The sequence below is a fragment of the Moschus berezovskii genome, chromosome 20, assembly GCF_049115385.1.
Source record: "Moschus berezovskii isolate FMDL1 chromosome 20, NW_MosBer_1.0, whole genome shotgun sequence".
Classification (NCBI taxonomy): Eukaryota; Metazoa; Chordata; class Mammalia; order Artiodactyla; family Moschidae; genus Moschus; species Moschus berezovskii.
The window spans coordinates 26,386,562-26,670,847 of NC_142479.1; the positions used below are offsets into that span (position 1 = coordinate 26,386,562).

General features: G+C 46.9%; 11 protein-coding genes, 2 long non-coding RNA genes and 1 pseudogene across 18 annotated transcripts in view; 9 read left to right on the forward strand and 5 right to left on the reverse strand.

Annotated features, from left to right (window-relative positions):
* Nucleotides 1-1,576: 1,576 nt before the first annotated feature.
* Nucleotides 1,577-7,225, forward strand: LOC129536706 (regakine-1). Its single transcript, XM_055395765.2, has 3 exons — nucleotides 1,577-1,778; nucleotides 6,480-6,594; nucleotides 6,825-7,225. Exons 1-3 carry the CDS (start codon nucleotides 1,706-1,708, stop codon nucleotides 6,916-6,918), a joined length of 282 nt encoding a protein of 93 aa, XP_055251740.1. The 5' UTR covers nucleotides 1,577-1,705; the 3' UTR covers nucleotides 6,919-7,225.
* Nucleotides 7,226-18,474: 11,249 nt separating this feature from the next.
* On the reverse strand, nucleotides 18,475-23,602 carry LOC148774653 (uncharacterized). Its single transcript, XR_016035395.1, has 4 exons — nucleotides 23,296-23,602; nucleotides 22,019-22,163; nucleotides 21,464-21,942; nucleotides 18,475-18,774 (listed from the first exon to the last, which is right to left on the reverse strand). It is a non-coding gene; the product is annotated as an uncharacterized LOC148774653 (long non-coding RNA).
* Nucleotides 23,603-24,480: 878 nt separating this feature from the next.
* On the forward strand, nucleotides 24,481-29,601 carry LOC129539827 (C-C motif chemokine 23-like; annotated as a pseudogene). The gene is made up of 4 exons (XR_016035453.1): nucleotides 24,481-24,802; nucleotides 27,506-27,574; nucleotides 28,425-28,536; nucleotides 28,954-29,601. The product of XR_016035453.1 is annotated as a C-C motif chemokine 23-like (transcript).
* Nucleotides 29,602-41,053: 11,452 nt separating this feature from the next.
* LOC129539837 (C-C motif chemokine 14-like) lies at nucleotides 41,054-45,775 on the forward strand. Its single transcript, XM_055400817.2, has 3 exons — nucleotides 41,054-41,214; nucleotides 44,590-44,704; nucleotides 45,175-45,775. The coding sequence occupies exons 1-3, from the start codon at nucleotides 41,127-41,129 to the stop codon at nucleotides 45,257-45,259; spliced, it is 288 nt and encodes a 95-aa protein (XP_055256792.2). The 5' UTR covers nucleotides 41,054-41,126; the 3' UTR covers nucleotides 45,260-45,775.
* A 105-nt stretch (nucleotides 45,776-45,880) lies between these two features.
* On the forward strand, nucleotides 45,881-52,498 carry CCL16 (C-C motif chemokine ligand 16). Its single transcript, XM_055400838.2, has 3 exons — nucleotides 45,881-48,400; nucleotides 51,177-51,297; nucleotides 51,739-52,498. Exons 1-3 carry the CDS (start codon nucleotides 48,334-48,336, stop codon nucleotides 51,848-51,850), a joined length of 300 nt encoding a protein of 99 aa, XP_055256813.2. The 5' UTR covers nucleotides 45,881-48,333; the 3' UTR covers nucleotides 51,851-52,498.
* Nucleotides 52,499-87,709: 35,211 nt separating this feature from the next.
* On the forward strand, nucleotides 87,710-95,054 carry CCL5 (C-C motif chemokine ligand 5). The gene is made up of 3 exons (XM_055395773.2): nucleotides 87,710-87,915; nucleotides 89,906-90,017; nucleotides 94,566-95,054. Exons 1-3 carry the CDS (start codon nucleotides 87,840-87,842, stop codon nucleotides 94,651-94,653), a joined length of 276 nt encoding a protein of 91 aa, XP_055251748.1. The 5' UTR covers nucleotides 87,710-87,839; the 3' UTR covers nucleotides 94,654-95,054.
* A 3,969-nt stretch (nucleotides 95,055-99,023) lies between these two features.
* Nucleotides 99,024-122,968, forward strand: HEATR9 (HEAT repeat containing 9). The gene is made up of 15 exons (XM_055395262.2): nucleotides 99,024-99,111; nucleotides 100,740-100,789; nucleotides 102,934-103,115; nucleotides 103,324-103,450; nucleotides 103,666-103,722; nucleotides 103,903-103,959; nucleotides 104,571-104,628; nucleotides 105,003-105,133; nucleotides 117,543-117,725; nucleotides 118,072-118,164; nucleotides 118,258-118,377; nucleotides 121,153-121,226; nucleotides 121,706-121,757; nucleotides 122,194-122,280; nucleotides 122,495-122,968. Exons 1-15 carry the CDS (start codon nucleotides 99,024-99,026, stop codon nucleotides 122,861-122,863), a joined length of 1,728 nt encoding a protein of 575 aa, XP_055251237.2. The 3' UTR covers nucleotides 122,864-122,968.
* A 2,096-nt stretch (nucleotides 122,969-125,064) lies between these two features.
* On the forward strand, nucleotides 125,065-145,048 carry LOC148774654 (uncharacterized). Its single transcript, XR_016035454.1, has 2 exons — nucleotides 125,065-125,344; nucleotides 144,905-145,048. It is a non-coding gene; the product is annotated as an uncharacterized LOC148774654 (long non-coding RNA).
* On the reverse strand, nucleotides 133,012-164,487 carry TAF15 (TATA-box binding protein associated factor 15). Its single transcript, XM_055400847.2, has 16 exons — nucleotides 164,364-164,487; nucleotides 154,889-154,928; nucleotides 153,292-153,343; nucleotides 153,125-153,209; nucleotides 152,940-153,042; nucleotides 150,953-151,146; nucleotides 149,709-149,829; nucleotides 141,387-141,421; nucleotides 140,752-140,784; nucleotides 139,361-139,470; nucleotides 138,167-138,296; nucleotides 136,069-136,161; nucleotides 135,388-135,469; nucleotides 135,183-135,271; nucleotides 134,478-135,075; nucleotides 133,012-133,183 (listed from the first exon to the last, which is right to left on the reverse strand). The coding sequence occupies exons 1-16, from the start codon at nucleotides 164,368-164,370 to the stop codon at nucleotides 133,144-133,146; spliced, it is 1,812 nt and encodes a 603-aa protein (XP_055256822.2). The 5' UTR covers nucleotides 164,371-164,487; the 3' UTR covers nucleotides 133,012-133,143.
* A 13,423-nt stretch (nucleotides 164,488-177,910) lies between these two features.
* Nucleotides 177,911-205,184, forward strand: MMP28 (matrix metallopeptidase 28). Its single transcript, XM_055400865.2, has 8 exons — nucleotides 177,911-178,275; nucleotides 191,019-191,098; nucleotides 191,322-191,509; nucleotides 197,417-197,641; nucleotides 200,707-200,952; nucleotides 202,390-202,539; nucleotides 202,859-203,026; nucleotides 204,197-205,184. Exons 1-8 carry the CDS (start codon nucleotides 178,174-178,176, stop codon nucleotides 204,589-204,591), a joined length of 1,554 nt encoding a protein of 517 aa, XP_055256840.2. The 5' UTR covers nucleotides 177,911-178,173; the 3' UTR covers nucleotides 204,592-205,184.
* Nucleotides 205,185-206,017: 833 nt separating this feature from the next.
* PGBDF (plakoglobin binding and degradation factor) lies at nucleotides 206,018-209,069 on the reverse strand. The gene is made up of 3 exons (XM_055395782.2): nucleotides 209,057-209,069; nucleotides 206,739-207,072; nucleotides 206,018-206,657 (listed from the first exon to the last, which is right to left on the reverse strand). Exons 1-3 carry the CDS (start codon nucleotides 209,067-209,069, stop codon nucleotides 206,462-206,464), a joined length of 543 nt encoding a protein of 180 aa, XP_055251757.1. The 3' UTR covers nucleotides 206,018-206,461.
* A 4,306-nt stretch (nucleotides 209,070-213,375) lies between these two features.
* GAS2L2 (growth arrest specific 2 like 2) lies at nucleotides 213,376-221,325 on the forward strand. Of its 2 annotated transcripts, XM_055395802.2 has the most exons (7): nucleotides 213,376-213,907; nucleotides 214,028-214,241; nucleotides 215,684-215,925; nucleotides 216,749-216,856; nucleotides 217,907-218,003; nucleotides 218,678-218,930; nucleotides 219,494-221,325. In XM_055395802.2, exons 1-7 carry the CDS (start codon nucleotides 213,857-213,859, stop codon nucleotides 221,025-221,027), a joined length of 2,499 nt encoding a protein of 832 aa, XP_055251777.2. In that variant the 5' UTR covers nucleotides 213,376-213,856; the 3' UTR covers nucleotides 221,028-221,325. The 2 variants fall into 2 exon arrangements, with proteins under 2 accessions (XP_055251777.2, XP_055251770.2); XM_055395795.2 differs by having other exon boundaries at nucleotides 213,376-214,241.
* Nucleotides 221,326-224,171: 2,846 nt separating this feature from the next.
* RASL10B (RAS like family 10 member B) lies at nucleotides 224,172-233,857 on the reverse strand. Of its 2 annotated transcripts, none has more exons than XM_055400875.2 (4): nucleotides 233,629-233,857; nucleotides 230,194-230,557; nucleotides 225,149-225,273; nucleotides 224,172-224,577 (listed from the first exon to the last, which is right to left on the reverse strand). In XM_055400875.2, the coding sequence occupies exons 2-4, from the start codon at nucleotides 230,407-230,409 to the stop codon at nucleotides 224,307-224,309; spliced, it is 612 nt and encodes a 203-aa protein (XP_055256850.2). In that variant the 5' UTR covers nucleotides 230,410-230,557; nucleotides 233,629-233,857; the 3' UTR covers nucleotides 224,172-224,306. The 2 variants fall into 2 exon arrangements, with proteins under 2 accessions (XP_055256850.2, XP_055256860.2); XM_055400885.2 differs by lacking the exon at nucleotides 233,629-233,857 and adding an exon at nucleotides 231,376-233,453.
* A 7,852-nt stretch (nucleotides 233,858-241,709) lies between these two features.
* AP2B1 (adaptor related protein complex 2 subunit beta 1) overlaps nucleotides 241,710-284,286 on the reverse strand; it is a 112,631-nt gene continuing 70,054 nt past the window's right edge. For all 3 annotated transcript variants that reach the window (XM_055400919.2, XM_055400902.2, XM_055400909.2), the window contains 6 exons: nucleotides 283,790-283,935; nucleotides 279,079-279,208; nucleotides 257,157-257,241; nucleotides 256,141-256,227; nucleotides 247,606-247,760; nucleotides 241,710-242,647 (listed from right to left, as the gene is read on the reverse strand). In XM_055400919.2, coding sequence (XP_055256894.1) covers nucleotides 242,573-242,647; nucleotides 247,606-247,760; nucleotides 256,141-256,227; nucleotides 257,157-257,241; nucleotides 279,079-279,208; nucleotides 283,790-283,935 — 678 coding nt within the window. In that variant the 3' untranslated portion in view covers nucleotides 241,710-242,572. The remainder of the gene's footprint in view (nucleotides 242,648-247,605; nucleotides 247,761-256,140; nucleotides 256,228-257,156; nucleotides 257,242-279,078; nucleotides 279,209-283,789; nucleotides 283,936-284,286) is intronic.

Sequence of the window (284,286 nt, forward strand, 5' to 3'; positions counted from 1 at the left end):
TCACCATCTGCACTGATTTTGGAGCCCCAAAAATAGAGTCAGCTCCTGTTTCCACTGTTTCCCCATCTATTTGCCATGAAGTGATGGAACCGGATGCCATAATGTTAGTTTTCTGAATGTTGAGCTTTAAGCCAACTTTTTCACTCTCCTCTTTCACTTTCATCAAGAGGCTCTTTAGTTCTTCTTCTCTTTCTGCCATAAGGGTGGTGTCATCTGCATATCTGAGGTTATTGATATTTCTCCCAGCTATCTTGATTCCAGCTTGTGCTTCATGCAGCCTAGCTTTTCACATGATGTACTCTGCATATAAGTTAAATAAGCAGGGAGACAATATATAGCCTTGACATACTCCTTTCCTGATTTGGAACCAGTCTGTTGTTCCATGTCCAGTTCTAACTGTAGCTTCCTGACCTGCGTACAGATTTTGCAAGAGGCAGGTCAGGAGGTCTGGTATTCCCATCTCTTTCAGAATTTTCCACAGTTTATTGTGATCCACACAGTCAAAGTGTTGACTATTGGCGTGGTCAATAAAGCAGAAATAGATGTTTTTCTGGAACTCTCTTGCTTTTTCGATGATCCAGAGGATGTTGGCAATTTGATCTCTGGTTCCTCTGCCTTTTCTAAAACCAGCTTGAACATCTGTAATTTCACAGTTCACATATTGTTGAAACCTGGCTTGGAGAATTTTGAGCGTTACTTTGCTAGCATGTGAGATGAGTGCAATTGTGTGGTAGTTTCAGCATTCTTTGGCATTGCCTTTCTTTGGGATTGGAATGAAAACAGACCTTTTCCAGTCCTGTGGCCACTGTGGAGCTTTCCAAATTTGCTGGAACCCTCTTACCCAGGCAAACCAGGGTGGTTGGCACCTTCCATCTCAGTCACTAAACCATCCTGGCATCCTGAGCACGGCCCCTGCAACACACATTAGGGTGATAAGACACAACTGTATTCTGTGGACAACACTGCCCTGCCTCTGGCTCCCTCAGCTCAGTCCAGAAGAAACTGTCTCTCAGTCTTGTCCTGGAGGCCGGCCTGGCTGAGCAGAGAGCCCAGGCCCCTGCCTGGTTAGCTAAGGGTCTGATGAAGCTCCCTGGGCTGGGCAGGGGGCAGGGCCCTTCAGTTCCACATAGGTGAAGGTTTCCAGTCCACCCTGGCTGGTGAGGCCCAGCTGTCCCAGGACACCCCTGGACCCTGCTCCCCACCCCAGCCCCCATCAGGCCTGGACCTTGTGCTCGGGGTGAATCTTGCACTCACCCCCACATCTGTCTCTGGCGTTGGGCCAGAGCTGCTGATCCTGAGACAGTCACCCGGCCTCTGAGCTCATGGTCCACACCTGAGTTCGGGCTCACCAAGGGGGCTTAACCAGGCTCCCAGGAGAGACCAGGAGAGGGGGGCCGTTTCTGACACAGCTCCTGGTCTCCAGGCCTCCCCCACTACCACCCTCAAGACATCAGCCAAACGTGAAAGCCAGGGTCACTCTCTGCCTTCCTCTTTTGTCTAAATTGACTGAGTTCTCATAATTTACATATGTCATTAGTCACAATTCCAAAGCATCAAAACTGCCAGGCAACCTTAAATTTTTGGATCTTGTGACTTCCTGAGCAGCAACTTTTTATGAAGGAGGCTCAGAGCCCAGATTTCAAGGAGCCAGAGAACCCAGGAGTCCTCAGCCCAGCCCTGTTCCTGTTGCTCATCGGCACACAGAATGATGAGGGTCAGCCTGGCTACCCTGGCCTTCCTCCTCACTCTTGCCCTCCTGCACTCAGAGGCCAATGAAGGTGAGATCTGCTACTCTCATTGCTCTGAACAACGAGAACACAGGGGCTGGAGACTGAAGGTGGGGGTTGGCAGGGTGTGGGGCTGCAGTGAGGAGCTGCTGTGGGTGGTCTGGAAAACGTGGTCTGGGGTTCTTGCAAAACAGTGTCTTTTCCGAGGGTGTCTCCCCATATCTGGTCGGGGCTCACTTCTGCCTCCCCTCGGGTGGGGAAAACCTCTGAAAACAGCCTTCCTGGCCTTTGGGCCCCAGCCTCGAGAAGCTGACCCAGAGCCCTCCAGGTATCTGTTCAGTTGCCTCCAGGCAGGAGCAGAATCTGGGCGAGAGGAACCCACAAAGGATCACGCTCTCTGCACAGCTTATATGGGGTTTAACCATCTTTGGATGGTTGCCAACATTGAAAAACTGGAAACGTTAAAAATCCCTATTGCCCATTTCTTTCACAAATATGGAAGACCAAGCAGACATGAGCCCGAGTTTCCACTAGCTCACCTCCAACTAGGACTGAGGTGGAGGTGCTGTCCCCTTAGACAGGGGGCGCTTCCCAGGCCTCAGGGTCCACACTGCCCGCCACACCCAGCTGTGGTCCGCGTGGTCGGGGGAATCTGAGCCTGAGACACCCGGGTCAGCTTCCCTCCTCTCCCTGCAAGACCTGTCCAGTGTGTACACGCACAGAGCCATGTACTGAGCTCTCAGTAAACACCTGTGCCACAGGAAGAGGAGGTAGCAGCTGACTCTGAAAGAGGCAGGGCTAAACCCCCAGTGTCCTGATCCCAGCTCACTGCCCTCAACAGGCCTGCCTGCCTCTCTGCAGGGGGCTGGAGCCCGGGGAGAAGGTGGCACAGAGGGACCTGGGAGGAGGCTTCCCAGGAAACAACTCCCCTGAGCTGAATTTCTTTTCTTTTTTTTTTTAACTTTTATTTTTGTATTGGGGTATAGATGATTAACAAACAACGTTGTCACAGTTTCAGGCGAACAGGGAAGGGACTCAGCCATACATATACACGCATCCATTCTCTCCTAAACTCTTCTCCCATCTCCGTAACATTGAGCAGAGTTCCCTGTGCTATACAGTAGGTCATTATTGGTTATCCATTTTAAATATAGCGGTATGTACATGTCCATCTCAAACTCTCTAACTGTCGCTTCCCCTATCCTTCCCTCCTGGCAACCCTAAGTTCATTCTCTAAGTCTGTGAGTCTCTGTTTTATAAGTTCATTTGTATCATTTATTTTTAGACTTTGTGTATAAGGGATGTCAAATGATATTTCTCCTCTATCTGACTTACTTCATTTAGTATGTTGCTGTTGCTGCTGTTCAGTTGCCCAGTCGTGTCCAGCTCTTTGCGACCCCATGGACTGCAGCACACCAGGCCACCCTGTCCCGCACCATCTCCCAGAGTTTTCCCAAGTTCATTCAGTAGGGTAACCTCTAAATCCACACACGTTGCTGCAAATGGTATCATTTCATTCTTTTGAAAGGCTTAGTAATATTCCACTGTATACATGTACCACATCTTCTTTACCCATTCCCCTATCAATAGACATTTAGATTGCTTACAAGTTTTGGCTATTGTAAACAGTTCTCCTGAGTTGAATTTCAACTGAAATCGGAGACCAAACAATACTGCACACTAGGACTCCTGTTTGACATCCTGCTAGTTCAATGGATGATGGCTGTTTTCTAGGAATTTTTACTGCAAAAGAGCTTTTCACTACTTTCCAATAATTTCAGTTATTGTCATATGACTTCTTATCTGCAAACGGGATCACTGATAGCTTCTCAAAGGGTAGTTGTGAGGAATGGAGATGAGCCACATCAGGAACTAAGCCAGGCACCAGACCTGTAGTAGAGTCTCAGTACACATCTTCCTTGCCTCACGAGGGGGTTACCTCCCGATAAACACACCGGAAATGGAAAATACCGGAAGTTGAAAATGCATACACTGCACCTAACCTCCCAGACACCACAGCTTAGCCTCACCCATCAGAACTCACCTTAGCCGACAGTCGGGGAACGTCATCCAACACAAGCCTATTTCATGATGGAATGCTGTCTAGCACAGGTAATGTTTTCGAACACTGTACTGAAAATACCCACAGAATGGCTGTCTGGGTCCAGAGTTGTGGTAAGTGCATCAGTGTTGACCCTGGTGAGCCCATGCCCGACCTGGAGCTGCAGCTGCTCTGCCCAGCATCTCAAGAGAGATCTATCCCGTATACAGATAAAACGCTGACTCTGTGCCACTTGTTCAGACAACATGCTGGAGGGCACTGGGGGCAGAGGCAGACCATCTCTCCCCGGGAGCCTGGATCTGGAAGCTCTGCTCTGGCCAGCCTGTGACCTTCTGTGCTTTGTCTAGTTTTCCTGACCCACGGCTTCCTCGTCTGTTCTGTGAGGATAATAAGGTCTTCACTGCACAAAGCAATCATCAGTATAAATATCTGTTTGCACAGTAATTGCCCTAAGGCTACTATTTGCCATTTTAGGGACAAAGGTTCAGAAAGGGTGGGCGTCCTGTCTGGAGTCATACAGCTTTCAGGAGAAGAAACAAGGACAAATTGAACTTTCAAGACTCCTAGCCAAGGCCTTGCTCCTCTGAGCCGAGCAAACGTCCCACTTCTAGCAGCACCCCCACCCCTACCCAGACCTGTGAGGGAGGGTCCTCTCAGATGCAGGGAACAGTCCCGCCCTGCTGTGGCCCACCCTGGACATCCACTAGCATTTTCATGTGGGAATTCTTCTCAGCATTTCTCAGGAAATGATATGTTTTTTCTAAATTCCAAGTCCCAAGAAAACTCAGTTGAGCAATTGGGGAAAACGGGCAAAAGTATTCTAATTCTCTTGATGGAATAAAGCTTAACATTCAACAGACAGATGTCACTGATTTAAAGGAATTTGCTGACATCAGGCGTGAAAGCAGGAAACATTTGGCACAGGGAGTTAAGGTTAAGATCAGCATGTGGGGTGATGTGGACTGGAGCACACACAGGAGAACTGGTCTTGATCCAGCTTCTTGAGACCATTGCCCCATTACACATGGGAGTTCACATCTCTGTCTGCTGCTAAGAAATGCTAATAAGTTTGTAAAATTTATACACTTTCACAATCACTCAGCTGTGTCTGACTCTTTGCAACCCCATGGACTGTAGCCCACAGGCTCCTCTGTCCATGGGGATTCTCCAGGCAAGAAAACAAATTCAGGAGAAGCAGACTAGATATGTCCATCATTAAAATAGGAAATTAGCTCATATGAAGGAAGAATTTAGGACCCAAACTCCAAATGAAAATGCATTTAGACATACTTCCAACAGTTGGGCCAATCCAGTATGGAAAAAATGTTCTATGGGATTATTTGCTACAAAACAAAGGTAAAGACTACAAGCAGTTTGCAACTGATGCTTCCTGTGTTTTAAATTTTTATTTTTGAATGAGAACTTTAAATATTTTAAATAATTGTTGCACTTTTTTTGGTTTTTAAATGATTTTCATTGGCCCTTTATTTTGTGTTAATGTTCCCATCTTTTCATGTTTTTATTATCAACTGTCTTTAGCTGCTGCTGCTGCTGCTGCTGCTAAGTCACTTCAGTCGTGTCCGACTCTGTGTGACCCCATAGACAGCAGCCCACCAGGCTCCCCCGTCCCTGGGATTCTCCAGGCAAGAACACTGAAGTGGGTTGCCATTTCCTTCTCCAATGTGTGAAAGTGAAAAGTGAAAGTGAAGTCGCTCAGTCATGTCTGACTCGTAGCGACCCCATGGACTGCAGCCTACCAGGCTCCTCTGTCCATGGGATTTTCTAGGCAAGAGTACTGGAGTGGCTTGCCATTGCCTTCTCCGTAGAGAACATTAATGTGTTACTGAGTTTATAATCTTATCACCAGATTAGCCTCCAATTAAAATAAAACAAATAATAATAATCTTGTCACCATACATAGAAACATCTCTTATTGTAACTTTGAATTTATTTTTACAGAAAACTTTTTTTTTGAAAAAAAAAAAACCTTCATAGAAAAATGATTCACTGTTTACTGTGTAGTCACATTATTTTTAAAACATGAGAATAAGGTGTTATATATTAAAAAATCACCTAACACAACACTGTAAATCCACTATACTTCAAAATAAAATAAAACTTTAAAAATGAAAAAACATTTAATATGTAGTACAACCTAAAATGATTTATATCGCATTTTTTAAGAGATGAATATAGAATAATTTACGATCTGAGAATTTCCAGGAACTCTGATTTCTTATTCCCGAATCCTGAGGACAACCAGATATTTGAAACACTAGGACCACAGAATCCCATCCCAGCCCTGGGAGGGTCTGGAGGAGAGGATGGGAGCGGCTGGAGAGGCAGACGGAGGGAGGAGACGTCTCAGAGGAGGACAGTTTAAGCGGGGATAGGGGGTGGTTGGGGGCCCCGCAAGGAGCCTCCCTCATCGTCCAGTAGTTAAGACTCTGTGTTGCCAATGCAGGGGCTGCTGGTTCTATCTCTGGTCAAGGAACCCAGATCCCACTCGCGGTGTGGCTTAGACAAAAGATTTTTTAAAAGGTGGAGGGAGGAGGAAGACCGGCCATCTCCTGCCAGGCGCTCCCATCTCCTGTCTCCCTCCCCTCCTCAGGGGCTGTGGGGAATGCAGACAGAGGTCTAAGCTTTCTCATGGAGATGCTTCCAGCATCTTACAGTCCTCTACCCTGCAGAACCAGCTGATAACCTGCATGCTTGCTGTTTCACCTTGGTAACAAGGAGAATCCCACTGTCTCTGGTGAAAAATTATCAAAGGACCAGTGACAAGTGCCCCCAGCCAGGGGTCATGTAAGTACAGCGCCCCCAACAATGGAAAGAGTGCAATCTCAAGAACCAGTAGGGGTAGGAGAGGGAAGGGGTGGCGGGAGTCTCTAGGAACAGTGACAAGAGTGGGGTGGGGTGGGAGTGACACAGGAGGCAGCTGCTGGTGGGGGTGGCGGGAGAGGCTGGGGTGGTGGGACGGACTCTTCTTTGCCTGCTGACTCTCCATTGCTCATCTTCTCCTTCTTGCTCCTCAGCTTCCAGACCAGAAGTGGGCGATCCATCTGTGCCGACCCAGGCCAGGCCTGGGTGCAGAAGCACATCGAATACCTGGACCAAATGTCCAAGTGAGCTGGGAGCAGTGGGACCTTCAGAGTCAAGGAATCATGAGAAGAGGCTGCAGAGCCCCCTCCCCTCCCCAGCCAGCTCCCTCAGCCCAGATGGGCCCTGGGCGAGTCCTGGCCCGAATGAGCGCCCATGCGTGCATTTCCGTGCTCCTGCTCTGATGGGCTGTGCTCTCCTGAAGCTTTGCTGTGATGCTCCGCCTTCTGGGGCCAGAGGAGACTGTGGCCCCTGGCCAGCATCTGTCGTCCCCTTGCAGGTGCTCAGGTCTTGAAATAAATCTGTGCTGCAGAAAGGGACTGGTGGCTTGAATTGGTTCTCTCGCAGACAGCCTGATCATTTCTTTGAAATTACAGACACTTCTGTGGTATTTACTGTGTATCTAGGGCCTTGTAAACATTTCAATAGGAGTAGATGTAAATAGTGGAATGATGGGGGTGTAGTTAGAATCAGGAGGAGGACAAACAGCGACCCCAGTTCAGGGTCCTTAAACAAGAAGAGCGGTGTGAATACAGACACCCATGGGGAGACCCTCTGTTTGCGTGTGCAGAGCTGCGGTGCGCATTGAGCTCACCTCGTCACCCTCTCGTCCAATTGGGCAGAGCAGCTCACCTTTCCAAGAAAGCCCTTCCCCAGGTCTCTGCCATTCAAAACATGTACTTGTCTGTCCACCTGTCAACCTCCTCGTGCTCCCCCCTCAAATCTGTGCGCCCCCCCAAAATCCATGCTCTGTCCCCAAAGCATGCACCCCAACACTGAAGTCCTACAGTCTCCTTAGATGCTGCCTGACCCTTATCCTTGACACCTGGGGTAAAACTGACCTTGGAAATCTGCCCATCCGCCTCACCACCTCCTCAACTAAAGACAGAGGCAGGTACAGGGCAGTGCTCTGCGGGTGTGAGGAGGAAAAGGAGGCAGGCAGGAGGCGGAGGCTGATGCCAGTCTGGCCGTGCCTCACTGTACACAGACTGCAGAAGGGCCTCAGGGACACCAGTGTGGCCCAGCGCACGCCCTCCACCGCAGTCCTTGGGGAAGGCACACCGTGGCTGTCGGCCTCCACCCTGAACTCCTGTGCAGGAAGGATGGTGTTTGACACCAGAGGTCTCTGTCCATCCCTGAGTTTCGTGGTGGGGAGGGGACAGCCACCTACTGTCAGGGGCAAAGTCAGGAAAAGAGCACAGTCTGTTCTCAGAGCCCACAGCTGCCCTGGTCAAGGCCATTTCCTCCCTGGATGGCCCTTCCTCTTCCAAACTCCAGTCCTTAGCACCCCTGTGCTCTTGGGCTCATACAAATCCCATCGGAAAAGTGGTTATCTGCACCTCCATCCACACTAAAATGGGATGGAAGCTCAAATCTCAAAGCCAAAGGGACTAGAGTGAGTGAGGAGGTGGGGAGACCGGGGGTCCCCAGGAAGGACGGGCGGGAGTGCAGGGATGAAGGGCAGGGAGGGGGTGGGCACAGAAGGGGCCACTGACGACCTCTGCAGAACAGGCTCCACAAGTGGCAAACTGTGGCCGTTCACCACCGCCGCCATGCAGGTCGGACTCCTCCTGAGTTACTGGGGTGCTCAGGCCTGCAGGGAGCTGGGTGGATACCGAGCATCCCCTGAATGTGGAGCTATGACTACCGCAGCTGCGTTCCTTCTCCGAGCCCCCTCCTCAGGAATGGAACCTCCATCCTCCAAGCTGCTCCAGATGAAAACAGGAAGTCACCCTTGAAACACCTCTCCCTGACCCATGCATCCATATCTATCAACAAATCTTATCAACAAATCCTGTCAACTCTCTCAAAACCTCTCTCAATTCCAGCCACTGTGGCTTTTCCACCCCAGTCTAAGCTCTCTTCCGCATGACCTCAGGATGTGCCTCAGAAGCAGGTGAGAGCTTGGCCTGTTCGTAGAATCCAACCAGGCACCTGGAGTCAAGGCGGAGCATCAGAAAGACCACAGGCATTCAGAACTGAATTATGTGGGAAGAAATTGCTGCAGGGCTTCAGCTGTAACCTTAGAAGGAGATGCAAGATTCCAGCCACACAGATCACAGAGAATTACAGAAGGATCTAAAGGACTGGTGGATTGGCTTAAAGTGTCCTTTTCACTTTCATGCATTGGAGAAGGAAATGGCAACCCACTCCAGGGTTCTTGCCTGGAGAATCCCAGAAACGGCGGAGCCTGGTGGGCTGCCATCTATGGGGTCACACAGAGTCGGACACGACTGAAGTGACTTAGCAGCAGTGGCAGCAGGGCCAAAGGGGAGGGTAATGAATGTCCTGAAAGAGCTAAAGACAGGAGAAAAGTCTAGCATAGCCATTAGGAATGTGTGCTACACCCTCAGTGAAGGTGCTGGCTTCTGTCTACACAAGTCACACAGAAGGATCACTGGAGTGTCTAGTTAGAACCGAGACGACACCAACCGTGTTTTGTTTCGTTGTGTTGTGGTTTTCTTTCTTTTTTTTTTCAGCGGTGCTGTGCCGCATACGGCCCCCTGCAGTGGGAGCACAGAGTCAACTACTGGACTGCCAGGGAAGTCCCCCAAACCAACCCTTTTTAAAAGATGTGAGTTCCAAGCCTCCTGTTGTCATTTTGACTATTAAAGTAGAGCTGTGTGTACCCAGGCATACTGTAGAGATGATCACACTTGAAATGCACAGGCCTGACTCTCAAGTCTCTGTTGGCCAATGAGCACTCCCCCATGCGAGGTTAGTAGGGACTGGGGGAGACTGCAGCAATGTAGCATGGATACGCCCCTCCCAAATGGGCATGTGTTCCAGTAACTGGCTAAGCGGGAAGAGAGTGTGCAGAATTAAGGACCTACAGTCCAGTCCATGGAAATTGGACTCATTCCCTTTAAGAAACCTGAAGCCACAGGGCGTCCCTTGTAGCTCAGTTGGTAAAGAATCTGCCTGCAATGCAGGAGACCTGGGTTTGATTACTGGGTCGAGAAGATCCCCTGGAGAAGGAAATGGCAACCCACTTCAGTATTCTTGCCTGGAGAATCCTCATGGACAGAGGAGCCTGGCAAGATTACAGTCCATGGGGTCGCAAGAGTCGGACACGACTTAGTGACTAAACCACCACCAATGCTAGGATGGTGATCTGGTGGCAATTACATATAATTAGCCCGTTCCGTTCCATCGCTCAGTCGTGTCCGACTCTTTGCGACCCCGTGGACTGTAGCCTACCAGGCTTCTCCGTCCATGGGATTCTCCAGGCAAGAATACTGGAGCAGGTTACCGTTTCCTTCTCCAGGGGATCTTCCCGACCCAGGGATCGAACCCGGGTCTCCCACATTGGAGGCAGATGCTTTAACCTCTGAGCCACCAGGGTAATCTCAATTTCATAAGATAATAACTCTGTAAGTTAAGAGTTACAGAGTTAACCGATAAGCCTCCAGAAGCTTACAATTAAACATTGATAGTATAGTGTAAATCAGGCCAGGAATGTTAATGTTCATATGCAAAGATGAGTTACAGGCTTATAATCATTTGAATCATGTATATAATCTGGAACTTTAGAGCACTTATAATATATTTTTAAATGATCTCTTAGAGTACATAACAGATTATTCATGTGATTCCAGTATTAAATGTGTAATTAAATAATTTATTTTTGCTTGTGATTTTGAGCTGAGAGGTAGATATAAGAGAACTTGGCTAAGTTAACAAAGAACATTGGAGTATTTAACACAACTTGATTTTCCTATAGTCCTAAGTTTAATTTGCTGTTTTTATAGGAGTGAAGTGCTTTGGAAGATTCTGAGTGGTAGATTGGGCATGGAGAATACTCTTAAAAATTTAATGTGCTAAGTCACGTCTGTTGTGTCCAACCCTGTGACCCCATGTAGCCCGCCAGGCTCCTCTGTCCATGGGATTTCCCAGGCAAGAATACTGGAGTGGGTAGCCATTACCTCCTCCAGGGGATCTTCCCAACCCAGGTATCAAACCCAAGTCTCTTACATATCCTGCATTGGCAGGCAGGTTCTTTACCACTAGCACCAACTGGGAAGCCTAAAATCCAGTATATTAAATTAATTAAAACAGCTTAAATTATTTACAAAAATTTAATCCACAAAGTTTTAAACAGGATTGACTGTTTAAGGCTTGTCTATTCTACTTAATTAAGCATTCATCAAGGACTTAAATTTTGCTAGTTTTATAAATAGGATAAGATGGGTGAGGCATGGGAAGCTATATTTTTAATTTGTTGCTCTACTGAATATTCATTTAAAAATCAAAGTAACTGCAATAGCTTCCGACACACAAAACTTTACCTGCAGACATGAAACAAACTCACACCGATCGAAGTCATCTTCATCTCTTGCCCTGATGACCAAAATATGTTCTATCAGTCTCTCCACTTCCATTCTTCCTACATGCCCTCTGTTCTTCACTACGCCACCTGAGAATCATACCTTTTAGCCACCACACCATTAAACCACCATACCTGCCAACAGAATCAAATCCAAAATCTTTATCAGCATGTCCTGCCAAATGGCCCATCACTGGGACCCTGCCTGTCTCCTGAGGCTCAACCTGCTCCCTCATCTTGATGCTCCAGCCACACAGACATTCTTTTGTCACCTCAAACACACAAACCTCATTTTTTTGCCTCAGGGCCTTTGCATATGCTATTCCCCATCTCCTAGGGCTTCTATTCCACCCACTGTTAGCTACCCAACTCTCATCCATCCTTTCAGTTCAGTTCAGTCGCTCAGTCGTGTCCGACTCTCCGCGACCCCATGAATCACAGCACGCCAGGCCTCCCTGTCCATCACCAACTCCCGGAGTTCACTCAAACTCATGTGCACAGAGTTGGTGATGCCATCCAGCCATCTCATTCTCTGTCATCCCCTTCTACTCCCGCCCCCAACCTTTCCCAGCATCAGAGTCTTTTCCAGTGAGTCAACTCGTCGCATGAGGTGGCCAAAGTATTACAGTTTCAGCTTTAGCATCAGTCCTTCCAATGAACACCCAGGATTGAACTCCTTTAGAATGGACTGGTTGGATCTCCTTGCAGTCCAAGGGACTCTCAAGAGTCTTCTCCAACACCACAGTTCAAAAGCATCAATTCTTCGGTGCTCAGCTTTCTTCACAGTCCAACTCTCACATCCATACATGACCACGGGAAAAACCATAGCCTTGACTAGACGGACCTTGGTTGGCAAAGTAATGTCTCTGCTTTTTAATATACTATCAAGGTTGGTCATAACTTTCCTTCCAAGGAGTAGGCATCTTTTAATTTCATGGCTGCAATCAGCATCTGCAGTGATTTTGGACTCAGTTAAAGACTCTTCTTAGAGCAGCCTTGTGTTAACCTCTAGTATAAGTTTGGTCTCCAGCGACATAGTTTCATAAAAATCCTAGAAATAACACATTATAGCTCTCATCACAACTTGTAACTGTGTCTTTATTATATGATACTATTTCATGAATGGCTTTCTCCCTCACAAGACAGTTCCACGAGGCCAAGTAGCACTGAGTAGGTGAATTAGGAGAGGCAAACTCTTTGCTGATGGCCCAGACATCATCTCCCCAGCCCTGCCTTTGCTATAAACATGGACTGGAAATTCCCCGATGGTTCAGTGGTAAGGACTCTGCACTCTCGCTGCCAAGGGCTTGGGGTTCAGTCCCTGGTTAGGGAACTAAGACTCCACAAGCCATGTGGTGCAGCCAAAAATAAAAAATAAAGTACAGTTTTTTAATGGGCTGGATCAGTAGGTTTCTATCAGACTTTCAGGTTAGGGGGTCTCCAACCTACGGTCTAGGAGCTAAATCCAGCTGCTGCCTGTTTGTTAATAAAGCTTTATTGGAACACAGCCATGCTCATTTGTTTTCATGTGGCCTTTGACTGCTTTTGATATACAAACAAGAGCTGGGCAGGTGTGACAGAGACTTTGTGGGGCCCATTCTCCTCTTTCACTTTCATCAAGAGGCTCTTTAGTTCTTCTTCACTTTCTGCCATAAGGGTGGTGTCATCCGCATATCTGAGGTTATTGATATTTCTCCCAGCAATCTTGATTCCAGCTTGTGCTTCATAGAGCCCAGCATTTCACATGATGTATTTTGCATATAAGTTAAATAAGCAGGGTGACAATATACAGCCTTGATGTACTCCTTTCCCAATTTGGAACCAGTCTGTTGTTCCATGTCCAGTTCTAACTGTTGCTTCCCAATTGGGAACCAGTCTATTGTTCAATGTTCAGTTCTGTTGCTTCTTGACCTACATACAGATTTCTCAGGAGGCAGGTCAGGTGGTCTGGTATTCCCATCTCCTTAAGAATTTTCCACAGTTTGTTGTTATCTACATTGTGGACACACCCAAAACATGCCTCACGTTTTGCCATTCCTACGCCTTTGTCTGAAAGGGTGAGCTCTAGAATCAGAAGACCTCTGTTTGAATCCCAGCTTTGCCCCCTTTCTAGCTGTGTGAGCAAATTACGTCATAGCTCTGAGCCTCTGTATCCTCATCTGTAAAAGGGGATGACAGCTCTACCAATGTCACAGGGCTGCAGTGAGGAAATAATTGTAAATATTTTCAAAATAGTAAGTGCTTCCTGTCTTACGACAACTATCACCCCTGTTGGCAGTTACCTTTGAGTAGAATGTTCCTCTGTCTTTCTCTGCATTTTAAAATCTAATACAGTCTCAGTCTACTTTCTGAGACCCAGGCCAAATGCCATCCCTTTCATGAATTTTCCTCCGCATTCTAATCTAAGGAGTTCTCTCTTGCTTTCCTCTGAAATCCTCACTGAACACTGAGGCCCCACAACTCTGGACAGCCGGGAGTTTCTCAGTTCTCTTCATCTCTTCCCCCAACTAGAATAAAAGCATCTTTACTAATACTTACAGTAATCCTTCTTAACAAAGATGTGTTTAATTAAAAGAAATAAGCATAAACCTCCTAACAAAGAAAATCTCTGGTCCAAATAGCATCACTGGTGATGTCGACCAAACACTTAAAGAAGAATTAACACACCAAACTCTTCCAAAAGACGAGAGGAAGGGCTACTTCCCAACTCACTCTATGGAGGCAGGATCACCCTGATCTCTGAACGTATTTTCACACAAAAGCTTGTACATGAATACTGTTTATAGCAGCACTATTCTTAATACCCACAAATTATGAAACAACCCAAGAGTCCATCAGGTGATGAATGGACACACAATATGAGATATAGCCATACAGTGGAATGTTCCAGCATGGAAGAACCTTGAAAACTTTATGTTAAGTGAAAGGAGTCAGACACAAAAACAACATATAGAATGATTCCCTTCACACATGAAACATCCAGAATAGATAAGTCTATAGAGACAGAATGCAAATTAGTGATTGGCAGGGGCTGGGGGAGAGGAAAAAGAGAGTGGGTTGTCACTGAATATTGTAATACCTTTGCATGTGTGTGTGTGTTTTTCTTATCATTTTCTTTTTAATTTGATTTGTTATGGTCATGCATATTGCAACCAAAGAAAGACAATGCCAAAGAATGCTCAAACTACCCCACAACTGCACTCATCTCACATGCTAGTAACTGCTGCTGCTGCTGCTAAGTCACTTCAGTTATGTCCAACTCTGTGCGACCCCATGAGCTGCAGCCCACCAGGCTCCTCCGTCCATGGGATTTTCCAAGCAAGAGTACTGTAGTGGGGTGCCATTGCCTTCTCCACACACACTAGTAAAGTAATGATCAAAATTCTCCAAGCCAGGCTTCAGCAATATGTGAACCGTGAACTTCCAGATGTTCAAGCAGGTTTTAGAAAAGGCAGAGGCACCAGAGATCAAATTGCCAACATCTGCTGGATCATGGAAAAAGCAAGAGAGTTCCAGAAAAACATCTATTTCTGCTTCATTGACTATGCCAAAGCCTTTGACTGTGTGGATCACAATAAACTGTGGAAAATTCTGAAAGAGATGGGCATACCAGACTACCCAACCTGCCTCTTGAGAAACCTGTATAGAAGAACTAAAAAGCCTCTTGATGAAAGTGAAAGAGGAGAGTAAAAAAGTTGGTTTAAAGCTCAACATTCAGAAAACTAAGATCATGGCATCCGGTCCCATCACTTCATGGGAAATAGATGGGAAAACAGTGGAAACAGTGGCTGACTTTATTTTGGGGGGCTCCGAAATCACTGCGGATGGTGATTGCAGCCATAAAATTAAAAGACGCTTACTCCCTGGAAGGAAAGTTATCACCAACCTAAACTGCATATTAAAAAACAGAGACATTACTTTGTCAACAAGGGTTTTTCCAGTAGTTATGATGGATGTGAGAGTTGGACTATAAAGAAAGCTGAGCACCAAAGAATTGATGCTTTTGAACTGTGGTGTTGGAGAAGACTCTTGAGAGTCCCTTGAACTGCAATGAGGTCCAACCAGTCCATCCTAAAGGAGATCAGTCCTGGGTGTTCATTGGAAGGACTAATGCTGAAGCTGAAACTCCAATACTTCGGCCACCTGATGCAAAGAGCTGACTCACTGGAAAAGACCCTGATGCTGGGAAAGATTGAGGGCAGGAGGTGAAGGGGACGACAGAACATGAGATGGTTGGATGGCATCACCGACTTGATGGACATGAGTTTGGGTGAACTCCGGGAGTTAGTGATGGACAGGGAGGCCTGGCATGCTGCGGTTCATGGGGTTGCAAAGAGGCAGACACGACTGAGCGACTGAACTAAAACTAAATATTGCAACCGTGTGAAACTACTACATGTTGTTGTTGCTTAGTTTCCAAGTCGTGTCCGACTCTTTTGCAGCCCAATGCCACGTAACTTGCAGAATCTCAGTTCCCTGACCATTGACTGAACCCACGCCCCCTGCAGTGGAAGCATGGAGTCCTAACCACTGGCCCACCAGGGAATTCCCTGTAACACCTTTTGGAGTGATGAAAATCTTCTGGAACTAGATAGAGGTGATGGTTACACAAACTGTGAATGTACTAAATGCCACTAAATTTCACATTTTAAAATGATTAACGCAATTAATATTGTGTTATGTGAGTTTTACCTCAATAACAACAACAAAAAGCAAAAAGCCTCCTCTTGAATGAGGAACTATTATTTTGCTTTCAGCAAACCTATAAAGATGAGGCAATCTTTATTGTCCAAAGAGGAAATTATCAGTTAGCTTTTACTTATAACAAGTCACCCTAAAATTTAGTAGATTAAAGCAAGCGTTAACAAGATACCCCTGCACACCTATTAGAATGGTGAAAATCCAGAACAGTACCAGTATCAGATGCTGACAAGGATGTGGAACAACTGAAATTTCCATCCATAGCTGATGGGAATGCAAAATGGTACAGCCACTTTGGAAGAAAATGTAGAGATTTCTTACAGAATTAAATATACTCTTACCATGCAATCCAGTAATTATGCTTCCTGGTATTTTCCCAAAGGAGCTGAAAACTTATGTCCACCCAAAAACCAGTACACAGATGTTTATAGTAACTTTATTCATAATTTCCAAACTTGGTAGCAACCAAGATGTCCTTCAGTAGGTGAATGGGTAAATAAACTGTGTTACCTCCGGACAATGGAACATTCAGTGCTAAAGCACATGAGCCATAAAAAGACAAGGAGGAATTTTCAAAGCATATTACATATCTTAAAAGTGCAGTCTCAATAGGCCAGCACTTTTCAAGTCTCTGTTTGCGTGACACATTCTATTATCTCATTTACCAAGAAGCCAATCTGAAAATGCTGCATACTGCATGATTCCAACTAAATGACATTCTGGAAAAGGCAAGACTATGGAGACAGTGAAGAGATCTGTGGTTGCCAGCTGGGGGTGAGTGGATGGGTGCTGGGGAAGATGAGTGAGCAGCGCAGAGGATTTTTAGGGCAGTGGAAACACTATGTGTGGTACCATATTGATAGATGCCCATAATTACAATTTGCCCAAACCTATAGGATATACACACCAAGAGTGAACTGCAATGTAAACTGTAAACTTTGCAGACTCACAGAGCATGAACTCCTGGTTGCCAGTAGGGAAGGATGGGGGGAAGGGATAGTTAGGGAGTTTGGGTTGGACATGTAATCACTGCTATATTTAAAATGGATAACCAACAAGGACCTCCTGTGTAGTACATGGAACTCTGCTCAATGTTATGTGGCAGCCTGGATGGAAGGAGAATTTGGGGGAGAATGGACACATGTATGTGTACGGCTGAATCCCTTCACTGTTCACCTGAAACCATCATATTATTGTTAATTGGCTATATTAAAAAAAAAAAACAACTATGGCCTTTGGGTGATTATGATGTGTCAGTGTAGGTTCACCAGTTGTGACAAATGTACCACTCTGATGAGGGCTATTGAAAATGGGGAGACTGTGTCTTTGCAGGTAGAGTGTATACAGGAAACATCTATACTTCCCTTCAGTTTTGCTATGAATCTAAAACTGTTCTTTTATGGTTCTGCTGGTCTGAGGCAATTCAGCTGGGGTTCAATGGTCTAGGATGATCTCTCACCAGGGACAGCTCTCCACATGGTCACTCAACCTTTGAGAGGCTATCGTGGGCTGGTACACATAAAGGCATAAAGGTTCCTGGCAGAAAACACAAGTCTCAACAGGTCAGCTGTTTTCAAGTCTCTGTACGATACGTTCTATTATCTCATTTACCAAAGCCTTATAGCCAAGACCAGAGTATGGGACGCGAATTCCCACATGCATGTATACTTGGTGGGGGGGATTTTTGCAGCCCTTTTTGTACATAAGCTACCAAAGGGAAGAAGAAGTTAAATATCTGAACCAAGACCTAATCTCTAACAGCCAAGCTAGAGTTAGGAGAAGTGTTTTGTACAAAAGGGAAGCCTCTCTATTTGACTTAATATCACCAAAGCATATAGGAAATAAATGGTCAGACGGTATCTGAGGAACTCCGTCCATGTGTGGCCACAGAATGGTTTCAATTCTACACTGTAGAACAGACTTCAGCTATGGAATCTTGAATGCAATATTATTGTTTGGGTTTGCTGTATTTTTCTAAAGAGGGTGTGGGCCCCGTCTTGTAGACATCAAGGAAAACAAGAAGACAAGTTGGTTGGATCTGCTATTCCTCTTACAACTTAAAAAGAAAGATTTTCCTGTGTGCGATAGTGACATAGATTAAGATCATGCATGTGGAAGAAAAATGCACACAAAGGTTATTTACAAACACAGATATTTACAGTAAGGACATGGAGGATGTGGCCACCTGCCTCTGCGGAGCCTGGGTGTCTAACATTTACACGACCCACAGCAAGAATCCATAGGAGGCACCCATGTCAGGTGTGCCAATATTCAAAACATAAATGAGTGAACAAATTTAAAAGAACACTGAACTGCTTAATATTGCAACCATATGAAAGTAATGCATGTTGTCGCTGTTCAGTTGCTAAGTCGTATCCGACTCTTTTCAACCCCGTCGACTGAAGCCCGCCAGACTCCTCTGTCCATGGGATTTCCCAGGCAAGAATACTGTGGTGGGTTGCCATTTCCTTCTCCAGGGGATCTTCCCCACCCAGGGATCAAACCCACGTCTCCTGCATTGGCAGGCAGATTCTTTACCACTGAGCCACATAAGGAAGCCCGAAACTATTGCATATACAGCCCTAATTCAGGAGTCTATCACCATAGACTGGAGCCCAAAAAAGTGGCAAGAAATTGAACACAGAGCATTTCGGGGGAACAACCCTTTGTTTTACAAGAAAGTATGGTTCTCACACCATCTGAGAGGAAAGATTTTGACAAGTTAGTTGGCTTGTCTTTTCTCTCATCTAAAGTCTTCTGCAGCTCAAATCTTTCCTGCAGTCCAAAGGGGTATCTTTGTCCAGTGTTGGCAGTGGTAACCCATCAGCCTCCACAGCTTTTGGATTCAGGTGCATTTCCTTCCAAAGACATAGAGCAGGAGAGGTGAAAAAGCATTTTCCCTGGAGGCAAGAACAGTGCTTGTCACTAGAATGGATGTTTAGTGTTGCAGATCATGCCAAGCCAGTCCTGAGGACCACATACCAGGAGACTGAGGTGTTTTCTGTGTTCTCTGATGAATTTATTTAGTGTGTGCTTTGGGCTTCCCTGGTAGCTCAGACAGTAAAGTGTCTGCCTACAATGCAAGAGACCTGGGTTCGATCCCTGGGTCAGGAAGATCCCCTGGAGAAGGAAATGGCAACCCACTCCAGTATTCATGCCTGGAAAATCCCATGGACCGGGGAGCCTGGTTGGCTACAGTCCATGGGGTCGCAAAGAGTCAGACACGACTGAGCGACTTCACTTCACTTCACTTACTGTATAGAAAGGGCTTCCCAGGTGGCCCTAGTGGTAAAGAACCCACCTGCCAGTGCAGAAGACTTAAGAAATTCAGAATTCAATCCCTGGATCGGGAAGATCCCCTTGAGGAGGGTATGGCAACCCACTCCAGTATTCATGGCTGGAGAATCCCATGGACAGAGGAGTCTGGTGGGCTACAGTCCGTGGGGTCACAAAGAGTTGTACACGACTGAAATAACTTAGCACAGCACAGCACACTATGATATGAAGAGTCTCCAAAGCAAGGGATCCAATAGGGTTCCCCACTGTCTGCATTTTAAAGGAGTACCAGTCCTGATGCTTTGAAAGTTGGGATGTGCTAGGCAGGTGATAACCACTGTCCCAATATGTCAACCTACTGCATGCTTTGTGTCAGAGTTGCCTCGAAGGACATGACTTACACAGGCTCTGGATGGAACAGTTTACTCAAGAAGAGAAGAGACAGAGCAAGATCAGCTTCAACAGTGAGGGTCAGTCCCCCCACACCCAGCCAGTGGGTGCCATCTTGCAGTTGACTTAGGGCAATGATTTGCATGCTCCCTCTTGGGCTACAAGCGAAGGGCCATTTCCCTCCCCACCAGGAACAGATAGTAGTGGGGTTGGCCTGGTGCCCTATGTGATTACAAGCTTAAGCAAAACAAAGGAGCATACGCTGAGTCCAGAACAGAGTAAGATAATCCCACACAAGGAAATAAGCCCAGAACAGCTGTGCAGCACTTTATCTCTGGGGAAAGAAGTGTTCCAGCCCCAAGACCTCTCTTCTGTGGCCCTGAAGGAGTTGAAAGATTGCATAGACTAGAATGCTTTTCCCAATGCAGTGTGCAGCTGGCCTGAGGGAAAACTAGATCACTACCTCGCCTTTGCGTGGGACTCAAGGTATTTAACTTGAATTCAAGGTACCCTCCTTATTTCCTTACTTCCATACCTTCCTTACACAGCCATCAGAGAAGGCCAGACACCTGGGATGATTTCATTTGGAAACTACAGGTACTCTGGTATTGGAGAAGACTCTTAAGAATCCCTTGGACAGCAAGGAGACCAAACCAGTCAATCCTAAAGGAAATCAACCTCGAATACTCATTGGAAGAACTGATGCTGAAACTGAAGCTCCAACACTTTGGCCACCTGATACAAAGAGCCAACTCATTGGAAAAGACCCTGATGCTGGGAAAGGTTGAGGGCAGGAGGAGAAGAGGGCAACAGAGGATGAGATGGTTGGATAACATCATCGACTCAATGGACATGAGTTTGAGCAAACTCCAGGAGATAGTGAAGGACAGGGAAGCCTGGCATGCTGCAGTCCATGGGGTCACAAAGAATCGGACATGACTGAGCAACTAAACAGCAAGAAGAAAGGAACAGCAAGCAGTGCAGGGAAAACCCACTTGAGGCCTCTCTCCTGAAAAGGGAGCAGTGCATCTGTGCATTCAGCACCATCCTGAGATTTCAAGACCTGCCCAGGATACAGACACAGAACACACGGAGTGACGAGAAAGGAGTGATGGGGGAGTTGAGGGTAACGGCAGACAATTGCCATAGGCCAACTGCAGGTCTGAGAAAGCAGGTGGGCCATCTTAGCTCAAATATGCTGACACTGTAATAGTACAGGGCAGCTCAGCTTCTGCTAGACAAACAGGTTATGCAAGCCTGGGTCCCGGGATGTGGCAAGACCAGTGTTTACAGGCAGAAATGACAGGGCAGTTGGTATTTCTGCAAGGGAAGAAGCTGCCGGGTATGCTAGGCAGTATTGTGAAATATAGTAAGCGCTTCACGTAGTAAACATCCCATCTCAAAGGAAGTGCCTATAACGCGGTTTCAGAGTATAGTAAGTGTTTAGAAAGCACCGGCTGTTGTTATCATCAGCCCCGGAAGACCCCTGAGATTGGAGCAGCTTACAGGGAGCAGAGCACAGCCTGCTCCCTCAACCATGCCAAGCTGAGTAACAGATAGAGGGGATGCTTCAATGTCAACAATGATGCTTGGTGGCATAGGAAAGGAAAATCCATAAAAGACTCAGCAAGTACACGAAAACCACTCGATTAAAAATAAATAAATTTTAAAAAAAAGAAAGAAACACCACTATATTGTGAAATCGGATGTGTGTCTTCATTGCTTCCTTTTGCTGAAAGGATATGCATTCAGTGCTCATCAGACACTTCTTACACTACTTCCCACCCATCAGCCCCCTCGCTTCCTCCGGCCACCACTAAGCAACCAGTCCTGTACAGGCCTTGCCCAGCTCCATGGAGGGGCAGCCTGGCAGCATCTCACCTTTCACAGCCTTCATCTCATCATGCATGCCATTCCTTTCCTGAATCAGGGAGTCTCTGATGCTGAGATAGAGAACCTGCAGGAAACTACTTGGTACTCAGCACCGAGATGCTGCCGCCTGGGTGCTGGGCAAGGACTCACGATGACAGAGACTTGGAAGTCACTGGGGGGCACCCGTAGCAAAGGAGAAAGTCAGCGGGCACACGGATAGAATGGCTCATCCCGTGGGGGTCAGCCAGGCTCTCCCCTCAGCCACAACAGAGCTAGTGCAACAAGCCCTTGGCTGTGGTGGCAAGGATAGAGGTTATGCATGGGCCAAACAGTGTGGCTCTCTCTCATCAAGGCCCATTTAACTATGGCTGCTGCTGAATTCATAACCTTCCAGCAGAAGTGGACGTCAAGTCTCAATATGGCAGCCACGTCCAAGGAGAAAACATAGCCATACAGTGGCATGTTGATTATCTTGGACGTCTGCCAACCTGCAAGGGAGAAGAAGCCAACCTTAGCAGGATTGACACTTATTCCCGATGTGGGGTTTTTCAGTACCAGCAGTACCTTTGCCAGTCCAATGGTCCAAGGACTTAGAGAATGTCTGATCACTCAGTGTGGTACGTGCACAAGATGGCCTCGGGTCAAGGGTTCCATTTCACAAATGGTGTGAGTCAGTGGGCATTTGGGATCCACTTGGTGTTACCATATACTGAAACAGATAAGAGAATGGTGAGGGGTTAATAATTTAGCTGAAGTGAAAACAAACATCAGGGTTGGGACTTCTCCAGAATGCAGTGTATGCATGGGAGTGAAGGCTGTTAGATGATGCCATGTCCCCGGTGGCTAAAACACACAGGAATCAAGGGGTTGGCCTCCATCTTCATATTTCCAGTCATCTATTTGTGATTCCCATCCCTGAAACATTAGACTCTGCTGGATTTCCAGGGAGATGGGAGAGGTGGAGATGAACTAGTGTGAGTGCACAGTATGGGTTCTACTGAACCTGAAAGAACGTGTGTGTGTGTGTGCGCGCGCGCGGGCTCAGTCACTCAGTCATGTCCAACTCTTTGCGACCCCATAGACTAATACAACCAGCTTGAAGCAAGCTTTGTGATGGATTAGACATAATAAAGGCACAGACACCTTGGAGGGAAGCAAGGGGCAGACTGTATTGTGTATTACGTCACATCCTGGCAGCCTCACCCTTTACCTCAGCCACTGCTCAGTCACCACTTTTCTTGCATTAATGTAAGCTTCATGCAGGTGTCTTACCTCATAACTCTAGCTTCCCATGGGGCTTCTCTGATTCTGAGGCATGGAATATGTGAAAGAATGTAACAGACACTCATGAGCAAACCAGAAGTGTGAGGAAATTAGTGTTTGTATGTATGGAGTCTAGGAGATGGTACAGTTCCCTGTCTGCAGGCAACGAATAGAGGCAGACATAGAGGATCATGCCGACACAGGCGGGAAGGAGAAGGCGGGGCCAATTGGGAGAGTGGCTCTGACGCATGTACATCACCATGCATAAAATAGCTGGCTAGTGAGAAGCTGCTACGTAACACATGGAGCTCAGCTCGGTGCTCTGTGACTGATGGCCTAGTCGGGTAGGGTGGAGTGGGAGGGGGGCTCAAAGGGCGGGGATATATGTATAACTACAGCTGATCACAGCAGACACTAACAGAATTTTGTAAAGCAAATATACTCCAATAATAAAATTAATATTTGAAATCCACCCCTAGCCAATGAAGTCTTGCTCTCACCACAGTTTAACACAGTGCTGTGTAACAAACCACTTGAAGCCTAGTAGTAGGAAGTGACAACAGCGGTATTCTACTCACAAATTCTGCGGGTCAGAAATGCACACAGGGCACAGCCCGGATGGCCTGTCTCTGCTTCATGTTGCCTGGGGCATGCCTGGGAAGACACGAAAAGCAAGAAATGACCCAAAGGGATGGGGGGCCATCTGGAGCAGGGCTGTCCAGTGAAAATACAATGCAAGTTGCAAGTTGTTGCTGTTGTATTCTCTAAGTCGTATCCACTCCTTGCGACCCCATGGACTGTAGCCCACCAGGCTCCTCTGTCCCTGGGATTTCCCAGGCGAAAATACTGGAATGGGTTGCCATTTCCTTCTCCAGGGGATCTGCCCACCTACAGATCAAAGCCACGTCTCCTGCATTGGCAAGTGGATTCTTTACTGCTGAACCCCAGGGAAGCCCATATAGTGTTTTACATAGTGTCAAATACACAGGAGAAAAATTAAGACAAGAAATTTGGGCAGTGGGAGGTTATAATTTTAGATAGAATGTCACAGAAAGATTAACCAGAAATCTAACACTTGAATGAGGAGTTGAAGGAGGTTAGGGAGAAAGTAAAACTTTTCTCCCAAAAAAGTTATCGAAGGGAAGAGTAATGTAAGAAGCAGGAACAGAAATCTCTGAGCCAGCCTGAATAATCAAAGCAAAACGAGTGAGGGGAAGAGTAATAGGACCTGAAAACAGAGCATGAACAGGGACCAGATCACATAGGAGCTTGTAGGCTAGGAGAAGGATTGGGCTTTACACTAGGTTGGGATGGAGGATTAAAAAGCCATCAGTGGGTTTTAAATAGGATTGACTTGGCTGATGTATATTTTAACAGGATCACCCAGGCTGCAATGTTGAGGATGAACCGAAAAGGGGCAAGGGCAGAGGAAGAAGACACATCAGGAGGTTTTTGCAAGAATCCTGGTGAGAGACAAGAGTGGCGTGGACCAGGTGGAGAGAGAAGATATGGTGAGGGACAATAAGGTTCTGGACACATTTTTGAAAGTAGACCCACCCCAGTATTTTTAACAGGTCAGATGTGGAGACGAAACAGAGCAGTCAAGGGTTAAGATCCTACGTGAGGAGTCACATGACCAGGTTCACATGTTAGAGCACCCTGATAACAGGCAGTTTGCGCCCTTGAATGGGGTGAACTCCCAAGGAAAACATTCTGATGAGAGGATTCAGTGTCCCTCCTAGAGGAAGGATCCTTCATAAACTAGTTCCTCCCTTTGCCTGTGCCCAGTGGGCAGCTGGGGAAGCCTCATGTTATCCTCACCCCTTCTTCCTGTTGCCTTCTCAGCCTCCTTCCCTTTATTTAGAAATAGCGTGTTATCTATTATACAACCCAGGAAAGCGTTCTGATCTCTGCCCTGTGACTTCCCGCTCCTCCTCTTTCTATAAATACAAGGGCAGAGCAGAGATCCAGGAGAGTCGGAGAGAGCCCCGAAGTCCTCAGTCTGATCCACTGTCTGCACCAGGAAGATGAAGACCTCCATAGCTGCCCTCCCCTTCCTCATCCTCACTGCCCAGGCTGCAATTGGTGAGTTCAGTGAGCCTTCTCCCAGGTGGGCTGGTGGGTGGTAACTTACAGACCAGGGAGGAGACGCAGAGGGACACCTTTGTCCCAACATGGATATAGCCCCGGTTTTAAAAGCAGTAGCAGCAGGTATGGACCTCTCCCTGCAGCCGTTGGTCCCTGGGGAAAGCAGCATACAGCTGACTGGACCCACCTGGGGAAACAGTTCTCTCCCTTTCATGACCAGAATTATCTGACACTTTCTTTTAGCTGACATAGGAGCATTATGGGAGAGATCAAGAAAACTGTAGAAAAATTACAGATCTGTAGAAAGAAGTATAGACTTTCACAATGTTAGAACTATCCTATGCCCTCTAGTGTAAAACTCTCATTTCAGAGAGAAATTGGACAAGCCAGACAAGTGACTCACTCAAGTGTACCTAATCATCTTATTTATTTATGTAACAAATAGATATCTAGTATTTCCTATGCGCAAGCAGGCACTGTTCTAAGTGTCTCATAGATATTAATATATTGGATCCTCCTGACAATGCTGTAGGGTAGACTATCAGCAAACTATATGGATTTACTTATTATTATTATTAATTACTCTCTTACAAGCAAGAGAACTGAGGCATAGGAACCCTAGATAACTTTCTCAAGATCACACAGCCATACGTGGTGGCATTAGGTTACAAGCTAGTTAGGAAGCTGTTATGGGAAGACAACACCCATCTAAGACTTAGTTTTGCAAGCCCCACACATATCATATTAAGCATACTGAAGTGTATACACATGCCTCGTTTAATATAATTCATATGCAACTACATAAGAATGAGCTAAATTTTAGTTATGCTTGCCTAATTATTCTAGTACAGGTCCACAATCCATTTATCCAAATCTTTGGGACTAGATGTATTTTGGAACGCAGATTTTTTTTCAGGTTTTAAAAAGGCAATGCAGTATGACCCAGCAATTCCATTTCTTCTTGAAATAGCCAACAGAACTGAAAGTAGATACATGAAAGAGATACCTATACAACCTTGCTAATAACAGCTTAATTTCTAATTGCCAAAAGGAGGAAGCAACCCAAGTGTCCATTGACAAACAAATGGATTGGAAAACAGGGTGTGTGTATATATATAGAGAGAGTATTATTCAGCCTTAAAAAATAAGGGAATTCTGCCATGTGCCACAACATGGGCAAACACTGAAGACATGATGATAGATGAGATAAGCCAGTCACGAAAGGACAAATAATATGATTCCACTCTTATGAGGTACTTTAAAAGAGTCAAATTCAGAGAGAAAGTAGAATGGCAGTGGCTCAGGGTTTAGGGAAGGGGGAAATGGGGAGCTATTGTGTAATGCGTACAGAGTTTCAGCTTTCAAGATGAAAAAAGTTCCATGGATGGATTGTGGTAAGTTGCACAATATGAGAAGGTACTTAATGCTATTGAACTGCACACTTCGAGATGATTAAAATTGTAAAGTTTATCTTATTTACATTATGTATGTGCTGACTCTTGGTTTATTAGCAACTGCAGACTAAACCCAGATTGCTGCCTATATAGCTCTTGGTACTTCGGTTGACAGCTCTTAAATGTACAAAATCACCTCCAGTTCACCTCAAGCCACGAATATCCCCATCTTCAAGTCTGCCTGCTAGAAATTTTGCTTTTCCTGATTGTGATTTTTGTAACATTTTATCTCAGACAATTGTACTTTTTGACAATTTGAGGAAAATAAAAATTACCTGAAAAACGGCCTGACCCGCTGCATTGCAGACATGCAATCCTTGCAAAGATCGTAAATGACAGTTGTGAATATTCAGATATGATTATCTTTTCCTATCCATGTTCTGAAGGCAGGGAGATAGTGAACAAATGATTATATCAGAGACTTTTTTATTTATAAGATCTAATATAAAACCACTACTTGCAACTTTTTATCTGAATGTTGCCTGTTTAATATATTTTTTTTAAAGTTTAAAAGAGTTTTCTATCTATTGTTAATATCAATTGGATAACATTTTGTCAAGTGTTATTTTTTTCTGATTGCTAATTTGATGCTAGCTGGAATTCAAGAAATGACAGTGAACTTATTCAAATAAAGAAATATTCTAGTAATTTTTTTTAAATTGTAAACTTTGCATTATGTACATTCTATCACATTCTAAAAGAATATATTTTTTAAAAGGTAACACATACCTGGACATTACTTAACATCCCTGGCAGAGTCTGAGAAACACACATTAACCAAACACAGTCATATTTCTGCAGCAAACACATTCGTACTAAAGGAGTAAATAAAGCCTGTAAATAGCCTCACTTCACTTTTGGTGATGTTGCGTCACCAGATCAGTTATAGAAAAATTTTTACTGTTTCCAGAGCCCCGTGAATTCCAGAAATGTGTAGAAAGCATGGTGCATTGGATCACATTATGGAACTATTCAACTGATCTACTCGTGTTGGATGTGCAGTTAGCTTTTTGTATTCAAAGTCAATAGAATGTTTTCCTGTCTCAAACTTTTTCAAAAGTTCCCTGAAAAGTCTCAGGACCTCGATAGAGAAAATGGGCTTGGAGGCAGATCTGGGCCAATGGTTCATTATCCTTGCCTCCCTAGCAGGAGATGGGGTTGAGGAATGAGAGAGATGGAGATGTTGAAACGATGTTGCTTCCCAGTAATTTTTCTTCCCTTCTCTACTGTTTCTCTCAAATGGAAGACATGATGTCAAACCTGAAGTTTGATCTCTCAAGGCCAAACCGGAATCATCACTCAATGTCTCAAGGAGGTAAAGTTTTGTTATGGCATATGTTTTAAAACAGCTAGCAGGTACAAATTGGCTCAAAGACTTCAACCCACCTCGTTTATAGGCCCTGAGAGGGGTCCTGAGGGTGGTGAACATCTCCAAGGGAGTTCAGGATGGGCTGTGGGTCCATAGATGGCCTCTTTCAGAGATGACCTCTATTCCACCTGGCAGTCCCAAGAGTTGGCTCACTGGGGGGAGAGGGGAAGGGTGCTCTCTGACGCCTCCTGCAGGCCTCAGCGCCTCCTTCTTCTGGGAGAAATGCTCCTGCTCTGTCATGGCCCTGCCTGGATGCCCTCAGACACACAGCTCAGCCCTGGGGAGCCTGAAACGTCTCTGGCAAGGAGAGGCCAGCAGGTACTGGAAGAGAAGGAAAACATCCCTTTCCAGTCCTGAACCTTCAGGACTTCCCTGGTGGTCCAGTGGTTAAGAATCCGCCTGCCAATGCAGGACACACAGGTTCCATTCTTGCTCCAGGAAGATTCCACATGACTCCCCGCAAAGAAGAGTAGCCCCTGCTCGCTGTAACTGGAGAAAGTCCGTGTGCAGCAACACAGACCTAGCACAGCCAAAGATAATTAATTTTTTTTAAAGCCCTGCACCTTCTCACTCTTCCAAGTAGGTGAGAAAAAAGGTGGAAAGGATGCAGTTTTCATCAGTTTTGTTTGTTTAGTTGCTAAGTTGGGTCCAACTCTTTCGCCACCCCAAGGACTGTAGCCCACCAGGCTCCTCTGCCTATGGGGTTTCCCAAGCAAGGATACAGGAGAGGGTTGCGGTTTCCTTCTGCAAGTTTTCCTCCCACTCAACCCTTAAGTGATGCTTTCTCTTCTTGCAGGCTTTCACCGGCCCACGGACTGCTGCATGTCTTACACCCCACGAAACATCCGGTGTGTGTTCATGGAAAACTATATAGACACGAGCAGTGCGTGCTCCCGGCCAGCTGTCATGTAAGTGTGCCAAGCTCACTGGCCATCGCTGGGGGCAGAGCGGAGAGGGGAAGGGGTGGCACCCGAGGAATGGATGTCCAGGAAAGTCCCACCCTCTGGATCCTGCCAGGTCAGCAGAAGCATGTGTCCTCAGTAGGATCCTGCAGGGCACCAGGTATGAGATGCTCCCAGTGAAAAGGGAAGCTAGGGAAGGAAGGTGAGAGCGGGAGGGAGGCTGCCCAAGGAAACTCTCTGAGTCGCTGAGGGTGTCAGAGCCTGAGGGAGGGTCTCAGAGAGAAGCTGCTCTGAACTCCTGCAGCAGAGAAAGGGAAGAACTGGCTGGGCTGTCGGGGCGAGGCGCAGGGGGGATGGGGCTCCCTTCCCCCATTTGCTGAAGCCTCTTCTGTTTGTAATCTCTTCCCCCCACCTTCTCCCCAGCTTCCTCACCAAGAAGGGGCAGCGTGTCTGTGCTGATCCTAACAATGAGGGAGTTCAGAAATGCAAGTCGGAGCTGCCGCTGGGGTCAGCTGTCGGAGGACCTGAGATGGCTCTTGCTTGAGCGGGGACGCCTGGACCCAGCTCCCTCTCCTCCGTCTCTCTTGCCCCACCGTCCTCACTGGAGGGCCCTGGCCTGAATTACTTTTTAAAAGGCAACAGTTACTGTTCTGTTCTGATTCCAAAAGCAACACATTCATCAAGAGTATCCGATTTGACTTCACTCCAACTTTTAGAGGGAAAAGATTGTGTAGGAATTGCTGAACTTTGGATTCGTGGGGTTTTTTTATGGTGGGGGTTCTGAACAAGATATCATAGTGCAAGCTTTTTTAAACTAAAAACATGACATTCAAATTCAGACTTAGTATGTGTATTTAACCCATTAATCACTAAACTGATTCAAAGATCATCTGAGGAACAGAGGTTTATATAGTTATTGGAGATGGCATTCTGAAATGTTTGTTAGAGAAAAACAAATTCAAATCCTAGAGGGCAATAAATCTGTAATTTTGGGGATTATCTTTTCTACTAGACAGCAAACCTTTGGATCTGTGCTTAACAATAAAATTACAAATCAGTCTCAGTCAACAAGCAGTTTCATGAATTCTGGGTGCTGGTCAACAGTATATAGACCATCAATCAAATGTACATTTCCCATACAGATTAAGGAATCCTGGGTGAGTCCTTCAGACAGTGCTCCAATATGACATTGAAAGGCCTATCCTCATCCTTTTGCCTTAATGCTATGCTTTGGATTCTTTTATTTCTTACCAGATATAATTTCCTGAATGATATCTCCTCTAAAGTTAAAGGACATTGGAAAAACACTTAAAACTAAAGTTAATATCAATTTTAGATTCATATCTATTAAAGCATATACATTTCTATTTATAATTAGTAAATCAATCAACTCTTGCATAAAATTCAGAAATAAAGGCCTGAATTCTAAACAACAACTCATTTTTTTTTTTTATTCAAAAAATGTTTAAGATTTTTTTCCAGGCCAAGTTGGCAGAGTAGAAAGGCCCTGAATTCACCTCCCCTCATGAACACACCAAAATCACAACTTGGCTAAGAAGTTTGTTCGGCTTTTCCGTAAGACGGTATAGAAAAACCAAAACGAACATTTTGGCCAACCCACTACTTGCAGAGCAACTATCAATGGAAAAAAATAAAAACAAACAGAACCTACCAACAAGAAAATATCTTTTACAACCAAAGATGTTAAAAGAGGAATCACAACAATACGGTGCTGGCTTGGAGCAGACTCATGATCCGTCAAGTCCCATATTCCCGGGTGGGTTTCCCAGATGGCGCTAGTGGTAAAGAATCCACCTGCCAACGCAGGAGAAGCAAGAGACTCAGGTTCACTCCCTGGGTCGGGACGATCTTCTGGAGTAAGAAATGGAAAACCACTCCAGTATTCTTGCCTGGAGAATTCCATGGACAGACGAGTCTGGCAGGCTACAGTCCATGGGGCCTCAAAGAATTGGACACAACTGAGCACACCCCCATATTCACCCTTATAGGTGGCCCACAGACTAGAGAATGCTTATATTGCAAAGGTTCTCCAACAAGAGTGAGAGGTCTGAGCTTCACTTCAGGCTCCCCAGCTCAGGGGCCCTGCACTGGGAAGATAAGCCCCCAGAGTATTTGACTTTGAAGGCCAGCAGGGCTTATAATGGGAAAGATTGAGGGCAAGAAGAGAAGGGGGCAACGGAGGATGAGATGGTTGGATGGCATCACTAACTCAATGGACATGAGTTTGAGCAAACTCCAGGAGATAGGGAAGCCCAAGGAAGCCTGGCGTACTGCAGCCCATGGGCTCGCAAAGAGTCAGACACAGCTGAGCAACTAAACAACAACAGCAACAGGGCTTAATTTTGGCAGTCCCAGAGAACTGGAGGAACAGAAACTTCACTCTGAAAGAGAACACACACAAAATCTTGCAGCCTCTAGGACTCAGAGAAAAAGCAGTATTTGATAGGAGCCTGGGATCAAACCTCCCTGCTGATCTTGGAGGGTCTCGCCAAGAGGCAGGACTCAGCTGCAGCTCACCCTGAGGACACAGACACTGGCGACAGCTGTCCTTGGGAACTCCTACTGCCACATGGACACCTCGCAGTGGGCACCATTGTGGAATCCTTCCTCTAGCTTATTGCCCCCAGAGCCAGCCAGGCCTGGTCCAACAGCTTGTAAGAACCAGTGCTGGCTTGTCTCAGGCCAAGCAACTAACTGGGCAGGAACACAGCCTCCCTCACCATCAGTAGACAGGCTTCCTTAAGACCCCATTGAGCACACAGTTGCCTCTGGACATGACCCAACCCACCCAAAGTCCCAGAATCCAGCTCCACCCACCAGTGGCAACCGCATGGCTTACAGAACCAACCTGTCCCCCAAGGGGCCAGACCCTACTTTGGGACCACCGGGGCCTCAGTCCTGAGCACTCGTAGGCTGACACAAGCTTTGGGACAACCTGAACTTGTACCCAACTGTGTCAGAAACCACTCCACCTCACCAACACTAACGATCTGACACCAACTCTAGGACCCCTGAGCCCTGCAACCAGACTCCAGGACTCAGCTCTCCCTGCCAATATTCTGGCACTAACCCCAGGACCTGGCTTTACCACCACTCGGTGGGCCACAGCCCCCAGAGTCTTCTAGTCTTGAGTCCACCCACCATGGAGCCAGCACTAGCCCCAGGGCCCCTGGAGTTCTGCAGTCAGATGCCTTGTGACCAGACCCCAGTAACCAGCAGCCAGCAGCCTCTATACTAGGAAGTGCCTGGTAAATAAACAGACCAGGGTCAACCAAGCCTATCAAACCACCCACATAGCTTGCCACAACAAAAGGAACCACACAGCCCTCATGGGGGGAGTCCCCAGAGCTTGCAGCTTGGACGACAAGAGGGGTGTGCACTTCTGGGGTGCACAGGACATCTCCTGTGGAAAGCCATTTCTCCAAGGTTAGGAAATGCAACTCACATACCAGACGCATAGAAATACCAACAGCAACTTAGGCAAAATGAGGTGCCAGAGGAACATGCCCCAGACGCAGGAATAAGATGAAACCTAAGAAGAACTAGGTAAAGTGGTGAAAACAAGAAAAGAGAACTAAGCGAGCTGAAGATGGGCAGTCTACCTGAGAAAAAGTTCAGGGTGTGGATCACGCATGCATGTGTGCTAAGTTGCTGCAGTGATGTCTGACTCTTTGCTACCCTATGGACCGCAGCCCGCCAGGCTCCCCTGTCCATCAGGTTTTCCAGGCAAGAATGCTGGAGTGGGTTGCCATGCCCTCCTCCGAGAGATCTTCCCCACCCAGGGATCAAGCCCGAGTCTCCTGCATTGGCTGGTAGGTTCTTTTTAGCGCTAGCATCACCTGGGAAGCCCAGTGACCGTAACAGTGATTAAAGAACTTGGGAGAAGAATGGATGCACAGAGCGAGAAGTTAGAAGTCTTTAACAAAGAGTTAAAAAGAGATGACAAAAACAGCCAATAAAGTAAAAAGTACGCTAGAAGGAATCAGCAATAGATTCAATGACACAGAGGAATGGGTCAGCCATTTGGAAGGAGGAGGTAATAGACATAACTGATGCCCAATTCTCTCTCTGGCCCATGATCCCCTCTGGAAGACTCCCACGGCAGATACCCTTCTTTATTTAGAGAACTGTACTTGCAGCTTGGTCCTGGGTCGAACCTCTGACTGTCCAAAAGTGGGGACTGGCAAGGTCCTTACTTGTTTTTTGGGCCCAAGATTCTTCTCCCAACACCTCCCAACTGATCTTTGGCTTCCCTGGGGTCCTACTGGAAAAATGTTTTCTCGAGGATCTTCTCCATCACCTATGTAAAGATATAAGTTTTTCAGCCACTTCGTGCGTTGCCATCAAATTGACAAAGGTCCTTTATATAGAACAGAAATTTCTCACCTTATGGTTAGCTTTCTGTCATCTTTTCTGATCCTTTACTGTTACTATGAGTTTGTTTTTTTTTTGTGAAAACTTTTATATTTGGAATTAGCCAGCTGGACTCAGTTCCAGTCAGTCAGTCAGTTCAGTCGCTCAGTCGTGTCCGACTCTTTGCGACCCCATGAATCACAGCACGCCAGGCCTCCCTGTCCATCACCAACTCCCGGAGTTCACTCAAACTCATGTCCATCGAGTCGGTGATGCCATCCAGCCATCTCATTCTCTGTCATCCCCGTTTTCTCCCACCCACAATCCCTCCTAGCATCAGTCTCTTTTCCAGTGAGTCAACTCATCGCATGAGGTGGCCAAAGTATTGGAGTTTCAGCTTTAGCATCAGTCCTTCCAATGAACACCCAGGACTGATCTCCTTTAGAATGGACTGGTTGGATCTCCTTGCTGTCCAAGGGACTCTCAAGAGTCTTCTCCAGCACCACAGTTCAAAAGCATCAATTCTTCGGCAATCAGCTTTACATCCTAGTCAGAAGCCAGCTTTCTTCTCTCCATCAGGCCTGATCAGGGTGTTGACCTTAGCCACGTCAATGTCATAGAGCTTCTTCCCAGCCTATTGAATCCAGTGCTTGTTGGCCTCGACAGCCACAATGAACACCAGTGTGTTTTGGTCTTCTGTTTTCTTCTTGGCTGACTCGGACTGAGGGAGAATTTGATGATGTCATAGCGGTCAAATTCATTTCTCCTAGGGCAGTCTTCCAAGGATATTCGGGCTGCCTCCTGAGCTGCAGTGTTTTGGGCTGCCTTTTTTGTGAATCTTAGCCACAGTTTTTGTGGCTGTGGACGCCTTTCAACACTGCCTTCAGAGCCTTTGCTCTGGCTTGGGTTTTGAAAGGGGCAGGGGCTTCCTTCTTCACCTTTGGCACCATCTTTGTGAAAAGCTGAATTTATTTTTAATGTGCCTTTTATTTTCCCACTTATTCTGTCATTTCAATGGAGTTGGGGGAAGGAAAAGAGGCAGCACAGATGCTAAGAGTTCTGGCCTGTATTTTGGCCCCTGTATGATCTTTCCTATTGCTCTCATTACTTAGGGTGTCCACAGAAGCTTTTGACTTCTCTCGAGCTATTTTTTGGTTTTTTGTTTGTTTATTTTTTGTTTTGTTTTGTTTTGTTGTTTTAGCAGAGAAAGATTTATTGCAAGGTCATGAAAAGAGACAAGCTGATTCATGCCCTAAAAAGCCTTGAGCTCCCCAAAGGGTTTCGGCAAAGCATTTAAAAAAGTCGGGTGAGCGCGGGGAGGGTTGCAGGGTATGTGATCAGATTGTGCACAATTCTCTGATTGGCTGATGATGAGAGAACAGGGTGGTGTCACAAGGGTTAACTTTACCAGGACTTAGGCTTCAAAAGTCCTTAGGCGTTTGAACTGTGGTGCTGGAGAAGACTCTTCAAGAGTCCCTTGCACTGCAAGGAAATCCAACCAGTCAATCCTAAAGGAAATCAGTCCTGAATATTCATTGGAGAGACTGATGCTGAACCTGAAACTCCAATACTTTGGCCACCTGATTCAAAGAGCTGACTCCTTGGAAAAGACCCTGACGCTGGGAAAGATTGAAGGCAGGAGGAGAAGGGGATGACAGAGGATGAGACGGTTGGATGGCATCACCAACTCGATGGACGTGAGTTTGAGTAGGCTCTGGGAGTTGGTGATGGACAGAGAAGCCTGGCGTGCTGTGATCCATGGGGTCACAAAGAGGAGGACACAACTGAGCGACTGAATTGAGGCTCCAGGAGGCCTGGGGCTATGAGCTCCTGGTCATCCCGTAGGCAACATCTTCCATCTGATGAGGAGTTTTCACACCTGTAAAACAACTCAGGAAATGTGTATCAGATACTATTATATAGGTACTTCAGAGAAGAGCTAAAGCAGAGGATATGGGTGACAAGTCTGTCCTGAGAAGGCCCCAGAGGGTCCTGCTTGGTTATCATTCCCCCCTTTTCTTTGATACTCTTGAGATTTTGTTTCAGAGGCTTGAAGATCTCAAAGAACTATTGGAGTAAAGCAATGCTAGCCCTAAGGGCAATGTGTGTGGTTTTGCTGGGTCCTCCGGCTGGCTGACTTGCCAGCTCAGTAGAGTGAACCGGGGAGCACAGACCACCTGGGCTGTAGGCCAGGTGCCTCCTGATCAAGGCTTTGGTTCACAACAATGGCAGCTGAAAAGAAATGAGGGGTGAAATGAGACTCTCCTTCCTGACCGAGCACCCGGTCAATCACAGCTGTTCTCTGAGCTCTTTGAGGAGACAACGCAAAGTTGTGTAAAGTCAGTTACTTAATACTGTCTTTTCACGGTTCCTCAAAAATAACGTGTTTGTTCTCTTTTGTTTCCTTGCTCTCTGTGGCGACTCCGCAAAATGCCCCCTGCTCTCAACCCTCCCAGCAAAACTCAATCCACTTAGATGCCACCATAAAATCTTCCCTCACTGTCCCAGTCAGATCACCCCTCTCCCTTTCTCTAGAATCCTGAAACAGATATTTATCATCACTCGGGCAGACAATGATTGACTGTGCTGTGCTGTGCTTAGTCGCTCAGTCATGGCTCTTTGCGACCCCAGGGACTGTAGTCCACCAGGTTCCTCTGTCCCTGGGATTCTCCAGGCAAGAATCCTGGAGTGGGTTGCCATTTTCTTCTCCACAGGATCCCCTGGACCCACGGATTGAACCCGCACTCTTGCACTGGCAGGAGGATTCTTTATTGGTGAGCCACCAGGGAAGCCCTGGAAAAAGTTTAAACATGCTCAGTAAGTCTGACAACCAATTTTTTAATTTTTAAAAGTAAAAATATTGGGACTACCCTAGTGGTCCCATGGTTAAGATTGCATGCTCTTTGCATTTGTGCTTTTTTAATAAAATTCTTTTTTAGAAATAAAAAAAAAAAAAAGAACCACTGCATGAAATATAACTATAATGAGGTCTGAGACCACACCTCGTTAACCTCCAAATTTCCCTCCTACTCCTAGGATATGGCAAAAATCCAATAAACTATGTAATAAATGACACATATGTGTAAAATTTCCATATTTGATAATCATTATAACAACTACAGTGATTAACACTATATCAACAAATAGTTGAAAGACATATTTATTCATTTGACATTCATTCTGTTATCAAACATGTATTAGGTGCCCACTATCTACCAATTATCAGGCTAGGGATTGTTGATACATTGATGTGCCCTATTCTGCAATATAAACATTTAAAATCGTCTTTCAATTAGTCATGCTTAGGGCTTCCCTGGTGGTTCAGATGGTAAAAAAACCTGCAATGCAGGTGACCCAGGTTCAATCCCTAAGTCAGGAAGACCCCCTGGAGAAGGAAATGGCCACCTTTTTGCCTAGAGAATTATTCTTGCTTGGAGAATCCCATGGACAGAGGAGCCTGGTGGGCTACAGTCCATGGGGTTGCAAAGAGTCGGACACAACTGAGTGACAAACACACAGTTAATTAAAATATGGAAAACCAGTAAGAGTTCTCCAGCAAAAAAAAAAAAGATTGCATGCTCCCTATGCAGGAGGCATGGTTTCCACCCCTCGAGGGGGAACTAAGATCCCACTTACTATGTGGTGTGGGGGGAAAAGAAAGTAAAAATTTTACAAGTGCAAAATAGCTAGAAAAACATGTGCTTTAAAGTTGTAAAAAATATATATATACATTTAATATTTCACTTTTAGAACCATAGACAAGATTTTTAAAGTAATGTAGCTCACACCCTTTTCTCTTGAAATGGATCAGGGCTGGGGCAGAGGGCCCACTTGATTATGGACGGTGGGGTCTGTATTTGTCACAAACAAGTGACGTAGCAAAGAAGTAAACATATTAAGGGTCCCACCCACCCTTTCAGTATTATTCAAGTTTTTAAAATCAATGCAAACGTGTTGATTTGAAAAACATTTTTTTAACATTTTTTAAAAGGCACTCCTGTATACTCACCAGTGGGCCATAGAAGAACCTTTAAGGTCTCTGATTATGTTGCCACCAAAGTCCATTCACCCCACTGTTTTGTAATTTTCATTTACTTTTTTGAGTTCCCTCTTCAAGCTATGAGGTCAGGGTCACTTCCAGGCTGAGTCCATGATATTAGGACAAAGAAGGGATGTGGTCACTAAACCCATTCTCTCTTCCCACTGGGCACATAGATAATCTATATTTTTCTTACCTTTGCCGTTAAGCTGGAGTCAGCCCTGGAGTGTAAGTGAAAGTAATTTATACTATTTCCAGAAATAGGCCATGAAAATCTGCCCATCCTCCTCTGCTTCTCCCCTTTGGCAGCAAACGTGGAGGCTCCTTTTTTGAAAATCTTCGCAAGATAGAAGATGTGAAAAGTATCATCAAGAGGGAAAAGAATTGCAGAAAGAAGAGGCAAAAAACCTCTCAAAAATTAAAAGGCAAAGAAAAATGAGTGTTTTCTAAGTAAATTACAAATTAAGATTCTGCTTACTCCTAATTTTTACTGTTCAGCCATTTTTCTTTTTTTTAATTAATTAATTTATTTTAATTGGAGGCTAATTACTTTACAATATTGTAGTGGTTTTCACCATACATTGACATGAATCAGCCATGGGTGTACATATGTTCCCCATCCTGAACCCCTCACCCACCTCCATCCCCATCACATCCCAGCCATTTCTCTTGATCTTAGCTCTCTGATTCCATACATTCCAGAGTGTTCAATGGATTTGTAACTATTAAATAAAAATAGCTGTCATTTATTAAATCGTGTAAAAGTGTTAAAATTAAATTTTATTGATAAAAAAATGGGTGCATGAAAAAACCTTGCCCAGCTCATACACACACACACACACACACACCCAACTGCTGACCTACCGCAGACTGTGACATGAGCAAGAAATAAACCTTCATTTAATGATTCCCCTGAGATTTATGGGTTGTTTATTATAGCAGTGAGCATATCCAGGTTAATGTAGGTAGGAACTCAATAACTGCTTGAAAAACAAAGACTCTCCTCTAGAGATCCAAGCAACAACTTGGCAGGTAGGCTAGTCTCCACAAAAACAACTCACATTCTTGTCCCAACTCACATTCTTCCCAGAAACAGCTTGTTTCCTTACATTGTTGCTGATGACAATTTCTATCCCTTGACTCCAGGCATTTAAACAGTGTTATTATAGACAACAATACAGAAAATTTCGAATAAATGACAGCCTTGGCACCCAACCATGAGAATTCAGCTATTTCCTGTGAGATATACATACTTAGACCAGTTCAATTCATCCTTCTTCTGAAACATATACTTACAGGAATTTCCTCAATGGTCCAGTGGTTAAGAATCTACCCTGCAATGCAAGGGATACATGTTCGATCCCTGGTTGAATAACTAAGATTCTGCAGAGCAACTGAGCCCACGAACCACAGCTAGAGATTCCATATGCTGCAAGGAAGGTTCTGCATGCTGCAACTAAGACCCAACGCAGCCAAATAAATATTTTTTAAGTAAATAAATAAAACATATACTTAAAGATCATTTGCTATCTTCTAGGCCTGGACAATCGCATGGACAGAGCAGCCTGGTGGGCTGCAGTCCATAGGGTTGCTACTAGTCAGACACGACTGAGCGACTTCACTTTCACTTTTCACTTTCACGCATTGGAGAAGGAAATGGCAACCCACTCCAGTGTTCTTGCCTGGAGAATCCCAGGGACGGGGGAGCCGGTGGGCTGCTGTCTATGGGGTTGCACAGAGTCGGACACGACTGAAGTGACTTAGCAGCAGCAGCAGGCCTGCCCTGCCTCAATGAGTGGAGGAGAGAAGATGGAAATAGCCTTCTAACCACAAAAGCAAGAAGAATGGGGCAAGGGCCCCCCTTGCAAGAGCATGGTCAAGGCCACTGGATTGAGAGATGGAAGAGTGGATTGGTCCTGCATCCAAATCATTTCATGAATGTGAGTGCGTCTCTGCCCTTCCTGAGTCCCAATTCCTCCTTTATAAATGGCCCATGTAGACAGATCTAAGGGCATAGCACCGAGCTGCCCCTTCACAGAAAGCACATCAGTCATATGATCCACGGATGCGGCTTCAGAACAGTTTCCAGCACTGAGCTCCAGGTCACTGCTAGTCCAAGAAACCTGCTAGCTGCCTGCCAGAGTCCCTTGGACTACAAAGAGATCCAACCAGTCCATCCTAAAGGAAATCAATCCTGACTATTCATTGGAAGGACTGATGCTGAAGCTGAAACTCCAATACTTATGGCCACCTGAAGTGAAGAACTGACTCATTGGAAAAGACCCTGATGCTGGGAAAGATTGAAGGCAGGAGAAGGGGGTGACCGATGATGACATGGTTGGATGGCATCACCGACTCAATGGAGATGAGTTTGGGTAAACTCCAGGAGTTGGTGATGGACAGGGAGGCCTGGTGTGCTGCAGTCCATGGGGTTGCAAAGAGTCAGACATGACTGAGTGACTGAACTGAACTGAACCCCAAATAAGGCGTCCTCTAGGTTCCCATTAAGCTTCTCTGTCACGAAGCCAGAAACCGGAAGAAGGTCCCAAAGAGGTCTACTCCCTGAACTCAGAAATGTCTCAGACTAAAGGTTTTATAGAGAAGTCAAACCAAGCAGGATGATTTTAGAGACACTTGATTGGGACTCCCGTGGTTCTTCTCCATAGCATAGTACTTAAGAACACGGACTTGGAAGACTTCCCTAGTGGTCCAGTGGCTAAGACTCCATGCTCCTAATGCAGGGGACCTAGGTTCCATCCCTTTGTCAAGAAACTAGGTCCCACATGCCACAGTTGAAAATTCTTCATGCCACAGCTAAATATCTCATGTGCCACTATGAAGATTGAAGATGCTGGGTGCTGCAACTGTGTGCTGCAATTTGACTCAGTACAGCCAAATAATTAGATAAATATTTTTTTAAGAAAAGAACATAGACTTGGGAGCCAGACTACCTGATCGGAGTTTGAAGCCTGATTTCACGTATCAACTGTCAGAGCTTGGGCAAGTTATGGACGCTTTTTGTGCCTCAGTTTCCTCAACTGGTAATATAAGGCTTAAAATGCCTCATATTCATGAAGCATTTGGGACAACAGCTAGTGTGTATTAAAGTGTGTGTGTGTGCACCTGAGGTTGCCTCAGTCATGTCCAACTGTTTGCAACCCTGTGGACTGTATCGTCTGTCCATGGGATTCTCCAGGCAAGAATACTGGAGCGGGTTGCCATGCCCTCCTCCAGGGGATGTTCCTGATCCAGGGGTCAAACCCACGTCTCTTATGTCTCCTGTATTGACAAGTGGGTTCTTTACCACTAGCACCACCTGGGAAGCCCCATATTAAAGTAAAAAGCTTGTTAAATAAATTACCTACTGAGTACCATGGCACTTCTTCACCCCCAGGGGACAGTGAAGGAGTGAGGATGAGATTGGGAGCCAAAGGTTCTGCTGAAGAGCTTATGCGAGGATTTCCAAGACTGGAGACATTATCCTGTTACCCCATATCCCCTCTGACCTCTGGCCCCCATACAGCCTTGTTCTGGGGCCTGGAACCAGAACTAGGTACAGGACACATCCCAGCCTTGAGATCTTGAGCTGAGGCTGAGCCAGTCTCCCCTCCCCACTGGGCTTGTGTTATTTCTATGACTAAGGAAAGGCTTATGTCAGAGGGTTAAACAGGGCTTCCCAAGTTGATCAGTGGTAAAGAATCCTCCTGCCAATGCAGGAGATTCAGAAGACGTGGGTTCGATCCTTGGGTCAGGAAGATCCCCTGGAGTAGGACATGGCAACACACTCCAGTATTCTTGCCTGGAGAATCCCATGGACAGAGGAGCCTGGTGGGCTACAGTCCATGGGGTCACAAAGAGTCAGATATGACTGTGTGACTGAGCGTGGGATAAAAAATTAAAAAATCATAGCTAAAATGTGGCAATAGAAAGGGTTAAACATATTCCCACTAAAGTGGAGGTCAATTTCCTCTCTGAAATCTTGGCTCTCCAGGCTTTCTGCACTCCACCCTCAACACATGTGCAGGATGTGAAATCTCTGAGGGATCTACTGCTTCCTATTTCCCTTGGAAATCCTAGTTCCCTTACTGAAAAAAAAAAAAAATTGTCTCGATGAATATTTCTGAAAACTTCCGAAGCCCCTACCAGCCTACCTGTCCTCCTGCCGCTGTTCCTCCACGGGAGGATGAAGGTCTCCATGGTGGCCGTCTCCTTCCTCCTCCTCCTCCTCAGCATCACTGTGGCCCTTGGGTCCAAGAATGAATCCTCTTCAAGTGAGTGCAACACGTTCCAACCTAGTCCCTATGGGATAGCAAGCAGGAGCCAGGTTGCTGGGATACGAAGAGAAAGGGGCTCCAGAAGGAGGTCTAGTGTCTTCTTTTCTTTATTACTGAAATATAGTTGCTGTGGGCTCCCCAGGTGGCTCAGTGGTAAAGAATCTGCCTGCCAAGCAGGAGATGTGGGTTTAATCCCTGGATAGGGGAGATCCCCTCGAGGAAGACATGGCAACCCACTCCAGTGTTATTGCCTGGAGAATCCCACGGACAGAGAAACCTGGCCGGTTACAATCCAGGGGTCGCAAAGAGTCAGATACTATTTAGCGACTAAATAACAATATCATTGCTATACAAAATTGTATAGACTTCCCAGGTGGCGCCAGTGGTAAAGAACCCCACTGCCAGTGCGGGAGATGCAAGAGACGGGCTGGATCCCTGGGTGGGGAAGATCCCCTGGAAGAGGATACGGCAACCCACTCTGGTACTCTTGCCTGGGAAATCCCATGGACAGAGGAGTCTGGTGGGCTACAGTCCATGGGGTCACAAAGAGTCAGACACAACTGAAGTAACTTAGCATGCATGCATATACAAGGTTGTGTTACTTAAGGTGTTTAATATAGTGATTCATAATTCTTAAAGATCATATTCAATTTATAGTTATAAAAGATTGACTGTATTCCCTGTGTTGTATTGTAGCTTATTTTATACTTAATTGTTTGTACCTCTTAATCACCTAGCCCAACTTTGCCCCTCCCCTTTCCTTCTCGCTACTGGTAAATACTATTGTTCTCTATCTGTGAATCTATTTCTTTTTTGTTCTATTCATTTATTTGTTGTGCTTTTTAGATTCGATATATGATACTGTGTTTATTTCTCTCTGACTTATTTCACTTAGCATGTTACATTGCTGTGGAAGTCACTCAGTCATGTCCTACTCTTTGCAACCCCATGGATACAGTCCGTGGAATTCTCTAGGCCAGAATACTGAAATGGGTAGCCTTTCCCTTTTACAGGGGATCTTCCCAATCCAGAGATCAAACCCAATTCTCCCGCATTGCAGGCAGATTCTTTACCAGCTGAGCCACAAGGGAAGCCCAAGAATACTGGAGTGGGTAGCCTATCCCTTCTCCAGAGGATCTTCCCAGCCCAGGAATCGAACCAGGGTCTCCTGCATTGCAGGTGGATTCTTTACCAACCAAACTATCAGGGAATCACTTAGCATAATGCCCTCCAAGTCCAACCAGGTGGCTGCGAATGGCAATATTTCATTCTTTTTATGGCTGAGCAGTATTCCATTGTGTCTGGTGTCCTCTTAAACTGGTTTTATCCTCACGTTGCCCAGGACCAGTCCCCTCCCTGCCAACACCATGCAGTGAGGCCAGGCTATCTCTTCACTCCCTCCATGCCTCTCTCTTTGCCATTAAACTAAAGACAGGCCCATCCCATTTGGGCTCATTATCCCCCAGGAGACTGGGGAGACGTGTTTGGGACCTTCAAGGTCACTTTGTCCCTTTACCCCCTGGGATTTGGGTCCAGGCTGCTTCCAGGGTCTCCCTACCCCATGAGTGCAGCATCACTTAGGTATGTACTTGGGGGAAAGGAACAGTTGTGGGGGGGCCCCCTAGGCCACCATTTTTCAGCTTGTTTCTTCAGAAGAGTTGCCTTTACAGGCAACCCAAGCTATTCCTCACTCTGCAATTTTGCCTTGTTTCCTTTATAGAAACTGAGGGGAAACATAGAAGGCTGTTGAAATAAAGCTAGACTAAACTGGGTGGAATGGGGACGGTTTGCTTTGCTTATCTGAGGAGTCACTGGGCAGCTCAGAGGAATGCAGTGACAGAGTTCTCAAGGACCAGGGGGTCCCTTATTCCACTCTTTAGGGGGTGAGAGTGCTGCTGGAGATGGCACTGAATAAGACGACCAGCCCTTCCCTTGCCACCCAAGCACCTTGGTGATCCTGAGCCCATCGATGTGCACTCCCACATTTCTGTCCAGGTTGGTCGCATAACATGATGGCCCCAATCACTGCACCCCCTACCTGCAAGGCCCTTGATCTGAAACCCCTCCCCTGCAGCCCCCATAATTCAGTCTTGGTGTGACATTGTTGTCACCCCCTTGCACCTCCTACAAGAGCCATGAAATTTCAGAATCAAAAAATAACTGATAAACACAGTGATTTTCAGTGTTTTAGATCAGGAAAATTTTTCTTCAAGCAAAATCTTACACAGGAGGCCCAAAATGTAAAACAGGGGAAAAAGGCAGATGGGGTCTTATACCCATGACTCAGCTCCCACAGGGAGCTGTGTGTAAGATGCAGTCACCCGCCTTGTTCACAGATAAGGAGACGTGGGGGGTGATGGGTGCAAAGCCAGCAGAGGCTGGGTGGGGTTAGATCTGGGAGTCCCAGCTCCCTGGACATTGTCCGTGGGGCTTGGTGTGGGCATCCTGCCCTCTTGGCAGGGCGTGGGTTCAGTGGGGATCAGGCAGGATGGGGGCACTGGAAGGGATAGGAACTGCATTCCCAATCCTATTGGGATTGTTTCCCCCTAATATCCCTTCTCCCCAGGGATGCTGTGTGCTCGCTGAAATCTGGACTTTGCTGCTCTTCCATCCAGAGTTCAAAGTCATCAGCCAGTCCTTTGGGGATGGGGTGGCAATTGTGGTGGTCTATGCGCAGGTTGGAAAAGAATTTCCAGACATGAGGCAGAATGAGAGAATAGAGTTTACTAGAGCAGGAGATGCTGTTAGACCAGTGGGCTGGCTCAAGACAGAGACAGTGCCTTTCGTGGGCTGGTAGCCAATTTTTATAGCCTCAAGACAAAGAAACTTCCTGCTAGAAGGGTGGTATTAGGTGGTTGGTTAGGATGCTGTAGGATGGGTATTTTTGTCTAATGTGGGGTCAGGGAGCTAACCGGTTTAGAGCAGGGGGACTCGTGACAACACAGCTTCCCCAGTTGTTTAGACGGTAAAGAATCTGCCTGTAATGCAGGAGACCTGGGTTTGATCCCTGGGTCAGGGAAGGTCCCCTGGAGAAGGGAATGGGAAACCCACTCCAGTAGTCTGGCCTGGAGGATTCCATGGACAGGGGAGACTGGCGGGCTACAGTCCATGGGGTGACTTTGGTAAAGGACTCCACGGGGGTGAGAGAAAGGGAGGCAGGGTGATCAGTGATGAAGTAGGAGAGAAAGAGGAGCCTGGGGATTAGCCTGAGAGGGAGGCCAGAGGACTGAGCTTTTTCTACAGCCCTCTCTCTGAATTCTGGGGTGCTCTCCTTCCTTCCCTCCTGCACCCCCTAGGGCTCCAGAGGCAGCCAGCACCCCGCATCTTTAACTAGCACCCTGATCTCAGCTTCTCTCCCCTTTTTCTCCTCAGGAGGACCTTACCACCCCGCTGAGTGCTGCCTCTCCTACGTGAGCCGGGCAGTGCCCCGGCAGCGCATTTCAAGCTATTATGAGACCAGCAGCCAGTGCTCCAAGCCTGGGATCGTGTAGGTGGCACCCACACACCGCCCTGGGGGAGAGGGAGCCCGTAGGGCTGGGAGCACGGTGGGGGGGGAGGGGGAAGAACGCAGGATGGGTGCTCCCCAGAGTGCTCTCAGGTGTGTCCATAGAGAAAAGCAGCATGGGGTGGGGTGGGGGTAAGCAGACTTGGGGTTCCGGGGCCGTCGGGGGGGCCTGCTGGGGCGAGGAGGAAGCTGGGCCCATGGATGAGGGTGTGGGGGGAGGGGAAGGGGGAGGAAAGGGACACTTCCTGGATGGGGCATGGAGACTGGATGGGTCTAAGGGGCCCTGGGGGGCTGGAGGGTGTATCTCAGAAAAGACGCTGGCCCTGGGCTGCCTCTAAGGAAGGGGAAACAGTCTGGGCGCGATGAGGAATCCTTGAAGAAGGAAGGGCCGGCTCTCGCTTCCTGGCTCCCAGAGCCTCGGTTGGTCATCCTTCTCCCGTCTTGTTCCACAGCTTCATCACCAAGAAGGGCCATTACATCTGTGCCAACCCCCGCGATGGCTGGGTCCGGGACTATATCAAGGAACTGGAGGAGTGAGCCAGAAGTAATGGAGAAGGACACAGCTTGGGATTTAAAGAGAGGGGGTTGAACCCCACTCCCCTCCTCCCAACTCAGCCCCAGCCGCCTCCTGGGAGCTGCCCTGACTTGAATTAAAGACCAGTCAGGCCCTTCCCTGCCCTCATTCATTTCTGCTAAATTTCCCGCTGGCAGCGGACTTGAGGACACTGGTGAGCCCAGTCACACACGCTCTGGCAGCAGCTCAGGGCGCCACCCTCAGCCTCATGCTTCACCCTGCAGAAGTCTGGCCAGAGCCTGGTGCAAAAAATATGGGTCAGGTCTGCCGTGGAGGTAGAGAGAAACTGAGCAGGAAGTGAGGAAGACACGCTGTGTAAAGGCTACCTTGAGACAGTAGCGACCACAACAAAGACAGATACTATTTTTGTAGCACCTCCATAGTCCAGGCTAAAGCCGTCTATGTGCATTCATTTATTTAAGCTTCACAAGGAAAGCTTGATTTTGCAGCTAAATCTTCATAAAGGCCTCTCTATTACAGTCAAAGTCCATAGTCTTTTTCTTACGCTGGTCCCAAGGCCTTTGTCCCCTGCTGGCTAAGATAGGAATGATTGATGGACAAATTTTATCCAATTCTTCCCCTTCTACATACACACATCAGGTTGCACTATATTGTTTTATTCATTTTTGTGTACTGTACAAGGCATAGCAAAAAGTCCGGCCCACATCAGGTGCTCAGGAAGTGGATGGATGAGTGGTAGATGCATGGATGGGTGGTGGATGGATGGGTGGATGCATAAATGGGCGGGTGGATAAATGGATGAATAGATCAGTGGACGGATGGATAGATGGGTGGATGGATGGATAGATGGATGGATGGATGGATAGATGGGTGGATGGATGGATGGATAGTGGATGGTGGATGAATGCGTGGATGGATGCATAAATGGATGGATGGATAGATGGGTGGATGGATGGATAGTGGATGGGTGGATAGATGGAATGAGAAAGGAATCAAGAGGAAGCTTATGCTCCAGCTGACCCCAAAGGCTCTCAGACCCATCTTCCAGGTTCCAGGCGCTCTGCACACACAGAGGAAGAGCGCACCCAGTGTAGGCACTGTGACCACCCTCCCTGGTCTCCAGCCCTCCACAAAGACCACAAGGGTGCCTGCACAGCAAAGGCACAGCAGGCTTCCTCACACCTCCTCTCCTCCACAAACAGAGGTTAAAGGGGTGTCTCATATACCTACCCCTCTACCCTCATAAAAAGCCACAGCTTTACCACCACTAACTGCCTTGAACCCACCAGGGCTAATTGCATTGCCTGTTTTCCCCTGTTTTATAAGCAGTCTTGCCAAACAGCAAGACCCACAAGGAGTTTTGACGTCCTTGTTTCCCCACGCCCCCCCGACAACTCCCATCTCCTGAAACACTCCCTCATGCCTCTAGAGGTCACAGTCCATCAAAGATCAAATCCCCTCTTTCACTTCTTCTCTGAAAGCTGCCTTCAGCCTGGAACAGGGTTCTGAGGCAGTCTGAAAAGAGAAGATACTGAAGGGCAGGTCCGTGTGCTCACGCTAAGTCATTTTGTAGCCCACCAAGCCCCTCTACTACAGTGGGTTGCCATGCCCTCCTCCAGGGTATCTTCCCGACCCAGGGATCAAACCTGCATCTCCTGCAACTCGCAGGCGGATTCTTTATCATCGAGCCGCCAGGGAAGCCCGAGGGGGCAGGTCCAGCTTTAGCCAAAGCCAAGGGTAGAAGCTGGAACTCTGGAACCCAGAAGCAGGTTGTCAGGTTCACCATGTTGGATGGCCCTCTGCTGGCCATGATTGGCCGCGGTGGCAGATTGGATTAACCCACACTGAGGGCACCCAGGCTTCCCAGGTGCCGCTAGGGGTAAAGAACTCGCCTGCCAATGCCGGAGACCTAAGAGAAGGTGGTTTGATCCCTGGGTTAGAAAGATCCCCTGGAAGAGGATATGGCAACCCACTCCAGTATTCTTGCCTGGAGAGTCCGAAGGACAGAGGAGCCTGGTGGGCTACAGTCCATGGGGTCGCAAATAGCTGGACATGACTGAAGAGACTTTACCCACACGCACGAGGGCACCCAGGAGGGATCAGCCGATTAGACCTGAAACTGGTTCCCAGTCCAAGGTCCAAAGAGGTAAATGAGAGCATCGACAAATGAGACAAACATTTCAGCAAACAGGGACCCAAAGATCCGGCACTTTAGGAATTGGGGGAAGAGTATTAGTGGCATAATCTGCAACAAGCAAGTGTGAGTTCCACCGTGTGTCCTTGGACAGAGGGCGAGGGGAACATTCTTTTCCGAGGTCACCGAACCCTACCCTTGCCTCAGCCTGTGCTCTCTCTAACCCTGCTTTCTGTTTGCCTCCCAAAGACCGATCACCTGGGGAAAAGGTCAGTTCAACCCTCCCTCTTCTTTCACAAAGTAGAGATGAGGGCAGGGAACATGATGAAGCCACACAGATTCTGTTTTCAGGACTGCCTCTCTGGCTCCATGGTAAAGAATCCACCTGCCAATGAAGGAGACGTAGGTTCAATCCCTGGGTCGAGAAGATCCCCCGGAGGAAGGAATGGCAACCCACTATAGTATTCTGCCCTGGAGAATCCCACAGAGGAGCCTGGTGGGTTACACAGTCCAGGGGGCCACAGAGAGTCGAGTCAACTTAGCGACTAAACAGCATCTGCCTCCTACACATGTGAGATTTATTTAGCCTCTCTAAGCCTCAGGGGCCTCATGAGAAAAATGGGAATAAAGTCTCAACTCCCCTTTGTGAAGTTTAAGTAAAATAGGGCCTGAAGGGAGCTGACACCCAGCATTTGTTCTCCACACCTTCTCTTTCTCTTTTCCTTCACGCAGATGCAAATATTAGCAAACTCAACTGTGCACCAGACCCTGCCCTCCACTGCCCTCCCTTTCAGCAAACACCAGGGAGGACCGTCGTCTCTCCTGCTCCACCCACTCTGAAGTGGTCAGAGTCCAGAGAGCTGAGGGCCCTGCGTGGACGACCAGCAAGGAAGGAGACTGTGTCCGCCCGGCCTCCCCTGAGCCTGACTGCCCACTGAGAGGATGAAGGTCTCCGTGGCTGCCCTCTTTCTCATCCTCACCGTCACTTCTGCCGTTCACAGTCAGCCAAGTAAGTCCACCTCTCCCTGGAGGGTGACACTGAGGAAAGGGAACAGAAAGCGGGCAGCGAGGTGATGCCAAGAGTGCTCTCAGGTCTCTATCATCAGCCCCAGGTCCCTCCCCGCCTGCACCCAGAGCTGCTGCGCACCGGCCCCTTGTAAGCAGAGCTGAGCTGTGGTCCAGAGCTACTGGGGTTGGGCAGTTTCAGGAAGCTGGGTCAAGGTCACATCAGGAGTCCTGAGGACACAGCAGGAATGATCATTTAGGAGGAAGAGCCAATGAAGGAGCAGAAGGGACAATCATAAACGTATGTGATCAGGAGGAAGGCGAGGCAAGTGGGTGGGAAAAGCCATGCCCTGGTAGGGCAGGACCGAAGGAGTCAGGGAGGCCGGTGGAGGGACATCTGGGGCTAAGCCCAAGACAGGGAGTCTGAAGCTAGACACCCCTTGCTGACAGGGTCTGTTGTGGATTTCTGGGACTCTCATGGCAGCCAAGAGATGCCCCAACGGGATGCCCACATGTGCCATTTGAGGATTGCCGGACCCCTGTCTCCGTCTCCCAGCCTAGGGCTAAAAGAAGTTTGTAGAAAAGAGAAAAGGGGTTGAAGGAGATTGAAAGGCTTTGGAGCCATGAGATGGATGCATGGGCTCTGCCTCTACCAGCGTTTGTGAGGGCTGGTGACCGGAAAGGGACGAGGGATTCAGTACATACCTGCCTTCAAAGGCCCCAGTCCTTCCTTTCTCCCTAAGGCTGCCCTTGGCACATAGTCTGGCTGGATTCTGCCTTTGTGAACACTTGAGGGAACGAGGGTCACACACACCGTGTAATCTGCCACACACTCTCAGGACACCCCTGATCTTTGTAAACGTTGCCTTAGAGAACCAGGGTCACTGTGGTAGAGGTGCCTCCTGGGGGTGGGAGGGGGCAACAGTGCCCTTCGGGAATGTCAGACAGGAAGAAAAATGGCCCAGGCAAAGCATGGATCAGCCAAATGGTGCCCTGGAGACGTCTCAAGCTTTGCCACCTGCTGGACGCAAGCATCAGGGATTTGCACTCTGCAGGTCTGGGGGCTGGGGAAGGTGATATCCTTGAATGATGAGATGTCAGGGGAGCTCAAGGGAGACACAGCGCTACTAGCCAACCAAGTCTGGCCTCTGGGAGCGTCAGAGAGAGGGGGAGAGAGCACTTTCCAGGCCAGTAGAGTGGCCATTACTACCATTAGTTCTTTAAAAAATAAAAAGAAAAAGTTTTTATTTTGTATTGGAGTACAGCCATTAACAATGTTGTGATAGTTTCAGGTGGACAGCGAAGGAACTCAGCCATATGTATCCATGCATCCATTCTCCCTACCATCAGCTCCTCATCACAAGCGCTGACACTTTCCACGCCAGACTCTGAGTTAAGGGTTTTGCAAGCATTTTCTCAGCTCATCCTCACCACGATCCTAGGACATAACTTTTTTTTCTTATTATTGATTTATGTTTATTGAAGTATAGTTGATGTACAATGTTGTTAATTCCTGTTATACAGCAAAGTGATTTGGTTGTACACATCTATATGCCTTCTTTTTAAATATTGTTTCGTCATGGTGTGTCATAGGATATTCTGTTACTTGCAGAATAATTGTTTTACAATGTGTGTTAGTTTCTGCTGTCCAACACTGTGTATCAGCTGTATGTCTGCACACATCCTCGCCCTCTTGGGCCTCCCTCCTGCCCCTCTATTCATCACAGAGCACCTAGCTGACGCCCTAGGTTATATAGCAGCTTCCCACTAGCTAGCTGTTTTACACATGATAGCGTATATATGTCAAGGCCTGCCTTCTCCTTCCCCTACTGTGTAGGACGGAGCTTTCTTACCTTCATTTAATGGGTGAAGACATCCAGAGAGGTTAAGAAATTTGCCCGTGATGCAAGTCATTTAGTCAAGGCTCCAACCCATGCTGTCTGGCCCCAGAACTTAAATACAAGCCTTTTCCCCTTGCCCTGACTTCTCCTGCTCATCCCTGTATCTCAGCCTCCCCCCGACCTCAGCTTCTCTGGTGCCTCTAGGACAGAATCCGGGCTCCCCAACACAGTTCAGAAGGGGTGCAGCCCTCCCCGCCCTCTTTAATATCCTCTTCCTACTTCTTCCTTCCCACCTTGCACTGCGGCTCCTGGAACTGCTCCATCCTCCCAGACGCTCTGGGCTTCCCCCACCTCAGGCCTCCATATATTTCTCTCTTCCAGATCCCATGACCCTTCTGTCTGCCTAAGTCCTGCTCGTTCCTTAGGAATCCGCTCAGACACCACCTGCTGCGGGACTTCTTCCTCAACCACCCAGGCTGGGTTAGGCGCTCCTCGTCCTGTTCCCATAGCCCCTTGCAACAAATTCTACTCTATCCCAGACCACATTCTCCTGTAGTGTTTATCTTTTCACTTTGCTTTTTCATCCAGACTGGTCTGTAAGGTACACAAGAGTAGCGACTGTATCTTCCACATGTTCTAACCCCCATAGAGCCTGGCTTGTAATAGGAGCTCAATACATGTTTGCCCAGTGAAGTTCATCAGCAAATGTGAATCCCCCAGTCCTTTGTACTTCATGAAGCTCAGTCCAGAGGCTGAAAGATCTACAGAAGATTCATCTTTTTCACTTGTCTGTTACCCATCAAGCTACCATCAATCCCTGCTGACAGATGGCTTTGCCATCAGAAGAACGGACAAAATGCAAGAGATGGGAGATGGAGGTGGGCAGCCACGGGCTCCCTCTCTGCCTTCTTAACTCAGCTTTCAATGTCATTCGCTCAGAAATCCCTGAGTCAGTGAACCCCCCACCCACCTGCTGCCTGAAGTATCATGAGAAAGTATTGCCAAGAAAACTGGTGGTGGGATACAGACCGGCCCTCAACTGTCACCTGCCGGCAATCATGTAAGCACCGTCCTGCAGACATTTACAGGGAGCGGGAAGGGGAGCCCAAGGCTGGATCGGGGCACGCAGAACCAAGTCTCTGTGCTAGAACAGGGGAGTAGCAGTTAAGGGACCTGGGCTTTGACTCTCACGGGACAGGCCTGGGTTTTGTTCTAGACTTTGCCACTTACAGAGGCACGTGACTGGTTCATGTGTTCCAAGAGATGGTGGCCATGATGGAACATGAGCCCGAGGGTCTAGGCTGAATGGAGAAGGGCTGAAAGAAGAGATGATGAGGTCTAGAGGCCAGAGAGGGGGCTTTTTGAGGGGACCCAGACAGGGGGAGGCCTAGGGAGGTGGTACAGGGCATGAGGCAAGCCCCTGGTGAGCTAGAAGTGGGGGCGTGTGGACTAGACCCCTAACTGCTCCGGGGCCCCTGACGGTCTAACTCTGCCCCCACAGCTTCATCACCAAGCGGAAACGAGAGATCTGTACCAACCCCGATGACGACTGGGTCCAAGAGTACATCGAGGATCCCAGACTTCCTCTGCAGCCTCCCAGGAGGTTGGCCTAGGTTAACGTCGCCAGATGGGCGGAAGGTCAAGCCCAGATCCACAACTCACCATGGTGGTCAGGCCTCCAACGGAGCCCAAGTTCGACAGGGGGTTGGGGTAACCCTGTGAAAACGCAGGCAACCTTCTGGTCTGAATGACAAGAGTCACATTCAGAGAAACAGGCCAGAGATTCAAAAAAGTAAAGCATTTCAAATATATTCTCAGTCTCCGGAGGAAATGCCAAGGTTGAGGGAGAAGGGCAGGGATACATTCTTAACGCTCAGCACAGCACTTTCACATACTCTTCCTTGTCTTGCTTTCACACCCTCACCTCCCTCCAATGAGCCAGCCCATCCTGAATGATCACGTCCCACTTCCCAACAGCCAAACCACCTCTGGCTCTCTCTGGCCTCCCGCTCATAAAGAGACTCACGGGACTCTTGACTTTTCCTGTCCACCCTTATCCTTTTTCTAGATCTCTTTTTTCTTCTATTATGCTTTTCTTTTGAAACCTAACCTTTTGGGACTTCCCTGGTGGTCCAGTGGCTAGGACTCCATGCTCCCAGTGCAGGGGACCCAGGTTCAATCCCTGGTCAGGGGACTAGATCCCACCCACTACAACTAAAAAAACCCCTATGCCACAACGAAGACCCAAGGCAGTCAAATAAACAAAAATTAAAAACAAAAAACCTAACCTTTTCTTATGGGAATAGTCAAATGCTAATGATTTTTGTCCCTGTAGCTGAGGCTTTGCTGAATTCCCCGATATTGAGTCTTCCCCAGGGTGATGTGGGTGCAGATGGTGCTGAAACAAAACAGGAGGTGTAAATCCCTGGGTCCCTCCCACTGCAAGCTTTGTAGGACAGGGAAGGGCATTTGGCTAGGCTGGGGGTAAAAATCCTGGTCCAAAACTCAACCATTCAGTAAACACACTTCCCTTTACTGACAACTTTGTTTCTAACTCCCTGCCTCCTTTCTGCTGGGATGGCAGAAACTTAACCTCAGTTTTTTCAGGGTCTTCACATTCCCCCGAGAAATTTCTCCATTTGGGGAACTGGAGCTTTTACATGGCACCGAGGTCAGAGGTGGGGATCTTCCCTGGTGCCTCAGATGATAAAGAATCTGCCTGTAATGCAGAAGACCTGGCTTTGATTCCTGGGTTAAGAAAGATTCCCCTGGAGAAGGTAATGGCTTTCTATGCCAGTATTCTTGCCTGGAGAATTCCATAGATGGAGGAGCCTGGCAGGTGACAGTCCATGGATCACTAAGAGTAGGATGTGACTGAGTGACTAACACTTTCACTTTATTCTTTTTCCAGACCTGAATTATTTTTTAACCCTCCTCCCTACCTCTCTGTCCCCAGCTCAACAATAGGGAGTGGACTCAGACAAAATCCAACATTCCCCCAAAATGGTGTTGTGAAGGCAAAGCAAAGTCAGGCAACTAAAGCTGTATGCTGCTGCTGCTGCTGCTGCTAAGTTGCTTCAGTCGTGTCTGACTCTGTACGACCCCACAGACGGCAGCCCACCAGGCTCCCCCCGTCCCTGGGATTCTCCAGGCAAGAACACTGGAGTGGGCTGCCATTTCCTTCTCCAATGCATGAAAGTGAAAAGTGAAAATGAAGTCGCTCAGTCGTGTCCGACTCTTAGCGACCCCATGGACTGCAGCCCACCAGGCTCCTTCGTCCATGGGATTTTCCAGGCAAGAATACTGGAGTGGGGTACCATTGCCTTCTCCGAAAGCTATATAGAGAAACGAATTTGGTGAACTGATCATTGGGAAGACTGGTCTTCCAATGACTTGGAGTCTGCTAAACTGATGCTAAAGCTGAAATTCCAATACTTTGGCCACCTCATGCGACAAGTTGACTCTGGAAAAGACTCTGATGCTGGGAGGGATTGGGGGCAGGAGGAGACGGGGACGACAGAGAATGAGATGGCTGGATGGCATCACCAACTCGATGGACATGAGTTTGAGTGAACTCCGGGAGTTGGTGATGGAATGGACAGGGAGGCCTGGCATGCTGTGATGCATGGGATCGCAAAGAGTCGGACACGACTGAGCGAGTGAACTGAACTGAACTGAAACTGACCCAAGCCTGCCCCCAGTGGCCCCCAGTGGTACTACATCATCCTGCCTGCCTGCCCCCCAAACCCAACTGAAGCTAACCCACCCAGATGCCACCTGACCCCAGCTGACCAATCACTCTCTCTTAGATGAACTTCGGACCTGAGAAACCGGCCATGGAGCATTGTCCCAAGGGAAGAGGTCTTTGAACTCGTCCAGTGAAACCCCTGGAGCTGCCCTGTGCCTCCTCCAGGCTTGGAGGTTTGGCTAGCCTCAGTTCCATGAGATGCCCCAGCATTCTTCCCACTATTCCTGTTTCCTTTGTCTGTTTGTTTGAATTCCTAAAGGATCATGGTGGCATTTAGCACCTCTGCAATAACTTTTCGCTGGTTTAGGTCAGTTCTGTTGTGTGTGTGTTCACATGTACCCAACATTTTTACTGTATTTAAGTGTACAGTTCAGTGGCACTGAGTACTTCCACGTTGTCATGCAACCATCACCACTATCCAGCTCCAGAACTTTTTCCTCACCCCAGACTGAAACCTCTCTTCCCCCTAAACAATAACTCCCCCCTCCTCCCTTCCCTCAGCCCTTAGGAACCACTATTCTACTTTCCATCACTATGACTTGATTCCTCTAGGTACCTCTTATAAATGGAATCATAGAGTATTCGACCTTGCGACGAGTTGACTCATTGGAAAAGAGTCTGATGTTAGGAGGGATTGGGGGTAGGAGGAGACGGGGACGGCAGAGAATGAGATGGCTAGATGGCATCACCGACTCGATGGACATGAGTTTGAGTGAACTCCGGGAGTTGGTGATGGACAGAGAGGCCTTGCGTGCTGTGGTTCATGGGGTCGCAAAGAGTCCGACACGACTAAGCGACTGAACTGAACTGAACTGAACTGTCTTATTTCACGTAGCACAATGTTTTCAAAATGTATCCATGTTGTCAAGATTTCTTTCCTTGCTAGGCCTGAATGATATTTCATTGTCTGTATCTACCCTGTTTTGTTCATTCATTAATCTGTCCACGGGTGTCTGGGTACACCCTTTTCTTTACACGAGCTCGAGTTAGCAGGTCTTAGCTTCTGTCATTTGTGCAAAAGCACTTTAACTCCTGTACTGACCTGTCAATCACCACACTGGCCAGGCAGGAGCTTGGGGCAGGTAAGGGCCTCAAACTCTGACCCTCCCCTTCGTCCCAGACAGAGGTCAGTGCTTCCTTCTCGTCCCTCCCAGGCTGTGAGCTCCTACTTCTGGATCCAGGGATTTCTCTCCACAATTCCTGCAATCAAAGCTAACTGTAATCAAACATCCTCTAGGAGCTCACAGCCCAGGGATGACAGAATCACTGACAGATACAACATAGCCAGGCTGGACCTTTGCTTGCCGGAGCCCGAGTGAACATGGAGAACATGGCTTGGACTGACACAGGAGCCAGACCATGTTCGGTGTGTACAGCCAAGCAGGAGGTTTCAAAGTGCTTAGCCAGCGCCAGGGTCAAAATCAGTGATTGAAAGGCCTGAGGGACAAGCTGAGGCTGAAAACAGGAAGCACAGGCCAGAGCCAGGATTCTAGCAAGCTGGAATGGAAATGTCATTATGTGTCTTTTTTTTTTTTTTAATCTATCAAAAGAGTTCAGAGTTGAGATGTCAGTCCAAAAATCTAATTGAAAAATCTGTATACAAAGTTAAATTCTCATTCCAACACATAATAATAAAACTTGCCAGAAACTCCCAGTGGTTCAGAACCAAAACTAACTTATCTCAGGTGCGATCAACTGTTTTGTTGTTGTTGTTTGGGTTTTTTATTTGTTTTTTCTTGGAGTATAATTGCTTTACAACATCGTGTTAGTTTCTGCTGTACAATGAAGTGAATCAGCTGTAATCAGCTGTACGTATACATACATCCCCTTCCTCTTGAAACTCTCTCCCATCCCAACCCCATCCCACCCTCTAGATCATCACAGAGCACTAAGCTGAGCTCCCGGTGTTGCACAGGTTTCCACCATCTGTCTATTTCATACATGGTCATGTATTTATGTCAAACCTAAACTCCCAGTTCATCCCACCCTCCCCTTCCCCCTCTGTGTCCATCAAAGGGCTATTCCTATCTTTCCAAGGTAGATAAATGCCTGGCTTTTAACATAACACGAATGCACACAGAGCCACACACAGGAAAGACCTCCTCATTCTGACCCATAGGCATCTCCCAGCCGTGATCAGCCTGATCAATCAAAGTGATTCATCCACATTAATGTATGCCTAGCCAGATTATCGGAGAAGGCAATGGCACCCCACTCCAGTACTCTTGCCTGGAAAATCCCATGGATGGAGGAGCCTGGTGGGCTACAGTCCATGGGGTCGCTAAGAGTCGGACACGACTGAGTGACTTCACTTTCACTTTTCACTTTCATGCATTGGAGAAGGAAATACCCACTCCAGTGTTCTTGCCTGGAGAATCCCAGGGACAGGGGAGCCTGGTGGGCTGCCATCTATGGGGTTGCACAGAGTCGGACACGACTGAAGGGACTTAGCAGCAGCAGCAGCCAGCTTATGTGACTGTAAGCCTTGTGGAACCAAGGTGACTGGTAGCGGGTGGACAATAAGGCCTGGAATAGCAGGGTTTCCACTCATCTGTCAGAGAAAAGGGTAGAAAGGGGTGAAGGCCACACACAGCAACATGAGGGGACCAGTGGGTGGGACAGGAAGGGAAGAAAGGGAGGAAGCAGCCCTGGGCAGTACAAGGAGCACTCTACCTGGCATCTAGGAGCCTGGCCAGCACATCCCTTCTCATGGATCCCCTCTGCATGCCATCCCCCCTGTGCGCCATGAGACTTTAGACCAGATGACCAGATGTCCTGCGGCTAGCTCTGGCTGGCCTGTAAGAAATGCTACTCAGCCTTCGAGGCAGCCTCCCGAGGCCAGCCAGCAGGGCAAGCGTTTCCCCTCTGTAGGGAAGAACGCACGTGTGCACACATGTGTGCAAGCAGCCACTGAGCGTCCTCAGCAGCCTGAACGAGGATCTGCGGGACACAGTCGATGCGCTGGTTTAAAAGCTTTGTCTCGGGACTTCCCAGGCAGTCCAGTAGCTAAGTCTCCACTCACAATGCAGGGGGCCTTGGTTCGACCCCTGGTGGGGGTGCTAGACCCCACATGGCACGACTAAGAGTTCGCAGATTGAAATTTTAGATCCCCCAGGCCACAGATGCAGGGGGGAAAAAAACTAAATTAAAAAAAATAAAAGCATTGTCTCCACACTCAGACAAATCCAGGTTCAGATCCCAACTCTGTCTCTTAACTGTGATGGTAAAATGTCGCTATTCTGTTATCAGCTAGGACGAGAATCCCTCTCCTGCAGGGAAAAAGATCAGGTTTAGAAAATGTGTTGCAACCCCAGTGAAGGCAAGAAATGCCCCCCAGGACATGGATGTGTGTATGCGCGCATGTGTGTGGGTGTGTGTGTGTGTGTGTGAGCCGCTCAGTCATGTCCGACTCTTCGCAACCCCATGGAGCCCGCCAGGCTCCTCTGTCCATGGAATTCTCCAGGCAAGGATAGACTGGGGTAAGATTTCAAAGGGAGGGATGAAGTCACTCTGAGTGAGCCAAGAAAAGGGACCATTTGGTCTTTGAAAGCCAGAGGTGGGACACAGGGCCAGCGTCCTTGGATCAGAGACCAAAACCTGTGAAGTAAGTCATCAGGGATTCATAGAAGTCTTGTGGAAGCTTTGATCGCCCCTAGACTGCAGAACTGCAGGAGTGGAAAGACTTCCAGGCAGCTCTCAAGATCAGGGAGGTGACCCACTTTAGGTGGGGTGGTGAGGAAAGGCATTACCAAGGAGGTGACGTGCCCCTTGAGAACTCAATGACCGGCAGGAATCAGCCACGCCGGGACCGGGGGAACGAAACTTTGCAGGCAGGACTTCCGCAGTAGTCCAGCGGTTAACAACCCACCTGCTAATGCAGGGGACACAGGTTCGATCCCTCGTCCAGGAAGATCCCACATGCCTCAGGGCAACTAAGCCGTGCTCAAAAGCAACGAAGAGTAGCCCTGGCTCCCTATAACAAGAGAAAGCCCATGTGCAGCAACAAAGACCTAAAGGAGACACAAATAGATAAAACTTCCCAGGCAGAGGGCACAACCAGGGCAAAGCCCTAGGCTGGGGACAGACCTGCTAGAGCAGAGGTGAGGAGAAGGCCAACATGAGCCGTGAGAAAGTTAAAGGCATGGAGGGAGTGCTGTGTGAGCCAGGGTGAGGAGCGTGCAGTTCATTTCAAGGGAGGTGGAAAGCCATCCGGGACATTTTTAAGCAGCTGAGGGAGAGCATCTGATTGACCTTTGAAGAATCACCTGCACAGACAGGGATTCCTGGGGGGCGAGGGAGACCCCCGCAGCAGTCCCAGCTACAGGGGACGGTGACTTGGACCAGAGAGGAAGTGGTGGTGGCTGAGGAGATTAGGGACATCTCGGGGGACAGAATTGAAAATTCATACTGAGAAAGATGGGCTTGAGCTGTTGGTGCAATTTATAGAAACGGGGACGTCTGGGAAAGAGTAAATTGAGGTGGGGGATCAAGAGTTCTGTTTGGCCCGTGTCTATTTTGAGGTGCTGGTTAGGTGTCCTTGAGGCGGTGTTGAGAAGGAAGTTGGCTATGGGAGTCTGCAAGGCCAGGGAATGGTCAAGCTAGAGTACATAAAACCCCAGGGCCAGACGGAGTCAGTCGGGGAGCGTGTGCAGCAGGTAATGAGTAATGAGCTCGGGGGCGTTCAAACATTTAGAGAACAGAGCAGGAGTGACACACAGACGGACTGGGACAGCAGCCAGGGAGATGGCAGGAAAACCCAGGGGGCGTGGTAACTAATAAGCCAAGAAAAGCACTGAATCAAGAGACAGTTATCAAATGTGCTCAGGGCTGCCAAGAGATAAAGGAATAGCAGAGAGGGGCTTCCCTGGTAGTCCGGGAGCTAAGACTCCACATTCCCAACGCAGGCAGCCTGGGTCCGACCCCTGGTCAGGGAACTGGATCCCTCAGACTGCAACTAAGACCCAGCACAGCCCAATAAATATTTTTTTAAAAAGAAGAATAGAGAAAAGATCTTTGGAGTTGAAAGGTCATGGGCTTCTCTGGTGGCTCAGAGGGTAAAGAATCTGCCCGCAATGCAGGAGACCTGGGTTTGATCCCTGGGTGGGCAAGATCCCCTGGAGATGAGGATGGCTACCCCACTCCAGTATTCTTGCCTGGAAGATTCCGTGGACAGAGGAGCCTGGCGGGCTACAGTCCAGGGGGTCGCAAAGAGTCAGAAACGACTGAGCGACTAACACTTGCACTTTTTTCCTTTTGAAGGTCATCCATGAGTCAGTAAGTCTCAGGTGAAAATAGTGATAGAAGCCCAACCAAAGGGGTAGGGGAAGAACAGAGGTTGTGGAAGGGTGGCCCAGAACACTGCAGAGGCAGCTCCAGGAAGATCTTTTCTATGAAGGGAGCCAAACTTAGGTCAAGAGCCAGAAGGTTGGAGGCAGGATTTTTAAAGATGTGAGCATCTAAAGAAGGTTTATGTGTTGACGTGTGACGTATTCAACCTCTCGGAGATGCAGCTTTTCTTTGCTATGAAATGAAGACTGAAACACCAGCGATCACAGGTTACTAGGGGATTCACACCGGTTAATGTGTTAAGAGGCCGCAGCGCTAGGCCTGCCCCGCAGCTCGGATTCAGAGCCTGTGAGCTCCCCTCCCAAGCGAGAAGGCACAAGGCCAGCAGGTTCTCCCTGGTGGGGCGAGAGGACAGCCCTCGGTTCCTACATTCCAATTGCGATGGAGGAGGAGAAGCTGGTGGGTGGAAGGCAACCAGGTTGTTAACAGCAGGCCTGAGAAATTGCATGGGCCCCTTTATGTTCGCCCTAAACACACACTCAGAGCTTCCTCTTCTGCTGGCATTCTTCCCAGAAAGGAGCCTTCCGCCCCAGACCCTACAATGTGGATTTCTCGTCTGAACCACAGAACATGAGCAGCTTGAGTGGCTATTTGGTCAACTTTCCCAGGAGTGATGCCAAGGAGAAAGGCTCGTCCTTTACCTCCGGTGCAGGTCTTTGAACCCAGCTGAAAGGGCTGCCTAGAGGGCAGGGACCACCACTTCTAATTTACTCTGCTCCCACCGCCGACGCCCCCATCCCCTGTCCAGGGGAGGGGTTGGAGGCGTTTACTAAAAGTCTATTTGTGAAATTCACACTAAGGGGGGGACAAGGGGAGGGAAGGGAGTAACACTCGTGTTCAGAAGTCAGTGTGAGAGACCCCTTCTGACTGCCAGTCAGGGGGTCAGGGCAAGGATGTGTCACCATGGAGATGGTATTTTAAATAAGGTTCCCAGAGGTTAAGCGTTTGCAGGCACTGAAAAGGGATTCTAGACTGACTTGATCTTAGAAAAATTGGAGGGCAGCGCCACCCAGTGGTTAAAAAACACAGTGACGTATTTTCTTGGGCTCCAAAATCACTCTGGACAGTGACTGCAGCCACGAAATAAAAGACATTTGTTCCTTGGGGAAAAAGTCATGACAAACTTAGCGTATTAAAAAGCAGAGACATCATTTTACTGACAAAGATCCGTATCACCAAAGCTATGGTTTTTCCAGTAGTCATGTATGGATATAAAAGGTTGGACCATCAAGAAGGCTGAGCGCCGAGGAACTAATTCTTTTGAATTGTGGTACAGGAGAAGACTCTTGAGAGTCCTTTGGACTGCAAGGAGATCAAATCACTCAATCCTAAAGGAAATCAACTCTGAATATTCATTGGAAGAACTGATGCAGAAGTTGAAGCTCCAATACTTTGGTCACCTGATGCAAAGAGCCGACTAATTGGAAAAGACCCTGATGCTGGGAAAGATTGAGGGCAAGAGAGGGGTCAGCAGAGGATGAGATGGTTGGATGGCATCACCAACTCAATGGACATGAATTTGAGCAAACTCTGGAATGTGGTAAAGGACAGAGAAGCCTGGAGTGCTGCCGTTCATGGGGTTGCAAAGAGTTGGACACGACTTAGTGACTGAACTACAACAAGCCCCTGTGTATTCTTAAAGGGCTATCACACATGGTTGTGTCCAGGAAGACCCTCCTGTGCGTTAGATCCGCCACTCAGAGGCCCCTCATGTTGCCCACCTCTTCCAGATTTCTCTCTACCCTTTTACAGGGAGCTGAGGCTTCCAGTTCACATCAAGGCAGAACAGATAAAAGATCCTGCTCTCAGGGAACTTGCATTTTAGTGGGGAAAAAGACTGTACACAAATACACACAACGTCAAGTGGTGATAAGTTCTCTAAGAAGAATAAAGCAGAGCAAAGGTGCTGGAAAGAGGGGCAGAAGACAGCGCTGTACTATTCGATAGGACCCCCACACCCCACCCAAAAGAACAGTTTAACATAAACTTGTCTCCCTAGAGAATCTTCTACTTCCAGCCTGGAGGACTGAGTATCTGATCCATCTGCAAACAGATGCTGCAAACTCAGAAAATCTTTTTTAAAAAAATACAGTTGTGAGCATGAGAGATTGTATAAAAGAAGGTGGATTTTGGAGGGATGTTGAAAGCGGGAGCAACAGGCATGCAGTTCCTAACTTTTGTGGCTTTGACCTGAGGTCAGCTGCAGTTGCTGCTGGGGATACCACAGGGCTGGCTAAAATTCTGGTGAGAGAGTCTCTGGTCTTTCTGGTCAGATGAACCAGAGGAAGGAGTCTGAGATAAAAGTGACCACTGGAGAATGAGGAGAATCCCAGAAAGAAAACAAATCAGTGAAAGGGAATCCCAAATTCTTTATACAACCTTAGCCCAGTTTTTAGCCCTGAGGGCATGGCAACCCACCCCAGTATTCTTGCCTGGAAAATCCCCATGGACAAAGGGGCCTGGTGGGCTACAGTCCATGGCGTTGCAAAGAGTCTGACATGACTGAAGCTACTTAGTGTGCACACACCTGGACAGAACTTACTTGAGGAAAACTGAAAGCTGCTCATAGCTGAAACTTCAAGAACTGAACTAAGAGCCTAGCCACCATCCTCTGCAGGCAGGAAGCTCACAGTTTGGTTTTGTTGTTATTGTAGTAGTTGTTTTGACGGGAAGATGATTTAAATTTAGTGGGGAGCCCTCGCTTTTGTTTTTTTAAAGATGATCTGCATTGGCCAGTAAAACGCTTCTGTTTTATGTTACTCAGCCATAAAGAGGAACAAATGAGAGTCAGTTGTGCTGAAGTGAATGAACCTAGAGCCTGTCATACAAAGTGAAGTAAGTTAGAATATGTGAAAGTCGTTCAGTCGTGTCTGACTCTTTGCGACCTCATGGACTATACAGTCCACGGAATTCTCCAGGCCACAATACTGGAGTGGGTATCCTTTCCCTTCTCCAGGGGCTCTTTCCAACCCAGGGATCGAACCCAGGTCTCCTGCATTGCAGGCGGATTGTTTACCAGCTGAGCCACCAGGGAAGCCCAAGTTAGAAAGAGAAAAACAAATATCATATATTGTGGAATCTAGAAAAATGGTACTGATGAACCTGTTTGCAGGGCATAAATAAAACGCAAACATAGAAAAGACTTGTGAACATAGCCAGGGAAGGGGAGGGTGGGACAAGTTGAGAGAGCAGCACTGAAGCATATACATTACTGTAGGTAAAGCAGAGAGCTAATGAGAAGCTTCTGTATAAAACAGGGAGCTCAACACAGAGCTCTGTGACAATCTAGAGGGCTGGGACAGGGTGGGGTGTACGGAGGTTCAAGAGAGAACCTTGTGGCTGGTTCACACTGTACGGCAGAAACCAACACAACATTCTAAAGCAATTATCCTCCAATTCAAAATGTTTTAAATAATTTTTAAATCCTTCCATTTTTAATTTTCTTTTACTGTTTTTATTTTTTCCTCTTTTGCCCCTAATTCTCAGGTTGATACAGAAAATAGATCTATCTCTTGGATAAAATCAGTGTTAGGATGATTTTTGACATTTATATTCAAAATATATTATTACAGAGAAAACTGGTTATACACTTTTTCCTGCTGATTTATGTACTTTGAAAATATCATTTTATTTGATCCAAGACAATAAAATACAGAAATAAAATTTAACACTATGTCTACTCAAAATAATGAACAGATCTGGTAGCCATGGGTCAACATCCCACACAGTGATTGCCCCTCTCTGCATGAGGCGTGCATTCTCCAGCTGGCCTATTTCACTCTTTCAGATGACTGCATGGACTCGATGGGCATTTGAGTCTGTGTGCCGTGTCCCTTGCTTTAGTCCACCACAACATGTCCACAGCTAATGACTGAAGTTGAGTCCTGGCTCTCTCAAAGAGAAAAGCTGTGTCCAGGCATTTCTGCATAATTTCTGACTATCCCAACTATCCTATCTCTGCAGAAAAAGCAGCAGTGAAAAGTGGAGGGCAAGAAACTCCTGATGACATTGTTTGAGCCTCTGGATCAAGCCAGACCTGAAGCAGGAAGCTGCTTGCACTGTCCAGTTCCATGAACCATTATGTTTCTTTTTTGAGTAAGCTCATTTAAGCTAGATTTCTGCCACTTAAGCCAAAAATTAGTACCTCCAAAAATTAGACCAGATAAGCTTCAGAGTGAATGTGGTCCCTCATATTACCGAAAGGACAGAGATGTGGCTGCACTTGGAGATGACACAAAAACAGAGGTGGGAAAAGCCACTTTCTCCAAAACTCATACTGGAGGGTTAACTTAGAAAGGGAAAAGTTTGTCTAGGAATTGGCAAGGCTGAGGCATTGCTCTGGCAAGCAGTGAGCTAGATTACACTGTAATGGTATAATCTGAGATGCAGTGGGATTGCCTGGGAGAAGAGGAGATGGTGGCAAGGAACTTGCAGTCAAGATGAGGATCCTTGTCCTTCACCAGGGTCATGTGCCTGTCATCCTCCTAGTTGGCACCTCAATTTAGGAGCCAGGAACATTGCTTTTACATGCTAGCACCTTTAGGAAACTAACACACCAGCTGGTACTATCCATTCCCACCATCCTGAGAGATGGAAAGTTTTGGAAAAGAGGAAGTGAGAGTATTATGGATTATGGGGAATTTCCTGGAGAGGCCAGGCTTGAAGTAGACACTTAAATGAGGGTTCCTGGAAACAGAGTCTTCAAGGGGCCTTCCAGCCCATATCTGCCACAGTCCAGCTCTCATCCTGACCTCTGCAGACCAACTTCTCCCTCTGCAGTGTTGCCTGTGGGGTACCAGTGGGATGTGCCCTACTCCTCAGTGGGGTCCAGAAGTAGTTGTCTGCTCAGAAGCTCTCTGATGACCCCAGAAGGCCATCCTAGCCTTTAGCTAAGGCCTGCTGGGGACAGGGACCTCCCAGGTGAAGGTCTGTCCTCCCATCCAGCAGCCACAGCCTGCTTCCCCAGGTCAGTCCAGCCAGCCTTTTCCAAGTCCTTTCTGAATCAATCCAACTTGCCCTGCTTTGCACTAGGCTAGGAACCAAGATGACCTCTGATCTTGGGCATCCTTGTATGAAACCAAGGCTCCAGTTCGAGGTTCTCTGCTCCCGGGACACCTGATTAAAGTTGGTGCAACCTGAATGTCACAGCCTTGTGGAAGTCCAGACCCCACCCCCAAGATTTCCTTCTATTCCTTTGGCCGGTTTTCTCCCTCTCCAACTGCCCTCCCCAATCGGGAGTCCCACACAGGTTTAGCAGCAGCTATTATCATACTGGATCTTCTCCTTGGCAAACCAGTTGCTTTCCCAGCTCAAAAAGAAGGCAGGGCCAGTGCCTCCTTGGAAGGAGGAAGGCATAGAGTAAGGACAGCTGGAGAACCTGGAAACGCTGCCCCTTCTACTCCAAGAGTGGCAGAAGAGTAGAGGGCGGGACCTCAGGGTGAACGAGGGGAGAGAAGTTTGTCATACGATTCTCCCTTCAGACCAGAGGCTGGGGGCACACCTGAACTCAGAGGAGCCTGTGTGCAGCCTTAGTCACTGTGATGCATACATGCAGAGGGACACACCGCCCAGCAAACCACTGAGAGATGCAGTATGAATGGATTTCACAGACATCATCTGGAGCAAAACAGTCAGACTCATGAGGGTAAATACTCTTGCCCATTCATGTGAAATTCAAGAACAGTCAAAACAATCGTAGAGGGACTTCCCTGATGATTCAGTGGTTAAGACTTCACCTTCCAAGGCAGGGGGTGCAGGTCTGATCCCTGGGAGGGGACCTAAGATCCCACATGTCTTCAGGCCAGAAAACCAAAACAGAAACAATGTTGTAACAAATTCAACAAAGACTTTTTAAAAATGATCCACTTCCAAAAAAATCTTTAAAAAAAGAAAACAGTCATAGATATCAAATAGTGGTTACTTTTAGGGAATTCACTGCAAAACAAAAAATGTGAGGGAGGGAAATCCCTCGTGGTCCAGTGGTTAGGACTCTGCACTTCCACTACCAGTGGCCAGGGTTCGACCCCTGTTCAAGGAATTAAGATTCCACAAGCCCTGTGGCATGGCGAAAAAAGAGACAGAACAAGAGAGAAACTTCTGAGGAGCTGAAAATGTTCTTTATCTGGGTCTGGGTGATGACTGCACACGCATATCCATGCGCCAAAATTCATCAAGCTGTAAGATGCACACACTTAGCTCTATGCAAGCCACACCTCGATAATTCCTTTTAATTTTTTATTTCATTTTTTGGCTGTGCTGGGTCTTCGCCAGTGCTTGGACTTTTCTCTAGCTGTGGTGAGCAGGGGCCACTCTCTCGCTGCAGTACGCGGGCTTCTCATTGCAGTGGCCTCTCTTGTTTCGGAGCACAAGCTACAGAATGCATGGACTTCAGTAGTTGTGGTTCACAGGCTCTGGAGCACAGGCTCAGGAGTTAGGGTGCACAGGCTCAGCAGCATGTGGGATCTTCCCGAACCAGGGACCGAAGCTGTGTCTCCTGTATTGGCAGGCAGATTCCCCACCACTTAGCCACCAGGGAAGCCCCTCAATAATATTTTTAATAAGGAGCTGGGGGAACAGTAAAGCAGAGATAGCAGTTCTGTACTATCCTCTTGGGAACTGTGTATCTACCAAGCAAAGGGCAGCTGGGATTGCAGAGGGAGCTGACGTCACCAGACTGTCTGGCTCTACTCTGCTGCTTCCGTAGCATATTCTATACTGTAATCTACATGGCATTTTTAAATGGGAAACGGGGGATGGGGAGGAGATGGGGAAATGCTGAAGAGGGGCGTGACCCTCTTAAGGACTAATCCAGGCTACCAAATCTACACACATGCAAATGCAGGACACATCTCTCTAGGAGTGAACAGGGGAAGGGAGCACTGTTGGAAGACAGACTGCCACATTTTACTCCCTGTTAGGATATTCAGGGATATTTTCCTATTTCTGTCCCCTCTTCCCTTCCCTGGGTCAAGCAGCTAGTGTGCGCCATGCAGCTCCTGCAGCCCTCCCAGGGGAGAGTTGATGCAGGGCAGAGAGCAAAACTGGGGGTCTCTTGCTCTGTATTTCCCGAGCCTCCTGTAAATGTGTTATCATACTTTCATAATTTATAAAGACCACAACAAGATGAGAGACTCTGTGCCTCAGAGAAGCAGACCTCTCAGTTAGCTAGATGTTTATCTCAGGAAGAACTTGAACGAACCCAGATTCTCACCTCTTCCCATGCACCGAACGTCACTAACACCGTTCACCAGCGGTATCTGTTCTCTGTGACTAGTGGTGCCCCTTCACCAAGATGTCTGCTTGACTGCTCATAACCCTCAGCCGATAATCACACATACCCTGGCTTCCCTCCCACTTCTTTAGAGCAACTGTGCAGAGTGACTGAGAGGCTGGCTCCCGGGCTACAGTCCTCAGTTAGTCCCTGAATGAAAGCTGAAGTCACAGCTCACACACTGTGTCTTTTCCTTTGGGCCGACAGGGGAGACCCCAAAGAAGAAGGGCTGTGAAGAACATTCAGACAGACAGCCCAAGTCCTGGGGAAGGTCTCTGTGTCCTCAAGTGAACCCCAGACTATCGGAACACCACCACACACCCCAGTCCACACTAACCCCAGGGAGGAAGGCTCAGCAGTAACTGGTGGTGACAGGTCACCAAATGGGGGCCCCAATGCCTGGTACACCCCCTCAGAAAGGTGACCTCAAAGCTTCCCACCAGGCCAGCAGCAGGGCAGGATAAAAATACATCTCAGACCAGGTTATAGTGGTAAAGTTCTCTTTCCTATAACCCTGAGTCTGTAACTTAGATTCCAGCCACAACTCTAGGTGCTTCTGCATTACTTGAATCAGTTTTTTTTTAATTAATTAATTTATTTTTTATTGGAGGCAAATTATTTTACAATATTATATTGGCTGGTTTTGCCATACATTGACATGAATTCACCCCAGGTGTACATAAGTTCCCCCTCCTGAACCCCCCTCCCACCTCCCTCCTCCCTTTATCCTCCCTCTGGGTCATCCCCACACACCAGCTCCGAGCATCCTATAACTTGCATTGACCCTGAACTGGTGATTCGTTTCACATATGACAACATACATGTTTCAATGCCATTCTCCCAAATCATCCCAACCTCACCCTCACCCTCTCCCACAGAGTCCCAAAGACTGTTCTATACATCTGTGTATCTTTTGCTGTCTCGTATACAGAGTTATCATTTGCATCTGCAGACGAATGGATAAGAAAGCTTTGGTACATATACACAATGGAGTATTATTCAGCCATTAAAAAGAATGCATTTGAATCAGTTCTAATGAGGTGGATGAAACTTGAGCCTATTATACAGAGTGAAGTAAGCCAGAAAGAAAAACATCAATACAGTATACTAACGCATATATATGGAATTTAGAAAGAATCAGTTTTAATGATCTGAATGTTTTCTGTGTTTGAGTTTTACTTGCATCATTTCCCTTCATTCTTGTTACCCTGTGTCTCCAGCATGGAGACCTACAAGGAGGAGTCCGCTGGAGGTGCTCCCACCCTGGCTTCCCTGAGGCATTGGTCTGCCCACAGATGCCCTTAACCCTTCATCCTGAGGGTGGACCACAGTGGGACCACTAGCTGCCTCCCTCCTGGGCTCACAGAGCAGCCTGAGGCCCCTGGCTACATAACTGACAGGGTGCCTCCCCCACCTCCTTCTTGCCTTACTACAGAGCAGAGTCCCTGCCAGGACCACCATCCCACCCTCACCCCCCAGGGGATAGGAGGGGGAAGGGAGGGGCCCAAGCTCAGAAAACCCCCCACTGCCTAGCCAGCCCTGGCCTCGCTCATTCTTGTCTGCTTATAGCTCACAATGGCTGGGGAACCGTCCTCCCAGTCTTGCCTGGAAGCCTGAAATAGAAATTCTGAGTCATGAGCGTGCCTCCAGTTCCCCTTTTCTAGGTGGAGTCCTCCTCAGCTCTTTCTAAGAAGCCTCCGTTCTCAAACCCACTTGTGACCCACAACCCAATCACAGCCCAGCTCCAAGAAGCAAGGGGTGGGGCAGTGGGAAATGGAAAGGAAAATCACACTCAGAGACTATCTTGTTATGTGTCAGGTACCTTACAGCTCAGTTCAGTTCAGTTGCTCAGTCGTGTCTGACTCTTTGCGACCCCATGGACTGCAGCATGCCAGGCCTCCCTGTCCATCACCAACTCCCAAAGTTTACTCAAACTCATGTCCACCGAGTTGGTGATGTCATCCAACCATCTCATCCTCTGTCATCGCCTTCTCCTCCCACCCTCAATATTTCCCAGCATCAGGGTCTTTTCCAATGAGTCAGGTCTTCACATCAGGTGGCCAAATTATTGGAGTTTCAGCTTCAGCATCAGTCCTTCCAATGAATATTCAGGACTGATTTCCTTTATGATTGACTGCTTTGATCTCCTTGCAGTCCAAGAGACTCTCAAGAGTCTTCTCCAACACCACAGTTCAAAAGCATCAATTCTTCTGACGCTCAGCATCCTTTATGTCTCTTAATCCTAACATCTACCCTGTACGGCAGGGATTTTAGCCATAGGGCATACAAGAAAACCATGGATAATTCAGAATTCAAGCAACTTGCTCCAACACACCTAGCTAGTCAGTAACCAAGCCAAAATTCAAATCTATGTCTGTCTGATGCCAAGGCTCCCAAAAGGACCAATCAACGCCTGATCCACCCTCCCTGTGGTCTCTATGGGCCATCGTCATAGCATCTACACGCCAGCTCAATGTCCACGTCTACTAGCTGAGGAAGGCCCTATGCCCCCACTGTTTCTCCATCTCCAAGGCCACAACGGAGAAATCTTTCTGGTCCAGCTCATCCTTTTAATCCAGGCTACATGACCACTGGCTGGCCCTCTACAGCAAGCCCCTGCCTCCCTGCCCCAGGACCAACCCCCAGAAAGATGGGAATGCTGGGGAATTCATCCTGAGGAGCCCTTGATCAATGATAGACCTGCGCTGGTGGGCAAATCATTCAGCTTCTCACTCCACACCATGTCCCAGAGGTCCCTGGAGGACTTTGAGTCCAAGGTGCCCCATTATGATGGCTTGTTGTTGTTTAGTTGCTCCGTCATGTCCAACACTGTGTGACCCCATGGATGGTAGCCCGCCAGGCTCCTCTGTCCATGGGAGTCTCCACGCAAGAATACTGGAGTGGGTTGCCATTTCCTTCTCCAGGGGATCTTCCCAACTCAGGGATCAAACCCATAGTCTCTTGCTTTGGCAGGCAGATTCTTTACTGCTGAGCTACCAGGGAAGTGCATTTACAAAGGTAATCTGTTCAGTAAAGAACCCTGCAGGGGCATTCTTACTTTTTATGCTCCATTTCTCTGTGTCCCTCCTGGAAATTCCTGGAATCACCTCCCAGGGAAGTTGTTGCTCAGTAGCCAAGTCATGTCCAACTCTTCCAAACCTCATGGACTACAGCACACCAGGCTTCCCTGTCCCTCACCACCTCCCGGGGTTTGCCCAAGCCCAGTGAAGTACTTGCACTCAAATCCATATCTTGTATTCTGTTTGCGGGGGAGACCAACCTCAGAGAAGTGTGTGAGAAAGAAAAGTCAAGGACAATGACTCCTAGGTTGTTGGCCTGAGCAGTAGAGCTTCATCATCTTAGGTTAAGCAGCTACTTAACCTGAGCACCTGCCTTACACATTCAGCTGGGCCCATGACATGGAACATGCCGATCAACTATCCCAGCTCCAGCGTGTCCTGCACAGGATCAGCCCCATATTACCAATAAGGAAACAGGCGCGATTAAGTTCACCCCTTTGCCCAGGGTCAAACAGCTAGTAAGTGGTGGAACTGGCTTTCAAGGAGCTGAGGGAAGTAGCAAGTTCACACTGCTTTGGCCTGGGCCCAAATCCTGGGGTCCTGACGATCCCTAATTACCAGGAGCCAGCCCCTCACTCCCAACAGGAAAATTCCCCTTTCCTCACAATAGAGATTCTTTTTTCTTTTTTATGATAAGTATTTGATGTTTATTCCAGGTGTGCATTATGCCTTTTTTTTCTCTTCTCATTTTTAATTATTTTATTGGAGTATAGATGCTTTACAATGTTGAGTCATTTTCTGCTGTACAGCAAAGTGAATCAGCTGGACACACATATCCCCTTCCTCTTAAACCTGCCTCCCAGCACCTGCATCCCACCCCTCCAGGTCATCAGCGCCGAGATGAGCTCCCTGTGCAATACAGCAGCTTCCCTCTCGCTATTTTACGCACAGTGGTGTCCATACGCCAATCCTAATCTCTCAGTTCATCTCATCCTTCTCGGCCCCTGTGTCCGCACATCTGTTCTACTGTTGAGATTCTGAATGGTGCTACCCCTCACCTTTTCACTGATGGAAAAAGGGAGGCAAGAGGGAAAGAAAAGAGAGAGAGACCAAAAGTACAAAGGGGAGACGAGAATAAACAAGATCATATCAGCTGGTCTGTAGTGAGTGCTTCAGTTCAGTTCAGTTCAGTCACTCAGTTGTGTCCGACTGTTTGCAACCCCATGAATCACAACACACCAAGCCTCCCTGTCCATGACCAACTCCCGGAGTTCATGCAAACTCATGTCCATCTGTGCTAAATCCTATTCAATCCTTTATGTTATCTCAGAGAATCTTGCCAAAGCCATAGGGGAAGAATTGTTTAAAATTATTCCCTATTTAACATAAGGGGGCAAAGGACAAGTTCAACAGAACAGTAAAGAGAAAATCCACCCACCTGACGTCCTGGTGGCCTGGGTCTAGCCCCACTGCCCTGTGACTCAACCTCCATACTTTCCATTTCTTTTCTTTTCTTTCTTTCTTTCTAATTTTTTAACAAAACCATTCCACATCCTACTCTCTGAGCCTTTCCTACCTGGTCCCTGGGAGGGAAATTAATCCTCATAAAGAGGACTGAAGGCTACTCTCCTGGTAGTCCAATGGCTGAGACTCCACACTCCCAATGCAGGGGGCCCAGATCTAATACCAGGTCAGGGAACTAGATCCCACACGCCACAGCAAAGGTCGAAGATCCCGTGTGCCCCAAGTAAGACCTGGCACAGTCAAATAAATAAAGAGTTTTGTTGTTTTGTTTTTTGTTTTTTTTTAAAAAAAGAGACTGAAGCTACAAGTCACAGGACAGCTACATGACAGAAAAGGGAGGGTCCCTTGTGCTCTCAGCCGCACCAAAAGGGCTTTGCAGAGACAGATGCTCTGCATATCTGCAGCACTGAGGCCGGAGAGCAGCCTGTGTGTCTGCAACCCAACAGGGTGGTTTTGTGGCTGGAGAGTGGTGCTCATCTGCAACAGCGGGGTGACCTTTACCGTGCATCACGCGGCAGTGTCAAAAACAGACATGCCACCACTTAGCTACACCCGCAAAGACGGATGTTCTCTTTGTTCTTGGGATCTGATCCCACACTGGAAGACCCATTCCCTCCAAGGATGGATGATGGGAAACCCTCTCCAAGAAGGCCTGGGGATGCAGGGGGCACTGAAGCAGCCTGGAGGCCCTGGCTGAGGGTGAGGGGCGTGGCTCTCACCCTGCGGGTTCCGGTTTCTGCCTGTGGAGCTGTCATCTCACCTTGCTCTAAGCTCCAGGACTCGCGGTCCGCTCACTGGGCATGGTGGCCGGAGCCCCTGGTCCCTCGCTTGCAGCCTCTGCCCCACCCCGTTCTCTTGGACCTGAGTCTCAGCGTGTCCTCCCTCCTTTTTAAGCCTCCAACCTGGCAGGTTCTGCTCTGGGGTCATCTGGAGCCTCACCAAAATATCCCCAAAACTGGTTCCCTCCAGCATCTCAGCCACTGCAAGCTGTCAGGAAGCTCAGCCCATCCACATGCCCTTGTGAGAACTGAAGGCTGGGGCTGGATCCTGCCACCTCTCCCCTCCAGTTCCCAGCTTCCACTGAATTCTCTCTTCCTTCACACGCAGGGCCCTCATCTCCCCCAAAGTAACCCCTCTGTGAGTTATTGGGTGTTAACAGACGTTTACTGGAAATTTGGGCATAAGATAGGTTCTGAATGTAGCCAGAATAATTCGAGTGAGAACTTAAAATTAGGTATTAGGGACTTCCCGGTGGTCCAGTGGCTAGGACTCTGTGCTCCCAATACAGGGTGTCTGATCCCCGTTCAATCCCTGGTCAGGCAACTGGATTCCACATGCCACAACTAAGAGTTCATATGCTGCAACTAAGAGTTTCATTGCAGCAACTACAGATCCCATGTGCTGCAATAAAGATTGAAGAGCCTGCGTGCTGTAACTAAGACTCAGCACAGCCAAACAAATAAATTTTAAAATAAATAAATAAAAAATAAAATGAGATATTAGCCATAAAAATCCCTACTTTAAAAATCCACTGGCCAGAGACTTCTCTGGTAGTCCACCGGTTAAGACTCTGCCTGCCAATGTAGGGAACACATGTTTGATCCCTGGTTCCAGAAGACGTCACATACCACAGGCAACTAAACACCATGGGGCAACTAAGCCCCAACTACTGAAGCCCCCGCATCGCAGTGAAGAGTGGCCCCTGCTCACCTCAGCTAGAGAAAGCCTGGGTACAGCAATAAAGACCCAATACGGCCAAAAATAGATAGCTAGATAGATAGACAAAAAAAATTTTTTTAATCCACTGTCCATTTCCTGACAGAAACAATCAATCTCTTCCTGGCCTGACGTTCTTCCCAAGACCTGGGACCCTTGGGCATCTCCCCTCTGCTCCCTCACAACTCCACACCGGCTCTCACACTGACCATGAAAAACTCTCAAAACTATTTCTTTCTTTTGCAGAAAAGTTAGCCCTCTCTGGATAACAGAGGTAGGGTGGGGTAAGGCAGGGAGTCTCCCCTTTTTTAATCAAACATGCCCATCATGCACCTGTTCCCCAAACCCAAAAGTAATTCCCTCCTTAAGAAGATTTTTGCCCTCATTTTAGACCAATCAGCTCAACTTTAACCAGCTCTCCTGAGACAATAGTTTTGTACTGCCTCTCACATTTTTGTGAATCCTCACAGTGAAAAGTAGGCAGCATTATTATCCCCATTTCACAGACAAGGAAACTGAGGCTCAGAAAAGTTAAAGCACACAGCCAGTGAGTGAATCAACATCCAGGCAAGAACTTGAACCCAGGCGGGACTTACTCTAAACTCTGTGCCCTCCACCACTGCCCGCTCCTTGAAGGAGTGGATGTTTCTGTAGCTGGGAGGAAAACCCCATTTTTTTAAAAAAAAACCCATTTTTAAACCAATTTCCAAGCGGCGGGAAAGGCCGGTGTGCTGCAGAGTCACGTGTGGAGACAGGAGATAAGAACCCCTGATGCTGGGGTCATGCCAGCCTCACAGAGCAGCTTCCAGCACTCCTGCTTCTTCCTGAGTCAGGCTCTTCCTTGACCAGAGTCACCACCATGAACACCAGGGCAAGTCCCGTCCTGCAAACAGTCACCTTGGGGCCGACCACACCATCTCCAGACATCAAATCTACAGAGAGGCGCTGCAGACTCGAGGCTCTCCCAGACTACCTAATCACCGTGCACCCCTGGCAGGCAGGCACCATGCCCTTTCACCTCTACCTAGCAAGGGGCCAAGCCCAGGGGGCCACCAATTCCAACCACCACTGTCTCTTCCCTCCCTCATGAGAAGAGGCCACCCTGCCTTCAGTGACCATGTGCGCAGCTGCAGCTATTCGCGGAGCAGCTGCTGTGTGCCAGGCACTGTACACAGTGACCTCCTCTCATCTTTCCAGTCCCAGGACTCAGTAGCAGTCAGCCCGTTTTACAGATGAGCAGACCATCTAGCAAGATCACAGCAGTTTCTTGAACGTTCACAGCTTCAGCAGCAGAAGCTGGAATTTGAAACTAAGCTTGTGCAACTACAAAGCCGGTGCAGTTTCCACTACGCAACACTGTCTATTGGAGGAGATAGTAATCCGCTCCTCCTTTCCCAGGGTCCAGACATCATTCTTCTTCTAGGGGAAGGCACAGAAGGCTGTGTTTTGGGGATCAAAGCACGATTCCAAAAGCCAACGCAACTGGTGGGACGAGGGATTCGGTGAGAGATTACAGCAAGGATGAGCCTCTGGGTGAGTCGTCCCAGTCCCGTGAGACCTGCATCCCTCATTGGACTTAGAGATTAAAGAGACTCTAAGACCGAGCCTGAAATGCCAAGGGACTCCTGGGCACTTCCTGCCAGATGACTCTTTATAAACTGACAGAAAATGCACATGATACTAAATTCTGAAGATACAAAAATAGTATCCCTCTGGTGGGGAGGAATAAATTGGGAGTTTAGGATTGACATATACACTCTATTACGTTTAAAATAGATAATCAACAAGGACAGGGAACTCCGCTCTATATTCTGTAATAACCTAAATGGGAAAAGATTTTGAAAAAGAACAGATACGTGTATGTGTTTAACTGAATCACTTTGTTGAACACACGAAACACAACATCGTTAATCAACTGCTGTTGTTCAGTCGCTAAGTCTTGTCCTTCTCTTTGCGACTGCAGCACAGTAGGCTTCCCTGTCCTTCACCCTCTCCTGGAGCTTGCTCAAACTCATGTCCATTGATGCCATCCAACCGTCTCATCCTCTCTCGTCCCCTTCCCCTCCTGCCTTAAATCTTTCCCAGCATCAGAGTCTTTTCCAATGAGTCAGTTCTCCGCATCAGGTGGCCAAAGTATTGGAGCTTCAGCATCAGTCCTTCCAGTGAAAATTCAGGACTGGTTTTCTTTAGGATGGACTAGTTTGATTTCCTTGCAATCCAAGGAACTCTCAAGAGTCTTCTCCAACACCACAGTTCAAAAGCATCAATTCTTAGGCACTCAGCCTTCTTCATGGTACAACTCTCAAATCCATAAATGACAACTGGAAAAACCATTGCTTTGACTATATAGACGTTTGTCAGCAAAGTGGTACCCCAATATAAAATTAAAATTTTTAAAAAAATCAAGCAAGTTGGGTGAAGGAGTCATGTAAAAGAGGTAATTTTTTTACCAGAAACTGAAAATAAATGCTACAATAATTTTGAATGGTTATATTGTTTAAAATAATACATGTTGGGGCTTCCCTGGTACTCCACTGGTTAATACTCAACGTTTCCAATGCCGGGAGCCTGGGTTCAATCCCTGGTCAGGGAGTTAAGAGCCCACATGCTGTGGCCAAAAAATAAATTATAATAATAAATTTTAAAAGAATGACTCATGTCAATTTTTCAAAATGTACTTTTGTCCTAAATAAACTCACATTTTTCTTTTTGGCTCTGCCATGCAGTATGTAGGGTGTTAGTTCTCCTACCATGGATTGAACCCCTTACCCCTTGCATTAACAGCTTGGAATCTTAACCACTGGACTGCCAGGGAAGTCCCTAAACTCATGTTTTAAGTGTCTGAAAGCTTAAAAAAAAAAAAGCACTGCCCCTCTTACCCCTACCCCCAGGCCTCCTTTGCATTGCCTTTTCTGATAGGAAGGGAAAGTAATTACTACTAGTTCCCCACGAGCCTCCAAAAGAGAATCTGTACATTTACAAACATACATGAGTTTTATTTTTTCACACACATGTAGCACACTTCAAAAGCTACTCTGTTTCTTGCCTGTTGTATCTTAGAGATCATTTCATAACTGCATATAAAGAACTGCATCATTCTTTTTAGTAGCTGCCTAAAATTCCACTGGAGAAGAAAATGGCATCCCACTCCAGTACTCTTGCCTGGAAAATCCCATGAACAGAGGAGCCTGGTAGGCTGCAGTCCATGGGGTCGCGAAGAGTCGGACACGACTGAGCGACTTCACTTTCACTTTTCACTTTCATGCATTGGAGAAGGAAATGGCAGCCCACTCCAGTGTTCTTGCCTGGAGAATCCCAGGGATGGGGGAGCCTGGTGGGCTGCCGTCTATGGGGTCGCACAGAGTCAGACACGACTGAAGTGACTTAGCAGCAAAATTCCATTATATGGAAGTGCCAGATTAATCAGACACTTGCATGCTCAGGCCCTTCAGTTGATTTCAACTCTTTGCAACCCTATGGACTGTAGCCCACCAGGCTCTTCTGTCCATGGAATCCTCCAGGCAAGAATACTGAAGTGGATTGCCATGCCCTCTTCCAGGGGATCTTCTCAACCCAGGAATCGAACAAACATCTCCTGCAGCTCCTGCATTGCAGGCAGATTCTTTACCACTGAGTCATGGGGGAAGCCCCAGTCAGCCCCTTCCTGATGGACAATGAAGCTGTCTGCAGCCTTCATTATTACAAACCATGACTATATTGTAGATATTAGTTTGTGCCCATGTGCATATGAATGTAAGATCAATTCCTAGAAGTAGAATTGCTGCTGCTCATTAAATACAATATGCACTTTAAAAATTCTAATGGATTTTGCCAAGCAACCCTCCTGAGAGGTGGCAGTGTGTGTAGACCACCAACAGTGAAAGCGCAGAGAGTGCTTTCCATATGAGGAATGACTGTTAGCTGCAAGAGACGAGCTGAGGGCAGACAGGCAGGCCCGTCCCTGGCCAGACATTCATCCTAGGACAAGTGACAAAGATGAGGCAACACCACCAACAGGCAAGCCACCCATTTCACAGATGACAAAACAGGCACTGGGAATTGACGAGCTTCACCCAGGGTCATGGCCTGGGTCCCTGCGAGCATGGGGCATTTTCCAGACAACATCTGTTTCACCCTCTGATCTCAGCTCTGATCTCTTGTGCTGACTTAGCAAAAACTTGGAGAACCAGCTCCTTTCTACTGTGAACTGAAAGTAGCTGAGCCACCCACATATTTCAGGGTTTTCTGAGTCACTGTATTCCCCTCTACAAGAAACCGGGACCTGCTCCCACACACACACACACACACACACACACACAATCACCCAGGGGCTGTTTCCAACCATCATGGGGCCCACAGAGCCCTGACCATTCATAGCTCCAAGGTGAGTAGCAGTGATTATCCTGGACATTCATCCACCAGCCTAAAGAACCAAAAAGCTCAACAGACCCTCTCCGTGGTGACCACTAGGTGGAGGGCAGTGAGGACTGGAAAGAAGTGAGCCAGGAGTGTTCTCATTAGCCATTCTGGAGACAGAAATAAGCACGGCAAAAATAGTTCTCCATCTTTGTACTTGGAAAGTACCTCACACCCACTAACTCACCCCACTTCACAGAAGTTCCCTGAGTTATACCAGGCAGGGATTCTTATATTCACAGTCCCCGTTTGAGAGCTGTTAAAAAGGAGCTATGACTTCCCTACTGCTAGAGAGGTAAAGAGACCAGAGGCAGAACCTAGGATTCAGAGGCTTAATCCTGACCACATCCTGTTGTGCACTTGTGGTGAGCAATCTCCTGCAATACACGTCCACAAAAACCATCCCTTGTCTGCCCGCATGCAAAGCAAGTCACTCTGTCCCTGGAAATGTTGTTAGAGGCCCCCCAGTGCATGGATAGACATGAATTCCTTTCTCTGAGTCCTCGTCTTTGTTTCAGCGCCATAGATACATCCTTTGTATGTACATTCAAGAAGACTCTTGGGATATTTCTAATGGATGGGTTTGCACTCTATCAAGTGCCTGGTATGGCCTCTGGAGCGTGAAAGTGAAGTCTCTCAGTCATGTCCAACTCTTTGCGACCCCATGGACTGTAGCCTACCAGGCTCCAGTCAAGAATTTTCCAGGCAAGAGTACTGGAGTGGGTTGCTATTTCCTTCTCCAGGGAATCTTCCCAACCCAGGGATCAAACCCAGGTCTCCCGCACTGCAAGCAGACGCTTTACCATCTGAGCCAATGGTGCTGAATAAAAAATGTGTTTCTTCAGGGTCTTCCCTGGTGATCCAGTGGTTAAGACTCCACTGTTCCAATGCAGAGGACACAGGTTCCATCCCTGCTCAGGGGATTAGGATCCTACATGCCACACAGACCAAAAAGAAAGGCTTTTTTAGTGTGTTTCTTCTGCTCTATTTAAAATAGATAACCGACAAGGACCTACAGCTCTAGCACAGGGAACTCTGCTCACTGTTTTGAGGTAGCCTGGATGGGAGGGGAGTTTGAGGGAGAAGGGATACATGTATATGTATGCCTAGTCCCTTCACCGTTCACCAGAAACTGTTACAACATTGTTAATCAGCTATACTCCAAGACAAAATAAAAGGTTTTGGCTTTTTTTTTAAGTGTGTCTCTTGGTTGGCCGAAAGGATAGATAGATGAATGGACAGATGGAGAGATGAATGGATGGATGGTTGGGTGGAGTACTGGTTTAACATGTTTCCATGTTTGTTTTTTAACTTCCTTACACAGTATCCATTCTCCCTTCCAAATATCATTCTGATATCCTTTTGTGGACTTATTTCTCCTCCAGGGTATACAGTCTCAGGGACACTGCAAATCCCAGAGTTCTATCCTCTCCCAGCGAAGAAGCAAGCAAATGACACCAGCTTGGCTGTTTACCCTCCCTCCCCTAAGGACTATGAATCTTTAATAGATTGAGATGTGGACAGGAAAAATGGCTGGGGCATATTTATTTCAACAGTGGTACCCTGATGAGACTGTCCAGTAGTACTGCCGCCCAAATACCCTGGTTTCTCACTTGCCCTGTTTCCGAGTCAGGTTCTCCAATGCACTATCCACTCTGTGAACTACTCAACATTGCCCCGAGGACAGTACCCTCCTGCTTAAGTTAGCCAGAGTTGTTTTCTACACTAAGAAAAAAAGAATTCTATTTTTTACTATTTTATTTATTTTTGGCTGTGCTGGATTTTCATTGCCATGAGGGCTTTTTTTCTCTAGTTGCACAGGCGGGGGCTGCCCTCAAGGTGCAGTGCACGGGCTTCTCATTGTGGTGGCTTCTCTTGTTGAGGAGCATGGGCTCTAGGGCACGTGGGCTTCAATAGTTGCGGCACGTGGGCTCAGTAGTTGTGGCTCCTGGGCTATAGGGCACAGGCTCAGGAGCTGTGGTGCAAGGGCTTAGTAGTCACACAGCACGTGGGATCTTCCTGGACCAGGGATCGAACCCGTGTTTCCTACATTGGCAGGTAGATTCTTAACCACTGAGCCACCAGGGAAGCCCCGAAGAAGTTTACATGTCACAGACGTAGAAATGAATGGAAAGGTGGGAGGGGTGGAGAAAGGGAAGGAGTGAAGGAGGGAGTGAAGTGAAAGGAGCAACCAGTGCTGCCCACGCAAGGACTTCATGAGCTAAGTAGTAAGGTGAATCCCGGGCCTTGGTGAGTCCCGGGCCTTGGAAGGATGGGAAGGAAGGAGAGATGATAAGATAACCCCTCAGCCTTAGCTGCAGGAGAAGTGATGCGAATCGATTTTAGGGGCAAAAGAACACGTACCCCCAACTCTCCTCCAGAATACTACAAATCCTCTAGTTTTGTGTCTTTCAACCGAGAACGGCCTCAGAAACAATACTGTCAAACCTCCACTCCCTAGATGAGGAAACGGAGGGCCCCAAAGGGCAGGGGTCTGCCAACATCTCACAAAGAGGTCTGGAGCTGAACTGGGGCCAGAGCCCAGATCTCCTAAATCCCTGTCTCCCGCTCTTGTCACTGCCCAGAGCTGCCTCTGTCAGGAGTGACTAAGGTGCAGAATTTCCAAATCCCATTTTGAGAAAATTCCCCAAGGGGATTTCCTCGCGAATGCCTCAGGAGGTCCTAAGGTCCCTCTCTCTGTGGCCTGAACACTCTGCGGCTAGGGGTGAGTTGAGGGCAGGTTGGAAAACAAACAGGAGACTGCAGACCCCCCAGCCCCAGGCATGGCTGCGACAGGCAAGAGGTCAAGGGGCGTCTCAGAACCAGCTCTTAAAAGGGGGTAGAATCCAGACCGCAGTCACAGAGCCCTGTGAGATTCTGAAACTTGTCTTGCTTCCTTTGCCAGTCCGTCTGTGAAACTTTGAAAAAGGGGTCTGTGTGCTGGCCTGCAGGGCCAGCCAGGAAAGGGGAAGTGGGGACCAGGTCTCACCCAGCGGCCAGGCTCAGCGAACGAGAAATCCAGGGCCTGAATCTGAAATCTGCCACACAGAAGGCAGGAAAGGTCAAGGCAGGCCTGAGTCATCATCATTTTTTGTGTGATTTCTGCCTAATAACGAAACAACGCCTGAAATATCTAACAATGCCTAAAATATCCAGCACAGTGCTGAACAGCTAGTGGAAAATCACCGTCAATTTCCCTCGCCTGCCGCCATGTCTCCTGACACTGAGCTGAGATGAATACCTCCCCTGGGTGGGGGTAGGGTCGGGGGCCAGGTACCATAAGGGAGGAAATTCTGGGGCCTGACATTTGGGAGAACAGAGAGAAGGCATTGCTTTCTTTATGTGCCGGTGCCAGGATTGGTGATGGGGGGTCAACTGGTTGCCTCTTTTCATCCTCTGGGGTGTCCCAGGAGCTAAGAGTCTCTGGCCTGTTCCTAGAAAGAAAACCGAAGTGTAGACGAGTTAACAACTCGACTAAAGACATACAGAGAGTAAATGATCTGTTTGATTTCAGCCCCAAGTTTGTCCCCGCCTTCGCCAGGCTTTCTCCTAGGGTCTAGGGATAGTGGAAGGGGGCTCAGAAAGTGCACGCAGAGAAAAGGGAAGCCTTCGACAAACACCCAGAGTAAAACAAAGAACAGACTCCCAAGTGTCAGGAGGAGGAGGCCCTGAAATTGCCCCATCCCCCATCCCCAGCAGTTTTGGAAGAACGGATCCTTTTCTCCAGGCCTCGATGCCCCACCTCCAGGGCGCCTTGTGGTGGGCCCCTCTAGTCCCACCCCCCCAATCTGCCCCGAAGCTAAAGGGGTGAGCACAGGAGCAAACACAGCGCCTGTGGTCTCCAGCGACAGTAAACAAGCGGGGTGCACACAGCCCCTGTCCTGTGTGGTGAAGGTGCGAGCAGAGGGGAGGCTGAGAAGCTGCAGCCCTTCAACCTCGCTGTGGTTGAACCCGGGGAACGTGTGTCATGGTCGGTGCCCTGACAGTGAAATGTACCAGGGGATGGGGAAGGGAAGGGCGGCCCAGAATAGAATGACAGGCGAGCAAACCGCAGCTGGGCCAACAGGCGATACTATGCAGGGCCCCCTGGGGCTCCTGAGCACGAGGCTTTCTCCCCCGTTTATTTGATTAACGACCTTCATTCCGCCTCCATGACCTTCCCTGAGTTCCATTGGGCAGATTCAGGCAGTTGTTAATTAGGGAAAGGAAGGGATGAGAGACCAGGGAGAAACAGTCAAGAGCAGCCTTGGGGCAAGGTCCTGGTTCCCCATCAAGGGACACACACAGTATCTTTGAGCTGTTCTGCAGATACTGAAACCCTCTGCAGGAGGAAGAAGAATGGCCTGCTGCCCACAAGCCTGGAGACCCCAGACCCGATGGACCTGAAGGATGATGATGCTGACTCCTCAACTCACCACCAACCCATCAGAAGAACATCCAAGAGCTGACCACGCGCTCTTTCAACAACTCCTATAAAACTTCTCACTATCTTCCCCAAGTGATTTCGAAGGCATTAGCCTGCTGTGGCCCCATTTGCCTGGAAAAGCGATAAATCGATTCTTTTCTACCTCACAAAAAGTTCTGTCTCGGAGATTCAGCACCAGTATACAGAGAAGCTGAGCTTTTGGCATCAAAGGCCAGGGCAGGATGGAGCAGGAAAACTCTTGAGTAGGGGTTCAGATCCTGCTCCCACCTGGGCAAACCCCCTGCATCAACTGGGAGGCCTCCCCTCCATCTTCACACTGCTGCCCCTACAGGCCTCCACCCTCACCAACTGAGCACCTAGCCCATGGCGGCCCTGTTGACACAGCGGGAGACAGCAGCACACTGGCTCAAGCGGGAGATATTCACTCGTGTTAACGAGGGCAAAGAAGAGAAACACAATCAGAGAGCAAATCGCCCATGTGTTGCCTTGCTGATTGGTCTCTCAGTCGTGTCCAACTCTTTTGAGACCCCATGGACTGCAGCCCGCCAGGCTCCTCTGTCCAAGGAGGTTCCCAGGCAAGAATACTGGGGTGGGTTGCCATTCCCTTCACCAGGGGATCTTCCCGATCCAGGGATGGAACCTGTGTCTCCTGCCTCGGCAGGCGGATTGTTCACCACTGAGCCATCAGGGAAGCCCCTCTCTAACTTGTAAATGGAGACAATTAAGGCTCATCCGGAGGAAATGACTTTGCTGCCGCTTCTCTCAGGGCCCCGATTGGGATTCCTAGAGGATGGAGGGAATTTCCCTGCTCTGGACATTTTTCCTTTTTTCTTTTTTTAATGTCCACCAGAAAAGCCAGAGCCGCTCCCCACACAGTCACGGGGGCGGGGAACTCCAGGTCAGAGCAAAGCTTCGGAATCCAGAGGAGATGGGGTTTCACTTTCTTTGCCTGCCTTTGGTTTCCTAACGTCACAGTGTTAGGCTGGGCAGGCGGCCAGTTTACTACAGAAAGAGAAAAGGAAAGATTGGGCCAGGAGGGCCGAGGAGGGGCATACTCGGCTGGGGGCAGTATGCGTCTGGTTTCTTTCAGGACAGAGAACCAGCTCTCTGAACTGAGAGGCCCATCAAGGATCCTGCTGGGTCTATGAAGCTCTTACACGCAAAATGATGTGTGCGCGTGTGTGTGTCGGGCTCCACGTGTTTGTGGAAAGCGTTCACAGCTTTCATCAGATTCTTAGCATCCACACCTCCCTTCGTCCCCCCGCCGGGCTCCGCCTCTCCGCCCGCGGCCCACTCTCGGCGGCCGCCCCTTCGTCCCCGCGGTCGGGGGAGGCGCCCGTCCGGCCTAGACCGAGGGGCCAGGGTGGAGGGCGCGGTCCGGACGGAAGGAGGGGCGTCCAGCGGGAAGGGGGCGAGCCGCGCGTTCCTCTGCATCCCGCGGTGGGCCTCGCCCGCGGGCTGGTCCGGGCAAAGGGGAGGGGCGGGGTGCGAACAAGAGGCCGGGGGCATCGCAGGTCCCCTTGCGGGGGACGGGGGTGGAACACACAGGGGGCGACGCATAGGTGCCCGTATCCTTCCCCATTCCCTGTGCCCGCGGTGGGGTGCGGACGCGGCGGGGCTCCGGACAAAAAATAAAACAAAAACAAAAAACAAAAAAAAGGGATGCTTAAAGAGCTCGATTCCCCCAAAAAGGAAGCAACCAATCTCTCACTACAGATGAAGAAACTTAGTGCCAGACAAAGTAAGCCGCTTGCTCCAAGCCAGGATTAATAATACAGCCGAGTTTTGAATGTGGGAGGCTACAGCGTCTTAATCAAGACGCTGTAAGAAGGTATCAAGAGCAACCGAGCATTAATGTATTTATTTTTAATATTTTTATTATTAATTTATTTAGTTGGCTGCTCCAGATCCTGGTTGTGGCAAGAATGATCTTTAATTCCAGCCTGCCAGCGCTTAGCTGGGGCAGGTGGAGTCTAGTACCCTGACCAGGGATGGGACCCAGGCCCTTCCTTGGAAGTGCAGAGTCTTAGCCACTGCACCACCAGGGAAGCCCCTAAACCAGCTTTAATTTAGCATCAGTCATGTCCAAGACATTTCTTGGAACTCAGGGAAAGGATGAAATAAACAAACTGGAAAAAAAAGCATAAGACGTTGTTACTATATCCAGGAAGTGAAACAAGAGAAATGAAAAGATGACTCACAAAAAGGAGTCTGTTTTCCCTTGTTCTGGGTTGGCTCCCCCCTCCGCCACCCACAAACAGAAGCTCCAGAGGGCAGGCCTTTGACTGGCTCACTCGGCGTCCCAAGAGAGGGTTGCCTGGCTCCCAGCAATTGTCAGTGACAATTTGTGGAAGGAGCGGTGTTGGCTAAGCACACTGGCAGGGCACAAAGAGGCATCTTCATGACATTTGTACCTCCCCTGTTCCCTAAGCACATCCGCCATCATTTCCCTAGATCCTCTCAGCCACCTGTGTGCTGGGTCAAACGGGCAGGCAGTCCTGGTTTTCAGGAACATAAAATGCTGAGCGAGTCTTAATGACAGTTGCCATTCATTGGGCACTCACCCTGTACCAGGTACCAAACTGTTCACACAGGTGTTTTGATTTCCTCCTGGAATCAGTACCTTTGAGCCACAGATACACTGACTCCATGAGTCCAAACTCTGATTTCGCACAGGAGAAAGGGCAGAAGTGAGTTACAACTGGGTTCTTCTCTCTCCTCTGCAACCCCACAATCCACTGGATCCACCGAAAGGGAAGAAAATACTCCTGACATGCCCACTGCTATTCCTGCTTAGCAACCAGCCCTGCAACTACATCCCCATTTCCATGACCACTTATATACAGACAGGCACACATACACAGCAGAAAGGTTCACTAGGATTTTAAAATGGGGATGAATTTGGTCCATCTGTGGTTCCCACATCTCCATCCTCAGCTCGTGTTCCAACTCAGCAGATTTGGTATCCAGGAAAGTACTTTCCTTTCTTCCTGAAAGAGGGAAACTGAGATTGAGGAAAGGCAACAGAAATGGAGCTCACGTGGGAAAACTGAGCCTTAGCAAAACTTTCAGGATTTCTCTAGAAAGAATGCAGTGTGGTAGAAAGCTAGGAACCCAGACAGACTTCGGTTCCATGTTGAATTCTACCACTTTAGGCTATGTGACCTTAAGCAGGTCATTTAACCTCTCTAAGCCTCACTGACCCCTGCTTAAAATTTGTCTCTGTAATAAATTCAGGCTTCCCTGGTAGCTCAGTAGTAAAGAATCCACCTCCAGTTCAGGAGACACAGGTTCAATCCCTGGGTCAGGAAGACCCCTGGAGAAGGAAATGGCTTGGCAACTCACTCTAGTGCACTAGTCTCACTAGTGCCTGGGACATCCCATGGACAGAGGAGCCTGCGGGCTACAGTCCATAGAGTCGATTTAGTGACTAAACAGCTACAATAAAGTTCACTAATCCATATCAACGGTAGGAGTGGGGGGGTCTGGTTTAAATCAGTGAAAAATCTACAGTATAGAATATCCTTAAAGGGACTGACTTACTGTTTATCCTTAAAGGGACTTACTTACTGCCATTTTCCTACTGTCAATATGATGATAATAGCTAATAACATCAGCTAATGTTATGAAGTACTTAACAGGAATTGTGCTAAGACCTTTACAAGCGTGAGCATATTATGGGATCTTAATTGTCTCAACAGCTGTGGTAGGAGCCAGTATCATTATCCCTGACTTATAGATGAGGAAACCGAGACCAGGCAGATGAAGTAACTTGTAGGAAGCTACCTGGCTCATAAATGAGAAAAACACCAAAGTGCCTGCTCTTAACCACTAGGCCACACAGCCTCCCATGTGTTTGGGGACTAAGGGGATTCTGTGAAGGGAGCAATTCAAACAGGCAGATCATTTTGTGTAGATGGTTGGATGTTTCTTAAGTGCTTGCAGTTTATTTATTTAAATGACATGGGCTATGCTTTCCAAAATTGTGTTTTCTATTGCTAATTGACTAATAGGTCATTAGGTAATAAGAGGATTCTTGTAGGTTTAGAACAATAACAGCTGGCACCTAGAGAGGATGAACAGCTTAACTTAATGTGGGTCAGTGGGAAGGGCTTGACCCTGGTTGTCAGAAGTACTTGGTTCATAAACTGGTGCAGTCACTAAAGAGAACACTATAGAGGTTCCTTATAAAACTGAAAATAGAGTTGCCATACGATCCAGAAGTTCCACTCCTGGGCATATATCCAGAAAAGATGACAACTCTAATTTGAAAAGATACATGCACCTCAATGTTCATAACCGCACTATTTACAATAGCCAAGACAAAGAAGCAACCTAAGTGTCCACTGACAGATGAATGAAAAAGATGTGGTACATATATGCAGTGGATAAAAGAAGAACGAAATATTGCTATTCTGCTTCAATACGGATGGATGTAAAGACAATCAGACTAAGTGAAGTAAGTCAGATATCTTAGATTATACTAAGTCAGAGAAAGACAGATATTATGTGATATAAATTATATGTGCAATCTAAAAAATGATACAAATGAACTTACTGACAAAACAGAAACAGACTCACAGACATAGAAAACAAACTTATGGTTCTCAAAGGAAAAGGGCAGAGATAGAGGTAAATTAGAAGTCTGGAATTAACAGATAAACACTACTATATATAAAACAGAGAAACAACAAGATCTACTGTACAGCACAGGGAACTATGTTCAATAACTTATAATGACCTATAATGGAAAAGAATCTGAAAAAGAATATACAATGTGTGTGTGTGTGTGTGTGTGCTCAGTCATGTCCAACTTCTTTGTGACCCCATGGACTGTAGCCCACCAGGCTCATCTGTCCATGGAATTTCTCAGGCAAAAAATACTGGAGTGGGTATTCATTCCCTCCTCCAGGGGATCTTCCCAACCCAAGGATCAAACCTGAGTCTTTTACATTCCCTGCATTGGCAAGCAGATTCTTTACCACTGTGCCACCTGAGAAGCCCATATGTATATACAGATAGATAGAAATTTATCTATACATATATATTTGAGTCACTTTGCTGTACACCTAAATTTAACACAATTTGTAAATCAACTATGGTTCATTTTTTAAGTCAGTCTGAAAAAAAAGAAATACTTAGGTTCAAGCCCCATTTCCTGCTGTGTGATCTTAGGACCTTAATGACCTCTTCTTGAGGCTTAATGTTCACTTCTATAAAAGGAGAATAATAACCATCCTGCCTCAAAGTCTTCAAAAGGAAGAAAAGAGACAAGTTCTCCCCCTTCTGGGTGATTCAGTCCCCCTCAGCCGCCAAGTTACCATGTGTGACAGTAGCTAGGGAGAAACATCCTTGGTATACGATTGCATTTTTACAATTACACTTTTTTAAAATGTGTTTCCTTTGTCACTGTCAACAGACTCTTTTAAATAATTCAGAAGTCAACTTCAGCCCAGGCCAAACTGTCACTAATTCTGAATTACCCAAATAGGAATTGATGAACATCGACTGTATCTAATGCTTTGAAACAGAAGGAGGAACTCGGGTCTAATCCAGACCACCACTTAGGTTCAGTTTCAAGGATGCCCCAGTGCCGCATCTCATCACGATGAGCAGTACTTCATGGACGGAGCCCTGCAGTGGGAACCGGGGCACCCGGGGTCCCACCTGGTCGTTCTGCCCCTCCTCCTGCCCCGGGAGAAGCTGCTTCCGGACCTCTCGGAGGACCAGGGAGCGCCCGGGCAGATAAAGCCCAGGCAGTCTGCGGTGGAAGAGATTTTCTGCCACCGCGGCTTGTGCTGGCTCTGCTCGAGGGCCAAGAGGGAAGTGATGAGCTCACTCTGGATGTGAAGGCCGTGAGAAGAGCAGGAGACACACACACTCACTCAACAAACACACACACACACTCATACACACATATATTTCCGGAGGCTATTTCAGTTTTCTTTTCCGTTTTGTGCAATTTCACTTATGATATCAGCAGCAGTAGTGGCTGCTATTTGGAAACTCCCCGAGCGGGGGCGCCCCATCTGCCGGCTCGCCTCCCTATAAAGGGCCGCCTGGCGCCCTGTAAAGGGCCAGCCCGAGCTGCAGAGGATCAGCACGTGGATCGCCGCAGCCTCTGCCCACAGCTACCATGAAGGTCTCCGCCGCTGCCCTCGCTGTCCTGCTGACGGTGGCCGCCCTCTGCGCTCCTGCGTCTGCCTCCCCATGTAAGTCCAAGTCCTGACTGCCACAGCCCCCGGGGGCCAGCCCTTAGATTCACCCGGATCTCACCCTCTTTTCTTTCCTTTTTATATATTAAAATATATATATATTTATTTTTATGTATTTATTTTGGCTGTGCTGGGTCTTCATTGCTGCATGGGCTCTTCTCCAGTTCCAGTAAGCAGGGGGCTACTCTCTAGTTGCAGTGCTTTGCATTCCAGTGGCTTCTCTTGTTGCGGAGCGCAGGCTCTAGGGTGCCTGGGCTCAGTACTTGCGGCTCCTGGGCTCTAGAGCAAACTCAGTAGTTGTGGCGCCCGGGTTTAGTTGCCCCAAGGCTATGTGTGATCGTCCAAGACCAGGGGTTGAATGTGTGTCTCTTGCATTAGCAGGCAGATTGGTTACCACTAAGGCACCAGGGAAGCCCTCGCCCTCTTTTCAATTGCAGCGTTTATACCATCCGACTCCTATGATTTATATTCTTCCGCATTGCTTTACTCAGACGTCCAGTTGTCCGGGATAGATCTCTAAGCCACTTCATGGCAGGGACCCCTCTGATCAATTTGTCTGTATCCTCAAGGTCTACACCCCAAGCCGCAGGTGCTCACCGAGTGTGGACTGGGGTTCAGTTCAGTTTAGTTCAGTCGCTTAGTCGTGTCAGACTCTTTGCGACCCCATGAATCACAGCAGGCCAGGCCTCCCTGTCCATCACCAACTCCCGGAGTTCACTCAAACTCATGTCCATCGTGTCGGTGATGCCATCCAGCCATCTCATTCTCTGTCGTCCCCTTCTCCTCCTGCCCCCAATCCCTCCCAGCATCAAGGTCTTTTCCAGTGAGTCAACTTGTTGCATGAGGTGGCCAAAGTATTGGAGTTTCAGCTTCAGCATCAGTCCTTCCAATGAGCACCCAGGACTGATCTCCTTTAGAATGGACTGGTTGGATCTCCTTGCAGTCCAAGGGACTCTCAAGAGTCTTCTCCAACACCACATTTCAAAAGCATCAATTCTTTGGCGATCAGCTTTCTTCACAGTCCAACTCTCACATCCATACATGACTAACAGGCAAAGGCTGCTCGAGCTGACCTGTAAACACAACTGACTCATGTCTGTCATCACCAGCCGGGTTTCTAAGAAGTTTCTAAGCACTTGACTAAAGCCCTCCTGGGACAGTCATATTTTCCCCATTTCATAGATTTAAAGAACAGATAACAAAACCTAATTAAATGTCCACTATGGGTCAAGTATTGTGCTGATTGCCTTGCATATCTCATCTTACTTAATATTCGCATCATGGGGTCGCGGAGAGTCGGACACGACTGAGCGACTGAACTGAACTGAACTGAACTGAATCTTTGAGTAGCTGTTCTTGACAGTCCAGAAAGGTTAAGTAACCTGTTCAGGGTCATGCGGCTAGGAAGTAAGAAAAGTAGTGTTCAAACCCAGTTCTTCTTGGCTCTGAAACACTACTACTCTGTTCAGAAATGGCAACTGACCCTTCCCGGGGGCATCCTGAATTCACTGACCAACAAAAATCCTCCTTCTCGCAGTTAGAGTTAGAGGCTCCCACAATGCAGTATGCATCTTCAGGCCCTTCTTTGGTGTCCTGGCTGAGTCATGAAGTCTGAGTTTTAAAAACCTCCCCACAACCCAGCCTAGGTCTCAAAGAAAGCAAGTTCCGAATCCACCGAGAATCCTAGGAGGGCAAGAATAAGGGTGGAGGAACCAAGGCCAGCCCAGAGGAGACCCAGCCTGCCCTGAGAGCCCAAGGCATGCGGTTGTGGTGTAGAAAGAGGAGGCCAGCTGGCCTCAAGGGTTAGGTGAGAGAATCCCCACTCTGGCACTGTGTGTCCACGGCTAAGTGTCTTTACCTCTCTGAGCTTCAGTTTCAGCCAAAGCAGGAAACTAGTCTGCTGGAGGTAAAGCCTCTCAAGCGCCCGGCGCAGTACCCAGTGTGCACTGGCAATGGATCCAGGAGTCTCCTTCTTTCCTTCCCCCAGATGCCTCGGACACCACACCCTGCTGCTTTGCCTACCTCTCACGCCCGCTGCCCCGCACCCACGTCCAGGAATATTTCTACACCAGCAGCAAGTGCTCCATGGCAGCAGTTGTGTGAGTCTCAGCCCCGTGGAACCCTCGGGGTGTGGGGGGCGGAGGGAGGGAAAACTGCCCCAGAATCAGTCTCCCCTGGCAGGAACCCTCAGAGAGGGTGCCGCATCCATTCCCACCCATCCTCCAGCTGCTCAAATAGCTGTGGTTCTGCCCTCTCTGGATTCAGATTCCCCAGCTATATGGAACAAGCTAGACAACCTGTTCCTGGAGGAACCCCCCCGATTCTGATGGGCTAGGTTAGCTCTCTGATCTTTATGGATGTGACTGTTACTTGAACCTGGTCTGCAACGTGCCTGGGTGGAGAAGATCGACTCATACATCCCTTTCCAGAAAAGGACCCCACAGTCCCCCACATCCTGCCCCCAATCAAAGCCATCCACAACCTCAGAGGAACTAGAGAGGAGAGGTCATAAGTCAAGGTCCTAGCTGCAGCATGTTAAAAACAAAAAAAGTTATTGATTGATGAAGAAAAAATAATGAAACGAGATTCTCCTTTAAACACGCAAGCTATGACGTTTGGAAAAATTATAATTCTTGCTACCTAGGAAGTTCCTGCTGTGTGTCAAATATCTTACATGCATTAGCTCTACATTGGATCATAGCATCCCTGACAGGTATGAAGAATTCTCTCCACGTTTCAGAGAGTGAAACTGAGACCCAGAGAGTTTCGGTGACTTGCTCAAGGTTGCGCAGTAAATGAGGGAGGGAGCCTGTCTCTGGAGCCTCCTCTTTCTACGCTAGTAAGATCATTAGCGATAGTTGTTTACAGAGTTTAAGAATGAAAATGGGGCAATCGTGAAGTTTTCTGTATAATGATGACTTTGTTGTTGTTTGGGTGGTGTTGTTTTTTTTTTAATATTTACTTATTTGTTGGGCCGTACCGGGTCTTAGCTGCTGGCCCACAGGATCCTTTTAGTTGCAGCATGCCAACTGTTAGTTGTGACATGTGGGATCTAGTTCCCTAACCAAGGATGGAGCTGGGGCTTCTGCACTGGGAGCGTGGAGTCTTACCCACTGGACCACCCATGATGAAGTTTTTTAATCCAAAAATTCCTGCGGCACTGGCCAAGTGGTAGGATTCAGAGTTGTAGGTATTCAGAGTTGGCCTTTGGTCCTGATGAATTCTTCAGATTATTGCTATACTATATATTTGCTATTTAGTACTACTAATTTTATTTCCAAAAGCAAGTATTTTTCAGACGGAAAAGCAAAACAGAAACACCTTCTTTGAGCACTGACTTGTACAGGCAGAGAGGAGTAAACTGCCACCCCTGCCTTCCGGGACTCAGTTAGATGCAGCAATGACCAGGACACCCTACATAAGAAATGACAAAAGGAAAGGGAACACACAGCTCTTCGGGGCACAGCTAAGAGAAGGGATTTAGGGCAAGTTTGCACTGTTTGACTTGGGATCGGACTGAGGGACGGGGTGTATCGGGCAGCAGGGATGTTGCCAGATCTCTCTTTAGGTTTTTTTAGAGTCTCCGTGTAGAAAAGCATTGAGGGCCTCAAGGGTCAGCACAAAGAATCAAAAGTGTGAAATGAGCTAGAACAGGGAAAGTCTAGACAAGAGGGGTCCAGTGGAGAGGTTGTCCGCATGAGTGGTACTGAGGTTGAAGAGGACTTGGAGGGAAGGAGAGACAGGGGTGAGGAAACTTCCGAGGTGGAATCAGCAAGCCTGGGAGGTGATGTGAGGTCGGGAACAAGGAAGAGAGAGGGCTTGAGGGTGACGCTGAGGTTTCAGCCCACACGTGGAGAAGGGTGAAGCGTGGAGCCCCCTAAAGTCCCAAGGAAGAGCTGTTTTAAAAGGAAAGGACTGGGACTTCCCTGGTGGTCCAGTGGTGAAGACTCTGTGCTTCCAATGCAGGGGGCCTGGGCTCCATCCTTGATAGGAGAACTGAGATCCCAGGAAGGTGGGATGAATTAGGAGATTCGGTTCGACATAAATATCCATGTGTGAAATAGAGAGCTAGTGGGAACTGCTGTGTAGCACAGGGAGCTCAGCTCGATGCTCCGTGACAACCTAGAGGGTGGGGTGGTGGGGCGGGGGGAAGCCCAAGCAGGAGAGGATATATGTATGCTTAGAGCTGATTCACTTCATTGTACAGCAGAAACTAACACAACCTTGTAAAGCAGTTATACTCCAATTTAAAAAGGAAAAGGCGAAGGTGCCATGCCAGCACCATGACCCTGTGGAAGTGTCCAGCAGGGAGTGTGAGCTGAAGGGTTAGGAGCTGAGGAAACAGGGCTGGGGCTGGAGGTGTGGCAGTTTTTTTAAGGAGGAGGGGGTCTTCTGATGTCAGAGTGGCATTTCGACCATCTCGGCTGCTCCAGCCAATCTGCCTTCCCTGGAACCCCAGTTCTTCCACTTAGTAGCTGTGTGAGCTCGGGCTCGCCACTTAACCTCTCTGAGCCTCAATTTCTTTGTCTGCAAAGTGGAGGAGAATAGAGGTATTTCCCTCCCTGGGTCAAAGTGAGAATAATAAAGAGAAAAATGAGATTAGACTATCTCTTGGCACACAGGTAGGTGCCTGGTAGGTGTTAACTAATCATCTTTCTCCCCACAAATGTATTCTTAGATACATAGAAGTGACAAGTGAAACTTGATGAACGAATGCAATTCATCCAGTCACTAACTCTTTCAATAAACATTCATTAGGCACCAACGGTGTGCCACACCCGGGGCCAGAGACTTGAGGGAGCGCACGGGAGGAAAGGAGCGCGATGCTCTCCTCCTCCCCAGGAGGAGCAGCTGAAGGTGGAGGGTAGTCGGGCCAAGACAGGGTCCCCACGGAGGCGGGGGGCACGGGGAGAGATGGCCTGGCAAGGGAGGCTGCCGTCCAGTCTCACATTCATCAGGGAGGAGCGGGAGGCCAGGGCACCCCGCCCTCCAGATGGCGGTTTCCTGGCCTTTAATTTCCTGGCCACCAGCCAGCGGGGCCGAGGAGAGGGGACAGTGAGCCGGCAGGATTTCCTGTATGACACCTGGCTGGCCCAGAGCAGAGTCTGCATCGGAAGCTCCCTCACCACCCCAAGCAAGAAGACAACTCAGAACAGCCCTCTGCTCGATTTCTCGTCTCTGCACGCCGAGAAAGGGAGAGAAAGAGAGGTGATGGGGTGCTCAGAGTGCAGCTCAGAGAAGGCAAAGCAACTCCCCTGAGAGCACATGCTCCCCATGGCAGAGCAGGAAAAGGGGCCAGGAGATCCTCATCCATCAGACAACCCAAGCCTTCACTTTGTCTGAAAAAAATCCCAGAAAGACGCAGGAAAGCGTCCCACAGGAGAAGGCAAAGTGAGAAAGGTGCCGGGAGGCAGGGCGAGGTGGAGAGGAAACTGAACGAACTGGCGGCCCTGCCGGCCCCTTCCCTGGTGCCTCAGTGGAAAAGAACCCGCCTGCCAAGCAGGAGATGCAGGTTCAATCCCTGGGTCGGGAAGATCCCCTGGAGAAGGGCATGGCAACCCACTCCAGTATTCTTGCCTGGAGAATCCCGTGGACAGAGGAGCCTGGCGGGCTACAGTCCATGAGGTTGCAAAAGAGTCAGACACAACTTCGCTACTAAACAGCAATAACTCAAGAAGCACTGCTGGCCAGGCCCGGGGCATCCCCCAGAGAGAAACAACCTCCCAGCGAATTGGCAGGGCAGGCAGCTGGACGGAGCCCACGGTCCCCAGGCTGCAAGCCCTCCAACTGATACCATCGACACCTGTTGACTGGCCTCCACATCCTGGTCGGTTAATTGCTTTGACAAGTGTTCATACCTCAGGGCCCTCAACCTCTCCAAGCCACCTCATCCACTACCAGGACCTCTAGTCTCATGTTGCTCTGATCCACCCTAAAACAGAGGCCCCACAGAACCCCAGTAACAACACATATATGGTATTTTCCAAAACTCATTCACACTCACTTATCTCATCTGAGCTTCACAGCAATTGTGCAAAGTAGGAATTATTTCTCTCCATATTTTAGAGGCAAATGTAGACTCAGAGGCCCTAAGTGATTTGCCCAAGGTGATCTAACCAGTGAGTGGTGATCTGAAGACTCACTTGAGTCCTTCTTCTGTTCACCCACAGACGGGTTCCTTCGTTGAGTGTCTATGTGTGGCGGGCGCTGTGTTACCTAAAACCACACCGCACGTTTGTTCTGCCACCTCGTCTCCCACTTAGTCAGCCGTGACTCAGTTCTGGAGGGTGCCTCTTTTTCTCTGCGTCTTCAGCAGCCAGCACAGGTTCTGAAACAGGAAGTGCTGAGAAAAGGCTAGAGGTTGACCAGCTCAACCCTGGGCACCTCGAGCCCCGTATTCCCTGAGCTCTGCAGGGTACATGTGTTTGTACAGGAGCGTGGGGGTTACAGTGTGCACACAGCTGCTTCTGGCTTGTAGCCCTTTGACCCAACAGAAGAGAAAACATCCTTTCCTTGAAAGCTACAAACACAATCGTGGAGCTCCGAAAATAACCCGCCCGGTAACATTTCCTCCCGGCCTCAGTCCCCCTCATTCCCAAACCTGGCTGTCTCCACACTGACCAGGTCCCCTCTCTTGTCTCCCGCAGCTTTATCACCAGAAAGAACCGCCAGGTGTGCGCCAACCCAGAGAAGAAGTGGGTGCGAGAGTACATCAACACTTTTGAGTTGAGCTAGGGTAGAGGACGCCTTGAACCTGAACTTGTGCCAACTCTGCTTCTTGCTCTTTTCCTAAGCAGCTTGGGAGGCTCCCCTGCAGTGCCCTCCTCCCACCGTCTCCTGGGAGGGCACAGATTCCACCCCACGCAGCAGCAGCTACTATAAAAGCTCCCCAGTGTTCCTGGGGCTGTGCCCTCGTGCACAGGAGGTCTCTGAGCTCCGAGCTCCAGAGCCCTTGCCCAGCCACCGCTCTACAGTCAGAAAGGATGTCGGCGTCTCTGGAGGGGAAGGAGGGTGGGAGACTGGGCTCCTCCAGTCATGTCCCGTGGCCAGAGCCCCCATCTCGGCCCCTCACTGGGGAGGGCTGGACTGGCAAATGTGAATAAGCTTTTCATTAAAATTCTCCAAGCAGTTGCAAAGCTGACTCTTGGTTTGATTTCCTCTCCAGAACCGCCCCCTCCCTCGTGAGCCAAGCCTTGGATCCAGGGCTTGTCCCATTGGGTGTCCAGCCTGGATCTGGGGGCTGTGAGCAGAGCCAGGGGAGCAGGCTCTGTGAGAAGGCACGTGGGCAGGACAGGGCAGATAAAGTGACCAGTGGCTTTTCTACTCTGAGCGAAGACCACAGTCACTATCTCCCAGCCCCGGAGCCTCAAGAGTTTCTGTCCCTCCCTGCCTCACCCCTTCCTGTTTCCCGACCATGGTTGGCCCTTCCACCTACTCTGCTGGCTCCCACCCAAGCCCACCCAACCCCTTACCTGCAGTGGGTTTCTTTAAGCCCCTGGAATTGGTTTTCATCCCATCCCTCCCAAACACCTCAGTTCTTTCAAATAAAGAGAAGGGGGGATTTTGTGGTTTTCTGCAACAGTACCAGCACTTTGCAGGTGGGAGTATTCCAACTTTCCCATTGATGTTTTCTTTCCCGTGAACCTGTCTTAGCAAAATATATCTTCATCATTAGAGCAGGCATTAACTGAGTGCTCACTCTGTGCCAGGCACTGCCAGCCCCTTACATCCACCATCCTTCATCCTCATAACCCTTTGGGACAGGTAGCATTACTAACCATGTTTATAGTGGGGGGAAACCCTTGGCAGGAGATGGAAATAACTTGCCCAAGGCCCCAGAGCAAAAAAAAAAAGGGGGGGGGTGGGAGGGGTACAATGACCACCAGGTCCAAGGCCCAGTGCCAAAGCTGACGTTTTCTTTCTCTTACACCTTTAATCCGCAAAATTTCAAACCGACTGAAATTTACAAGAATATACTTTCCATCTAGATTCAAATATTACTTTATCTATGACCTTTATCTGTGCATATGTGTGCATGTGTGACACACGTGTGTCATATGGATGGTTGGCATACACATTTTTTTTCTGAAATAAATGTTGCAGATGAGATATCATTTCCTCCTTAACAGTTTGTATACATCTCCCAGTAACAAGACATTCTTCAGAACCACAGAATGAATAGCACTTAACACTGGTAAGGGATTAATTTCTCACATACCATCCATGATCAAATCCTCACAACTGTTCAGTAACGCCCTTTATACTCATTATTTTTTTTAATCCAAGATCCAATTACAAGTACATATTGAATTTAGCTAACATGTCCTTAACAGACTTTGTCTTTAAGTACATTGTTATTTTCGTAGGAATTCAGATTGGATTTTTGTAGAATCTTTTTTAAGAGGGTTTTGTCTGCTTCTTCATAAGCAGATTCAGCTTGAATATTTTCGGCAGAAAACCACAAGGTGACGCTGTCTTCCTTAACATGGTGCATCAGGGCACAGGATGTCCATTTACTGGAAGTGATAGCCCAGTCGGAGGACTAAGTGGCTGCGGTTTCTTAGAGGGAGCTGCCCACTGGGTGCCCACTGTGTGCCGAGCGCTGTGGTGCGGTGTAGCAATCACTGCAAACAATAGAAGGAATTCTCTGTGGTACAAATGACACAGAACCTTCAACCAGAAGCAGTGGCTCAGCAAGCAGGACTCTACAGCCGGGGGCTGCTGGTGGCAATGCAAGCTGATGGACTTTGAGATAAAATCTGTAAAGGGATGCCATTTCTACTTACCAGTGTTAATTGAGTGTCTGTCCACATGTGCATTTTTATTATTGCTGTTCATATATTTTTTTAATAGTTCAAGGGTTTCTTTTACTTTTATTTTTTAATTTTTGGCAGCACCATACAGCATGTGGGATCTTAGTTTCCCAACCAGGGCTCGAACCTGTGTCACCTGCAGAGCAAACATGGAGTCTTAACCACCGGATCATGTTAGGAAAATTTAAATGGAGGTAGTCTTGTTCAGGCTTCAGATTGCTGTCATTTGGGACTTCCCAGCGTTCAAATCTGGATGCAGGTTTTCAGTCCAAGTTTGTGATATATATGCTATCACCTTTTCCTGTTGTTTTTATTTTTCTTTTAATGACTGTATATTGAAATTAAGCCAAACAATTCTCTATTAAATATTGGAATTGCATATTGTGTGTTTGTATCAAGTGGTTTCTTTTGTTAACAAAGCCATCAAACCTAAAACAAAAGTAAAACTTTTAGCAAAACAGACCACCAGGGAAGTCCTCATATAGTTTTAAAAACTCACATTTTTTTCTAAAATGAAATAAAATAAATGTGTTCGTGAACAACAACCAAAAGAGTTCTATCTCTTGCTGCCAAAGGAGGGGGTACGTGCATGATTGGGAGAAGGGATAGTTAAGGAGTTTGGGATGGACATGTACACATGGCTATATTTAAAATGGATAACCAACAAGGACCTCCTGTATAGCACAGGAACTCTGCTCAGTGTTGTGTGGCAGCCTGGATGGGAGGGGAGTTTAGGGGAGAATGGACACGTGTATACGTATGGCTGAGACCCTTCACTGTTCACCTGAAACCATCACACCATTGTTTGTTTTTTAATTATATTTATTTTAATTGGTGGCTAATTACTTTACAATATTGTAGTGGTTTTTGCAAGACATTGATATGAATCAGCCTTGGGTGTACATCTGTTCCCCATCCTGAACCCCCACTCCCACGTCCCTCCCCATCCCATCCCTCAGGGTCATCCCAGTGCACCAGCCCTGAATGCCCTGTCTCATGCATCAAACCTGGACTGGCGATCTATTTCACATATGGTAATATACATGTTTCAATGCTATTCTCTCAAATCATCCCACCCTCGCCTTCTCCCACAGAGTCCAAAAGTCTGTTCTTTTTTTTTTTTTACAGTTAAAAGTATTGTTATTAAAAAAGCACAAATGCAAAGAAATGAACAGAGGAAAATTTATGCGTCGAACCTGGACTGGTCACTTATGATAATATACATGCTACAATTCCATTCTCCCCAATCATTCCACCTTCACCCTCTCCCACAGAGTCCCAAAGACTGTTCTAAATGCCTATGTCTCTTTTGCAGTCTCTTATACAGGGTTCAGGTTACCATTTTTCTAAATTCCATATATATGCGTTAATATACGGTATTGATGTTCTTCTTTCTGGCTTACTTCACTCTGTATAATTGGCTCCAATTTCATCCACCTCATTAAAACTGATTCAAATGCATTCTTTTTGATGGCTGAGAAATACTCCATTGTGTATATGTACCAAAGCTTTCTTATCCATTCATCTGCAGATGGACATCTAGGTTGCTTCCATGTCCTGGCTATTATAAACAGTGCTGCAATGAACATTGGAGTACATGTGTCTCTTTCAATTCTGGTTTCCTCGGTGTGTATGCCCAGGAGTGCGATCGCTGGATCATATGGCAGTTCTATTTCCAGTTTTCTGAGGACAAAAGTCTGTTCTTTACATCTGTGTCTCTTTTGCTGTCTTGCAAATAGGGTCATCATTGCCATCTTTCTAAATTCCATATATATGCATTAATATACTATATTGGCACACCATTTTTTGTTAATTGGCTATACCCCAATACAAAATGAAAAGTTTTCGGAAATTTTTTTAAAAAAAATAAACACTTCAGAGGAGACAAAAAAATAACAAGGGCTCCATGAGCCTGAGGTTCATTAAGTGCTTTGACTTTCTTTTCTAATTTATACCTCGCCACTGCTCCTCGAGCTCGCCAGGCAGGCATGGCTTTCCTCCTTTCAGATGAGGAAAGTGAAGCTCCCCGGGGGAAAGCGACTGGCCCAAGCTATAGGCCAGTAGATGCCAGGGCTGGGGCTCCAGAGTAGAACCAGAGTGTTCCATGCACCTAGGTGATCTTCTCACTCAACATTCGGAGGCTTCTAGCTCTAGAAGCCCAGACACCTCACCAGTCCCTCTTGCGCCACAGACGACAGGTCTCCCCGAGCTCTGCCCCAACTCTCACAAGGGAGCAGTCCCTGTAGTCCCCCCTCACCCAGGTTCCCTCTGCCCGCCCCCCAGGAGAAGAAGATGGCCTACGAAAAATCAGTCGACATCTCTGACATCAACAGGGCGATGTTCAACTGCCCATGGCTGGAATATCCAGGAAGGACCAAAGGTGAGGTTAGAATGGACAGGAGTGGAGTCGGGGATAGGGACCTGAAAAGGAAAGCTCCCTGGACCCCACTCCCAGGCAGGAGTCCGGGTGATGCCAGCAAATCTATGGGAAGAGTCAGGGAGGATCCTTGGGTACTTTCAAGGCACCGTACACCCCTCAAGGTAGGTTTCCAGGGCCCTCTAAGGTGGGATGTCTCTGTGACTCCCCAGCTTCTGCTTCCTCATCTGCTCTGCACTCTCTCAACTCCAAGGTTTCAAGGTGTTCCTCTTGCCCTCCCCTCATCTGTCTGGCTACCTCTCCTACTTGCACTGAAGACTCAGCTTGTGGATAATCTCTGGAAACCCTCCCTGCTCCTCCCCACCAGGTTAGGGCCCCTCATCGAGACCACCTATGCCTTTATCCATCCTCACATTTATTTCCCTTTGTTAATCTCCAGGAAACGGTTCTGTCTCACCAGTAGACCAGTGGTTCCCAAAATATGTTCCCAGGACCAGCAGCATCAGTATCTTGTCAGAAATGCAACTTCTCAGGACTTACCTGGCGATCTAGGGGTTCGATCCCTGGTCAGGCAACTAAGATCCCACATGCTGTGTGCACCGCACCCCCCCCCCACCACTGAAAAAGTGAATTCTCAGACCGCACCCCAGAGTTACTCTGGGGATGAGTCTTCATCTGGGGATAAGGAAATCTGTATTTTAACAAGCCCTCCAGGAACTTCCTTGGTGGTCCAGTAGTTAAGACTCTGCTTCCACTGCAAAGCAGGGCACGGGTTCAATCCCTGGTCAGGGAATTAAGATCCCACATGCCACTCAGCATACCCAAAACACGCAAACAAAAAACAAGATCTCCAGTTTTTTCTAGGGCCACTCAAGTTTTTGAGAACCACTAACCATTTTTACATTAGAATCCTTTAAGAAGCTTTCTAAAATGCCTAGGTCCCTTCCTCAGACAATCTGATTCAATTAATCTGATGCAGGACTGAAGCATGTTAAAAAATTCCCTCAAATAATTCTAATATGCAGCCAGGGAGGAGAACCACTCTGCCAGACCAGTGTGTCTCCAATTTCAACATTCGTAGGAATCCTACTCAAATAAAGATCCTGACTTGGTAGGTCTGGGTGGAGCTGGAGGGTCTGCATTTCTGAGAAGCTCCCAGGCTATGGTAATCCTGCTATTCCACAGACAAAGATGCCAGAAACGTCCGAGTCCCTCAAGGACAGGAATTATGGCTTCTTTACCTGCCTGGTGCCTGATACCGGGTTCCCTAAATGCTGCTGCTACTGCTAAATCACTTTAGTCGTGTCCGACTCTGTGTGACCCCATAGATGGAAGCCCACCAGGCTCCCCTGTCCCTGGGATTCTCCAGGCAAGAACACTGGAGTGGGTTGCCATTCCCTTCTCCAATGTGTGAAAGTGAAAAGTGAAAGTGAATTCGCTCAGTCGTGTCCGACCCTTAGCGACCCCACGGACTGCAGCCTACCGGGCTCCTCCATCCATGGGATTTTCTAGGCAAGAGTACTGGAGGGGCTTGCCATTGCCTTCTCCGAAATGCTAATGCTCGATAAATGATGCCCAGAAGGACAGCTCTTCAACTCACCCTTGTCCATGCGGTCTCCTTTGCACCACAGAACTCAGAAGAGCTGCAGCTCCTGTCCTACTGCCCTTGTCCTGTCATCAGGTAAGACCCCTGACTTCCGCCACCCTAGGAGCCTTGTTGAAGGAGGAGGGGCAGCAGACCATCCCTTCCCATTAAGGCTAGTTCATAGAACCCTGTGGGCTTCCCTGGTGGCTCAGATGGTAAAGAATCCACCTGCAATGCAGGAGACCTGGGTCTGATCCCTGGGTCGGGAAGATCCCCTGGAGAATGGAATGGCCACCCACTCCAGTATTCTTGCCTGGAGAATACCATGGACAGGGGAGCCTGGCGGGTTATAGTCCATGTGGCTGCAGAGAGTCGGACACGACTTAGTGACTAACACACACGCATACTTAGAAGTCTACTCTCACGACTGGGGCTGCCACTAACTCTGTGTGACCTTGGACAAGTGACTTTCCCTCCCTGAACCGCAGGAGTAGCCTCTGTCACAAGTCAACCTCTGCCCCGCTCCCTTTGTCGAGTGGCTATGAGATAGCATATGTAAGGTTTTGACTGTGCAGGCAGTTGCTTAATCATGAGTTATTTTTGAATTTCAGACAATGAATATTTTTCAACATGCCTATGTCCTACATATTGCCTTCATTGCCTGGAATCGAAATTCAATGGGACATCCTGGGGTTTTTGTTTGTGCTTAACTGATTTATTTGACTGTGCTGGGTCTTGGTTGTGGCATGTGGGATTTAGTTCCCTGACCAGGGATTGACCACCACCACCCCCACCGCCGGGTCCCCTGCAATGAAAGCTTGGAATCATAGCCACTGGACCACCAGGGAAGTCTAAATCCTGTTTTTTATGTGCTTGGTCCTTACAAGATCTTACAACCCTACTTATGTGAGTCAATGGCCCATTTTCTGAAGTCACGACAATCACCTGCGAACTCATTATGATCCTCTCAGTCACCCCACGGGGAACCACTAGCCGAAGTCATTTTTCAGAGAGTTGTAGAGACAGGAAGGCTTGAGAAGAGACAAGAATGAATCAAATCTTCAGAGAAACCCGCTGACCCATCTAAAACCCTTGGCTACAGCCAGAACTGCAGTTTCACAGGTGTCTCAGATTGTTTGAAGAAGCCCTGTTTTTCCAATGAAGCTATTAAGCTCCATGAGGAACGATAAGTGTCTCCCCAGCACCGAGCATTTGGCACCTAGTGGGTGTGGGTGCTCAATGAAAATCTGTTGAAAGTCCGAGTGAATGAACAGGGGCCCCAAATACCCCTCTCTTTACTCCACATCTGCCCGGCCCCTGGCCTTTCCATCTCCTTGCCCAGACGACTTCTTTTTTTTTTAGTTGTACAAGGTCTTCATTGCTCCACACGGGCTTTCTCTAGCTAAGGGAAGTGAGAGCTGCTGCCCACTGTGGGCTTCTCACTGTGGTGGCTCCTCTTGTTGCGGCTCATGGGCTCTAGAGTGCAGGCTCTGTACTTGTGGCAGATGGGCTTAGTTGCTCCTTGGTATGTGGGATCTTCCCGGACCAGGGATCGAGCCTGTGTCCCCGGCATTGGCAGGCAGATTCTTATCCACTGGACCACCAGGAAGTCCCCAGATGACTTTCTCAAAGTCCTTTGAAATTCTAAACTAACTGAACTGTGGACAGTTGTCCCTTGGTATCCACAGGGGATACCAAACTCCACAGATACTCCAGTCCGTTGTATAAAATGGAATGCTGTTTGCATGTAGCCTACACACATCCTCTCTAGATTATTTATAATACCTGATACTATGCAAATGGTATGTAAACAGTTACCAGGTACATGGCAAATTCAAGTTTTGCTTTTTGGAACTTCTTATAATTTTTTTTTGCAAATATTTTGAACCCATGGTTGGTTGAACCCATGGATGTGGAACCTGTGGACACGGAATACCAACTGTACTCAGATCAATTTACAGACCAACAATGGTTTCCAAATCTTTATGTCATTAGTCCTTCACTAGCACCTTGGGAGGGGTACAGAGCAAGGATGATTAGCCCCATTTGCAGATGAGAAGACTGAGACCTTGGTAGGGTAAAGTCACTTGCCTGAGCCACACAGTTGGTTAGGAGCTGGCTGTGTCTTCAGGACGAGAGGCTGAAGGGTGTTTCCCTCGTCTAGTCCCTTCTTACCCTGGCCCTCTTCCTGGATGAGAAATGTCCCCTGTGGCTGCTCTGCCACTCACACCCGCCTCCAGGCACCAAAAGAAGAGTTTCCCCCAAGTCCGGAGTGCTGGAGGGAGCACCCGAGCAAGCCAAATGCCGTACCTTACTGCTACTACAAGAAGCCCGAGATCTACACGCACTGGTATACCCTGTATGACCGCAGCAAGGAACGGGAGGCCCAGAAGACACTGCGGAAGCTGAGAGACCACCCCAGGTGTGCTTCGCCCCTTCCTGCTCTCCACGCCCTCCCCATCTTCCAGGAAAGGACGGAAAGAGAAGAAAGGGGTGGAGTGGGGCAAATCAGCCTGCAGACCCCAGAGGAGACCCTGAGCTGGGCTGAGGACCAGAGGCAGAGGAGAGTCTGTGAAGGAGGGAGGATGGGAACGAGGGGACCAGGGCTGCCCGTGTGATTTCTCCCACAGGAACCTCAAGGAGGCTACCCTCAGCCAAAAGCTCCATCTCCCCATGAGCAAGCTGGCTCTCAGGTCTCCAGTGGAGTCCAAGACCTTAGACCCTGCTGGGGAACCCCTGAAGTGGCAAAGGCTAAAGGTCAGGGGCCATGGTGGGGACCAGGGCAGAATGGGGAGACTCTTTCTGAGGATGCCTCTACCTCGGGCTCACACCATTCCTCCCTCAGACCCTGCCGGCAAAATGGAGCCGGGAGGAGGAGAGTGGATTGGGTGAGCTCCTTCCACTTTGAAAGAAGCGTGGTAGAACTGTATTTGTCCCTTTCTTCCCTTCCGCTGGCTTCCCTGGATGGGCAGGAACTCACGGAAAGCCTGAAATCTCCCAGGGAGGATGAGCAGCTCTACGCAGCACAGGTGAGAAGTGGCAAGGGTGGAGGGGTGTGGTCACAGGCCAGGTAGGAGTCGGCGAGGAGAAAGATGCTAGAGGTGGAGGGCAGGGAGGGAGTGACGTTCCAAGAACAACCTCTAGAAGGTGGCAGCTTGCGGCGGTGGTGTCCAAGCTCTCCTCCTTTTCCTCTCCCCCTGTTCCTGCAGGCTCTGGGGTGCCTGGGGGTCAGAGACAAGTTTGTCATGGACGCACTGTGGCAGGTGGTGAGTCTTGGGCTGCACGGAGTCCAGGAGAGGAGGACACGGGGCCCGCGGTCTTGGCAGAGCCTTGGCACCTGAGCACAGACAAGGCCCACCAGAGTCAAGGACGATAGGTCCGGTGCCGGGAGGAGGCAGCCACCTTGTGCGGCGTGTGCCCAGCTCATGCCCTTGGCTTCTTTAAAGGACAGCTTGATCTTAAAGGATGGGCAAAGGGGGATCTGCAGATCCCCTTTGTCTGACAGAGACGTTGACTTTGGGGGTGGGGTGGGCTGTGTTCTTACCCATCATCTCGTTTAAATCTTTTGATACTAGAACTAGGTAGCAGTAGCTGCATTTTTCTAATGAGAAGATGAAGGCTCTGAGAGGCCAGGTGACCTGCCCTAGGCCTCACGGCTATCAGACACCAGACAGGGATGTGACAAAAGTCTTACTCATAAGTTACTGTCCTTCCATCGCATCACCCTGCCTGCACCCTGTGTTTGAGCATAAACAGGTCCCTCTCTAGGCCTCGGTTTCCTCATCTGTAAAAGGAAAAGTTAAGCTGAGATGATCCTCAAAGCTCCTGATATTCCACCACCTTACGTCATGTTCCCACCCCCTACCTCTTAAATCAGGCCCAAGCTGGTCCAGAGGAATTGAAGTATGAGGCCTGTCGAACCCTGGCCATCCTGGGTGAGTAGGTCCTCCCCTGGGTGGGAGTAGGGGCAGATGAAGAAGGAGGCAGTGTAGCTGCAATCCACCTTTAGGGAAGGATGGAAGGGAGTGGACGGCACCCCCACTGCAACCTAGGCATTGGCAGGTCTGGGAATTATCCAAGGGAATGTTGGGCAGAGAGAGGAAGGTGGGCTGGAAAGGGAGAAGAGGTGGGAGGGAGACAGAGAGCGGGCTCTGGGGACTGCAGCCAAGCTCAGCCAGCTGCTCTGGTGTCCTGGGGGGACGGCGACCAAGGGACCTAAGTGGTGAGGACACAGTGGAGTCAGCTGGAGTCTGGCAGAGAGGAGCTGCCCTGGAGGCTCCGCCCTGACCTGAGGCTCCTCCCTGTCCAGGATGCCTGAAAAAGCACGTGGTCCAGACTCTCATCAAGAAGTTGAAGGGGCAAAATGAGGGGCAGAGGATGGATACTCTGATAGCACTTCGGGCGGCTCTGAACTCCTGGGCTGCTGTCCCCAGAGATCAGGTGACTTGGGGGGAAGAGTCAGTCCCCAGATAGGTCATCAACAGTGCTGGCTGGGGGTTAAGCTGGGGAGAAGGTAACCTAGCTCCTCGCTCTGATGAGGGCGATGATGTCCTTGTGGAGTCCCCTGCGGAATAGGTTCCCTGGACAGGATCATTGGTGTAGCTCCTGAACTGGTCATACTACCTCTGAAAAGCCAGCTTTCAGAGTTGTCATTTGTCCTTCTCTAAAAGGGACATGGTAGTTATAGCACCGTTGAGAAGATTGAATGAGGTAACATATGTAAAGCACCTACTTCAAAGCCTAGATTATTTTCATATATATATTTATTTGGCTGTTCAGTTCAGTTCAGTTCAGTCGCTCAGTCGTGTCCGACTCTCCGCGACCCCATGAATCACAGCACGCCAGGCCTCCCTGTCCATCACCAACTCCCGGAGTACACTCAAACTCATGTCCACAGAGTCGGTGATGCCATCCAGCCATCTCATTCTCCGTCGTCCCCTTCTCCTCCCGCCCCCAACCTTTCCCAGCATCAGAGTCTTTTCCAGTGAGTCAACTCGTCTCATGAGGTGGCCAAAGTATTGGAGCTTCAGCTTTAGCATCAGTCCCTCCAATGAACATCCAGGATTGATCTCCTTTAGAATGGACTGGTTGGATCTCCTTGCAGTATAAGGGACTCTCAAGAGTCTTCTCCAACACCACAGTTCAAAAGCATCGATTCTTCGGCGATCAGCTTTCTTCACAGTCCAACTCTCACATCCATACATGACCACGGGAAAAACCATTGCCTTGACTAGACGGACCTTGGTTGGCAAAGTAATGTCTCTGCTTTTTAATATACTATCAAGGTTGGTCATAACTTTCCTTCCAAGGAGCAAGCGTCTTTTAATTTCATGGCTGCAATCAGCATCTGCAGTGATTTTGGAGCCCAAAAAAACAAAGTCTGACACTGTTTCCACTGTTTTTCCATCTATTTCCCATGAAGTGATGGGACCAGATGCCATGATCTTTGTTTTCTGAATGTTGAGCTTCAAGCCAACCTTTTCACTCTCCTCTTTCACTTTCATCAAGAGGCTTTTGAGTTCCTCTTCACTTTCTGCCATAAGGGTAGTGTCATCTGCATATCTGAGGTTATTGATATTTCTCCCAGCAATCTTGATTCCAGCTTGTGCTTCTTCCAGCCCAGCGTTCCTCATGATGTACTCTGCATATAAGTTAAATAAGCAAGGTGACAATATACAACCTTGACGCACTCCTTTTCCTATTTGGAACCAGTCTGTTGTTCCATGACCGGTTCTAACTGTTGCTTCCTGACCTGCATACAGGTTTCTCAAGAGGCAGGTCAGGTGGTCTGGGATTCCCATCTCTTTCAGAATGTTCCACAGTTTATTGTGATCCACACAGTCAAAGGCTTTGGCATAGTCAATGAAGCAGAAATAGATGTTTTTCTGGAACTCTCTTGCTTTCTCCATGATCCAGCGGATGTTGGCAATTTGATCTCTGGTGCCTCTGCCTTTTCTAAAACCTGCTTGAACATCTGGGAGTTCACGGTTTACATACTGCTGAAGCCTGGCTTGGAGAATTTTGAGCATGACTTTACTAGCGTGTGAGATGAGTGCAATTGTGCGGTAGTTTGAGCATTCTTTGGCATTGCCTTTCTTTGGGATTGGAATGAAGACTGACCTCTTCCAGTCCTGTGGCCACTGCTGAGTTTTCCAAATCTGCTGGCATATTGAGTGCAGCACTTTCACAGCATCATCTTTCAAGACTTGAAATAGCTCAACTGGAATTCCATCACCACCACTAGCTTTGTTCGTAGTGATGCTTTCTAAGGCCCACTTGACTTCACATTCCAAGATGTCTGGCTCTAGGTCAGTGATCACATTATCGTGACTATCTTGGTCGTGAAGATCTTTTTTGTACAGTTCTTCTGTGTATTCCTGCCACCTCTTCTTAATATCTTCTGCTTCTGTTAGGTCCATACCATTTCTGTCCTTTATCGAGCCCATCTTTGCATGAAAAGTTCCCTTGGAATCTCTAATTTTCTTGAAGAGGTCTCTTGTTTTTCCTATTCTGTTGTTTTCCTCTATTTCTTTGCATTGATCACTGAGGAAGGCTTTCTTATCTCTCCTTGCTATTCTTTGGAACTCTGCATTCAGATGCTTATATCTTTCCTTTTCTCCTTTGCTTTTCGCCTCTCTTCTTTTTACAGCTATTTGTAAGGCCTCCTCAGACAGCCATTTTGCTCTTTTGCATTTCTTTTCCATGGGGATGGTCTTGGTCCCTGTCTCCTGTACAATGTCACGAACCTCCGTCCAGAGTTCATCAGGCACTCTATCAATCAGATCTAGTCCCTTAAATCTATTTCTCACTTCCACTGCATAATCATAAGGGATTTGATTGAGGTCATATCTGAATGGTCTAGTGGTTTTCCCTACTTTCTTCAATTTAAGTCTGAACTTCGCAATAAGGAGTTCATGATCTGAGCCACAGTCAGCTCCTGGTCTTGTTTTCGCTAACTGTATACAGCTTCTCCATCTTTGGTTGCAAAGAATATAATCAATCTGATTTCGGTGTTGACCATCTGGTGATGTCCATGTGTAGAGTCTTATTTGTGCCATGCAAACTCTCAGCTGTGGCATGTGGGGTCTAGTTCCCCATTCAGGGACTGAACCTGGGCCCACTGCACTGGGAGCGTGGAGTGTTAGCCACTGGTCTGCCATGGAAGTCCCAGTGCCTGTGCTCTTTCAGTGACCACGCATCAATATTATCATCATCCTTAAAATAACCTATAAAAGGAAAACCTCTGCCCAGAGAGGACAGGGACCAAGAAAGTCTGCTGACACTGCTGCTAAGTCACTTCAGTCGTGTCCGACTCTGTGTGACCCCATAGACGGCAGTCCACCAGGCTCTGCCGTCCGTGGGATTCTCCAGGCAAGAGCACTACTTGAGATTTTTCCCCTTTCAGTTCAGTTCAGTTCAGTCGCTCAGTCGTGTCCGACTCTCCGCGACCCCATGAATCACAGCACGCCAGGCCTCCCTGTCCATCACCAACTCCCGGAGTTCACTCAAACTCATGTCCACAGAGTCAGTGATGCCATCCAGCCAGCTCATTCTCTGTTGTCCCCTTCTCCTCCCGCCCCCAACCTTTCCCAGCATCAGAGTCTTTTCCAGTGAGTCAACTCGTCGCATGAGGTGGCCAAAGTATTGGAGTTTCAGCTTTAGCATCAGTCCTTCCAATGAACACCCAGGATTGTCTCCTTTAGAATGGACTGGTTGGATCTCCTTGCAGTTCAAGGGACTCTCAAGAGTCTTCTCCAGCACCACAGTTCAAAAGCATCAATTCTTCAGCAATCAGCTTTCTTCACAGTCCAACTCTCACATCCATACATGACCACGGGAAAAACCATAGCCTTGACCAGACAGACCTTGGTTGGCAAAGTAATGTCTCTGCTTTTTAATATACTATCAAGATTGGTCATAACTTTCCTTCCAAGGAGTAAGCGTCTTTTAATTTCATGGCTGCAATCAGCATCTGCAGTGATTTTGGAGCCCAAAGAAATAAAGTCTGACACTGTTTCCACTGTTTTTCCATCTATTTCCCATGAAGTGATGGGACCAGATGCCATGATCTTTGTTTTCTGAATGTTGAGCTTCAAGCCAACCTCTTCACTCTCCTCTTGCACTTTCATCAATAGGCTTTTGAGTTCCTCTTCACTTTCTGCCATAGGGTAGTATCATCTGCATATCTGAGGTGATTGATATTTCTCCCAGCAATCTTGATTCCAGCTTGTGTTTCTTCCAGCCCAGCGTTCCTCATGATGTACTCTGCATATAAGTTAAATAAGCAAGGTGACAATATACAGCCTTGACGTACTCCTTTTCCTATTTGGAACCAGTCTGTTGTTCCATGTCCAGTTCTAACTGTTGCTTCCTGACCTGCATACAGGTTTCTCAAGAGGCAGGTCAGGTGGTCTGGTATTCCCATCTCTTTCAGAATTTTCCACAGTTTATTGTGATCCACACAGTCAAAGGCTTTGGCATAGTCAATGAAGCAGAAATAGATGTTTTTCTGGAACTCTCTTGCTTTCTCCATGATCCAGCGGATGTTGGCAATTTGATCTCTGGTGCCTCTGCCTTTTCTAAAACCTGTCTGAACATCTGGAAGTTCACGGTTCACATACTGCTGAAGCCTGGCTTGGAGAATTTTGAGCATGACTTTACTAGCATGTGAGATGAGTGCAATCGTGCGGTAGTTTCAGCATTCTTTGGCATTGCCTTTCTTTGGGATTGGAATGAAGACTGACCTCTTCCAGTCCTGTGGCCACTGCTGAGTTTTCCAAATTTGCTGGCATATTGAGTGCAGCACTTTCACAGCATCATCTTTCAAGATTTGAAATAGCTCAATTGGAATTCCATCACCTCCACTAGCTTTGTTCGTAGTGATTCTTTCTAAGGCCCACTTGACTTCACATTCCAAGATGTCTGGCTCTAGGTGAGTGATCACGTTATCGTGACTATCTTGGTTGTGAAGATCTTTTTTGTACAGTTCTTCTGTGTATTCTTGCCACCTCTTCTTAATATCTTCTGCTTCTGTTAGGTCCATACCATTTCTGTCCTTTATCAAGCCCATCTTTGCATGTTCCCTTGGAATCTCTAATTTTCTTGAAGAGATCTCTTGTTTTTCCTATTCTGTTGTTTTCCTCTATTTCTTTGCATTGATCACTGAGGAAGGCTTTCTTATCTCTCCTTGCTATTCTTTGGAACTCTGCATTCAGATGCTTATATCTTTCCTTTTCTCCTTTGCTTTTTGCTTCTCTTCTTTTCACAGCTATTTGTAAGGCCTCCTCAGACAGCCTTTTTGCTTTTTTGCATTTCTTTTCCATGGGGATGGTCTTGGTACCTATCTCCTGTACAATGTCATGAACTTCCGTTCACAGTTCATCAGGCACTCTATCTATCAGATCTAGTCGCTTAAATCTATTTCTCACTTCCACTGTATAATCATAAGGGATTTGATTTAGGTCATATCTGAATGGTCTAGTGGGTTTCCCTGCTGCTGCTGCTAAGTCACTTCAGTCGTGTCCGACTCTGTGTGACCCCATAGATGGAAGCCCACCAGGCTCCTCCGTCCCTGGGATTCTCCAGACAAGAACACTGGAGTGGGTTGCCATTTCCTTCTCCAATGTGAAAGTGAAAAGTGAAAGTGAAGTCGCTCAGTCGTGTCCGACCCTTAGCGACCCCACGGACTGCAGCCTACCAGGCTCCTCCATCCATGGGATTTTCTAGGCAAGAGTACTGGAGTGGCTTGCCATTGCCTTCTCCGAGTGGGTTTCCCTACTTTCTTCAATTTCAGTCTGAATTTGGCAATAAGGAGTTCATGATCTGAGCCACAGTCAGCTCCTGGTCTTGTTTTTGCTAACTGTATACAGCTTCTCCATCTTTGGCTGCAAAGAATATAATCAGTCTGATTTCGGTGTTGACCATCTGGTGATGTCCATGTGTAGAGTCTTCTCTTGTGTTGTTGGAAGAGGGTGTTTGCTATGACCAGTGCGTTCTCTTGACAAAACTCTATTAGCCTTTGCCCTGCTTCATTCCTTGCTCCAAGGCCAAATTTGCCGGATACTCCAGGTGTTTCTTGACTTCCTACTTTTGCATTCCAGTCCCCTATAATGAAAAGGACATCTTTTTTGGGTGTTAATTGTAAAAGGTCTTGTAAGTCTTCATAGAACCGTTCAACTTCGGCTTCTTCAGCGTTACTGGTTGGGGCATAGACCTGGATTACTGTAATATTGAATGGTTCGCCTTGGAAACGAACAGAAATCATTCTGTCGGTTTTAAGATTGCCTCCAAGTACTGCATTTCGGACTCTTTTGTTGACCATGATGGCTACTCCATTTCTTCTAAGGGATTCCTGCCCACAGTAGTAGATAAAATGGTCATCTGAGTTAAATTCACCCATTCTAGTCCATTTTAATTCACTGATTCCTAGAATGTCAATGTTCACTCTTGACATCTCCTGTTTGACCACTTCCAATTTGCCTTGATTCATGGACCTAACATTCCAGGTTCCTATGCAATATTGCTCTTTACAGTACCGGACCTTGCTTCTATCACCGGTCACATCCACAACTGGGTATTGGTTTTGCTTTTGCTCCATCCCTTTATTCCTTCTAGAGTTACTTCTCCACTGAGCTCCAGGAGCATACTGGGCACCTACTGACCTGGGGAATTCCTCATTCAGTATCCTGTCATTTTGCCCTTTGATACTGTTCATGGGGTTCTCAAGGCAAGTATACTGAAGTGGTTTGCTATTCCCTTCTCCAGTGGACCATTGGGCTGTGGTCCATGTGATCAGATCGACTAGTTTCCTGTGATTATGATTTCAGTGTGTCTGCCCTCTGAGGCCCCCTCAATACCTACCGTCTTAGTTGGGTTTCTCTTACCTTGGGCGTGGGGTATGTCTTCACAGCTGCTCCAAGAAAGTGCAGCCGCTGTACCTTACCTTGGACGAGGGGTATCTCCTCAAGGCTGCCCCTCCTGACCTTGAACGTGGAGTAGCCCCTCTCGGCCCTCCTGCGCCCGCGCAGCCACCGCCTATTGGACGTGGGGTAGCTCCTCTCAGCCGCACCTCTTTGTGTGGTCGGTTGCGCCGCCGGGGCCGGCGTCTCTCGTGTCTTTGACCCCGTCACTGCTTCATGTGAAATAGAATTCATTACATCCCCTTACTCAACAAACATGTATTGAACAGCTATCATGGGCCAGACATCATCTGAGGCCCTTGGGATATGTCAGCAAACCAAAGCGGGCAGAGATCTCAGCTTTTGGTGGAGCTTACATTTTAGTGGGGTGAGGGGAGGGGGGAGGCGAGACACGTGAAAGTGAAAGTCACTCAGTTCATGTCCGACTCTGCGACCCCATGGACTATACAGTCCATGGAATTCTCCAGGCCAGAATACTGGAGTGGGTAGCCTTTCCCTTCCCCAGGGGATCTTCCCAACCCAGGGATCGAACCTAGGTCTCCCGCATTGCGGGCAGATTCTTTATCAGCTGAGCCACAGCTGGGGAGACACGTAATAACCAACAAATTTCATTATATGGTATGTTAGATACAGCAAGTGCAATGGAAGAATTATGTAGAGGGATGAGAGTGATCAGGATGAAAAGGGATGAGAATGATCAGGAATGCTGAGTGCAGAGGAATGAGTTGCAATTTTAAACACGGAGGGGAGGAGGGAGGTGGGAGGGGGGTTCAGGAGGGGGAACTTATGTAAACCCGGGGCGAATTCATGTCAATGTATGGCAAAACCAACCAATATAATATTGTAAAATAATTTGCCTCCAATAAAAAATTAATTAAAAAAATAAATAAAATTAAAAAAAAATAAATAAACACGGAGGACAGGGAAGGCCTCATGTAGAAGTCATCGTTTGAGCTCAAGCACAAAGGTGAGGGGTGAGCCTTGCAGATATCTGAGAGAAGGCATTCCCAGCAAAGGAAGAATCAAGGCAAAGTCCCAAAGGCAGGGGCAGGCTAGGTATGGGCAAGGAACAGCAAGGAGGCCTTGTGACAGAAGTGGACTGGGAACAGAGAAAGCAGGAGGAAACGAAGTTGGGTCAAAGACATTAACAGGAAACTAGAGCATATGTGACCTTCTGGATGACTTTAAGTACTTGAGCTTTTCTTCTGAGTGGAATAGGTTTTTGAACAAAGCAATGATGTGATCTAACTTATGTTTCAAAAGTTCACTCTGGGGGACTTCCCTGGTGGTCCAGTGGTTAAGAATCTGTGCTCCCAGTCCCAGGGGCCTGGGTTCAACCCCTGGTTGATCCCTGGTCGGGGAACTAAGATTCCTCATGTGGAACAGTGGCCAAAAAAAAAAAAGGTTCACTCTGACTGCTATGTTGAAGAAAAATGGGCAGGGGATAAAAGGCAAAAGTGGAAGCAGAGAGACCAGTTAGGAGTTGTTAAAGCATTTGGCTTGAAGCTCAGCATTCAGAAAACGAAGATCATGGCATCTGGTCCCATCACTTCATGGGAAATAGATGGGAAAACAGTGGAAACAGTGTCAGACTTTATTTCTTTGGGCTCCAAAATCACTGCAGATGCTGATTGCAGCCAGGAAATTAAAAGAAGCTTACTCCTTGGAAGGAAAGTTATGACCAACCTAGACAGTATATTAAAAAGCAGAGACATTACTTTGCCAACAAAGGTCCGTCTAGTCAAGGCTATGGTTTTTCCCGTGGTCATGTATGGATGTGAGAGTTGGACTGTGAAGAAAGCTGATCGCCGAAGAATTGATGCGTTTGAACTGTGGTGCTGGAGAAGACTCTTGAGAGTCCCTTGGACTGCAAGGAGATCCAACCAGTCCACTCTAAGGGAGATCAATCCTGGGTGTACATTGGAGGGACTGATGCTAAAGCTGAAACTCCAATACTTTGGCCACCTCATGCAACAAGTTGACTCACTGGAAAAGAGTCTGATGCTAGGAGGGATTGGGGGTGGGAGGAGACGGGGACGACAGAGAATGAGATGGCTGGATGGCATCACCGACTTGATGGACATGAGTTTGAGTGAACTCCGGGAGTTGGTGATGGACAGGGAGGCCTGGCGTGCTGTGGTTCATGGGGTCGCAAAGAGTCGGACATGACTGAGCGACTGAACTCAACTGAACTGAAAGCAATCCTTGTAAGACACGATGGTGGCTTGGACTATAGTGGTTGCAGTGAGGTTGGCAAGCAGTTATTAAGTTCTGAATATGTATATATGTATTAATATTTGTTGATTTGTTTTGGCTGTGTCGGGTCTTAGTTGAGGCATGCAGGATCTTGTAGTTGCAGCATGTGGGATCTAGTTCCCTGAACAGGGATCAAACCCAGGCCCCCTTCACTGGGAGTGTGGAGTCTCAGCCACTGGACCACAAAGGGAAATCCCCTGCATATATTTTTAAAGTAACACTCTGATAGGTTAAATGTGAGCTGTAAGAGAAAGCGAGGCAACAAGGAGGAAGGCGAGGCTTCTGGCCTCGAAACTGAAAGGACGGAGTTGTCATCAACTAAGATGGAGAATGAGCTTCCCTGGTAGCTCAGTTGGTAAAGAATTCGCCTGCAATGCAGGAGACCCCAGTTCGATCCCTGGGTCGGGAAGATCCCCTGGAGACGGGATCGGCTACCCACTCCAGTATTCTTGGGCTTCCTTGTGGCTCAGCTGGTAAAGACTACCGGCATGCCAGAGACCTGGGTTCAGTGAAACCTGGGTTCTAACCCCGGGTTGGGAAGATCCCCTGGAGAAGGGAAAGGCTACCCACTCCAGTATTCTGACCTGGAGAATCCCATGGACTGTATAGTTCATGGGGACATGACCGAGCAACTTTCACTTCACTTCAAGATGGAGAAAGGTGCACATGGAACAGGCTTGGAGGCAATATCAGAAGTCCAATTTTGGACAAGTTATGTTTGTGATGTCTTCTGGACATCCAAAGGAAACAACAAATAAGTAGCTGGATTTACAATTTGGAGTTCAGAAGCCTGAACTAGTGGAAGAAATCTATGAGTTGTCAGCATATAGGTAGCATATCATGTCATTCAACAAGATGAGATCACTAAGAACCAAGAATCAAGCCTTGGGGCACCCCAGTGTTAAGAGGTCAGAGATAGGAGGAAGAACCAGTAAATACTAAGAAGTAGCCAACAGGTTGGAGAAGGCAATGGCAAGCCACTCCAGTACTGTTGCCTGGAAAATCCCATGGATGGAGGAGCCTGGTAGGCTGCAGTCCGTGGGGTCGCTAAGGGTCAGACACAACTGAGTGACTTCACTTTCACTTTTCACTTTCACACATTGGAGAAGGAAATGGCAACCCACTCCAGTGTTCTTGCCTGGAGAATCCCAGGGACGGGGGAGCCTGGTGGGCTTCCGTCTATGGGGTCACACAGAGTCAGACACGACTGAAGTGACTTAGCAGCAGCAGCAGCAGCCAACAGGTAGGAAGACAACCAATAGTATGGTATTCTGAAAATCATGTAAAGAACATTTATCAAGGAAAGGAGACAAATCAACCATATCAAATAATATAATGGATTTAACCACGTGGGGATCATTGATTATCTTAACAAGAACTATTCTGGTGGGGCAGTGAAAGTCTGAATGGAGTAGGGTTAAGAGAAAATGGGAAGAAGTGCAAGATGGCAAGAATGGGCAACTGTCCAAGTTTTCCTGGATAAAGCTGTAGTCAGCAGCAGGGGTAAGTTCTAGAAAAAGGAAAAACAGCAGCATGTTTCAGTGCTGAGGAGTAACGATCCAGTTGTTAGGAAAATGATCATTTTGAAGAGGGTGGGAAGAGTTGTGCAGCCATGTTCTTGAGAAGATGAGAAGGGATGAGGGCAAACACATAGGAGATTGACTTCATTTTCTTCAATATTTTTGTTTGTTTAGCTGCACCAGGTCTTAGCTGTGGCATGCGGGATCTTTAGTTGCGTGTGGACTCTTGGTTGCAGCATGTGGGATCTAGTTTCCTGACCAGAGATCAAACCCGGGCCCCCGACAATGGGAGCGTGCAGTCCTAGCCACCAGACCACCAGGAAAGTCCCCAGGACTGACTTTTTTAGATAGATGGTCATGGTCCACAGTAATGTGGAAAGGAAGGAACATGGGTGCAGGTGTAGAAAGTTGGACAGACAAGTGGTGGTGTCTCTGGAACTTCTTTTCTAGCTGCTTTTATTTTGCTCAGTAAAGTAGGAAGCAAGGTCATCAACTTAAGAGAATAGAGGAAGAAGTGTTAGAGGGTCCAGAGGAAGGAATATGAATTAGGAAGGTGGGAAAGAGAACTGCCCAGAGAAAAGCAGTCTGACCATTAGCATCATTAAGGGTCTACATAAGCTTTGTGTTCATATACTTCAAGCAAGATTAGTCATCATAACTTTGATTTCCTCTGGAAAGTGCAGGCAGAGTCGGTGGAGAGTTGAGTACAATAAAGAGCGGGTAAGGAGTTCAGGGACCATGGAGTTGAAGCTGGGTAAAAAGGGAAGAAAGTGAGGAGGAGGGTAAGGTTGCTCAATGAATTGTTAGTCTTCGTGCAGTCCAACAATTTTTTAATAGAGAGATTTAATAGCATTAAATATACAAAAAACATTCACTTTCATTTTTATTTATAAGGATTTGAAAGTAAAGAATATACAAAAAACATTCACTTTCATTTTTATTTATAAGGATTTGAAAGTAAAGAATATAAAAGTTACAGATAAATTCTTTCATTAAGAAAAGTTTAAAAAATAAAAAAGCAATGGAGATAACACAATATGCCTAAGTGATAGATCTGACCATGTACTTTTATAAACCCTCACAATCCCCCACATATACATCTATACTTACATAAAAGAACTCATCTTCTATGTAATAGCCAAGTAAAAACTTCCAATTCCTGTTTAGAAGAATTCAATTAACAATAGGAATAAATAAAAGCACTCTGACCACACTACACAAATGTAAGGAACTTTTATAGACAATTTACGATAGAAAAAATACATTAATAACTAACCCACATATAGATTCACACGCAGGTAATGAAATAAGTTCAAAGTAAAGCTATTTAATATACTCCTTTTAAAAAATTAATTGGCATAGAGTTGCTTTACAATGTTACGTTTTCACTGTACAGCAAAGTGAATCAGTCATTCATATATATTGTTGTTTAGTCAACAAACTTGGACAAAACATGTCCAACTCTTTGGCAGCTCCATGGACTGCAGCCCACCAGGCTTCTCTGTCCATTGGATTTTCCAGGCAAGAATACTGGAGTGGGTTGCCATTTCCCTTTCCAGGGGATCTTCCCAGCCCAGGGATCGAACCCATGTCTCCTGCATTGGCGGGCAAGTTCTTTACCACTGGGCCACCAGGGAAGCCCCGTACGTACTGTTTCGGATTTCCTTCCCACTTAGGTCATCACACGGCACTGGGTAGAGCTCCCTGTGCGGTACAGTAGGTATAATAACTGCTGACATCAGAGCACAGCCAGAAAGACAGGAGGCGAGGGGGTCGGAGAGGAGTTGCGGTCACGGGCGACGATGAGGGCTCTCTGTGGGAATTAACGAGTGACACAGCGCCAAGGACAGGTTATGGGAGGAGAGGCGTTGGGCCTACAACCTGTATATTTTTTTCAAATGCCAAGAACTGAGGCAGCAGAGGTATTAGAGAGAGTGACGCTGGCCCAGCCACCAGAAAAAGTCCCAGAGAAGTGCAAGGACGTGAGCTGGGAGCAAGCAGATGGCAGCAAGAAGAAGGGAAGTGGGTGAACTAAGCTCTTGACAGGAGATTCCTTCCAGGGAAGAGGGAGAATGGTCTGGAAGTGGTCATGACTGGCCCTGCTAACAAAGCCTGGCCAGAGACCTAGTCCAACCGCCCTGTCTCCCTCTCCAGAGGCCTCAGGTGGAGGATGAAGAGAAGCTGGTGCTGGCGCTGCTGACGCTGATAGAGAAGTCAGGGCACAAGGCGGCGGCGGAGGCGGCCCTGTGCTTGGGGTTCCTGAGGCCCTACAGCAACGTGGCCCGAGAGCGCTTGCTACAGAGCCTGTGTCAAGGGCCGAAGACCCAGCAGATGAAGGTGTGAGGGGCGGGGGGCGGGCTCCCTGGGGAGCCCTGGGGAAGCGGTGCTGACTCCGGTGGGCTCTGGACCCTGTCATCTTCATCCCAGAGAAAAGCATCTTCAGCAGGGAGCACCGCAGGGTCCTCCGTGTGTTTCTGAATATGAATGTGGGTCACGTGGGCCCAAGTGTACACAGATCTGTGTATATTCCATTCATTCATGAACTTGCTCTCTCACTCATGAGGCCAAGGGGGAGGAGAAAGGACTCTGCCTGTTTCCTACAAGTTCTAGCCCTCAAGCACGCTTGGCCATCCAGATGCCTCTTGGTCTGGTATACCCCACCCCGCCCTGCCCACTCCCACAGGCACTCACTGTGCTGGTCAAGATAATGGGAGTACACTCAGCCACAGTTGTCAGGAGCATCCTGGACCAGCTGTCCTGTTCCAGCGTCCTGGAGGTAAGCTCTCAACCGCCTAGTACCCTTCCTGCTCCAGCACAAGGATGTGCTGGGGGATGAGGAAGGTGGTCTGTCCTTTGTGTCTGCCCTCAGCACCGTTTTGAAGCCACCCAGATGCTCAAGGCCATTGGGCTGGAACGGATCCAGGCACATGGTCTGGAAGAACTCACATTTGACCTACTCAGGAGGAAGACATATAACGAACCCTTCTTCGTAAGTGAGACCAACACTCCCAAGCCCAGGCAGCCCAAACCTGTCTCTTCACCTTTCTCTAAAGGACTCCTACCCTGTCTTGGATCCCACCACACTGCCCCCCAAAGTTCAGTTCAGTTTAGTTCAGTCACTCAGTTGTGTCCAACTCTTTGCAACTCAATGGACTGCAGCAAGCCAGGCTTCCCTGTCCATCACCAACTCCCAGAGCTGGCTCAAATTCACGTCCATCGAGTCAGTGATGCCATCCAACCGTCTCATCCTCTATCATCCCCTTCTCCTCCTGCCTTCAATCTTTCCCAACATTAGGGTCTTTTCCAACGAGTCGCTTCTTCATATCAGGTAGCCAAAGTATTGGAGCTTCAGGTTCAGCATCAGTCCTTCCAATGAATATTCAGGACTGATTTCCTTTAGGAATGACTGGTTTGATCTCCTTGCAGTTCAAGGGAATCTCAAGAGTCTTCTCCAACGCCGTAGTTCAAAAGCATCAATTCTTCAGCACTCAGCTTTCTTTATTGTCCAACTCTCACATCCATACATGACTAATGGAAAAACCATAACTTTGACTATGCGAACCTTTGTCAGTGAAGTAATGTTTCTGCTTTTTAATGCTGTTTAGGTTGGTCATAGCTTTCTTCCAAGGAGCAACTGTCTTTTGATTTTGTGACTGCAGTCACCATCTGCAGTGATTTTGGCACCCAAGAAAATAACGTCTGTCATTGTTTCCATTGTTCCCCCATCTATTTGCCATGAACTGATAGGACTGGATGCCATGATCTTAGTTTTTTGAATGTTGAGTTTTAAGCCAACTTTTTCACTCTCCTCTTGACTTTCTTCAATAGGCTCTTCAGTTCCTCCTTGCTTTCTGTCATAAGGGTGGTGTCATCAGCATATCTGAGGTTATTGATATTTCTCCTGGCAATCTTGATTCCAGCTTGTGCTTCATCCAGTCCAGCATTTCGTATGATGTACTCTGCATATAAATTAAATAAGCAAGGTAACAAAATACAGCCTTGACATACTCCTTTCCCAATTTGGAACCAGTCCGTTATTTCACGTCTGGTTCTAAGTGTTGCTTCCTGACCTGCATACAGGTTTCTCAGGAGGCAGGTCAGGTGGTCTGGTATTCCCATGTCTTTAAGAATTCTCCACAAATTTCTTGTGATCCACACAGTCAAAGGCTTTGGCATAGTCAATGAAGCAGAAGTAAGTGTTTTTCTGGAATTCTCTTGCTTTTTCTATGATCCAACGGATGTTGGAAATTTGATCTCTGGTTCCTCTGCCTTTTCTAAATCCAGTTCGAACATCTGGAAGTTCTCAGTTCACATACTGTTGAACTTAGCTTGGAGAATTTTCAGCATTACTTTACTAGCATGTGAGATGAGTGCAATTGTGCAGTAGTTTGAACATTCTTTGTCATTGCCTTTCTTTGGGATTGGAATGAACATTTTCCAGTCCTGTGGCCACTGCTGAGTTTTCCAAATTTGCTGGTATGTTGAGTGCAGCACTTTCACAACATCATCTTTTGGGATTTGAAATAGCTCAGCTAGAATTCCATCACCTATACTTTGTTCGTAGTGATGCCTCCCAAGGCCCTCTTGACTTCACACTCCAGGATGTCTGGCTCCAGATAACACCATCATGGTTCTCTGGGTCATTCAGATCTTTTTAGTATGGTTTTGTGTATGCACGTCCCCCAAAGTGTGCGTCACATTCACCAGAACATAGCTCCTGTCTCCAAGCCATCTGGCCTTTGTGTGGGCACTGCCCACTGGTAAATAGCTCCTCTCTCTCTGCCTATTAAAATAGGCAGAGCAGCCCAGATAACACTTCCTATGGGAAGCTTTCCAATCACCACCAACAGAATCACCCTGCCTTCCCCTGCATTCCCTGGCTTTTACCTTTCTTAGAGCTTGCTACAAAGCCAGCCACAGAACTGCTAAAGACATTTTTCTTTTTTTTAAAGACATTTTTCTAAGCTGTGAATCAGATCACGGCTCACCTCTGCAAAGAACTTCTCAGTTACTCTCCAAGCTCTCAGGAGGGCTTACATAGCCCTTCACCACCCAAGGCCTGCCTGCCTCTCCAGCTGCACCACACTTGTGCCCAGCCACGCACCAGCAGTGCTTAGGAGCACCCTGTCCTGACTTATACCCGTGGTCGCAGTGTAATTGCTCACTGTCCCACTCTGAAGACTCTGAATGGTCACCTAGCTAAACTGACCTCTCTTCTGTTCCCTAACCTCTCTGTGCTCTCTCCTGCCTCCAGGCTTTTGTACCTGCTCTCCCTCTGCCCAGGGAAGTTGGCCCCCATCCTCTCAGCCTGGTTAACTCCTACTCATGCTTCAGGTTTCAGCTGCAGCATCACTTCCTCCAGGAAGTCTTCCTGGTACCCAGACTGAGCTAGGAGACCCTCCTATTGTCCATACATTTAGTTCAGGAGTCTGACTGCCTGTTCACTTGTCTGCTTCCCCCACCAGACTGTGAGCTCCCTGAGGCAAGGACCATACACACAGCACAAAGTAAAGACTCAATGAAGGCTGATGGTCCAGTGGTTAAGACTTCACCTTCCAGTGCAGGGGTTGTGGGTTCAGTCCCTGGTCAGGGAGCTAGGATCCCACGTGTCTTGCAGCCAAAAAACCAAAATGTGAAACAGAAACAATACTGTAACAAATTCAATAAAAGGCTAAAAAATGGTTCAGGTCAAAAAAAAAAAAAAAGTTTGGGAAGCACCTAAGACCACAACCCTGAGTCCTTGTCTGCCTTAACCTCTCTTCAGGCCATGAGGCAGGCTGTTGCTGAAACTGTGCAAGAGCTCAAGATGAAGCCCATGATGTTGAACTTGGTGGAGGCGTGAGTGGCTTGGGCTGGGAGCTGCCAGGGCCAAATCCTAGGCTGTGGGAAGGGGACAGAGGGTCAGTGAGAGCTGAGAAGCTACTGCCTGTTCTCAGATCGCACTGCCCAGGCCACTAGCCAAGTCACTCTTTGACCTCTGGGCTTTTCTTCATCTGTAAAAAGGGGCTGGTAATACCTACCACTCAGAGTTGCTATTTAAAGCTCAAGTTAAGATGAGGACTTGGAAGGGATTTGTAAAAGGTAAAGTTCTGAACAAATGCAAGTCCTGATCATCACTCAGTGACCCTTGGAAAACTGTTGTACTGACCTTACCCCTCCCAGTCCCTTTCCTGACCCAAGAAACAAGAAGGGGACGTTAATGAAATTAACATCACTCATCAGCTTTATGCCTGAGTCACTTTGGACTGTAAAAAGCAGCCAGTCTTCCTCCCCTTCCCCTTAACTGGACCACAACACACTCATTCCCTTCTCTTCAGGCAGCTGATAAGCTCAAATGCCACGGCACGCCAGGAAGCAGTCATCTCTCTGGTAAGGCCAGCTCCGCGACTCTGACCAGATGTGTTGATGGCCAGGGGAGTGGGCAGTCCAGGAGAGCTACTGAGTGGAAGAAAGGGCTGTAAAGTGTGAGGAGGTGGTTTGCCAGCTTTTTTATTTTAGACTTCCCACCCTACCAGGAGTTCAGGGAAAGCTTTTCTGCAGGACTGGAGCTGGGTAGGAGAAGGGACAGGTGAAGGGTGTGAGGGGCACTGCTCAGATGTAACAGAAACTATCTTGACTCTTCTGGTGAAAAGAATTATACCGGAACCCAATGCAGAGGCAGGCCCTCAAAGGTAAGGAAGCAGCTGGGAAGCCACATCTCCTGTCCAGGCACAGGGTCATCACGAGGGCACTAGGATGGAAGAGAGCGTTGACAGGGCGTCTTCCTGGGCCGGCTACTGAGGTGCCCTCATCCTGCCTCTGCCAGAGCGTCCTGGGGATCCGCAGCCCACAGGTGTTCCACTTGGTCCTGGACATGCTGGATGTGGAGAAGAACGCATCTGTGAAGAAGAGTGTGAGGCGTCCCAGCCCTCCTCTTCCTCCAGCCTCTCCCACTACCCTCACACCACATGCCCTCCGCCGGCGGGGAGGGGAGGGGGCATAAGCCCTTAGACATTGTCCTTTGACCTCAGTCCCTGGGACCCAGAGTGACCTTTGGCCAGAACTCCCTTCCCCTCTCCCAGGGCTGACCTGAAGGAGCCAGCCACAGGGCCTTTGTTTCAATGCAGCTACAAGAAACATTAATTCTTTTGGCCTCCATTGATCCCTGGATCCAAAACAAGCTAAAGAACAAGGTTCTCTTTGTATGTGAGATGCCAAAGACTAGCACGAAGATGGAGTTCACAAGGTTCCGGAAAGAGCCTGAGAAACCTGAAGAGTCAAATATCCAAGACTTTCAACGTACAGAGCTGAACCCCTTGTTTCTTACAAAGTCCAGTGCCACGTTAGACCAACAGAAAAAGCTAAACCCCCAGAAAGGGTCTGATACCCCTGGCTTCCTACCCTCTTTCTCTATATCTCCCAAACACAAGTCACAGGGGTCCTGGACACAAGGGATCAGAAAACAGCTCCAGATCTTTGCTGAGACCCGCAACTAGGTCAGTTGTTTAGGTAGAGTCCCTGCTCTTTCCTTAAGGGTGCTTCTCAGGCTCGCCTGAGAAAATGATCAGTACTTATCTTCCATGAATAAATGAGCATCTCTCTACCTACCATGATGGTTCCCTTCTTCGTGAGCTGCACTGAAACACAGATCTCCTCACTCCTGGCTGGGCCTTCCTTGCTCTCAGCCACATGTCCCTTCCACGAGACAAACCTGCTCTGGATGGCCAGCCTGCCTTCCTACATCAAGTCCTTTGCACCCAAAATGTGATGACAAAGCCAGAGCTGAGCCTCTGTGCAGAGGGGGCTGCTGAGGAGGAAAATGGGAGAAAGTCCTGGAGAGCTTGGCTCTTGGACCATTTCCTCTTACTAACTTGTCCCTCCCACCCCCTATTTCCCTATTGGTGGTCAAGAGATAGATTAGGCTTAACTAAGACCAACCATCTTCTCCACTGTCTCTTCTCTCACACCTGCTTTCCAATTCCCTTAGGGTCACTCCTTCTGACAGACTATTTACTCTCTAAGAAGTGCCTTAGTGCCTCCCTCATTTTATGAAATGCTTCAGTTTTCCTTGGCAAATAGGACTGGTCACACCAATCCCAACAAGCTATGTCCTCCATTAAAAGGAAAAGCCCAGACTCTGGAGTCAGACAAATCTGAAATCAAGTCCCAGGGCCCATCACTCATTTGATCTTCGACTGTGGAGAAGTTTATTGAACCGTCCTCACCTACAAAATGAAGGGAATAATGCATACTACTTCTGAGGGCTCTTAGGATACATGTGTATGTGCGAAGTCGCTTCAGTCGTGTCCCACTCTTTGCGACCCTATGGACCGCAGCCTGCCAGGCTCCTCTGACCGGGGTTCTCCAGGCAAGAATATTGGAGTGGGTTGCCATGCCCTCCTCCAGGGGATCTTCCCGACCCGAGGATTGAACCCGCCTCTCTCACGTCTCCTGCCTTGGCAGACAGGTTCTTTACCACTAGCACCACCTGGCTAGTGCCACCTGGGAAGTCAGAATCACACAAAACCTACTGGTGCCTGGTTTCCCACAGAAGGCGCTCAGTGGAGATTTCTTTTCTCTACTCATCTCTTCAGTGTTGTCATGTGAGCCCGTGACCCCCAGAGATTTAAAAAGCTCTGCTACCTTCACTTACCCCTCCCATCTTATCAAGCGGTCTAATGAGGGGTCAAGTTCTTCCCACTGAGCAGGAAAGGCCAAAGTGGAAAAAAAGTTCCCTTCCACTGCCTCACATTCCAGGTTCCAGAGTAGTCCAGTTATTCTGAATCCAGCATGGTGTATGTCACTGAGACTTATCTGCCCACCTACCCTGCTGCTGCTGCTAAGTCGCTTCAGTCGTGTCCGACTCTGTGCGACCCCATAGATGGCAGCCCACCAGGCTCCCCCGTCCCTGGGATTCTCCAGGCAAGAACACTGGAGTGGGTTGCCATTTCCTTCTCCAATGTGTGAAAGTGAAAAGTGAAAGTGAAGTCGCTCAGTCATGTCCGACTCATAGCGATCCCATGGACTGGAGCCTACCAGGCTCCTCCATCCATGGGATTTTCTAGGCAAGAGTATTGGAGTGGCTTGCCATTGCCTTCTCCGGCCCACCTGCCCTACCACTTATAAATTCATGCTTCGCTTTACAGAATTCTAAGTAAAAACCATAGGAATAGTATCACTATTCTGGGGTATAAACAACACTGCCTCTAATAGTGTGGCACAAAGGCCAAAGATGGAAAAAGGATCTTTTCCTTTTTTGTCCACTCTGCAGTTTTGCACCAGTGAGCATCCTAACCTAAATTTCCCTGGGCCTTAACAGTGGGTACAAGTGACTACAAGTGAAAAGTGAAAGCGGGCTTCCCTGGTGGCTCAGACGGCAAATAATCTGCCTGAAATGAAAGAGCCTGGGGTTTGATCCCTGGGTCAGGAAGATCCCCTGAAGAAAAGAATGGCTACCCACTCCAGTATTCTTGCCTGGAGAATTCCATGGACGGAGGAGTCTGGCAGGCTACAGTCCGTGGGGTCACAAAGAGTTGGATATAACTGAGAACTAACATTCTTACACTTTAACATCCTGTGGGTACAAAATGAGTCCTTAACTGTATACTTCAGGCTCTCCACTCCTGCAAAGTTCTGCCCACAGATCTCCAATCCTTCCTCTTTCATACTTCTGGATCTCTCCAGGGGGTGTCTCATTATTCAGCCAAACACCACAGTCTCTGCTCAGCAGGCCCGCCATCCTAATTCCACCAGCCCTCACCAGATTTAAGACAGCACTGAGCATAAAGGTCTGCATACAGCGTCTACTGTCTGGTGGACCATCCACTTTCCAGTCTTCCCAGTACTAGAGCTACCTAGAGCCAGTGTTGTTAGAAACATGCTTAGTCCAAGCTGGGGCAACTTCTCTGAGGCCTGAACTGCCCACGCTTCTCAGCCATCCGGATCTGCTGGGACTGATTTTGGACACCATCCAAAATGTAAGACCCCTCCTTTCTCTCCTCCCTTTCTAATGGGATCTCTAGATACTCCCACAAATGGGGGGTGGGGGAAGGATTCTACCTCTTCAAACATTTCTCACCCGTCTCTGTGTTGTCACTGAAATCTGGCTCTTGAACTGGCCTCTTCCTGAAACGGCAGATGTTCCTCCTCCTGCATTCCTTCCAATGTCACGATGTCCTGTCATTGTTTCCCTGAGGGTCTTGGTTCCGACTAGCTCCCCCACCTTCTGCCCACTTCCCTATTTCCTCTCATTCACTGCCTGAATCTTAAGTCTTGCTATCACCATCCCTATGGACAACCGTCTTGACACCTCAGCTCCTCGGTCCCTAAGCTCAGCTACAAAGGCTTTTCCCTTCCAGTTACTCCAGCTACCCATTTCTGTGGCCACACTTGGCCCTTGTCACTCCCAGGAATGGCTCCATCTCCAAAATACTCATGAACACCTGTAATGTTTTCTGACCCAAGTCTCCCATCTATCCAGCTCTTTTTATCCCCACTGCCAGTCCTCTGAATCTCATCAATCAATAACCCTAAGCTCTTGAATTTCCTACATTCTGTTAGCCAGCCCCCTCTTATGTATAAATTTCTACTCAGCCCCGATCCCATCCATCAACCACTCTCCTCACTGGTCTCATATTTCCACTAGCATCTTTCTCCCTGACTAGTAAAACTCCCAACCCTGAATCAAATTGCCTCTGATCCTATAACCGGGTTGCTGATTATGGTGGAGAGAATTCACACACCCGCAGACTGGTTCCCCCAAAATACTTGCCTCCTATCTTACTGAGTCCTTATTGCTCTCTGGCAATTTTATGGGTGCTGAGTGACAACACTTTCCTATTTCCTACAAGTTATGTTCTCTGTTCTCGTCACATTTCCTACAGTCTCTTGAAACTTTCTATCACATTACCTCCTCAGCTCTTAGTAGACCATTATTTCTATTCTGGGAGAAAAAAAAAAAAAGACATCAGATGAAAATTACCCCAAATATTTGCCATCTCTGCTCTAAGAATCCTTATGCACAGTAGTTAATTTAAGAGCACAGGCACTAAGGCCAGATACTCTAGTCAGTATCTGACCTCTGTAACTTAACTAGAGATGTGATACTGGGTAAGTTGCTTAACTTTTCAGAGCCTGTCCCTTCCAGCAGCAATCAAAATCATTTACACCACTCACCTCTCCTGTGATTTCATTTTCAAAGGGAGTATTTTTCCCTATACCTCTTGACCTCACAGCATTGTTACGAGAATTAAATGAGTTAACACACACCGATTTCTTATTAAGTGCTTGGTACATAGTAAGCTCCCAATAAATGTTAGTCATTTGTTACTCCTTTTATCAGCATCTGTACTTATTCTTACCTCCGATTACAATGCAAGAAGAACTCCTCCTCTTCCGAGGCAAAACCCTCCAGTGTTCTGGATGCCATTCCTTCAAGGAATTTAAATACCAATTATCCCCACTTACTTCCAAGTAGTTCACAAACATGATCAATTCCCACCCATCTTAAAAATGAAAACCCATATCCCTGGTCTACATGTCTCCCCTTCTTACCTCATCCTACTTCTAACCACCCTTCATAATCAAGGCTCTTAAATCGTCGTTCACATCACCTGTCTCCATTTCTGTATTATTTATTACCCTACTTCAGTCTGGGTTCAGTTTTCTACCAAAACCACTTTTGCTAAGGCAGTGATTCTCAGAAGGGGTAATTCCTCCCCACCCCCTTGGCCCCACCGGCAGGGGGCATTTGGTAATGTCCAGAGACACATTTGGTTGTCACAACTGGGGATTGCTACTGGTGTCTTATAGAGGGCAGGGATGCAGCTACATCCTACAAAGTAGAGGGGAGCCCCCACAACAAACAATTACCCAACCCAAAATGTGAGTGGCACCAAGGTTCCTGAGCAAAGATAATTTACAACTCCATGTTGCTATACATAACGCATGTTTTCTACAGTGAAAGTCAAAGTCGCTCAGTCGTGTCCTGCTCTTTGCGGCCCCATGGACTATATACTTCAGGCCATAAGTCCATGGAATTCTCCAGGCCAGAATACTGGAGAGGGTAGCCTTTCCCTTCTCCAGGGGATCTTCCCAACCCAGGATCAAACCCAGGTTTGATTGAACCCAGGTCTCCGGCATTGCAGGCAGATTCTTTCCCAGCTCAGCCACAAGTGAAGCCCAAGAATATTGAGGTGGGTGGCCTATCCCATCTCCAGTGGATCTTCCATACCCAGGAATCAAACCGGGGTCTCCTGCCTTGCAGGCGGATTCTTTCCCAAGTGAGCTATCAGGGAAGCCCCTAGTCTTTATATAGCTTGGCCAACTTGAGCACATGACACCAGTAGTTTTTCTCTCCTTGAAATCCACTCTTGCCTTGGGTTCCACAGACACCTCACTGGTCATTCAGTCTGCTTCCATATCTTCTATTATCTCTGAGATTTTGGTGTTTCTCAGGGTTTCATCCTAGGCTCTTCTCTCTCTACAGTCTCCAAAACCATCAGAATCAAATGGGGCTTTTGATTTTTAAATGTGCCAGGCCTCATAGATTCCATTGTTTTGGATTGGAGCCCAGACATCTTTCGCCTTGTAAAAAAGTTCCTAGCTAATTCTAGTATTCACTGAGAATGGAAAAACCACTACTGTCTTGCTTTGTCACATCCACTTTCATTACCATCTATACATGAATGACTCAAATCTGTAATAGATTCATTTAGTCAGTATTTACTGAGTACCTACCTATTCTGTGTCTGATACTGTTCTAGGCACTGGGGTAGAACAGTGATCAAGAGAAGAGGCTCCCTACTCTCCTGGAGCTTACATTCTAACGGAGAAAAATTAACCACAAAAAGATTTCATGTAGTGCCAAGTACTATAATGCCATTACAAGAGGTGATGTGAGTGTGACTGGAAGAGGAAGTATTGTAGATAGGAAGGCCAGCAAAGGCCTGGGAGGGAGGGTGGAATGTGACCCAACATTGTGGTGAAAAGCAGTCAGTCACGTACACATGAGGAAAGAGAATCTGAGACAAACCACATAGAGAGACACTAAAGCAGAAGCACATTTGGTACCATTAAGAACGAGGACTGCTATGGTTAAGGAAGGCTAATATGGATAAATGTTCTATAATGAGGTCACAGAGACAAAGGCCAGATCACACAGGGCTCTGGAAGCCAAGGTAAGGAATTTATAGCCTACATACAATAGGAGGTCACTGAAAGGGCTTTACAGTGACATGTCTCTACATGACATACAATACTGTTGGCTACTGTATGAAAAATGGTTTTTAGAGGTGCAAGACTGTAGGGGGAGGGGGCCTATTAATGGGCTAATTGCACTTACCAGAGACTATAGCTCATACTAGGATTACAACTAGGAATATAAAGATGGTTTCAAGGCTAGATTTTAGAGGCAGAATTAAAAGGACTTGCAAGATTAGAATGAGTAAAAGAAATCAAATCTAAGTTGTTAAGTTTTCTATCTGATCCAACCTGGATGGATAGTGAAGACTGAGATAAGGAATACTAGGAAGAGAGAAACTGGAGATGTTCTGTCTGGTCCCAGCAGAGTCTTCAAAAAAGTTATGTTCAACACAACATAGTGGAAAGGTCAAGGAGGCAGCTGGATATAACCGAGAGTTAAGGGAAGACAGAACTGGAGACACAAATTTGGTGTAGTCATCACCATATTACCATCGGATTTAAAGACTCAGCCTGAATGAGTTCACCCAGGATAAAAGTGAGTGTAAACAGAAGAAAGGGGATCAGAACAAGCTGAGAAACTTTTAACATGTAAAGAGCAAGAAGTTAGCAAAGGGAAAGATAAAAAAAGAAGTTAGGGAGGGAGGTGGGAGGGGGGTTCAGGCTGGGGAACACGTATACACCCGTGGTGGATTCATGTCGATGTATGCAAAACCAATACAATATTTTAAAGTAATTAGCCTCCAATTAAAATAAATACATGTATATTAAAGGAAAAAAAAGTTAGCGAAGGAGAAAGCAGTCAGTAAGGAATCACTGGAGAATACTGTTGAATTCTGCTGTTCTCTTGAGCTGCCACCTGATATTTTGGCCACCTGATGCGACGAACTGACCCACTGGAAAAGACCCTGATGCTGGGAAAGACTGAAGGCAGGAGAAGGGGACAACAGACGATGAGATGGTTGGATGGCATCACTGACTCGGTGGATATGAGTTTGAGCAAGCTCCAGGAGTTGATGACGGACAGGGAGACCTGGCGTGCTGCAGTCCATGGGGTCACAGAGTCAAACACGACTGAGCCACTGAACTGGAGTTGCAGACTTGCACACCCAGTGGCCTATTGAATGTATCTATGTGAAAGTTTCACAAGTGTCAAAAATTCTGTTACCCACAACTGAAATCATTTCCTTCATCTTACTGTTTCCTTTTCCAGTGTTTCCTAAAATTTTAATAAGCAGCACATCTACCCTATTGCCCCAAGTAAAAGAAATGCAAAAAAGCAAAACGGCTGTCTGAGGAGGCCTTACAAATAGCTGTGAAAAGAAGAGAAACGAAAAGCAAAGGAGAAAAGGAAAGATACACCCATTTGAACGCAGAGTTCCAAAGAATAGCAAGGAGAGATAAGAAAGCCTTCCTCAGTGATCAATGCAAAGAAATAGAGGAAAACAATAGAATGGGAAAGACAAGAGATCTCAAGAAAATTGGAGATACCAAAACATTTCATGCAAAGATGGGCTCAATAAAGGACAGAAATGGTAGGGACCGAAGAGAAGCAGAAGATATTAAGAATAGGTGGCAAGAATACACAGAAGAACTGTACAGAAAAGATCTTCATGACCCAGATAATCACGATGGTGTGATCACTCACCTAGAGCCAGACATCTTGGAATGTGAAGTCAAGTGGGCCTTAGGAAGCATCACTAAGAACAAAGCTAATGGAGGTGATGAATTCCAGTTGAGCTATTTAAAATCCTGAAAGATGATGCTGTGAAAGTGCTGCACTCATTATGTCAGCAAATGTGGAAAACTCAGCAGTGCCCAGTTTTCATTCCAATCCCAAAGAAAGGCAATGCCAAAGAATGATCAAACTACCGCACAATTGAACTCATCTCACACACTAGTAAAGTAATGCTCAAAATTCTCCAAGCCAACCTTCAGCAATCCGTGAACCATGAACTTCCAGATGTTCAAGCTGGCTTTAGAAAAGGCAGAGGAACCAGAGATCAAATTTCCAACATCCACTGGATCATGGAAAAAGCAAGAGAGTTCCAGAAAAACATCTATTTCTGCTTTATTGACTATGCCAAAGCCTTTGACTGTGTGGATCACAACAAACCGTGGAAAATTCTGAGATGGGAATACCAGAGCACCTGACCTGCTTCTTGAGAAACCTGTATGCAGGTCAGGAAGCAAGTTAGAACTGGACATGGAACAACAGACTGGTTCCAAATAGGAAAGGGAGTATGTCAAGGCTGTATACTGTCACCCTGCTTATTTAACTTATATGCAGAGTACATCATGAGAAACGCTGGGCTGGAGGAAGCACAAGCTGGAATCAAGACTGCCGGGAGAAATATCAATAACCTCAGATATGCAGATGACACCACCTTATGGCAGAAAGTGAAGAACTAAAGGGCCTCTTGATGAAAGTGAGAGTGAAAAGGTTGGCTTAAAGCTCAACATTCAGAAAACTAAGATCATGGCATCCAGTCCCATCACTTCATGGCAAACAGATGGGGAAACAGTGGCTGACTTTATTTTTCTGGCCTCCAAAATCACTGTAGATGGTGATTGCAGCCATGAAATCAAGACGCTTACTCCTTGGAAGAAAAGTTATGACCAACCTAGACAGCATATTAAAAAGCAGAGACATCACTTTGTCAACAAAGGTCCATCTAGTCAAGGCTTGGTTTTTCCCGTGGTCATGTATGGATGTGAGAGTTGGACCGTGAAGAAAGCTGATCGCCGAAGAATTGATGCTTCTGTACTGTGGTGTTGCAGAAGACTCGTCCCTTGGACTGCAAGGAGATTCAACCAGTCCATCCTAAAGGAAATCAGTCCTGAAGTTCATTGGAAGAACTGATGTTGAAGCTGAAACTCCAATACTGTGGCCACCTGGTGCAAAGAGCTGACTCATCTGAAAAGACCCTGATGCTGGGAAAGACTGAGGGCAGGAGGAGAAGGGGATGACGGAGGATGAGATGGCTGGATGGCATCACTGACACAACGGACATGGGTTTGTTGGACTTCAGGAGTTGGTGATGGACAGGGAGGCCTGGTGTGCTGCGGTTCATGGGGTCGCAAAGAGTCGGACATGACTGAGCAACTGAACTGGTATTGATACATCTACCCAACTAACTGCTCAGGCCAGAAACCTGACTCTTCTTCCCCGACTACTTCTGACATCCAGCCAAATCTCGTCAAACTCCCCCCATCATTTCTCAAATCTATTACCTCCTCCTTGTCCAGTCACTATCTGAGCTCAGACCATAATCATCTCTCACCTGGTGTACCACTGTCTCCAATCCAACCTCTCTACAAGGCAGCCAGAATTATCTTTCAGTTTATGCCACTCAGGTCAGGCCACTCTCCTGCTTAAAATGTTTTAATGATGCTTCCATATGGAGGTAAGAGGAAAATGAAATGCAAGGCCCTTATCATAGAGCTGGTTTACCTCTCCAACTTAACTTTTGCATGCCTATTCTTAAATTCCTTCTTCCAATCACAATCCACTACATACACTTTTCTAGCAAATAGCCTGTTCTTCAATCTGTTAACTCTTGACTTGTTCATGTCAGTTTTCTTCTGGGAACATCATTTCCTCACCCCAGCGTCTTTACTTAACCAATTCCTAGTCTTCTTTCAATACTCATCAAGCCTTCCCAATCCTACTTGACTGGGTTAAATATCCTTTCAACCAGCCATCAAAGCACCTTGCATTTATTCTTACTGGAGCACTTATCAAACTATATACTATCTGTTTGCTTCATAAGCAGTATGTCCAGCATCGATGCAGTGCCTTATTCTTGGTAAGGGCAGGAAAATATTTTAAAGAATGTCAAATAACATGCTATGTACATTGATATCTTAACGCTGGTTTGTCAAACCCTAACTCTTCTACCTAGCTCTTGTACCTCCATATTCCCAGCATCTAGAACACTCCCCTAAATAAATGATTCTCAGCTGTAAACTGACTATATCAAAATCACTTGGTGATCTTAAAGTAAGATTCCCAGCTCTACCTCCCAACATCCCACCAATTTCTAATCCAGCAGACCTGGGGTGAGGCCTAGGAATCTGGAATTTTCACAATCTCCTCGGATGGTTCAGACACACAATCACGCTTGGAAACTACTATTTTTAACGGAGTAGGAGATCAATAAATATTGTTGGAAGTAACATTTTAATTTCATGAAGTAGAATTCATTTCCTAATTCTTTAGGGTTCAAGTCTGCTGCAATTGCACCCTAAGTGTGACAGAACAATGCACTCATGTACAAAAGTCCACAAAACAAGCATTCTTTATTGCAGTATTACAAAACACTTTCCATTTTGGCAATATTTTACAACGCACTTAGCTTCAAGAGTTGAGAAGGAGAAGGCTGGAAACTATTAAGGGGGATATTTCAACTGACATTTCTAAAAGAAAAATTGTCCCCACCCTCCCACCCAAATAAAAATTCAAATGTCACTTAATTTCACTACCCAAGAAGAGGCCACGAGGAAAGCAGCAGGCAAAACTCTGGCAATTTCTCTATGGATCATGTCAGAGACAAAGGAACATTCAAAATAGTCATCAGTACGGTCGGTTGCGCTGATCATTTCTGTAGTCGTTTCTAGGAATGAAAAATAAAGAGCCAGACTAAATTCTAATTTTCTACCAAGAGGGAGTATCAGACACTTCTTCAGGATGCTGTTGACTAGCATCTGCTTGACAAATTTCTGTAAGGATGACAATATGCCTAGCATATTTCTCTACTCCTAGAAAGTGCTTACGATATGTCTAATTTATCAGCTTTAAGACGCACAAAGTTCCTAGAAGCTCTGCTATGACCAATTCTCTTAAAAAATTTTCCATCTAGAATAAAGACTCTAAACCACTATGGTATTTCAGGTTGGAGACCTTGCCATTCCAGCACTCTAAAAAGAGTAGATTATTGAAATAGGCAAGCAAACACCTCCATGTAAGAATTCTGGATCTGCAACTTAGTATGTGATCTTGGAAAAGTTACCTAACATTTCTTACTCCATAAAATGGAAAGTACATCTACCTCTGGGGTTGACAGACTGGAACTCCAGCATACAAAGACACTTTCACATGATTTGCCACACACTAAGAAGTATTCGGTAGATAATAATTACTAATAGGTAACAATTATTCAGTGATTACCATCGCCAGCTGAAATATAATCTAATACAACTCCACAAAACAGGGTTAAATACCATTAGTCCTATTTTACAGATAAGACTATGATGCTCCAAACGGTTAAGTAACTTGCTTAAAATCATACAGCTAGTTAAGTGGTGGAGGCAGGATTTCAAAGAAGATAGTCTTGTCTCCAATCTCTGTGCTCTTAACTCTATGCTATACTAATTCTGGCTGTCCTATACGCTTTCTGATAAGGAGAAGCTTAGTACAGTAATTGAAGTTATTATGCATCACTGGTTACTCAACTCTTTCATGTGTATCGCACACTCCCATCAGTACCACCAGTGATTTTTAACCTGGAAAAGGTGTAACAATCTCCAAAGAAACAACTTCTAGGTAGCAGGTGTGACTGAAAAAGCACACCCCTATAAAAGGTATGCTTGCCCCTCACTTACATTAAGAATCCCTGATTCACAGTTTCAAATCATCTCTCAATCTCAATTATCTTTAGCTATAAGAAAGAATGCACACATCATACATTATTCAAATACAAAGATCACAAGTAAGAATTTCCAAAACAAAATTTTTGGAAATTACTAAGTAGGGAACTAAATGGATCTTCTCCATCCTAAGTGAAAGAGCTGACAATGGGAAACTCAAGTTATAAAAAACTGGACAAGAAAATGTGATGAAAGGGGCTTAGATTCTAAAATCTAGGAACAGTGAGAGAGAAACGTTAGCAAATACATTCTAATACTCACCTTCCTCCCATCTTGCCTCCATAGCCACCTCGGTCTCCTCCGTAGCCTCCACCTCGGTCTCCTCCATAGCCACCACCACTCCTGTCTCCTCCGTAGCCTCCACTTCGGTCCCCACCGTAGCCACCGCTACTACCACGGTCTCCTCCATAACCCCCCCCACTTCGGTCTCCACCATAGCCTCCTCGGTCTCCACCATAGCCTCCTCGGTCTCCTCCATAGCCGCCGCCTCGGTCTCCACCATAGCCACCGCCTCGATCTCCTCCATAGCCGCCGCCACGGTCTCCACCATAGCCGCCGCCACTTCGGTCTCCTCCATAGCCGCCACTTCGGTCTCCTCCATAGCCGCCACTTCGGTCTCCTCCATAGCCGCCTCCTCGGTCCCCACCATAGCCACCTCCTCGGTCCCCACCGTAACCACCCCCACTTCTGTCTCCACCATAGCCACCCCCACTTCTGTCTCCTCCGTAGCCACCGCTGCCACTTCTGTCTCCACCATAGCCACCCCCACTTCTGTCTGCACCGTAGCCGCCTCGGTCTCCACCTCTGCCCCCACGGCCTCTGTAGCCCCTCTCTCCACCGTAGCCTCTTCCCCGGAAATCTGCAAGGTAGAAATGAAAACCAGTAAGGCCAGCAGAATCATGGAAAGCCTCCTTAATGCTAGTCAGAAGATCAGAAGCAGGCAGATGCCATGAAGGCTGACCCTACCTCCTCCTGAGGGACGGGAGTCCTCTGGTCTGGGCTCATTGCACTGATTGCAAGAATTCCTTCGAGCAAAGTTCATATTTCCACATGACCTGAGAAGGAAGGAAAATAAAATGCTCAACAGTTTCCAATGGATTCAGAACCCCCTCTTGCACCTTCCAAATCGAATTCCAACTCCTACATCCACCAAAATAAATGGGATACTTACGGATTAGGGCAAACCCAGTCCCCACTTTTGGGGTCTCCACCTCTCCCCTGAAAGCCTCCACGACCTCTATATCCTCCACGACCTGGGGTAAGTAAAGAGGAGGGAAGAATCAGTAGCAGATATTAACAAAGCACAGGAAAAGCACCAGACGAAAGAACTGTTTATCAGTAACTGGGCAGCTCCCCCAAAATTAACCTCTTACGGCAGGACTCCATGATTTTTTGATTTGGGGCTTTACTTATTCAGTCAACGTAGGAAATATGGAAGAAGCTCCAAGGCGTACATTATAGTTCAAATAATGCACTAAAAATCTTCAAAGTCCATTTTCTACAGTACCCTCCTCAGTTTGAGAATCTCAGTGATAAAGATTAGGTGAGAAAACATATTCCAAACTTAAGACACAACAGAAATAAACAAGTTGGCAGTAACTGTATTAGGGAACTCACAAACGGGTCAGATTAACTACCAAATTAGATATCAGTTAAACAACTGCCTCCTAATTTCCAAGTGAAACAAACTGCATTATATAGCTTTCCAAAGGGATTTCTAGAAACTTTTACCATCACTTTCTTAGTTGTTATGACACTTTATTTACCTAATCTTCTATTCTGTATCTCACTTTAAGACAGAAAATCTAAACCCTTTTGTAACATCCAAGCCCGTGAACAACAAGAATCTTACCTCGTCGCCCACCTCCACTTCCACCTCCTCTCAGGAACTCAGGTCTTCTGGTGGCAAAGGACACTTTAATGATATTGCCATGGAATTCTTTTCCTTAAAAAAAAAAAAAAAATGAAAATAGTTTTGAAGAAATGCTACTCCACATCTCCACCTCTCAACAAAATACAAAGCTGCTTTGGAAATTTTAAGTTTCAGAGAAACTGACATGTTCTCACAGAAATTCAAACACAGTAGCATTCAAGAGTCAAGGTAACTGTACTAGAACATGACACAATCTACTGAATAGAACAGATTTGTCATGGGGAAACAGTCATTTCTTACTAAGCAAAAAAAGCTCGTGTCTAATCATTTTTACATGAAAAAAGCCAATGAATGTAGTATGCTACCATTTCTTTTTTTAAGGGAATGACAGAGAGAGAGTGTGTGTGTGTGTGTGTGCATGCATGCATATGCACACATATGCCCACATATGCCCACTTATACACTGACTATTGTTGCTTAAAAGGTAGAAAGGAAACTCATTTTTTACCATATACTCTTGGTAAAGTTTGAAGTAGTATCTTTAAAAATAATGTGTGCATTTGTGATTATTTATACATAATATTCTGCTGTCCCAGGGCCTTAATGACAAAAATTATCCTTTTCACTTTATATATTAAACAAGAGAACAGACATATCAGAAAAAGGTGCCCAAGGATTCATAAAACAGTTATAAATCTAGGAGTCTTAGACCTCTCAGCAAAACTCTAATTACTGTGACTGGCAACCTTCCACAATGTCAAATGGTATAGCAAGCTCTTTTACATAGGAAACAAACCATAGATAAATACTTTAAAAGCTCTACAAAGACCTGGTAATTAAGATCTGAACTATGGAGTTTCTGGTAAGAGGCTCATCTGCCCTATGAGGGAAAAACACAGTAACTGTTTTAACATATTATAAGCTAAATAGTTTTATGATTCACAGAAACTACGAAACAAACAGAAAAATGAGGGAGGATGGACCTGGCCTTTCAAAAGCAAGGTGATGAGATCTGCTTAGTGCAAAAAATTAAAAGGCAATTATGTATTGGAAGACACAGGTGCAATAATCTTGGAACTGGGAGAAACCACAAGTGCCTATCAATCAGGCACAATTTACTTCTTCAAAGACAGTGCAGCCTGATTGCCATCACCGACTCGATGGACGTGAGTTTGAGTGAACTCCGGGAGTTGGTTATGGACAGGGAGGCCTGGCGTGCTGTGATTCATGGGGTCGCAAAGAGTCGGACACGACTGAGCTCTAACTCTGCACTTCTGTGATCCTGGAAATTACTTGTCTTCTCTGTGCCTGAGTTTCATCATCTGTAAGACGTTAATAAAAGTGTACATCTTACAGGGTTACTGTGAAGATCTGAGTTAATGCACATAAAGTTCTTAGAACTGTGCCTAGCTCATAAACTAGAGTAAACATGCAGTGTTATTCTCCTGCATTGGCAAGTGGGTTCTTCACCACTAGCGCCACCTACAAGGTAAAACATTACAAGGGAATAGGAAGCCCCATTACAAGGTATAACAAAAACAATAAATCTACAACATGCAGAAATGACTGTGATAAGACGTCAAGGAAAAAAAGCAAATAAAAGCATGAGACAAAACTACATTTGAAGTAGAATGATAAACCTATTTTTAAAATACATTTTAAAAAACTGAGAGAAATACCAGTAGTTTTCTCGCTTTACTCCTTTCTTCTACTTTTTCATATTTTCTTATTTTCAGGGGAAAAAAAGTCTTATTGTACAAGTCTTCTAAGTACATATTAACATCGCATTTGAAGGGAAATTAACCTAAATTTTAAAATAATATAGTCAACCAGGCCAACCCTTTACATTTCTATGAGGGTGGCCTCAAGCACAAAGTATGACGTTAGGAAATATTTTAGACAAAGAAACAGTTCATCTCACTTCTAAAGGTATGTAAGAATTCTGGCCTGTATTCTCAATAGAATATCTAAGAAAATAAACATGAAGATAATCATTGTCTACCAGAACATACTTTGACTTCAAGACCAGAAAACATTTATCAAAACCACACACTGAAAGTAAATGAATGAGGTATACCATCAAACCAGTCAATGGCTGCCTTAGCTGAAGGAGGGTCATCAAACGATACTGTTGCCTCCCCTTTTGGCTTTCCTGTGTCCTTGTCTGTGTATAGATTTATCATTGGTTTTCCAGTCTTCTTATTTGTCTGAGGAACAAACAAGCTGGTGTTAGTATTTTAAGAAAAAGTGATGAACCACACAGATAATTAAAAAATTTATTTTTTTAAAGGAATTCTCATATCCATACTATAAATACTACCAACTTAACATTAAAATGAAGTTATCTGTAGGTTCTGAAAAGGAAAATTCTAAAATACATTAAGTGAAAACCAAACTATAAAAATGATACACATTATACTGTTTTATCTATATATAACTTCTTCAAACCCACAAAAAAATAAACATAATGCTTCATATAAACATTCACCTTGTAAAACCAAAAAAAAAAAAAAAAAACAGGAAGAACGTTCACCAAGCAAATAGATTACCATTAAGGCATACACATTGGATTTGGCTGAGAAGGGAGTGGAAGATAAGAATTTTTACTTTTCAAAACTATGTGAATTTTTTTTTACATATTTAATGTGTTAATAATAATTTCTTAAGAAATGTTTGCTCCCCAAAAAGGGGATTAAAAAAAAATAATTCAAGTAATTCCATAGACACCTAAAAAAAACCTTATTTCAGGCAAATGCCACAATCTACTAACACTGCTCTAAATGCCGCTTTCTAGTTGAAGATGAAAATATATGCATGAAACAGACAGTGCACAAGACACTTAAGTACAATAAAGTTATGAAATAAAGCATTATTATATTGGGAAAATATATAGCAGACATTAAATACCAACATAAAAAGTTGTTAGTAATAACCTGGGTTTTCATATGTTGGTATTTCAGAATATAAAAATGTTCACACAATTTCATTTGGTTCTCACAATTTTAGGAGGCAGGCAGAGACTATGTTTAGAGTACTAAGATTGAAAACCAAAGCTGTAGAAGGCTGCAGAAAGGTAAACACAAGCAAGGAATAAAATCTTTACGTATTTAGCAAATTCAGCAAAGGCCTACAGCCAGGGGTGAGCACATGCATCAGGGAATTTTAAGAAACAAGTGATACTGGAGTGTGGACTTCTTACGTAATCTATGTATCTTAACCAGAATATGTTAATAATTATGAGATTTTCAACATAAGCCAACTTCTTACTCACCTTGATGATTCCTATTTGCTTGAAGAACTCCCCCACTTGATCTGTAGACACACCCTCCCCAAGTCCTTGTACAAAGATTGTGTTGTTATCTGAATTATCAGATTCTGAATCTAAAGGAAAAAATATATATATATATGATTAATTTTATATACTGCTTAGGTTTAACTACATCCTGTTTAGTAACCAAGAACAGTAATTTATTGTTCAATATTCAACTACTTCTGTGACCAAAAGGAAGAAGGACCAATATAGGAAACCTCTTATGATAAACACGCAAAATGGTCACAGTAGTTGTTTGGTAGGTCAATTCTTGCAACTAAATTTCATGAGAAGTGGCTCAAGTCCACACTCTGCCAAATACACAGACCAATTAAGGAAGATCTTATAAATCTTACTCTTCAAATTCAGATACAGGACTCAAGTTCAGAAAGAGATGAAGAAAGTTAGTACAAAGAAGCATTCCTTTCTTTGGAGGGCTTTAATTCTTTCTGGCTAATCAATACTTTTAAGGTTCTCTGGTAGAAATTCCCCAAATCTGACACTCTGGACTTCCAAGCAGCCAAGCAGAATTGCTCATTTCCCATTCATTGTAATAAGCTTTATATATACCAGAGGGTATAAATAAGAGACAAATGATACTGGAGTGTGGACTTCTTATGTAATCTATGTATCTTAATCAGAATATGTTAATACTCATGAGATTATTAGGGGCACCTTGACACACACCTTACCTTACTCACATACTTTTGGATTAGTACAACAAAGTAAGAAAGATGTACAAAAATTCAGTCCATCAAAGGATAATTCAGAATTTGACATCCATATACAGTACTTTAGCATCTTAATAAAAACAAAAGTTCTGATTTCAATATATATTAAAATTTTTAACTCAAATTTTTAGTATCTAAATCATAACTTTAAAAGGCTCCAGGTAGCCATGAACCTCATTTGAAAATAAAAAGGCACATGAAATCAGTGACCTCTGCCCAGAATGACAATTCTCTCATATATGATTTCAGGTTTCTTAGGCTCATTAAGAAGACTATTAATCCAACATATTTTCTTCAACACAGCTATTCCACTTCTAATTCCCCAATGATACGAATCCTCTTGATTTGTAGTCATTAAATAGATAATGCTAATGAGCAATACAAAATCAAGTGTTTCTTCACAAAAGCAAGAGGAGGGAGCAGGGGAAAGCACAAATAGCTATTTTCCTTAGGAAACTTTCCAAACCCCTTGAATTTTTCCTGCTGGAACATCTTTAAAAGTGAAGCTTAATCAAAACTTCCTCCTGTACTAACTCCTCCAAACACACATATTCTTCCTTTGAAAAAATGGAAAACTAACATTTCGTTAATGGCAAAGTCACAAACTATTATAAACCTTACCAGCATCTGGTCTGGGTCCATAATCCCTGTGACCTAAAGGAAAAGAAAAGAGAAAGAAAAAGCAAGCTATTTAAGGCGACTCATTAGAAATCATTCAAAACAGTAATAATAACCAAGGCATGAAAAGTCAATACTTTCAAAATCCTTGTAAGTAACCATCACAGATTTACAAAGTAAATATTTAAATTAAGTTTTACTAGAAGTTTAAGAAATCAAGATGAATGTCAATATTCCCTTAAGCTTGTCCCAGACGGCACCAGCCACTTTGGCATTATGCTAGTATCACTTTTGTTAAGCTCTGGTTGTGAAGGCTGATTGGAAAACCCTAGTAATTTAAAAACACCATGTCAGCTACCTTTATTAAAACGTTATTGACAAAATCCAGTGACGGTCTCATTCATTGGTCACCACAGACTCTCATGCAAATTCACTGTGTAGAAACCCATTGGACTATTTGAGATCAACTTTGTCTTTTTAATATTTTGAGATAAATATGTATATAATTTTTTTAAGCACACAACACACACCAGCCTCAACAGAATAAGAAAGGGCTTAGACTACATCTGCGGGATATTGGTGGCTTTTAGATTTATATAGCATTTCCACTGAAACATTTTGGGATACTCAGCACTTACCACCAAAATTTTTGAAGCCACCGCGGTCACCACCACTGCAGAGGAAAAATTGAAGAAATGATTTCTTCCTTAAGTCTCTAATGTGCTGAGCCCTGGGCTCAATCTACACTTAACTGTCTCAAGCAGAGTGCCCAGGAAAACAGTAGCACCTCTAACTTTCCAGTAAATTTCATTTCACAGACTTCAAAATGTTGTTTTCATCTAAATGTTTTCCCAAGGATCTATTTCCACAAGGGTGCCTTTTCAAGAGCATTACAGAACATATCTAACATACTCTTACTTTAAAATCTTCCCAACCCCAAGCCAAAGGGATACTATTCAAATCAACTTAAACTGAAGACACAACAGGAAGAATGCTAAACTATAGCAAACATTCTTTCCAAGCGGATATTTTTGCTAAATATGAGAAAAAGGAAAAGGACTAGAAGAATATAAAGCAAGGTTAAAATTTTGACAGAATGGGAGAGGAAAAAGTTTGAGCACTATGTTCTACTGTGATATCAAACAGTGGGTTTTATGAGATGAGGAAAAAAGAGAGGTACAAATACACACAAAAGTGAGACTGAATGAAAGCAGTCTTTAAAATTCAAATCATTCAGATACCTAGCAAAATGAGCACCAGCAGAAAGTATTTAACTTTAAACTGCCATATGCTAGATCTCATCACAAAACTGCTGAAATTCAAGCTACCCAGTGCTCTGCACACCAATCAGGAGACTATGTCAGAGAGAATGCTACATACTCCGCAAGAAATGACTTTAAGTGGCAATTTCCACTGCCAGTAAGTCAATGCCCCTTGTGTGCATAGCTTTATATAAGAAATCTCTTATCAAGGAACTCTTTAAATATTCATACATTAAAAGCTTGTTTCTCTTAACTGAACCATGTAATCCTCTTAAGATTCATGTGCTGATATGGACATAAAAATAATCAAAAAGTTTTCAGATGGTGATACCTAATTTTCTACTACTACTCATCTTCTACTATATCCCAAGAAACTAGTCCAATATACTAATGTCCTTTTAATAATAACCCTGCCCTCGAGACGGGTTTTCTGAGCCATCCTGAGAAAAATCACTCTGAAAAATTCTGAAAGAATTTTTTAAGTCTGTTCTAACTACCTTGATGTTAAAAAAAAAAAAATTCCCTTGCAACTGGTAGACAGTTATAGATACAAGCATCTCAATTTGCTATTAATTTTTATTTGATACCCAGGAAATCTAAAAAGGAGAATAAGCCTATTTCAAGGCTATGTAGACAAAGTGAAGCTCAGGTCTTTCGTGTGCATAGTTTCCTACCGAGTTATCTAAGACCTCTCTTTCAGAGCATTACCCAAGCCCTCCTGTCAACCCATACTTCTAAATGGCCTTTTTATCACTGCTTAACTCTTTAGGGAAAGGAAGCCAAACAGAGTTCTGAGATTAAACTGCTAAAAATCTTATTAGAAATAAGATCTCTCAGATTTCTTCAAAGATGATCATTAGAAATGATGAGAAAGGAACTAGTGAAAATATAAAGTCCATATTCCTATGTCAGGACATCAAAACACCCAGGATAAAGTTGTTGCTGTTTTTTAGAAATTTTTCACAACTAAGTGCTAGAAGAGATACCACTGAATTATTTTGCCGTCACCTTAACCAAGAACCAAACTGTTTATATATGGCTGCAGTGGGGGGAAAATACACAATTTCATAAATCATCTAGTTCCCATAATACCTATTCTGGCCAGCAATACAACTTTGAACAAATAAAGAGGGAAAAAAAAGGACATACTACCTGTAAAATATAAAGGATATAAAATAAATATTTGAATAGGTTTATAATTTCCTATTCCTCCATATAATAATAATTAAACTTAAGTCATCATTACTGAGCACTTTGAAAATTCAACATTACTGAACACTTCAAACACATTGGCCATAAATATGGAAACAGTGTAAGTATATTAAATATAAGTACCAGTCTTCAAATTAAGAGACTCAGAGTATACAGTCTTAACTATCACTAATCAATCTTGAAAACACAGACCAGTCAGTAATTGTCCATTGGCTTCTGTTTCCTCTTTCACAAAACTAAGGGTCTACACCAGGGATCCCCAACCTCCAGGCCATGAACCAGTACCTCCTGTCAGATTAGCAGCAGCATTAGACTAGAAATAAAGTATACAATAAATGTAATGCACTTCAATCATCCCCAAACCATCCCCCTAATTCCCAGTCCATGGAAAAACTGTCCTCCATGAAGTCAGTCCCTGGTACCTAAAAGGCTGGGGATCGCTGGTCTACATCCTTCTTATCTGAAAGGTGGTCTACGGAACAGCAACAAAGGCAGAGCCTAGAAGTGTCTCAGAAAAGCAAGAGCACCCAGATCCATTGAATCAGAATCTACTTTTTAGTAAGATCCCCAAGGAGTTCATATGTATATTACAGTTAGTGAAGCACTGGTCTAGATAACCTATAATTTTATGTGGGGCTTTCTTTCAATTTCCAATATTTCAACACTTTTCTTTCCTTATTAAGAAAGTTCAATTAATTACAGTTCCTTACTAGGAAACATATTATATTAAATACAGTAAACAAACCTCAGATAGTACCACTACCAAATCACTTACAGAAGACAGGCCTTTGGTTACGAATCTTTCTTTCAAGTCTACAGTCAAGTTACAAGTCCCTTTTCTATAAACTAAGTTAAGGCCTCACTAGCAAATTAAGACACAAAGGCACATGAACATCTGAGTCAAGATGTTGCCACAACAAATTTTTTCTCCTCCCAGAAAAAGCAAAACTGTACACACAAAGAATTCCTGAAGAATGTTTTAAAGTAAAGAAGTAGAGGTATTTACTGGAGACATAAAATAACCATACTCAAATTTATGACTGAGTGTCCCCTGCATAAGAAAATCAACTGTATATTCTTGACTCAACTACTGAAATGGTTGTCCCAGGTTGAAAATGACGAGAAGCCTACTTAAGGGTAGACTGAGGGTTCCTTCACTGTTAGAGCATTACATATTTAGAGAAGACATCAGATTTAACTTCAGGTGCTTGTCAAGAAAGAAAATGTTCTTCGACAGAATCTCTATTTCCAAAATTTAATTTTTAAAACTCCAAATATATCTATATTCAAGGACTAAAACTTCCAAAAAGTAACAAGACAATACAGGAATCTTTATTCCCAGAAAACTCAATACCCAGAGAGAAAAAGCAACTCAGCTAAAAGTTGAAAAAGATCAGTTCTTAAAAAAACTATGTTTGATTTTTCATACCAGTAGTCCAGAATGTAATTTTTTGGATATGAAGACTAACATTCAGTTCAGTTGCTCAGTTGTGTCTGACTTTTTGTGACCCCATGGACTGCAGCACACCAGACTAATATTAATTCCAAGTGGATTTAGATCCCATTTCTCAACAGTAGCTGTATTTGTGTTTTTTTTTTAAAGATCTTTTTGATATGGACCATTTTAAAAATCTTTACTGAATTTGTTACAATATTATTTCTGTTTTGTTTTGGTTTCTCAGCCACAAGGCATGTGGGATCTTTGCTCCCCAACCAGGAATGAACTTGTACCCCCTACACTGGAAGAAGTCCTAACCACCAAACTACAGGGAAGTTTCAGTATTTATGTTCTATTTCCTCCCATTCCCTATAGGTGTGGTAAAAAGGCTTTCTGGATTCAGCACTTATCAACATTTCAGAAGGCCAAGAATCTATCATTCTAGGGCTGCACTGTCCAATACAGCATTTATTAGCCATATGTAGCTGTTTGTTGACCTTCTGAAATATGGAGAATCTAAATTGACATGTACTCTAAATGTAAAATACAAAACGGATTTCAAAGTCTTAGTATGAAAAAAAGAATGTGCAATATCTCAATTTTTATACTGATAATGTATTTTTGATATATTAGAATAAATAAAATTTATTATTAAAATTAACTTCACTTGCTTATTTTTTAAATGTAGCTACTAGAAAATCTTAAATTACATACGTAGCTCACTGTTGACCCGCATTATGTTTCTACTGGGCAGCACTGTCTGGGCTATCACTAGCACACATGCACATTTCCAAGCAAGCTATTCAAAAACTCTTAAGAACATTCAAAATTCAAGATAACTTTTTGAGACTTGAGATGTGAAAGCCTAAAACACTACTTAATGTGATGACATACTAATAATGGAAAATGATTATCTAGTTTTAGTAATTTTGCAATGTGTTCACTGCAATGATAAAGTTAAAAACACAGAAAAATTATGGCCTTAAGCTTCTAGTACACTAGAAGGTCAGTGGTATTTTATTTGGTTCGTACAAAAATAATTGTGGTTTTGCATTGTTGGAACTTTGCCATTTGATACTGGAATGCACTCTTAAATAAATAAATGTGATTATGTTATACAACACTTTAATGTACATTTCTCACTATGTTTTTTTGCTAATGAATTATTATTTGCTGTCTATTTTACATTTATTTTAGACTAGGAAAATGATGTTAGGCAAAAGGCAAGTTCAGGCAATTTTCTTATTCAAAATGTGTCGTAAAGCAGCAGAGACAACTCATGACATCAACAACACATGTGGCCCAGGAATTGCTAACGAACACATTAGTGCAGAGGTGGTCAAGATGTTTTGCAAAGGAAATGAAAGCCTTGAAGATGAGGAGTGCGTGGCTGGCTATCAGAAGTTGACAACGACCAACTGAGGATCATCAAAGCTGATCCTCTTACAACTACATGAGAAGTTGCTGAAGAACTCAACATTGACCATTCTATGGTTACTAGGCAGTTGAAGCAAACTGGAAAGGTGAAAAAGCTTGATAAGTAGATGCCTCATAAGCTGACCGCGAATAAAAACAAATCATTTTGAAGTGTCATCAACTCTTACGCAACAACAAACCATTTCTCAATGGAATTGTGATGTACGTCGTCGAACAGTGGATTTTACATGACAACTGGAGACAACCAGTTCAGTGGATGGACTGAGGAATAGCTTCAAAGCACTTCCCAAGTCAAACTTGGACCAAAAAGGGCCATGGTCACTATTTGGTAGCCTGCTGCCCATCTGATCCACTGTAGCTTTCTGAATCCCAGCAAAACCATTACATCTGAGAAGTATGCCCAGCAAACTGATAGGATGCACTGAAAACTGCAATGCCTGCAGCTGGCACTGGTCAACAGAAAAGGCCCGACCACACATCACACAACCAACGCTTCAAAAGTTGAATGAATTAGGCAACAAAGTTTTGCCTTATCTGCCACATTCTCCTGACCTCCTGCCAATCAATTACCACTTCTTCAAGCATCTCAACAACTTTTTGCAGGGAAAATTGCTTCCATAACCAGTAGAAGGCAGAAAATGCTTTCCAAGCCTTCACTGAATTCGGAAGCATGTATTTTTATGCTACAGTAATAAACAAACTTATATGTTGTTGCCAAAAATGGTTGATTGTAATGGCTTCTACTTTGATTAATAAAGATGTGTTCAAACCTAGTTATAATGATTTAAAATTCAGTTCAAAACCGCAATTACATTTGCACCAACCTAATAGAGGACAATTAGAAATTCAATCTTTTTTGCTCCAAGTGCTTTTCCAAAGAAAATCATTGTTTCCTAGTCTTCACCTGTTTCTCTTTGTAACTGCAAAGTTCACAGATCTCTTTGGTCCGAATTCTTCCTGCAGTCAAGCAACAACCTGAGTCTAAGAATGTCCCATCCTTTACCACCCACCCCACCTTCACCAGAAAACTGTGCCCCTTCTTTAATTATAAACCCAACTAATGTCAGATATTCTTCAAACAGCCCTGAAAGGGTATTTTCAACTTGTTATTTTTAAATAAGATGATTACAAACACAAATGGGAATGTTAATGAAGACTAACAAAAGATGTTTGGGTATTTTGGTACTTAAATGTAAAACCAAGTACAGGAAAGCAAGCCCTGAAACTGGGCCCTTTTTTTTTTTTTCAATACTTTACTCCTGTAAGTAAGCTAAAAAATCACATCCTGAACAAGATATTGTGACACATGAAAACTACATGAACTTCACATTTCAGTACCCATAAATTAAGTTTTATTGGAACAAAACCATGTTTATTCATTTACATAATGTACTGCTCTGGTGCTACAGAGCAGAGCTGAGCAACTGCAACAGAAAACACGTGGCCTGCAAATCCTAAATTACTTATTATGTGGCCATTCACACAAAGTTTGCCAACCCAATATAGAAAGTAAACATAATCAACTACATAAATTTCTTAAAAAGGTCTTTTATGTACATTCCATTTACTAGTGGGGTGGGAATGGGGCAGAGGGGAGGGAGGGAGTGTATGTGTATATATAGACAGCAACTGGGCAAAGCCCCTCCCCACCCCCAAATTCTACCCTGACCTGAACCAGACATTTTGACCTAATATATACTGGGCTTGTATATAAGATTTTGTTTGAAGAGCTTCTAAGGTTAAATAAAAGTTTTGAAAATAAAAAATTTAGCTCATGATTCAATACCTGGGCCAAAAATTATACTGAAATATGTTGCCAAAGAGTTATCAACTTTTGGCTTAAAACACCTGGGTTGGTTAAGATACGGATCTTCCCTCCTTTATCAGGAAAGGTCCTTCAACTCTTTGACTCTAAGATAAGTCATCTACCAAAGTTGAAAACATATTTTTAAAGACTTCCCTACTCTCCTTCTAAAAAGTGGGATTCTACTATTCTCAGACAGACACAATTTAACAGGTAATCTATACATATAATTATAACTGCCTTATGAAGAAAATTAAACTTATGATATACTGTGAAACATATAGCATCCCAAGGCAGCCAATTATCTAAAACAGGGGTTCCCAACCCCCAGGATCTAATGCATGATGATCTTAAGTGGAGCTGATATAATAATAATAAAGTGCACAATAAATGTAAAACACTTGAATCATCCCAAAAGCATCCCCCTCCAATCCCAGTCCGTTGAAAAATTGTCTTCCACAAAACCAGTCCCTGGTGCCAAAAAGGTTGGGGACCACTGATCTAAAACATATTACCTGGAAAAGCATGTAACCTGTTAATTATCCTGTCTGAGATGCTGTTTGAGGGGTGAAAGCTATGGATAGAGAAAGCACTGTATCACTGTACACTGTTCATTTGAATCCACATGATGGTACAGTATCCTCTTTGATAATGAAGAGGCATACAACATAGTTGCTTTACCTTAATACATTGACTTTGGCTATTAATCAAAACTCTTAATGTTTAAGTCTTATAAATGTTTTTCAAATATGTTTAGACTTTGAATTTGTTAGATCAAAGCACTGTACACTAAACAGAAAAAGTCAGTGAGATAGAATTCCTGGCTCAATTGAAAAATTAACAGTGCTATATGTAACTGATTTTCTCAGGTTACCTCAGGGAACAGACACTCAGTCCCTAAGAAGCAAGAGTACTGATGTATTATTGTCAGTTAACATGCTGCTGACAATTTTAATTCTCAAAGAACACAAATTATCCTTTAAGCCTGTATATTTTATACATGAAATTTGCAATGTACAAATTTCATCTGAAGACAGTAAGTGCCAACTATTTTCTCATTCCTGCTTTTAGAGCAAAAGTGCTAAATTTACAGATATACTTGAAAGTAATTTTAAAACCAGCTTTCATAACATGCCATAAGTAAATACCAAAACCTGGTAACACTAACAATAAAAAAAAGGAAAGCTGAATTAAAAAAAAGGAAAGCTGAATTAAAAAGTCATTCCTTTTTCACAGCTTAGTCTAGACAAAATACACAATGGTATGTGACACTGTACTAATTATTTCAGTAATTATTTACTTAAAAATAGGAACAAAAAATAGTTCAGTTACATACAATCTTTCTCTCCTCTGCCAACCTCAACTTTATACTCTATTGCTTTCTAATATTTTCCCATCCCAAGGGGATTCAAGATTAAAGAACAGCCTCTCTACCTTCCAATCTAGAATTCTAAACTTACCTTTTATTTTCTACAGATTCAAACACTTGGATTTCCCAGAGTCATCTTTTAAATGAGTTTAGAGTCTATAGCTCTGGCATGAAAAACATAGTTGAGTGGTTTAACCACATTGTAGTAGGGGACTTTTCTCCACTAGTTTTAATACCACAAAAACTGCTAAGAAAACCTATTTTGAGGTAATTTATGTGACATCTTAACACTGAAAATAAAATTTGAATTTCTGTCCTCTTGTCTAGAACATAATCTCTTTTTTAGGCATCTTAACGAAATCAGATAATGGAATCAAACCGGCTAAATCATAAAAAAAAAAGAAAAAGAAATGTAGGCATCTGTACCTAAAAACTTACCTGGATCCTGTCATAGGACCTCTTCCATCCTTGTCATATCCCCCACGCCCTCTACCTCCTCCCTGTGACCCGCCATATCCTCTATTATCTTCTCCATACCTACTCACATCACGACGGTCATCTACAGAAAAGAAAATTCATACAAACACACATGAGTAACTTGAAATTTCGGACAAAGGCTTTCCACAACACAGTCCTAAATGGCTCTTTAAATCACCTGTGACCTTCAGAAAATGGCACCTGTGCACAAAACTCGAATGCAAGTCACCATAATACAATCTGGAATTAAATGCATGAGAATTATACCTGTTTCGAATTCCATTCTACCAAAGTCAGACAGCAAAATGGTGACATACCTATCACCTTTTGATGTGATGGCAACATGAAATAGTTTAAGTACATTAGGTACAGAACCCTAGTTAATTAAAAGGACACCCTAATCTTAAAAGCTCCTTTTTTTCATGTCCAAAGTATCTGAATGTAAATAAAACACAGATAAGGAATAACCAGATTTTCAAACTGAGAAATATTAGTGAATATATTCACTGAATAAGGTATTTAGTGAATGAACTTTCTCTTTTCCTCAGTTGCTAAGCCATTCATTCAACTAGTCAACAAATATTTATTAAGCAGATACAAAATGAGAAGGCAGGACTTCTGCCCTTAAAGCATTCATTTTTATGGCTAGTCAGATTCTTAACATACCACAATAAAGATAAAGTGGTATGATGTTAAAGAAGGTTAATATAGGATCATTCTTTTCTCAAATCACATACAGCACCACCACCAAAAAAAGAACTGGTAGCGTGAACTTCCCTGCTGTGGTACAGTGGTTAAGGTTCCATGCTTCCACTGCAGGGGGCAAGGGTTCAATCCCTGGTTAGGAACCTAAGATTCCACATGCCTCATGGTGCAGCCAAAAAATACAAAATCTTCAAATTAAAAAAAAAAGGCAGGAGCAGCATTGTCAATTGATCACTTTACTGAGAAAACAAAGGAAATTTTTAAATAAGCCAGCAAAAAAAAAAAAAAAAATTACATGACCATTTGGAGTCTCCAAGAAGTTCAGAAGTATCAATCTAAGAAACTAACTTTGATGGATATGAGAGAGAACATATGTTCAAGGTCACTCCAAATTTTTACAGTTGAAATCTGTAATTTGTATTGGGTCTTTCAAAACAAAGATCAACATACAAACAATTCCCTGAAGGTTTAAAAAAAAAAAAAAGGTCAGCATATCTTACCTTGTGTGTGGTGGCTGTAATTTTCCCTTTGTGAATGGTAGGACTGCTGGTTTTGATTATAGGAATCATGCTGCTGATCATAATTTGACTGCTCATCATAAGAGCCTTGATGTTGATCATAGCCTGACTGCTGGTCATATGAATCTTGTTGACCATAGTCTGACTGGTCATATGAAGGTGCTCTTCCACCTTGGCTAAAATAGAGATAAACAACTTAAGTGACCTTACGGGACTGTTTACTGTAGTTAAGCTGACTGAGTGACTGCTGTAAGACCTCAACCACATTTACTACTCCTTTCTGGTGAAAATCATCCAGTTTTTGTATCTAGAGAATCTTATCACCAATGGAATGACTTTCAAACAATTTTACTTTCACTTAAGAGGTGTCGCATTATGAGAAAAAGCACACACCTTTGAAAACTATAGAAAACCAAGAAAATCGTATTCAATACTATTTTGGGGACTATTTTTTTTATCTTTAAAACCTTATCATTAGTATACTCTTCTAAGCATCTCCGATAGTGCAAAATATTGCTAGTAGAAAATAGCAATAAATCATTCAGATTTTTAGTCTGCTGAGTAGGAAGAAGGAACTTGCTTTGTGATGCCACTTTTTAACTGAAAAGAAGCCTAACTATCAAAGAAGACTGCTTTATTATCTCTGGCAATTAAAAAAAAAATTCTAAGCAGGTTCAGCAATATGGTTACTAATTACTTGCTCTCAGGATAGGAGTGTTGAAAGAAATACTTCATTGGATTTGAGTTCTAATATTTTGAGTTACAAAAAAAAAAAAGAGAGGGTGGGAACAAAAATGGCTTCCCATCTTAATAGTCACATCTTATTCTGCATCAAAGGATCAAAACATCTAATAAAGATCAGTATGGTCCCCAACTCCCTGTCCAAAGCACGTCAACAATGGTCAGAATCCTAAAATTTCCTTGAGAATGACTTAAACCAAATCTAACATTTCTCTTTGGTCCACCCTTAGATGTCTCATTTCCAAACATGTATCCTTATAAAAAGATTCTCCTTAAATGTAAAACTAGCCAACAGGACTTGAAGAACCTTCTAATGTAACATGCTTTCTGGATAGTATTCCCTATGCTTGTATTCCATTTCTACTTTTCAAAGCACTCTCCTATCTATTAAGACTGATAAATGTGATCTCATATATCTTTCCCTAATTTTTTCCCCCAATGCTTTTAACTGAATTTCACTTAGAATGATTTCTTTCCTTCAGAGACAAAAAAATACTAGTGACTTCAATTTCTGTCTCACTTTTTAGCTGTGTAACTTGCAAGGCTATACAATCTTAACAACTTCTCTTTAGACTTTTAATAATTACTGACACTATCTCATACTGGTAATTAAAACAGAATCAATTACATTACGGAACGCAAAAGCATTTCACAAACTGTAAAGCACAGTAAAAAAAAAGTTGCTATTATTAAAATTAATATCAAGGACAGACCCCTCAAATCCAAAAATCATTAAAAAAAAAAAAAGACCTGTAAAACTGCTAATATTCACCTACCTATATTAACAATTAAAACATTTTTTAAGGTATCTGAAATATGGGATAGTTTTTGGCACTTTTTCTTTAATATTTTTGTCCCTGAAAAGGTAAGACACTAAAATGGTTAAAAAAATAAAATGGAAATAAAAAGTAAATATTGGTAAGTCTTTATAGGCAGTTTTTTTATTTCATCTCAAGTATAAAGCAGAGGTCCAAATTTTACTTTTTAACATTTAAATTATGTGCATTCATTTAGAGCTGAACTAATTTTATAAGTAACACATGAAAAGAACAAAATTTCAACTGATAATTTCCACATTCTTTGTAACACAAAACTATGAAATTCATACTTCATCAACACTTCTCTGAAAAAAGTGTTTAAAGCAAGGACTTTTTAGTGAAAACTGTTTAATACCCAAAGTGTTCTTTTCACTTTCCAACACAACCTAAGTACTTTACTATTTCCTTACCCTCCTGATGATTCCATATTTTGCTGTCCCTGGTTATTATAAGATTGCTGGCTGTATGAGCTCTGCTTTTGATTATCATAACCACCGTAGGACTGTGAATAACCTAAAGATTGAATGGATACACATTTAGGAAAGGTTCTGATTTTTTAACTTCTAAAACAGTAAATTTAACATATCAGTCCAACCTGATTGGTTTTGTCCATAACCGGAGTAGCCGCTATAGTTCTGTCCGTATGAAGTGTCAGTAGTTTGTCCATAGCCAGGATAGCTCTGAAATTTAGATAAATACAAGTTTCATCGCATATTTAAGATTAAAACTATTTATAAAGAACTCAATTTATATTTAACCTACTTGTGATGCTTGTCCATAACCTTGGCTGCCTTGATTTCCATAGGAAGAATAACTGTAAAAGAAAGACGTACTACTTGAAAGGTACGTGCTAGAATTTAAAAGCTTAAAGAACTCTATCCTTATTTTCAACTTTCTCTCAAATACAAGCTTCTTTCCTGAAAAATGGTCAATCTGCCTACCCCTTAGAGTCTAAACTGAAAGGTGATAACTATAAAGACTGTCAAAGACATAAATGAAGTCATTCTGAGACCTCTTGAATGTCAATCACCAGAAGTTTTGCTTTGACAATCTCCCACAAAAAAAACTTCACCACACCTAAGACCCAACACTGCCCAAGATAAAAATGAAAATAAGCTTACTGTGAAAAAAAAAAAAAACTTTACCACTAGAGCTAGAAAATCCCAAGAGAATTATGCTTGGAAGGGTGGGAGGCTAGGGATAGAAAGGAATGACTACATGGTAGCAAGACCCATAATAAACATGTGAAGCAGAAAAAAAAAAAAGCCTCTAAGTCAGAGCTTCAGTCAATTTAACTGTGCTTTGACAGATTAATTTCTTCCTACCATTTACCTTAACTTGCCTTTAAGATCCTAGAAAAGGCACAGTGTGGCACTAAATGTCCAATTTTTAGTGCCTCAGGAATAGAGATACGTGTATCTTCAGAGCACCGTCACAGAGTAAAAGCATATTGTATCCCCAGTGTTACAGCACAGCCTGGCATATAGTTTTTGACTGAATGAATACATGTAGCTTCCTCAGATTTGAACTTTCTTTAATGTTATTGTATATAAGCTTTAACAAGTCAGAAATAAACTTTCTGAATATATGCCAAAGAAAAATAAAACACTTGACAAATAAATTATTTGTTTAGAGCTATCAAGTACTAAAAGAATTCCTTAACTTTATAAAATATATTTCACTGAATAAACATTTGCCAGTTGCCTACTACGAGGGTCTATCCTATGAGAATAAAAAAGTCAAATCAGTTTTGTTTTCATTAAGCTTAAAACTCGATGACAGAAAATATCTGAGATGCTCTCCTGAAAATCTCACACTGGGCTGCAAAACATTTATAGTACAAGTTGAAGGCTGTATTTCTGTTAAGCAAGAGAATCCTACTACATGTGAATGTATTCACATAAAAACAGACTTTTTATTGTAAGCATGGCAAGCCTTTTAAAAACACTAAACATTTCTATCATAGCGCTTCAAGAAAATCCACTCAAAAAACAACACGTTAGCATATTATATACAATCCAAAAACTGCTTTTTCTAAGAAGCTTAGTTCAACCGCTTAAATCCTTTAAATAATGATTTCTGCTGAAAACTTTCTTAAAGAAAACAATCTTTACAATACCTGTGATATTTGTTTTTATCTCTAGGGGGCATCTGTATTTACTAATTCAAACAGCCTCTTAAAAAAAAGAAAACTATTTTACAGCACAATGTACCTAGGCCAACTCTTTCCCCTCGACAAGCTAATATTTAACGCTTTAAGACGTCAAGATACCAAATCTCAAGAGGGACATCTGACTAAATACATCTTTTTTCTCAGTCTACTCATTCATGGTATTATTGAAATGTGCATATACTTTACCTTTGCTGCTCACCCCCAGACTGACCGTAACTTCCAGAATCTAAAACACATAAAAAGAATGTTTAATCTTATTTAAAAGTAGGCTTCTCTCAAAGGCTGACTTTAGCTCTTACAGATCAAATGTCATAAGAAAATATTATAAAAAGTAACTACAGAAGGAAAACTAGAAGCTAAAAATACAGTGCAAGGAAAAATCTGTCAACAGTATTGGCGATTTACAGTAATCTCTCTGAAAACAACTACTCTACAAATATGTCCTGATGTCACAAAAATCAAGTAAATATATGAGAAACAATCAGTGAAAAACCCATCCTTTTAACAAAAACTCAAAATATATTATCTTTATATACAAAAAGACATCTGTTAAAACTCATCAGGATAAAAAAAGGAAAATACACACTCTAAGAATATACACCACTCCCTTGGATTAGACTGGATTGGATTGCTCTGGCTGTCAGCAACAAAAAGATCTCTGAAGACTTGGTAAACAGCTAAGTCAGCTCTTTAACCCCAACTTTATCAAAGCTTTCAGGTTTTGGGGCAATAAGTATATATCCTTTGGGATTCTCCTCAGATTCAAATGAATGACCTAACTTTATTAGTGATGAGTAAGAGAAGAATTGGGGATTCCCATGTGGCACAGTGGTCAAAAATCCGCCTGCCAATGCAAGAGTTGCAAGTTTGACCCCTGGGTCTGGAAGATCCCCTGGAGAATGCAATGGCAACCCACTCCAGTACTCTTCCCTGGGAAATCCTATGGACAAGGAGCCTGGCGGGCTACAGTCCACAGCATCATCACAGGAGTCAGATACGACTTAGCTACCAGAAAAGAGAAGAACTGGGCTTCCCTGGTAGCTAACCGAGGTGGAAAAAAATTGTGCATCACTGCCCATAATACTCAGGTGGCGCTAGTGGTAAAGAACCTGCCTGCCAACGCAAGAGACATTAAGAGACATGTGTTCGATCCCTGGCTTGGGAAGAGCCCCTAGAGGAGGCATGGCAACCCACTCCAGTATTCTTGCCTGGAGAATTCGATGGATAGAGGAGCCTCATGGGCTGCAGTCTACAGGGTTGTAAAGAGTTGAACATGACTGAAGTGACTTAGCACACACAAGCCTGTAATAATAAAATGACTAGATTCGTAGCTAACAATCAAATAAGAAATATATGAAAAGAATATAGAATCTACCTGGATCATAAAAAGATTAGATGCATCTCAAAGACTAGATGTATCTAAAAGATTAGATGCTTCTATCAAATGGCAAAGGAAATTAGTTTCAACCAATTCAGAAACCAAAAAGGATTACAGTGGAAGGAGGGAGTGTACAAGTGAAACAAATATACAAACACTGGGGATATAAAAATTTAGGTTAAATTATATGCCAAGGCACTGATGTGGGTTCTCCCAGCAACAGAGTAGAGTACAATCTTATTATACTTTGGCTCAGGCAAGAATTATAGAAGTACACAGCGCACATGTTATACGTATTATACATGTTGTAGCAAGGAGAGATAAGAAAGCCTTCCTCAGTGATCAATGCAAAGAAATAGAGGAAAACAACAGAATAGGAAAAACAAGAGACCTCTTCAAGAAAATTAGAGAGTCCAAGGGAACATTTCATGCAAAGATGGGCTCGATAAAGGACAGAAATGGTATGGACCTAACAGAAGCAGAAGATATTAAGAAGAGGTGGCAGGAATACACAGAAGAACTGTACAAAAAAGATCTTAACGACCAAGATAGTCACGATAATGTGATCACTGACCTAGAGCCAGACATCTTGGAATGTGAAGTCAAGTGGGCCTTAGAAAGCATCACTACTAACAAAGCTAGTGGAGGTGATGGAATTCCAGTTGAGCTATTTCAAGTCTTGAAAGATGATGCTGTGAAAGTGCTGCACTCAATTTGCCAGCAGATTTGGAAAACTCAGCAGTGGCCACAGGACTGGAAGAGGTCAGTCTTCATTCCAATCCCAAAGAAAGGCAATGCCAAAGAATGCTCAAACTACCGCACAATTGCACTCATCTCACACGCTAGTAAAGTCATGCTCAAAATTCTCCAAGCCAGGCTTCAGCAGTATGTAAACCGTGAACTCCCAGATGTTCAAGCAGGTTTTAGAAAAGGCAGAGGAACCAGAGATCAAATTGCCAACATCCGCTGGATCATGGAGAAAGCAAGAGAGTTTCAGAAAAACATCTATTTCTGCTTCATTGACTATGCCAAAGCTTTTGACTGTGTGGATCACAATAAACTGTGGAAAATTCTGAAAGAGATGGGAATACCAGACCACCTGACCTGCCTCTTGAGAAACCTGTATGCAGGTCAGGAAGCAACAGTCAGAACTGGACATGGAACAACAGACTGGTTCCAAATAGGAAAAGGTGTACGTCAAGGTTGTATACTGTCACCTTGCTTATTTAACTTATATGCAGAGTACATCATGAGGAACGCTGGGCTGGAAGAAGCACAAGCTGGAATCAAGATTGCTGGGAGAAATATCAATAACCTCAGATATGCAGATGACACCACCCTTATGGCAGAAAGTGAAGAGGAACTCAAAAGCCTCTTGATGAAAGTGAAAGAGGAGAGTGAAAAGGTTGGCTTGAAGCTCAACATTCAGAAAACAAAGATCATGGTATCTGGTCCCATCACTTCATGGGAAATAGATGGAAAAACAGTGGAAACAGTGTCAGACTTTGTTTTTTTGGGCTCCAAAATCACTGCAGATGCTGATTGCAGCCATGAAATTAAAAGACGCTTGCTCCTTGGAAGGAAAGTTATGACCAACCTTGATAGTATATTAAAAAGCAGAGACATTACTTTGCCAACCAAGGTCCGTCTAGTCAAGGCAATGGTTTTTCCCGTGGTCATGTATGGATGTGAGAGTTGGACTGTGAAGAAAGCTGATCGCCGAAGAATCGATGCTTTTGAACTGTGGTGTTGGAGAAGACTCTTGAGAGTCCCTTATACTGCAAGGAGATCCAACCAGTCCATTCTAAAGGAGATCAATCCTGGATGTTCATTGGAGGGACTGATGCTAAAGCTGAAACTGCAATACTTTGGCCACCTCATGCGACGAGTTGACTCACTGGAAAAGACTCTGATGCTGGGAAAGGTTGGGGGCGGGAGGAGAAGGGGACGACGGAGAATGAGATGGCTGGATGGCATCACCGACTCTGTGGACATGAGTTTGAGTGAACTCCGGGAGTTGGTGATGGACAGGGAGGCCTGGCGTGCTGTGATTCATGGGGTCGCGGAGAGTCGGACACGACTGAGCGACTGAACTGAAGTATTAGACTCAACACAGTCACTTCTGCTCTGGGAAAGTGTAAATACAACTTCTTTAGCTGGCTGACTTTAAAACTCTAGAACATAGAAATAAGCATATCGACCAACAAGTCTCAGTTCAGTTCAGTCGCTCAGTCGTGTCTGACTCTTTGCGACCCCATGAATCACAGCACACCCTCCCTGTCCATCACCAACTCCCAGAGTTCACTCAAACTCCTGTCCATCGAGTCGGTGATGCCATTCAGCCATCTCATTCTCTGTCGTCCCCTTCTCCTCCTGCCCCCAATCCCTCCCAGCATCAGAGTCTTTTCCAGTGAGTCAACTCTTCACATGAGGTGGCCAAAGTATTGGAGTTTCAGCTTCAACATCAGTCCTTCCAATGAACACCCAGGATTGATCTCCTTTAGAATGGACTGGTTGGATCTCCTTACAGTCCAAGGAACTCTCAAGAGTCTTCTCTAACACCACAGTTCAAAAGCATCAATTCTTCGGCAATCAGCTTTCTTCACAGTCCAACTCTCACTTCCATACATGACCACTGGAAAAACGATAGCCTTGACTAGAAGGACCTTGGTTGGCAAAGTAATGTCTCTGCTTTTTAATATGCTATCTAGGTCGGTCATAACTTTTCTTCCAAGGATTAAGCATTTTTTAATTTCATTGCTGCAATCAGCATCCGCAGTGATTTTGGAGTCTAAAAAAATAAAACCTGACACTGCTTCCCCATCTATTTCCCATGAAGTGATGGGACCAGATGACATGATCTTAGTTTTCTGAATGTTGAGCTTTAAGCCAACTTTTTCACTCTCTTTCACTTTCATCAACAAGTCTAGCCCTTAGTATACTTGACTGAGAAGTATAGATGTTTTACATTCAGAGAAATCTATCAGTTTATAAACTGTATGACAAAAAATAAATTCTAAGGCATTTCAAACAACTGCTCATTATTAAGTACTTGGCACTTGAGCCTTCTATCTGGGCCCATGAATTATTCATAAGTGCTTTTACTTCTAAGTGTACAGGGTTTTGATACTCTTTGTGATTCTAATTATATTCCATTGCAACCAGAAAAGGTATTTTCTCTATTCTAGGTATCTGTCAGGATTTTGCTTTTCCCCTTGGTAAATACTTTCACTTTCATAAATGCTCCCTATGTGCTTGAAAAGAACTGCATTTTCTAAATGTTCAAAGAATTCTGTCTGTGAGATGCTTGTTAATTCTATCATTCCTATTCCTGTTTCGTCAACCTGATCTATTAATTACACAGAGAGGTATGTTTAAACTTAAAATTCCCTGTCTGACTGTATTTGTCAATTTCTTCTAACAGTGTTTTTTTTTGCTTCTTCATTTTGAGGCTATACTGTCAGGCACATAAAAGTACATATTTACACGTTCCTGGTGAATTTCCTTTTAACATTACATGACGATTATCATTAAAAATGTCCAAACTTTCTTTTGACTGGTAACTAAGCAATCTTCCTTTTGGTTAATGTTTGCCTGATCAGTCTTTTTCTATCTCTATATTTCTTAACATTTCTTCTTCTGATGCTTTAGAGATCTTCCCCGGTGGCTCAGATGGTAAAGAATCTGCCTGCAATGCAGAAGCTCGTGGTTCGATTCCTGGGTCAGAAAGATCCCCTGGAGAAGGGAATGCTTACCCACTCCAGTATTCTTGCCTGCATAACCCCATGGACAAAGGAGCCTGGCCGGCTACAGTCCGCAGGGTTGAGTCAGACATCACTGAGTGACTAACATTTTCATTTTTTGTATCATTTTTGAAAGCATATATCTAGATCAATTTTTCCCAATGTGGAAAAATCTCTCAATTGATGTTTTCATATTTTCACTATTGTTACTTTTTATTTATTCCTACTAGCCTATACTGGACTCCCTACTTACCAGGGTCTTTTTTTCCCCCAACTCCTTAGCTTCCTTCTACTGGATTTTCCTCTTTTCCCCCTTTACTGTTTTAGATGCTCAAATTCTGTTCTTGTAATAAGTTACCATTCATTAATTTAGAGATTATGTTCAATTTTTAACATACATTTTTGACAAAGTTCAAAATGATCTTCAACCTCCACTAGAATATAAGAATTTTAAAGCTATAATGCCAATTACAGCCTTCATCTATTATTGTGCGTCCACGTTTTCTTCTTTATCATTTGCTTCCACTGTAAAAACTCTAAATGTAATCATTTTAATCTTCAAGATTCCATACAGTCAATATTTTTATCTACAGCATTTACTTCCTCTGCATTTTTTTGCATCCTACTCCTCCCTTCTGGATTTCTTTTCATGAATTCCTTCAGTAAAGGCCTGAAAGTGGTATTGTCTTTTATTTGGACAAAAAATTCAAGGTCATACATTATTTTCCCTCTAAACGTCAAAGATCACTTTCACTATTTAGCAGCTTCTTAAAACTTAAAGAAATCTACCAATCTTACCATTTCCCTATTTCTTCTGATAGGTTTGTTACTGGTATTTCATAAATCCATAGTCTCACATTTATGTATCTGGGTATGAACTGATTTTTATGTCTCCTGTTTGAGACTACTGCTTCTTGATCCATCAATTTTGGAAAATTCTCAACTATCAATTACCATTTCTTCTTCTCGAACTCAGATGTATATCAGAGCTTCCCAATCTACTTTTCACGTTTCTTTGTTTTTTAACTTTCTGACTGCACTCCAGTCCATGTGGGATCTTAGTGCCCCAACAAGGGATCAAACCCACACCCACTGCATTGGAAGCGCCAAGTCTTAACCACTGGACCACCAGGGACAGTCCCTCCCACGTTTCTTAATCTCTCAATCTCCATTTTAACCTTCTGAATTGAATCCTGGGTAACTGTTAATTAAACCCCATCTATTTTCTACCTCACTAGTTATTTCTTCTGGCTAGGTCTATCTGCAATTCAACTCAGCCACTTTCTCCACCTCTAGAAGTTACACTTGGTTCCTTTTCAAATCTGTGTAACCTTTTTTCAAGTCTTGGTCTTAGGGCTGATTCCTTTTTAGGTTTTTAATAATTTTAAACCTATAATACTCTTGTCCAAACCATCTAATCAGGGGTTCAAATGCCATTTGTCACTCTCATTTTGGTGAAGTGTTTTCCAGAAATCTGCAATGTATTACTGTGAACTGCAAGGTTTTTCCTATAAAATTCCTAGTGACCCACGCTCCGAAATTTCCTCAGAAAAGGTTTTCATTTGCTTCTACTAAGAACCCCAAGATTATTACTGCCAGTCTAGAACCAACTTTTACATTAAATTTCTTGGCTTGCGGTTTCCTGGACCTCATAACTAGTTCAAATAAGCCCAGGTCCCAGGTTACAAATTCTTGGAAAAAGACTTTTTCTCCCTTTCTCAAGGCCCAGGTTTGTTATCTCCTATGCTGATACAAAGGTTTTTTTCTAGTTCATTCTTTCACTGAAGATACAGTCCTTTAAACATCCAGGGTTTATGTAAGAGTCTCAGTTCCCACTACAAGGCTCTAAAGGTCTCAAGGCTTCATCTCCTATGCTTAGTTACTTGAGCAATAAACTCCAACTCTCTGAATACTGTGACCTACACCCTCCTCTTCAGGGAAACCACCAAGTTAGCTCTATGCCTACCATGCTGGCTTCTACTTCACTTCTGGCAGCAGAAGCCCATCCTTTGTTTTATGTTAAACTCCCACATTTTTAGTTATTTGTAGACAGAATATTTGCAAGTTATCTTAGTCTGCCATATTGCCAAAAGAAGTATCTTGACTTTGTAACTTTTATAAGTGATATCAGATTTGACTTTAACTTCAAAGGTGTCAGCTAATATTTATCTGAGACTCTGACTCACAATATTTACAATTCTGACTTATTTATTATGTACATACTTATTTTACTAGATTTATAAATCTGTTTTGTCAGGCACCTAGAGTGGTTGAGTCAATCTGATAAATTTGTAGGTATAGTTTGGAATGTTTAACAGATTTACCTAAACTGAATGTTATTAGTTGTTTAGGAGGGAGTCTGCTCTGTTAAATTTATTAATTTAAACATTCATCAAGAATAAGTCAAAAACATCACTTCTATTTTTATACCAAGTCAAAAGTATTATTTTTATACACAAATTACAAAATGTACAAATATTATCTAACACTAAGTAGAACTTAATTCTAAATTTAGTTGACTTAATGTGGAAACAAGCAAATTATTAAATAGCTCTTTTTGACATGAAAGTCAATTTCAATATTAAAAACACTCAAATTACAAAACAAGGATGTGTACTGACTTGGTAATTTTGAAGATCAGTAATAATGCATTAACCAGCTCACACACTATTATGACACACTGAAAATCCTGTATTTTGCAAACAGTATACCTCTAAAATTTAATTCCCCATAAAAGCTACCCAGTCCTACGAAAATTAGCCACTGCTTTAAACCAATAATCACATTAAAAATCAAGACAGATCAATCGTTCCTAATGAGAACTATATCCACTGAAATGGTAAATTTCTCCATGAAGGTAGGAGAATCTTTTTTAAATCATAGAGAGGTTTCACATCCTTCTCAGAGTGTGTTTACATGTACCTCTGTGGAACTTTACCAGACTTCATTCCAAATTATGCACCTAATTAAATATACCCCAACATCCACTTTGGGGTAAGAAATTACTTCTCACTTGAGCAAGAATTAAAGAGATTAATTCTGTGCAATTAATACCCTCTTACATCAGGTAAATGCCCCTTTCCCCAAAAGATCAACATTCTGATTTAACATCCATGTTAATCTAAGGAATATCATTCCTTGGTCCAACCATTCTTGCTAACATAGTCTCCTCTTAGTCTGCTACTTTCTGTCACACATTTCCACCCTTCTGCACAACTGGATTACTTGGAGAAAAGGAATTTTTTTTTTTTTACTATCAACAGGTTCTCCCTTGGGAAAAAAATGTAAAATACTCTGACAGCAGTCATTTTCATCCCAATCACATGGCCTTCCGGGACGTGCTCTGCTTTTCCACCTCAATAGTAGGATCTAACTCTTATGATGGTTTCTAGTAAGTGGAAAGCTGATTCTGTCTTTGCAGCCTGCGATGTACCCAACAACAGAGGACCTTGTCTGGCACCTAAGAGTGCCAAATCAAGGGCAGATCTGGGTCTGCCAGAGGGAGAATAGATATATGCGTATCTATGGTTGAGTCCCTTTGCTGTTCACCTGAAACTACCACAACATTATTAATCGGCTATACTCCAATACGAAATAAAAAGTTTAAAGTCTAAATTAAAAAAAAAAAAAAAAAAAGAGTAGATCCACCTCCCAGACTGTATATTCTGCTTTAGCAGATCTAAATGGGCTGTCCTGATGAGACCAAGGCCTCTTTGTCTCCTCCACACAAGGCTGGGTGGGGGGTTGGGGGCGGAGGTGGGGGGGGTCCCTATCTTTTTAAGTGCTTGGTGAAAGACTACGTTTTGTTTGTATGTTTCACCGTAAATGCAACAAGCATCTACACGAGCCCATTAATAATAGACAAGGCTCACTTTCAAGCTCGTGAGGAGACAACTTTAGAGAAGATGACAGAGGAGGGCGAATCGAAAGCTGAATTAGATGCAAACACCCCCAACTCGAATCCGGGAGGTTACTACATGAATGATGACATGTAGGATTTCGTGTCAGGCAACATCCTTTTAAAAAGGGCTCCTAGAGCATCAAGGCCCGCACCTGATGAATGGGTGAGTCAGGAAGGCCCAGCTCCACTTCACGGATGGGGAAACTGAGGGACGAGACGGCGAGACGACTGGCCTGAGGCCTCGCTGAAAGATCTGAGGCGAAGCGGAGAACCAGAAGCACCGATTCTCTCCGGCTGATGCTCTAATCACGGGCTCCCCCCGCCCCTACGATGGCGCAGCGGCCTCCGCCCCCACCCCGATTCACACACCCTCCCCCGGGAGCGGCACGTCGCCTCAGGTTCCAAGGGCTGGGTCAAGAGACAGGGGGCTCGAGGCGCTCCCGCCGAGATTTGCAGACGAAGAGTGCTGGGAGCGTGCGTCCCTTCAGTCCAACATGGCGGCGGCCGCGGCCGCCCCCCCACCCCAGCCTCCCTCAGGGCCGGAGGCTTCCCTCGGGGCCGTCCGGTGGGCGGGAAGACGGCCCAACCCCGCCGGGCCCCTTCTCGCCGCTGCCGCTGCTCGCTGAAGCAGTCACCTACCCGACATGACTAACGGCCGCGGCGCGAAGCCCCCACAGCCCGCAGACAACAAGGTATACGAGAGCCAGGCGGCACGGCGGCCGGAGCTGTAGCGAGGGCGGCGCGGCGCGCTGGGCTCGACTGCGGGGCCTCGGCAGCCAATCAGAGGGCAGTGGGCGGTACGACAGCGCCGCGACTCGAGGGGTGACTCTGTGCTAGGACCGCCCTCCGACCTCGGAGGACTTCAGAATCCCTTCCCTTTCCCCCCTCCGTGGACGGTACCATTATTGAGAGGGAATTGAGGAGAGGAAGTACCAGGGCCGCGATAGGGACCGGGCGGAAGCTCAGCCTACCCGGTCCGTCCTGATTACAGTCCTGTTTCTTACTTGATCTGATCTAATTCGAGGTTAGGAAGCGAAAGAGAAGAGGCCTTATAAACTTAGGTTATATGGTTAGAAAAGGCCTTTCTTTCTCTCAGATTTCGAATGGTATGCCCTAGTTCAGTAGCTTTGGGCTGCTCACTGCTTGAAGCACCTGGGGGCGTCGGAAGTTGCTCCCAGACGGAAAGTCCGGACGGACCAAGTCGCCTCCCCGTTAACTACCTTGTCGAGTAATAGACTACGAGGTGATACTGGAACAAACGTATGCCTTCAGATAACACACAAGGGGGACTTTTCTGGCGGTCTGGTGGTTAGGACTCCGCGCTTCCAATGCAGGGAGCGCGAGTTTGATGCCTAGTGTGGGAGCTAAGATCCCATGTGACATGCTGCGGGCCCAAAAGGTTGGGGTGGGGGGGAATTCACGCACAAACTGAACCCTGAGGATGTGTCAGGATGAGGGAATCGAACTTTAGTTTTCAGTTCTGGGATAATAGCTAATTCTAATTGTCAGGCACCTTATATCATCTCATTTAATTATCACAATTGACTAATGAAATACTGTTCCCACCTTACAGACAAGAAGGCAAAATTCACTTGCCCTGAGTCACACAAATAGCCAATGCGGAATTGGAATTCCGGTAACCAGACACCACTGCCCGTGGGTCTGACCATTCTGTTGTACAGGCTAGAGGGGGCTCGAGGGGGCTCGAGCTCTCCAGAGTGAAATGAGGCTGTGAAAGCTCAGAGAGCACACGAGGACACTTTGTCCAAAGGCGACGTGACATCTGAGCCAAACTATAGGTGATGACTAGAAGCCAATCACTTCTCTAGAAGGGAAAAGTGCTTTTCACTAGTTATGAAGCAAATGATTCAATATGTCTGAAGTTTACCAGCAAGGGGAGTGTGGTAGGAGATGAAGCCAGAAGAGTAGGGGGCTAAAGAGCTGAGATCTTGTAAAGTTCATTACAGTTTGTGTTTTATCTTGAAGGTAGTGGGTACCTCCTGCCAGATGATTTTAAAGGAAGATCAGATTTGCATTTTCAGGCTGCAATAGGAAGACTGTATGAAGATGAAAGTGAAGTCGCTCAGTCGTGTCCAACTCTGCGGCCCCATGGACTGTAGCCCACCAGGCTCCTCCATCCATGGAATTTTCCAGGCAAGAGTACTGGAGTGGGTTGCCATTTCCTTCTCCAGGGGATCTTCCTGGGTGCCTAAGAGCAGAGAAACCAATTAGGTGACCAATGGAATAGTTCTGGTGAGGGATCATAGTGGCCTGGACTTAGGTTTTAACTGTGGGGATGGAGGTGAGTGAAAAGATTCCTGACGTACATAGGTAGAATGGGCAAGATTTGGTGACCCATTTGAGTGGGGAAAAAAGCGAGAAGTCTTGGGTAAATTCCACACTGGACAGGTGGATAGGTAGTCATTCGCTGTGACAGGAAGCAGAAGGAGGAGCATGTTGGGCTGGAGGTGGAGTGATTTGTTCAGAATTACTCCCTTCAGGACTCTCTTGCCTTCTGAGATGGCCCACAGTCTGTCTGTGGAGTGTGTTTCTTTCTAAATAAATCCACTTCTTTATACAAATATCACTTTGTATCTGAATTCTTTCCTAACAAAGCAAGAACCTCAGATTCACCAGGAAACATATGGGCAAAACCAGCTGGGAGAATTCAGGGCTAATTTTCAAGTTCAAGTTCCTCATGCTTATCACCTTGGCCTGTGCTGCCATGACATCATCATTAGGTGATGGAAGGTCATTGGAAGTGGGGCAATGTCACAGTCCAAGTGAATAGTGCCTTTTTCACTGGCATCTATGGCATATGGAACTTGTATGTCTTTGCTCTGATGTTCTTGTATGTGCCATAAGAACTATGAGAAGACCAGTCCAATGATTCAAGCAATCACAGTCACTAAAGGGTCACCTGGATTGGGATCACACAACAGAGAACAGATGGACAAAAGTACTTATGAAATAGTTAGTGCTAGAGACCGCTGTGACCATAGAATCTCAAGACAAATGCTGCCATTACTGTTAATATTTGGATGATAAATTCTTGTTGTAAAAGGGGAAAAAGAGAATTATTGCCTTCAGGTAAGAAAAGGAGGCAAAAGGTCATCTTTATTTATTATACTAGCAGTAAATGTGAGCTCTGCTCTGGATGTAGAGGGCCACAGAGCTCTATAGACAGGTCCAAAGAAGCAAGGTTAAAGGAAAAAAATTGTTTTTTTTTGAAAGACTTTTTAAAATGTGGACCATTTTCAAAGTATTGAATTGTCTCTATTTTTTGTTTTGTTTTTGTTTTTAGCCAGGAGGTATGTGGGATCTTAGCTCCCCAACCAGGTATTGAACCCGCACCCCTTATAACAGAAGGCAAAGTCAACCACTGGACCACCAGGGAAGTGGTGAATAAAAATTTCATGACTAAAAACGATGTAGCCATTCCGTTTATAGATCAAGGAAGGTAACCCAGAGGAGAAGTCAGGGAGGAGAGAATAGGGTTATTGCTGGTGGGGAGAGCAGAGGACAGGACTTCTAGGTTTTTCTTCCTCTTTTCACATTTTTTCAGAACTGAAGTATTTTAAGATATGGATAGGGCTTCCCTGGTGGCTCAGTGATAAAGAATCCAGCTGCTAATGCAGGAGCCACGGGGTCAATCCCTGGTCCAGGAAGGTCCCACATGTCGAGGAGCAACTAAGCCTGTGAGCCACAATTACTGAAGCCCGAGTTCCCTAGAGCCTGTGCTCCGAAACAAGAGAAGCCACCGCAACGTGAAACCCATGCACCACAACCAGAGAGTGGCCCCTGCGGGCCTCAACTAGAGAAAAGCTCGCACAACAGCAAAGACCCAGCACAGCCAAAAATTAATTAATTAATTAAAATTATTTTTTTAAATCTAAGAAAAGAGAGACGGATATACAGAAATTGTTGCTCATCATGGATCCCTTCATTTGTACTGTGATTCATGCATGCTTGCATTCATGCATTCTTCTCTCAGTTGCCATCTCCTGAGGTCTACTAGGTGTCAGGCCCTAGAAGGCCTAGAGATAGAGAAACAGGAAGCAGGGCAACTCCTGTCCTCCAGGAACTGCTTTCTCAGAAGAGGGACAGCAAAACCTGTGATTCCAATCAACTACTGAACATCCTAGAATCGGAGGGTGCAGAGGGTGCTCTGAAAACACAGAGGAAGAGTACCCAGCCCACGTGAAGGGTGGAGGGGTGATGAAAGAAGGCTTCCTGCAAGAGATGCTTCCTAAAATGAGCTTTGAGGAAAAAACAGGAATTAACTGGGGGCTGTATATCAGGAACTGGCAGAAAGGGCTGTCATTTGCAAACACCAGGGAAGAGCAAAGTTCTGGGAATTCTAAGTGATTCAGTCTGGCTGGTCTGTGGAGTTGCAGGGGTGGGGAATGGTGATAAGTGAAAGAAGTAGGCAGAAGCCACGTCTTGAAGATCCTGTGTGCCTTGTGGAGGAGTTTGGATGTTAAATTTAAAACAATAGGGAATTTCTGAGACATCTAATCAAAGGAGTGACATTTAATTTTTTATGTATATCCATTATCTCATTTAATCTGGACAGCCCTGTGAAATAGACATGCTGTTACGCACATTTTGTAGACTGAACACTGAAGCTTGGGAAAGTGAAATTGGATACCATGTTCACACAGTCAATGAAGAACAGAAGCACAGCCCACTACCAGGCCTTTGGGCCAAACTTGTTCTTCTTACAGTGTCTGTGGTCAGACAATTCTGTGAAACAGAGAACTCCTCCCAGCTCCGCATTGTTCTGGGCTTCTTTCCAGGGGTTCTTCTCTAATGCCAACAGACTTAAGATTGACTCCTGTACCCCCCTGCCGTCCAGGCTTTTGCCTGAGGATGATTATCTGCAACAAATTTAATCCTCACTCTGTGTATCTGCCGGCAGATTCTTTGTGTATTTAGGGGGCTTCTCAGGTGGCACTAGTGGTAAAGCACCTGCCTGTCAATGCAGAAGATGTAAGAGATGTTGGTTCGATCCCTGGGTCTGGAAGATCCCCTGGAGGAAGGCATGGCACCCACTTCAGATACACGACTGAAGCGACTTAGCATGCACACTGTACTTAGGGAAGACAGCAGGTGCTTTTGTTCTGCTAAATGCAGAATGTATCTGGGAAGGTCTTAGTACTGGGTCTGTTTCTGCCTGATCCATTCTTCGGGTCCTCATTTGGGGAGTTGAATACTGCAGGCCGGTATCAATTTCAGAGTTTCCTTTAGGTGGTAGCTTCCAGTTAGAATGGTTAGTGAGTATTTTGGTGGGAAATTAGGTAGTAGAAAAAAGGGAGGATCAGAACTTCCCTGGTAGTCCAGTGGCTAAGACTCCTTTCTGAGGGCTACTTCTCCCTCACCCCCTCCCTTCTCTATCTGCCACAGGGGGGTGTCTCTCCAGAGACCCAGTTTCCCTCGATGACCCTGGATCCTGGGCTCCTTCCCTTCATCCCTCCAGTCCATGGCTGGTAGAGTCTTCTTCCTATTGGTCGTTTCTAAGTTGCCTCCACCCAGTCTGGCTTCCCAACCCTTCCAGCACTGGAATAGAGCCTTGTAGGAAAATCCCATGGATGGAGGAGCCTGGTAGGCTGTAGTGCATGGGGTCGCTAAGGGTCGGACACGACTGAGCGACTTCACTTTCACTTTTTACTTTCACACACTGGAGAAGGAAATGGCAACCCACTCCAGTGTTCTTGCCTGGAGAATCCCAGGGACGGGGGAGCCTGGTGGGCTTCCGTCTATGGGGTCACACAGAGTCGGACACGACTGAAGTGACTTAGCAGCAGCAGCAGCAGCAGGATCCTGCAAGGACTATGATTTTACTCAGGATGAGAAGGGAAGCCAGTAGAGGGAGCCATTTAGCAAAGCGTCAACAGGGTCTGACCTGTTTTACCAGGATTACTCTGGCTGCTGTCTGGAGACCAGACTAGCGGGCAGGAGAGGAAGCAGGGAGAGGTTATTACTCCCACCAGAATAAAAACCAGACCACGGGGATCCTTTGCCACTTGCGAAATCCTGTGGAACTCAGAATTGTACCACGTAATTCAAGGCTTCCCTACCTGCTTGCTTAGAAGCCAACTTGTTCTGTCATTGGGTTGCATCGTTCATCTCTGAACACCCCCGGCACCTCGTATAGCACCTGAAACAGTAAACACCCAAAAAATGTGTGTGTGTGTGTGAGTGAGAGAGGGAGAACTTGTACTGAACGAATAAATAAAAGGCAAAAAAAAAAAAAGTGGCATGGTTTATCTACAAACTCCTCAATCTCAAAAACCATGTCTAGGACTTTCCTGCTTCCCCACAGAGCACAGAGTTAAGTGTTCAGTGAGTATTCGTTGAACACTCTAGGCCTGCTCTGTGCCAGGAGTCGTCATTGCCCACTGCCCACCCCTCGGAGGGGTCCCTGGAGCCCCACACCTCCAACCTTCCTAGAGAGCAAAACTCCCTCCCACAAAGACTAGGCTGACACTCCAGAGCAGAGCCGGGAGGTGGGTGTGTTTCTTGTGAGTGACTGGCTGCCCTGTCCTCTGGACAGAGGCAGGCCCTTCCTGTTTGGGGTGGAAAGGAACCAGACACTTTCCTGTTAGCAGGTCTTTTAAGCAAAGCCACAGATGCCAAACAGGTCCTGACCCAGATGCCTGGCGGTTAGACAGTCTTTATGTGGAAGGGAAGTGGGGCACATGGCCAGATTGGCCAGGCTTTTATTGTGTTCCTGGCAAGTCCCCTGGGCTGTGCTGTGAGTAAAAAACAAACCAGAAGAGTAAACCATGATGAAGGTTAGAGTTGATGGTGCGACTCTGAGTCAGGAAGCATTTGGGAGGGAATGTTCACATGATTGTCCTGCGGCAGGATGGGCTTGTGTATATCTAGTGGCTATGAGAGCATCTGAGTGTGAAACCCGTATGAAGAACATATGCATGTCCACTTATGTCCGTACAGCCAACCCCCACCGCTTGATAAAATTGAACAGCTATTAATTGTCTAGTTGGGCTTCCCTGGTGGCTCAGACTGTAAAGAATCCTCCTGCAATGTAGGAGAATCCTGGGTTCGATCCCTGGGTTGGGAAGATCCCCTGGAGGAGGGCATGGCAACTCACTCCAGTATTCTTAACTGAAGAATCCCCATGGACAGAGGAGCCTGGCAGGCTACAGTCCATGGGGTTGCAAAGAGTCGAACATAACGGAGCAACTAAGCACAGCATAGCACAGAAAAGGCAGGAATCATTATTGCCCCCCCCCTTTTTTAATTCTGGCCTTACTGGGTATTCTTTGCAGCACAGTAGCTCTCTAGTTGCGATTGCAGCACACAGGCTTAGTTGCCCAGCAACATGTGGGATCTTAGTTCCCCACCCAACCAGAAATCAAACTTGTGTGCCCTGCATTGGAAGGTGGGTTCTTAACCACCGGACCACCAGGGAAGTCTCCTATTGTCCCCTTTTTAAATGGCAGACACTCAGAGATTGGTTGATTTGCAAAGGTCAACAGAGTGTGAAGAAAGGCAAGACTCAAACCCAGGTCTGTGTTGCACAAAATTTCTTGCTTTTTGCAGTCCCTTAGGAGCATGGCATGTTTGCGTATGTACAGGGAATTAGAAAGGCAAGTATACTCTTGAATGTGACCCAGGATGATGAGACCACATCCATCTGTGTTGTAAAGAGGAAATTTCTCTTCAAGAGAAAGAAAGGGGGTTGCTAGAAAATCAGGGCTTCTAAAATTGACTCACAGCTTAAAATGCACAGAGGTCAATAAAGAGTCTACATGATCACAGTGAAGTCCTCACAACTCTGGGAAATGCGTCCTCTTCAGTTCTCCTAAGCTAATCTCACATCCTCATTATTCCTCTGATTACACCTATGATTGTGGTTTTCAGAGGTTGATCACTCCATTAGCACTTCTCTCCAGAGCCCAGAATTCCTTCTGATAGTATCTGCTTTGTGTTCTGCACACTTCCTGGGGAGGAGGAAGGGAGAGAGACTGTTTCTCATATTATGAAAAGGGAAACTGAGGCCCAGTGGGGCCTCTTCCAGGTCCACATCCTGACTGATTCAAGGGGTCCCGATCCGGAAGAGGACTCGATGGCCAGCTGCTGCCTTCTGACAGGGAGGAAGGAATGGCCGGATGGCCCCAGCATGAGTTCCTCAGAAGTCCTGTCTACTCTGGGAGGGCTAGGAGGCACTGCGGACCTGAAATGAGCCCCAGTCCAGGGATGGGGGATGGAAGTAGCTCTCTCTGAAGAGGAGCTATGGAAAGGACTAGTTGGGTCAGGAACCTGCTCAACCCAGATGGGGAGGGAGGGAATGAGAGAGCCAGAATCTGGGAAAGCCTAGAGATGTTTTCCTTTTTTTTTTTTTAATATTTATTTGGTCGTGTGGGTCTTAGCTGTGACACGTGGGGTCTTCCTGAAGCCGTGGGGGGTCTTTCACTGTGGTGCCTGGATTCTCTAGTTCTAGTGCGTGGGTTCAGTAGTTGTGGTGCCCGGGCATAGTTGCCATGAGGCATGTGGGATCCTAGTTCCTCCCCTGCTTTGCAAGGCAGATTCTTAACTATTGGACCACCAGGGAAGTTTCCTTGTTTTCCTCTTAAACATTGGATTCTAGTATTTAGTGATCCAGTAGATCTGGAGTAGAGCTCAGGAATCTGAGTTTTTAACAAGTATTTCCAGATGATTTAATGCAGGTGTTCAAGAACTCTATTTTAAAAAACCAACATCTACAATTGACTTTATGTATATACCTAAGTAAGTAGTTTTTTGTTTGTTTGTTTTTTTTTTTTTTTGGCCACTTGGCATGCGAGATCTTAGTTCCCTGACCCAAGATCAAACCGTGCCCTTTGAAATGGAACTAACCACTGGACTTCCAGGGAATTCACAAGAATTCCATTTTATAAATTTGAACTTGAGGCAGGATAATACAGTGTGTTCAAGGCCCAAGATCTGGAGCTATACTATCCAGACTTGAACCCCGGCTCCATTGTTAGATTTATGATCGTGGACAAGTGACATAATCTCTCTGTGTCTCACCTTCCTCATCTGTAAAATAAAGATGCTTGTGTGAGTAGCTATCTCATAAGGAAGCTGAAAATACACAATAAGATGATTTATGTAAGGTACATAGCACATACATGGTACATGTTAATTTCTCAGCAAGCATTCAGTTCAGTTCAGTCGCTCAGTCGTGTCCAACTCTTTGCGACCCCATGAATCGCAACTCACCAGGCTTCCCTGTCCATCACCAACTCCCGGAGTTCACTCAAACTCATGTCCATCGAGTCAGTGATGCCATCCAGCCATCTCATCCTCTGTCGTCCCCTTCTCCTCCCCTTCTCCTCCCACCCCCAATCCCTCCCAGCATCAGAGTCTTTTCCAGTGAGTCAACTCTTCGCATGAGGTGGTCAAATTATTGGAGTTTCCACTTTAGCAGCAAGCATTAGCCATTATTATTGGTTCCAAATACTCCTTCCCACCTCCACCCCTACTCCCACCAGAGGAATAAATAATGGTATCAGATAAATAAATGGAATTGTCACCAGAGTATTAATTTGGATGTAGGTGATTTTGGTTCATGCTTTAAGAATTCCCGCTCCAAAGCCATTCTCCTGCCATCACTCTTCCGATACCCTTACTGTGGATACTCTTTCCAATAAACTGCTCTGCCTTTCTCATTTTCCTTTCCCCCTCAGTCTTCCTCTCACATGGCAAACCACCTTCCTTCACAGCATCCAAAGTATCCTCAAAATGTGTCCTGGAAAGTAAAAATATACAGCAAGTTCATTGTGGATGTGCATAGCCCCCTGGATTCCTGAAGATCATAGAATTTGGTGCTCTGAGATCTATGAGTAGGCTTCAGAGGCAGATGGGGAACTGAACTTCCTGCTACCCATGTACTAACCATGGAAACACACTGTCTTTCTGGGAAACAGACATATCCCGCACAAAGGCATGGTTGAAGCCCAGGGTGGATGTGGGGGTGGGGGTAGGAAGAAGCTTCTACACAAACTCTTGCAGACATTGCCAAGTCTGATGGCATCTCCAAGTGACCACAAGCAGAAGTGGAGTGGGGAGAGGTGAGGATGAGATGAAATAATCCAACCAAGGACACCAAGGGAGAGATTTCCCTGGTGGTCCAGTGGCTAAGACTCCATGCTCCCAATGCAGGGGGCCCATGTTCAATCATTGGTCAGGGGAACTAGATCCACATGCCACAACTAGAGTTCAAATGCCACATCTAAAGATCCTACATGCCACAACGAAGATAGATCCCCCGTGCAGCAACTAAGACCTGGCACAGCCAGAGAAGTAAACATATTTTTAATTTTTTTTTTTAAAGGACACAAAGGGAAAGCAGAGGAGGTCAATTTCCAAATGCAGAAATGGTGCTAGTGTTCAGGTCTCTGGACCAAGGCTAACCTGGGATGCAGAGAAAGCAGGGTCAGCTCTCCATGTGGCTGAGCCTATCTCCTTCCAGACCTTCAGACTCTGGAGAACTGCTGCTTCCTGCCTTCCCCTCTTCTGCCAGTTCAGCTGAATGGAGAACCCCAGGGATGTGCTGGAGGAAGGGATGACAAACATTCTGCCTGGAGAAAGAACTGGCAAACCTGGTGTTGATTCCAGCTTGGCCCTTTGTGTCCTTACCAACCGGTGCTCTTCAGAGCTTCCTGCCCCAAAGCAAAGCCACATCTGGTCTATCAAAGTCCATCTGTTGGTCAAGGACACCATATGCTATGTCATACCTGCAACCTTCTGACACTGCCTCCCACACACACTCTAGGATAGCCAGATAAAATAGAGGGTGCCCAGCTAAACCTGAATTTCAGATAAATAACTAATACTTTTTTAATATAAGCATGTCCCAAATATTGCATTGACACATCATTGTGGTTTTTTAGTCACTTAGTCCTGCCCAACACTTTTGTGACCCCATGGACTCTAGCCCACCAAGCTCCTCTGTCCATAGCATTTCCCAGGCAAGAATACTGAAGCAGGCTGCCATTTCCTTCTCCAGGGGATCTTCCTGACGCACAGATCGAACCCCCATCTCCTGCATTGTAGGCAGTTTCTTTACCGACGAACCACCAGGGAAGCATTCCAATATCATATATTAATGTATATATATATGGAATCTAGGACAATGGTACGGATGAATCCATTTTCAGGGCAGCAATGAAGATGCAGACATAGAAAAAAGACTTGTGGACACAGTGGAGGAAGCTGGGGGTGAGACGAACAGAGAGAGTGGCATGGAAACATATACATTACCATATGTATAATAGGTAGCCAGTGGGAATTTGCTACATGATTTAGGGAGCTCAAATCGGTGCTCTGTGACAACCTAGAGGAATAGGATGATGGGATGGGAAGTGAGAGGGAGGTTCAAGAGGGAGGGGACATATATATACCTATGGCCGATTCATATTAATGTATGGCAGAAACCAACACAATATTGTAAAGCAATTATCCTTCTATTAAATATAAATATTTTTTAAAAAGAAACAAAAAATGACTTGTTGCTACTCTGATACTCAAGCTACCCTTCTAGATTTAGCAACCCTTCTAAATTCTGAATCCTTCAGAATCTTCCTCCCCCAGGTTCACCCCAGGACTTTGCCTGAATCCGCTCTCTGTTCTTTCCTTAGCAGAGGACATTGGCTTCAGGCTGCCTGCTCTCTGAGGGTAAGACCCAGGCCTTTGTCCACCATCTCCGTTCCAGGTAGATATGCTCCCTACAGATGTGCACAAGGGCACCGGCCAAGAGTGAGCGAAGAAATCCACCCTCAACTCTTTGCCCCACAGTGCCCTCTCACGAACTGTGAGCCATTGAAGGGCGCTTTTTTCTTACTGATCTACCCAGAGGAACTCTTGCTTCTAATTGGTTCGCCCAGAATCAGTGCCCCGTCTTCATTGGCTGGTTGGTAGGTGGGCGGGGCCAATCTCCAAACAGTCCGCCCACAAGTACTCCTGTTTCTAAGTCCACTGAAGGAAATTCAAGAATCCTTCCATCCAAGTGGACTCTTTTCTAAATTCAGAGTGTTAGTTGCTCAGTCGTGTCCGACTCTTTGTAATTGCCTGGACCGTGCTTGCCTGACTCCTCTGCCTATGGAATTCTCCAAGCAAGAATTTTTACTGGAGTGGGTAGCCATTCCCTTCACGGGATCTTTTCAACCCAGGGATCAAACCTGAGTCTCCTGCATTGCAAGCAGATTCTTTACCGTCTGAGCCACCAGGGAATTCCCACCCCCACCCCCCCCCACCCCCCACCTCTTTCTAAACGATACAAAAATATCTTGTGTGCTACTGAGTCCCTAAACCTTAGGATAAGAACACTGCGTTACATTTGCTTGGATCTTAATAGATTCCAAATTACCTTTACACACATTAACTCGTCTAAACCCCACATCGACCCCCAGTGGTAGATATCACTGTGCCATTTGCTTTTTCAGTTCAGTTCAGTCAATCAGTCGTGTCCGACTCTTTGCGACTCCATGGACTGCAAAAGGCCAGGCTTCCCTGTCCTTCACCAACTCCCGGAGCTTGCTCAAACTCATGTCCATCCAGTCGGTGATGCCATCCAACCGTCTCATGCTCTGTCCTCTCCTTCTCCTCCTGCCTTCAGTCTTTCCCAGCATCAGGGTCTTTTCCAGTGAGTGAGTTCTTAGCATCAGGTGGCCAAAGTATTGGAGTTTCAGTCCTTCCAATGAATATTCAGGACTGATTTCCTTTAAGATTGACTGGTTTGATCTCCTTGCAGTCCAAGGGACTCCCAAGAGGCTTCTCCAACACCACAGTTCAAACACATTAATTCTTCGGCCCTCAGCCTTCTTTATGGTTCAACTCTCACATCCATACATGACTACTGGAAAACCCATAGCTTTGACTAGACTTTTTTTTTTACAGGTTAGCAAACCGAGCCTGGAAGAGAAACAGTAACCTGTCCGCAGTCACTAAGTTCAGTTCAGTTCAGTTCAGTCGCTCAGTCGTGTCCGACTCTCCGCGACCCCATGAATCACAGCACGCCAGGCCTCCCTGTCCATCACCAACTCCCGGAGTTCACTCAAACTCATGTCCACAGAGTCAGTGATGCCATCCAGCCATCTCATTCTCTGTCGTCCCCGTCTCCTCCCACCCCCAATCCCTCCCAGCATCAGAGTCTTTTCCAGTGAGTCAACTCGTCGCATGAGGTGGCCAAAGTATTGGAGTTTCAGCTTTAGCATCAGTCCTTCCAATGAACACCCAGGATTGATCTCCTTTAGAATGGACTGGCTGGATCTCCTTGCAGTCCCAGGGACTCTCAAGAGTCTTCTCCAGCACACACCGCAGTCACTAAGGCAGATAATAAAACCAGTTTACTGTGGCTTACTACGAGTTTGATTAAGCTTTTCACGTAAATCATCTCTCAACCCTTACTGCGATTGTGTGGGATATATTCATCTAGGCACTTTACACATTTTCTCGATCTTCAGGGGACTTTGCAAACTAAATATCATTCACTCTCATCTTATTAAGGAGAAAACGGACCTCTGCAGTCACAAAGTCGTAAGCTGCAGCCTACCATTTATAAAACGTGGACTTCATGATGCCAGGTCCGCTGCTCCTTTAGCTACAGGCATTGTTCTCTCATTAAATGCTGCTTATTATCACATGATATCGCTAGTCTATTTATCTTAATATCTTATTTACTGCTGAGAAAAAAATAGGTTCAGAGATGGTAAGTGACTTGCCCAAGACCACACAGCGAGCTGGTGGTGGCTGAGGCAGGATTCCCATCTGGAGCTCAAATTTAAGTCTTAAACTCCAGGAGTTGGTGGTGGACAGGGAGGCCTGGCGTGCTGCTGTCCAAGGGGTCACAAAGAGTCGGACACGACCGAGCGACTGAACTGAACTGACCCCAGCCCAGGGCTCCTTCTCTAACACCCCAGGGCCTCCGTCCCCGTTGGCCCAACTGAAACAATCGATGACCCTCGAGTAGGCCAAAATCCCTCTTCCTCGAAGTCTTAGGTAGCCACAACCGCCAGGAGAAGACGTTTCCTCCCCTGCCCTCCGCAGAGAGATCCGGATCCGCGCGGGGCGAGGCCACGCCGCCTGCGGAAGAGGCGCCTGTTAACGCAGCGGCGCGTTCCAGGAGGCGAGCCGGCTGGGTGGGGCCTGAGTGCCGGGGTCCCGCCCCTCTTCCCTCAGCCCTCGCCTCCAGGGCCGGAGACCTCGGATCCGTGGGCAGGCGCTGCAGGGCTGCACGACCTCGAAGCCGGCTCGCGACGAAGCGCCGTGGAGGAACCTCCCGGCGCTCGGAGCCGGGACATAGGCGAGCCCCTACGACCTTCCCCTCGGCGCTGGGCCGGCGCAGCGCTGGAGCGGCCGCGGGGGCCCGGTCGCGGCGGACCGACGGCCAGCTGCCCCGCGCCGCGTGCCCGGTGCCCCGCGCAGGGGCTGCGGCTACATGGCCGCGAGGGTCGGCCTGCTGCTCCGCGTCCTGCCGCTGCTGCTGTGGGGCGGCCTGGACGCCCAGCGCATAGGCCGGGAGCTGCGCCGGGAGGCGGAGGTACGCGGTGAGAGCCGGGCGGAGAGGGTCCGCGCGCTGGGGACCCGCCCGAACTTTGCAGTCGGGCCACCCAGCCGTCCCGTCTGCGCTGACCGTCGGCGTGACCCTCCCTTGTCCTCCACACCCTTCACACCTGCACGCGAAGAGCAGGGGGCAGCATTCTCTTCCCTCCCATCCCATCCCGAGCCCCCAAGCCGGGGCTGGAACCACGCGGACACGCGGATCCACACCGGGTTCCCAGGACACAGGGAAGGGGTCAGCGATAAAATGGGATAGACAGGCAAGAACTGAGGGAGAGGGGACTCCCACCCCCTAGTTTGGGGCGCAACCACTGTCCCTCACTGCCTAGGCTGGGGAGACTTAGCAGTTCATTCATCCGACGCCCAGAGCCCTCCCGAGTCAGTCGCTCCTGAGACTCCCAGACTGGTGGGGAGAGGGTCCCACTGGCTGGCCCCGACCGGGGACACGGGGAAGAGCTCTGGCTCCCTGAGCCGGGGCTGCCGCTGACCAGCTGAGGCCGGTGAGCGCCCAAGCTCAGAACTAGTTTCCCATCTCAAAATTGGGTAAGAGGAACACACTCTCGTTTTTTTTTTCTTTGCCCGGCATGTGGGATCTAAGTTCCTCAACTAAGGGTTGAACCTCGGCCCTTGACAATGAAGGCATGGAGTCCTAACCACTGGACCATGGCGGAATTCCCCAAAGTAGCATATTCTTTTTTAAAATAATAATAATAATTTTTTATTTGTTTGGTTTTGGCTGGGTCTTCTTTCCCTGGGTTTTCCTTGCTGAGCCGGGCTTCTCCCTAGTTTTGGGGAGCGGGGCTATTCTCTAGTTGTGTGCCGGCTTCTCCTGATTGCCTTGGCTTCTCCTGTTGCTGAGCACAGGATCTAGAGAGCGGAGAAGTGAGGGGGGCTTCAGCAGTTGCGCGGTTCCCAGGCGCTAGAGCGCTGTTGGTTCCCATGCATGAGGGATCTTCCTGGATCAGTGATGGAACCCATGCCACCTGCCTGGGCAGGCAGATTCTTTACCCCTGAGCCACCAGGGAAGCCCCAAGGGTAGCATACTCTTGAGTTGTTTCTAAGGAGCTTTAAACAATGCTTCAGGACTGAACTTGAGAAAGGTGGGTGGCGGGGCGGGAGTGACCCGTAAAGATTTCTCATCTCATTTTTCCTCCCTTGGACTCAACTGCTTGGTGTAGGTGGCACAAGGGGAACTTTTTGTGAAGTGGAGGTAGAGATGAATTGGGGGCATCTATCGTCTAGATAAAGGTGACTGTAATAATATATACCAGTTTCATTTCTTTCTTCCCCATAGAAGCATCTCTGTCTGTGTTTTTATCTCTTCCTTGGATTAGAGCTGACGTCTCTGCTATTTTAAGGAGTAGGGATCCAAGTTAGTTTTAAATGACTGAGCCCAGCACTCTGCCCTGAGACTCTTACTCCTCTAATAGCATCATTCCTGCCCTGAAACTGCCAGATACAAGCTTCTCAGTATCCCCACTCCCCTCCCCTAGAAGAGGGAGAATCTCCAAATGTAAGAAGCCTGCAGAATGAGGAGGGCCACCTCTGAACCGCTCTGCCTTCCACCAGCCGGCTCCCATCACTGCTCTGAAATATTTGGAAATGGCCCTGCTTCCTTGAGGGTCCTCTCTCCAACTCCTTCACTCCCTCCCCTTCTAAGCACTGGTCTCTTGCTCTGTGCTCTCTACTTTTGCACATCCGAGAATCACTTTGTTCTCTAACTTTCATGTCTTACAACATCAAGTGCAGAGTCCTTCTGACCCCAGGAGAAGGCTTCCATGGACCAAGCCAAGTCTTGTTAAGAGTCCACCCCACCTCCTCCCAAGTCCAGGTCCCAGACAATCCTTGGCAGGAGAATAGAGACTGTATCTCTGCTGCCCGTGGCTGTGGTGGCCCCAGATGGAGAGAATTTCATCTTGGGGTGTGCTTGGGAAACATAATATCTAGCAGACTCAGTCTCTTTCCGTCTGTTTAACATAATTGAAGGAAGGAGATTTTTTTGTTACCTCTGAGAACAAGCGATATTTTTAAAAACATGAAGAACTCTGGAAATGTGCAATAGGTGTGGTCCCTATATGCATAAATATATATGCAAATTGCATCATGTTGGTATGTCTATATGTGTTTCTGTATATGATCAATTGCATGGGCTTCAGTGTCAGACAGACCTATGTACAAAAAACCACAGGTAAATTATTTAACCTCTATAAGCATCAGTTTTCTTTTCTGTATAATGGGGTTAGTAATGCCTGTTCCACAAGAATACTGGAGTGGGTTGCCGCTCCCTTCTCCAGGGGATATTCCTGACCCAGGGATCAAACCCAGATCTCCTGCACTGCAAGCAGATTCTTTACCATCTGAGCCACCAGGGAAACAGAACTTCAAATTAAAGTCCTGGTTTGGTGACTAGGTCTCCTAGAGCAGTAACACAGGACAAAATACGTGAGGCAACTATTTTCAGCATTTGACAACAAGGCTATAATTCCTAAGAGATGGTACTACAGTTACTAATAGCTACGTTACAGATTACTTCACATTTCAGGGAAGTAAAAGAACCATTTATTGTGTTCATAGCTACTGTGGGTTAGAATTTCAAACAAGCCCCGTCGGGGCAGCTTGTCTGTGCTCTGCAGTGTCTGGAGATGGAACCATCTGAAGGCTGCTTACTCACCTGTCTGGCAGTTGCTGCTTGCTGTCAGCTGGGGGCCTCAGTTCCTCTCCATGTGGGCCTATCCACATGGTCTCTGCTTGTGGGCTAGTTTGGGTTACCTCCAAACATGGTGGTGGGGTCTCCAGGCTGAGTGTTGAGAGAGAGAGAAGAGTAAGAGAAGCAGAAGGTATATGTCTTTGTGACCTAGACTAAGAAGTTGCATGGCATCACTTCTTTTCGTTAAAGACTTTATTATTTACTTTGGCTGCGCTGGGTCTTCCTTGCAGTGTGCAAGCTCTGCGTTGCAGTGTGTGGGCTTCTCTAGTTGTGGTGCACTAGGGCACCCAGGCTCAGAACTTGTGGCACATGGGCTTTGTATGTGGGATCTTAGTTCTCCGACTGGGGACTGAACCCCAGGCCCCCTGCGTTGGGAGCACAGGGTCTTATCCACTGGACCACCAAGGAAGTTCCCATAGCATCACTTCTGCTCTGCTCCATTGACTGGAGCCCCAAGCCCCAGGTGGAGGGGAGGGAACTGAATCCCACAATTGGTGGGAGGGGTGTTGCAGTCACATCGTAAGCAGAGCATGGGAATGGGAGGTGTTGTGATCATTTAGGGAAATACAGCCATCCACAGACAGGAACCCGCCCAAAGGGAACGTCCTGATCACCCAGCTCCCTGCTCAGGTTCAGTTCCCTGACTGCAGTGCAGGGAGCCAGATCCCAAACAAAGCCCAGCAGTCCTGCTGAGCTCATAGGCAAAGGTCAAAGTTCTGGAGATGGAAGGAGAGGCACAGCGGAAACAAGCCGTGTGATCTTGAGCTTGTCGCGTCCCTTCTCCACTCTGCAGATTCCTTTTCTGTAAAACGAAGGAGTTACATTTCTGAAGTGACTTTTAAGGTTCTCTCCAGCACTAACCTTCTTTAACTTTGGTGTGTTTGTATGCCTGTGCCTCTGCGTGTATGTGTGTGTGTTTCATATTCCTATGGCCATGTCTATCCATCTGGATGTCTCTGTGTGCATTTTTTTTTAATTTAAAATTTTTGGCTGTACCGGGTCTTCCTTGCTGCATGGGCTTTCTCTAGTTTCAGTGATTGGGCCTGCTCTCTATTTGCAGTGCCAGAGCCTCTCATTGCAGTGGCTTCTCTTGTTCTAGAACACAGGCCCTAGGGCATCCAGGCTTCAGTATTTGTGGGCAGTTTTAGTTGCCCCGCAGCAGGTGGGTTCATCCTGGGCCAGGGATGGAACCCGTGTCCACTGCATTGGCAGGCAGATTCTTAACCACTGGACCACCAGGGAAGTCCTGTGTATATTCTCATGCCCGGCATGCATGGCTCTGTGTGTCCCCTGTGTGCAGACAAAGAAATAAAATCAAGGGTTTTCCGGAGTGGGCTTTGCCTGGGAGGGGTCTGACTGCTTACAAAGCTGCATTGTGAATGAGGTCATTGTTGCCCACTTAGGAAAAACCAGGGCTGAGTTGCCAGACGAGAGTTAATGAATGACATCACCACCCCGGCCCCCCTCCCGTTCCCAGCCAGGCCCTGTCCTGTTCTCGGGCAGCACAGACTGTCCCAAGGGATCTGTCTGTCTACCATGCATTGCTTGGACTTTCTTTAGAACAACCAGGCAGTGTGTCCAGGACCTGCCCTCCGTATCTGTGTATCTACTCCCAGTGCGCGGGTGCAACAGGGAGCTGGGTAATTTGTCTCTCCGGGGAGACTTTGGCGCTTCTGTAGAATATCCGCCCCCAGATGCAGTGTCTGTTTCTCATACCCCAGAGCCATTCGCCTGACTTCATGTGAGTCAGAAGCCCGGGTGTGGAAGCCGTTCCCAAGAGCTCTGCTCTGTGACTCACAGGGGGCACAAGAGGCTCTGCAGGGTCTCAGAGGACCAAGAGTTGATGGAAAAGCAGTTGTCAAGTCTGAAAAAAACAAGACACCTAGTGAAAGCTGGATGGTGGAAGCAGGGACGCACAAGAGAGAGACTATTGGACAACTCTTCCTAAACACAACTTTCGTTAGTGCATTCTTTGTTTTAATACTTTTATATTTATCTGGCTGTGGCAGGTCTTAGTTGCATTCAGGATCTTAATTCCTCATCCAGGGATCAAACCCAGGCCCTCTGCACTGGGAGTGTGGAGTCTTAGCCACCGGACACCAGGGAAGTTCCCAAGTTGGGACATTATTTTCTGCCTTAAACTTAACCCCACATCCAGTGAGGGCCGTGGCTCTGTACAGTCCTGTTATTTGACATTAGAAAAAACTACAAGATGAGATCTCGCTGGAGAGTGGGCAGCTAATGTTTTCCAACTTCCTTAAGGATGGAAAGTGAAAGAAAGCATGGGGATTACGGTAAGAGACATCTAGGTTATACCCAGACAGAACTTTGTGAATATTGAACCAGGGACAAGGGAAAGGAGGATTAGAGGAAGGGCATCAGAAGAGAAGGGGAGGTCTTCACCCAAAATAAAGGAACAGGGCCAAGCTGGTCCCACTGCCCTGATGCCTTCAGTAGGTTCCAGAAGTCAGAGCAAAAGCAATGAATTCTGGAAGCAGATGTTTGTCTTCGTGAAGAACACACTTGAGTGATGTAGAATACCTGTGGCTTGTCAGATGGCCCCTTTGGATGTCATGGGAGATGTGATCCCAGCCTCTTTCTTAAAAGCTGGAGTTCCCTGCCTAAGCAGCCTCTTCCCTCTGAGGAGAGGAGAGAGAAGGAATCTAGCTAGAAACGACCCCAGTTTTACCTTTTTTAATCTGAGGGCTGTCTCCCACGGGCCAGAGCAGGCTGGACCCTGGTCCTTCAGTTTTAAAGCATCTGAGTCACTTGTTTAAATGTGAAATAAGACTTCCTGGGATAGGTTTTCGAGAATTTGGATTCAAGTATGAGACCCTGTGGGCTTCCCTGGTGGCTCAGCTGGTAAAGAATCCGCCTGCAATGTGGGAGACCTGGGTTCAGTCCCTGGGTTGGAAAGATCCCCTGGAGGAGGACATGGCAAGCCACTCCAGTATTCTTGCCTGGAGAATCCCCATGGACAGAAGAGCCTGGAGGGCCTATAGTCCAGGGGGTTTCAAAGAGTCAGACACGACTGAGTGACTAAGCACAACACAGCATATGAGACACTGTACTCCCTTGAGACTTAATTTTCTCATTTTTAGAATGGGAGTAACAACACCTGTCCTGCCTATGTTCTTGCGAGGTAATTGTGACGCTCAAGGAAAGTGAGATGCCCTGAAAACTTTGCAATAGGCAAGAGCTCCCTGTGCTCCTGATGACCAGAAAATATGTTTATTCATGGGATGTGCCAAGAGAGGGCTTGGGTTTCCCAGAGGCTCTAGGGGGAAAGAACCTGCTTGCTGGTGCAGGAGACAGGAGAGACACAGGTTTGATTCTTGAGTTGGGAAGATCTGCTGGAGGAGGGCGTGGCAACGCACTCCAATATTCTTGCCTGGAGAATCCCATGGACAGAGGAGCCTGGCAGTCTATAGTCTGTAAGGTCACAAAGAGTCAGACACGACTGAAGCACCTTAGCATGCAGGCCAAGACAGAACATCAGCCATCACCCCCTGCATCTTGACTTAGCTAATAGGGCTACAGATGTATTGGGTGATAAGCACAATCACATAATCACTATAGAAAGATTAAAATCAAAAGGAAACATGAGAAGGAAAAGATCAGAGGTAAAGCAGTGTGGTTTCTTCATGAGCTTGACATTTTGCAATTTTCCAAGTTCTTTGTTTCATATTTGCTGCTGCAATTCTTTTTTAAATTGTTTATTTCTTTGGCTGTATCGGGTCTTAGCTGCCACACACGGGATCTTCGTTGCAGCCTGCTGGGTCTTTCGTTGCCGAGCAGACTTTTCTCTATTTGTGGCATTCGGGCTCAGTAGTTGTGGCTCACAGGCTTAGCTGCTCCGCGGCACATGGGATCTTAGTTCCCTGACCAGGGATCAAACCGGTGTCCCCTGCATTGTCAGCCAGATTCTTAACCAGTGGGCCACCAGAGAAGTCCTTGCAATTCTTTGATATGGAAGATGTCCCGGCCACTCTGTGGACATGAGAACTGATGGCTGGTCCCTCCTCAACTCATCTACCAAAGGTCCCTTCCAGCAATAAAGTTCCGTGTCTGTAAAGGGGAAAATAACATTTTTAATGACGCAACTATCATAAAACCTTCCCAAAGCTTCCTCTTACTGGATTTTCACAATGCTTCTGTGAAAAGCATAAGGCAGTATTTCTAACCCCATTTTATATTTGGGGGCACAGACAGGGTAAGTAACTGTCATATAGTTCACACAGCTAATCAGTTGCAGAGCAAGACTACAATAATAGAAGGAACTGGCGTAGATCTTAGCTCTAATCCAACCCCCTCACTTTATTTCTTTTAATATACATTTATTTGGCCGCACTTGGTTGCATCGTGTGGGGTCTGGTTTCCTGACCAGGGATCCAACCCAGGCCCCCTGCTTTGGGAGCATGGAGTCTTAGCCACTGGACCACCAGGGAGGTCTTGCAACCCCCTTGTTTTGTTGAAGAGGAAACTGAGACCAGAGAGGCACAGGACTTGCTTAAGGACACACAGTTCTCCGCAGCACCAGGAGTAAAGTTCAAGTGCTCAGTCCAGGGCCCTTGCCCTGCCCGGCTCATGACTCAGAGCTCTGGGATTCATTTGCTACAACTCACTGCTAGTCTTGCCCTGCTCAGAAATGGCCAGAACTTCCCCTTCCTTCAGGCACTGGGTGGGCTGGGCTCTACACACCCTCCCAGGACAAGTCAAGACAGATGAAGGACTCGAACCCCTCGAATTCTGACCCCTCTCAGCTTTCTGGGTCCGGGGAGAACCATTTTCCTTTTTCTCAGACATCATAGCCACTCCCAGGGCTTTACGGAGGCGACTCCCCAGGGAAGCGGCCCCAGCCCTGAGTAAGTGGGTGAGGCAGGCTGGCACAAACTTTGAGACCTGAGAGGGTGAATCATGGAGGCACACAGCCCTCCAGCTTCCTCTTCCTACAGCTCCAGCCCTGGGCTCCATGGGGGACATGACGGGGTGAGGACAGGGCAGAGAGAAAACCTGATGGTTGAACCGCGAGGAGGAGAGGAGCACTGGGGCATGGCCTCCGTGAAGGGGGATGGGGTGATCCCAGGTGCAGCTCAGGGAGAACCGAGAGCGCACAGCACAGCCCCCCAAGCCTACCTTTTCTCCTGGGGTCTCTCGGCCATGCTGTCACTTATGTGTGTGCATGCTAAGTCGCTTCAGTCGTGTCTGACTCTCTGTGACCCCATGGACTGTAGCCCGCCAGGCTCCTCTGTCCATGGGATTCTCCAGGCAAGAATGCTGGAGTGGGTTGCCATGCCTTCCTCCAGGGCATGTTTCTGAGCCAGGGATGGAAGCTGCTTCTCTTATGTCTCCTGCATTGGCAGGCAGGTTCTTTAGCGCCACCTGGGAAGCCCCTCCGGCCCTGCACCCCTGCTCCTTTTCCCAGGCAGAGAGGGGAGTTTCTCTCAGCTTTGCAGGAGGAAAACTGAGGCAGGGCAAAAGGAGCACACAGAACGGGGTGAGGGAGGCCTTCAGGAGCAGAGGGCATCTCAGCCCTGCCTCCTCCTCACCCTGAGATGTGGGCCTCCCTCCACTCGACAGAACTTGAGGACACTCAGTAGCCACTCCAGTACTATTGCCTAGAAAACCCCATGGATGGAGGAGCCTGGTAGGCTGCAGTCCGTGGGGTCGCTGAGGGTCGGACATGACTGAGCGACTTCACTTTCACTTTTCACTTTCACACATTGGAGAAGGAAATGGCAACCCACTCCAATGTTCTTGCCTGGAGAATCCCGGGGACAGGGGAGCCTGGTGGGCTTCCGTCTATGGGGTCACACAGAGTCGGACACGACTGAAGTGACTTAGCAGCAGCAGCAGCAGCAGCCTGTAACTAAAATATTTTAAAACATGTGCATATTAAACACCCCTGGAGGAGGAAATAGCAACCCACTCCAGTAGTCTTGCCTGGAGAATCCCACAGACAGGGGAGCCCGGCGGGCTACCATCCATGGGATTGCAAAGAGTGGGCCACGACTGAAGCGACTGAGCACGCATGCATACTAAACACAGAGTAACTATAAGGGAGTTCTGAAATCCTGAGAATCCCCATTGTAACATTTCGGTACTTTTATGGAAATACAAAGTGTCAGATTCTTAACATTTCTTTTACTCATTCTTTTGGTGTCTCTTGGCTGGTGTCCTGGATACTTGCGCGCTCTGCCTGCTGGAAATTCAGCTCTGCCTTGCAACCCACAGATTCCCAAAGAACAGGCAGCCCAGGACTTCCCCTCTGATAGACCCCTGCAAAAGCCTGCAGCCCCATCCTGCCCTCCACCCACCTTGCCTGCCAGAAGTACCAGGCGCTGGCAGCCCAGCCAGGAAACAGGAGACGCCGCTAGTCCACTTCCCCTCCTCCTCCCGCTCTGTCCAAGGCTTCGTAGTTCCAGAACCAGAGCCAACTCCCTGATAAGGGCTGGGTGGGTTTGGAGGGAGGAACACAGGGAGTGCCACCCTGTTAGCGTGTGACTCAGTCTCTCCCAGGTCACTCACTCAGCAAAACCACTTCGAAGGAAACATTAATTCTTCCCTGGCTTCCTGTAGAAAGCCACTCTGTCCACCCTCCCCAAGAGAGAGGGAAAAGGCACGGAAGACAACCAGGCACCTGGCTGGCATGAGACAAGTCTGAGATAGAGGGCCTGATTAACAGAGGCACAATTGCCTTGTTCAAAGCACTTCCTGTCTCATAGAGGGGTTGCCTTCCGAAAGTCTCTTGTTGATTTCCCCACTAAGGTCGATCAGCCAGATCAACTGTGTATTGCGTGTTCACTGTATACCAGACAACTATGCTAGATGGACACTGCTGTATTTAATCCTTCTGAGACTCCAGTAGAGTTATTTCTGTTCTCACACTGTGGGTGAAGAAATGGAGGCTCAGAGAGGTCCCTGGCCACACTCGGCAGAGCCATGGTGGGGAACAGATTCTTGATTCCAAGCCCAGAGGTTATTCTATAATGCCACACTAGTTTGAGCCATAAAGAGTCTTCCAGATTAAGCCCCTCAGTACAGTCGCTCAGTCATGTCTGACTGTGCGACCCCATGAATTTCAGCACGCCAGGCCTCCCTGTCCATCACCAACTCCCGGAGTTCACTCAAACTCATGTCCATTGAGTCGGTGATGCCATCCAGCCATCTCATTCTCTGTCGTCCCCTTCTCCTCCTGCCCCCAATCCCTCCCAGCATCAGAGTCTTTTCCAGTGAGTCAACTCATCGCATGAGTCAACTCGTCGCATGAGTCAACTCGTCACATGAGTCAACTCGTCGCATGAGGTGGCCAAAGTATTGGAGTTTCAGCTTTAGCATCAGTCCTTCTAATGACCACCCAGGATTGATCTCCTTTAGAATGGACTGGTTGGATCTCCTTGCAGTCCAAGGGACTCTCAAGAGTCTTCTCCAGCACCACAGTTCAAAAGCATCAAGTCTTCAGCAATCAGCTTTCTTTACAATCCAACTCTCACATCCATACATGACCACGGGAAAAACCATAGCCTTGACTAGACGGACCTTTGTTGGCAAAGTAATGTCTCTGCTTTTTAATATGCTATCTAGGTTGGTCATAACTTTCCTTCCAAGGAGTGAGCGTCTTTTAATTCCATGGCTGCAATCAGCATCTGCACTGATTTTGGATCCCAAAAAACTAAAGTCTGATACTGCTTCCATTGTTTCCCATGAAGTGATGGGACCAGATGCCATGATCTTTGTTTTCTGAATGTTGAGCTTCAAGCCAACCTTTTCACTCTCCACTTTCACTTTCATCAAGACGCTTTTTAGTTCCTCTTCACTTTCTGCCATAAGGGTGGTGTCATCTGCATATCTGAAGTTATTCATATTTCTCCCAGCAATCTTGATTCCAGCTTGTACTTCTTCCAGCCCAGCGTTCCTCATGATGTCTGCTGCATATAAGTTAAATAAGCAGGGTGACAATATACAACTTTGATGTACTCCTTTTCCTATTTTGAACCAGTCTGTTGTTTCATGTCCAGTTCTAACTGTTGCTTCCTTACCTGCATACAGGTTTCTCAAGAGGCAGGTCAGGTGCTCTGGTATTCCCATCTCTTTCAGAATTTTCCACAATTTATTGTGATCCACACAGTCAAAGGCTTTGGCATAGTCAATAAAGCAGAAATAGATGTTTTTCTGGAACTCTCTTGCTTTCTCCATGATCCAGCAGATATTGGCAATTTGATCTCTGGTGCCTCTGCCTTTTATAAAACCTGCTTGAACATCTGGGAGTTCACGGTTCACATATTGCTGAAGCCTGGCTTGGAGAATTTTGAGCATGACTTTACTAGCGTGTGAGATGAGTGCAATTGTGCGGTAGTTGGAGCATTCTTTGGCATTGCCTTTCTTTGGGATTGGAATGAAGACTGACCTTTTCCAGTCCTGTGCCCACTGCTGAGTTTTCCAAATTTGCTGGCATATTGTGTGCAGCACTTTCACAGCATCATCTTTCAGGATTTGAAATAGCTCAAATGGAATTCCATCACCTCCCCCTAGAGCTCCTTTAATCCAAGGTGCAACCCCAAACAGTGTACCTATGCAAAGAGACTGGAGGAGAAAATGGCAACCCACTCCAGTATTCTTGCCTGGGAAATCCCAAGGACAGAGGAGCCTGGCGGGCTACAGTCCATGGGGTCACTCGGACTCGAATTAGAGACTAAACCACCACCAACATGCAAAGAGAAAGAGGGAAACAATAGTGCTGAAATACCAATAAATTAGCACAGAAAAACAATAAAATGGACTTGGAAAGAGTCTGCCTAGAACAAGGGTTCCTTAGGGAACAGGGCTGTATTGAGCAGAGGATGCAGAGGTTGCTGGAGATCGAGGTAATGAAATCCACAAACAGGAGGCGGGATACCTGCAAAGGTCTAGGGGCTGCTTACTTAGTGTGGTTTTGTTCCCAGCTTGTACCTTTTCCTTGAAGCAACGGCTATGATTGGAGTTGATCTGAGTTAAGAAATACAGCAAAGAGAACAAGAAAGACAGAAAATTGTATCTGGATAGGTAGCATAGCAAAGAGGGATGAAATGAAGAGTCGATGTGTCTATATAAGAATTCAGGAGCTGAGGTGGCATTTTTTTTTTTAATCCATTGATGGGACTTAATCCATGAGAAGTGCAAACAGGAAGCCCAGTGCTGCATTCGCCTGAGGGGCTGGACTGGTGATAGGTATAGGCAGTGAGTCACATACTTCTCTCCACTGGCCTCTAAGAACTATATCCATGGACATCCCTGGTGGTCCAGTGGGTAAGACTCTGTGCTCCAGTGCAGGGGGCCTGGGTTTGATCCCTGGTCAGAGAATAAGAAATACAGCAAAGAGAACAAGAAAGACAGAAAATTGTATCTGGATAGGTAGCATAGCAAAGAGGGATGAAATGAAGAGTCGATGTGTCTATATAAGAATTCAGGAGCTGAGGTGGCATTTTTTTTTTTAATCCATTGATGGGACTTTATCCACGAGAAGGGCAAACAGGAAGCCCAGTGCTGCATTCGCCTGAGGGGTTGGACTGGTGATAGGTATAGGCAGTGAGTCACATACTTCTCTCCACTGGCCTCTAAGAACTATATCCATGGACATCCCTGGTGGTCCAGTGGGTAAGACTCTGTGCTCCAGTGCAGGGGGCCTGGGTTTGATCCCTGGTCAGAGAACCAGATCCCACATGCTGAAACTAAGAGTTCATAGGTGGCAACTAAAGATCTTGTGTGTTGTAGCTAAGACCCAGTGCCGCCAAATAAATAAACAATAAATTGTTTTAATCAATTAATTAAAAATGAACTATATCCAGCTCATCAGTGGTGGCCAGGAACTGAGTCCAGGTTCTGACTCTGATGCCAGGATTCTTTCTGCTATAGCTCATAGACTCGGTTAGGAATGAGGATGAACCTAGATATGAAGTCTGTGCCATGGACCCTGGGAGACTCAGGAAGGGGAAAGGGTGCTACACTGTGGGGAAAGCTGATGTTCATCTCTCCCCCAGGCATTCCTGGAGAAGTACGGATATCTCAGTGACCAGGGCCCCAGTAGTCCTTCTTCCATGCGATTCAGTAATGCCATCAGGTAAGGCAGAGGGACGTGGAAGACTTGGTGATGCTGGCGGGCAAAGCTTGGGTCACCTCTGCTTTCCTCCTAGAAGGCTGGTCTCCCACCTGTGCCCAGGAGATCGTGCTCATGGCTCCCTTCCCTGTCCCCCACCGTCTGCTATCTCCAGGGAAGTTCCCTGCCTTCCCCTGCACCAGCCAGCCTCCCCGCTGTAGTCCTTTATCTCAATTCCTCCTAACAGGGAGTTCCAGTGGGTGTCCCAGCTGCCCGTCAGTGGGGTGCTGGACCCCGCCACCCTACATCAGATGACGCGGCCCCGTTGTGGGGTGGCAGATACTGACAGCCAGATGCCTTGGACAGAGAGAGTCAGTGCCCTCTTTGCTGGACGCTGGGCCAAAATGAGGCGTAAGAAACGCTTTGCAAGGCAAGGTGAGTACTGTTAAAATCTAGGTGGGTTGGAATTCCCCAGTAGCCAGAAGAATACTTCTCAACCTTGGATCAGGCTCTGTCGATAACCTCTCTTCCTTAGGGAGGGCAACTGGGACCTCTCAACCCAAAGCTCATGTTTGTGAACACAGACATTTAAACCAGAATGATGCCTGCATTGATGAACTTTCATTGTGCAGGTATTTTCCAGAGCAAACCACATCAAGCCCACTTAATTCCTTCATCAATTTACTGTGTATGGCAGTTAAACCATCGCCGTTTTCTTTTATATTTGACTGAAGTAGTTTTCATCTGAATCCATTCTTTTTTCATAAGAATTATTCACCAAAGATGTGATTCATTGATCAGTTTTATGTTGGCCATGGTACTTTTTTTTTTTTACAGCATTATGAAAATACAATTCATGTACCATACAATTTACCCACTTAAAGTGAACAATTCAGTGATTTTTAGTATATTCACAGCATTGTGCAACAATTGCCACAATCTCATTTCAGAACATTTCCATCACCTCAAGAAGAAACCCCATCCCAACACGGAAGCAGTCTGTAACATTCCCCTGCCCCCCAGCTGTTGGTAACACTGATCAGGCTCCTTCCTGACTCTTTGAATTTGTCTATTTTACACATTTTCACGTCAAAGTTGCGATTGTACTTCTCTTTGTGTAGTTTTAGAATTTTTCTTCCCTTCTTTTTCCCCCTCCACTTTCTCCTTCTTTGTCCAAATCCAGTCTTCCAGGATCAGATGTTACAGATCTAAGATTTGTGAAGAAGATTTGGTTCTTGTCAATTCTTCATCAGTAACAAGTTTGACAGTGTGTAATTTTAACGTCTTGTCTGTACTAAGTCTAACTTTCTCTGATCAGTTTTTTGCAGTTTTCAAGATTTCTAACAAGACGAGCTTGCTCAGTCAGGTTCTCAGTTTGTTGTCTATTATTAATTTTACTATGAGCACTTAGGGCCATTGCCTCTTTTAATTTGCAGGAATGACTTTGGCTGACAATACCCGTTAGGAACAGAACAGAAGGCATGCTGTTTGTTTTTATTTCTTAGCTGATTTGTAAGGAAACTGGGCCGTTCCCCTCAGCTGTTGGAAGATGGGTGTTTCCAGGTGTTTGCCAATCCAGCTCCACTGCATCCACACGTGCGGCCCCTCCGGGTCCCCAGTACTGCCCGAATGCATTCCTGGTAGAACAGAGAGGAGCGGTGGGGGTCCGGACTCTGCGGTCAAGATGTCCTTGGAGTCAGCATGTTCTGCAGCCCCCCATGCTTCTGGACAGCAGAGGGGAGGGATGAGGCAGAATGGGGGAGCAGTGTGAGCTGCAGCAGCATCCCTGGATGGATCTGGGGCTCTGGGTTTAGTTGTGTGACCTGGGCTGTGTCACTTGGCTCTGTTTCCTCACCTGAAACATCTGTAAAGGAGAGGCCCTGATTACCAAGGGGAAGGGACTTGTGAGAATACAGTGGAAAATGGGGCCCCAGACAGTCTCAATAGCGACTCGTCCAGGCTAGAGCTGGTGTCCCAGGGAACTGAAGCGATGCCTCCTGGGCACTCAGGACACGACCTGAGCACAGGGATGCTGCCTCCAGGCAAGCATCTCATCTTCTCATGCCCCAAGGGAGGAACTGATGGAGTCCATTTCTCACTATCCAATTTGAAGCATTCTTTTTTTTTTTTAACTTTTTATCTTGTATTGGAGTATAGCCGAATAATAATGTTGTGATAGTTTCAGGTGAACAGAGAAGGGACTCTGCCATACATGCAAAGGGACTCAGACATACATATGCATGTATCCATTCTCCCCCAAACTCCCCTCCCACCCAGGCTGCCTTGTAACACTGAGCAGAGTTGCCTTTGCTATGCAGTACATCCTTGTTGGTTATCCATCTTAAACACAGCAGTGTGTCCATGAAACAAAGTGAAAGTGAGAGTCGCTCCGTCGTGTCCGACTCTGCGACCCCATGGACTATACAGTCCATGAATTCTCTAGGCCAGAATACTGGAGTAGGTAGCCTTTCCCTTCTCAAGGGGATCTTCCCAACCCAGGGATCTCCCTCATTGCTGGTGGACTCTTTACCATCTGAGCCACAGGGGAAGCCCCAGTGTGTCCATGTCCATCCCAAACTCCCTAACTATCTCATCCCCCCATCTTTCTCTGCAGCAACTGTAAGTTTGTTGTCTCTCTGTTTTGTCAATTCATTTGTATCATTTCTTTTTAGATCTACATATAAGGGATGCCATATGATCATTCTCCTCCTCTGTCTGAGTTACTTCACTCGGTATGACAATCTCTAGGTCCATCCGTGTTGCTGCAAATGACATTATTTCATTTTTATTAGTGGCTGAATAATAGTCCATCATGTATATGTACACCTTCTTTATCCATTCCTCTGTCAATGGACATTTAGGTTGCTTCCATGTCTTGGCTATTGTAAAAACTCCTGGAGCATTCCTTTTGAACATCAATCCAGGCACCTCCTTCTTCATCTCATTGCCTGACACTGTCCCCCTCTGTCCAGACAGCAGTGGCCAGACTAGACAGAGAATTAATTTCCCTCTGGTTCATAACATGCACCACAGCAGCTTGACTTCCTTTACCTCCTGGGTGGGAAGACATTCCCTAGAATGGAGCTGTGAGTGTGGCGGGCACTGAGCACTTCCTATGCCTTAGGAAAGAAAATGTAATAATTAATGGGCTTCCCTGGTGGCTCAGACAGTAGAGAATCTGCCTGTAATACAAGAGACCTGGGTTGGATCCCTGGGTTAGGAAGTTACCCTGAAGAAGGAGATGGCAACCCACTCCAGTATTCTTGCCTGGAGAATTCCATGGAGAGAGGAGCCTGGTGGGCTTCTGAGCCTTGATGATGTGCCAAGGATGGTTCTACATGGATTAAGTCATTTTATTCAATAACAACCGTATGAGATGGGTCCCCTTATCACCCTCAGTTTACAGATGGGGAAAAGGAGGGACCAAGAGCTTGGGCAGCTCTCCCAGAGCCACACAGTAGCCAAGGCTTCTTGTTATTGGGAGGATTAAGTGATCACCAGATGTGAAAAACCCCAGAATATGGGTAGGCGCATAAAAAATGATGTGGCCAGTGACTTTCCATGATGTGGATGAATGCTGTACTGATGAAGCTGGGCTCCAGGGTTGCCAGATAAAACACAGGATGCCCATTTAAATTTGAAGTTCAGATGAGCAACAAGTAATTGTTTTGTTTTCACATACTTATACTAAAAAGAAAGGTATTTGCTGTTTATCCAAAGTTCACATGGAACTAGATGTTCCATATTTTCCTTTTGCTGAATCCAGCAACCTCATTCCAAGCACCCAGTCCCCTCTGTGCCTACAGGCCTGATTTTCATGCTCCGGAAACCTCCCGGAGCTGATGCAGGTGAGGGCCCCAGGGGTGTGTCTGGGGTATAATAGGAAGGAGCGGGGATACTGACCGAGCGCCCGCCACATGCCAGGCAGCTTCGTGTTGCTTTTACATTTGCTTTTCCACTTTTACCAGGAGGTGAGCCTTACCAACCCCACTTTGCAAGTAAAGAAGCTTAGGCTTGGCAAGATTCAAATAATTTGATATTCGAGGCTGTAAGCAGAGGCACTGGGATGTTCACCCGTGTTCTCTCCATAGTATCCGTTCCCTGTTGGGAATCAGAACTTCAAGGTGCTCCCAGGCAAGGAGTCTAGCTCTCTGCCCTTCCCCATCTCTTTTTCCCTCCCTCCTCCTTTTTGGATTTTGTGGCAAAGGCGTAGGGGGTGTGATGCTAGGTGCGACTGGTGGCCTGAGGGTTGCCATGGAAACCAACCCTGCCTGGCCAGGAGTTTGGGATGGTGATCCAAAGTGGCCAGCCTGCTCCGAGGACACACACCTAGAAGAAGACAGCGGGTGAAGGTTCAGGCTGCTGGCCCGGTGGCTTCTTGCTCCCCTGCCCCTCCTGCAGCTCTGCTCCTTGGGACAATTGGTCATTTTCTCTCAATTCCCATTTCTGTTTGTCCTTCCTAGCCTCCCCACTTCTGGCCCACGGAGTGAGGGACTCCCCTTGCTGCAAAAAGGGGGTGGGGGAGAGGAAGGGGACAGTCCCTCCCCCCTACCATGGGGTGTGGAGTGGTGGAGAAGAGGGAAAGGGCGCTCAGCTCTTCTGCTCTCCCGAGAATTCAGGAGAATTTCAGCTCTTGCAGGGCCCCTGCTGTGATGCAAAGAAGCGATGTTTAGGCAAATTTATAAGCCTTGAGTCTTAGCCAGTGTGCCTGCTTATCAGTGTCAGGCCTGGGCTTAGGGCCAAGCTCCACTACTCACTCTTTTTTTTTCTTTTTTTGAGAGGTTTTATCGTTATTTTTTTCTGTTTTGTTTGTTGTTTTTTGGCCATGCCGTGCCACATTCAGGATCTTAGTTCCCCAACCGGGGATCAAACCCGTGCCCCCTGCGTGGGGAGGGCAGAGTCTTGATTCCTGGTTGAACGGGAGTCCCTACTCACTCATTCTGAGTCCCTTCCTCCTGGTCCATCTCTGCAAAACAGAGCAGAGAGATGGATAAGGAGATGGCCAAACACCCATGACTTCACGCCTTCTACCTGCTTCAGGCAAGGACAGCCCCAGGACAAAAGGACAGGAGGTCTGCGCCTTCACCTGGTCCCCCCTCCAAGGAGAGAGGGGGCTGTCCTCCAACACAGTTTGGCCTGTCCTGCCCACTCGTCAGCATGCTCCAGGAGGTCTGGTCCATCTGGGACAGGTGTGAGTGCTAAGTCACTTAGTCTTTGCGACCCCAAGGACTATAGCCCGCCAGGCTCCTCTGTCCATGGGATTCTCCAAGCAAGGGTATTGGAGTGGGTTGCTGTGCCCTCCTCCAGGGGATCTTCCTGACCTAGGGATCAAATCCGCATCTCTTACGTCTCCTGCATTGGCAGGCGCGTTCTTTACCACTAGAGCAGAACACTGAGACCCAAAAGACAGCGTGATTAAGACAACGTGCTTCTTGTGCACTCCCAGGAGGCCTGCCTCTGGGCTGAGAGTCTTCTTGGGAGTCACAATCTTAGTCCCTGAGCTTGCAGGACTCAGAAATAGCCCATGAAAAACTCCGGGAGCTGGACCTTCTGAGCACCCTGCTCCTGGGTGCCCAATGAGCTGCAGAGGGACTTGGTTGACTGGGGACTCAGGCAAGAGGCCAGAGTCTCTGGCTTAGGGGAGGAACTGCAGTTTGGGGCAAAGGAATAGGAACTCTTCGCTGAGTAGAAATGGAAAAATTTGTCTCGGTCAGTGACAAAACACACCCTTTGTTCTTATTTGTTTTCACCTCAGAGCTCTGCAGAGTCCCTGAGGAAGTGAGGGGGGAGGGCCGGGGGTCAGAGAAGGGCCTGAAATAAATGGGCCTTGTGGTCTCTTGTCAGCGGCAGGCCCGGGGCCACGGAAAAGGGGAGACAGCGGGAGAGTGGGGGTGGGGGAGAGGAAGGGGGAGGGGAGTCGCGCCTGCGGCCCCTATGGACCCCCTTCCTCCACCCCCACGTGGTAGGCAGGGGCTGGGATGTTCTACGAGCAAGAGGTGTGGCTCGGTTTTCAGGCTTAGTCCAGACGCTGCAGAAGGTGACCCCAGACTCGGCAGTCCTTGGGGTTGGGGACCCTTCCTGAGTCGAGGCTCCACATCCCCCATCACACGGAGACCTCCCCAGGCCAAGCCACTGGACTAGGGACTGTGCAGGATAAGGGTCGCTTGGTCAGTCTGAGAGCAGCGTCTCCACCAACGGGGGGCTTCCCGGGGCCAAGGCTGTGTCTCCTTCACCAGTTCAGGGTCTTCCCGGAGAAGGGCCCATCTCCCCATCCAAAGGGTCCCCAGGGCCAGCCCCAGGCTCTGCATTAGCTGTGACTGACGCAGCCTCTCTGGGTGGCAGGCAGCAAGTGGTACAAACGGCATCTCTCCTACCGCCTGGTGAACTGGCCCCAGCACCTGCCCGAGCCCGCGGTCCGGGGGGCCGTGCGTGCTGCCTTCCAGCTGTGGGGCAACGTCTCGGCGCTGGAGTTCTGGGAGGCCCCAGCCACAGGCCCCGCTGACATCCGCCTTGCTTTCTTCCAAGGGGACCACAACGACGGGCTGAGCAACGCCTTCGATGGCCCAGGTGCTGACACCGAGCCTCTCTCCTACAGGGCAGGAGGGAAACCCCCAACTGGGAGAGGCAATCTGGAGAGAAGGCAGTGGAGGGTTCCCTCCTCCCTTAGGCTTGGCCAGGCTGCAGCCCCCTCCAGGGAACCCTCAGTCTTCCCACCTGTAGAATGGGAACATGGTCCCTACTCTCTCAGGTACCACATGGCTGAAGGGTTGGTCACATGATGTTCTGCATGGAAAGTGTTTTGCAAACTCTGAGGAGTATTATCTCTACTGGGAGAGCCTCCTGGGGCCCTGTCCTCCATACTCTGCCTCTTGTCAGGCCGGTGCCTCTCTCGTTCTCCAGGAGTGGATGTTCCCTCAGGCCAAGGCTCTAAAAACACGTGGAGGCCACCACAGCCCCACCCCTGCTCTCCCAGCATCCACTGCTCAGTCACTGATGCAGGGCAAGGGACATTCTATCCCCTCCATGCCAACTGCTTCATACACTCACAGCCCAGACTCTTCTGTTTGGCCCCCAAACTAAAGGCTTACTGCCCTTTAGTTATAAACTGCCCTCATCCCGGTCTGCCCAGCACTGGCCTTCATGACCTGAATACAGGTTATCTGTGTATCTCCTCTCCACTAGGGAGGCAAGGAGACCTCATTAGACCCCTTCAGGACTTAAGCCCTTGTGTGGCCTGGGAGCTTGGGCCCCTACCTCCCCTGCACCCTCCTACTTTCCATCAAGCCCACTCTGAGCAAAACCCACTTCAAAGCCCTGCTCCTGGGACTCAGGGTAGGACTGGGAGAAATCCAGGCTTTACAAGAATCCACATGTACCACTCACATGTGCTTGCATGTAACTCCCTTCACCCATAATATCGCCATGAGACGCTGATAGCCGTACCCAGGTAGAGCCTGGTTGCTAAGACAGCAATGGACTGGGAGTCAGCTCTCTGATTTGAAACTGGTGTTCGTTTGAGTTTATGTCTTCTCCCTTTGAAACCTGCCCATCTGTCTTCCAGGATCATGGTGAGGGTTACACAGTAAGGGCTTATGTGGCTCAGAACAACTTGAGGCATGTTCAAAATTAGAAGCAAGTATCCCTCCTACTTTGGCTTCCCAGTTGGCACTAGAGGTAAAAAAAACCCACCTGCCAATCCAGGAGCTATAAGAGACGTGGGTTTGATCCCTGCCAGGAAGATTCCCTGGAGGAGGGCATGGCAACCCACTCCAGTGTTCTTGCCTGGAGAATCCCATGGACAGAGGAGCCTGGCGGGCTACAGTCCATAGGGTAACAAAGAATCAGACACGACTTAGCACGTGCCCGTGCCCATGCGCGCGCGCGCGCACACACACACACTCCTCCTCAAGGCAGCTCTCCATGCCCCAGGAGGTTCCCTCTAATGGCAACCTCCCAACTTTTGTTGGGAGGCCTCCCTTAACTCATTGTTGGGAGTCCCTGCTGGCCTGGGTTCCAAGAAGGCCATGTCAGAAGGACTTTCAATGGGCTTCTAAGCCAGCATCATTGCAGTACTGTTTGCTGACCCTTGGAGAAAGTGAATTCTGAAGGGGTAGGGCTCTAGAAACTACAAAACTGCATCTGGGCCCTGCTATAAGCTTGAGAATGACTGATCCAGCCCATCTACCTCTGCTCACGCCTATTACAAGCAGGGAAGCAGAGACCCACAGAGGGCCCTGGCAGAGGGAAGGCAAGAATAAATGAACGCAAGTATTGTTTTTCTTTAATTTTTCTTTTATTTTTTGGCTGCACTCAGGGGCATGCAGGCTCTTAGTTACCTTAGTTCTCTGACAGGAATCAAATCCTAACCAGTGGACTGCCAGGGAATTCCCCTATATATACTTCTTAATAAAGAAGCCTATCAGTTCAGTTCAGTCGCTCAGTCCTGTCCAACTCTTTGCGACCCCATGAATCACAGCACGCCAGGCCTCCCTGTCCATCACCAACTCCCGGAGTTCACTCAAACTCATGTCCAAAGAAGCCTATGCTGCTGCTGCTAAGTCACTTCAGTCGTGTCCGACTCTGTGCGACCCCATAGACGGAAGCCCACCAGGCTCCCCCGTCCCTGGGATTCTCCAGGCAAGAACACTGGAGTGGGTTGCCATTTCCTTCTCCAATGTGTGAAAGTGGAAAGTGAAAAGTGAAAGTGAAGTCGCTCAGTCGTGTCCGACCCTTAGCGACCCCACGGACTGCAGCCTACCAGGCTCCTCCATCCATGAGATTTTCTAGGCAATAGTACTGGAGTGGCTTGCCATTGCCTTCTCCGAAAGAAGCCTATACCTCCCCATAAACACACCCAGCACCCAGATGAAGAAACAACATTACCAATACCCCAGAAGTCTCATTACGCCCCCTTCTGGGGTAACCACTGATCCCTAATCCTAGATCTCTTCGAAAATAAGTAGTAGTTATTACCCACAGCTGGCTCTAAGTATTACATGTGACATACACATGCACTGTGTGGTGTGCTCAGTCGTGTCTGACTCTTTGCGACCCCATGGAATGTAGTCCTTCAGGCTCCTCTGTCCATGGGGATTCTCCAGGCAAGAACACTGGAGTGGGTTGCCATGCCCTTCTCCAGGTGATCTTCCCCGCCCAGAAATCGAACCCATGTCTTTTAGGTCTCCCGCATTGGCAGGCGGGTACTTTAGCACCACCTGGGAAACCATATGGGCTGTACATACATCCCTTTTTAATCTTCAGAACAGCCCCACGAGGATCGACTCTCTTAGTCAACATTCTCATTTCTCGGATCTAAAAGCTAAGACACAAAGGCCTTAAGCTATCTGCCCAGGTCACGGCAGCTAGGATAAGTGGTTAAAACCAGGACTGCAAGCCGGGCAGTTTGGCCCCATGCTCTTTGCACACCACGCTGCCTCCGAGGCGTCCAGACTCACAGCCTAGTCATCTGTTCGTTGGTCCACACTTCCGCCTCTGCCAGACTCAATTAGGAGGGAAATCACCCATCAGAAAAGCCCCCACACCCACGCCAGCGGCGTTTGCGCGGGGGCAGTGCGCGGCGGGGGCGGGGGTCGGAGCCGCCGGCCGCCCCTGACCCGCCTCGCCGCCTGCAGGGGGCGCCCTGGCGCACGCCTTCCTACCCCGCCGCGGGGAAGCGCACTTCGACCAAGACGAGCGCTGGTCCCTGAGCCGCCGGCGCGGCCGCAACCTGTTTGTGGTGCTGGCGCACGAGATCGGCCACACGCTCGGCCTGACCCACTCGGCCGCGCCGCGCGCGCTCATGGCGCCCTACTACAAGAGGCTGGGCCGCGACGCGCTGCTCAGCTGGGACGACGTGCTGGCCGTGCAGAGCCTGTATGGTGAGACCCTGCGGCGCGCACGCCCCTGCGCCCCTACCCCTCACCCGCCCCGGACCCCCAAGGCTCGGACGCCGGCTCTTCAAATAGGATTCCCCCCTCCTAAGCGCAGGAAACTTGCTTCCCCATCCCTGGTCCTTTCCGATCTGCAGCTTCAGGCTCCCCTCAAAGAAAAACCTCATCTCCCGCTCCGCTGCCTCCCTGCGCCGGGTCTCTAGCATCCCGACCCATTCCTGGGCACAGCTCTCCTCTGCGTTCCAATTGTCTGTTCCTGCCCAACCCCCGGGCCGCGCAGTTCCTCTCATACGCCTCCACCAACACCCCACCCCACCCCCATTATTCCTGCTCCCAGCTCCAGTGGCTCTTTTCGAAACTTTTGCCTCCAGGACGTTGATGTCCACTCTTCCCACCCAACCCCCCGGCCCCTCGCCCCTGAGCCTGGGTCTCTGCCTGGCGGTGGACTTAGACAAGGTCTTCCCGAGAATGAACTGACTCCTGCTCCTGCCCGGAGACTTATCTGGACCAAAGGCCTGCCTCGGCCTGGGGGGCTGCGTCCCTGAATTCATGGGGGCAGTGGACAGGGCCAGGATCCGTGGGATCAAGTCTCCATTTCATATCAGACTAGCAGTTGCTCATGGGCAAAGCATTTCCTCTGTTAGAATCCTCAATTTTACCTTAAAAAAAAGGAGGGGGGAATAATTTAGGCTCTGCGACTTCACTTTCACTTTTCACTTTCATGCATTGGAGAAGGAAATGGCAACCCACTCCAGTGTTCTTGCCTGGAGAATTCCAGGGACGGGGGAGCCTGGTGGGCTGCCGTCTGTGGGGTCGCCCAGAGTCGGACACGACTGACGCGACTTAGTAGCAGCAGCCACAGCTTACCCCCACAGGGCTGTTGTTCTAGTGCCTATGAACATGCTTTGAAGCCCAAGAAATCTACACAAGCATAATAATAGCAGCTGATATTTCATGAGTGTCTACCATAGGCCAGACACTTACACACCCAAGAAGTAAGTATCTTTTTATCCACAAATGAAGAGAATGGGGCTCAGAAAGTTTAGATAACTTGTCCAAGGTCACACAGCTAGGAAGGTGCAGACCAGGATTCAGGAACGAAGGCCAAATTCTAAGCTTGTCGAACTCTGCCTCATTCTCACAAGTGAAGTGCAGTGATGTAATTATCACTGCTGTCATCATCACAGCCTGGGCCCCTGAACTCTGCACTCCTACTATCTGCATTGTCCAGGACTCAACACCAACAACCAACAACTCTTAACCCGCACCACCCACCCCACCCCCCCCACCCCCCCCCCCCCCGCTCTCCTTCCCTGCACCTGTCAGATAATGAAATGAACCAAGGGGGAGGTCTTGAGCTCTCAACACCTCCCCCAACCAGTGTGTGTTCTTTCCTGCTTCCCTCCTCCTCCTCCCCCTACCAAGGGAAGCCCCAGGGGGGCTCAGTGGCCATCCAGCTGCCGGGAAAGCTGTTCACTGACTTTGAGGCCTGGGACCCCCTCAGACTCCAGGGAAGGCGCCCGGAAACCCGAGGTCCTAAATATTGCCATTCTTCCTTCGATGCCATCACTGTAGGTAAGATGGTCCCACCGGTGCCTCGCTTTCTTCTTTCCTCCCCCCAGCATCTCCAGGGATCTCCGGAACTGAAGTACAAGGTTGGGAGGGTGGCAATTATAAAATCCAGAAATCCCAAGTCACAAGCATTCCTCAGGGTAGCAAGCCCACGCCAAGCAAAACCCTGCTCCCTCCTGCACTTTCCCTTCTGTCCCAGCTGTGCACACGGCATCCTCTCTGCTGGGTCCGCTCTCATCAGTTTGGGAAACTGGGCTCTAGGGAAGCACCTTCCTTCCAGAGGCTGACGGTCACTGCTCAACTCTCTCTTGGCTCGGGGCAGACGGACAACAGCGCCTGTACGTTTTTCAAGAGAACCAGTTCTGGGAGGTGACAGCCGACGGCAACGTCTCAGAGCCCCGCCCACTGCGGGAAAGGTGGGCGGGGCTGCCCCCCCACATCGAGGCTGCAGCCGTGTCATTGGAGGATGGAGACTTCTACTTCTTCAAAGGTACCAACCCTGGGGCAGAGGAGAAAATTAAGTCCTAGAGGGGGAGGAATCTACCCAAGGTCAAAAGAGGGAAGGAGTCTCGATTGCCATCTGAACCTGCGGCCCCAGGAACTCGTCGAGGAGATTCCTCTAGTGATGGATTGGGAGGCACAGGTGCCAAGGTTGTCCCAGGAGAGAGGGTGGAAGCGTTTCAGAGACGAGGGAGGCAGAGGACAGCTCTGACCTCTGCAATACAGCACAAGAATGAACCTTCTGTAGAAGCCTAGCTGTGTGAGGCTGGGCCTGTCACTTAACTCATTGTTGTTCAGTAGCCAAGTCATGTCCAGCTGTTTGTGACCCCATGGACTGCAGCCCGCCAGGCTTCCCTGTCCTTCACTATCCCCCAGAGTTTGCTCAAACTCATGTCCATTGAGTAGGTGATGCCATCCAACCATCTCCTCTTCTGTCATCCGCTTCTCCTGCCCTCGATATTTCCCAGCATCAGGGTCTTTTCCGATGAGTCAGCTCCTCGCATCAGGTGGCCAAAGTATTGGAGCTTCAGTTTCAGCATCAGTCCTTCCAGTGAATATTCGGACTGATTTCCATTAGGATGGACTGGATGGATCTCCTTGCAGTCCAAGGGACTCTCAAGAGTCTTCTCCAGCACCGCTCTTGGAGCTTGAATTTGTTGAATGGGGAAGAGAATCCCTCAGCCTTGTTGGGAAAGGAGGATTAAAAGGACATAATGTCTGAGGAATGTGCAGTATATGACATGAGAAAAGTGTTTATTCATTGGTTCGACCAATCCTGAGTGCCTTCTGCACACTGGGTTGGAGGTGTTGGGATACTGTAGTGATCGAAACAAAAACCCCAGCCCTTACAGAACTGTTGGTAGTAATGACCTTGGAGAAAGCCCTTGGCCTTGCCGGAAGTCCTTACTCACCCGGGAGGGGGCGTGCTTCCCGGCAGCGGTGGGGAGGGTCCTTCAGCACTCCCGGCCCTCTGCTGACACCTGCTGGAAGTTGAGGCCACAGCAGTTCCTCCTCTGCGGTTTATCACTGATCTGTTTTGCATACTAACCACCTGGGGCTCCAATTTGATGGGGAGTAGGGGCGTGGAGGGACAGGGGTGGGGTACAGAACCAGAGGACGAGAGCCACCAACTCACCCTGGCTCTTCCAACATCCCACAGGGAGTCGATGCTGGAGGTTCCGGGGCCCCAAGCCGGTGTGGGGCTCCCCACAGCTGTGCCGGGAGGGGGGCCTGCCTCGCCACCCCGATGCTGCCTTCTTCTTCCCTCCTCTGCGCCGCCTCATCCTCTTCAAAGGCACTCGCTACTACGTGCTGGCCCGAGGAGGGCTGCAAGTGGAGCCCTACTACCCCCGAGGCCTGCAGGACTGGGGCGGTGTCCCCGAGGAGGTCAGTGGCGCCCTGCCCAGGCCCGACGGCTCCATCATCTTCTTCAGAGATGACCGCTACTGGCGCCTGGACCAGGCTAAACTCCAGACAACCACCTCAGGCCGCTGGGCCACAGAGCTGCCCTGGATGGGGTGCTGGCACGCCAACTCAGGGGGCGCCCTGTTCTGAAGACACCTCCCACCTCTTAGTGAGTGCCTTCATGGCCAATGTGTGTCCCCTGCCCCAAGGGCAGACAAGCCTCTGAGCCTCCCCGCAGAAGCCCAGGCAAGAAAGGTGGTCTGCGTTTGTTCCCTGGAGGATGTGTTTGTGCTGTCAAGACATTGCATTCGGGATCTCATTTCCCAAAACCCTTTCGCACTGCAGGAGAACTGCGGAGTCTTAACCACTGGACCACCAGGGAAGTCCCAAGACATTGACCATTGTGGGATCAACTCAATGAGAAGCTAAAAAGGGTCCCAGAGCCCATGGCCCTTTCCCCAGGGACTCATTCCTCCCCAGGCCTTGGGGATTTTGTCTCTGCCCCAAAGGTGCAGTTTCTGTCCCCAAGGCCACAGCACTGGACAACCAGGAAGGTTGCCAAACTCAGCGGAGAAGTTGGGACACTTTCCCAGACTGTCCCTTCCCCTCAGGACCTCCTGACTTGGTCCCTAGAGAACTGTGTCTTATTTAATCAGAGGCCCTGCCTGCAGGAAGCTTGTGTGGTTTGGGTACCTGAGTCTCAATCCTCAGGAGTCAGGACCCAGAACAAGGAGACCAATGCAGACCTGCTGGGCCCTGTTCTTTTTTTTGGCGGGGGAGGGTTGGAATAAAGAGGTGCCCTCAGCCAGTGGACCTGGAGCAGGGGAGCAGCTTCCTTGGACCAGTGTCCAGTGAAAGCAGGTGGGCGTGGATGCTGGGGAAGGGGCAACATGTTCTCCTTTGTCTTATCCGGGCCCAGTGTATATCCCAGTGTGCTGAGATGGGGAGAGAAGGCCTGCTGCTCTCTTCAAAAAGCAAAATGTCCATCGCCCACTCACCCTCCAGGCCAGATGGAGAACCCTGTGTGGCCGCAGGACGACAGGGGCCTCTCTGGAGGTCCGGCTGCTGCAGGCGCTGGGGGCCTCTGCAGACTGGCAGAGCCCCGGTGCTCACAATGGCCCCGTTGTCCTGGCCACACACGAAGCATTCCAGGAGCTCCCTCTAGCCGGCCAAGAATAGCTGGGATTCCTGGAGAAGGACCCAGCTCCCCTGCCTCCCTGTCTCCAGTCTCAGCAGGCTTCTGGGGCTAACTCTCTAGTCCTGCGCGCTCCACACCTGCCAGGGCCTCCTTGGCGCACACACTGACCGCGGTCAGAGCGGCCTTCCCGCGGGAGGGGAGGAAGGTCCGGCCAGCTTCAGCCCTCAGCTCCCAGTGGGCACTCCTGGCGCGGAGCCTGCCTTTTTTCTTCTCGGCGCGCGGTGGGGAGAATGGCCTTTGACTGCCCTTGGCTGCAAGGACTTGGCTCCGCCCGGAGCTGCAGGGAGGAGGCTCTCCGCCTGCCCTTTTCCCTCTGGCTTGAACCCGAGGAAAGGGCAAGGAGGGTTGATGTTTATCACGCTCACCAGGGTCCTCACCCCTCCAGGCACTGACACTTGGATCAGAGGCTTTATTGGAGGATTTGAGGGGAGGAGCAAGTTTCCCAGAGGGAGTTATTTACTTAAGGAGATGCCTCTGCCCACCGGGCCAGAAGGAATCTGAAATACCCAAGAGACAAGTGAGAGGGCTGTGGGCAGGGGACGGGAGTCAGGTGGGTAACGGGCACCGCGTGCTGACCAGGGAGGCTCTTGTTGCAGGAACGGACCTCCAGGTGATGATGTTGGGCTCCGCACTGATGACAGGTGGGGCCGCCCCATCGGGGATGCGCCTGCTGGTTTGCGCCAAGAGGGGGGGCGCCCTGGAAGGGCGGCTCTCCGGCACGTGATCGATGTCGGGGAAGAGAGGGGAGGGTTGCGGGCAGCTGGGATGGAGGCGAGGATGGAGGGCTACAGAGGCCGGGAGTGGTGGGGTTGGGGTTGGCGCTCAGGGGCCGCTGTGGGCAGGCCGCGCCTTCCCCAGGTCCGGGTGCTCCAGAACGCAATGCGCCACGTAGCTCGGCGAGCTGTGCAAGTTCCTGCACTTCTTGCAGAAAAGGATCTCGCAGCGCGCGCAGCCCCCGCTGCGCGGCCGCCGCCGGGGCGTCTCCAGCACGCAAGGCTCCTCGGGAGGGCTCCGCTTCCTGCGGGCGGGGACCGGGGCGCTCAGGGCACCGCGCCGGGCGCCCCGCGCATCCCGCCCCCGCCGCGGGGCGCGCCCTCACCTGTCGGCCGGCGCGGCTAGGCCGCCGAGCAGCGCCAGGGGGCTGAACCACCCCCAGAAGCCGCTGTCGGCGCGCCGCAGCAGCGCCACCTGCTGGGTGCTGGACTCCTGGCGCAGCGGGTAGTACGACACCGAGCCCCGCTCACGGCCCTCGCCGCCCTCCGCCTCCCCGCCGGCCTTGGCCTCGCCCTCGGCCGCGCTCTCCTCCGGCGGCCTCTCCTCGTCCGACTCCGACTCCGATTCCGACTCCTCCTCCGCGGCTTCGGCCTCCGCCTCTGCCTCCCTGGCCCGGGGCTCCTCCAGCTCCTTCTTCCTCCACAAGGGGGCCTTCACGCCTGCACGGGTGTTGGGGGGTGGGAGAGATCAGTGAAGGGCCTTCCCTGGTACCCTGACTGTGGCGCCTAACCCGACCCCCAAAAAAAGGCAGGCGCCCGAAGGACGTGCGTGAGATGCGCGGGGCCAGCAAGATTCCAAGAGAGGGTTTCCAGAGTGTGCAGGATTTTCTGGGCAAAGAGGGGCCTGATTTCCTAGGTTCCTGAACTTCCCAGCTGAAGAAGGTTCGGGGCAAGTCTGGTCGCTTCTGTCAAGCTCCGTTTCCCCATCTGTAAAATGGAGAGGAAACAGTGCCCATCTCAAGAGTTACTGAAAAGCAGGTATCAGATGGAGTTTGTGTGAAGCGCCTGGCCCAGGGCTGGGGCGTGGAGGGGGAAGCCAGCAACAAGCAAGTGCAATGAGGCATGAGCCCGGGAATGGTGGTTCATTGTCCGCTTCCTTCTAATTGGCCCGGGGTGGGGACTGATGTCTGTGCAGCAGTCAAGAATCAGGACGTGCCCCGATTGGAATTTTAATAGGTGGTTATCTATATTTTGTTTTCTGCATGGAACGGGATTTCCTTCTTCAAAATGGGCCTTGCCTTAAGAAAGCCCAGCGTCACTTGCGATGGGGTAGGCAAGCAGGAGAGCGCACAGCGCCTCTGCACGATTAGGAAAGGGCGCCTCCGATGCGCAGAACAATCCAGAAAAGTGGCCGGTATGGGCGGACTAAGTGGAAATCCACCCCTACCCCCCCCCCACACACACACATGCCGGGAAGACCAATTAGGAAAAGGCTTCTATTCTTCCTTCCAGGCTTGACCCCAACCTTGCCGGTTGGATTTCAGCCACCCCTGATCCTCCCCCTTGCTGTTCAGGGCACAAACTCCACAATCCCAAGCAGCAGTCCTGGCAGGCGGGAAGTTCCTGGGCTGACCTGAAAGTAACCTACCAGGAGGTGTCCACCACTCATTCAGCAGACACAGGCCCAGCCCCACCGTGCACCCTGCGGTCTGCTGGATCTGGGGAGCTAGACTTGCAAGGAAAAAAAAAGGAGGAGGGCAGGGAAGACACAGCTCCTGGGGTTTTCCCTAGAAAGGTCTAGAAAATTTTCCATTGATCCCTGCCCATCTTGTCTAAAGAGGCTGGAAACAGGGGAATGATAATAAAGTTAGTGTTCCAGCCCACATGGACTGAACACCAACTGCATGTAGTCACCTGGCTAACCACATCATGTCCTGCTGCTTCCTGACACTGTCTGGTAGGTGATGAGGCAGGTAAGAGAGGGGCCTTTGAATTTCAGCCAAGACTTTTGAAAGCTTTCCAAAAAGAAAGTTTTTTCAGAGATTCTACCAGTTCTTGGTATTGCTATAGGTGGAGAAACAAGATCCACCGTATTTTTTTTTTTCTGGCCAAGCCACATGGCTTGTGGGATCTTAGTTCCCAGATCAGGGATCAAATCTGTGCCCCCTGCAGTGGAAGTACAGAGTCCTAACCACTGGCCTCCCAGGCAGTCCCCAAGTTCAACTGTAATTTTATTTAGGAAAACACATTTAGACTTCTGACTGTGAAAGGCCAGACCTAGGGCACAGCCAGGAAGGGGTGCTGGGGATATGTGGGAAGGATGAGGAATTGGAGAGGGAGGTTGGGGCTTTGGGGGACAGGCTGTGGAGCTTGAACTCTGTCCTTCAGCAGTTGGGAAGCCTCTGGATATCTTGACACAGGGATGTGCTCAGAGCATCCTTCAGGATGTTTCCTCTCACAGAAGGAGACAGACAGAGACCCATGTAGGAGTCATTACAGTGGTCCAGGTCAGAGAAGACGAAGATCCAAACAGCAACAGATGAAGATGAGAGAGATGTCAAGAATATTCAGAAAAGAGAGAGGAGAGGGCTTGTATATGGATGGGTAACTGAGAAAAGGCTGGACTTCTACTCTGGGGTTGCCATGGTGATGAGCTTGTTGGTCCACCCTGGGGTCAAGAGACCCGTCCTGCAGCCCCACTCACCGTGTTTATCCATTCTCCCCAAAGTCGTGATGCCCTCTTCCCCTGATCAGGCAGAGGGATGGGACAGAGTTCCCATAGAGCTTGGTCTGGTCTCTAGGGCCTCTGCTGGATTACAAGGGGGCGGGGCTAGAATCTCAGCTGCCCATAGGATTCCACCCGCAGAATAACTGCCTTTTCTAGAACTTTCATTCCAAACCCAACCTTCTCTCTTGGGAAGGTATTAAAAGGGACAGAGAGTAACTTTGGGGCTTTCCAAGTGGCACTAGTGGTAAAGGACCCGCCTGCCAATGCAGGAGACATAGTGGAACGGTTCCATCCCTGTGTCAGAAAGATCCCCTGGAGGAGGGCATGGAAACCCATTCCAGTATTCTTGCCTGGAGAAGCCCATGGACAGGGGAGGCTGGTGAGCTACACACAGTCCACAGGGTCGCAAAGAGTCGGACTCACGCACACAGGTACAGAGTGACTTTGGCCCCCCACAGACTGGGGTCAATTCCCAGCTCTACCACATAAATGTAAAATCTGAGTGTTAGTAAATTATCTTTCTGACCCTCTGTCTCTTTTTCTGTGTGTCAGAGTCATGCAGTACCAGAGTTTAACCTGGCCCACTGAAAACACGTAAAGCATTATGTCTATCGGCATCACTATTTTCTCCCCTTCCCTTTCAGTTCAATCCCCATCCTTCCTCATCCCTGCTCCCTACCCCACCCACCTCCAGCTCATTGCCTTAGCTCCAAGGAGCAGAGGACACAGGTGTCAAGTTATAGGAAGCAGGGCTTGGGTAAGAGCCAGGGGTAGCTTCTGGGTGTTCGGTATGTGTGTGTGAAAGCTGGGGCTCAGGAAAGGAACAAAATAGAAACCTGGGAAACTCCTTTGCCCGGCCCGACAGTGGGGTGTGGTAGCAGAGTCAGTGGTATTCAGAGGGGCAGAGGATGCAAGCCCAGGTCTGGAGAGCCTGCATCTGATGTGATACAGTTGCTGAAGTCAAGGAGATCCCAGTCTGTTAGGGGAACATGACATGGTGCTCCAACCAGGTCTGAAGTGGGGGCATGGGTCTCTTCCTTCAGGCATCTCCCAGTTTGGTGGAGGCAGTTTGGTGGGATGTAGAACAAAGAGGGCAGACCAGCCTCCAAGAATCTCGAGGGGGTAACACTGTGAAGAACTGTAAAGAATCTAAAATTTTACCCTATGTGCCAGCTAGCAAGTTAACCCACTGTATTTTTCTAGGTGCTGGCAAAACACACGAGACTCTTGGGTTAGAGATAAAAGACCTCATTAGTGATGGCGCAGCAGCCTCGGCATACCTGTGTCATTTTCTCTTGGCCCACTGTCCCACGGGTGCTAGATAAGTACCTGCATATGCAGTGGTTTGCATTATAAGAGGAACCTGAGCTTAGGGAACCCTAATTTTTTTATACTGGGTAGTAACCAAACCTGTCTTTTACTCCGGAAGAAGACACTGTATCTTCCAAGGTTTTTCACTGTATAAACACCTTTGAAACACCTCTGCTTGTTCAGTTCAGTTCAGTTCAGTCGCTCAGTCGTGTCCGACTCTTTGCGACCCCATGAATCGCAGCACGCCAGCCTCCCTGTCCATCACCAGCTCCCGGAGATCACTCAAACTCATGTCCATCGAGTTGGTGATGCCATCCGTCCATCTCATTCTCTGTTGTCCCCATCTCCTCCCACCCCCAATCCCTCCCAGCATCAGAGTCTTTTCAAGTGAGTCAACTCATTGCATGAGGTGGCCAAAGTATTGGAGTTTCAGCTTCAGCATCAGTCCTTCCAATAAACACCCAGGATTGATCTCCTCTAGAATGGACTGGTTGGATCTCCTTGCAGTCCAAGGGACTCTCAAGAGCCTTCTCCAGCACCACAGTTCAAAAGCATCAATTCTTTGGCGCTCAGCTTTCTTCACAGTCCAACTCTCACATCCATACATGACCACGGGAAAAACCATAGCCTTGACAAGACGGACCTTGGTTGGCAAAGTAATGTCTCTGCTTTTTAATATGCTATGCTTGGAAGACATGCAAAAAATAGGAAAGACCCATGGACAACGGTCTTCTCCCCAAACCTGAATATTCTTACATTTACTAAAGGAGCTTATAGCCACCTTGGTTCTCTTTTTTAAATTTATTATTTATGGCTGTGCTGGGTCTTTGGTGCCGCGCCCAGGCTCTCTTTAGTTGCAGCAAGTAGGGGGGCTACTCTTCCTTGCAGAGCAGAAGCTTCTCCTTGCAGTGACTTCTCTTGTTGCAGAGCACAGGCTCTAGGGAGCACAGGCTTCGGTAGTTTGGCCTGCTGGCTTAGTTGCCCCGCAGCATGGAGGATCTCAGTTCACAGACCAGGGATTGAACTTATATCCCCTGCATTGGCATTGCCAGAAAGATTCCCAACCACTGGACCACCAGGGAAGCCCCTAGCCACCTTGGTTCTTGATTGGAAAGTTCAAAAGCTTACTCTGTCTAATTTAAAGAGCAGTGAGAGCTCACAGAATGGCTGGAAGACTTGACAGGTTCTCTCTTTGGGGCTGGGCCCATCTTCCCTAACTTCAAGAAAACTCTACCCATGAATAATACCTACACAAAATAGGATCCTATTAGCAAGAAAGGAAAAGAAACAGCTCCTCTGTCTTGGGGGTAACCAGCCTCTAGAATGGCTCCCAATGACCCTTGTCGCCTGGTAGTCACGCTGTTGTAGCCCCTTCCCATACGAAATAAGGCCGACCTGGGTCATTGATAGGATGTTGTGGGAAGTGACGGAGTGCGACTTTCAAGGCTACGTAATAAAAGACCCTGTGGCTTCTGTCTTGCTCCGTCTCTCTGGAGAAAGCCCACTGTCATGTCATGATGACACTCAGTCAACCCCATGGAAAGGTCCATCCATATACTGAGGGACTCAGGCCTCCTACCAGCTTCAGTTTTCTTATTCCCTCATCCATGAAATGGGTACAGCAATCATTATCTTGATGCCTTTAGAAGGTAACTGAAAGAAAATTACTTTCCAAAAGGTAAAGCAAAGTCCTATACAGAGACCCTATTTCCCTCTTCCTCATATTCTACCTGTCATTGCTACTCCTGAGATATATCAAGTATCCTCCTGCCTGGAGTTTTTTTTGGGTTGTCTGTTTGTCACAGCACAAGGCTTCAGGATCTTCGTTCCCCAAGCAGGGGTTGAACCCTGGGCCCCCGCAGAGGAAGTGCTGAGCTCTAACCACTGGACCACCAGGGAATTCCCCCACCTGGAGCATTTGCCCTGGCTGTTCCTTCTGCCAGGGTACCCTTCCAGCAGACATCTGCAGGGCTTGCTTCCTCGCTTCTCTCAAGTCCCTGCTCAAATATCACCGTATCAGTGAAGTCTTTCCTAGCCACCTTATAGAAAATCCCCCACCCCCACCCCATCTCCTGTACTCTTTCTGTTTTCTCCCTGGTATTTATCACCATCTGACTCACCACAGATTCATATGTTTATCTATCATCCATCACCCACCATCATGTAAGCAGCCTCCGTCAGGACGGAGGCTTCACTTACAGCTACATGAAAAGTGAAAATGTGAGTTGCTCAGTCTGACTCTTTGAGACCCCACGGAATATAGCCCACCAGCCTCCTCAGTTCATGGAATTCTCCAGACAAGAATACTGGAATGGGTAGCCGTTCCCTTCTCCAGGGGATCGTCCCGACCCAGGGACCAAACCCAGGTCTCCCACATTGCAGGCAGGTTCTTTACCGTTTGAGCCACAAGGGAAGCCCCTACAGCTACATCCTCACGCACTATAATAGCGCACGGCACACAGCAGGTCTGCAGGAAATATTGTTGAATGCATGCATCCCTGTGGCCATGGAGGAGGAACTGTGGCTGACAGCCCGCTCTGGAGGAGTCATGTGGGTAGAGTGGGGGATGGAGCGGGTTCTCCAGAGAAGGCGGGGATCACGGCACACAGCCAGAGCTGCTGGATGAAGCTGGGACCCCTCAGTCCTGACAGTCGGAGACTTCCCACATCCACGAATCCTCTCTTCCTCACAACGCCCCCGAGAGGGAGATATTATCATTCCCATTTCACAGGTGAGGCAAACAAAGGCACAGAAAAGACAGTATGTGAAGGTCACAAGGGGATTCAGGAAAGAGTCCAAGCCAGACTCGTGGCTCTGGACTCCATGGCTGTGTCTATTTCACCACTACAAGACAGTGCTCACTGAACTCTGAGGGGCACGGCACCTGCTGGCCCTGCTCCCCTCCTCCCATTTCCCAAAAGCCTCTACCGGGGTTGACCAAGGGAGCCATAAGCCAGCCCCAGCCTCTTCTTGGCTCCTTGGGCCCCAGACCAGCTGATGCTGGGAAGGGTTAACAAGGAGTGTTTGTAGCAGCCGCTGGTCTCCAAGGAGAGGAAAGCAAAGTGGAGAGGCCCACAGACAGCCAGACTCCGGGCCGGCTGGTGGGGGTGGGAGGCAGCTAGTGTGGCCTGTCTGGCCTAGGGGGGAGAGGAGTGTCTTCCCCTCCATCTATCCTGGGAGCCAGCGACCTCTGAGCAGATTGGGCAGCTGGGGAGTGAGGCCTCTTCAGGGCTAGCAAGTAGGAAAGTTCTGGCAGGGACTGAAGAATGTCAGGGGGTGGGGGCCCGGCCTGGCCCAGCCCACTGGCGACGGTGGTGGTGGCCAAAGGCAGACGCAAGTAGCAAAGCCGTCCCAGGCTCTCAGAGGGTGGAAGGGGACCCCTGAGTCAGGGGGAACCTGCCAAGGCCCCACAGGTGGCAGGAGTGAAGACGCAGCTGCGGCATAGTGGAGGTGCCCAGCCCGGCCATGTCCCAGCCTCGGCCCAGCAGGAGGAGACCTGGGACCCCGGGGCCTCTGGTACGCAGCATCCAGCCCTTTAAGTCCAGCGAGCAGTACCTAGAAGCCATGAAGGAGGACCTGGCTGAGTGGCTTCGGGATCTCTACGGACTGGACATCAGTGCAGCCAACTTCCTGCAGGTGCTGGAGACAGGCCTGGTGCTGTGCCAGCATGCCAACGCCATCACCGAGGCCGCCCTGGCCTTCCTGGCTGAGACACCTGCCCAAGCCCAGAGGCTTCCTCTGCCCCGGGCTGGGGTTTCCTGTAACGAAGCCGCCCAGCCTCGCACTTTCCAGGCCCGGGACAACATCTCCAACTTTATCCAGTGGTGTCGCAAGGAGATGGGCATCCAAGGTAATCCCCCTGGGTTCCCCCACCTCCCCCACCAAGATCCTTCTTCTGCCAGGCATCCATCTCCTCTCTGAGGCTCAGGCTGTCGGGGGTCAGGGGTCCTTCCAGATTTGCCTTGAGCAAGTTTCTCATTCCTTTTCATGCTTCAGTTTCCCCATCTTGTAGTAAATCCCCAATAAATCAATGCGTTGAATGAATGATTCCAGCACCTGTCTCTTTGTGGTCACACACAGGGCTGGGCAGTGAGTGCTGAGAGGACTGAGAACCAGAACTAAAAGAAGTTGTGGCCCAAGAGAGACAGCTGAAAAGATGTATAAATTACAGCCCAACTGAAAGAAACTCAAGTAGAGCTTCTGTGCTGGGGAGATGGGAGGAAACAGCCACCCGATGAGGCCTAGAAAGACCCAATAGAGAATGGAGATTTGAGCTGAGTCTTCGGGAATAAATAGAAGTTTGGTGGGCAGGGAGTTCTAGGCAGAGGGGGCCCGGAGAAGGCATGTGTTTTGGCTGCGGTGGAGTGGAGAGGAGGCAAGTGGACCCCAGCCAGTCTTGCTCGGGCTTTCGGGACTCAGGCAGTGACATATTAGCCTCCCTCATCACCTTGGCTCTGAACCCAGTGGCAGGGATGAAACTGAATGCTCACCAGGCCTTGGGGATGGGGCAGAGTGAGGGGTCAGGCCCCGCCCACTAGATGGTGGCCGCAACAGTATGGAGCAGGCTTGAGGCCTTGATAAAGGCTAGTGTTTTATGGGGCACTTACCACAGGCCAGACACTGACTGCAGACATATAGCTATCCCCACTACAACCCCATGAAACAGATTGCATTCCCATTTTACAGAAGCGGAGACTGAGGCTGGGACTAGCCCAGGGTCATGCAGCCGGTGGGTGGGAGCGTCGGGATTCCAAGCTTGCAGCCCGACTCTGGAGGCTGTACTCCACCCTGCCAGGTTATGCATGGGCTTGGGGGTTGAGTCTGGGGTACCTGGTGGTTACCGCAAGTGACAGGCCTGGGTGCTTCTTCCTGCTGAACCCATCCTGGCATACAGAGCAGAGAGAAGGGCAGGTGGAACTGGGTTCCTTCTCTTGGCTGCGTCCCCTCTTCCCGCCCCCACTTCTATTAGGCGGCCACCTGCTCTGCACGCAGTACCCGAGCAATTCTGCCACGACCCCTCCGAGGGACTGGCCTGACGCCAAGATCCTGAGATGCTAACCCCCATCCCATGCCAGCTTCTCAGCCCCACCCCCGCCCGGATTTAGGGTGGCCCACTCCAGTGTTCTTGCCTGGAGAATCCCAGGGACGGGGGAGCCTGGTGGGCTTCCGTCTATGGGGTCACACAGAGTCGGACACGACTGAAGTGACTTAGCAGCAGCAGCAGGTCTCTGCCACGCGCTGCGCTCTCTCCAGCGGGCTCAGGCTGCCTACCCTCCTCTCGCCCCGGGCCAGAGGTGCTGATGTTCGAGACGGAGGACCTGGTGTTGCGCAAGAACGTGAAGAACGTAGTGCTGTGCCTGCTGGAGCTGGGCCGCCGGGCCTGGCGCTTCGGCGTCGCGGCGCCCACCCTGGTGCGGCTGGAGGAGGAGATCGATGAGGAGCTGCGGCTGGAGCGGGCCCTGCCCCCGCCCGACACCCTGCCGCCGGAGCCCCCAGCGCGCGGGCCCTGCCACTTCCGCGACCTGGACCAGATGGTGAGGACTTGGCCCCGCCCATCGCCCCGCCCCGGTCCCGCCCCCGGTCCCGCCCCTGCAGGCCCCGCCCCCGGCCCCTCCCCCGCGCCAGGCCCCACCCCGACACTCCCCCACCCGGTGGTTTTTAGTTCAGTCGTGTCCACTCTGTGCCATTAGGAATCCAGCACCCTAGACCTCTCTCGTTTAAACCCCGTGGGCCGGTGGTTACAAAGCCAGACGCCAGCACCCTCTCTGACGGCTTGATTCAAGTCTTAGTTCACTGCTTTGCGGCTCTGTGACTTTGGGGCAGATTATTTGCCCTCTCTATGCCTCGGTTCCCTTTTCTGTACGGTGGGGATGCACCTTTCCCATGCCTACCATCCACGACCGCTGTGGGTCTTAGGTGAGCCTGTGCACGTGAAGCGCTCGGCCTGTGTCCCAAACAGCGGGTCCTGGGGTGGGAGTGAGCTGGGAACGACTATCCACTTCCACCGCCAAGGAATCGAGCTCAGGGAGGTTTCTTCATCTGCCCAAGGTATATAGTGCGGGGGAGGCAGTCAGACCCCAAGGTCCGCCTTAACCATCACAATCCTCGGCCCCTGTCAACTGACCCAGGAGAGCACTGAGCCATAGGTCACCACTCAAGGTCTTGTTCTCCTTGAATCATTAAAAGCCTTCTCTTCTTGCTTGTCAGCCCCCAGTCCTGACTCTGCAGAAGCCTTGGGGCTGGGGTCCGGGGGGGCAGGCAGGTGGCCCATTAAGTTTGACCAGGAGTTCAAGGGGAGCTTGGGTTCCTGAACCCAAGAGGGGAGGGCTGAACTCACTGCCCACTGACCGCCCGCAGGTTCAGAGCCTGGTGAGCCACTGCACATGCCCGGTTCAGTTCTCCATGGTCAAGGTGTCAGAAGGGAAGTACCGCGTGGGAGATTCCAACACCCTTATCTTCATTCGGGTAAATTTTGGGAGTGGGGGGGGGTGGAGGGAGCCCGGGGGGTCAGCAGGATCTGGCGTCCTGTGATGGGACTTTACCTAGGCCTGAAAGTGAGGAAAGGAGATCACCATCCACCCCTAGTTATCCATCAGAAGGCTTTCCCTCTCTCCTTCTGGGAATTCCAGAAGATTCCTGGCAAAGCTGGCAAGCATGTTCCCTGCTCCCATTAGGGCAGTTAGAAACAGCCCCCACCCCCATCTACCCCCACCTCAGCCTAGTTCGGGAGGGGGGTCTTCAGGCAGAAGTGGGGATGAAGGGTATGCCCACTTTCCCACCCACAGGCTTGGTCACAGCAAGGGTCCTGAGACCCAGCCCCCCAAGTCTGTGCCCCCTGTATGGCCCAGCCACGGGCCACCGCCCACATGCAGCTTCTGAGCACGGGCGTTCTGATGCTAGTACGGGTCTGGCCTGTGCCCCCTGTGAGCCCCCTGCCCATACCTGGCCCCCTCATCAGTAAGAGCCTGTGCCCAGGGGCACGGCTAAGACTTCTCCCTGGGCCAGGCCGCCCCTGGGGGCAGAGCCAGCTCCCTGGACCCTCGCCCCGCAGCCTGAGCCAAGAGCCCTGTGAAGTAGGTGGGGAAGGACTGTAGCACCTTGTTTCCTCTGAGGAAGTGGAGGCCTGAAGAGACTACGTGACCAGGAGTGGAGTTAGGCCAGGACTCCCGCGAACTCTTTAAACACACACCACAGAGCAAAGCCAGGGCCCTGTTTCTGATACAAACGGGTGCAGGTCTGAACCCCTTCCTGGTGAAGAGAGAGACGAGAGTCCGGGGCCAGACGACCCAGTGCTTGTGAGGTCCTGTGTCTCTCTGTGGGGCAACTTGCCGTTTGTCAGCTTGGCCTCCACCCTTGACATGTGTGATTCAACGCCAGTCACAGAAGGGTCTCGGGCTGCAACCACACACACATGTGTGTGTGCATGGATGCGAGCTTGGGCCGAAGGCCCACAGGCTGGTCCAGGGAGAGGGGACAAACTCACCCTGCCCTCCACCTCACCCTTGCCCCCTGCAGATCCTCCGGAACCACGTGATGGTGCGTGTGGGGGGCGGCTGGGACACACTTGGTCACTATCTGGACAAACATGACCCCTGCCGGTGCACGTCCCTCTGTGAGTCCCCTGAGAGCCCCTTCCCTATGACTCTGGGTTGGGAGGCCAGGAGCAGAGGCGGGAGGTAGGGGCAAGAGGTGTTCGAGGCGATGGAGAAAGGTGCCGTAGAAGGTACTGGTGTGGGTGGCATCTCAGCACTTGGGGGGAAAACCCGGGCAGCCATGGTGTAGTACCAGTTTACACCACAAGATGACGCCAAAGCCAAACACTCAAAATCAGCATTTGGTCACTGGCGCGGGCTTCCGTCTGTGGGGTCGCACAGAGTCGGACACGACTGAAGCGACTTAGCAGCAGCAGCAGCAGCAACATGTCGGCTGAGTTTAGGTTTGGCTCTGATGGAGGCACCAAGCAAGACTTGGAAGGGTCTTTGGTCTTCCCTTAATCTCCATCAGCACCTCAAGACATCCCAAATAAGCATGCAATCTAAGTAAAGGATGTGAACTTGCAATACAAATGCAGCTTTAAGCAAGTCCCCCACCTGGGCCCTCCAACCAGATTTCATACCCTAAACTCCTCCCGTGAGGAAATTCTGGTGTTATCACTGTCACAGTGGGTCCCAGAGTCTCTGAATGTGGGATTTAGGGTGGGGAGCAGCTGGGAGATGGAACTGTGAACCCCATCAGCAGGAGTTTAACCCTTTCCTCCTCTCCTCTCTCTGGGGTCTATGTTGGTAGCACACAAGACAGGCAGCTTCCTGCAGCCCCCTGCCCACCCTGTGCAGCATGAAGTGAGGGTGCAGGACAGGCCCTCGCAGCCCCAGCCTACGATGACCATCAGCCGCTCCCAGAGCCCACTGCCCCCGGTGGACTGGAAGACATACACCTCTTCAGGTCGAAAGCTGAGGCCCCCTGCCGTCTCTTCCCCCAGACCCCACCGTGAGCAGAGAGCCCGCCCAGGGATCCTCAGAGAGACAGCATCATTGCTGAGGTACTGGGGAGGGACAGGGCAGGGCCCTTTCCTGATTTGGAGTCCACATCCCCAGAGGCCACCCCAACCCAAGATAAGGGGAGCAGGTCTCCCAGCAGTGAGCCATCCAAGCAGTACCTCAGGTGTTCAGAACCTAAAAAAAGCACCCAGTACCTTTAGGATCATCTACTTATGTCATACATCATCCCATTTCACAGATGAGGAGGCTGAGTCCCATAAAAGGAAGAGACTTACCCAAGGCCTGTCTGTCCATTTCATGGTACAGCAGAAATGAAGACCCTCTCCACCCAAGACTGCTGACCTATAGTCATGGGATCTGAAGCAACTTGGGGCCCAGACCAGGCTGTTTTCTATCTGTTCCCCAAGGAATGGGGTGGGGGGAACAGGCTTAAACAGTATCTGCTCTAAGGAAGCATCTCTGGCAGTCATGGGGGAGAGGGAGTGTCTACTTCATTCAACATGAAGTCTGACGCCCTGGGAGTTCTGGCTGGGAGAAGGCCATCCCTTCCCAGAGCCAGGGGACTGGATTATATGATCCTGCAGTTTATGATTCATCCTTTCAGGTGCCAGGAGAAGTCGCTCGCCCCATCTCAGAGGCAGCTGCCAGCTGGGGACAACCTACCCAGCCCCCAGTCCTCACCCACTCTCAGGGGCCAAGACCCACTGTGTACCTCCTCGGGGAAGAGGGAGGAGAGACACCCCCCTGAAACCCCCTGGGGGAGGACTCCCACATCTTCGGTTCATGACAGGACGGACAGCCGGGGAACTCATGCCAGGACCCCCACCCCCCAGAGACTCCGAGCCCCTGAGGCCACGGCCAAAGGGACGCCAGCAAGAGGACTGTCTCCCCTGCCTCGTTCTCCCAACTCATCCAAGCCCACGGGCCCCAGGCAACCACCCTGGGGTGAGGCTGAGGGTGCTTCCTCGCAGCTCAGGGAGCCAGCACCTGTCTGCTCTCCATCCCCTGTCAAAGGATCCACCAAGATCTCTGTCCGGTTGCCCCCAGCACGCCCCCCCACTCCAGGAAGAGGCTTTGCAGGAACTGCAAGTGAAGGTCCCAGCACAGAACTGGAGAGAGGCCCCCTTCCATTAAAGGCCATCACTGGGGACCTGTCTGGGTCCAGACATGAGGAAGAGGGGCAGGAGGACCTGAAGCTGGACTTCCAGCTGACAGCAGAGGCTCGAGGGCCCCGGGGCCTGGGCCCACAGCACCAGGAGGGGAGGTGCACCCCCTTTCCATCAGGCAGAACCAAGGAACAAGGCATCCATCATGGCCTTGAGGAGGAGCTTTCAACCAACATGAAGCTGCTAGGAATGGCGGGTGCCCGCCCCCAGGGCGCTGGGTCTGTAGTCATTCCTCGCAGCGGCGTCTACGTGCCCAATCTGGGTGGGTGGTGGCCTGACCCTGGGGGTCTTTATGACAAAGTCATCCAAGAGCTGATTCAGGGCCCCCCACCCCTCCTTAAAGTGGACCTGGGAGCCTGGAAGGCAGCCCCTCCAGGCTCCCCTACACCAGTTGTAACTGCAGGTCCAGGAAGCCTCACAGGGAAACTGAGAGCCAAGGAGAGTGGGCTGAGGACAACGGCAAACCCAAGTGCCAAGGGCATCTGGACAAAGGTCCAAGGGGGACAGGACTGCCCAGCCCCTACAGTGTCTGCCAGCCTGGAGCCCCTCACACCTTCACCCTCTGACCCCAGTTCTGAGAGAGCCAAGGCATGCCCAAGCAAGGGCAAAAGAACACTCCGGAAGCCCCAGAGAATCCCATCCATCTACAAGCTGAAGCTGAGGCCCAGGATTCGGCCCCGAAGAGATCACAGGCCTGAGAAGCGGCCATCACGGATCCCCAAGCCATTGACCTACCTGCGCCTGGGTCCAGTCAGGGCACCACCCAAAGGCAGGCTGGTGAGAGCAGCCCTGGGCAGCAGGGGAGGGGAGGCAACCCTGATGGATGGAGCCTTGGCAGGGGAGGAGGAGGACGGAGAGGAGAGGAAAGAGCCAGACACCCCACTGGAGACCAGCTCCCCTCCTTCGGAGGGCCAGGAGCCCTGGCAGCTCGATCCAGTCCCCCTCTCACCTGAGGAGGAGTCCTGGGTCTGAGAAGATGCTTCTCCTCCCTGACCCCAAGGAGGGAAGTGAAAAGATGCCCATGCACTCCCAACTGCAGGAACAGAAGGGAAGGTCCCTCCTCTCAATACAGGGCCTTGGCCAGGAGAGGTTAGAAAGCAAATAGAGATTCAATCTGCTCAGTTGAGCAGAAAAGCAACCCATGAGTCGTATTCCAACTCCAGGATGGTGGGGCTACCCTCTCCCAAAACAGCTCCCCCAATTCCTGCACCCTCTTCTCTGGCCAGGCCCACTTCCACAACTCTTACGTTATTAAACATGAGAGGGTCTGCACCTGAACCCCCAGCTCTTGAGTCCACTCTATGACTGTGGTGATGCAGAAAGGTGGTTGGGGGGGGACGAGGAAGAGGAAGCTAGGGGGTGAGAGATGCTTCGCCTTTGGAGGTTCAGCCAATCTTGCCAGACAGCCCTTCTTTCCCAGAGCAGCTGTTGCATCAGCACCATGGACAGGGACAAGGTTGCCCCTTACAGGCTCCTGTGGGGCTTGGCGCTAGTGGTAAAGAATCCACCTGCCAACGCAGGAGACTAAGGGACATAGGTTCAATCCCTGGGTCTGGAAGATCCCTTGGAGTAGGGAATGGCAACCCAGACCAGTATCCTTGCCTGGAGAATCCTATGGACAGAAGAACCTGGTGGGCTACGGTCCATAAGGTCGCAGAGGAAGCAACTTAGCATGTGTGACTTCAAAACTCTACCCTGGTGGTTGGAAGCTGAGATCACTGAGTCAAGAGGGATGTTTGAGAGCATTCTTCAACACATCTATACCCCTGGAGTTAGCACCTCAGCCCTGAGTGGGAGGAAGACACAAAAGCAGAAGCTGGGCCTGAGTCCATTTATGAAAGTTTTCCCAAGAAGGTGGCAGAGAGAATGTTATCCTCTGAATGGTTTTGATCAGTAGGAGGGTTCCGAGGCAGGGTAGATGGAGAGAGATGAGTCCCAACGCTCCCTTTCCCTTTGTTCTCCTGGTTGACCTGAGCTTTAGGACTGAGGCCACCTCATCACCTGGAGCTCAGAAGGTAGACCCCGTAGGGAGCCCCTTCATCCCCATGGCAGGAACTGAGCCAACACCTTGGTACAGAAACGAGGGAAAACACTCCCTGATTTTTAATCTGACTTCCGATCACAGCGCAATGGGCGTCACGCACACTTCCAGACCCTGTGGTGGGAAACCCTGGGGAGGGGGGGGCAGGGAGGACACAGACTCAGAGTGGGAGCAGAAGGGATCAAAATAAAAGATCTGGGGTGTAGTGGGGGGTGCGTGAGGGGGGCCGGCCAGGCGATGCATTCCAACTGCTCCAATGGGGGCCAACCAGAAGCCTGGGTCCCTCACCCTCACTTCAGGTGCCCCAGAGCTGGGGGTAATGGCAACAGGGCAGGTGAGATGCTGCCCTCCCTCACCCATGCCCCTGGTGAGTCAGAGGGCAAGGATGTAGGGGAGAAAGGGGGCAGCCCCTCTTCTTTACCCTCCCGGCCACTCCATGGTGTGGGGGAGGGGAGCCACCTCCTCTGCTTCAGAGGGAGGCTCAGAGAGGGCGGGTCACTTGCCCAAAGTCACGCAGCACAGCAGGGACCGGAACCCTGATACTGGACTGCCCAAGGTGAGGGCAGTCACAGCGGAGCTGCGTTAGCCCCAGCAAGTGGAGGGGGCATCACCTGGGGAAGTGGAAAAATCAAAGTTTCCCTCTCACACTGGATCTGGATGATAAGTTCGCCACCCATGACCCTGTCCCCAGACTCCTCTCCATCACCACCCTGGGCTACCTGGTGTCCTGGTCTGTATGCCACAGCTCGGCTACCTCAGAGCTAGCTTGTTCTGTCTCTCTCCTAACAAGGGACCTCGCTATCCTCCCACCAGAGCAGGGCTGAGGGCTCAACCTCAAGACCTTGGCCCGGAGGCAGGGGGGCTCACACCATTTCTCCCGCCCTCCAAGTCCCCCAGTAATCTCCTCAGGCCTCTCCTAGTGTCTTCATTTCTTTTGTTATTTCTAAGTCGGTACAAAACTGACAGTGATCAGCTCTGGTGACGAGAGGTAGAAACTGGCCAGGCAGCTGGAGAAAACGGGGCGGAGTGGGTCAGGGCATAGTGTCACCAGGTGTTGGGACAAGGGGGCATCAGATCCCGAGGGCCTCCGTCTGGGGGTAGGGATGCCGGCATTATCGCCCCCAAGCACGGGAGCAGGGGGGTGCATAATTCTTTTTGTGGCTCTGCCCCTTCCCAGATTAATCAGGGTAGTCTGAGATTCAAGGCAGGCAGGGACTGGGGCAGTCAGCTTGAGGTCAGATGGGGAAATCAACAAGAGTCTTCCTTGAAATAACCTGACTGCCCCCCAACCCCGCCCACCACCAGCCCCTCCCCCCACAACCCCTACCTGGCAGACTACCCAACCCAGAAGGGAATAGAGAGCTGGAAGCTGGCATCGTGGGAATAAATCTATCATTTGGGGCATTCCCTCTCCACATTCTGTCAAGAAGAAAAAAAAAAATCTCTTTTTACCCAGGGGGTGAGCTGGCTTTAGGGTCAGGAAGGGGGTGAGGGGCACCCGGCAGGGACGGACCATCGAGTTAAGGCTGGAAGGTAGGTTGTTGTGTCTCTGGGGGGGCTGTTGGGCGGGGAGGTCTCCCTGGAAGGGGGAGAGCTCAGCCTTCTCCCCCTGACGGACCTTAGGACCTCAACCCTCGGACCCCAGTTGGGGTCCGCGGGCTACCCGCATCTCTCTGCCCTGTGCCGGTGATGCTGACGGTCAGAAGGCTGGCCTCACCAAGAAGCTGCCAGGATCCGCGACAAGGGGATGGACGAAATGAGAGCCCTGTGAACGAAGCTGGAAGGTGGAGAGGGTGGGAAACCAACAGACGCGTGGACGGACAGACAGACAGACACGGGGAAAGAAGACGCGGAGCGATGACAAGACACCACACACACTCTCTGGAGAAAACGGGTGTGTGGGGGGGGTGGCGGGCCCGGCCGAGGCAGCACCACCCCACCTGCATCCTGCGTGTCCCGCGCACGCACCCCGGTCCGGAGGGCGGGGCGCCTCTGGGGCCGGGCCGGCACCGCAGGAACTATAGCGCTAGAGGCGGCCGTCCCGGGCGGACGGGCGCGGGAGTGAGGACCGGGCGGTCACGGGGACGCTTCCTTTCGCCGCTCTCGGCCTCTCTCCCCGCTCCGCCCCGGGGGAGGTGCGCGGCTGCGGGGGCGTCGCAGGCCCCACGCTCGGCCGTCGGAGTTCTCCTCCCGGCCCGCGCCCAGCCGCCTCACATGACGGCGCAGCGGTTGCGACGCAGCGCGCCCTGGAAGCGCAGGGCGGCGTGCACGTGCTTGCAGCGCGCGCAGCCCACGCTCTTGAGCAGCTCGCTGAAGAGCAGCAGGATGTGCCAGTTGTACTTGGCCGAGCACTCCACGTAGCCGCACTTCCAGGTCTTGCGCACCAGGTGGGTCACGTTCCAGCGCGGGATCACGCGTCCCCGCTGCAGGTCCCGCTTGTTGCCCACGATGATGATGGGCGTCTCCGAGGTGCCGATCACCCTGCGGGGCGAGGTGGCAAGCCCGCTCAGCACCCCACCGTCTTTCGTCTCACAACCCCCGGACCTAAGGCTGTGCCTGATCCCTGTTACTGCTACCATCCCTCTGTTCCAGGCGCGGCGCTATGACTGGCATAAAAAAGACACGTTATTAATGTTCTCCCCGGGACTTCCCTGGTAGCCCAGTGGTTAAGACTCCTGCTCCCAATGCAGGGGCATGGGTTCGATCCCTAGTGGGGGAACTTACATCCAGCATGCAGTGGAGCATTCATAAGAATAATGTTCTCCCCATTATACAGACGAGGAAACAGGTTGGCTTAGTTATGCAGCCCTGGAAGTCTCCTTTCCGGAGCCTCTGATCTTAACTACTGCACTGGACTAGCCAGCCCATGGTAAGGCTCCCAAAAGGGGTTAACAGAAACAGGGACAGCAAAATGGCATGAGTGTGTGTGTAACTATATGTGTGGGAACTAGAGGTACTTGACCTGCCCCCACTTCCCGTACCCTCTTCACGGGAAGTGGCTGGCCCAGAGGCATCCACTTAAGTGGCAGTGGAGTGTATATCAGCCCCTCACCTCGTCTCTAGGATCTGCTGGCGGATGGTCTTGACGTACTCAAAGCTGTCAAAGCAGCAGATGTCGTAGACCAGGATGTAGGCGTGGACACTCCGGAGTCCCCTGCAACAGGCGTCTGCCCATTCCTACAACACCCCCAACCACAGCAAGGTCAGAGCAGCCATGAGGGCTCCGTGTGCCCCCTGCCACCTCCAGCGATATGCAGCACTCTCAACTGCCACTGCACCCTAAACCTTCCACACTCACCTGTCTCCAGGAGGCCAGGCCCAGGGCAGAATGCAAGTGCTCAGTGCTACACTTTTCCCACCTCCAAGCCAGGATAGGTCAGCTCACACTGTTTGACTTCCAGGGCCACTGTCTGTCCCATGCATGCCTGGAGCTGCGTTCTGTCTGGTCCCATTTTGTACCCCAATCTGTCCATCCAGCCCTTTGTTCGATTACATTTATTAAATGCCTCTAAGAGCCCAGCCTTGAGCTAGTTGTTGGACCTGTTGAAATCCTGTCTCCACAGGTCTCAGCACAGATGCCTCCTCCTCCTCCAAGAACCCTTCCTGCACTAAGGGACTATTCTTTTCATCTTCTATGTTCTTAGAACAGCGGCATGATACCTTGGTCAGAGCAACAGCTCTATACCTTCTCCATCCCCAAGCCCCCCATTCTGTTGTGAGCTCCTGAGAGGACCAGAATCCAGCTTTCCTCATTTTCACATACATCCTCCCCCTTCCCATCAGTGCCTCACACCTGTAGGCTCTTAGCAGGCTCCCGGATGGCACGGCCTAGGCTGGAGAACTCTCCATGGTCCTGAACCCCACTTGGACCCAATTTCTGCCTGTAACGCTGCCCTTAGATTGCTGCCTGAGGGGCCCCTTCTGCTTGCTTCACTCTGCCTTCAAGGTTGAGAAGAAGCAGCCCTGAGGTGAAAAAGGTTAAGACTGGATGCCTACTGGGGGCTGATTTAGACCAGGGCCCCAGGGCAGCTCCAGGGAGACGGAACTTCCTGAACACCAGTGGCAAATTCTCCTGGAAAGGGCTGCAGCTCAACTTGAACAGGCCCCTGGCAAGGCTGAGTGCACTAAAAGGAAGATTCCTTAAGAGATTAATTAGCCAATTAACCTGCCAGCAGATGAGAACTGCAAGGGCAGCAGAAGGCAGCCAATGTGTGGAAAGGAGGGGCTCCTGGAAGCTTGGCGAGGCAGAGACCTCCCAGGACAAGGAGGATGAGGGTTTTCTCTAGGAACCAGAGCCCAGGAAAAGACTAGAGGGAGGCACAGGCTGTCTCCGGCACCAGCTTATGAGGTGAACTTGGGTAGGGACCAGGCTTGGAGGACTGCAGCAGGCTCTACGCTGCAGAGAAGGATGAAAAGGGAGAGGCCTGGGTGACAGTGGGGGAGAGTTAAGTCTGACTCCAGACAAGCGCTTCCCAACTCAAAGGCTTAGAAGCTGCTGCAGTGGATTTCTCCAGGGGAATGATGTGGCATCTTTTGTTTGTGCTGAGTTTCAACTTTGGTGCGGTGGGGGGTGGGGGTGGGGGGTGGGGGAGATGTTGAGGACAAATCCAAAACCACAGGAAACCAGGAACTGGCTTCTCAGGCCAGGATAGACTGTAGTCCACTGGACATGGGGACCTCTGGGAGCTTGGGACCCCGCGTGTTCACCGTTCCTCCCCCATTCCACTGCAAGGAGTAGTAATCAGTGGGAAGTGGGAGGGGTAAGGAAACAGGCAGAGAGGGAACAGCTCTCTGCTGGGGAGAGGGAACAGCTGCCAGCCTTTGAGGGTGACAGTCCCACTGCTCCCCCCAACCCGCTACCTCCTTAAGGGGGCCCTCCAGGCTGCCTCACACCCACTCCTCTCTGGGGGTCCGAAGAGGCAGAGGAAGAAGGCTCCTGATTGGCTGGGTTGTCCCTTCACCCCTGATTGAAGGGAGCAAGCAAGAAAGCTCAGCCTGCCTTCCAGCTAGCTCCATGCAGCATTCCAGATGGTAAAGGGCCATCTTGGGGCTGTGTCAAGACAGAGAAGGAGCCATGGAAACTGAGTCCAGTTCCAAGGACATGGGAGCTGAGGGAGCCACCTGGATGCCAGCCATGCATTTGCTGCTCACTCCTTTGGTGCGTTGCACATACCCTCTAACCTCCACTCCCTTCTCTGATAGGAGGAGAGGGACCACAGAAGCAACAGCTGAGGCTCAGACCCTAGAAACACCGCCCTCCTAGGCTGGTTCTCATCTGGCATTGGGGAAGAATGTGTTCTTACTTTCAGACAGTAGTCACTGGGATTTCTACTGTTTGTTCCTTGGGGCATGCAGGATCCTGTCTCAGCATTTCTTGGCACCATGTCCCTTTCTTGTGCTCCAGGGGTGAAGTCTTAGACATCCTTGGAGAGTCCAAAACTTCCTGGGTCCACCAGGAAGAAAAAGGCCAATGATCCAACAGAAAGATGGGTGAAGGCATTGATAGTTTTCAGAAAAAGGAAAGCAAAGGCCCTTAAACATATGAAGAGATGCTCAACTTCGCTTATAATCAGAGATGTAAATAAAAAGTACACTGAGACTATCCTAGCTCATTTTTCAGACTATCAAAAATATAAAAGTTTGACAATACACTCTCTGGTGGCTTTAGGGAAACAAGCGCTCATGTAACGTCTCTCAAAGGAGCACAAAATATGCACCTTTATATTAGGTTGGCCAAAAAGTTTGTTTGGGTTTTTCCGTAATACCTTAGGGTTAGGGTTATCTGTTTATTTTAAGGGAAAACATGGACAAACTTTGGCTAACCCAACAGAAGGGCAGGGGAATGTGGCACCTTTCAGACTCCAATTGCATTTTTATTTGACCTAGCAATGCCATCTCTAGAAATTGATCCCATGCGTATACCTTCCTATGTACAACATGGGGGCTTCCCTGGTGGCTCAGACAGTAAAGAATCTGCCTGCAATGCAGGAGACCTGGGTTCGATCCTTGGGTCAGGAAGATCCCCTGGAGAAGGAAATGGCAACCCACTCCAGTATTCTTGCCTGCAGAATTTCATGGACCAAGGGGCACTGCAAAGAGTCGGACACAACTGAGGGACTAACACACACATGTACAACATGACTACTACAAGCCTATTCACTGTGGCATTGTTTTGAAGCAAAAATTTGGAAACAGCCCACCTGTCCAGCAAGAGGGGATTCCACATATATCTTTCCAATGGAATACAGTGTAGCCATGAAAAAAGAATGAAGAAGAAAAAAAACACTACAATATTGTAAAGTAACTAGCCTCCAATTAAAATAAATTAATAACAAAATAACAATACACAACATGAAAAAGTACAGCTAAAAACACTAAGACAAGTGAAAATAAATACTTAAAAATTTTTTTTTTAAATTAAAAAAAAAAAAAAACAGAATGAAGAAGAGATCTTTAAGTATGGATGTGCAAAGACCTCCAGGTTATAATGTCAAGCCAAAAAAAAAAAGGTGCACGATAGTTTTTTTTTTTTAATGCAAGAGGGGAGTGGAATAAGAAACCGTTTTCTTATTTGCATAAAGAAATACTGGAAGTATGAATTAAAAATCCAATGAGAATGGCTGTAAAGAGTGGAGCCAGAATCAGGGTGGAGAGGGCAGCAACAGGGCTGAGATTTCTGAGTGTGCTTTTTGTTTTTTTAAACATAAAGTTTGAGCTTTTAAATTGGATCTTACCAATTCCGAAATTGAAATTAAATGAAAACATACAATAAAATGTGAAAAAATAAACCCAGCTCAATGCACAGGACAGGGGCAGAAGCTGAGCTTTCACTCGGGCTACTGTTAGCCTCCTTTGGAGGAGAACGAGAACATCTGACCTAGAACCCACTGCCCTGACCACGGTGTTCCCCAGGGGTGAGGCGTGGACCAGGCTTTTGTCTTTGGTGCAGACACCCCTGGACCTGGGAGAGATTGGTGTCCCCGAGGTTGGGACAAGGCCCTCCTGCCTGGAGTTGCTGAGACAATGCCGAGTATGGGCCCCGCCACCCCCCCAGCCCCATCTGAGAAATTACTGCATTTGCATAGTGACAACTGGCCAAGCTATAGCCCCTGCCTTTGGGGCCTCCTCTGTGTTTGTCTTTCCTGGAGAAACTCTGCATTCTGGTCGGGGGCTTTTTCAATGAGCCAACCCAACCCCCTCTCAAGCCAGACCTAGAGAGAGGGAAGGAGGACCCGGGCCTGCAGGCGGGACCCTGTGAGCAGGGGCCCTGGGGGCAGCTGAACCCAACCCCAGAAGGAAAGGCTGCCCTGGGGGCCAGTTCTGAGGTCAGGGGACTGAGCATCCCTTAGGAGAACAGGCCCTTGAGCAAGAGACCTGGTCGGGGTCTCCGGCCTCTGAGTACGTACCTTTCCCAGGTCCCAGCCTTTTCTTCTACGGATGATGTGGGTCTGAGGCCATGGGAGGCAGAGCCCAGAATATTAACAGGCGTCTGGTGCTCTGTCTCTCCACTGCCCCTCACCTGCCCAGACCCCATGACCCCCACCTGACACACCTGGTGGGAGGGATGCCCCCATAAGGCTTGTCTGTTCTGTGTCCCCTCCCGTCATGACGGTCACCAGTGTAACTGCCTGCCTGTCTGTCTTCTCACCAGACTATGAGTTCCTCGAGAGCAAAACGTTCTCTGTTTTGAGCCCCATTCGACCCCAGTGCCCACCACAGGGCCGGGCACACATTGAAAGTGAAAGTGTTAGTCGCTCAGTCGTGTCCGACTCTTTGCGACTCCACTGTAGCCAGTCAGGCTCCTCCGTCCATGGAACTCTTCAGGCAAAAATGAGTGGGTTGCCATTCCCTTCTCCAGGGGATCTTCCCGACCCAGGGATCGAACCCGGGTCTCCTCAGTTGCAGGCGGATTCTTTACCACCTGAGCCACATTCCTCAAATATCTGTTGGATGAACCAGTGCACAAATGAATGGCATCCCGGCAAAGCTCTTAGCAGAGTGGCGGGTGGTGCAGCGCGGAGCTCTCAAAGCTGGCAGCAGGGTCAGCGCCCAGCCCCTCCTCCGCCCCGGTCCCGGTCCCGGGTCATGCCCCCCTACCTGCAGCGTGTTGACTGGGAAGGCGCTGATGGGCGGGAAGTCGAGGATCTGGAGGTCGTGCACGTGGCCGTTCATGACGACAGCAGGCAGGTAGAGGCGGCGGGCGGTGGTGGGCACGCAGACCTCGCTGAACTCGTTGTACAGGAACTGGCGCACGATGGCACTCTTGCCCACACCTCGCGCCCCCAGCACGGCCACCCGGTAGGTGGAGACCATGCCTCCCGCCCGGCTCCGCCACCGCGTCCTCGCCGCTGCCTGGGGCTCCCCCGGGCTGCATATTCCAGGGGCTGGGGGCTCAGCCACCGTCAGGACCCATCACTGCTGCCCCCTGCTTGCCCAGGGCCCTCTGCGGACTCCACCTGGCCTGTGGGGACGAGAGGCAGGCTTTGGTGGGCTGGCTTCTCCTGAGACAGATTTCCTGCACTTTTCCACCTCGGGGACCGTGCTGGAGCTGTTCCTACCACCTGGGACGTCCCACCCTCCTTTTTCCAGAGCTCCTATCCCATCTATCCAGAACCTCCACTTCCTCCCTTCTCCATGCCATCCATCCCACTAGTGGGAATCAGCTTTCTTGACTTGTGTTATGACCTGACTTTTGGCCAGTCTGACTCCCAAACCCCAGGCAAGGCTGCAGAGGGGAGTAGAAAGAGCACTAGCCTTGTTTCAAGCCCCGGCTTTCCCACGGAGCCCAGGATAAGACAACACTTTGCAGCCTCCTGGTCCTCAGGGGTGCGACCAGGCCAGGGTGTCTCAGTAGAGGTGCTCCTGGCATTTTCGTGAAGAGAGAATTCTTTACTGAGCAGGACATTTTACGTGCCTGGCTGCCAGGAGGTACTTGTCAGCAGCAGCCTCTTGGGACTATGATGACCCAAAGTGTGTTCCCCGCCACCTGCCACCTTCAACCCCTGCTGAGAACCCCTGGACTAGAGGATGGCTTTGGCTCTGGAGCGTGACACTTGTTGAGTGGTTACTCTAGGTCAGCACACCCAGGTGGTTATCTTTGCTGTTGTTCAGTGGCTAAGTCATGTCCGACTCTGCAACCCCATGGACTGCAGCACACCAGGCTTCCCTGCCCTCTACTATCTCCTGGAGTTTACTCAAATTCATGTCCATTGAGTCAGTGATGCTGTCTAACCATCTCATCCTCTGCCACCCCCTTCTCCTTTTGCCTTCAATCCTTACCAGCATCCAGGTCTTTTCCGGTGTTATCCATAGTCAATACAATATTCCCAGGTGGTAGCTATTCCCACTCCGGAGAGAAGGCTCAGAGGGAGGAAGACATGAGCCCAAGGCATGCAGCTGGGAAAGGCTTTCAACAATGTACTCCTTTCTACAATGTCGGAGTACTCCCAGCTTCCAAATTTAATGATTCTAGTTGGCGAAGGCCACAGGCCAAGGGCTGGGTCTAATTCTCTGGCAACCTTTGAGCTCAGCGGACCTGGCACACAGCAGGTGCCCAGGAAAGGGCTGCTGTGGGGTTGAACCTTGACATGGCTTCTTTAGCTCCTTGCTTGCTCAGTTTCCAGTGAGTTTAGTGTGGGAATAAGTCCCAGCTCTGATGTTCCCTAGCTGCGGGTCAGAGGGCAGATGGCCTGTCCAATCTGAGCCATGTTCTGCACACGTATAAAGTAGGGTCATGAGCCCCTACTTCTGAAATAATTCAAGGAAACCTCTTAGCCAGGTGCCTTCTCTTCCTGTGGAGGATGGTGACCAGGAAAGCAGGTACATATGCCTGAGACTTCCCATCTGCTAAATCGGTCCGGGGCAGATGGGTGTGCTGGGCTCTGGTAGGGCCACAGCCTGCAGCACGCGTGCACGCATTTTCTGTCGGCATGTGCCCTTTCCCCACACGTGCAGCTCACAGCTAAACGTCCCTCAGGCTGGCCTGGCTCAGAGGACCCCATCCATTGGTCATGGATGTGCACACACAGCAGAGTAAACCAAGGGCAGGATTCGGGGTGAGACCCACCAGCTTTGGATCCCCTGCTCTGCCCCTCACCTACAGTGTGATCTTGGGAAAGAGCCTTCACGGGGTGTTGTGAGGTTGAGTGTGCCCGGTGCCTGCATAGAGGAGGTGCTCACTAAACAGGGGCGAGGGGCCCTTCACTCATCAAAGGCTTTCCACAATCCCAGGGGAACCCCCTAGCCATCCCCGATGGGTCACTATGCACTGCTGCACTGTCTCTCACATGTATGCAGTGTGTGTGTGCAATCCTCCCCCTTTTTATTGAAGGTGAAAACAAACAAAGATTCAGGAGTGTGAAGACCATGTAGCCCGTTGAGCTATCGGTTAAGCCTAGGACCCTCATTCTCTTTCCTGCCCCATGCAGTGTCCTTTTCCCAACAAGGGCTTCTCTACTTCTGTGAGCTCCCAACGTGGGGAAGTCCCAGCTCCTCCTCCCCCTAAACCCCTCCAGGGCCCTGGGCCCCTCCTCAGGCATCCCTGGACCCTGTCAGCTTGGCAGAGAGCCTCAGCTGGGTTAATTACATAACCAGCACACGCTGGGGAGGGGGGCATCTTAGGGGAAGAAGAGAGGGCAAAGGGTGCGACAAGACTTCCGGCCTCCCCCTGGGTGTGGCAACTTAAGAGGTCTCTAGGCTGAACCCTACCTGCAGAATTCTCCTGGACAACATACTCCCTTGCCCTGAAATCAACCCTTTCTGGGGGAAGAGCTAGGGAATAAAAGCGGGACAACAGTGCTGGAGCCAAGGAGCAGGGTGCAGAGAGAGGCCCCTGGGTTGGGGACAGCCTCCTGGAGCCCAGCAGGCCCAAGTGTGGTCCCGTCCCTGACTCAGAGGTGACCAAGGGCCCCCTCCCGCTTCCCAGGCAGGGGTCCTGGGTCTGAGTGTTTATTAATCCAACATCCCCAGCAGCGGGGGGTGGGGTGGTGGTGGAAGAGGACTGTCCAGAGAAGCAGGGCCCAGGCACCCCTCAGCCTCCCTCCCCAAGGCCTGTGCTCTGCAGTGAGTCTGCAGACGGCGCCCGGGGACAGACACTGGGGCCAAAGCCTGCTTCTGGTTCCCCTGCCGGGGGCCCAGACACCTGAGTCCCAGCCCCAACCTGAGGGAGTGGGGAGGGAGGGGGTCGGTGGACCGAGGCACCACGTCGGCCCGCTGTTGCTGCCCATCACATTCTTGTGGGAGTGGGTGGGTGGGTGCGTGGGGGCGTCGGAGGATGCTGGGCTCCCGACGACCTGATTGGTGGGAGAGGAGGGGCGGGGGGAGGCCGGAGCCCTGCCGGCTCTCCGCCTCCAGCACCTTGCAGGCCCCCCCACCGCCCGCACCCGCGCTCACGTGGCCGCCCCGCGCCGCTTCCCTGCCAGCCCGCCGGCCCCCTCCTCCCTCCGCGTCCCTGGCCCCGTCGGCCCGGCCGGGCCCCCTCCACCCCCGCACCGACCCAGCCCGGCCCCGGCCCGCGCGCCTCCCGCCGCTTACCCGGGGCCGTCCTAGCTGCCCCCAGCCCGGGCGCGCCGGCCGGCCGGCGGGGCCGCGCTCCCCCCGGGCTCCGGCGCTGCCCCCTGGCTGGCTCCCCGGCCCGGGGGGAGAAAGGTGCGGGCGCCCCGGGAGGCCCAGTCGGGGCGGGCGCGGGGCAGGTGCTGGCCGCCGAGGGGGTAGCAAGCCTCCTCCGGCCCCGCTCTCCCTCCGGAGCGCGCCGCCCGCTCGCGCCGGGAGGAGGCGGCGGCGGCGGGCGCGGAGCGGGGCGGGGGGCGTGCCCGGCCGGCCTTCCGCTGGGTCCCTGAGCCCGCCGGCTGCACCGCGGCGGCCCGGGACCAATTCTTCCATCCCGAGCCTCGACCTTCACCCCTTCTGACTTCCCCTGCGTTGTGTTTAACTCCAACCCGGAGGGGCGGAGGAAAGGCACTGGAGGAGCCCTAAAGACTCTTGCTTCCACTTGCTTCTCTCCATATCCCGTCCCACCCCACAGTCCCACCCCCTCCACACACCCCAGGTTTAGGTCTCCCCTAACCCTTCCGCGTTCAGTTCTGGATGGGCGCCCACCGCGTGCTAGAGAGCATCGAGCCTCCTCTCCTCCACCCCGCAGGATGGTCACCGCCAAGGGTGGTCACTTTCACCCTTCACTGCCTCAGTAAGAGAAGAGCAGAGAGGCCAGCAAAGCAAACCTCATCCGCAGCCAGTGCATGACCTCCAGGCCCTGAAACGATTTCTCCCCTCTCCTGTCCAGACGGGGCGATGTCAGCGTCTGCCCGCGTCCAGGGCAGAATCGCCTGTATATTTATTCTAAAGAAATCGTGGTCAGGGTCATTGATCATAGGCAGCAAACATATGTGCCAGACCGTGGGCTCCCAGCTTTGCCTGTGTCTTCGAATTTGACCCTCCCAATACTACAAGGTAGATACTGTTTCCTCTGTTTTACAGGTGAGATAGTTGCGGCCGAGAGAGGCTGGGTGACTGGTCTTCAGTTCAGTTCAGTTCAGTCGCTCAGTCGTGTCCGACTCTTTGCGACCCCATGAATCACAGCAGGCCAGGCCTCCATGTCCATCACCAACTCCCGGAGTTCACTCAAACTCATGTCTATCGAGTCAGTGATGCCATCCAGCCATCTCATTCTCTGTCGTCCCCTTCTCCTCCCGCCCCCAATCCCTCCCAGCATCAGAGTCTTTTCCAGTGAGTCAACTCTTCGCATGAGGTGGCCAGAGTATTGGAGTTTCAGCTTTAGCATCAGTCCTTCCAATGAAGACCCCGGACTGATCTCCTTTAGAATGGACTGGCTGGATCTCCTTGCAGTCCAAGGGACTCTCAAGAGTCTTCTCCAGCACCACAGTTCAAAAGCATCAATTCTTCGGCGCTCAGCTTTCTTCACAGCCCAACTCTCACATCCATACATGACCACTGGAAAAACCATAGCCTTGACTAGACGGACCTTTGTTGGCAAAGTAATGTCTCTGCTTTTTAAAATGCTGTCTAGGTTGGTCTTAACTTTCCTTCCAAGGAGTAAGTGTCTTTTAATTTCATGGCTGTCTTACTGAAGTGTAAAATGCGGAATCAAAGATTGGGAGTCTGTAGCGGGGCAGCCACTGAGGATGAGGAACTTGGCCGATGCTCACAGTTTAACCCCGAGACCAGAGGCAGACACAAGGCACTCATGTGTGCCCTGTGTGCAAAGTCAAGATACCAAGGGCAGGGCAGAGGGAACTGGCCAAGCAGTGAGAAGAGTCAGCGGAGGCTTCAGGGGAGGCGACTTTCAAGGAAGGAGCCTTGAAAGAAGTAGAATTGGGGTGCCAGGGTGGGGAGGGCATGGACAAGGAAGGCTTCAGATCAGAGAAGCTGGGGGAGATTCCAGGGCTTTGAGAAGGGAGTACAGGAAGCAGACACAGGGGGCTGGAAATACAAGAGGAGGCTGAGAGGCTGGTTGACGTGAAGTCAGAAAGGCCTTGGTTGCCTGGTAAGGAGTTTGGATCTAGACCTGTCTGGGATGCATGGAACAGTTTTGAAGCAGGCCAGCAACCTGGTCAGCGATGCAGGTACAGGGAGGAGGAAGCTGGGAGAAATCTCTCAAGTGTTTTTACTCTCGGACCCAACATGGGGCCCATATGCACGTAGGCCCCAGCTTCCGCAAAGAACTGTTTTCCTCCTCCCTGAGGGCTGAGCACCCTCCCTGTTGCTGCCCTTCCCTCTCCTGTCCAGACAGAGAGCACAGTGGTTACAAGCCTGGGCTTCAGATCAAGCAGATCTGGATTTAGATCCTGGCCCTACCACTTACTCTGTGACTGAAGGCCAATTACTTGACCTCTCCGAACTCTATGCCTTATTTATCAAGTGGAGTTGTCCCCAAGGCACAAATGAGCCTGTGCTGTGTAGAGTCCACAGCGCAGTGTCTGGCATGGAGTCTCATTGTGTGACCTTTTGTTTTTCTTTTGTTTTACAGACACAGTCATTCAAAGGGGAGGCTGAACAACCCCCTGGGAAAGCATTTCTATTTATGCTAGGATGGCTCCCAGGTGCTGGGATAGGGTTTTGAGAGGGGTCAGGGCAGCAGCTAGAAGCAAATTCAGGGGCAAGAAGAGCACGGACCCCCTCCTCCAGTACCACTTTTGTTCTGGTGATATCAGGTTTACTGGCCCTATGGGATTGCAATGGGTTCAACCAATAGACTCTTAATTTGATTAAATCATCCAGGGCACTACCAGTCCCCCTAGCATTTCTGAAAATATTTCATCCTTACTCTGCCCAAGGATCTCAGAATTTGTCTACTCCCCCAAGTCCATTCTAGTTCTGTTTCAGCCCAAGGAAACCTAGAAACAAAAAAATCATTCAATGCTCACACACACTTTGCAGCCAGGCTTCTCAGAATTCTCAACTTAGCTCCACTAGGGAAACACAGAGCCACAGGTTCATTATGGGGCCTCACATTGGCTTGCAGTGATAAGTCATTTAAAACAATGTATGGATTGCTTCATATGTAAGCTGGAATCAAGATTGCCGGGAGAAATATCAATAACCTCAGATATGCAGATGACACCACCCTTATGGCAGAAAGTGAAGAACTAAAGAGCATTTTGATGCAAGTGAAAGAGGAGAGTGAAAAAGTTAAAGCTCAACATTAAAGAAAAAAAAAAAGATCATGGCATCCAGTCCCATCACTTCATGGCAAATAGATGGAGAAACAGTGGAAACAGTGGCTGACTTTTTGGGGCTCCAAAATCACCGCATATGCTGACTACAGCCATGAAATTAAAAGACATTTACTCCTTGGAAGAAAAGTTATGACCAATCTAGACAGCAATATTAAAAAGCAGAGACATTACTTTGCCAACAAAGGTCTGTCTCGTTAAGGCTATGATTTTTCCAGTAGTCATGTATGGATGTGAGAGTTGGACTATAAAGAAGGCTGAGCGCTGAAGAACTGATGCTTTTGAACTGTGGTGTTGGAGAAGACTCTTGAGAGTCCCTTGGACTGCAAGGAGATCAAACCAGTCAATCCTAAAGGAAATCAATCCTGAATATTCATTAGAAGGACTAATGCTGAAGCTGAAGCTCCAATGCGAAAAGATGACTCATTGGAAAAGACCCTGATGCTGGGAAAGATTGAAGGCAGAAGTAGAAGGGAACAACAAAGGATGAGATGGTTGGATGGCATCGGCGACTACATGCATGAGTTTGAGCAAGCTCGGGGAGTTGGTGATGGGCAGGGAAGCCTGGCGGGCTACAGTCCGTGGGGTCGCAGAGTCAGACATGACTGAGCGACTAAACAACATATATATATATATATATATATATATAGAGAGAGAGAGAGAGAGAGAGAGAGAGCACAAGAAAGAGTTTAATCTTTTTTACCACGCAGAATGCAAGATCTTAGTTCCCTCTCTAGGAATTGAACCCATGCCCTATGCAGTGGGAGCATGGAGTCTTAATCCCTGGATGGCCAGAGAAGTCCCTAAAGCATTATATCTTAAATCCCAACCCATTCAATTAATATAAAACGCAAATTTTGCCTGAATTTAAGATTTGGTTGGTTGTCATTTTGGTTCGCTGAGTCACCTTGGGCTAAGGATTGTAGGCTCCTAGGAGCCTGTTCACGCTTCTCTATGGTTAGGATCACCTTGGTGAAAAAACCCGACCTCTGTCTGTCCATAGCCTGTGGCTCCGGGTCAGCTGTAGACGCCTGAGGTGCAAACGTAAGACTCCAAGGGATGGGACGCGTGAACCCACCTACAGCATCTGAAGCCCAGAGGACAAGACCTGAACCTGGGACTCCACCCTTGCTCCCTCAGAGCTGAGGATCCCACTGGCTTTCAGAGGCTGTCTGGCCAGATCCTGGGGCCTTTAACAGTAAGTGGAGAGTGAATCAATCAAGAGAGGGGAAGTCAACGGCCAGACTTGAACATTCTCCTCTAACACCTACCCAGAGGGAGAAGGTGTGGAGTGGCGTTCTCTCAGTCCCCGAGTGTCGGGGCAGTCCTGTCTCAAAAGGATACTTCTGGAAATTAAGTCCATCTGGGTCTAAGCAATCCCCGAATTAGCCTTCCCCTTGTTGGCAGCATCCAGAACGGCGGGGCAAAAGCTAAATGAGAAACTGAGATGGCAAGTCTGGAGCCAACTCGGAAACTTTTCAAGAAACACCCTTGTTGCTAATAACATGTCTGGGGGCTGGTGGGGATTCTAGGATTAGTGTTCAGGAGATAGAAATGGGTAACAACGGGGGAGGTGTGATCTTCCCCAAGTGCCACACCAGGTATTAAAATAAACAGGCTCTCTTGCCTCCTGGAGCTGGAGGTGGCAGGGAAAAGAAATCTGGGTCCAAGCAAAACCAGAAAAAGCATCAATGCCTGTGGTGGGAGTAGGAAGGCTCCAACCCGGAGTCCTCAGCTCTTCTGTGGCCTCAGAAACAACGCACCTGAGAGCTCAGTGTTTCCTGCCTTGGCATTTGGTGGGAGGAGGAGGATCTCAGGTGACCTCAGATGGAGGTCTCTGGCCAGTGTGCCCTGATTCTGGAGACTGAACCGCACTGGGATGTAGGGGCTTAGCAAGGCTGGCCCTTGGCCTGGTGGCTCAGAAGAGTGGGATGAAGGGAAGCTGCAGTGAAGCAATAAAGACAGAGGAAGTCAGATGTGGCTTTACCTCCCCTCACCTGAAAAATGGGGATAACACTCTCAATTCACGGGACAGGCAGGCATCTTGTGCATCAGAGTGCTTTGCCATTTTTCAGCTGCCACAAGAATGCTGTTACTCCAGAAGAGGCAGTAGGCAAACAGGTGTCTTTCTCTGGCAGGGAGTCTCAACCCTGCACTTTTAGAAACACCTGGGGAATGTTTTGAAATGCAAGTTGTCCCAGGCCCTACCCAACTGGTAAGAACTGTCAGCCTTTCGTGAAAGCTCTGGGGTGTGATCAGTGTGCACCCAAGAGTTAAGAGCTTCTGCCCTAAGGGTTTTCTTGGCCAAAACTGACATTCTTACCTGATGAATCCAATCAGATCTCAGTAAGGCCTATCCCTCTTCTTATCTCTGACTCTGAACCTCCACAAAGACCACCCTGACTCCACTTCCCTGCCAGAGTTATTCCAGTTATTAGAACTCGGGCCAACTGTAGCCAGCATGTGGTGACAGCCCGAGTTTCTAGCTGCCAAAGGATAAAGTTTTCATGGTGTTTGAACATCCCCCTGAATAGAAGCAGTTACTGTGCAGAGCCCTGTGCATCTTCCCTACACTGTGACTGAGGCTCAGGGCATCTGGGCATGGGACCCCCTCAGCCTTGCTTCCCCACGCCAGGCTGTGGGAGACTTCAGAGGCTGTCCACTCATCAGAACCAGGGCCAGGGCCTCTGGCCCGACCATACCTGGCTCACGTGTCCCCAGCCACACAAATGCAGGTGGTTCGATCTGAACACCTTGGGAAGCTTTGATTGAAAGCAGCATTAATTCTATCCACTTGGGAACATGCAGGCCCCGGTGCAGATCCGAGACGCTTTTTATAAATGGATTAGTGAAATGTCCTGGGTAAGAGGATGCCGACGAGAAGCTCTTCTGGGCTCCTTCTGCCCCTGTGCCTGGCTGGCTGGCTGCCCCTGGCCCATCTGCTTGGGTCCTGGAGGGGACCTGCCAGGGAAGATGGACTGGCTCCTCGGAGCACTGCCTGCAGCTAGATGTCTGAGTGGTGATGGTGGTGGTGACGGCAGCGGGTGCAGGGAGACAGGAGCCTCTGGGGCATGTGATGCTTCCTCAGGCCCATCTCCACATTTCATCTGGCTAAACCCCCGGGAGGGCCGGGCAGCCAAAAGGCAAGCTCTAATAGCACGGTTATTAATACCCCATCCTTCCCTTGGCCCGCTGTGTTCTGTCCTCCAGTGTCAGTTCTGGGAACAAAGTACATAGCACAAACTTCATTTTGTGTAAATGAGAGTTTATTGACGAAGACAAAGTCAAGCTTCCCCCGCCCCCCACCCTCCCCCAGAACAGATCCCAACAACAAAAGAATGATAAGTTTTCTTAGGGCAACACTTACCCCCCACCCCTTCTCTCCAGTCTCAAGGTTGGCACTGCAGACACACAAAACAGGCTCGGGTGAGGGCAGACACTCAGGAATCTCTGACCAGCAAGAGTCCTGGGTGTGTGTGCGCTTGCCGTGCCCTTTGTGAGACGCCTGCTGACGGCACAGAAACAGGCTGCAGCGGTGGACAGGGGACTGCAGGGCAACCTCCACTGGTCCCCCGTTCGGCCAAGCTCAAAATGGGCCCCGAGGGACACTGTGGTGGAGGCAACAGGCTCTGTCTCCTCAGGAAAGGGATCCTTCCCGTGAAGCAGAATCCCTCCCCAGCTGCTCAGGGGCAAACCAGGAGGGCACCTCTCCAAGGAGCAGAGGGCTGGCAGACTGGCCGGGTCAGCTGAGAAATCCAGCTGTTGCCCATGACTGCCGGGGAGGCTGAGGAGCAGGGTTTCAGGGGCGAAGAGACATGTCTCGGTACCGCAGTGTCTCGTCTGCTTAACCTGCCACAAGCTCTGCCGCCTGGAACTGCAGTCTGCTTTGAGGCAAGAACACTGCATTTGGAGTGGGGCTCTTCTTCACTGCTTGCATCGCACTGTCTCCACAAGCAATCTCCCAACCACAGAACTTCACCCACCTGCTTTTCTACCCCACCTGGCACCCACCCCCACCCACCATCCTGTGCCACTTCCAGTTCTTCACATGCCTGCAGGATTCCTGGCCCTCACCCCAGGCATTCTTCTCGTGGAGAAGGTCAAGGCTTAAGAAACTGCTTTGGGGGCCTGCTCCCCGTAGCTTTCCAAGTGGCATGAGTCAGGGTCATTTCACTTGCAACACGGTTGCAGGGTAGTTTCTGCTGTTTTCTAGGGTTCCCCCTCTTGCACTCACTTTCAGGTCCAAGTCCCATGTAAGCTCTTGGACCCAGGCGCCTCTGATGAGAGCGGGGACATCTGAGAAGCAGTCTCAGTCATGGACCCTGAATCCCCTGGTGCTGGGCAGCAGCAGTGCCCACAGGTGAAACAGAGAAGCCTGCTAGACTGGTGTTCCGGGCTCAAGGCACTCTGACAGACCACACCCATATGTCCCGGGGGGCAGGGGTTCTCACGTTTCCCGATCTTTTGAGAGATGAAAAGGATGGCTTGGCCCTCTTGAGGTGATCTCAACTGCCTGGGAGCCTAAGAAACACAAGTGCCGAGCGGATCAGAAAGCCGAGGGATGACTGTGTGGCACCAGAAGCTCACTTCCTCCCCACACCCCTGCTGCTGGCCTCCAGCACTGAGGGTCCTCCATTCCGGCATCAGGGTTTACCTTCAAGTCCCTGGACAGAGACTCTGCAGCCACCAGATGCCAATGAATGGAGTGCCAGAATCTGCGTGGAATGTGAGGAGAGCCATAGGGAAGCAGGCACCGGAAAGGTAAGAGAAAGGCATTGAGGAAAGAAAGTCAACGAGAGGGTCCTGCAGTGAGAACAACTCTGACGGGGATTCGGAGACCCAGCCCCCACCTCTGCTACCGAACAGTCAACAGTCCTCCGGCAGTAACATCCTGTTTGTCTTTTATCTTTTTCTTTTTTAGAAAAACAAGGTTGGATGAGTTATTATTTCAAGTTTTAAGTCTGTTTCAACTCTAAAACCAAGATTTTAGATGTGAATTGGATCTGAGATTAGCGGGAGATGAGGTGAGGGCATTTTGATTTCTGAAATTCTTTCATCAGTGTTATTCACGGATCTGACCTCGGGAAAGGACTGGAGTAGTTCTCCTTCTCAGCCTCGGTGCCGTCAGGCCCCCTTTCCTACACCCTCCAGCACCATTCAAGGAAGACCACTACTCCTAGCTGCAGTGCATCAGAGGAGATGAAAACACAGGGCAGGAGGCATCACAGGAAAAGGGGTTTGGAGAGAAAAGAAAGTGATCAGCAACAAGGCTGCCACAGGGTGGCAAGAAAATGTCTCTCCCTCCAGCACTGTGCGGTTGTCTTAACGCTTCTCTCAGTTACACACTATTCCTTCCATATCTTACGTACAAAAATATAAAACAATAAAGTGCAGTTTGCGTTTCAGTGACACTTTTCCTTGCTTTAATATTTTTTTGTTGTCTTTTTCTGCTTTTGAAACGAGCTCTCGATTACAAAATATCAAACTACACTCAGAACTGCAGCCACTGTAAGGACAGCGTGCAGAAGCCCACAAGTACGGACAGAGAGCAGCAGGTGGCACGAGGTGGGAAGTGACTGAAGCAGTGGTTACAGACGGTCACAGGAAGCTAAAACTATCCAACAGGCGGTGCCCTAACATTAGCACAGGTTAGACTAGTCACTACCTTGGTGGTAGCCTTGGTATGTTCAGGTTCAGATTCTACATGGCGATAACAATTTCTTCCAGTTAAAGAGTTCTTGGCCTGCACCGATCACAGGGTGGCTGGAGGGCACCGGACCAGTCTATTAGTTTTTCAAAATGCTGTCGTAGACCTGATAGATGTACTGGGAGACCTCGGGAGCTCTACACTTCAGCGACAGCTGTGTGGAGGAAAAAGAGAAGGAAGATTATTAGCACAGAGGCTGGCATTCACTCAAAAGGTATCCAAGTACTCAGTTCAAGGAAAGCTCTTTCTGATACAAGAGGAGAAGGGCTTCTATTGTTGAGCAGCCAAACAAAGAGACCCTGCTGATAGGAGGTTCTGTGGGTTTTAGAATTTCAGTTTAATCAATCTCACGCTGTGCTGTGTTCCCACCCACATTCTCCGTGGGTCAGCGAAGTTAGGAAACAATTCACAGGAGACACTGTAGGGGACAGCTGCTCTCCTGCTGCGCCAGGGGTCACAGGACTATAACCACGTGAAGAGGGACGGGCTGAAGCCCTTAACCTGGCGCCTACTTCATCTCTCTGTTCCAACCTCTGTCTTCACGACAGTTATCTCAGTCCCAATTCAGAAGGATGGGTAACTAAGTAAAATAAAAGCAGGAGCTAGACAGCTCCAAGGAACTAGTCTTCCCTGTATTATATGGAAGACAGCATACACTGTGAGGGAATGAAGATAAGAACCAACATGGGCTTCCCTCGTAGCTCAGATGGTGAAGAATCTGTCTGCAGTGCAGACCTGGGTTCGATCCCTGGGTCGGGAAGATCTCCTGGAGAAGGAAATGGACAACCCACTTTGGTATCCTTTGCCTGGAAAATCCCATGGACAGAGGAGTCTGGTGGGCTGCAGTCCACGGGGTCGCAAAGAGTCAGGCACGACTGAGCGACTAACACTAATTAACACTAAAGAGACATTTACCGAGTGTAACTGCACCGTTTATGCCAACAGTGTTATCTTTCAGCTTCTGCCTCTTATTCAGGCTGGTCAGACGCTTCTCATACCACTCTACTTGTCTATTACCACCTCTTTATCTAATCTAACAATTAACAAATTAAAATGCTAAAAAGATTTCAATGCTGAACACTGAGATTTTCACTTTGTGGGTCATCAAGCGCAAAATTTAAACCTAGATTTGGACTCCTGAATTGTACCAGATTAGGCAAATTCACCAGATTCACAATAACGTTAACAAAAACAGCATATAAATTGCATTTAGAACCAGAAAATTTAATCCCTGTTTTTTGTATTACTGACATCATTGCTCATTTATTAAAGTAGATGAACAAAAGTTGTCTTTAATGATATATCACCATAAGATTTTACATTATCTTACCTCTTTATTGTCTTATTAGAGACTAACCGATTTAACCAAGTTCAAAGAGGGGAGAACATTTCTGGCAAAAATGTCAGGAAGATGATTGGTCAATCCCAAACTGCCTGAGAAAACTCACATCCTCAGAACTGAGATTTTAAAAATGCAAAACCAAGCCAAGCAAAAAGAACATCAAAAGAGGCTCTATTTAAAATTTACAGCTTTAATATGCATTCTCTAAGGCATTTCTAGAACTGCTGCTCGACATCCATCAGGAAGACAATTCTGATACATGTAAAACAAATGTATAACTAATTTTAGAATACAAATATAAATAGAAAACAGCTTTCTACTTTGGTCCAAGTTGCAGCTCTAGGCCTTTCCCTGACTTTCTGCTTCTCCTCCAGCCTCTCCACTGTCAGCGTTGCAGACAGTTCTCGTGGGAAAGTACGTGGGTTCAGAAGAGGAGGAAAGGAAGCTAAAAGGAGGAAGAACAGCCTAAGGGAGTGAACTCCCAGACTAAGGAGGGGGTAGTTCCTCCTCCCCCAAATACAGTTCTGTATTTTTTCACATCTTTGTAGCAGTATTGGAACTTCCAACCAGTTGGAGATCCACTATTGGTTCACTAGTGATAAGAGAATGCTGTCTTCCTCAGTAAAAGCCGAAGGTGGGCACTAGCAGGAGTCTAGACCCAGACAGTTTGAGCTGCTCTTTGGAGCGGGGAGGAGAGGGAGGGGAGGAGAGGGAGGGGAGGAGGGGAAGAAGAGGAGGAAGAAACTCTTTCTCTGGACTGTTCTATCACCTCCCTCCCCTGGACACCCCAGCCTTTAACAACCGGTTAAGTTTAGGGTTAAATCTTCATTCCTTGCTTTCCAACAAGTACAGTTAAAGACAAGCTGGAATACATTAAAAAAAAAAAAAGACAAGCTGGAACACATTCACTTTTTTTTTGCTAATTCCTAAAGAAAGCAAGAAGGAAATGTACATAAAAAAAGATGCTAAAAAATCTGATTTAGGACTCTGGTCTCATTTTATAAGGGAAAAGAGGTCTTTCCAGGATTTTAACTTTCGAAGCACTAACCTACTTATGTGTCACATCTTTAACACCAACCACTGAGGAATGCCACCCACCTAGACTCACCTGCCCTGCCTAGGTAATAAGCCAAGGACTCAAACATCTACTGCAGGTTCATGGCCTGGAACACATACTTCTTCACCCAGGAAGAAGTTATCTTTCCAGGTGAGACAGAGCTACTTAGAGATTATGATGGCTCCTCCCCCTGGGATAAACAAACCTTCTTAATGACATACAGTAAGGGGATGAAGGAAGTGATTTACCATGTCCTGTACTACTACTCCGGAGAAGGCAATGGCACCCCACTCCAGTACTCTTGCCAGGAAAATCCCATGGACGGAGGAGCCTGGCAGGCTGCAGTCCATGGGGTTGCTAAGAGTCGGACACAACTGAACAACTTCATTTTCACTTTTCAGTTTCATGCACTGAAGGAAATGGCAACCCACTCCAGTGTTCTTGCCTGGAGAATCCCGGGGACGGGGGAGCCTGGAGGGCTGCTCTCTGTGAGGTCGCACAGAGTCGGACACGACTGAAGCGACTTAGCAGCAGCAGCAGCAGCAGCAGTACTACTACTTGATCATCAAAAAACAAACAAACACCAAATTATTAATACATGCAATGACTTAAGACAGATGTCAAGGATATTATGCTAAGTGGGAAAAAAGTCTGAAAAGGATAGGAACTGAATTTATAGAACCCTCTCAAAATGACAAAATTATAGTAATGGGAAACAAACATATCAGTGATTCCCATGGGTTAGGCGTGGGGTGAGTCTGCAGCTATAAAGAGATAGCAAGGAGGAGTTTTTTCGTGGTGACAGAACAGTTCTGTTCCTGATCGTGGTGGTGATTATCACAAACGTGACAAGATTTCATAGTACTGTACACTCCTTAACCAAATAAAATAAAAATAATGATGTAAAAACTGGTGAATTGTACTATGGGTGTAAGATGTTCTCAATGAGGAAAATTCAGTGTAAGATATACGGGAACTCTATGTACCATTTAAAAAACTTTATGAGGGTCTTGAATTAGTTCCAAATAAAAAGCTTTTAAACATTTTAAATCAACTATGCGACTACTGAGAGGTCTTTCTCAAAATTCTCACTATCCTTAATGAATACAAAGAATACAGTTAGGAACTGTTTAGATATCTGAATTCTTAGCACACCTTACCTACCAACAACTTCTGTGATCTTAAACATGTTATTAATCATTCTGAACCTTGGTTTCCTTATCTGCAATCTAGGGGTAATCACGCTACTCTAATCTAGCTGAGATGGAATACTGCAGACAATAAAATAATGAAAGATAAAAAAAAACCCACACACAAATACACATATTTTGATAAAATTTCTAGGGAAGTAAATGGAGTTATTTTACAAGACCTGATTTTACAGTAAAAACCTGTCCCTCCAGAAGAGCAGACAGGGCTTTTCCTTTCTTGGGGAACTCAAGGAAAATGACAAGATGCTGCTGCTGCTGCTTAGTCGCTTCAGTCCTGTCCGACTCTGTGAGACCCCAGAGACAGCAGCCCACCAGGCTTCCCCATCCCTGGGATTCTCCAGGCAAGAACACTGGAGTGGGTGAATGACAGGATAGTTTCCTACAAAAAACGACAAAGGACTGGCTGCAGAGGAGATGGGGGGAGGAGTGTAGTTTATGGGGGAAGCCTGAAGTTTCTCAGCTCACAAATGCTTGGGCAAAAAAATCTAGTGAGGTGGGACGCAGTATCACTCACACAGACACACACTTGTCCAGTTTACTTCAAGGAAAACCAAGAATTTTCAATTCAGGGTGCTACTAATTCCTTGATGTATGCTAATGAACACACGCTTGCCTTAAAATTAAGGAATGGAGTCACAGACTTTTCTCGGCTAAATGGCTAAAAAGCTCACTTAATCTACTGAATATAAAGCTTTTATCAGTTATTCAATTATTGAACCTTATTTTTCTCATCACTTTCCTTTCCCCTCATTCTAAACAGTATACAAAAGCTTTGAACATAACAGAAGAATATGATATTTCCCCTATCCCAAGGGTTTTCTTACACTTTACAAAATGCAGATGACAAGCAGCATCTTACTGGGAGATGGCATTTTACAACGGTAAACAAATAGCCAGTGCCTAGGGTATTACGGCTGTGCTGATTAACAAAGTTTCCGGTTCCTCGCCTAAAAATAAGGCCAGGATTTCAATTTTAGTCCAGCGTGGCACTGAAGAAGTTTTCTAAAGTTCCCTTTCAGGCTATAAAAGGTGTGTCCCATTTTGCCTTAATTTTTCAACAAGCATTTAGGACATACAGTATCACTAAAGAGGCTCGTATGTACAGGGATTTTGATATCCTTACATCCAAAAGCAGGAATGAGCTTGAAATGAACTATGAAAACAATCCTCTTAGCGGCCTGTTACAGTATCACATGCACAGATACGCTAGATGAGCATTAACCAACACTGATGAAGTTGCAGGTTCTGCGAGCAGCTCTGTATATACCTGGAGGAGTCTGAGGTGCTCGAGCCGCCAGAGGCCTCTTCCTGGTGAATGGGGGCAGAACAAGGTCTTCTAAGAATGCAACTGGGGACTTTTTTGACTACTTGCTTTGGATATCAGGGGAGTGAAGCAACTCCACCAGGTCTTTCCTGGCAAATTTAAAAATACTAAGAAAAAAATGAAAGGGCTCTTACTGCCCTCCGTGAACCCATCTCACCCATTCTGAAAAAGGCCTTACCGTGTAATTCGGGTTTCCTGGTTGGATACGTAGCTCGGCCAAAATCCAGATGCCGTTAGTGAGCTTCAGAGATTGGTACAGCATGTCCTGCCCTTCCACATTCCTCTTGGCAATAGTATAAACATTGTTGTTTTGCAACTTGCTGGAAACAGTGTCTAGAAACAGATTCAAAATGCAACACCTTCAGTAAAAATATCCAACAAGGATGCCATGAGCCATGTGTGCTCAATTAGCCCCTGATAAGCGCCGTCACATGCATATTGTACACATTTCAGAAAGCCCTTCTCCCACAAGAGCAAAGCGTGAGCAAGCTCTTCAAGTACCTATGTACCACATTCCAGGCCAGAAAACGGAATAAGGTGCGACTAAGCATCAGAGTTTAAGAACTACCTGTGGAGATTATGGTGAGTCTAAGCCATTGGTACCTTAAACTATTACTAGGAGCTAGACAGGTAAAAAGGCACTGAAGTGGACAGAGGCAGAAATGGGTGAATGTCTGACTGCCATGTTGGGATTCACTTCTGGAACGTTGGTCCCAGATCCAAAGGGATACAAAGACTGACAACTGAATCCACAACAATACTTCCCAAGTCACTATGCCTACACCACGAGCCATTCTGGCCTCACGTGCCAGGATCAGAAAAGCGCCCAGTTGCAGAAATCCTGGAAATCAAATCTGTTAACCTTGTTTTTTTTAATTTTTTTTAAAGCAGGCAAATGATTTCTTAAGCCTCTGGGGAATATCATACCCAAAATTAATAACGAAACAAAGTGCCTCAACAAAAGTTTTTGAGAAAGACTGAAGTTGCGCAAAGATGATTATTCCATGGCCTGTAACCTCGACTGCCATTTCTGGTTAGAATGGAGACCTTTGTAGTCATCAACAAAGGATAAGAACAGGTTGGTGTTTGGGGTCTTTCTTGTGACTACATATAGCACCAGAGACATGACATTCTAGAATTAAAGGTCATTTCTCTCTCCTTGTTCTCTGACTGCTAACATGAGATGCTGCAGCACCAGAGAAACTTCAAGAACAAAGATGATAAACACCATTTCTTTGTTGATAGTTTATTACATTTGTTTCTAATAAGAATTAAATTACTCAAGAACTAAATTCTCCCCACATAAAAACCAGTCATACTCTATGGGAGAAGACTGCTGTGATGGACAGTCTTTCTATTCTCCTAGACGGTAAACCCTCTGAGCACAGGGATCCTAGAGTTTTTCATCACTGTGCTTCTCACAGTATCTGGGACACAATGAGTACCTGCCATCAATACCTGTGAATAAGCCTCTGACTCAGGTGTTGGAGATGCCGATATGTGCATAATGCCATAGGCATTAAAAAACATTATTTCAGACATTTCCCCAAAGAAATACAAATGGCCAACAGACACATGAAAAGATGCTCAACATCACTAACAGATAGTGATAATAGATAAATTCAAATCAAAACTAGAATGAGCCACCACCTCACACTAGTCAGAATGGCCATTATTTAAAAGTCGACAAATAAATGCTGGAGCGGATGTGGAAAAAAGAAAACTCTCCTACGCTATTGGTGGGAACGTAAATTGGTGCAGCCACTATGGAAAACAATATGGAGGTTCCTCAAAAAATGAAAAAGAGAATTACCATATGACCCAGCAATCCCACTTCTGGACAGATATCCAGATGAAATTATAATTAAAAAAGAAACATGCATTCCTATGTTCATAGCAGCACTATCCACAAAAGCCAAGATCGGCAAACAACCTAAATGTCTATCTATAGATGAATGGACAAAGAAGATGTGGTACATACAATGGAATGACTACTCAGCCATAAAAAAGAACAAAACAATGCTATTTGCTGCAACACAGATGGAACTAGAGATTATCACACTAAGTGACCTAAGTCAGAAAGATAAATACCATATTATATCGTATGTGACATATGTGTGGAATCTAAAATACGACACAAATGAACTTATCTATGAAACTGAAACAGATTCACAGACATAGAGAAAAGGCCTGTGGTTGCCATGGGCGAGGGAGGCAGGGGAGGAATGGGATGGGAGGTTTGGGTTAGCAGACACAGACTACTGTATACAGAACGGGTCAGCAACAAGGACCTACTGTGTAGTACAGGGAGCTATACTCGATATCCTGTGATAGACCATGGCGGGAAAAATGCAGAAACGTGTATGTGTATACACACAACGGAATCACTTTGTTGTATAGCATAAACTAACACAGTATTTAAATCAACTACATTTCAATTAAACAAACAAAACCAACTTTCTCTGGGGAGTTCTTTGGTGGTCTAAAGGTTAGGATTTGGAGCTTTCACTGCTGTGGCCCAGGTTCAATCCCTGGTCAGGAAACTGAAATCCCACACATAAGCTGTTCAGTTCAGTTCAGTTTAGTTCAGTCGCTCAGTCGTGTCCGACTCTCCGCGACCCCATGAATCACAGCACACCAGGCCTCCCTGTCCATCACCAACTCCCGGAGTTCACTCAAACTCATGTCCACAGAGTCGGTGATGCCATCCAGCCATCTCATTCTCTGTCGTCCCCTTCTCCTCCTGCCCCCAACCTTTCCCAGCATCAGAGTCTTTTGGGCTGCCAAAAAAAAAAATCTGCCAGAAAAACCTCACATCTGTTTGTTTAGTTATTTGAAGTACAGTTGATTTACAAAACTGTGTTTCAGGTGTTCAGCAAAATGATTCAGATATGTCCAAACATACATATGTGTGTGTGTGTATATACATATACTTTTAAATATTCTTTTCCATGACAGGTTATTATAAGATATTGAATATAGTTCCCTGTGCTATATATTAAATTCTTTTTATCTGTTTTATATATAGTAGTATGTATCACATGTATGGATGTGAGAGTTGGACTATAAAGAAAGCTGAGCACCAAAGAATTGACACTTTTGAACTGTGGTGTTGGAGAAGACTCTTGAGGGTCCCTTGGACTGCAAGGAGATCCAACCAGTTCATCCTAAAGGAGATCAGTCCTGAATATTCACTTGAAGAGCTGAAGCTGAAACTCCAATACTGTGGCCACCTGATTCGAAGAGTTGACTCATTTGAAAAGACCCTGATGCTGGGAAAGATTGAAGGCAGGAGGAAAAGGGGACAACAGACGATGAGACGGTTGGATGGCATCACTGACTTGATGGACATGAGTTTGAGCAAGCTCCGGGAGTTGGTGATGGACAGGGAAGCCTGGCGTGCTGTAGTTCATGGGGTCGCAAAGAGTTGAACATGACTGAGTGACTGAACTGAACTGATGTATCTGTTAATCCCATATTCTAATTTATCTCTCCTTCCCTTTTCCCCTCTGGTAACCATAATTTTGCTTTCTATGCTTGTGAGTGTAAAAACCATCTATTTAGATGTGGTCTAATTTTGGTCTTGCCCTGATGTCTTTCTTCCACATTCAACCCAGCAAGCGCTCAGGGCAGGAGGTACTAAAGCCCATTCATTAAACAACTGCATCACACTTGCTAAGTCACTTCAGTCGTGTCCGACTCTGTGTGACCCCATAGACGGAAGCCCACCAGGCTCCCCCGTCCCTGGGATTCTCCAGGCAAGAACACTGGAGTGGGTTGCCATTTCCTTCTCCAATGTGTGAAAGTGAAAAGTGAAAGTGAAGTCACTCAGTCGTGTCCGACCCTTAGCGACCCCACGGACTGCAGCCTACCAGGCTCCTCCGTCCATGGGATTTTCTAGGCAATAGTACTGGAGTGGCTTGCCATTGCCTTCTCCGATCATTGCATCACACTTAGTTATGGCTTAATTTCCCTCCTTTTATTTCCAGTTTCCACTAACACCAAGCAGAGTAGTTATAACTCAAGAATGGGTTCTCTCTGAGAAGCCAAAACATTTATCTCAAGGTCGTTACGCACAAGACTGAGGGAGGAGGGAGCTTCAATACACTTTTTCATCACCTTCTAGGGGGTCAGGCAGTTTTGGCTATCACCTTGGTTCCCACAATGAAGGGCTCTTGCAGCTCAGACTGAGTTGGTAGGCAACATCACCATCTGGAGTTTGGCTTACATCTTTTGACAGGACCATTTTTAACACGAGGAGGATTGCTTTAAGTTGTAAAAGCCATTCCCAAGTTTCAAGGTTCTCGCCCATTTCCAAGGAAACAGAAAATACACACGACAGGATCTTTTGTTGAAGTTTTACCGTGCTGCACAGGCGCATGTTCTAGACAATATATAGAGCAAGGCCCAGATGCCTACAGATATATCATGGTTTTAAGTAAGAGGCGACAGGCTAAGTAAGTGGTGATAGGCTAAAAAAGAGATGACAGGCTAAGAAATGGAAGAACCCAAACACACATACACACTCACCCACTCCAGAATTAAAAAACGTGGCCAACAGCCAGATGGAATAAGCAAGTTGAATGGATGTAACTTTAATGTGTTTGGAAGCATTCTGGTTAGGAACCTGGCTCTGCTCCTACTGAATGGCTGTTATCGTGATTTCTATCAGAATACTGCATGGAGGGAAGAGGGTTCTATAACATAACTATGTGTGAGTCAATTTTTCTGTCTGCATCACATAGCCTGTGAGATCTTAGTTCCCTGACCAGGGATTGAACCCACACCCCTGCACTGGAAGCGTGGAGTCTTAACCACTGGATGGCCAGGGAAGTCTGAGTCAATTTTTATAAACTTGAGATTGTAGGTTTGAGCTAGAGGGCTTGAAGGTGGTAGGATAACCAGACTCTGCTAAGTGAACTTATTAAGAATGGTAATGGGACTTCCCTGGGGGCAGAGTGGATAAGAATCTGCTTTCCAATGCAGGGAACATGGGTTGGATCCCAGGTCTGGAAGGATTCCACATGCTGCAACGTAACTAAGCCTGTGAGCCACAACTACGGAGCCCGTGAGCCACAACTGCTGAAGCCCATGCGTGCCCCAGAGTCTGAGCTCCGCAAGAGAAGCCATCGCAAGGAGAGGCTCATGCGATGCAATGAGGAGCATTTCCTGCTCGCCACAACCAGAGAAAGCCTACACACAGCAATGAAGATGCCGCGCAGCCAAATTAGAGAAAACAAAACAAAGAGAATGGCAACAGGAGCCAATGTCAAAAAGCTTCCCAGCCAGACTGGGACACACTTCTTGACAAAATGTCACAGTTCTTTGGGTTTGTTTATTTTTTAAACATATCCGAACTCCTGGGGAAATACGATGGAATCTTATAGCTGTGAGACTTGGAGAATGAGAATGTAATGTTAAGACACTGAGATCTGCCCTACAGGACAAGAGTTTTTATTAAAAGATCGTCAAATACGGTTACACATGCATTAAGATGTAATTTCTTTGGGTTCATTTGTCTCCTACCTCAGATCTGGCTTTGGGTCTGAGGCCTAAAATCTTAGAAGATGGGAATGTGGTCTTCCCTCCTTCATCTTCCTACTTTAGCTAAGGTTGCACCTCTTCCAGTAGCCGTAAGAGTGAAGAAGGTACTCAGAGAGCAGGGAGGGGGAACCTGCACATGGGACCCAGCTGTGGGACACAGTCATTAGCAAGTTGCAAACCACTGTGCCTGCTAAAAAGAACACCTTTAAAAAAAAAATCATTTGAACAACCAAACTGTATTTAAGCGCTGACTGGCAATGCACTTATATTATTTATGAAACGGGGAGAACCATGACCAAGCAAAGAAACAGAACTCACCCTCACCTAGTCCCTGTGCCTGAAGAAATATCTGTCCTTTATTAGATAGCCTAACTAGAAAATACAGATGCAACATGTCTCTGAGTTTTTCAAAGCAAAACAAGCACTTACTTTAAAAAACAGGTTTGTAGACCACTTGCCCGAAAGATTCTTTTCTGGATATGGCTGGAGATGCTGCTATTTCTTATATACTTAAGATAGTGGTCCCAGATATGACTAGTGCTAGGAAGCAAGGAGACCCATACAACTGGGTGCCTTTTCTGAACCAGTATTTTCCAGTATTCACACCACTAGTGACACATCATAAGCACACTATCATATACACCTTTCTGTTAAGAACTGATAAATTATTAAGGCTTACTAAGAGGGTTTCTTTTCTTCTTTCTTCTCTAGAAGAAATGGAAGAGCAGAAGTAAAAGCTCAATGCTAGGCTGGTCAGTACTTTAAGCCTGAGACTTCCTGTAGCCCTCAGAGTGTTAGCTCCATCTGTCAAATGTCTACTTTGGCACAGAAAAGCTATTTAAAGGGTTGGTGCTATTGTGATTAGGACAGATCAGCTGGAAAGAAGGTATTTTTAGCTCTCAACCCAGGGTGTTGAATCAGAAGGCACTAAACCTGAAAACGTTCATGTTAATTGAGCCCTCAGACTGGAAAGAAAAGGAAAGGTGGGGAAGGTACTCCAGACCTCGGGGTGGAGGCAGAGGAAAAGCTAGAACGGATTAGCTGCAGAAATGGTCTTGTAAGAGATTAGCAGTGATTCAGTGGGAAAGGATGGATGGCCTCGGGCTCCCGGAGAAGAGGACGTGGCTGGGAATTTTCCCTGGGCTCCGTGTGCTGCACCACCACAGAGCAGGGTGCCACTGGAGAACTGATTCGCTGGTATTTGGAGCACCCAAGGCAGGGAGGAACAGGCATGGGGCCATGGCTGAATTGTTCAAAACTGAATTTGTTCTGGGAAACTGTTTCTGTTTACATCAGAAGACATAGCTCCACTGGGAGAAAGGCCAGACACCTTTCCTTTGGCAAGATCACAAATGTACACCAAGGTTCGGCGCCTCCATCTGGAAGCAGGGGGATCTTCTTTATTAATCTGACAGGCCAGACTAAACCCCTCAATCATCCAAACTTCCATTTTCTTTTTTGAAAAATCATGTCCCCTTCACACCAGACCTCTGAGACCAAATCTGCTTTCCCAGGACTCTGGTCTTTCTCTGCTCTCTGTAGGCTAGAGTTTTCCTGATCATATATGTTCAAAGAACACTGGTTCTCTGTAAGACGTGAGCAATAAGCATTCTGTGATTTTAAATTCCAGAGGGAAAACATTCAGTTGATACTGAGTTACAGTGGTTTTCTCAGTGCAGGAGGCCTCAGCTTCTAGTGTGCTCATGCGCAATGGCAACTTCTAAGACAGGCACATCATACATTGTACTTTCCAATCTTATGACCACAGAACCCTTTTCTGAGAGACAAGTGTTCTCAGGAGTGTAATATATGAAATGACCTGGGACTGACCACACAAGGCTGACTATAATCCTAGCTATTAGCCACTTTGAGTTCTGCAACAGAAGTTTCCTGAAAAAGAGGTTAAAAAGTGGAAAACTGTCCAACCTCCCAACTCATCAAATGAGGCTTGTGGTAACTAACCAGTGAGCCTAGGAGAGACAGCAAACACTGTCAACTACTAGAACATGGCATAAAAAGCTGCTCAATTTAAATATGACTTTTATTTTTTAAAACTCAGCAAAAATCTGGTTTTAATAGCTACCTAACCAGTCAGGCTGAGAAACCTAGAAGGCACGTGGTATTCGTGAAGAGAATCAACAAACTGTCATGACAGTGGACATTACAGAAGACTGTCTTTCTCAAATACCTCTCCAAGGGATAAGGAGAAGCCTTGTAAGAAAAAAAATCTGCCTGGAACACAGAGGATGGACATGTCACAGAGCACACCCACTCCCTGCAAAAAAATTATTAGCAAAAATTTTTAAAGAACAAGTTGTAATTTGAAGCCAGTGAGTTGTTTTTCTTTCTGTCTGCCTCCTTCTCCCAGGGCAACACTCTAGCCACAGTGGGAGGGCAGCATGCCGGAAGGAGGAAGTGACAGGGAATGAAGAGAGGCAGCACTGACCAGGATCAGGGCTCACTCTCATTCAAACTCATAAAGTCTTATATTAACCTCAAGGAGAGACTGGGACAAAGGCAAGACCCTGAACAGCTGAGGGCTCCCTTCCATGCCTGAGGATGCATCAGTGAAACAAAGCCCCAGGCACTGCCAGCGGGTACTGTTTCTCCTCTCCGGTTCCCAGTCTGAAGTTCTAGTGTAATAATAAAACTAACTACTAAGGGGGCTATAACTTTTTAATGGTGATTAAGGAGGTGATATCGTCATATGACAGCTGACACAAGGAAAGAAAGAAAAAGGCCACCAATTAGGCTTTAATCAACTATGATGTACTCTTATTTAATAATAAACACAGGATTCCAAACAAGGATCTCAGACAGAGTCACTACTGAAGGCTGATGTAAGAGGACAAACAGTCCTTTTAATTCTTGGGAGAGCACATATCTTCAAGTGCCACTCTGTTCAAGTAACATGGCTGATCCATGTTCAACTACTGGACAATTGGGCATATGGATCCATTCTAGTTCTTAAATCTGTCAGCTTGCAGCTAATCTAGTGCCTACATCAAAACATCCCAAGTTTTTAATGAGAAGTCTGCAAAGTAATATACCCCTTACTCACTAGAAACAGGTAGCTGTGAAAAAAAGAGATAGGTAAAGAGAAGACAGAATTTTCAACTATCTAACTGAATATACTAAGATGAAAATGAAATTTAGAGTTATCACTCACCAGCATTTAAATGACATTCCTTAATCTGAAACTGAAGTTCATTTTCATTGGGAATATCCTTCCATGTCGCAAGGAAGACCTGGCGCTCTGTTCGGGGGAAGCAGAGGTAAAGGCTAGATGTGCACAATCTGGCAACAGTCTGACATCTAAGCCCTTGTACCATTTCTCCTTTGGAGTGCTGGCTCCAGCAGTACAGCCAGTGGCAGCCTGAGACTGGAGCCAATGCTTAGCTATGCAGAAGTGCTGCATTCCAGGTCAATGAATCCCTCATGAGTCGCACTAAGATACACTGGCAAAGACTTTACATCTAGGGTTGTTTTGGCTCCACAGTTTTCCTATTTAGGTGACTTTGGGTAAGTCTTGTGACCTTTCTGATCCTTAATTTCACCATATATTATACCTGCTACACTACCCAAACAGTGATTGTAAGAATCAAACCAATAAAATGCCAATACAACTTAATATGCATCAATATAAGCTAGTTTTATTAGCTGATGGTTTCCTAAGTAAGGGAAGACAGAAACATCAACTACCACATGGGGAGTACTAACAATTTATTATAATTTACTGAATTCACATCTTGAGACAGTAAGAACTCAGGACAGTGCTAAGTGCTAAAACCTGCACATATTATCTCATGTCATTAAAAAAACGATTTCAGATTTGTAAATGTGGAAACTGAAACTCAAAAAAATTAAGCATCTTGCTATAATCACGAGGCTAACAAACAGCCAAGCTGAGATTCCAATCCACATCTACTTGTCACCAAGCTAGTTACTGTCTGCTGTGGTGACTGCCTCACTCAGACAGTGGGCATTGTGATTTAAAGCCCTACAGCACAGCAAGATCAACTGTGACTCAGGCGAATACATAATTAGCAGTTATGAGAGCTTTAGAATAGCCATCCCCCATTTTTTTTAAACCTCAAGATAAACTGAACTTCTGGGGAATATGCTCTACCTGACGTTCAGAGGAAGGGCAAAGGTATATTTGGCAGGACAGGAGGACATGCTTACCCATTTTGCCATCTTCTACAAAAAGCACGTTGAGTGGGATGAGGCAGCTGAAGTAGAAGACATCAATATTGTTTTTCACAGCCACCTGCCAGGAAAGTAGGAAGGGAAAATTAGGACATCATAAGAAGGCAGGTAGGAGGGAAAGAACAGTTACTGTCTAGAAATATACCATCCAATTTCCTTCCTCTTTTAGGCAGTGCAGGAAACCCCAAATCAAGACACACCAGCCCATATACTGCAAAGCATGTCCCTACTTACTCCACTGTCAGCACCATCGACAACCTGCAACTCTGCCTCACTCCAGGAGGGATGAATTCCAGGCATAAATCCTATACCTGCAATAATCTACTCGGTTATTTTAGTAGTTGCTGCTGCTATCACTTACTAAGTACCTGTATTAACAGGTATTTCTAATCCTCATTATAACTCATTATATCCTCATAACTATCCCAACTATCTGGTGGCTCAGAGGTTAAAGCATCTGCCTCCAATGCGGGAGACCCAGGTTCGATCCCTGGGTTGGGAAGATCCCCTGGAGAAGGAAACGGTAACCCACTCCAGTATTCTTGCCTGGAGAATCCCATGGACGGAGAAGCCTGGTAGGCTACAGTCCACGGGGTCGCATAGAGTCGGATACGACTGAGCGATGGAACGGAACGGAACTATCCCAAAGTAGTAACTGGTACTCCCCTCTCATTTTCCTGATGAAGAACTGAAAGATTAAGTAACATTCAGGGCCACATTGTAAGCACACAGAAAAACCAGAATTCAAATACAAATTTGACTCTCCACTTTGATTTTTCTCTCTCCACAATAACTGGTGTCATAATGCCCTTACCTTTTTTCTGACATGAGTTTTAAAGTGCTTTCTTTTATACACTCTTACTTCCTAAGTCATATGGCTAGAAAAGTTTGGGTCAAACATGCGTAAATCTGATGACTCTAAGAAGGAAAAGCCTTTGAGTGAATGAAGAAATGAGTTTTCTTCTCACAGCACAAACTTCTGGATGTGCACAGGCTGTGATTCTACCGTGGCCTGCTCAATCCAGAGGAAGCTGTTTATATATTTTTTTAAAAGCTACAATAAGCATAATACTTGTGTTTAGGGGCAATATTGTTGGTGTCTCCATTCAGAAACAGACTATGCTGAGGCAGATTATAAGAAGCAAATATGTATGAGGGGAGACACAGGAGAAAAACTGCTTGAAATCACGCTTCCCACTGGTTACTTTCCTATCTATGTTCTTGGTGCCCCAGAAAAATATTTCTCTGGGTGAGTTTCACAGTCAGTAACCATGACTATTTCTCTTTAAAAAAATAAAGGTAAAAAGTGCTTATCTAGCACCACCATTCTCCTCCCACCTTCTTGGGGGCAAATGTCTACACTTATCAACTCATCTTCTCCACTTTAAACAGTAACTTTATTTCATCCTCCATAATTTGGTTTGGGTGTATCTACTTGATATCTTTCTACTCCTTCCCAGAACAATTTATCAAGTTATTTTCCTTGAAACTTGGGCATTACAGCTTTCAGTTACCAACCCCCAGGAGTTTCTAATCTCTATCACAGAATCTGATGCCCAAAATGCTGAGACAGCAGGAGTCCCCAAAAGCTTAAGTCTGGTGAATGCAAGCAGAATAACTAACCTCAGGAAAGAGGGACCTTAGACTTTAAGATGTACTAGAGCATCACTTCAAAAGATTATACCAGCTGCAAGTCTCTGGGAAAGAGGTATTTTCTAAGTCATCTGGTACTCAGCAGTTAAGAGAAGGGGAACGAACTCTTTATTTCAAATAAGGGCACTAAGAGACCTTGAGGGAGTGCCAGGCTCTGAAAAGGGCATTCAGAAGTGCAAACTGGAGGTGGTACAAGTGGGCTCGTGTGGGTTATATGTCCTCCAGGAGAAAATATTAATGGTTCTTAACCAAAGACTTATATTAGAATCATCTGGAGAGATTTTTCAAAACAGAATCTTTGACTCCATCCTGTATTTAAAAAACAAACAAACCAATTCCTAAATCTGGGAACTGGAACACCTAATTTTTTGAAGAAGTTTCTAAGAAGATCAACTAGACAAGTAATTAATTTAAAACAATGTTATCTAGGAGGTCCACTTGGGCTTATAAATAGCCTGTGCTTCTCAGGGAATCCTTAAACCAACTGGAGCCCTTTAACCACGCAAAAGATGTGAAAAGCTCTTCTAGGTCAGCAGTGCTAAACCATTCTGCCCTGAGGACCCTTTTGACAAACATATGAAAGTCAGGGACCTTCTTTTTACAAATTGTACATGCAATGTTTCCACCAAAACTAAAGTTTTAGGGGTTTCAGGAGACCCTAAAGCCTATCCCTGGGTTTCTGCTCTAGATAAATTCTCTGAGAAGCTGGCACACCCAAACTGGCGGCAGCAGACCCAGTGGTTCTGAACATGGACTCAGGGACCAGACCAGACCACCTGACCAAGAGAGTCAAAAGCTGACTCTGTTCCTTACTAGCTGTGTGACCTAAGGCAGGAGTACACAGCTCAGTCTTTTGCTAAAGAACAGAAGTAACCACAGCACTAAACGCATGGGGTCGTTATGAGGCAAGTTAATATTTGCAGAGCACTTAGAATGGTGCCTGACTTACAGTTTAGTACCATTAACAAATGTTTCCTAAAGAAAAGTTCCCTCTTCTTTCACCATTTTCTACTGTACACTTTACTCAGAATTTTTCATAATTAAGGATAACCACATTAGACTTATCTGAAATCTTACACATGCTCAAATGAAGTATTACAACTATGCTAATGAGATATTAGGAGAGATTTTTTTAAGAAGGGCTTACTGGGAAACTGTTAGTTTAATGATTCCTCTTGCAACTGTGCTCCTGGTCAAACGCCATCTCCTTATAGGATCAACTGCACAGAGCACTCCTCGGAAGAAGTGGTTCATCTCTATTACATTAGCTCTTCAAAATCTGCATTTTGCAGCTCTCAAACTTTTACTCTTTTGTAGAGTAAATCATAGCCTGTAAAATGCAGGCTAGAGCTGCATTTATTTCAAATGTATATGGCTCCCTTGTATATGGCCCCTGCCTATCTTTCTAGTCCATTTCCTTAACGTCAAGCATATCAAAATAACTTCCTGCTCTCCAAACACTAATGATGTTCTTTCTGCTTAATATATTCTTTTCCTAAAGCTTCATCTGTCTGGAAAATATCTATTTAATCTGAAGATTTAGTTCAAGCTTGACAAGAATTTCTCAGGAATGTTCTAACTCCTCTCTATCGCATCCACACCATGAACTTCCACTGTAGCATAAATAAGCATTTATCTCTGCCTCACCCACAACACAACGGTCTCTCGCTCATGCAGGGGTTCTCATCTTCACTCACATCCCAGTGACTCAATAAATATTTGTTCCCTTTCATTAAAGGGAAGAAGCTGAGCAAATGGAATGAAACACTGGTTTCTCAACCTTTTTTTTTTTAAATCTTCCTATCACTCATAGGCAAAACATAATTTCACCACTAACACGGCTCATTAGGCATATGGATACATGATAGGGCAAAAGGATGACATGTGGGTTCACTTGGTTTCAAATCACTGAACTAAAATAGCATCTAGATGTAAACGAAGAATAACATAGGTGGTAGATCACAACCCAAAGAATACAAGAGTCTCTAAGAATATGCCAATAACTCTTCGGGAGTCCAGGCCAAAAAAAGAATCAAGGAAAACACAGTATGAAGCCGAAGCCAGTTCAATTATAACCCAGATGGCGGCTACTCTGAAATAGAACTGAGTAAACCTTATAGTACGATATTGATTGCTTCAGAGGGAGAAAGGGGAGTTTTGTTTTCTTATTTTGAAATTCACTATCCCAACAGGTACAGAGCAGAAAGACATAATCCAGACAAGCTGAAGAAGTACCTTCTAAGAGCTTTCTCAGTGATGTCCAGCCTGCCTATGGCAAATCAATTATCACATACATATCCAACTGCCTACTTAGTATCTTCACCTGGCTAACTAACAGATATCTCAAAACGAACATGTCCAAAACCAAATTCTTGATCTCCTCTCCTCATCCCTAAATGGAACCTCCTGCTGACTTTCCAAATCCAGTAAACTAAATACTGCAAAGCTTTCTATGGTGTCTCTGCTTCTGCACTCGTCTTCTCCACCTTCAACACCTAACTTCCCAGCCTCTTCTCAACACAGCATCAGAGTGATCTTAAAATGTAGGTCAGTTCAGAGATATCTCCGTGTTTGAGCCTCCAATGATTTCCCAAAGTTATAACTGCCTATGGTCAGATGCCTGTTACCTCTCTGCTGTCACATGCTGGGACTCTCGCATCAGCCATGGGAGCCAGCTGCTGTGCCTTGCACACCAGGCATGTTTCCTATCTCATAACCTTTTGTTGTTTCTTCTGTCTAAAATTCTCTCCCACCAGAAATATGCAAGGTTTATTTTGGCCTCCTTTAGGTCTTTGCTTTAACCAAGCATTATCTTCTTAAGCAGGTCTTCCATGACCAACGTTATTTATGAAATCATACCACCCAATCTCCACCTCCAGGACTCCCTAGCTCAGGCTCTGCTTTTTCTCTCATTGCTCTTTTCTGACACACATTTTTACTGATTTGTTGGTGCACGGCCTGTCCCTGTGCCACATAATGCACCTCCAGTAAAATGCAAGTTCCACAAGGCAGGGGATTTTTGTCTCTTGTTTACTACTCTATTCTCAGTTTCTGAAACAGTGACTGGCATAGAGTAAAGGCTCAGTAAGAATAATGACTGTAAAATACATGGCTCTAAGTTCCTGACAGCCACTGGGCTTGGACAAGACATTGAACTAAAGTTTCCAAAAGGATAGTACTTCTCAAGTTTTTCCCAGTGTACTTCCTTTAACAGAGGAAGAAAGAATGGACATATATACTGGGGTGGAGGTAGGGGTAAGGATCAGGATTAGGGGCACAGTATGAAGTAGCCCATAAGAACAAAATTTCTTTGAACTTCTGTGCTATCCCATAATGATCCAAGTGTTTTAATATGAAATGTGCTTCTTCACTTATCTTTAAACAAAACTGATGCTCCAGGAGAATACACCATGTGTATTCTTCAGCCTCAAGTACTTCCTAACAAGGTGGTTTTAAACACTGTGGGTCACGAACAATTGGTGGTTCTTAAAATTTGTCTATTGGGATGTAACTGGCATAAAAAAATATAACAGAAGGGACTTCCCTAGAGGTCCAGTGGTTAAGACTCATGCTTCCACTTCAGGGGACATGAGTTTGATTCCTGATGGAGGAAATTCCGCACAGTGTGGCCAAATAAGTAATAGAATAGAAAATGTCATAGTGTATCTCACTTAAGAGTAAGTAATGGCTCCTGAAACTGTTTCAGTTTTATGTACTGTATGTGTGAATACACTATGCAAAATGTACCTCTTATGTAAGCTGCAGCCAAAAACTATAAAAGCCTTAAATACTCACTCACCAAATTATAAGGCAAGCAGCGAGGAACTGGGCTCAGTGAGCTTAGGAACAGGGTGCACACCTCAATTTCTGCTCTGAGGATGCCTAAAGCAGATCCCAGATGGTACCAAGAACCAAACTGCCCAAATCCTGTGTTCCTCCGGTCTGCCACGAGCAACATGGGGACACAACAATATTAACTTGCTTCTCAGGGACATCAATAGGAAGAGCAAAAAGAAATGATTATGAGGCACTTGGAAAACACAAAAGCGGGCTAGAAATGCTTAATAATAATAATGAGTTTCACAAGTTACTTTCAGTGGCTGCTGGGGAAAGAGCAGCCTGTCAGCTTCAGCCTGTAACCAGCAATTAGTTTCTCTCCATAGTATAGAAAGCCTGCTGCAGGGGCTGCGGCCCCTTTTTGGCGGCACAGCTGGAGACAAGCAGGCTGAATTAATATTCTAACCTTGTTCCAGTGCGCTCAAAAGTACTATAAAAAGGTACGAGATGAACTCGGTCTGAACTCTAGCAAATGTGGCCTCTGTCTACACCTCTCCCCACAGATCACCACAGGAGGCACTGCCACAAGAAAATTCAAGTCAAGTGGTACACAGCTCACCTTTGAGAGTATATCATCTACTCTTCCGTGACGTCACTTCTGACCTTTCCCAGTCTCTGAGGAATTTTTTCCCCCTTTTTTCTTCCTCTCTATTTAACTTTAAGAAAGATTATTTGCAGGCTGGTCCAACCGAGGACCAGGCAGTGACGCCAACCATCACCAGTTGTCTGAGGAATGATGATTCAGATGTGTTTTAAGCACCACACTATATAGTCAACAGAGCCTAGAGGAATGGCTCTGAGTGACAGGTTTTTAATGATACTGCCTCCAACTGTGTGATATGTCATCTGAGACTCAAGCAGAAGAGGCTCTCTGCTAGCTGCTGGAGTTAAATCCACCTGCAGTGCTGCATTCCCAGTCAATGTGAAAAAATACCTACCATTTTTAGTTTAAATATGGTCTTCCACTTCAAACCCTATCGACCAATAAACTATTTGAGACCCCTCAGAGACATCCTGACAAAACAGGTCTATCTATAATATTTGACAGTGTCTGAATAGAGTTAAAAAATATAGCAGGAATAGGCATGCAACTCACCATGCGTGTGTGCTAAGTCTCTTTACTTGTGATCAACTCTTTGCGATCCAATGGACTGTGGCCCTCCTGGCTCCTCTGCCCATGGGGATTCTCCAGGCAAGAATACTGGAGTGGGTTGCCATACCCTTCTCCAGAGGATCTTCCTGACCCAGGGATCGAACCTGCCATCTCCTATGTCTCCTGCATTGCAGGTGGATTCTTTACCACTAGTGCCACCATCCACCAGAGAAAATGTCAATTTACTTTCCTCCAATGATTACATTTTAACTTGAAGAAGCATCTTTAGTTTACTTCCAAGGCTAAGATTCAACCAAGAACCCTCTATTTTTTTTCCTAGTGCACCCAACAGATCAGATGGACTGTATGGCAGTTGAACAGCCCTCAAAGAGTGCCTGTCTTCTGTTTATGATAGATAAAAGCCATACTTGTTTACTTTCACTGTTAAGAGTATGTGGCCAGTAGAGTCCTTTACGGGGAAGATTTGATAGGTTCCACTCGTCCCAATAAAAGCAGTAGCTTCAAAACCCTAATTTCTTGGGCAACAACTTGCACTTCAACATTTGATATTTCCAAGGCTAACTAATGTCTATCTGTACCTCTTTACAGAATAGAGGCTTTCAGAATAGAAAGGAAAGCTCTGAAGAGACCCCCGGATGATCTCTTGAACGATAAATCTTCTAGTAGTACTCTTAAGTACTGGGTACTTAAGAATGGCAAAGAGAACCTAAGAAACAAGCTCTCTTAGTGAGTCTTGTTTTTGAAAGGTGCTGCTGCTAAGTTGCTTCAGTTGTGCCCGATTCTGTGTGACCCCATAGATGGCAGCCCACCAGGCTCCTCCGTCCCTGGGATTCTCCAGGCAAGAATACGGGAGTGAGTTGCCATTTCCTTCTCCAATATATGCATGCTAAGTCGCTTCAGTCGTGCCCAACTCCGTGCAAACCCACGGAGAGCAGCCCACCAGGCTCCTCTGTCCACAGGACTCTCCAGGCAAGAATACTGGAGTGCGTTGCCATTTCCTTCTCCTTTTGAAAGGCAAGAAGAAACCAAAAGCTACTAAAGCTGATGTAGCTCTGACTCCTCCCAGAGTCCCCATTCTGTCATGCGATCTGCTTAATCTCAGTCTCAGAAACCTCCCACATGGTTTACACCATGAACTGGGATGTAGGCAGATTAAATTGCCAGAACACCAAAGAGAATATTAAGATGTAAAGAGGTACAGACAGACATTAGTTTAGAAGACTCTCGGATTAAACTGTTAAAAACTGGGCTTCCCTGGTGGCTCAGTGGTAAAGAATCCACCTGCCAATGCAGGAGACATGGGTTCTCCTGCATTCCTGGTTCAGAAAGATCCCACATGCCATGGAGCAACTAAGCCATATCTATTGAGTCCAAGCTCTAGCGCCTGGGAACTGCAATTCCTAAGCCCACATGCTACAGCCACTGAAGCCTGTGTGCCCTAGAGTCCGTGCTCCACAACAAGACACCACAATGAAAAGCCCGTGCATGGCAACAAAGAGTAGCCCCTGCTTGCCACAAGCCTGTGCAAAGCAATGAAGACCCAAAACAGCTGAAAATAAATAAATAAATACTATATATTAAAACAAGCAAACAAAAAGCTGTTAAAAACCTCTGATTTAGGCAGGAATAAATCAGAATGATGGTCTCCAAAAGCTGTATACACTAGAAGAACCCCAAAGCACAGTAGGGTTAGAACTATTGGAACCAAATTCGGTAATTCTCTGCAACTTAAGTTAGACTCTCCAGTACTGCTCTTAAAAAAAAAACCAAAAAAAACAGCATTCCAGTTTCCTTCAAAGCCATTTGGAAAAAAGTAGAAAGGTCACAATTTTCATGAAAGACTGCCTCTGTGAAGGGACTCTTTCAAGAAGCTTCTTTTCGAAGTCCACCCAAAGCCATCACTAAAGCCAGCTGAACTACAGAGTCAGGTTGAACTCAAACCCTTCAACTCTCAGGACAACCTCCAGTGCCAGCATGTGACACCTCATCCATCCCAAAATGAACTTCAGTTTAGGATTTCCAATCTTTTTACTGCTTACCTCTGAACTGATAAACAATCACACCCATTCCCCAAAAAGCAAATTCTTCTGATAGCACATGCAGAAATATCTGGAATTGGGAAGTGTTAGACCATTACGTTTAAATTTTTTTTTCCCTTTTAAAGGCAAAAGATAGACTGTTTTGAGTATTATTTGAAAAGAACTATTTTCTGAAAGTAAAGAATGAATGATGAGATTCATCCACGGGCCAAAGACATCCCTTTTTGCCCTTCCTTTCAAAATGTGCCTCCTTATCACTTTATTCCCATCAGAATTAGGAAACAGATAGGCTTCTTTCTGGTCTCCCAGAAACAGAGGTTTGCTCAGCTCCATTTCCTGTCAGATATCTGAACGATTCTGCTTTTCCCTGGGGCTCTGAGACACTTACAGAGCACCCTCGAAGTTTCCAAAGTTATTCTGAGAATATTACATAAATAATTTGATCGTATTAGAATAATGGTTTAATAGTTGTGTGGTGACAATTTGTTTTTATTTTGAAGTGGCACAAAAACATAGGTTAGTAACAGAAAAAGTTCCCTAAATGTTAGAACAGTCACATTTTCTATGATCCTAGTTATCGCCAAAGTCTTGGAAATAAGGTCCATTAATGTTCTGTGATCTTGCCTTTTGAAATATCAATGAACAGAGTAAAGAAAGCAGTAGCTTCTAATGTTTGCTGCCCACTTGAGAGAAAAATGAATTTGTGATTGTAGCCCTCAGATTAAATCAAGACCTGACCCACTGAGGTAAAAGGGTATTAAAGGGGCAGTGGGCAGACTGTAAGTCCACTAAGAAACAAGAGGCAGAGAGTGTGTTTAGGGACATCATTTGCTATGATGAGGAGATGGCCTTGCTAAGTCTGGTTCAAGAACTGGAGGCACCAGATACTTGTAAACACTTTCTTAAATGAAAGCAAAAAGATTTATCCAATAACAAATATATATATTAAACACCCACTGTGTGCCAGGCATTGTTCCAGGCACTCAGGGATAAGTCAGTAAAGAAAAAAAAAAAAACTAAGACAAAAACTGTTGCCCTTTTGAAGTCTGCGTTCCCGCTGGGAGGCGGTGGGTTGGGGCGGGGTGGGAGGGGGAGAGGCGAAAATGAATTAAGTGCAATAAACAGTATTTAAAATGGATAAGTGCTCTGGGGGTGGGGGGAGACATAAGGGTAAAGGGGATCAAGAATACTGGGAGTAGAGTGAGGTGGCCTTATCAGAAAGGTCCTTCTTTACCAAAGTCATGAAGGAGGCAATGAGTCAAGCAGATACGGCAACTGGGAGAAGGAACAGCCCACACGTGGGAAACAGTCAAAGGCCCTGAGGTGGCAGCATACCAGTCAGTCTGAGGATCCACAAGGAAGCCAGTGTGGCCAAGTGGACTGAGGCGAGCAGTAGCAGATGAAGTCAATGAGGTAGAGGTGAGGTGGAAGACATGGTTGGATCATACAGGGACTTGGGGACCATTGTTAGGACTTGGGCTTTTCTGCTTGGAAAGAATACCAAGGCAAGTTCTACACTAGTGATGTAAACACGTGTCTAACAGGGCACTGGTACAGCAAGAATTAAGAAACCACTGCAACTCTGTTAGGACCTGTGGAGAGGGTCATTGGCAGCTGTGTACCTCACAGGGACCACTGGGTCAAGAGAAGATGATGCTAAGATACACTGCATCTGTTCCTGCTCCAGGCAGCTTCCTCATTATTAGTTTTACATGTTAGACAAGATAAATCAGAAAACTCACAGCAAAGGTAATTTGATCAGTTTTCTGTCCATACAAAATCCACCTGCCATGCTATACTGATCAATCTGGTTAGCACCCAGAAACTTTTATCACAAGCCCCAGACACCCTCCTCCTCCAGCAGCCTTCAACAGAATTACTCTGTACAGTTTCAGCTGCCAGAAACAGCCAACAATATTTTCAGAGGCCTTTCAAGTCTTTCCAACAGGTAAGTTCCCCAAACCCAAGGTCTTACCTTAAACAGGTTCTGCCCAACCTACACAGACTCTAACCCTAAAAGCATGATCTCTTTTAGCCTTTATTAACAGCTCTGTGTACCTTGCTATGATGGGCTGATGTGCCCATGATTGCTGCTGTTGCACTACTGAATACTATTGACCATTAAAATGCACCATGATCTGTTTGCTATGCAGGGCTTACTGTTAAGACTTTAAAATACATTTTGTACATACTGTACTGAGCCACAAAATGGTGAAGAAAGGACTAATAAATTATCAGTTAAAGTTACTAGATATTCCACACCCCAGTCTGGTATGTCATGGGATTGAAGACACAAAGAAAACTCAATAGAAGAATAAACTTCAGCAATGAGAGTGAATGAACATTATTTTAAAATCCTGAGATGAAACTGATTTAGAATCTAACCTAGGTTCTAGCAAGTTAGAAATCAAGAGGGTTCACAGGTGTGCCTATGTACTGTCTGCTATATTATTTAACCTCAGCGTAGACAAAAAGCAGACATAGATGGCTGTCAGATGACTGGGCACATGGGTAGGTCATTGTGCAGAGATGTCATCTCTGGGTAGTTTTACCAGGGAATCAGTTCATAGACAGAAGGGGCAGAAACTATTGCCAGAAACACAGCATGAGCTATGGAATGAGCTATGGTTTGAGAAGTTTTGTGCTTTCATATCTGGAGTATCTGCCTTCCCACTCCTTCAGTGGAATGTTGCCACTAAGCCCAAGACCAAATTCACACACTTTTCAAAAATAAATGATGTTTTCCTTTGTCTCCAATGTAACTGAGTCTAACCACATTTACTAGTGTCTCCACTTTTGTTTTCCATTAAAATTAGAATAATAAAACTGACATTTATTTGCAGAATACAAACATAAGTCCTTCCACAAACTTAGGCTCTCCTGAAGTAGAATAAAAGGGAAGATGAATTCAGACAGGGTATATTTTCATTATAGGTCCACCTGACTGATTTTCAGGCCATGTGAGCCTTGATTCAGAGAGAAACTTATTGTATAAAACCTGATCTCAATACCATGAAACCTATGTATAACCTCACACTACAAAATTGTAAATAAAAGAAACTTTTCCAACCTCACTGAATATGACGCCACAGCAAAGTATTACGAGAGCTAAACATGAATGAGGGCAAGATATGGCTCTCAAGTGGGATTCAATCCAGTTTAGGAAAATCCCAGGGTGTTTCCTTTAATTCCAACCTATAATGTACCCCAAGGCTTTGTGCAAAAATTACGAGCCACAATGAGAACATAAGAACTATAAAGAGGTATACCTACTTTTTATTCAGAATTTGAAGTCCTCTACTGCATAAAGATCTATTTTCCAATCATCTAACTAGAAATACAAAACTAATTCAATTTTTATCAACTCTTGACTTACTAACATGATATAAAGATGGTTGAAATTTTAATAGATGAAACCCACAAATCACTTCTATTACCCTGCAGAACTATGTGAAATTTAGTATCATTTGGCCAAGCATGGGCTTCTATTACTTGGGTAATCATCTCACAGGCTCTTTTTAATGAGGACTAGTTCTCAAGCTGGGGTGTTTTAAGAACTGAATTCTGGGTTTTAGGAACAACTGTCTCCTACCATTGAAGCCAGATTTATAATTTGCTAGACCATGTCAGTCTATCAGGATACAGGATTTTTACCTACTGCTTATGTGTGGTTATTCAAGCGGGGCAGCTGCTACTGACAAACATATTCGTAGAAGAGGGTACCAGAGCCAGTAGTCCGAGTTCTGGTTATAGAAAGACAAAAGATGTTGTCTAGCAGAATCTTGATTATCTTGACAAAAAGGATAAGGAGGTTCTCTATAAGGCCAACTGAGTGAAAAAGGAACAATCTAGTATATAAGATACTCTACTTCTCAGATGAGATTAAAGGACACATTTACAGTACTGATGTGACAGGGAAAATGTATCAAAATTGAAATAGCAATCACGAAAAGCAATTTTCTCTTCTTTGGTGGTAAATATTTTCATCTTCCATAACCATTTCCTACAGGTTGTTAATGGAATATTTCAGATTCTCTCCTGTCTACAGCGGTTATTTTCAGCACTGGATCTATCTGTGACCTGGGAATCTCTTATAGTTTTCCTAAGATCCACCACTTCAAGGACTCAATGTCTGTTCAAGCAGCATGTGGTCCCATAAAAGCAACCAGAGTGCGCAGTCCTCAGCTCTGGATCCTGGAAGAGCAAAGGAAGCTTTAATACTGAACTTGTTTGGCTTGCACAACAGTCAAGACAAGTCAGTAAATGTCAAGCTGGTTTGCTTCCTTTGATGGAAGCTGCTTAAAAGGTCTTCCGTTTGGAAGCATTTACCAGTTTTTCTGGTACAATAGCTACAGCTGGGGCCTTCTGAGTGTGAACGGACATATGTAAGACATGAAATATCAGGGACAGGCACCATCTGCAACTGATTGTCTCATAGGCTGGGACTGCAATGTGGGAGTAGCAAGGGACAGAATTTTCTCAGGGCCATACACTGCCAAAAAAACAAAACAAAACAACCCCCACCCCTCCAAAAAAAAACCTCCTTTTGCTTAACAAAGATCTAAAAGACATGAATAAATGGGGTTATAAGACTGTGTCCTTTGCAGCTAGCATCCTTAGAACTTCCTGCCCTAATCATTCAAAGGTTAAATGAATAGAGTTGATGAATATTGTCTTGTTTTAGAAGGGACATTCAAATAAAAAACTGAGACATTATTTCTTTTCTGTAATTAATATCCATCCTCTTATTAAGCAACACTTAAGTGCGGTTTAAAGAGAATACAAAGATAGATAATAAAAAACCATATACACTAAAGGATCAATTATTTATCTACAGGTTAACCTCTAACCACAAAGAAGTACAGAAGGAAGGAAAGAAGGATTTTCATGAAAGTGTCATGAGACTTCAGGTAAAGATAGACTTAAAATCACATTTAAATTTTCTTTCTCCTGGAAGAATTCAGCCATAATTAAAAGGAAAAAAGAATTAAGGGTATAAGTTCACAAAGATGTGAAAGAAAAAAACACAGTAGCAACAAAATCTTGGTAACTGTAAAACAAATGCTGCTAGCAATAACACCACACAATTCTCAAGTAGCACCTCTGGAATTGTATGGAGGGGAAGTTAAAAGAAAGAGGATGAAGAAACTGAGTCTGAGATCCCCACACCACCCTGAGCTACCTACCTCAGCCCTTCAATAAAACTAAAACACTGATTCTTTCCCTTACTTTGAAGGGAATGCTAGACATGGCTGAGGGGTGATGGAGTAAGGGAATTTGTGCATACCGAGTGCTGAGACTCTCCAGTCCTCTTTCCCAGTTTAGCTCCCAGGAGGCTGGTAGAAAGCCTTTAAATTCTAAACAGGAGAGTCAAGGATAATTTTTGGAAGAATCAAGCCAGCTCCCAAAAGAAAGACATGAAAGTACAGACACAGAGGATTACAGATGTGTTCAGTGATGGGTGGGTGGAGGTCCTACCCTGGGTCTTACAGTTTAGAGGGCCATACTCTGATCTTCCTCTGGCCTCCTCAGAACCCTTCTACAGAAGAATCCATATGGCCAGAGACATGCCCAGGTAGAAAACACAGAATTTCCTAGCTAAAAAGCCCTAACACTGTTTCCAGGTCCTGTCTTAGATGCTTCTGCTGGTCACTTTTTCTGAGGGTCAGTAAACACATCCTCAGGCCCAAGGGATGGCCAAAGGCTGGACGTGGAATAGAAGAAGAGAAGGCTGTGAAACACGGTTCTCCAGTTGTATTCCTGAGTGAACAGAGGTGGAATTTTAGCAAAGAACCAAATGGAAATCCTAGAATTGAAAAGTACAGTATCTGAAATGAAAGTTATACTGGACAGATATACCAGAATGTTGCAGCCTATAAGAGTAAAGAGTCTGTATACTTAAAGACAGATCAATAGGAATTACCCATTCTGAAGAACAGAAAGAAAGAAAACAAAAACAACTGAAAACCAGCCTTAGGGGTTGAGGGGACAATCTGAGGGGACAATCAAGTAGTTACACGTGACAGTGGCGTGTGTATACTCAGTCGTGTCCAACTCTTTGCAACCCCATGGACTGCAGCCTGTCAAACTCCTTGGTCCATGGAATTTTTCAGGCAAGAAATACTTGCCTGAGTGGGTTGCCATTTTCCTTCTCTAGGGGATCCTCCAACCCAGGGATCAAACCTACATCTCTACTGCTCCTGCACAGGCAGGTAGATTCTTTACCACTTGTGCCACCTCAGAAGTGGAATTCTGATGGAAGGGAAGTGAGATACTGGGACTGAAAAAAAACTGAATAATAATAATAATAAAAAAAACCCACTTTCCTAAATTTGGGAGAAGCTATCAATTTACAGATCCAAGTTCAGTGAACCTGAAGCCACATAAATGTAATGAAAACACCAAGGTACATAACAGTCAAGCTGCTGAAAACCAAACATAAAAATGAAGGAACCCATAGATCAGCACTGCCCAACAGAACTTCCCATAATGACAGAAATGTTCCACTTCTGCACTGACCAATTCAGTAACCACCAGTCATGTGAACATTTGAATGTGGCTAATGCAACTGAGGAAATAAACTTTTTATTTTACTTTATTTTAATTAATTTCCATTTAGATAGCTGCATGTGGCTAAGGGTTAGTTTATTGAACAGGGTAGTTAAGGAGCCTTATGAGATATCAACCCATCATTAATATATGCACTTTACTGATTCAAACAAACAATAATAAATAAAAAAAAAACAAAAGTTTAAGACACGGAGATAATCAGAAACTTGAGCACTGACCAGGTATCTGATGTTAAGGAATTCTTGTTAAATTTTTAATGTGCACAATAGTTACTGTGGTTATGTTTTTAAAAAGAAACCGTTTTAAATATATACAATGAAATATTTACAGAGGAAATAACATGTCTAAGATTTGCTTCAAAATAATATGGGGCAGGAATATGCATAGGGAGCAAAGATGAAATGCTACTAACTTTGGATTGATTAATTATTGAAGCTGAGCGATGAGCACACAGGGACTCATTACATGATTGCTTACTTTTGTAGAGTTAAAATTTTTTCATAAAAAGTTTTTTGAAACTAGAGCAAAAAGAAGGACTTCCCTGGTGGTCCAGTGGTTAAGACTCTGCATATCCACTGCAGTGGGTGCAGGTTCAATCCCTGGTCAGGGGACTAAGAGCCTGCATGTCACGTGGTTATGGCAAAAAAAAAAAAAAAAAAAGTAGAGCAGAAGGAGATGGAAAATAGGACAAAAAGCAGAAGATTGGTCCAGGAAGGTTAACATTCAAAGAGCAAGACTTCCAATAAGAGAGACAATGAAATGAAAGGAGATCTACAAAAAAGAAAAGTTCCCAGAATTGAAGGATATGAGTTTCCACACTGAAAAAGCACAATAAAGACCTAGTGCAGTGGGTGAAAAAAGACACAAATCAAGGCACATCACTGTGAAATTCCAGAAGAGGGAAAAAAAGACACAAACCAAGGCACATCACTGTGAAATTCCAGAAGAGGGAAAAAAAGGACAGAAACCAAGGCACATCACTGTGAAATTCCAGAAGAGGGAAAAAAAGACACAAACCAAGGCACATCACTGTGAAATTCCAGAAGAGGGAAAAAAAGGACAGAAACCAAGGCACATCACTGTGAAATTCCAGAAGAGGGAAAAAAGGACAGAAACCAAGGCACATCACTGTGAAATTCCAGAAGAGGGAAAAAAGGACAGAAACCAAGGCACATCACTGTGAAATTCCAGAAGAGGGAAAAAAAGACACAAACCAAGGCACATCACTGTGAAATTCCAGAAGAGGGAAAAAAGGACAGAAACCAAGGCACATCACTGTGAAATTCCAGAAGAGGGAAAAAAGGACAGAAACCAAGGCACATCACTGTGGAATTCCAGAAGAGGGAAAAAAGGACAGAAACCAAGGCACATCACTGTGAAATTCCAGAAGAGGGAAAAAAGGACAGAAACCAAGGCACATCACTGTGGAATTCCAGAAGAGGGAAAAAAGGACAGAAACCAAGGCACATCACTGTGAAATTCCAGAAGAGGGAAAAAAGGACAGAAACCAAGGCACATCACTGTGAAATTCCAGAAGAGGGAAAAAAGGACAGAAACCAAGGCACATCACTGTGAAATTCCAAAAGAGGGAAAAAAAGACACAAACCAAGGCACATCACTGTGAAATTCCAGAAGAGGGAAAAAAAAGACACAAACCAAGGCACATCACTGTGAAATTCCAGAAGAGGGAAAAAAAGACACAAACCAAGGCACATCACTGTGAAATTCCAGAAGAGGGAAAAAAAAGACAGAAACCAAGGCACATCACTGTGAAATTCCAGAAGAGGGAAAAAAAAGACACAAACCAAAGCACATCACTGTGAAATTCCAGAAGAGGGAAAAAAAGAAACCAAGGCATATCACTGTGAAATTTCAGGAGAAGGGAAAACAAAGGACTGTACAAGCTTTCATTCAGAGAGAACATGGCACAGAAAAGGATCAAGAATCAGAATGACTTCAGACTAGGAGGAAAACTATTTCTAACCTAGAAAGATATACAGAAACCATCATATAAGTGTGAAGAAAAAAACGTTCTAAAACATGTCAAGTCGCTACCTGTTTAAAACTTTACACACCTATCCAATACTTTGGCCACCTGATGCGAAGAACTGACCCACTGAAAAGACACTGATGCTGGGAAACATTGAAGGAGGGAGGACAAGGCGACGACAGACGATGAGATGGTTGGATAGCATCAACGACACATTGATGATGGACAGGGAGGCCTGGCGTGCTGCAGTCCATAGGGCTGCAAAGAGTCGGACACAATTGTGTGGCTGAACTGAACCAAACACCTATTTTTAGGAAGCTACTGGAGTATGTTGTTCATCAAAATGAAGGAGTAAATCAAGGAAAGAAAACTACAAGAGGAGACCCAACATACAAGACAGATGAAGAGAATGAATCCTCAGGGCTATGATGAAGGGAGTTCACAGGATGACAGTTTCAGGTGTGGAAGAAAATCGTTCCAGATTAAAGCAGTCAAACGGCTCCCAAAGGAGACTTTAAGAGTGAAATCGGTAGGACTATTTTGAAATCTCACTGGCATTTGGGAATGAATGACAGTTAACACAAAAAATTAAGCAAACAGAGACAAGTCTTAATGGCTAAATATTTACTTACTTATAAAAAGTTTTATGGAAAAAAAAGTTTTATGGAGAAAAATAATCACACTATATATAGTTCAGCTCTGAGGAGTATATATAATCACAGTAACATGAACAACGGATACTAATTAAAGCAAATCCTAAGACAGTTTTATCAGGAAAATATGAGGATTGGGAATATGTACACAGATAATGGCTGTAAGAGAAGGGTGGGGACTCGGTTTTTCTTAGCTAACTCTAGAACTAGTTAACTCTAAACTATATATTCACAGACCTTAAAACTTGAAAGAAAGGGGTATCAACATTCTCACGGAAGTTCACAGCTTGGTGAAAAAGGAGGCCAAGCAAATGTAAGAACTCCACAGCATACATACAAAGACTGGGATGAACATGTTATGTCACGATTCTATTGTACTTTTGAAGACACTGACTTGAAGCAATAGTCACTTGCCAGGTGTCAAGTTTGAAGGAGTATATTGGGAAAATGTTCCTAAGCCACTTAACACAGATGAAATAGATGAAGTGAAAAGGATATCAAAGTCAGAGAAAGCTCTTTTAGACAAAATTCATTTAGACATTTGTTAAGGTTTTTGTTTTATTTAAACACAGGGAATCAATTCTCTTTTTTTTAAGGAATATAATATGTTAAACTCAAGAGAAACTCCCGCGGAGTGGGGGGGGAAGCTAAACTTTGTAACATTTATAAGTTGGATTCACAAAGGTCTTTGATAACCAACATTATTAGTGCAGTAGATTTTCTAGGTTCAAATTTCTACTAGGTATTTAATGTTCTCTCTGAGGTATAATCTATTTTACATTTTAAGAGAGAACAGCGTCTTTTTTTGTTCAAAAAGACCATAGGTCAAAAAGTAGTTTGACAATGTTTTTAATGAAAAGTTTCTGTACTAAATGCTATGTTATAGTTCTGGAGGCTAGTTTGTCTGTCCTATATATAGATATCAAATTAGCCAAAACAGCTAAAACTTGCATTGCTTCCCAAATTTCATTTCCTAAAACTCTTTTTTTCTTTTCTAATTTTATAGTCTGCAGTACTAGAAAAGTACTAATTTTTCCTGCATGAGCTCTTGAATTTAAACATATATATTTATAATGTTTAAATGCCAATCAATCTTTACCTGGCTTTATCTGGATCTTTATGGTCAAAGCCTACTGAGTTAAGATCTGACTCTATTCATACTGGGACAAGAGCAGAATAGAAGCTGAAAACTAAGGTAACCCACCATCTTCAGTTAATCATTAGTTTCAACTTCCACTAGCAGACATTAAATAGATGCTTAAGCTGAAACTGCAATACTCTGGCCACCTCATGCGACGAGTTGACTCACTGGAAAAGACTCTGATGCTGGGAAAGGTTGGGGGCGGGAGGAGAAGGGGACGACCGAGAATGAGATGGCTGAATGGCATCACTGACTCTGTGGACATGAGTTTGAGTGAACTCCGGGAGTTGGTGATGGACAGGGAGGCCTGGCGTGCTGTGATTCATGGGGTTGCGGAGAGTCGGACACGACTGAGCGACTGAACTGAACTGAACTGGAAAGGGGGAGAAACTTCATCTGTTTTCAAGTTTTTGCGTATCTTCTCCATTGGGCAATGCCAATTAAATGAGAAAATAGACATAATTATGACATCCTTGAAAGGAAAGAATCCATGGGAAAGAATGGAGAATCAGTAGCTGACTACAGATGGAAAATTTGTTTTCTCTAGAGAAGTTGAACTGCTTTATTACATTCTGTTTAGATGGAAAAATTATAAGTTTTTTTAAATGTCAGGTTTGTGAAAATGAAAACTTGCTAGTTCTAATGCGAGAGAAGGATTTGGACTAAGATTCAACCTCTTTTATGAGGGTTCCTGGACTTCCCTGGTGGTCTAGTAGTTAAGACTCTGGGCTTCCAATGCAAGAGACACCAGTTCAGTCCCTGGTTGGGGAACTAAGATCCCACATGCCATGCAGTCAAACAAACAAAAAGATCAACTCATGTGAGGGTTCTCATCTGGGATGTTCATTTTACTGAATGTGGAGTGGAAATGCAAATAGGGAAGTAAACTGACATTTATTCACAGTTCCCTTTTGGTTTTAAGAGGAGGAAATTTGCCCTGATTTCTGTGACCCAAATTCCTTTCCTACTTCTAAAGTAAAGCATTCTCGCACCCATGCTGACTGACCTCAAATATTTGGCTTGAGGCTCTGTGAGCCAACAGGAGGTTAGATTTCCATGAAAAGAGAGCAGATGTACATTTGGGTTAGTTACTTACTTTGGGATTCTATGTTGGAAAAGCCCCTCAACACATGAGTCTCATCATAGCAGCACAGCCAATCCTTCTGCACAGTAATCCTTGTTCTAATCTCCCAGACTGAGCCAAGTTACACTGACTCACTTACTGTCACTCTATATCATCAAACCCTTTGCTGAAAAAGCAGTCAACTACAAAGGCAGCAAGGTAATCAGTCAACTGGCAAGCAGGCCTGGTGTGTTGCTATTTTAACTACTTTGGAGAACATTAGTTTCAACTCTAAGTAATTTTATTGTTGATGTCTCACCACGAGTACTAGGATCCCACACTGGTATTTCCAAGACACTGAGCAATGAGATCCTACCTGTCTTGACCGCAAAGTGGAAGGTTGCTATTTTTTGTTCATCATTTAAAGCATATTTTGTAGTCTTACTCAGACTATTCTCTCAAGTTCTTGGTAGAAGGAGATGCCCAATCCTCTTAGTTGAGTCTATGTCAGTCACAGTACATCATTCCCTTTTTCTTTTTTTGTTAAATTGTGAGCTCACTTTCAGTAGAGATTTTCTTTTCAAATGGGAGTCCTGATGGCCTGAAAGTTCAAAATTGTTGCAAAAGGGCCATTTTTGCATTTGCTTCTGCCAGGTATCCTAGGTTCCATCAGTTCTGGTCCAACTTTACACTAATTTACTGGTTTGGAGAATTCTGTACTACGCAGTATAAATTCAGGCTCTGGATTTTTCACAAGAGGCCATCAGAACCCTGGTAAGAGAGAACTTTCTCCCATCACTTGCCTCTGTGGAAATGTGTTTCTAGTTCCCCTTTCACTGAGGGACGTGCCCTTCCAGGGGGTCCTTATGCAAAGCTCAGTTACAGTTCCCCATCTCAGGTCAGCCCAAGGTGGTCTCTTCTGTCCTTGTGAGCGTTAAAACCCTCAACTTCCAGGCTTGTATCTATATTTTATCCCTTCAGGTTGCTGTGGCTTCAATTTACATGCTTATTACTCTACCTTCATGTTGTTTAAACCCCAGAAGGCTTATTTCAAAGAGAAATTCAAAGTGATGCAAATGAAATGAAACTCTAAGCCAGGACTTAAGCATTCTAAAAATTCAGTATTTTCAAGATGGAGAGGCTCTTGTAGACATGATAAAGTTCTGAGCTCCTCCAAGCTGACGTTACACTTACTACATGCATATCATACAGACAACCTATTTATGGCAGTATGTTCAAAGATGACCTCCACATAGCTTTTCTGACTTCTACTCTTGCTGCTGCAGCTAAGTCGCTTCAGTCGTCTCCGACTCTGTGTGACCCCATAGATGGCAGCCCACCAGGCTCCCCCGTCCCTGGGATTCTCCAGGCAAGAACACACTGGAGTGGGTTGCCATTTCCTTCTCCAATGCATGAAAGTGAAAAGTGAAAGTGAAGTCGCTCAGTCGTGTGTGACTCTTAGCGACCCCATGGACTGCAGCGCACCAGGCTCTTCCGTCCGTGGGATTTTCCAGGCAAGAGTACTGGAGTGGTGTGCCATTACCTTCTTCAGGAAATCTACTCTTACAACGTTCAAATTCCCTTTTAGGAAAGTCTCAAGAAAAAAGTTTGTAAATAACACCTTGAAAAGTTTTTGTTTGTTGAGTTAAAAAAAATTAATAACTTTCTGTGTCAATGTATGACTTTTGTGTGTGTGTTTTAACGAAAAATAAGTCTTCTCCACAGAGTTATTTCAAACCTATTCCATGACTAAATCTGAGACGAGTTGCTTTACATATAAATAAAATAAAACTGGCAAGATATCAACCTGTACACCCAGAGTGAAGTAAAAGTCTAACCTGCAGGTTGTTCAGAGGCTCCATCTTCATGACCGGGCCCAAGGTGTTGAGGGGCAGGGAGACATCAATGCTCTGGTTTGGCATCAGTGGAGTATGGATGGCCAGAGGAGTGCTAGGGATGACACCAAAGCTAGAAGAGAGGGTGAAGAAATCCTAGAGGTTAATTAGGAGGCAGGATTTACACACATCTTTAGGTTTCAATGGCTTTTTATACAAGGAAACATAATTTTTAACAAAATTAAATGGAAGGAACAGCAGAAGCTAAAGTGCCCAATTCTAATTTGCTGTAACACTGGTTACCACATAACCTCTGTTTTCCATGAAATAGATCAGAGGAAGGCGAAAACATTCAGCAGCAGAGAACTGGTTAGTTAATGTCCTGATTCTAAAGTTTTCTTATGTTTATCATGCCACTAGAGGGGCAGGTTTGATAAACATCTTTTTTTTATACATCTGTCTTTAGATAATCCTTGGGCGAATACCCACCCTGCAAAGTACACTACTACTATTTTCACTAGCTTGATAACCTGCCCAGTCAGCCTACAGGATGATTTATGGTAACTCACTTTCTTTTCTCTTTGTTTACTTACATAGCATACAATCACTGGGAAAAAGCCACTCTAAGTAAAACAGAACTGACTGGCGTAAACATTCAAAACAATACTCCAAAGGACAAAAGACACGCTGTAGACTCAAACCTGGCCACTTTCTCAGCCTAAGGCAGGCAGTGAGTACCCACCACAGTTAGACTTCTTACAGAAGCCTGCATTATAATAATATAAGAATAGTAAAGAGCTAGGAAAAGTCTGAGTTTGAAGTCACATAAAAACAAAAATGTATGAAGGAAGACTGAAAGGGAAAAGCTGGGCCACAGGTATAACAAATGAACATCCTGATATAAATTTACATTAAATTTATGCTCTAATTAGCCTCTGGAAGAAAGATGAGATTATAACATAAAATAATTAAGAGTTTTTTAGGCAGCATCAATTTCAAGGGTCAAAGAACACCAGGAGAAACATTTTCCTTTTCCTAGATAAACTATAGAGTCCCAAGTGTAATAAATGATTTTGAGTAGACACATCAAATCATTTTGGTATTAACATCTATAGGTCAAAAACCATTCTGCCCTTTTGATCTTGCTCTCATGATTCATCTATGTGGAATACCATAGGGCATCTTAAAAAAAGGTTACCAGAACTAGTAAGTTTATTGAAGTTGCAAGATACAAGTTCAATATATAAAAATCAACGTATTTCTATATACTAGCAACCAAAAGTTAAAACATGCTATTTACTATAACGTCAAAACTATGAAACACTTAAATGCAACAATAGATGTGTAAGTTCTGTACATGAAAAATTATAAAATACAGTAGAGGGAAGTTAAAGATGTCCTACATAAATGGAGAGATAGGCTATGCTGATGGATTAGAAGACTCAGTATTGTTTGTTGTCCGTTCTTCCCCAAACTGATCTATATATTCCCTATACTTTCCACCAAAATCCAAGCAGAAAAAGACCCAGAATTGCCCAAAACAATTTTTGAAAAAGAACATAGTTGGAGGGTTTTCACTATATGTCTTCAAGATTTACTGCACAAAAAGACTTTACTTTGACTCTTACTTTACACCATACTGGGCTTCCCAGGTGGCGCTAATGGTAAAGAAGCCACCTGCCAATTCAAGAGATGAGGATTTCTGGGTCGGGAAGATCCCCTGGAGGAGGGCATGGCAACCTACTCCAGCACTCTTGCCTGGAAAATTCCATAGACAGAGAAGCCTGGTGGGCTACAATCCATGGGGCCATGAAGAGTCAGACACAACTGGATACTGCACATTACACCATATTATCTCACCAAAATTATCTCAAAATGAATTATAAAGGTGTAAGAGCTTTATTGATTGCCATTTCTATTAAAAAATTTTTTTTAATTGCATTAATAACTGTAGGTCAGGCAAAGATTTGATAAACAGAACACAAAAAGCAAAAGACTTAAAAAGGAGAAAATTGTAAAATAAACTGTGTTTAAACAAAAAAACCTGTTCCTTGAAAAACACTAAGAAAGTAAAAGTAAGCTACAGACTGGGGGAAGATATTTCTAAGGCATATAGCCTTATATGTACTTATGAAGTACTTACAGCCAGAAAATATAAAAAAACTTTACTACTTGATAATAGGACAAACAATTTTTTAAAAAAAAGAAAAAGGAATGATCTGAGAAGATACTTCACCAAAGAAGATATAAGATTAGTCAACAAGATTATGAAAACAATGCTCAGTACTGTTAGTTAGTAGAGAGATATTACTATACATCTACAAGAATGGCTAGCATTGGTGAGAACATGGAAGCTGGAACATCCACACTTACCATATGACCCAGCAATACCACTGCTAGGTATTTATCCAGAAAAAATGAAAACACAGTTCCACACAAAGACTTGTACATGAATATTCATAGGCGCTTTAGCCATGAAAGATAAAACTGGAAACAACCCCCACTTCTACCAACTGGTGAAAGTGTAAACAAATCGTGCTACAAGCGTCACTGGGATACCACTCAACAATAAACAGACTACTGAAACACCTCAAAGCATTATGCTAAGTGAAAGATATCTAATGCAAAAGACTCCAAACTATGTAATTTCATTTACAAAACATTACAGAAAAGGTGATTGTACTGGCAGAGACAGAGCTACAAAGAACAAGAGAAGAGACATCATAGTAAAAACAGTAAGAGACACAGAGAATAAAATATAAGAAAAAGCAAATAAAATAGAAATGAAGAAAAGATCACCACTCCTCATGAGGCACTCTAGTCAGAAGATCAAGTCTAAATCTAATTAAGCCTGTAGACCAATTTACATATCTTCAGCAAAATCTAGACTGTGGGAAACTCTACGGATAAAAGATCTAATTTCTTCTACAAATAAATTTTAAGGAAGAGAGAGGAGGAGGTTAAAAGGAAGAGAGAGGAGGTTAAGAGACTTAAGACATGGTACATATGGGGCCCAATGGGATCCTGTTCAGATAAAACAAGCTGGACAACAACACTAGAGAACTGCAATAATCTGCTAATGAGGTTAAAGAACTTAATAATATTAATGATGCTAAAGAACTTAATGTTAATGATAGTAAAGAACTTAATATTAATGATATTAAATAACCTAATAATATTAAACAATTTTTGAGTTTAATAATGGTGCTGCGGTTACGGGTTAAAAAAAAGGTCATGAGATACATATTCCAATATTTATAGATAAGAAAATATTAGGGAGAAAAATAGTACATATAACAGACAAAGTCAATAAATACATTAATTCTCCAAAGAAGAAAATATAAACAATGAACAGTACAAAAGGCTAAACACATAAACCCTGAAAACTTTCCAGAGATACAGGACTTCAAGGTACACACTGAAAAGGCACACCTTATTCCAGGAAAAACCGACTAACACTGATCAACACAGGGAGTATCCTAGAAAAATTACTGGACTTCAAAACTTTGGACAGTCAAACAAAATGATCAAATTACTTATACATACAGGGAAAAACCATGCTGGCAATGAGCCTTTCCTCAGGAATATTAAATGACAAACAACTTTGAAGTAAAACAGAGTCTTGAGCTTAAGTCAAGAATTTTCAAGCATATAAGTCATGATTTTGACCATGTAAGAATTCAAGGATTGTTAAGGCCTTGTTGAGGAACCAACTAGAAGACATACAAGAAATGATCATGGAAATGTAAATAAAAGGACTGGCAGCAAGCACAAACTCAAGAAGAAACAAAGATGAGGATAAAAGTGAAAGAAAAAATGTAGAAATGACAAAATGACAACTGACAAAAATGAAAAGGAGACAAGCAGGTGGAAAGTAGAATAAGCTCTCATCTGTCATAACTCTCTTCCCTATTATGGCAGAGAATTCACTGCTAAAAGCCTGCCTATATGTGATTATTCAGTTAACAGGTAGACTGTCTTCCATATTTTTTACAGCAGCCAAAGTCCATTCATTTTTCTCACCAAAATGTGGGCTCTAGACACACTGAAAGGGCACACCTTATTCCAGGAAAAACTGACAAACATTGGTCAACACTGGGAATATCCTAGAAAAATCACTGGAGTTGGAAAGTCAAAAAAAGTTTATACAGTCCATGGAATTCTCCAGGCCAGAAAACTGGAGTGGGTAGCCTTTCCCTTCTCCAGGGGATCTTCTCACCCCAGGGATCGAACCCAAGTTTTCCACATTGCAGGAGGATTATTTACCAGCTGAGCCACCAGGGAAGCCCAAGTTATAAACATTGGGCACACATTTGAGACACACATTTGTTTGTTTCATCACTCTAGCTTTAGTACCAAGAAATGTCTGGCACTCAGATGCAAAACAATTATTATTAACTGTATAAATGGATTTCAACTAAAAGTGTTTTTTTGGTAAACTGTGGTAATAAAGACATACTAGTTCTAGAATCCTTTACGGCAGTCAGTCAGTCCTGGTTTCCTTATTCCATATGGACAACCTTCTCGGCAGAATTCCCTAGGGCCTCCAGTGTTAAAGCTGACCACTGAAGAGATATACAAGAGCCTTCGCTCAGTCTACACAGAGCTTCTGCCAACACAAGAGTTTTTACCCACTGCTAAATGGAACACTCACTCGTTAGACACAAAGTACACTGCTGTCTCAGGATTGAGCTGGTGAACTCAGATTTCTTACCTATTCTTGTTAAACTGAATTGCAAAGTCTGTCATGTGCTGCAGAGCTTTGTTGGTGAAGTTCATTTCCATATAGATGTGCCCTTGGCGGTGAGTAAATGTTCCTGAAATCTCCAGGCCTTTAGCCTTTACTGCAGGCAGCCAGACCTAAATCACAGCATAAAGCCAAATGAAATAAGACAGGATTCATCTCACTGCTGTTTTTGAGTAAATAAAGATGAAATTAAGATTTCACTTCGTTAGGCATTTAAGGTGCTGAAATAAGCTTCATTTATAGGAGTTTCCCCTTCCTCTTCTGAATTTCCTTTTGAGCATGACATCAAGCGAGGCTGAGACTAGAAAGATATCAATGACACTAACCTAAATTAAAACTCTAAAACGGCGCACTAAGACGCATGAAAACCAAGTCTGAGCAATGGCACTCTAGAATCCACATGCAATACTAGTGGAAAAGGAGAGTAGGAGGAATACGAAGTAAAATGTTATGCCTTTTCCCCT

Bases quoted from the DNA above. Each gene is read 5' to 3' on its own strand.
- LOC129536706 (XM_055395765.2), top strand. From the start codon at position 1,706: ATGATGAGGGTCAGCCTGGCTACCCTGGCCTTCCTCCTCACTCTTGCC. The intron at 1,779-6,479 runs GTGAGATCTGCT...TCTACCCTGCAG, and splicing joins GCACTCAGAGGCCAATGAAG to AACCAGCTGATAACCTGCAT. The intron at 6,595-6,824 runs GTAAGTACAGCG...CTTGCTCCTCAG, and splicing joins TGCCCCCAGCCAGGGGTCAT to CTTCCAGACCAGAAGTGGGC.
- LOC129539837 (XM_055400817.2), top strand. From the start codon at position 41,127: ATGAAGGTCTCCATGGTGGCCGTCTCCTTCCTCCTCCTCCTCCTCAGC. The intron at 41,215-44,589 runs GTGAGTGCAACA...TTTTCTCCTCAG, and splicing joins CAAGAATGAATCCTCTTCAA to GAGGACCTTACCACCCCGCT. The intron at 44,705-45,174 runs GTAGGTGGCACC...CTTGTTCCACAG, and splicing joins TGCTCCAAGCCTGGGATCGT to CTTCATCACCAAGAAGGGCC.
- CCL16 (XM_055400838.2), top strand. From the start codon at position 48,334: ATGAAGGTCTCCGTGGCTGCCCTCTTTCTCATCCTCACCGTCACTTCT. The intron at 48,401-51,176 runs GTAAGTCCACCT...TCATTCGCTCAG, and splicing joins TGCCGTTCACAGTCAGCCAA to AAATCCCTGAGTCAGTGAAC. The intron at 51,298-51,738 runs GTAAGCACCGTC...CTGCCCCCACAG, and splicing joins TGTCACCTGCCGGCAATCAT to CTTCATCACCAAGCGGAAAC.
- CCL5 (XM_055395773.2), top strand. From the start codon at position 87,840: ATGAAGGTCTCCGCCGCTGCCCTCGCTGTCCTGCTGACGGTGGCCGCC. The intron at 87,916-89,905 runs GTAAGTCCAAGT...TCCTTCCCCCAG, and splicing joins TCCTGCGTCTGCCTCCCCAT to ATGCCTCGGACACCACACCC. The intron at 90,018-94,565 runs GTGAGTCTCAGC...TGTCTCCCGCAG, and splicing joins TGCTCCATGGCAGCAGTTGT to CTTTATCACCAGAAAGAACC.
- HEATR9 (XM_055395262.2), top strand. From the start codon at position 99,024: ATGGCCTACGAAAAATCAGTCGACATCTCTGACATCAACAGGGCGATG. The intron at 100,790-102,933 runs GTAAGACCCCTG...ACCCGCCTCCAG, and splicing joins TGCCCTTGTCCTGTCATCAG to GCACCAAAAGAAGAGTTTCC. The intron at 118,378-121,152 runs GTAAGTGAGACC...ACCTCTCTTCAG, and splicing joins CATATAACGAACCCTTCTTC to GCCATGAGGCAGGCTGTTGC.
- TAF15 (XM_055400847.2), bottom strand. The intron at 153,043-153,124 runs GTTGGACTGATA...TTCAATCTTTAG, and splicing joins TTATGGACAAAACCAATCAG to GTTATTCACAGTCCTACGGT. The intron at 140,785-141,386 runs GTAAGTGCTGAG...CTTTTCCTTTAG, and splicing joins TGGCTTCAAAAATTTTGGTG to GTCACAGGGATTATGGACCC.
- MMP28 (XM_055400865.2), top strand. From the start codon at position 178,174: ATGGCCGCGAGGGTCGGCCTGCTGCTCCGCGTCCTGCCGCTGCTGCTG. The intron at 191,510-197,416 runs GTGAGTACTGTT...TCTGGGTGGCAG, and splicing joins GAAACGCTTTGCAAGGCAAG to GCAGCAAGTGGTACAAACGG. The intron at 202,540-202,858 runs GTAAGATGGTCC...GGCTCGGGGCAG, and splicing joins CTTCGATGCCATCACTGTAG to ACGGACAACAGCGCCTGTAC.
- PGBDF (XM_055395782.2), bottom strand. The intron at 206,658-206,738 runs GTGAGGGCGCGC...CCCCGCCCGCAG, and splicing joins CTAGCCGCGCCGGCCGACAG to GAAGCGGAGCCCTCCCGAGG.
- GAS2L2 (XM_055395795.2), top strand. From the start codon at position 213,857: ATGTCCCAGCCTCGGCCCAGCAGGAGGAGACCTGGGACCCCGGGGCCT. The intron at 215,926-216,748 runs GTGAGGACTTGG...GACCGCCCGCAG, and splicing joins TCCGCGACCTGGACCAGATG to GTTCAGAGCCTGGTGAGCCA. The intron at 218,931-219,493 runs GTACTGGGGAGG...TCATCCTTTCAG, and splicing joins GAGACAGCATCATTGCTGAG to GTGCCAGGAGAAGTCGCTCG.
- RASL10B (XM_055400875.2), bottom strand. From the start codon at position 230,409: ATGGTCTCCACCTACCGGGTGGCCGTGCTGGGGGCGCGAGGTGTGGGC. The intron at 225,274-230,193 runs GTAGGGGGGCAT...GGGGTGTTGTAG, and splicing joins TCCCAGTCAACACGCTGCAG to GAATGGGCAGACGCCTGTTG. The intron at 224,578-225,148 runs GTGAGGGGCTGA...CTCGCCCCGCAG, and splicing joins CAGCAGATCCTAGAGACGAG to GGTGATCGGCACCTCGGAGA.